The sequence below is a fragment of the Schistocerca nitens genome, chromosome 2 (assembly GCF_023898315.1).
Source record: "Schistocerca nitens isolate TAMUIC-IGC-003100 chromosome 2, iqSchNite1.1, whole genome shotgun sequence".
NCBI classification, from domain to species: domain Eukaryota; kingdom Metazoa; phylum Arthropoda; class Insecta; order Orthoptera; family Acrididae; genus Schistocerca; species Schistocerca nitens.
In genome coordinates, this window is record NC_064615.1 from 110343278 (window position 1) to 110631635 (window position 288358).

Consider the following 288358-nt stretch of genomic DNA (forward strand, 5'->3'; position numbering starts at 1 on the left):
TTTTCCTTGGGAAACATTACACCAAATTCTAGCAATGTATAACAAAGTTTTATTCTCTTTCTGAGCTCAAAATCTCACTCATTATGGTGGGATGCTGACTCAGTTTTTCAGAAAAGCAAATGGCAAGTTGCAGTGTGCAAAATTAAAACTTGAGGTAAGCTGATACACTGATAGCAAAAATGTTATAACCCCTGCTTAACAGCATGTTGATCTACCTTTGGATCTCAATACAACAGCAGATTTGTGCAGCATGAATCTGTCAAGTCCTTGGTAAGTTTCAGGAGGTAATCAGTATCAGATGACTACACAAGTCACGCAGTTCCCATGACATAGGCTAATGGTTTGTGTGCATGGAGTTGGTGCCCAAAAGCATTCTGTAGGTGTTCTGTTTGGTTCAGATCAGGCAAATTTAGTGGCCAAGACATCAGCATAAATTTGTTGACACACTCCTCAAACTGCTGCAGCGTGATTGTGGCCTTAAAGAATAGACAGTTACCGTTCCGTAAGATGTCATCTCCATCAGGGACCACATCAACCACAAAGTTATGTAGGTGATCTGCAACGATGTTCAGCTGCTGTGGTGCCTTCAATTGCTGCCACAGGTCTCATGGAGCTGAGGTGAATGACTATTCCCCCTCCCTCTAGTGTAGTACTGCCCCTACTAGAATTTGTTCATAGAGTAATGAGTGTACTGAGCAGCCATTTGCCTCGATGACATCTCCGAGGAGAACCATCGACCTGGCACAAGAAACATTATTCATCCAAAAAGGAGTTATTTCTATTGATCTACAGTCCAATCTCAATGATTCTGTGCCTACTGCATTTGTAAATGGGTCAACAAGGGAACATGTAGAAATTGTCTGCTGCAGATCTCCATATTCAACAATGCACACAGGACGGTGTGCTCTGAAAGACTTGTGCTTGCACAAACATTTTACTCTTATCAGATGTGCCACAGACTGCCACCTATCCTGCTTACAAGTATGGACAAGCCTCTGACTTCCATATTCAGTGATGAGGCATTGACATTAAAACCTTGTTGGCTACTTGTCGTTTCACTGGCCTTCGACAGTTTCCATAGATGTGTACCACAGTAGCACAAGAACAGCTGACCAACTTCACCATTTCTGAAACAAGATACGTAACTTAGCCTTGTAGCATGGAAGAGAATATTCATTAGTGTCCACAACAATTGGGAAGTAGCTTGCTGCATCAGTAATTCTGGAGTATGTGAGTGGCAGCTACCACTTTGCACTAGTGGCACTTCTGTTCAAGCTGTTTTGCCGATGTTGTCTTGGCCTGGCATGCTGTTGGGTTAATGTTTTAATCACTCTCTGTGGTACATCCAATATAAACATTCAGGGGAAAGTTGCTTTACTCTTAAAAAGTTATTTAGTGGCAAATAATTGAAAATGTGACAAAAAGTATTAATAAAAATTACAAATCTAGTTGTATTACATTTTTTCCATTCTTAACTTACACATCTTCAAAATTAAAGTGATGGTACAAATCTTCTTGCTGTGACATCCTTTAAAAAATGTGGTCTTCTTGCTTGGAATGAAAAGAGAATAAAAAATCAGGCCTTTATCAAAATCAACAGTAGGGAAACTTAAAAATAGTATTGTTTTTAAGAGAATGATCTTGTATTTGGAAAGATGAGATCTCCAACCCCATCCAGCCATCTTAATGTAGGTCTTCTAAGGTTGTATAAATTACTTCAGGTAAATGTAATGATGGTTCTTACTATTAGGACCCACAGACTATCTGCCTATTCTTGTCAAACTAGATTTGCAGTAAAGCGAATGTCTGTATATATGACAATTCTTTTGGTTATAATAGAGGGAAACATTCCACGTAGGAAAAATATATCTAAAAACAAAGATGATGTGACTTACCAAATGAAAGTGCTGGCAGGTCGACAGACACACAAACGAACACAAACATACACACAAAATTCAAGCTTTCGCAACAAACTGTTGCCTCATCAGGAAAGAGGGAAAAAGGGAGAATGAGGCAACAGTTTGTTGCGAAAGCTTGAATTTTGTGTGTATGTTTGTGTTCGTTTGTGTGTCTGTCGACCTGCCAGCACTTTCATTTGGTAAGTCACATCATCTTTGTTTTTAGATATACTTGACAATTCTTTTGTTTTTAAACTCTAATTCTGTAACTATTCATGCATGCTTTTAAATGTGATCCACAGACGAATAAAACTATTACCACTACAATACTTACCTTTGTTGTCCTTGTGATGATGTGTATTCTATTTGACAATTACAATAGGAAAGTTCAGATAGAATGTAAATAATTTAGGAGTAAAAGGGACAACTCATCAAATAGCAGAAGCATGGAGTTATGAACAGGCTCACACAAAAGAGAAAGAAAACTTGCTAGCTTGTAGCATAACTCCTTTGTTGAGCTAGAGTACAAAAGCAAATGATTTATTCAAAATGTGGCAAGTTTTCTCTCTCTTTTGTGCATGCTGACAACTCAACGCTTCTACTATTTGATTAGCAGTGTCCTTTTCTCCTAAATTATTATCAGTTACTGTAAGAATATGCATCCTGACACTTCCATAGCTGCATAAATACTAAAATTCGACTTATAATTAACTACTGCTTCTACAGTAATTGGGACTGTATGGTTTACACATTAGTTGAGCTATTAGTTCAGCTACAGGGAAGTTAAATGTGTTAAAAGCTGCACATAGTGTACTTGATACTGACAAAAAAAATCATTTGCCCAGGGCTTGATGAAACTGTTATGTTTAAATAATATTATCATCACAACTTGTGAGTCTAAGTGCACCTCTGAACTATTAACTGGTGAATATTTCCAAGCCTGAGATGGTATAAATTGAGCTTTGTGGTGATTAAGCAGGTTCTGAGATTTATGAAAATGAGGTCCAAAATTTCTAAAGGATAAATTTTTAGAATGGGCTGTTCCACTCACTTGTCATATCATTACTTGGTTTCTTCAGGCACTCTGAAATAATGAGGTATTTGAAATCATATGTAATGGTTCATTTTCAATATAATCATTTTATAACATGAGTGAATCTTTCTCTGGAACTGTATGAGAAACACTAATGCAGTGTACATAATTGAACAGTTTACTGTACTACTTAACAACAGCAGATGCAATATAAATTTTCAGTATATTTCAGTGATACTCTACCTATTATTTCATTTTTTAATTTAATTTTTATATATGTATGAGATAGTCTGGAAATGAAATAGTAACAAATGCAAAGAGCATTTTTCATTTGTATTCATTTAGAAGCATTTGAGAACAATTTTTTTTTGAGACTTAAATACAGAATATTTCTGGTTTGTAAAACCCTAAAATAACCACTGTTACAAAAAAACAGTGTTTTCCTGTTGTTATGGCAGTGGTGGTGGTGTAATAATGCCATATAAGATATGAATAACTAAAACTGATTTTTGGCTGCAATACTTTTTTATTTAAAGAACAATTTAACTCAGCTGAGAATTATTCTTATGGATCATTACCAAATGTGTTTCAAAATTTTAACTTTTTTTCCCTGGTATATATGCTGTCCACCTCCACAGACAGTGTACTGCTGTTCACTAATAAACTGACAATCCATTCAAAGAATTATGATGCCTTACAGGTGTTGTATCATGTAATGTGTAATATGGCTGTGGGGTAACTGTCACTAAGAAATTAATTTGGTAGTAGGGCTGAAGTCTGTATATTTACAATTCAAACTGCTTTTTACTCTCATTAAATATTTATTAAAATACACTTGTAACAAAATTACTTATATTCAGTATAATACAAAAATTAAATTTACAAAAATCAGGCACACTTGGCAATGCAGGAAAAGATTCATATACAACAGTTGCAAGACTAAGATATATAGATAAGGCACTACTTAAAGGCACTTCAACATTGGCCAGCATTGACTATTGTACAGTAATTGCTAAAACATGTTGAACTCAGGAAGAATCTGATGGGAGTTCTTCCTCATCTCCTCTTGTGTACCCAAGGGACTTCAGCTCTGAAACACAATTTACACTGTAGTTAATTAAGGTACAATGATGTGAAATCGGGATAATTGTACTTGTTATTGGGAATATTTCCATTTGAAATTTACATATTTTAAAAAACTTTGTCTCCAAATTGTTTTGTGTGTGTGTGTGTGTGTGTGTGTGTGTGTGTGTGTGTGTGTGTGTGTGTGATAGAGAGGTTTCATATTAACATGGTGCAGCATCCAGTTTAGTGATATGTATTAACCGGGGTGGAAATACAAGAAGAATGACTCCCACTCATGCAGTGACCGAGTAGTGCTGTTGATGAACAGTAGCAGAGACAAAGTAGCATGGGCAGTGCTGGCAAGAGACGGGGTGAATTAGGCAAGCAACACAGGATGAATAAATGTTTGGCAAATTAATAAGTGCTAAAGGATATTTTTTTAAATCTAATTTGGTGGTGAACTTATTCTGGACCACTCTCAAATGGACACACAAAATTCCATTTACAAAATAGTTATTTGTAACTGAAAAACAATGTTTTTCATTGACAGTTAGTGTAGTATAGAACTTGTGATAAGGAATATTCATTTGGGCTGATTTCGTCTACTCACTGCAATTATCTGCATTCAACATCTCTTATTAGTTCAGAAAATTTAATAACAATAAAAATTACTTAATAATACTTAGTTTAAGTTTGTTCACATTTTTATAGCATACAATAGCGCTGCACTTGCCTTGCAGATGACACTCTTTTGAAGATGACTGCAGTTGGCTTTAAGCAAACAGTCTTCTTGATAACTAAAAGTGTTCATAGCCTAAGGAATCAAGGTAGCTATAAAACAGCAACAGCAGCAATGAACTATTACTATTATTATTCACTGGCTCACTGATTTCTACCCATGTACAGGCCTTTGAAAATTCAATTTTGAGAAAGACTTTTGTAAATGTTCTCCAGTACTTAAGAATTAGTAATGCACAAAATACTACCTACCTTACAAGGGAGCTGTACTTTGACATTAATAATAACAGTTGTTGTAAGTAATAACATGGAAACTTGTAAATTTAGTAGACACTTGGCTCCAGAATTTATTGAGCTATTAAAATATATTTAGAAATATTTCTATCATTTACGTCCCAATTGTGTTTATATATAGGCTCATAGTCAAATCTGAGAGAGCTGCAGAAGTCACATGGACCTGCAGTCATGGAATCAGACACTGATTGCAAGAACAAATCTGACCAACAATTGAACCAATGGACGGACACCTAAGGAAAATGAAGCTTACTGTTACTAAAAGAAACATTCATTTAGATGTGTTTCATGAGAACCTTTCTTGTCATCACATGTAACATCTGATGTCTTCATCATGTGAAAAGAAGTATTTTGGCTGCTTGTAGTGTGTGTTTTTATGTGAAGAATAATTTACTTTGAAAGAAAAGTGTCAGTAGTTATTTTAATTAGATTTTCTGAGGATGCACTTTGATTCATGAGAGATGATCCAAACCACATTAATAATTGTTTTAAATACATAAAAAGATAGAAGATTCTTCTTCAGAACCATAGAAATTTTGTCCACGGTAGCAGTGGAAATTATGTCTTAGTACCATACAATTACAATTTTTGTAAGTTGTTAACAGCTGTGTTTCCACTTAATTATGCAATTAGAAGAGGAAGAAAGTTAACCTTAATCTATTTATTCATTTTACTTTCTTTAAAATAAGTTTAGAAAGTAACAAGAAATAAAATTTTATTCTATGGTTGTAGCACTTACAGTGGAGAGTTAAAAGTCATATCCAAGTAAGAAGGGAGGGAGAAGACATGGATGCAGTGTTGTGTGAAGAGAACTTACCCTTGATGATCAGTGGGTTTTGGCTGAGTGAGTCCATCCACTGTCGGTAGGAGTACTCTGGCCTTGTGCCGCCATACTTCTCGGGCAGGAACTTGGGGTCAATGTGCGCATGTAGGCTCTCCAGATTGGATCCATGTATGTGGATCTGTAACAGCGAATAGACAGTCTTCCTTCAATATTCATGGTTATGGCCCTTAAAGAGCTTGATGGTGTTGGGAATGTCTCATAAGGCCATTGTTTGTTAAACTGTATGTGAAATGTAGAAGTCATGAATTAGTGGTGTGAGATGTATTCAGTTCAAAACCAACTATGTGGTGATGAGGTAGTGCAATTAGGTCTAGAGCAATTTGAAGTGATGTGATTCAGGAAGCACTTAAACAGCAGTTAATTGCTTTTCTCACTGCCACTTGTGATTCTTATACCTAGTTCACTAGAATAGTAGGAACAATTATCCTGTAGAATATGACAATGTAGGCTGGAGATTTTCATTCCTTGCAACTAGTAAGTACCAATTTAACAGAATTATTAGTTTTTGTTAATTATCCTTGCTTTCAATGTCATGTTAATTCATGTTTTATTACTGATTTAATTAATTCCCCCATGTTAGAGCATTTAAGTATCTTGGTAGTATGATCAGTGAAGACTTGAAGTGTAAATTGGGACATCTGGATTGCTAAGGAGGAAATTACTATCTGGCAAACTAGAAAAAGGCCTAAGGGAAGGCTTGGTAAGTATTTTGTCTGGAATGTGGCACTCCCTGGGGCAGGAGCATGAACACATACAAGAGGGTGATAGACGTGAGACAGTAATAACAGTGTTGTGTGTGTGGCCGAAGAGTAGGAAAGAATACTTGGTAACCAATTCAGTGAGATATTGCAAAGAGATAGTACTGAGTTGACAGCTATTTCTTTTAATTTGATAAGATAGTAGAAAGTGAGAGAACATAGATTCTAGTTGAGGATAACATCATTTTAGGTGAAATGTAAATAATAATGGACAGAGGTCAATAAGATCCACTGGTGTGATGTACTACAGCTACTGACAGTCCAACATTGTCTTTTGCTGGGATGACAATATTTTACTTTTACAGCAGTTTAAAATACATTTATAATCATACTTCATGTAAGGCCTAGTTAAAGGTTGGTACTACAGCATATGCACATCTATGTAGGATGGGGAGAGGGGATGTGATTTCCTAAGTTCACAGGTAGAACCAGCAAATGATAGGAAGTTGAGCAAAGGAAGACAGAAAAAGAAAGAACCTCAATTAAGAAAATAAACAGAAGACTGGCTTATTTAACATAGGTGCAAAGGACTGAAAGAATCATCATTCTCTCTAATTACAAGCACATGTACCCGTAGACTTCAGACCTGTGTTCACAGTCATGGTACTATGTGATTGAACACTTCAATTTTATACTGTGTAAATCATGATGGTGTCAAAGTTAAAAGAGCTTGTCAGTTTTTAGTTCCTAAACTAAGAGTATCAGACATCATCATTTCAAATTTTTGGGCAAATTCAATTTCTTGGATTCGCCAAATACTGACCCCTCCAGATTTGAACCTCGAATCTGTTCCCGTTAACACTAGCATATGTAATCATTTGGTCATTATACATTATGGTGGACTGATCTACAAGTAGTAGATGAATTTTGCCCTTAAGCAGAAAATAAGTGACAAGGGCTGAAGTTAAAAGAATATAAAATGATGTATGGAAATAGCAAGAAAAGCATCTCTGGAGAAGAGAAGTCTGCTAACATATTGTTTAAATTTAGGTGGTAGGAAGCCTTTTCTGAAGGTATTTATCTTATGTGTAACTTTACACAAATGTGAAACATCGTCAATAAACAGACATGACTGGGCCAAAAGCTTTTTGAATGTGATGCTACAGAATAATGCAGAAGGTCACAGAGATATATCAGGTAATTAATGAGGAGGTACTGAATCAAACTGGGGAGAAGATAAATTTATGGCACAATTTGACTGAAAGAAGGCATCAATCAACAGAATATACACTGAAGCATCATGGAATTGTTGATATGACAAGGGATGGAAATGTGGGGGGTACAAATTGTAGAGTGAGACCATGACTTTAATACAGTTAGCAAGTTGAAATGAATGTAGGTTGCAGTAGATATGTGAAGGTGAAGCTTGTGTAGGATAGACAACTGTGGAGAGGTACATGATACCAGTTTTCTGACAGAAGATGCAACAACACAACATTGTTCTTCACAAAATGAAAGCCTTGTGGCATCATCCAGAGATTGCAATGCCACACCAATCAGCTGCAACCAATGGGAGACACTCCTGAAGACATGCCCTTCGTCTCAGTATAGCAGTGGCTTCATGCTAAGGCCAATATAGTTTCTAGCATGCAAGAGCTCTCTCCAGTTTGTGACCTCATCTGAAGTACTCATCATAGTGTAGGACCAAAGAGTTGCTAAAGTTTCTGGTGAACTTTTAGTTTAGGAAATGTTGGACATTGTACCTCAAGAGGACAGTTTGTTAACCTGTGCATCAAATGATGCATACATAGTCAATGACAGTTGTAAATTATCCAGTATTCCTGTGGCAAAGAAGTGTATCAGAGTTAAATAAATAATTTATTAATTAATGTAATAAAGTCAATTAATATTTCTTGAGTTCAGTTCTTATGTGCCATCTCACCAAGCAATCAAAAAACCCATAGTTATGGCCAGACGAAAGTAGTTTCGCTTGGTCATAACAGTCCTACATATAAAAATTCCTGGTGTTGAGATGGAAAAACTATGATGGATCCAAGATGTGCATAAACTGATCATGAGGTTCATTATACTCATTTGAGAGTGTTGCTCTGCTTCATTACACAGTTGCCTCCCACAATACACCAAAAGATGAAGCAGAAAATTAGGAATCTCCACAAACTCTACATACAATTGGGAAAATAAGTCATCAGTCACTGCTGTAAGTTACCCGATTGTAAGGCACTAATTAAAATACCAAATGATAAAGCTCATTGCCAACAGGCTTGTATTCATACAACAGGTAGATAACTCTAATAATCTCTGATAATTACAATTGTGCTCATGCAAATAATAAAGGGTGGGTCCCACTGAAAAATCCATGATTGATATCTATTCTTGGCCAATGTGAGTTGCAGTCACCTCTCTAAAATTGTGCCATCTACATCTACCATAGTTCCTTCCTTCAATATTCAGCACAATGTATGCAGCAGCTACTTAATGCAGCTAAGGAAACAGCTGCTTTTTTTACCGAGTAGCGCCCTTCCTGCTAGTCATCACATCCACATTTACACGCTTTTCAGTGGAATCTGTTAACTCTTTCAAGCAATTGGCTGTCCAGTTTGTAGGGATGGAACAGTCACGTAGGTTCAGTTGTAGCTAAAAGTGGTGGATTTCAGCCCACTGCCAGAATACTATGAAGATGCAACCAGTCTATAAAGAAGATTGCTTACAAGATAATCAGGTGACCCATCTTATAACATTGCGCAAAAGTGTAGGACCCATACCAAACAGGACTAACAGGGGATATTGAATACATACAGAGAATAGTAGTGTGGAAGGTGACAGGTTTGTTTGACCCGTGGGAGAGTGTGACAGATACTGAAGAACCCAGAGTGGCAGATACTCTGAGATAGATGCAAACTATCCTGAAAAAACCTACTTACAAAGTTTCAAGAACCAGCTTTAAATAATTGATGTAGAAGCATACTACGACCCACTACATGTCACTCCTTTAGGGATCATGAGAAGAAGATTAGATTAATTACAGCCTACATAGAGATGTTTAAACAATAAATTCTTCCTGTGCTCCATAGTTGAATGGAATGGGAAGAAGCCATAACAATTAGTACAGTTGGACGTGGGAAGTCCTCTCTGCCATGCATTTCAGACTGATGTGCCAAGTACTGATGCACTTGTAAACAGAAAGCACAGCAAAATAACTTTTATATATACTTCCTTCAGAATAAGATGCATTTATGCATGAATGAATGAAATTATAGAATATAAATGTATGAAGAATATAGAGAAAACCAAGTGCAATAGTTGAAGCACTGATTATACGTCTACTCGGACTGAAGAAATAAATCATTAAAAAATGGACACGCATTCAGAAGGAAGAAGACAAACCTCCATCCACCGAATATACAGATGTAGGTTTCCAAAAGAAATTCTGCAGGTCAGGAAGCCGCATCAATAACGCTAAGACAGCTTCACGACCTAAGGCTGTGGTCACAGTGGCGCCAATATTGGTGGATTCTGCATATGGCCGACATTGGCTGGAGACAGCCGATTTTTTCACATACGTACACCACTATGTGCACAGTCACACCGTAGCTGATCTTATCTTCCGAATGTATAGACTTCAAAAGACAATCGGCAAAATTCAAATCAGTTTGTTTTCTTCAGTCAAATCGACAGATGTTCTCGCACACTAAATATGGAGTGTGAGAAACTGATTGTAGTCTAAGAAAGAGTGAGTTTGTGGATCCTGAGAATGAAAGTATCATAACTGGGTTACAGCTTGGAATCTGCGGACCGAAATCGCGCATTTGTTCGAAACCTTAAATAGGCAAAATCTTTATTGAAAATTTTAGGTGTAGATTATAACCTCAAAAAATAATTTGTTCAAGAGAAAAGGGTCGCGTATCTTATATGCGTATCACAACTGAAGCGTACTGGATCTTTTTGTGGTAGGTTGCCATTAGTTGTCTACAAATTATTACTACTGCTAACTGGTGTTTTATGCCAGTTGGGTAGCGATTCTGTTAATATGAAGTAGTTTGCAAATTTGGAGACTATGGCGGTCAATCGAGGCCCGTACGCATGGTATCTGGGTACCCTAGAGCAAGAATGCGGTCCGCTAAGTGCTCCTCCAGGACATCAGACATTCTCCTGCTTCAATGGGTTCTTGCATGAACAACATCTTGTCGAAATCAGGGTCACTTTGGATAATGGTGATGAAATAATCTTCCAAAACCTTCACGTACCGTTCGGTAGTCACCATGCCATCAAGAAACATCGTACCTATTATTCCGTAACTGGACATTGCACACCACACAGCCACCCGTTGAGGGTGAAGAGACTTCTTGATCGCGAAATGAGGGTTCTCAGTCCCCCCAACTCTGCAGTTTGAACGCAAACCGTTCAGAAGCGATGACGATTTTATTTCATATAGCTCAATAATTGTCACCCAATATTTTTTTTTTAAAAAAAGAGGACATTCAACATTCTGGCCGTTACCCGTAACTAATGTACAAGCATTTCACATTTGCAGTGGCTTATCTTCCCCCACCATTAACCTGTGATCTTGCAATGTTAATCACTTAAATATGTTATCTAGAAAATGTATTCCCGAAACTTCATTACCCTACATTAATTGCTTTTTTGTGTTGCGATTTGTTTAGTCTTTGTAACCAAAAAAATCTTAAACTTCATTTTATTTACGATGTAATAATAAAGTTGTCACAAAACTTGTGAACTTAGAATACACTGAGTGCGTATGGCAATTCTTATGTTAATGCAGACACGCATCATCAAACAGACAATCGCTTTACAACACTCATTTGTACTAATCACATTACTGTACTGAAGATCTGCAGAAGTCACAGTTTACATAATACTAGAGTTACTTTGCTTATTATTGATAACATATACATAAATCGGTTCCACCTCGTCCATGGATGATCTGGTCACCACTAAGTCCTTTAGGCTCATTTTAAACTGCACGTTATTTGTAGCTGAACTTTTTATGGCTGCTTGCAAGTGTGTGAAAATGTTTGTTCCTAAGACACTCCAAGGCTCCCTTTCATGTGCGTGAACGCTTGCTACAAGACAGAATATTTACTTGTGCTAATTTTCCGGTGAATAACGTGCCCCGCACGCCATTTGTCCTATAACCCTTAACTGTCCCTGGATGTAAGTGGCTAACTGAAGGGCGTAATGGCGTTACGCAGTGCATTAACATACCAAATAGGAGGTCGCAGGTACCAGCCGTATTCATTAACGGTTCTAGCCGAGTCAACGACCTCGGAGCCTTAAACCCGCACAACGCCGCAAAGTAATCCAGACGCACATTTGTTTTGTCTATGAATACAACACGCACGTCATGCTGAGACTACTTGTCCAGACAACACCACCTGCAGCCCGGTGCCATTATTACCTGCGAGTCCCGTTACAACACACTGGCCCCAGGCGCGGCGCCTCGCGTCTGACGTCACAGCTTCCTGCTCTGCAGGTTTCGCGTATTTGGGACGCTGACCCATCGTATGCTTTTCGTGCTGGTCCATCTGGACGTAAATGTGTGTGATCCACGGGGCAGGTCACTTACGTTCTTATACGAGGAAGAGGGGCTCTAGAACTCGTAGCATTCTGGCTGACACCGTCCCCGGAGTTCGTCTGAAAACGTCGGCCGTCATAATGGTCATATTGCGTCTGATCGCCGTCAGATTTCGGCAGGGTCAAGGAGGTTAGGTTAAGTCAGGTTACGTTATAATCTATTTTATGTATGAAGTATGTTAGATTTTAACCTCTTAGGCTGGGATGGTAACCAGGAGGCCTCTGTCCTTGGATAGAAGTGCTGCATAGCGTCTTCTGCTACTAAAGAGGCGCCAAATGCATGTGAATGAGCTTTCCTGTCTCGTAAATAACGTGGCTAATACTGCACACTCTGTCCTAAGTTATCGGAGTAACAAGGCAGGTTTTACGAATATATGAGATGACGTGAGAAACGTTCTGTTACATTCTTGAGACAATTCGTGGTGACCTTGAAAAGCAAATTATAAACACACTGTTTTGCAGTATATGTTTAAAGTTTTGCAGGCGTACGTCAATAAACCTTCAATGACTGCCATTTAGAACACGTGTGAAGGACAAGCCTAAAGTGTAGCATAACATACTCTGAAAACCATTGCTGAGCGGGAAACAGCCATTCAGAAGGTCATCGACACCATCGATGTCCCGACACTTCAGAGGGTCAGGCAGAATTTCGCTATTCGTCTGCGCCACATCACTGCCAAAGATAGCAGGCATATCTGTAGTGACGTTTACATGTTGAATAAAATGTGTGGGGTCGTAGTTTGCCAGCAATTTACGTTTTTTTCCCATATAGTTCAATAATTGCACCCTGTATGCACAATGCTACCTTTAAGGATTTTTCGCTTTGGATCTATGGTACTAAAGTGTCTTCATCTGTACTCTGCAACACACCGTGAAGTGCATGGCAGAGAGTACGTCCCTTTGTACCAGTTACTAGGGTTTCTTCCCATGCCACTCACATATAGAGCGCGGGAAGAACGACTATTTTAATGCCTCTGCGAGTGCTGTAATTATTATAATCTTGTCCTCATGATCCTTGAGTGTGCGATACAGAGGTGATTTTTGTGTACTCCTAGTTTCATCATTGAAGTCTGGTTCCTTAAACTCAGTAAATAGGCTTTCTCGGGATAGTTTATGTCTTTCTTCAAGAGTCAACCAATTCAGTTCGTTCAGTATCTCTGTGACACACTTCCGCAAATCAAATATTCGTGCTCCCTGCCTCTGTATAATTCAATATCCCCTCGTACAGGTCCCACATACTTGAGTAATATTCTAGAATGGGTCGCACGAGTGATTTGTAAGCAATCTTCTTTCTAGACTGATTAGACTTCTCCAGTATTCTGCTAATAAATATATCTAATCTAGATGGTACAGGGATTATAGTCGAGATGACATCTGAAGAGATCAATGAACTTAAAAACTATTGAAAAATCTGATTACAGGTTCCCAAGGTTGCCCTGAATCAGTCCAAGTGAAAGCCAGGATTGCGCTCTTAACATTCCAAAATAAATTTCTTTTCCTTTTCTTGCTCATTATTAGGACTTACAAAATTCAGTTCTTAAACTGTGTTTATTACCATCATTCACATTACTGTTACTGTTGGCATCGTCGTTTTCAGACTTAGTTTAGTTTTGACGTCTTACAGTTTCAAGCTTCGTTACTCTGTCTTGTTCTGTCTTTTGTGATGTGAGTGTGTTTCACTAACACCGAGATGTCCGAAAGAAAAATAAAAAAAGTAAGTAATTAAATTAAAATGTTACACAAAAAAGAAATACATCTGTTACCAGTCCCTACCTGCACAATTTATTCAGAAATACTTGCAAAAGAAGTTTTGGAAGGGACGTATACAATATGAAGTTCGTATTCTCATATGGAAACTACACGAGGCGCTTGCAGGAGGAAAGCACGCTATTCAGACGTATTGTAGATCAAAACTAAACGCATGAATAGAAAAAAATTGATCCGTTGTTCATTGCTAATTCAAAATCTTTCTCGAAGTTTACTCTTTTTTTAGGCTTCTTTACAGAAAACTAATTAACTAGAAAAAGTACAGCCATGTACTGTAAAAACGGAAGAAAGGACGAATCTCACGATTCTCTTGTAATGAACATACATTTACTCGACTGAACATTAAAGATATTCAACAGGCTGTGACTTTAAACACTTTTAGCATTCTTTTTTGCAGACCTCTCGCGAGAACTCTGTTTTCTATTGTGCCTTTTCTTGTTTGCATTTTATTTCCCTCGCGAGAATTATCATTTATAGCTTGGCTTCTTACGTATGTGTGTTTCTAACTTTTTATTATGAATTAGCTGTACAACCACATCGTTTGGTAGTTGGTGCATGAAAAGAAAGAACTAATAAGTAAATAATATGTCAAAAATAAAACTTCTCAGTTTACATTAATGGATGCATTTTGCCACTGTTTTATCATTATGGTTTTATTACATATCTGCCTTAGTTACTAAAATGTTTTTTTATTAATCCACGACCCATTTCAAGTTTTGTATTGAAGTTATTTTCCAGTGAAATCTGAGAACTGTATTTTAGTGAAGTAACGTAAAAAAGGTAAAGAAAATTAACACCGACTGAAGTTTAACGTCCCATCGACTTGAATACCTCTCGAAGCTCTAGCTCAATGGAAAAAGGGTGGTCAGAAGCGGCCATGCCGATGGAACCATGCCGTCATGCGCCGCACGTTGTTTAGGAATTTAGGAAAGCAACAGAGAAACCCATCGGTAAGTCGAGAAGGGAATTCTGTCTCCTCCTTCCAAAACCAATCTGCCACTTCGTACAGTCCCATAATAAAATATTTTAGTCTGCTATCGAGCCTTGTCATATTTTTTTAAATTTAGAGTTATGCAGTATTTGTTGTATTGTACTACTGCTGCACAATGAAAATTTTGGATTTGACTTCAATACACATCGCACCCAGAAATATGCCTGCTCAGATGTCAGAGCACAGTTATCAGACCCAGCCAAGTGGTTGGATCTGTTACCGATTCTCCTTCCTCCCAAACAAGGCAACAGTCTCCTCTAAATCTACAGGAGTGCCTCTCCCAGGAGAGAAACTAAAGCACTGCTTCGCAGTAGTTACTCGAATGAAATATTGTCCTGCGGGCTTGACCAGGGAACCTACGGAGATACGAGTACGGACAGCTAACGAGAAATTTATGAACTCGCAAATCGCAATCTCGATTCACGCCTTCCACAGTTTCAATGATTCACTTCATAAGAATATTGTAAGACCGCTCTGGCTTGACCCAAATCCTTCAACTATGTAAGAGTTCCGTCTCCAGTGACCTCTACGTCGATAACCTCTGAACTCTAGCATTTATTCCGTCTTCATTCTTTATGCTTGCAATCTAATGGGGAGGCACAATGATAATACACTTCATCCATATTCGGCAGGGCGGCAGTTCAAATACCAGTACGGGCGTCCAGATTTAGGTTTTCTACAGTTTTCCTAAATAGCTCATGGCAAATGCCTACGCGGTTCCTTTGTAAAAAACGACGCCAATTGTCTTCCCTACCCTTGCTGATTAACTCTGAGACTGTACGCATTCGCAGCTGAGCTGTTGACGTGGCTGACCCAAACAGGTGACTGCCATGGGATTTTTCTTGGTTTGAGAGCTAGGACGTGACTAACTATGTTTCATACCAACACCAGAGCAGCCCGAAAGAGATGGAGAGTTTCTGGCTTCGAAACCAACTGTATCGATCGGACGAGCTAGCCTGTCACGCGCAATTCTCTTAATTTCGATACAACTACTGTGGTCTAACCACAAAACTAAAATTTAGATGGTCTTACAGCAATTTATGTTGTTACGAGGCGTGTTTTTTAAGTGAGTACCGTTTTGAAATTAAAAAAAGACGTGCTAACATATCTCAATTTTATTTCTACATGAAAGGCTGTACGTTAATCTACTTTTCTACAGAATTTCCGTCAATATTGAGGCACTTGTCATAACGTTGTACCAGATTTGAATACCCTCCTCATAGAAGTCTGCCGCTTGACTTGTTAACAACTGCATCACCACTGTTTTGACTTCGTAACCGTCTTGAAGACGCTGACCGCCCAGGTGTTTCTTCAAGTGCAGGAACAGATGGTAGTCACTGGGCGCAATATCGGGGCTGTACGGAGGATGATCTAGAGTTTCCCATCGAAAAGATGTGATGAGATCTTTGATCTGATACGCCACATGCGGACGGACATTGTCTTGCAACAAAACGATGCCCTTACTCAACTTCCATGGATTGTTGCTTTGATTCTGGTGTGACGTAGGCCACCCATGTTTCATCGCCCGTAACAATTTGGCATAAGAAATCATCACCGTCGTTGTGGTACCGCTCAAGGAAAGGCAACGCACTGTCTAAACGTTTGGTTTTGTGCACATGCGTCAACATTTTCGGTAGAAAACATGTGCACAATTTTCGGTAATTTTAGTGCTCGGTCACAATGCCATACAAAACACTACGAGAAACATTAGGAAAATCATCCAGCAAGGAGGAAATCGTAAATCGTCTGTTTTCTCTCACTTTATTGTCCACTTCCTGCACCAAACTTTCATTAACGACCGAAGGACGCCCACTCCGTTGTTCATGATGCACATTTGTGAGGCCATCTTTAAATGCTCTCACCCACTTTCTTACCATTCCATCACTCATAATGTTTTCTCCGTAAACTCCACAGATCTCACGATGAATATCGATCGCTTTTAGGCCTTTAGCACTAAGAAATCTTATAGCAGCCCGTACTTCACAGTCGGCGGGACTCACGATTATCGGAGGCATCTTAAACACTCAGTACACATCTTAAACAAGGAAGAATCAGACTGTAATGGCGTCAGTGCGTAGATTAAGGTACAGGCTTTCATGTAAAAATAAAATTATTGAGATATCTTAGCACGTCTTTTTTCAATTTCAAAACGGTACTTACTTAAAAAACACGCCTCGTACAACCGAACAGTCCAAGTGTGAGACGTCATTTCTGTAACACAGCAGGGTTGCGGTCGCGAGTGAAGAAGAAATCACATTATTGTATTTGCTTGAACAGGTGTGTAATGTAACATGACGACAATCCGTTTCACAAAATGATCTGGCACCGAAGTTTTCCCAAGGTTTCATGTGTTTCCTGTTATGTCTTTTCCTTCTTCCAAGCTCAACATTAATCATCCAGATTCACTGTTTTATTCTGTCTATGTCCTTTCTCCTACAACCCCACTCCCACCTCCCTTAATCTCCGTCACTAAAATTGTGTGACACGAATTAGGGATAGAAAAGAAAAGTGTTAACGAAAAACATTCATTAAACAGTCACTAAAATACAGTTTTTAGCAGTCACCAAACGTTTCGGAGCTCTAGCCCCATCTTGGTGATTAAAGAGTGCACATTTGTAAGACTGTTTTTGGAATCTTCTCGTTCTTTCAACAGTTTCAAGTACGACCACAAACGCAGCCTTTATTATAATATTGTTGTCGCAAAGAACAGGTAAGTTTATATGAAGCTGTAAATATGTAGAAGAGAATGGAAAAACAAACGTATAGATCACAATGTGAAATAAGGAATAACGAATACCTTCCGTAGACCTTAGACGTAACATTTGCGACAGTGTTGGAGCATTCTATTACATGCCACGGAGGTAAATCTCGCAAGCCTTTCACTTTGCGTCACAGAGAAGTAATGTTAGAGTGGCTGGGTAACATTTGGCGAGTGAAAGCAACCGAAATGCTTTATCCGATGAATCTCCGCAACATGGGAGACTGGGCTGTGACTAGAAGGTGGTCTGGCAACTATTGTAGGGTTTACAGTTAACGCCAAAGACGATGATGACACTAACAGGCACTGTTCAGCCACAACTTTAGGTTCTTTTAGTGATATTTTGAACTCGCCAGGAAAGAAACCAGGCGTTGTTCGTTCACAAGAGATCAGAAGTTAATGCTTAAATTATCTGTGAAATATTATCGCAACTCCTGTAGAGCAGTAATAATTTCTGAACTCTGAGAATGTACTTTATGAAATCACGAATAGTTTCGTGGGAGTTGATACATGAGGAATGTGGGGCCAAGAAATCTATTTTCCCTCGATCTACTATGCTTTTCGAAATTTGAAAATAAACCATCTGGAGCAGTACTGCCACACGAATGAAGTTTTAATCAACTGCAAACACAACCGTTGCTGAGGAGAAAAGAAGCTGTCATATGTCATAGCGAATAGCTACTGATGTGTCAGAATTACGTAGAAACGGTACAGAAGTGTTAATTGAATGAGCCAAGGGGCAGGCCAGTTTGTGGAGAACGAGAAGATCTGGTGGCTCTGAGCACTATGGGACTCAACTGCTGTGGTCATAAGTCCCCTAGAACTTAGAACTACTTAAACCTAACTAACCTAAGGACAGCACACAACACCCAGCCATCACGAGGCAGAGAAAATCCCTGACCCCGCCGGGAATCGAACCCGGGAACCCGGGCGTGGGAAGCGAGAACGCTACCGCACGACCACGAGATGCGGGCACGAGAAGATCTATCAGCTAGTAACGAACGCAGCTAACAATGGAATACAACGACGATTTGTTCCAGAACACGATCTAAATGTTCTAGTCGGAGACGTGGCCACGATAAGTGGGTGACCAAAGATCTACACATGGGCATCAGTTACAGGCAAATCCACTAACTTATACCGAAAGCACAATGGTTCAATGAAATGCAGGGTATGAAACGTAGCTCTACTGCCGAAGGGGAGAAGTGGTTCGTAATGATCATTGCAGCTGCTAACATCACCTCCATAAAAATTCGCGCCGTGCTATTACAGCATTTTTCTCTGCCTCGTGATGACTGGGTGTTGTGTGATGTCCTTAGGTTAGATAGGTTTAAGTAGATCTAAGTTCTAGGGGACTGATGACCATAGACGTTAAGTCCCATAGTGCTCAGAGCCATTTGAACCATTTTTTATTACAGCATTGCGATTGTGGGGAGATCCATGACGTCAAACGCATATACAGGGGGTTTAAAAAATGACCGGTATATTTGATACGGCAATAAAAACTAAACGAGCAGCGATAGAAATACACCGTTTGTTGCAATATGCTTGGGACAACAGTACATTTTCAGGCGGACAAACTTTCGAGATTACAGTAGTTACAATTTTCAACAACAGATGGCGCTGCAAGTGATGTGAAAGATATAGAAGACAACGCAGTCTGTGGGTGCGCCATTCTGTACGTCGTCTTTCTGCTGTAAGCGTGTGCTGTTCACAACGTGCAAGTGTGCTGTACACAACATGGTTTATACCTTAGAACAGAGGATTTTTCTGGTGTTGGAATTCCACCGCCTAGAACACAGTGTTGTTGCAACAAGACGAAGTTTTCAACGGAGGTTTAATGTAACCAAAGGACCGAAAAGCGATACAATAAAGGATCTGTTTGAAAAATTTCAACGGACTGGGAACGTGACGGATGAACGTGCTGGGAAGGTAGGGCGACCGCGTACGGCAACCACAGAGGGCAACGCGCAGCTAGTGCAGCAGGTGATCCAACAGCGGCCTCAGGTTTCCGTTCGCCGTGTTGCAGCTGCGGTCCAAATGACGCCAACGTCCACGTATCGTCTCATGCGCCAGAGTTTACACCTCTACCCATACAAAATTCAAACGCGGCAACCCCTCTGCGCCGCTACCATTGCTGCACGAGAGACATTCGCTAACGATATAGTGCACAGGATTGATGACGGCGATATGCATGTGGGCAGCATTTGGTTTACTGACGAAGCTTATTTTTACCTGGACGGCTTCGTCAATAAACAGAACTGGCGCATATGGGGAACCGAAAAGCCCCATGTTGCAGTCCCATCGTCCCTGCATCCACAAAAAGTACTGGTCTGGGCCGCCATTTCTTCCAAAGGAATCATTGGCCCATTTTTCAGATCCGAAACGATTACTGCATCACGCTATCTGGACATTCTTCGTGAATTTGTGGCGGTACAAACTGCCTTAGACGACACTGCGAACACCTCGTGGTTTATGCAAGATGGTGCCCGGCCACATCGCACGGCCGACGTCTTTAATTTCCTGAATGAATATTTCGATGATCGTGTGATTGCTTTGGGCTATCCGAAACATACAGGAGGCGGCGTGGATTGGCCTCCCTATTCGCCAGACATGAACCCCTGTGACTTCTTTCTGTGGGGACACTTGAAAGACCAGGTGTACCGCCAGAATCCAGAAACAATTGAGTAGCTGAAGCAGTACATCTCATCTGCATGTGAAGCCATTCCGCCAGACACGTTGTCAAAGGTTTCGGGTAATTTCATTCAGAGACTACGCCATATTATTGCTACGCATGGTGGATATGTGGAAAATATCGTACTATAGAGTTTCCCAGACCGCAGCGCCATCTGTTGTTGAAAATTGTAACTACTGTAATTTCGAAAGTTTGTCTGCCTGAAAATGTACTGTTGTCCCAAGCATATTGCAACAAACGGTGTATTTCTATCGCTGCTCGTTTACTTTTTATTGCCGTTTCAAATATACCGGTCATTTTTGAAACACCCTGTACTTTGGCTGCTCTAGACACAGAAAGGAATCTGACATGCTACTTAACGAGCTGGTAAAGCCGAAACAAGAATTTTCCATCGAATGAGTTGATAATCTTACCGATATTGATTATCAACAAGGAATTCTTGTTAAAAGTTGGCATTAAAATAAAAACTCGTTTCTTAATTAATCTAAGACAGACCTTTGGCTGCTGTACTTGTTTAAGTATTATCATTAATGTTCATGAAAACTGTTTTGAAGTACCTAGCAACTGGTGGAAAGGTAACCCTTATAGTCTGAACAGGCCATAGTGGCGTGTCCATACATGGGAAGACTATCTCCGTACAGTAGTTTCTGTTCTTTTACAATATCCAGTAACTACAATCTCGTTCCGCGATCATATATACAGTAGGGACAATCAGACGTATTCAGTGCAATTTTGAAAGTGTTTATTCCACACTCCAACTGTTGCCGCAGTTGGTAAAGCAGTACTGCTGGACCAGATACCATGTCTTGTCTGATGATCAGTTTAACTGGGTAGTTCACGAAACTGCGTTACCGAATGCGCTTTGGAAGTAGACTGGTATTGCACTGAAACAAAATGGTTCAAATGGCTCTGAGCACTATGGGACTCAACATCTTAGGTCATAAGTCCCCTAGAACTTAGAACTACTTAAACCTAACTAACCTAAGGACATCACACACACCCATGCCCGAGGCAGGATTCGAACCTGCGACCGTAGCAGTCCCGGCACTGAAACAGCACGTCACCCCGACGTCATAGACCCGGCAACAAATTGGACTAGATGGTGGCGATGACGCGTCTTACACTCTCTGGTGATCCCTCAACAAACGCCCAATATGTACTGTCACGTATGCCTCTCCATCAGCCTGTCTGCTAAGTCTCCGGCAGTTGCACTCATGGACTGTACTATGTTGCACTCGCAAATGACCACTACTGTCGCCATGCGATACTGTGCTCTCATCAATGTTCAGACCAGTTTAATTCATCTCACCACGACGCCCTCTCCTATGCCAGTCTTTGATCTCAGACGCATTTACAGTCAACGGCGTCAGTCATTTGAGTCGCTTATTTCAACAGCTGTCTTCGACTACAGCTTTTTCCCCTCTATGGCTATCTCTAGCACCATCGAAGTCATTCCCTGGTGTCTTAAAGCATGTCCTACAATCCTCTTCTTTCTTCTGACCAGTATTTTACACTAATTCCTTTCCTTGCCTATTATGGGGAGAACCTATTTCTTACCAGTCCATAGTCTGGCGCAACCCGCCACTATTTATTTTATTTTGAAGTATCAGTGCCTTTAGCATGAAACCGCCGATGCTACGAATGTGGGGTTCCGTAACATCGGTGGTTTCATGCTAAAGGCACTGGTACATCAAAATAAAATGAATAAAATGGGGCATTGCAGCAAAAATCACTGGAGCTCAAAGCGTTAACTTGCAGCAACTTTTTGCAACTCTACATCTCAAACGTTTAGATTCTCTTTTCCCGCTTTCTCGCGGCACATCATTCACTTCCAGATGTACTTCATCAGAAGTTTTTTCTCACGCTAACGCTCATATTTGAAATTACAAAACTTATTCTGTGGGAGCCATGTTCTTTGGCTGTTAGTTTGTTTCATATCCACTGCTTCGCTCGTCCGTTACGGGTTATTTTGCTCCCAGACACAGCTTTACGCAACTCGTACCTCCAGTGTCGTTACACCATTAGAAGCGGGCTACACAGTGATGGGCTGAGAGTGAGTATGGAAAGAAGCGTCCATGCTCGAAGACCAACTGCGAGCAAGCAGTTTACATTCTTTGATAACACGTTGGTCCTAATCCGCGCTGCGGTTGCCGTGCGATGAACTATGGTCCTCCATGTGTGATACTATATGTCACGACAGTCCGGAAGCAAAATAACGCACTTATGCCGCTCCCTTGGACCAATGGTGCTAACAGTGGTACACAGCTGATATCCCACATCAAGCACGTTGGGAAGGAATGAAGGAAGGAAGGAAAGTTAAGATCATTCACCTAAAATGAGTTAGGGAAATCGCTTATAAGTCACATCCGAATGACCAGACGGGGAAATGAACAGCTGTCCTCCAGAAGACGAGTCCTGTGCCTTACTACTGAGCCACCTAGCTCGGACTAGTCCGTGGGGCAATCCGTCATTATTGAGTTTCCAGATTAAGGCATACTCACAACCTTGTGTATCGAAGGTTAATACTTGGTTCGATATGCGTAGGGTTGCAAAAATTCCCTTAAAACACGGAATAATCATTTCTGATCAGAAGCATTGGGATGCAAAACGAAAGTATGGAAACTACTGCATTAAGAATAGGGAAAGCACATACACACAGGACATCGCAACTGATCCATTGTGGATAAGCTACAGTGGCCGGTCAAATATTTACCAAGGAAAAACGTATGTTTCGATAAGTTATTTTACTTAGACAACCATCTTCAAGTCCCTGCATATTGTCACGTAGAAGGTGTAATTAGATGAATGACGAACATTTACTTCACTTACGAAGGTTTATTCAGCACTTGCACATACAAGAGCGCGGAGCGAACTCCTCCGGCCAGAACACATACAGTATATATACAGCTACAGAACATTCCAGTACAACGATTCTTCACATTTGTGGATCTTCTAGAATGTACTCGAAACGAATATAGAAATTAAAATTGTTGAGTCCACGCGAGTTTTGAACTCTCGACCCTTCATGCAACAGTTTAGTACCATAACCACTACACCACGGTGCTACTCAGCTTTTTCTGCGACAATATTAACGAGTACTAACGTGTAAGGACCTGAAGATGGCATTAATGACATGCCGAAACTGGTTGTCTAAATAAAATAACTTCCCAAAACATACGGCTGTTGAGCAATTTTCCTTGGTAAATAAACATACAGAACTTGTGGCCACTAACTGAAAAAGTGTTGTGGTGTCCTCTCCGTTGGCAGTATCTCTAATAGTCTTCCATTTAGGTCATCACCAGAAAAGGAGAGGGTCGAAATTCCCAGTAGGCAAGTGTTCATAGAGGAAGACAGATATGGCAACGACACGAAGGAAGGAAGGAAGGAAGGAAGGAAGGAAGGAAGGGTTTAACGTCCCGTCGACGTAGAGGTCATTTGAGAGCGAGCACAAGCTCGGATTGTGTCAAGGATGGGGAAGGAAATGGGTCGTGGCCTTTCAGAGGAACCATCCCGGCATTTGCCTGGAGTGACTTAGGGAAATCATGGAAAACTTAAATGACAGGGTACGGGTCTGAACTGTCGTCATCCCGAATGCGAGTCCAATGTGTTAATTGCTCGGTTCTAACGAAAGGGTAGCAATCTTACAGTCGGAGTGTGGAATGTGAAAAGCCTTAATGCGATATGGAAGCTAGTAAATCTGGAAGGGGACATACAAACGCTCAACCTGAACATAGTTTCTAAAGGAACAGATGTCAATATCGATACGATGTCGGAATCTTATCTTTATCCTTCTCGGTTGGACCCAAGATCACAGCTAACTTGGAGATAGATGCCCCTTTGCCTCAGAAATGGGGAGCGAGCATCTGCCGGTTGCGGGAAAGGCGTGTTAGGCCGCTTGTCTTAGGGGTGTGCTTGCTCAGTGAACAAGTACGGCTAGGGGGCGTGGATGTGATGGAGTGAATAGGAACGCGAAGTACTTATTTTATGATTATTACTGTGCCGTATTCTCAAAACATCCTCTTTTTACTTGTCGCTTCAAATCTGCGCAAAATCTCGAACTTTCGGCGAAATATTCCATAGTCTTCCTCAGAAACGAGTGACTGTCGTGGCTGTGTGACAATCATTTACTCGTATAGGCCGCAGACGGCTTGTGACTGATCAGTGGACGTCATAATTACGTCACGCTGCCAGAGATTGTCTGCACAAGTGATGCCAGCCTTCTCGGAGGAACGTTAATTGGAGACTGTTCAGCAACTGCTGGTTTCTCAAGTTCTAGAATTTTGGTGTTCCTTTGGTGTCCTGCACTGCAGTTTGAAGGGCACGCCAAGGTTCGTCAATGTCGTTGCTTCCACACTCATAAGCAATCACTACGGCGGCCGAACGCAGTAAGAAACGGCAATGATTAACTCAAGTGAAAATGGGGATGGTGTACGTGTTCATGGATCCTGAATTGACATAAGGTCGACGTAGGGACCTTTTCATACTCTCAAGACGAAAGCAGCCCAGTGTTAATCATAACATGGTTTAATTTCAAGTTCTTCTTTCATCATGCTGTGATAATTGATTTAGATATATTGAAGCGTGGCAGTAACAGATGGAGAATGCATACTTCGGCGTTCTGTTATGGAAATTATTACAGTTGATACGTGCTGAACGCAAGTTGTCCAGAAATGATGTCTACAAGCGAGTCAATACAACAGTAACCAATAGATTAAAAGACATAGTGAGCCAATGAACAGGTTATAAAATCGTTAAAAGACCGGGCGACTTACCAGTTGCAGTAAGTGAAGTGAAATAGAAAGAAAATAATGTGGTCAGATGAATACAGACTAATGTTACAGCCGGCCGAAGTGGCCGCGCGGTTCTGGCGCTGCAGTCTGGAGCCGCGAGACCGCTACGGTCGCAGGTTCGAATCCTGCCTCGGGCATGGATGTGTGTGATGTCCTTAGGTTAGTTAGGTTTAACTAGTTCTAAGTTCTAGGGGACTAATGACCTCAGCAGTTGAGTCCCATAGTGCTCAGAGCCATTTGAACTAATGTTACACATATCACATACACACTCAGATCTGAATTAGTAGGCTGAAATTTCAGCGGAAAGTCAGCAAGAGTCAACAAACAAAGGAGAGAAATACTGAAGTACTGAGGAATGACGATGTGTGTACTAAGGTCACTGAGGCAATAGATATAGTGATAACGAATATCAGAGGCCACGGAAAACTTTAGAAAGGGATCATCAAAGAAGTTGGATCCGAAAAAAATAGATATGAAGAAGGTAACTGGAAGTAAATTGTTAGTAACCGAAGAAATATATCAGTTGACTGACGAAAAGAAAGAAGTGCAGCATTGAGAAATAAAATCTGTAGGATATTCAAGAAAGGTAAAGCGAAATGGCTTCAGGAGAAACGTGACAATATCGAAAGAGAAATGGTAGTCTGAAGGAAAGATTCAGCGTATCGATAAGTCAAATAATTTTCTGAGAATTCGAACGCAATAACTTCAAACACTAAGAGTGCAAATGGAGATGCGGCAACTACAGTGTCAGGTTTGTAGCTGAAGTATCCAAATTGCTGAGCAGAATAACATACAATACGGTAAGGAAAATTGAAGGTCTGTTAAATGACTATCACTCTGCATTTAGGACATGTGACGACACGGGGGAGGCAGTTCTGACGTTGCGCTTAATGGAGGCAATACCTAAGAAAAAATCAAGAAGTCCCCTTTGCGCTTGTCGATCCAGAAGAAATGTTCGTAAAACGGGGCAAGATGCTTGAGAGCCCCAGAAAAACAGGTAGATGAGGTCATCAGTCCCCGAGAACTCAGAACTACTTAAACCTAACTAACCTAAGGACATCACACACATCCATGCCCGAGGCAGGATTCGAACCTGCGACCGTAGCGGTCGCGCGGTTCCAGACTGTAGCGCCTAGAACCGCTCGGCCACCCCGGCCGGCAAAACAGGTAGGCCTTAGGGGGTAAGAGTGGTAATATTCAGTATGTACAAGACCCAAGTGAGAAGTGTTCGGATTCGAAAGGGGCTTAAGGTAAGGATACAGTCATTCTTCACTACTGTTCAACCTGTTTACCGATGATGCAATGACGGAATTTACAGAAATTCAGGATTAGGATAAAACTAAAGGGCAAACGTATATTAATGGTACGATTGGCTAATAACATGCTGTCCTCTGTGAAAGTCAGGAAGAATTATAGGATCTGTTGTGTGGAATGTACCGTCTACTGAACACAGAATGTGGTTTGAAGATAATCCAAAAAAAGATGGAATTGTTGAGGGGTACTATAAACGAGATTAATGACAAACTTATCAAACTGAAGAACACGAAGCAGAGAAACCGAAGGAATGCCTCTACCTAGGAAGCAAAATTATGAGTGACGGACGAATAGAGGATGATACAAGAAGCAGGCGTGCACAGACGAAGAGAGCGTTCCTCGCTGAAAGAAGTCAACTAGTATTAAAAAAATCTGACTTAATTTGGAAAAGAAGTCATTTAGATTGTACGTTGAGCACAGAACGTTTTATGCAAGTTAAGTGCCCTGTAGGAAGACCAGAAAGATGAGAATAGAAGCAACATCTGAGGTCATCAGTCCTCTAGACTTAGAACTACATAAACCTAACTAACCTGAGGACATCACACACATCCATGCTCGAGGCAGGATTCGAACCTGCGACCGTAGCAGCAGCGCGGTTCCGGACTGAAGCGCCTAGAACCGCTCGGCCACAGCAGCCGACGGTAAGATAAGAAAAGTTGTCTGCACAATCGGCAAGGAAAAGGAAAATATGGGAAACATTGAGTAAAATTATGGAGAGGATGAGAAACGTGTAAATACGTCAGGGAAAGAGGTAGATTTGACTAAATACATGACATAATTTAGGCTGTTGGATGTAAGTAAAACTGCGAGATGATGAGTTTGGCACAGAAGAGGAAATCATGTCGACAGGCATACATGTCCGAGGACTGATTACAAAATGGTTGCCACGGCAACACACGTTATCTCTCTTGGTCACGATGCTTTCAGTAATAACTGCATTTACTTCCATATATCAGTGCCCCTTGGACAAGTTGTGACTCATTTTTCTGTTTCACGTAGTATACAAAAATTCTAGACATGTCGTATGAACATCTGCCCTAATCGAAAACAGCGTATGTGGTGAAGTAGATATTGGTCATCAAGGGAAACAAGCGATCAGATAATGTTCTTGACATAATTTACAACCTTTTGTGGGTAGTGCAAAGGAGATTCAGCTGTTTTTCTTGTGCTATAATACTGCCAATACGCGTCTGCATCTACCCACGCTGCCAGTGTCTTACACGTTGTCCTTGACGAGGTATCCCAACAATCATGGAGTTGCTGTGCGAGGATGGCCGGATAACTCGTTCCACTGTTCAATGGTCTTATCTCAAAATCACCATATTCACACTGATAGTAACTGACGATGTCATTATCTCTAGAAGGGCTCATATATGTATTTCATACGAAGGCCCGTTTGTTACAAGATGCCATTTACGGCGTGTTACAATGCGGTATTGTTTGAGTAATTGAGGGGTGCGGGTGCTATCTAATTACTTCAAGTGTAATGACTTTTCACAATCTTTTTTCGTTACTGCCGTAATCTTTAAGACTATGTTCGTTACTCTGTCACATAATTTGAAATAATGCTCTTACTGAAGCAGCTCAAATCAACATTGCATTTCACTAGTGATAACCGATATACTTACCCTCTCACGCATCTTCTCTTGCAGGAATGGCTTAAACATAGAGAACACTATGTCGAACAGCCACGACTGGTTGACTATATGGATGGCGTGGATCCTCATAGGAAAGGCCATCTGCAACAGATAAAAAAATATCGAGTTAGAGCAGGAACAGAAAGATATCTGTCTGCTGCAAGTAAACTGCTGTCAGTATTTGTCACATCAAATTTAATTGCTTACTAGCTCAGCAGACTATAAAGAATTTTGTGTCATCAGTCTTCTGACTGGTTTCAAATGGTCGATCGTGCCAACATCATCATCTCAGAGCAGCTCTTGGATCCGATGGCCTCAATTATTTGTTGGATGTCTTTCAGTATCTGTCTTCTCTTATATTTTTTAGCTTCTATAGCTCGCTGTAGTACCAAAAAGTTATTCACCTAAGGTCTTAACATATAACCTATCATACCAATAATCAAGCCACTTGTCTGTTCCCTCTAAACGATGCCGTGATCCAAACGTAAATTCTCAGAAATATCTTCCTCAAATTAAGGTTTTTGTTTGATAGTAGTAGACTTCTCTAGGCCAGGAATGGGCTTTTTGGTACTGCTAGTCTGCTTTTTTATATCCTCCTTACAGTTCATAGAGAAGAAATAAAGACATTGAGGTTTGCCGACGATATTTTAATTAGAGCAGAGGCGGCAAAGAACTTAGGAAATAAAATGAACGGAATGGTTCGAATCTAACAAGTTTCGAGAAACTGAAGTAAAAAAGGGTAATGGAATGTATCCTAACTGATTTGGCGATGCTGAGTGAGAGAGATAGACGTAAGAGAGACTGAAAGCAGTACGTGAGCTTTGCTATTTGAGCAGCAAAATAACTGACAACAGAACCAAATAGGACGTAAAATGCAGACTGACAATACCAAAAAGCGAAAAATATTAATATTGAATATAAATGTAAGTGCTAGGAAGTCCTTTCTGAAAGTATTTAGTTGGAGTGTAGCCTTATGAAGCAGTGTAGGATGGAATACGGACAAGATAAGTGTACAAGAATGCTGAAGATAAGAGGGGGTAGATAGGATGACGAATCAAAGTGGTACTGATTCGATTCAAGAGAAAGGATCCTTATGTAACACCGAAAATGCAGATAACAGAAACTTCGCTACTTATTTTCAGTTTTAACTTCACTCACTTAAACCAAGGTAAAATTTCACTGGCAAGACTAACAAGTAAAGATAAATCAAACATTAAGAGTGCACAATTTTATTTAGTCTGTGTTTAGCTTATCGAGTGACTTCTGTTGGCTTGGTGTCTTATTGTTCTGATATTAATTCAGTTGCCCATTTTCTTAAAGTAAATTAAATTCAGTAGTTCAATAATTAAAAATAAATTGCTTGCCCTTTTACAATTTTGTATTACGTTAAGATGAGGTCACTGAAAATCAATTTTTTACGAAACCAAGTTTGTTACATCCAATCATTTATTTAACCAGCAACTTCATTTAATATTAATTTCAAAATGTAGTATTTTAGAATAAGTAACTGCAAGCTCAGTGCTTTCTGATTCATTTATTTTCTCGTGAAATTTTGTGTTGTGGAAAAGCGACATAATATTTTGTTGCCACGCCAGTGATTATTTGCTTTACTTTCTTTACCATTATCATTCCTTGAATTTTGGACATTCATTGCTCTAGTAGGCTGGCGACCGTTTAATTATCCCTCTTTTGCTAATCAGCATTTTTTTATTATCAATCTTTCCTTTGTATTAAAAATATTACATGCTACCGTTTTCCCCCATGTGGCTCGTGAGCGACTGCACTAAATTTCTACCCATTTCCAAATCATCAATGTTTAGGTTAGGCTTAGAATAGATTCTTCCTTCAGATGGGTCTGTTGTACACTTTCTTACTACTATCTGGTATTATTTTCCTTCGGAAACGATAGCCTTACTCACTGTAAAATTTCATTAGACATACGCGATCCCGGTCAACTTTATCACAATGCAGTAGGCCGATTAGGAAGGGTCGATTTGGTTATGGAGAGAAGTATGGGGGTAAAATTTGCGGGAGACAGCCAAGGATCTACTACCTTCAGCAAATTTTTATAAGCTGCAGTAGCTATACATAACTTCATCACAGTACTCTTGAGACTGAGGATAACAACAAGGACAAATGTTGGTGTACATAAAGCAAGAGATGTACACTACTGGCCATTAAAATTGCTACGCCACGAAGATGACGTGCTACAGACGCGAAATTTAACCGACAGGAAGAAGATGCTGTGATATGCAAATGATTAGCTTTTAAGAGCATTCACACAAGGTTGGCGCCGGTGCGACACCTACAACGTGCTTGCATGAGGAAAATTTCCAACAGATTTCTCACACACAAACAGCAGTTGACCGGCGTTGCCTGGTGAAACGTTGTTCTGATGCCTCGTGTGAGGAGGAGAAATGCGTACCATCACGTTTCCGACATTAAGGTCGGATTGTAGCCTATCGCGATTGCAGTTTATCGTATCGCGACATTGCTGCTCGCGTTGGTCGAGATCCAATGAGTGTTAGCAGAATATGGAATCGATGGGTTCAGGAGGGTAATACGGAACGCCGTGCTGGATCCCAACGGCATCGAATCACTAGCACTCGAGATGACAGGCATCTTATCCGCATGGCTGTAACGGATCGTGCAGCCACGTCTCGATCCCTGAGTCAACAGATGGGGCCGTTTGCAAGACAACAACCATCTGCACGAACAGTTCGACGACGTTTGCAGCAGCATGGTCTATCAGCTCGGAGACCATGGTTGCGGTTACCCTTGACGCTGCATCACTGACAGGAGCGCCTGCGGTGGTGTATCAACGACGAACCTCGGTGCTCGAATGGCAAAACGTCATTTTTTCGGATGAATCCAGGTTCTGTTTACAGTATCATGATGGTCGCATCCGTGTTTGGCAACATCGCGGTGAACGCACATTGGAAGCGTGTATTCGTCATCGCCATACTGGCGTATCACCCAGAGTGATGGCATGGGGTGCCATTGGTTACACGTCTCGGTCACCTCTTGTTCGCATTGACGGCACTTTGAACAGAGGGCGTTACATTTCAAATGTGTTACGACCAATGGCTCTACCCTTCATTCGATCCCTGTGAAACCCTACATTTCAGCATGACAATGCCCGACCGCGTGTTGCTGGTCCTGTACGAGCCTTTCTGGATACAGAAAATATTCGACTGCTGCCCTGGCCAGCACATTCTCCAGATCTCTCACCAATTAAAACGTCTGGTCAATGGTGGCCGAGCAACTGGCTCGTCACAATACGCCAGTCACTATTCTGGATGAACTGTGGTATCGTGTTGAAGCTGCATGGGCAGCTGTACCTGTGCACGCCATCCAAGCTGTTTGACTCAATGCTCAGGCGTATCAAGGCCGTTATTACGGCCAGAGGTCGTTGTTCTTGGTACTGATTTCTCAGGATATATGCACCCAAATTGCGTGAAAATGTAATCACATCTCAGTTCTAGAATAATATGTTTGTCCAATGAATACCCGTTTATCATTTGCATTTCTTTTTGGTGTAGCAAAATTAATGGCTAGTAGTGTATTTTTGAAACTTCAGATGCAATTGACATCGAGATATTTAAGCAAACCAGTGACATGATTGGTGTTAGCGTGTCTGTATTTCGTCTTTTTGATCGCCGTTAGAAAATACAGAAACTGCTTTGGTTTTGGAGCACGGGCAGCCGTAACTTTTGTTTACGCACCCCCATGAGAGCCATGACCTTGGCGGCGACGGAGGGCGTGAGGTACCACGTCTGCGACAGCGAGAGGCCCTCCAGGTCGAAGATGGCGATGCCGCCCAGGATCTGCGCTCTCTGCTCCAGGATGCCCAGCTCGAGCACCGCCAGCGACGCCTTCAGCAGGTCCTCCACCGAACACCTGCCCGGGTCCCAGTTCCCTGCAAACACACACGCGTTGCACGCTCCACTCAACAAACGAGGCTGTTGCAAGCGGTACTTATCCCATATACATAACGAAACGTGGGCAACACAAGATTATACGCTTCTAATTTACTAGTGTTCAGAAAATAACTGTAAAATTTATGTTGACTGCCATAACTGCATTTTCATTACGTATTGTACAGAGCAATTCAGTTTATTTGCTAATTTCTTACACTGTCGTATTATTTGTACAAAAGACTTGTTTGTATCGTCATATTACCCCTCAAAGTATGCAACATTGTGCTTAACCTATGCTTCAACCACTTAAAAATGGCGACGATATGTATGCATTTTAGAACACACAAAAAGACAGATCTTTTTCATTTTTTAAATGTAAGCTCTGCAAAGCAATAGGTTTCTGTAGATGAGCATTCATTAATATCACGTTGTGCTGTTCGTAATTTAGTGTTTGAACATTTAATAGATTATCATAATGATTGTAAAACACACGATATACACGAACGATATGCTCCAGGTATGAATGCATAAACTTTATAAAAGTTTCCTAGTGAACCCATAGCTAAGCGTAAATGAATGTGTAGCAACATGCCACAGATCTGTCCTTTCTGATTACAGGCACATCTGTAATAAGTGGAAAACACTCCCTGAATCGAAGATTATAAATTGACAAGCATAGGATCACAAATTGATGTGCCAACACAAAATAGCACTGCGTGGGTTGATGTATGATCCAACGATATCCAGAAATTCAGAGTTTGTAGTTATGTACAGAAAGTTTATTCCCTATCTCTAAATCAGTCTATTGGAAATGCAGCATTTTAAAGTAAATATTAACACACGATTCTTATTTTGACCGAGTGTGACTTCATTTGAGGGACTCAATCCAGTCAGTCGAAACAAAGTAAATCACTGTGTTACGGTCTACAGGACGCTTTGCTTGTTCTACACCTTATATTTCTAACCTATGTACAACCTTCAGAGCTATGGCGTATGGTGGTGATTCGCTATGACAGAATTTAGTGTCACCAGGTGGCATGAGTGGTTATACAAGATAACCAAGGTGATGAGCAGAGAATTGAAACATAGTAAGAACTTTTCGCAACCGCAAGAAAGTCTGATTTATACCAAAGGCATCTTGGTTTTATATAAAATGCTAGGGAGCAGTAAAAATTGTGATTTCGCCAACAAATTAAAAATGTATTAGTTCTGCGACTGTGGTTGTAACGCAATAAAATTAAAAAAATATTGTCATTCAACGTTTCGCCGTATTATTCACAACCAGATGCAGTATGTTTCACTTTGAGAGAGGTAAATTATTTGGTACTTTTTTCAGGTAGCAACTGACACAGAAAATTCGCTTATACTGACCACTATAACAGAAATTTTTAATTTTTTGAGAGTTAAAACAGTTAATAAGCATTTCTCCGCAAAAAGATTTTCCGTTAATTTGGAAAAGACTTAGTATGTTCACTTCCATACAAGAAGTAGTATAACATAACAATTAATTTCAGGGGTCAGTGTATAGGGTAGAATGCACCAAAGTTTTGGATGTATGGATGAAACCCTGAAATGGACGGGACGTAAGAGGTTTCTCAATACGCTTAATTCAGTAACTTTTGCCTACTGCTTAATAGCTAGTTATGTAATACTTCACAGATTTTCACTCAGCGTCTTACGAATTGGTTTAAAAAAAATGGTTCAAATGGCTCTGAGCACTATGGGACTTAACATCTGTGGTCATCAGTCCCCTAGAACTTAGAACTACGTAAACCTAACTAACCTAAGGACATCACACACATCCATGCCCGAGGCAGGATTCGAACCTGCGACCGTAGCAGTCGCGCTGTTCCTGACTGCGCGCCTAGAACCGCTAGACCACCGCGGCCGGCGAATTGGTTTCCTGTTATACCTTTAAGTCATCACTTAAGAAGGTAGTACTTACTGAGCAAAAGTGAAGAGTGAGAATTAATATAAAGTGTTAATCAACAACTATCTGGTAGCTGCTTCTCCAACTTTATGCGTTCTGATAGCAGCTTCACAATATACACTGAATGTGTATTAAGGGTCGCCTGACGCACTCTTTCTGCTGTTTCGGCAGACACTTGCAGTTTAGCATTTTTATGTAAAGCGTGGATGGAGCTCATCTAAAGAAACATTTCTCATCATGCGTTTCATGTTACGCCACGGTCAGCGAAAAATATCGCTTTGTTTCTCCTTACAAACAAAATATTTTGGATTGAAATTGTATTTCCCAATTCAATAGAAGTTTCCTTAATAAGAGCGATATTCGGTTTAACGATGTATGTGGAAAGGACAACAAAACACGAAGAAAGACCGGTGCTTCAGCACAGCAGCGACTGAGCAGCGCCGTTGCAAGGCTGACAGACAGACGACGCGATGTGAGCCAACACACGATAGAAGGGACAAGTCCGATACGAAAGCAAATGTTTACCAATCTTTATCAACTGAAGTAGAGTGTGATGGAGAGCAAAATAACGTAGCACTGAACAAATACAGCCCGAGAGAGTTTAACTCTAGCCACCGTATTTGCCCAAGGAGTCCTGATGTTTGAGTTTTCAGACTCCAAACGAGATAATATCTCCCGGATTTTACTGAGCTTCCGGAATGAAAAAAAAAAAAAAAAAAAAAAAAAAAAAAAAAAAAAAAAAAAACTAGCTCTAGTGTTAAGGCGCTCTTCATATAGATAAACATTTGTTGGCTACATTTTTAGTACCGTAACAAGAAACAAACTGACATCTGACATTCTCAGTTAACACGGAACCTCAGATGAAACACTAGGAAAGCATTATTTGTTTGGGATGATACGATCTACGAATTGCAGAAAAATTGGAGATATAGGTCAAAAACCGGAGAGACTGCGCCTAGCCTCTCTTATTAAATGCAAGTACCAACTGACGAAGTTAGTTATAAAATAATACATCGAAATTTCAGAAGGGTGTTAATATTCACAGATACAACTCTTGAAAAACTGATCTCTGAGTCAGTATTAACCTCCAAAAATCTTTTTCATTGTTTTCGCAACATCAAATGCCTGTTGGGTAGCAAAGCAAAATTTAACTTAATCTCAATTCATTTCTTCTGGTTAACTCTCTTACAACAGTAGGATATTGAATTAAACGCTGGCAGTGTGTGTAGTAATGAATTTGTGTTTCAGTTTTACTATGAATAATGACGAAGACTAATATGTTCATTTCCTGTTAAAGTTATGCCGCTGTGCTATTTTGCAGTTATTTATAGCTAGCATGTGGCTCTACACACAATCAATCGTGTACGAGGGTCGCTCAATAAATAATGCCCCTCATTTTTTTAAAAGCCATTAGTATGGACAGGCAAACGTCCTTGTTGTTGCTTCATATTTGATGTTTGTTCTGTGCGTCGGTGAAGTTTCGAACCGTTCTGGAAGATGGCAGAACCGTAGTACAGCGTCAAAGTGGCGTCCACATACGGCCCACGTTACAAGCAGTGTGCTGTTATTGAATTCTTGTGTGCAGAAAAAGAAACCGTGGTGAACATCCATAAACGTTTGTGTGCATCGTATGGCGATGCTGCAGTTGATAGGAGTACAGTTGGCCGATGGGTAAAGAAAATTACAGCCTCAGGAAATGGAGAAACAGAGCTCCATGATCAGCCACGCTCGGGAGATCCCGTCACAGCCACCGCTCCAGACGTGCTATATCGTGCGGATGCCATTATTTGTGCCGAACGGCCCATCACAACTCGACAGTCGGCTCTGCATTCCTCGGTCAGCATTGAAAGTGCGTCTGCAATGATCGAGGCTCTCGAATATTTAAAGAGGTGCTTACAATGGGTTCCTCGAATGCTCATAGCGGACCACAAGGTTCAAACAAAGGCCATTTCATCTGAAGTGTTGGAGCGTTTTGATACCGACGAAAGCTGGGTGCACCACTTTGCGCCTGAAACAAAATGGCAGTCCATGCAATGGCATCATCCTCATTCACCACAAAAGAAGAAATTCAACAAATCCCCTCTACTGGAAAAGTCATGGTGACAGTCTTCTGGAATTGTGATGGCGTCATTCTCGTGGATGTGATGCCAAGAGGGTCAACCATCAATTCAGAGGCATGCGTGAAGACTGAATAAACTCAAGAACCGTTTCCCACCTGTTCGATCGAACATGAATCCAGCAGAAAGCTTGCTCCATGACGATAGTGCATGCCCCCACACATTTCTGAGAACCCGGGAACACATCGCCAAATTGGGTGGAACATCATTGCCTCATCATTGCTGTCACCCTCAGACTTCCGTCTCTTGGGGCCGCTTAATGATTCTTTAGGGGGAACACACTTTGAAGATGACGAGAATATCAGTCATGCAGTGAAAACATGGCTACGCCTACAGGACAAGAGCTTTTACCAGCAGGGAATACATGCTCTTCCACAACGTTGGCGTACGGTCATTGAACGTGATGGAGACTACGTAGAAAAGTAGGACATGGACAAGACATGTTGACGTATGTTGTCAGCAAATGCTGGCTCATAACAATAAATATGTTCTGTCAAGAAATGTGGGACATTACTTAAACGACCCTCGTATATGCGGCATGTAAACTAACTCATTCCATCTCATTTTCTGTAGAAATCGCGCTAATTACCCAGAGACCATGTAACGAAACTAAGAAACTAGATCTTATGTAAACCAGGCCAGGAAAGCAAATTCCAAGTGCATCTCATCCATCTGATATTGAGATCTGCATCCGCAAATGAGGTCGCTTCTTACGTATCTTAGTGTGTTGTCACTTGACCAGAGAATATGTGGATGGAGCCCTAGATGTGGAAAGATTTGCATCGGAACTAGTTCGAGCGTAGAGAAGCGGTGGCACGCAGTCTCTAATTACTAGACAGTATACTGATATCCCAGGTTAAACCACAAACCTGCCCGCCGCGCCTCCAGGAATGAGAACAAGTGCTACTCCGTCCTTAGGACTTTCATTTTAATTGGCGTACTGATGCACCGCAGCGTTTACCATGTGGGCGACCATTGTGCTTTATCAGTGAGTCAATGAAATTTAAAGTGTGCGTGTTACGTATGCATGTAGGTGTGACACCAGGAGCTTCAAGTTGCATAATAAAAGGCAGATTCAGCATCCAAAATACAGCCAACAGAAACGTATTTTTGATGAAGATGTAAACGTTTTATGTCAGTTGAAGATGAACTCCTGAAACAACTTTTGGCAAACATTGTTTTATGCTGAAACTAGCTGGTTGCTGTAATTTCGTCAATTTAATCCATACCCATGGAACACAACCACTATTATCATGGATAAATTAATACTGAGTAGTTTAGCACCTTTTTAAGCCGCGTTTAGTCTAATCATTAACGGTAGCGACTAAATTGAAACGACAGTGACGACGACTTAAAGAGACTGCCTCGAAATAGGACACTGTAGATAAGGCAGTCGGATCGTAGGACGGAGGAAGAGGTGGAGGAGGTTGGACTGGAGTCAGCTGTTAGCCGAATATGTGGATGACATGGCTATTGTGATAAGTGGACCACTAGCCGTCTCTTGAATTTAGAAAGGAGATTGAGATTTTGAGGAAGATCGTTTCCAAGTTGGATTCCTGAAACAGAAAATCACTTTGGAAACATGGCATACGTAAAACTCACTTTCACACCAGAATCGGTAATCAAGATCACGTTAGTTCCTACACAATGGTGGCCACTTATGCTGGCACTGAGTCTGAATACACTATCCTTTCGCTTCTACTGTCGTCTATAACATCACAGATTTACGCCCGGGAAGCTTTCATCACAACCGACCACAGGTCGGCACTCACACACACACACACACACACACACACACACACACACACACACACATTGAAGTACTTCCCACGAACACCCTTGAGAAACATTTACTTTGGATTCGAACGACTGACTACGCGTTATTCTATTTATGTTTGTTCTTGGGTTTTGCTCCATCTTTTAAGCACAGTACTTAAATTTCGAGTTTGCTGCAGGAAAACATTTACTGTAAGTTTTCACCTATTTATCACTTTCAGTCATAAACATCACGATAAGCCTGTTCTCGGAGAATGAATTTAGACTTTTATTCGACAATGGCTTCCCTGTGTCACTAAACTGCCTTTGGTCTATGTTGTACATAACATTCGGCATTGTTGCACAGTATTTTCCTGTAGATGTAAAATGAAGAAAGAACCTGAAACATAGTTGGTAATCTTACGCGACTGTGAGAATTCGTTTAAAATATGGCATTGACAGTGAGCACGAAGTCTACACTGTCGCAGCATCTAGAATACGGCTTGCGTAACAATTTTTTGTACCTGAGCTGCAGATATTACAGCAGCTGTGATTAGCGGATACAAATAACTAAGTGACTGAATCATACACTCAGTAAGTTCCAGTACCGGCTGATCCACATTCAAGAACAATTACTGCCGTGCTGATCCTTGAGAAGACCGTGGAGTACTCTTGCTTGACACTGCGCTGTGATAGGCTTCATAGTGTAATTGACGGCGTTTCATACTACTGTACCGTTGCCTGATGCCAAACTGTCACCATAGATTCTTACGTGATAAAATGGTTCGTATCGTGGTCTACTGAGTCTCATGTGCTCGACGTTGGAACTTGCAGTTATACCGAAAAGTAAACTCTGCACACTGCTCTCTCTCTTTCTTCCGCACACGTTTTCAGACTTGGTGAACATTATAATGTTTTCCACGATAACTCACCCGCATGAGAGCTACTTTATGAGGTTCACCTATGACCGTGTACGAGGAAAAGTTGAGACCAAGCGACTTCTAAGTTTCTGACAGGAGAATTGCGTTAGGAGCATGTTTATTGTTGTTGTTGTGGTCTTCAGTCCTGAGACTGGTTTGATGCAGCTCTCCATGCTACTCTATCCTGTGCAAGCTTCTTCATCTCCCAGTACCTACTGCAACCTACATCCTTCTGAACCTGCTTAGTGTATTGATCTCTTGGTCTCCCTCTACGATTTTTACCCTCCACGCTGCCCTCCAATGCTAAATTTGTGATCCCTTGATGCCTCAAAACATGTCCTACCAACCGATCCCTTCTTCTAGTCAAGTTGTGCCACAAACTTCTCTTCTCCCCAATCATATTCAATACCTCCTCATTAGTTACGTGATCTACCCACCTTATCTTCAGCATTCTTCTGTAGCACCACATTTCGAAAGCTTTTATTCTCTTCTTGTCCAAACTGGTTATCGTCCATGTTTCACTTCCATACATGGCTACACTCCATACAAATACTTTCAGAAACGACTTCCTGACACTTAAATCTATACTCGATGTTAACAAATTTCTCTTCTTCAGAAACGATTTCCTTGCCATTGCCAGTCTACATTTTATATCCTCTCTACTTCGACCATCATCAGTTATTTTGCTCCCTAAATAGCAAAACTCCTTTACTACTTTAAGTGTCTCATTTCCTAATCTAATCCCCTCAGCATCACCCGATTTAATTTGACTACATTCCATTATCCTCGTTTTGCTTTTGTTGATGTTCATCTTATATCCTCCTTTCAAGACACTGTCCATTCCGTTCAACTGCTCTTCCAAGTCCTTTGCTGTCTCTGACAGAATTACAATGTCATCGGCGAACCTCAAAGTTTTTACTTCTTCTCCATGAATTTTAATACCTACTCCGAATTTTTCTTTTGTTTCCTTTACTGCTTGCTCAATATACAGATTGAATAACATCGGGGAGAGGCTACAACCCTGTCTCACTCCTTTCCCAACCACTGCTTCCCTTTCATGCCCCTCGACTCTTATAACTACCATCTGGTTCCTGTACAAATTGTAAATAGCCTTTCGCTCCCTGTATTTTACCCCTGCCACCTTCAGAATTTGAAAGAGAGTATTCCAGTTAACGTTGTCAAAAGCTTTCTCTAAGTCTACAAATGCTAGAAACGTAGGTTTGCCTTTTCTTAATCTTTCTTCTAAGATAAGTCGTAAGGTTAGTATTGCCTCACTTGTTCCAACATTTCTACGGAATCCAAACTGATCTTCCCCGAGGTCCGCTTCTACCAGTTTTTCCATTCGTCTGTAAAGAATTCGCGTTAGTATTTTGCAGCTGTGACTTATTAAACTGATAGTTCGGTAATTTTCACATCTGTCAACACCTGCTTTCTTTGGGATTGGAATTATTATATTCAGTAGTTCTAATGGAATGTTGTCTACTCCCGGGGCCTTGTTTCGACTCGGGTCTTTCAGTGCTCTGTCAAACTCTTCATGCAGTATCTTATCTCCCATTTCATCTTCATCTACATCCTCTTCCATTTCCATAATATTGTCCTCAAGTACATCGCCCTTGTATAAACCCTCTATATACTCCTTCCACCTTCTGCCTTCCCTTCTTTGCTTAGAACTGGGTTGCCATCTGAGCTCTTGATATTCATACAAGTGGTTCTCTTCTCTCCAAAGGCCTCTTTAATTTTCCTGTAGGCAGTATCTATCTTACCCCTAGTGAGACAAGCCTCTACATCCTTACATTTGTCCTCTAGCCATCCCTGCTTAGCTATTTTGCACTTCCTGTCGATCTCATTTTTGAGACGTTTGTATTCCTTTTTGCCTGCTTCATTTACTGCATTTTTATATTTTCTCCTTTCATCAATTAAATTCAATATTTCTTCTGTTACCCAAGGATTTCTATTAGCCCTCGTCTTTTTACCTACTTGATCCTCTGCTGCCTTCACTACTTCATCCCTCAGAGCTACCCATTCTTCTTCTACTGTATTTCTTTCCCCCATTCCTGTCAATTGTTCCCTTATGCTCTCCCTGAAACTCTCTACAACCTCTGGTTCTTTCAGTTTATCCAGGTCCCATCTCCTTAAATTCCCACCTTTTTGCAGTTTCTTCAGTTTCAATCTGCAGTTCATAACCAATAGATTGTGGTCAGAATCCACATCTGCCCCTGGAAATGTCTTACAATTTAAAACCTGGTTCCTAAATCTCTGTCTTACCATTATATATTCTATCTGATACCTTTTAGTATCTCCAGGATTCTTCCAGGTATACAACCTTCTTTTATGATTCTTGAACCAAGTGTTAGCTATGATTAAGTTATGCTCTGTGCAAAATTCTACAAGGCGGCTTCCTCTTTCATTTCTTCCCCCCAATCCATATTCACCTACTATGTTTCCTTCTCTCCCTTTTCCTACTGACGAATTCCAGTCACCCATGACTATTAAATTTTCGTCTCCCTTCACGACCTGAATAATTTCTTTTATCTCGTCATACATTTCATCAATTTCTTCATCATCTGCAGAGCTAGTTGGCATATAAACTTGTACTACTGTAGTAGGCATGGGCTTTGTGTCTATCTTGGCCACAATAATGCGTTCACTATGCTGTTTGTAGTAGCTAACCCGCACTCCTATTTTTTTTATTCATTATTAAACCTACTCCTGCATTACCCCTATTTGATTTTGTATTAATAACCCTGTAATCACCTGACCAAAAGTATTGTTCCTCCTGCCACCGAACTTCACTAATTCCCACTATATCTAACTTTAACCTATCCATTTCCCTTTTTAAATTTTCTAACCTACCTGCCCGATTAAGGGATCTGACATTCCACGCTCCGATCCGTAGAATGCCAGTTTTCTTTCTCCTGATAACGACGTCCTCTTGAGTAGTCCCCGCCCGGAGATCCGAATGGGGGACTATTTTACCTCCGGAATATTTTACCCAAGAGGACGGCATCATCATTTAATCATACAGTAAAGCTGCATGTCCTCGGGAAAAATTACGGCTGTAGTTTCCCCTTGCTTTCAGCCGTTCGCAGTACCAGCACAGCAAGGCCGTTTTGGTTAATGTTACAAGGCCAGATCAGTCAATCATCCAGACTGTTGCCCCTGCAACTACTGAAAAGGCTGCTGCCCCTCTTCAGGAACCACATGTTTGTCTGGCCTCTCAACAGATACCCCTCCGTTGTGGTTGCACCTACGGTACGGCCATCTGTATCGCTGAGGCACGCAAGCCTCCCCACCAACGGCAAGGTCCATGGTTCATGGGGGGGCATGTTTATTAGGGCGACCTATGTAGTACTGATGAGGTGTCGGACGCGAGATGTCGCTTGCAGCAGGTAAAGGATCACGTGGACGGAAGGAAAAATTCGGGTTACCGTCCCGCTGACGAGTAGGTCATTATAGACGAAACACACGCTCGGATGGGGAAGGATGGAGACGTATGGAGAGGAATATGGCCACTTCCATGGAATCCTGCGGCAGTTGCTATAAACAACTTGGGGAAACGAACGAAATCTTAAATGTGGATGGTCAAATAAGGATTTTAAGCGCCGTTCTCGCGCGTATAAATTAGTCTTACAACTACGTTTCGTTAATAAAATAAAGAGGTAACAATTGTTTCAAAGTTCTGTCCTCGAGTCTACACTGTCCTTAAATAGCAGTGTTGGCGACGAAGTTTTCTTTTGGGGAGCACAAAATTATCGAACTGGTTCGAAGAGTTTAATTCTTAATGTTACTGTTTGTAAACTCTCCGTCCCTCCTCCCCCCTCTTTTCTTTTCTTCCCTGCTGCAGTGTTAAAGGACTACACAAAGCCAGTTCCGTTGATAATCTGCTTGCTTTGTAAACATGCACTTAACTCCACTCTAGCTTCGAAGTTTTGTTTCTGGACGGCGAACAACAGCCCCCTTATTCGCTACCAGAGCTACTGAGTAACCGCTAACTGCCATGCACAACAGTATCAAAGCATCAAAAAAATTGTGCCTGTACAATGTTGTGATGTCGACAAGCACCGTTCTAGATCGAGACAAGAGCCACATACAGTTCACAAGCCGCATTGTGACCACCCCTGTTATTCAGGGTGAACCCTATGCTGACAAAATTTCGAAGAGTGTTGGAGGATATTTTCTGAGTGTTTTGGCATCAGGAATTTGTGCTACCTCGTGGAGCCTTACAGAGTAATTGCATTTCACTGGATTCTTCAGTTAGATTTTTCTTTGTATCTGTACCGCACTGAAAATATCTGCACAACAGAGTAAACGTCGACGGTAAGCGCTGTGTGTCTTGGTCGCAAACAAACTTCGTTCTAGCCCCTCACGGTACTCGCTAATGGCAACAGCGATGCCCACTTTACTATCCGCCGTCAAGCTTGCATTCACTACTACGCGGTTCCGTCTAGGGCTTATTTTTCTGGAAGTGTAAGTTGTACGTTAACAGTCATACACAGCAGAATGGACAGGCTTACTGTTCGATAGTTGGCGGGTAATCGCACCGTGCATGGGTCAGCGAATGCAGTGGAAGAGTGGCACAAGGACGCTGCGCTGAATTGTTTCCGTAACGACGGTAACAACAGTACTTTTGCTTCTGTACATAGGAGTAGAACAGAAACCGCGTCATCCTGTTTTTTATTGTGCGTTTCGGTGGTTGCACATGACAGATGTTTTCACCGTTGTGCAGTTGTTTTCCATGGAAACAAAAATAACTGGTGTAAAAAACCGAATAAATTATAACTACATTATGAATGAAACAACACGTGTAATATTCTACACTAGTTATTATTTATTTCACAAACCAGTTTTTAGCTGTTACGCCATCATCAGGAACAAATAGGAGTATGTGGTGCAGTGAAATTTTGTTGGATCAAAGATTATAAACTGGTGGAACTACAGAGCATCTCCATTTTCATAGATGAAAAATGTTAATGCTAAAATTAGGAATAAGACAAGAGGGATTATTTCAGTATAAATGCGATGTAATATTAACTAAGATGAAATACGTGACACATTAACTAACGAACTACAGGCGAATTACAGCAGTCTTGCATAGAAGAAGAAAATTGAATAAAGTTTGGTGACGTATGCCACAGATGTGGTTGAAGAAAATAATCTTGTCTTCAATAGGTCCTAAATTACAAACAGATACGATATAGTAGTGATATTAAGCAGCTAAGCGAAGCAGCTGTAATTATACGAAGTAATTTTTTTATTTTAACAGGATAAGTGAAATTATAGTAACTGAAATAAAGGAAAAAATGAGACATATGAATAAGGGAGATAACCTACAACATGGTTTGAATGGGATTCTGAGTAGTATATGCAGTTAGAAGTGGGGAATAAGGGAACTGTGCCTGGTCGTTCAGTACTAAGCTAGAGTAAATGGACATGTATTTTTTAATTTCCATTATTTCAAGGTAGTTGATCTTTCTTCCTTTATTGATGTGATGTAATACTTCATGTTTCACCTTCCAGATGTGGTCTTCTTTAAGCGGGTGGTCTACAAAAGTAGCGGCTCTTTTCTGTTTCCAGCTTTTGTGGTGTCCCTTCCAGCGGGTAAACATAGCCCTGCCAGACTGAGCAATGTAGAATCTGCCACAATTACAAGTAACTACGCATATATCACACTCTTTACCAAACCAGGAGTACTGTCATTATCATTGGGAAAAGTGTCAAACAGTGTTCTGCACAAAAATTCATTCTTTTACGTTCCTGGATTTAAGGTTCTGGCAACATCCAGTGGGACTTTTTCTAAATATGGAATTATGCACCATTTATTGTGTTCTTGAGGCGGTGAGTCAATAACAGAGTAAAGAAGAGTACACCTGTTTCAGCTTTTCGTGTATTATAGAGTCCAGCAAGGTAGGAGAGTAGCCATTGTTTTATGCCATTTGTTTGGTGGCATTTAATTCCAACTGGACCTTGTCTTCACTCATAGGGATGGATATCAGGAGATGTATCATTGAAAGAAACGCAGCACGTTTATGGATCATTGGGTGTTGAGAACTGACAATATTGTAGCCCGCCGCTGTGGCCGAGCGGTTCTAGGCGCTTCAGTTCGGAACCGCGCTGCTGCTACGGTCGCAGGTTCGCATCCTGCCTCGGGCATGGATGTGTGTGATGCCCTTAGGTTAGTTAGGTTTAAGTAGTTCTAAGTTTAGGGGACTGATGACCTCAGATGTTAAGTCCCACAGTGGCTAGAGCTATTTGAACCATTTGACAATATTGTTATATCTGTGGTGGTAGGTTATCTACAAATCTCGGAAGTGTGAATACGGTCACGTATGTCTCCTGTTAGATCTAAATAATTTATGCCGTTACCCTAGATTCCATTGTGAATTTTATACCGTTATATTTAGAATTCAGTTGCTTGAGGAATTTTTGAAGTTGCGAGGTAGTACTTGTCCGGGAGCACAACACATCATCAACATACCCAAACTAGTATCCAACCATGGGGAGAGTGGATTATTTTCCAAAACCTGTTTTTCAAAAGCATCCATGAAGATTTCAGCAAGGACTGGACTGAAGGGGGCTCCCGTACCTAGACCATCCAACTGTTTGTATATCCTGCCATTGAAACTGAAATAATTGTGTGTTACGCAAGTTTGTGAAGCTGACTTATGTTATCTGTGAATACGAGGTTAACTCCTGATTTATCTAGTAAATCTGTGAGAATGTTTAGGCATTCCTGAGCAGGTATATTAGTGAAGAAGTTGCAGACATCAAAAGAAACTGTGCTTTGCGCTAGCATGGATTTGCACGTCTTTTAACTTGTTCACTAAGTGAACTAAACTAAGGATACCATGACTAGGTTTGAACTTTATTTTGCTCTTATCAGGTAATTTAACACTCTGGCTAATGTGATGAATTTGATGATGGCGTAACAGCCGAAAACCTGTTTGCGATATAAATAATAAACATTTTTAGACCATTACATTGGTGTTGTGTGTGTTTCATTCATAATGTACATATAATATATCCTACTGAGAAACGACGGAACAGTCAGTCAATATAATTAAATAATTTGCTTCGTAACGAACCACCAGAGACCACAACTCTCTTGTACCAAAATATTCAGGAAATATCGGTGAAAAAATCCAAATTTTGTCGGCGTAGTTGAGATTTTACTCACTTCTGATTCGATCCTCAAATTGCCTTTGCAAATATAGCCGTACAACCAGTTCATAGTTTTTGCCACGTAAAATGAGCAAGGATAATTATCAACAAATTCACTCTGTTTTCTGCCATTTAATCTCATTAGTACTTTGGAAACATTCTTTGACGAACTCATTTAGGAAGCGCGACGAGACACCGCAACTTGCGATTAACAAGGCAGCAACACCACTTAAGAGGCCAACACCGCCCTGTAGGATCCAAGTTCATCAAAGCACTGTCGTTATTCCGTAAGTAGTTCGAAAGCTTCTCACGTGGAACACCTGAATGTTTTTCGGGGAGTGGCGACTAACGTCAGCTGTAAATTTCGACATGGCATTTAACGACGGCAGTTTCCATCTCCGCTGTGGCACTCAATAACAGTCTGTAGTCCTGCTCGAATGGTCCGTCACAGGCACGAATGTTGATAAAGAAATGTCAAGTGCATTACGATGTTTCTCAACGGTGTCTGCTTCTTCCTTCCGTTACAACATCTGCGTCCGTATCTGTATTCCGCAAGCAACCTTACGGCGTGTGGCAGAGGTTACGTCTGGTCCTACCTGTCTTTTCCTCTCTTCTCTCTTCCAGTCGCGAATGGCGCGTAAGAAGAATGATTGTCAGTGAACCTCTGTATCAGTTCTAAATTCTCGGATTTTTCTCATTTTCATTTCGCGAGACCTGTGCGGGAGGAAGTAATGGTTGTTTGGTTTGGGGGATGGGACCAAACAGCGAATCCATCGGTCCCATCGGATTAGGGAAGGGTGGGGAAGGAAGTCGACCGTGCCCTTTCAAAGGAACCATCCCGGCATTTACCTGAAGCGATTTAGGGAAATCACGGAAAACCTGAATCAGGATGGCCGCGCACGGATTGGAACCGTGGTCCTCCCGAATGCGAGTCCAGTGTGCTAACCACTGCGCTGCCTCACTCTTTGAGAAGTAATATGTTGCCCAACTGCTCCCGGAACGTAATCTCTTCGAATTATTATAGCAAACCTCTCCCAATGCACAATGCCTATCTTGTACGGCCGACACTGCAGTTTGATTAGCATTTTCGTAACGCTTTCGTGCAGACTAAACGATCCTGCGATGAAACGCGCCGCTTTTGGTTGGATCTTCTCTATCTGTCCTATTAATCCAACCTGGTAAGGGTCCCAGACTGATGGGCAATACTCTAGGATCGATCGAACAAGTGTTTTGCAAGCCATTTCTCTCGTGGCTCAATTACGTTTCCTTAAGATCCTATAGCCCGCCCAGTTAGCCGTGCGGTCTAACGCACGGCTTTCCGGGCGGGAAGGAGCGCCTGGTCCCCGGCACGAATCCGCCCGGCGGACTTGTGTCGAGGTCCGGTGAGCTGGCCAGTCTGTGGATGGTTTTTAGGTGGTTTTGCATCTGCCACGGCGAATGCGGGCTGGTTCCTCTTACTCCGCCTCAGCTACTGTGGTGTCACCGCCAGACACCACACTTGCTAGGTGGTAGCTTAAATCGGCCGCGGTCCATTAGTAGATGTCGGACCCGCGTGTCGCCACTGTCAGGATCGCAGACCGAGCGCCACCACAAGGCAGGTCTCGAGAGACGTACTAGCACTCGCCCCAGTTGTACGACGACGTTGCTAGCGACTACACTGACGAAGCTTTTCTCTCATTTGCCGAGAGACAGTTAGAATAGCCTTCAGCTAAGTTAATGGCTACGACCTAGCAAGGCGCCATTAACCATTTGTAACGTTGCATGTACCTCAAGATAGAGTCTCACTTGTATCATCCAGAATGCTGTATACCAAAGGACAATATAAAAGTTAAGTGTTCTAGTAGCTACGTTCTTTTCTTTATCACATTCACTACGAATCCTGTTCCAGACTTAAAGCCAGACGGCGTGAGTTGACGCGTGCCCTTTCGGCTACTTCACTGTGGACTGGCTGCCTTAACAGTCCACTACAGCTACACTATGTCGGCGATTGCTGCTCAAACAAGTTCTCCACGTACGTGTACACCACCATTACTCTACCACGCAAACATAGGGGTTACACTCGTCTGGTATGAGACGTTCCCGGGGGGGTGGGGCGGCCGAACTGCACAATAACCCTGGGTTCGGTGTGGGGCGGTGGAGGGGTGAAGTGGACTGCGGTAGTCGTCGTGGGGTTGTGGACGACTGCGGCTGCGGCGGGGACGGAGCCTCTCCGTCGTTTCTAGGCCACCTGTTAACATACAATACAATACATACAAGATCCTATAACTGTCAGTCTGGCATTTGTTTTGTAAGCCATTTCTCTCGTGGATAAATTACATTTCCTGAAGATCCTATAACTATTAGTCTGGCATCTGTTTTTCCAACAACCTGTTTTACGTGGTCATTCAATATTAGGTCACCTTAGATAGTTACTCCTAAGTATTATGCGGTAGTTTCTGTTTCCAGAGATTTGTCGCCCTCAGTGGATTTCTTTATTTATGCGGAGTAGGTTACATTTATTTACGTTCAGCGTCATGTTCCAGTCCCTGCACCGGCCGTCGATCCTCTGCAACTCTTCTTGCAATTCGCTAGCCTTCTGGTATTGCTAAATTCTTATAGAGAGCTACATCACGTGCCAATAACCTCATCGGGCTTCCGACTTTCACCTCTAGACCAGTTGTCAGCAAACTCATTGGTCAACAGAACATTTCTTTTTACAGCTAAATTTTTTAAACGTAATCATAGAGATAGGTACAGTGTTACCAACACAATTAGCACACTTCTAAGTTGGCCTTTGCTAGAAATGTCAGTCTGATTGAGGTACAGTGACTCCGCGCCGATGGCGAATGAGACAAACAACATGACCACGCATGAAGTCCGGCTGTCTCCATAAACTGACAACACTGTAGGCTGTGGCAGTTTCTGGAAGTAATCTTGTCTTCTATTCGAGGTATTCTGCGACAACTACGCCCGTGGCCAAGTGATAAACCGCATGTCGCTTGAATAGAACGTCTCTAGGTCGAAACCGTTCGTTGCCTAAATTTTTTATAGCGTAGCGCCTGTGTGTAATAGCTACAATTTACTACACCTCCTGACAAGCCGGTAGTAACAGTCCGTCGAACAACATTTTTGCGATAGATGTCTTGGCAAACTGTGTCTCTGGACGCCACACGCGCCACAGCTCCCTGGCACCTGGCGGCAGCTGCGGCCGAGGCGCTGCTGCGCTTCCTTGTCCTTTGTCGAAAGCGCCAGCTTCCAACCGTCGCTTTGGACAATATTAAATGCTTTACTGTTGTTGGGTGACGCTCCACAAAGAAGTCTATGATTTTCATTTCACGCTCAATAGCACTGGAGGCAGGTGAACCTTTTTTATATGATGAGTATTTTATTACACTAATATGCAAGACATGAGTTGGGCTCAAAATTTTACTGTTTGTGATCCAATTAAAATGCATCTCTGTGTTGTTTAATATTATCATCAATGATTTACATTTTGTTTCCTTTCCTTTTAGAAGCGACTTTTCATACTGTTCTATCGTCAGGAATTCGTAAGGCTTCGTCAAGCCACAGTGAGTAACTGCGGTGTAATGGTTTTACTGTCGTCGTCTGATTTCTTACTTTGAACGTATGCGATAAACTTGGATTGCATACTCTATAGAAAAGCAGGTACGCTGCCCACGGAAAACTTACGCTAATCGAAAGTGATATTTAAGGTATTCGGTCAGATTTAATACAACAAAATTGCCCATTTTTGAACCTACCCAGAATGCCGGTGTCAACAAACGTCTGCAGGGGTTCCTAGTTGCTATTACACGTGTTTAGCATAGAGCAACTATATTCACTTCATAAATCTTCAAAATGTTCAAATGTGTGTGAAATCTTATGGGACTTAACTGCTAAGGTCATCAGTCCCTAAGCTTACACACTACTTAACCTATATTATCCTAAGGACAAACACACACACCCATGCCCGAGGGAGGACTCGAACCTCCGCCGGGACCAGCCGCACAGTTTATGACTGCAGCGCCTAAGACCGCTCGGCTAATCCCGCGCGGCTCATAAATCTTCCCTTGACGTGAGTCCTACCTGACGAATAAAACTCCAATTCGTATCGTTTATGATCCTGTCGAAGCTCTTCAGAAATATTTGGATAGTGAAGAAGCTTGGTAGTCACAGAGGAGAATTATGGACTCTGCCACTGCTAGAGACAGCCACAAATTTGTGACCACGACCATTGCTGGCTCGGCTGCTGATTATTGTTTTATAACCTAAATGGAAGACTATGTTTGATATTTCCGTCTGCTACTGTTCGAATGAGTTATTTCACTGTATAAATTAAGAGTCTCTTCTTGCTGATTATTAGTCAATACACCGTTTCCTTCGAGTTAATTCATAATGTCCGAACACAGTATATGTTCTAAAATCCTACTGCAAATACGGGTCTGCAGTTCAGCGGATTACTCCCATTCCCGTTCTTGAGTATTTCAGTGGTCTGTGCAACTTAACAGTCTTTAGGTACGAATCTTCCGTCGAGTGAGCCGTTGTATATGACTGCTAAGTAAGGAGCTACTGCATTAGCATACTCTGACAAGAACTAAATCATATACGATCTGGACTGCAGCTGTTTCGCTACACCAAGGATATTTACTATTAAGTTATGTAAGAGGCTGTTGCTGATTCGAATTCTGGAATTTTTACTTGTTTTCTTTGGTGAGGGTATTTCGGGAAACCTTATTTAGTAATTCTGATTCAGCTGCACTGTCATCAGTAACATTACCATCTCTATTACGCAGTGAAAGTGCTGACAGCATTGCCTCTGGTGTACTTTACATACGACCAGACTCTGGATTTTCTGCCAGATTTCTAGACAGTGTTTCGCCGTGGAAAACTATTAAAAGTATAGCGCACTGAAGTCCGCGATAAATTTACAGCTTCTGTAAAAAATAACCAGCCTTGAGGATTTTGCATTCTTTTAAATTTTTCATGGTTTTTTCATTGCAACAGCGATCTGAAGTATCGTGTGCGCCATGGGGGATCAGTTCCTCCTCGTAGTAATTTATTTGAAGTAAATGTCTCAAATGCTGTGGATACTATTTCTTTGAATTCAAGGCACATCTGGTCTACAATTACATAGTTCAGAAGGAACAGAGACTGTCTCTTAGCAAAGTGACAAGCGAATTGTTATCTGCTTGTTGTAATCGGTATATTTAACGTTTATTTCTGATTGGTTAGGATGTTACGGTATTTGTTTTGCTATAACGACCTTATGGTCACTACTCCGCCACAGAAGCTCCGCTGACCTCTACTGCAACAATAGTGACAGCCAGTAACGAGAAAAAGATAATGCTGTAACTGTGGTTCCCCTTGAATCTCTTTATGAAACTGATACAACAACTGTATTTAAAGAAAAAGTGACTAAATGTAATCACATACATGGTGAAACAGTGTATTTTGTCGTCAGGCAGTCAATATCTACCACGTAACGTTTGTGCTTTATACGACACTAATAGAAGTACAATTTATTTCTCCCTCTGCTCAACAAAGACGAACAGATTAATGTGTGGGCAACGTTTTTAAGGAAGTTTACCTGCTGATTAAAAAAAATGGCTCTAAGCACTATGGGACTTAACATCTGAGGTCATGAGTCCCCTAGAGTTAGAACTACTTAAACCTAACCAACCTAAGGACATCACACACATCCATGCCCGAGGCAGGATTCGAACCTGCGAAACGGTCGCGCGGCTCCATACTGAAGCACCTAGAACCGCTCAGCCACACCGGCCGGCGCCGCAGCCAACATAGATTTTCAGTTGCCCAATAATGCATGTTATGCAAATTAACATTTCCGTAGTTCGTGAGTGTACCCTCGTCAGTGAATACCTGCCGGTTTACCTGCTGAGTTATGTGGGTTTTTCGCAGTAAGAATGAAATTATTCAACGAGTTGTGAATGTATCGAGGATTGAAATCTGAGTTTGAGATCAATAGAATCCAAGCAAGTTGCATGAATAGACAGTGTCTTTAACCTGTACCGGCAAAATCAGCAATTTTAGAAATACAAAAGAAAGCAACAGTTCTCCAATCTATCCTCTTTCGAAGGAAGAATCTGCTAATTAACTGCAATTTGAAATTATCGGATTTTCATTCGAGATTTAGCTGGGGTTACACATTGGGAGGAAATCCGAGCCGGTCAAGCAGATTAATTGAAAAACTCACTCTCTCCTAAGTTTATGGATCGGAGCCAGGAATGTAACGCCGCAGAGATCTCAGCCCTCAACAGTTCTTCCTGGAGATCACAAAGTCCGTCGAGGGGACTTCTCTTTGAAGGAAACAGCCGACGAACAGCGACTGATAGGAGGTATCGTAGGAAAAAGAAGGAAATTCTGAGACGGATGGAAGTTGCTCCACCCGAGACCATCTGTCACCACTGCGGCGAACTGAGTACCTACGGACTCTTAAGATGATTGGAAGACAAAGATATTCAGTTCGATAGTTTGATATGATGTTGTTGATATGCATTGTAGTTAAAACCACTGACAGTGTATCACTACACACTAGAGAAAAGAGACACCACGACGGAATTATCCAAATGGAAGAAATTGGCAGATGTGAAGTACGTGCGCTGATCAATGATTACAGTTTCAGAAAAAATTGGATGCTTTATTCAAGAGACTCAGTTTCGTAAATTGAGCAAGTCAATGACACTTTGCTCTACCTCCGGCCCTTACGCAAACAGTAGTTCGGCTTGACGTTGGATGTAGAGTTGTTGGGTATCGTGCCAAATTCTGTCCAATAGGCGCGCTAGACCGTCAAATTCCCGAGATACGAGGCGTGTTTTTTGGGTAAGTACCGTTTTGAAATTAAAAAAAAAGACGTGCTAAGATACCTCAGTTTTATTTTTACATGAAAGCCTGTACCTTAATCTACGCACTGACGCCATTACAGTCTGATTCTTCCTTGTTCACGTTGTGTACTGAGTGTTTAAGATGCCTCCGATAATCGTGAGTCCCGCCGACTGTGAAGTACGGGCTGCTATAAGATTTCTTAGTGCTAAAGGCCTAAAAGCGATCGATATTCATAGTGAGATCTCTGGAGTTTACGGAGAAAACATTATGAGTGATGGAATGGTAAGAAAGTGGGTGAGAGCATTTAAAGATGGCCGCACAAATGTGCATGATGAACAACGGAGTGGGCGACCTTCGGTCGTTAATGAAAGTTTGGTGCAGGAAGTGGACAATAAAGTGAGAGAAAACAGACGATTTACGATTTCCTCCTTGCTGGATGACTTTCCTAATGTTTCTCGTAGTGTTTTGTATGGCATTGTGACCGAGCACTAAAATTACCGAAAATTGGGCACTCGTTGGCTACCGAAAATGTTGACGCATGTGCACAAAACCAAACGTTTAGTCAGTGCGTTGCCTTTCCTTGAGCGGTACCACAACGACGGTGATGATTTCTTATGCCAAATTGTTACGGGCGATGAAACATGGGTGGCCTACGTCACACCAGAATCAAAGCAACAGTCCATGTGAAACGTCCCCTTTGAACAATTATACATAAGACTGTCCTTAAACTGACACACAATATTTTGTTAGCGCAACGCAATCTGACTTTCAAAAATCCCTACAAAAGAAAGGCCCTGACTAACATTACACTATACCTTTCACAAATCACTTACCTCACAAAAATCTTCGCTACTCAAGCTACTGCAATACAGCGAGCGCCACTACTGCCAGCTAAATAAAAGATTCAAAGTACTGAAGGCACTAACTACTGATAGGCATAGTTAGCAAATGAAAGATTTTGATAGAGAACAACAAATGTATTTACCTCAATAGTCATAATATATATATATATAGCAGTTCATGACAAATTTCAAAACTCCGCCATCTCTCTCCCCACATCCACCTCTGCTGGCGGCTCACCTCCAACTGCGCAACGCTACGCGCTGTTCACAGCCAGCTGCCTAACACTACAATGGCGAGTATTACAACAATGCAAAGCAGCCACAGACTGCACACAGCACAGCCAGTGATTTTCATACAGAGGTGGCGTTACCAATAAAAAAAACCTAAACAGCCTACTTACACATGGAAGTTGAGTAAGGGCATCGTTTTGCTGGAAGACAATGCCCGTGCGCATGTGGCGTATCAGATCAAATATCTCATCTCATCTTTTCGATGGGAAGCTCTAGATCATCCTCCGTACAGCCCCGATACTGCGCCCAGTGACTACCATCTCTTCCTGCACTCGAAGAAACACTTGGGCGGTCAGCGTCTTCAAGACGATGACGAAGTGAAAACAGTGGTGATGCAGTGGTTAACAAGTCAGGCGGCAGACTTCTATGGGTAGGGTATTCAAAAACTGGTACAACGTTATGACAAGTGCCTCAGTATTGACGGAAATTATGTAGAAAAGTAGATTAAGGTACAGGCTTTCATGTAAAAATAAAATTATTGAGATATCTTAGCATGTCTTTTTTTAATTTCAAAACGGTACTTACTTAAAAAACACGCCTCTTATTTGGAGGCCCTCTCATTTGGGGAGAGATCGAGTGACCTTGCTTGCCAAAGTAGAGTTCGGCAAGCACGAAGACAATGAGTAGAAACTCTAGCCGTTTGTGGGCGGACATTATTTTGCTGAAATGCAAGTTTGAGATGACTTGCCATGAGGGACAACAAAACGGGGCAGAGGATATCGCCGACCTGCCAGTGTTCTGTAAGTCTGCCGCGGATGACAACCAAATGGATCCTGCTGTGAAAAGAAATGACACCCCAGATCATAAGTCCTGGATGTCGGGCAGGGGGGGCGGCAGTCAGGTTGGTATCCCAACGCTGTCTGAGGCGTCTCCAGACGTTTCTTCCATAGCAGGACCTCTTGTTGTCATTCGCGGCACCCTTACAGTACAGTGGTAGGTCGAAGATATCCCCGTTTGTTGTCCTTCATTGTAAGCCATCCCGGGCTTACATTTCAGCAAGGTAATGCACGCCGGCACACGGCGAGATTTTCTACTGCTTGTCTTCGCGCTTGCCGAGCCCTACCTCGCCCAGCAAGGCCATCGCATTTCCCTCCAATTGAGAATGTTTGGCGCATTGCGGGCAGAGCCCTCCAGCCAGCTCCGGATTTTGGCGATGTAACGCGCCTGTTGTACAGAATTTGGCACGATACCTTCAGGAGGATATCCAACAACTTTATCATTCAATGCCAAGCCGAATAATTGCTTGCATAAGGGACGGAGGTGGACCAACGCGTTATTGATTTGCTCAATTTACGAAAATGAGTCTCTTGAATAAATCATCCAATTTCTCTGAAATAATAATAATATGTATGTCTGTACATGTGCATCACATCTGCTAATTTCCATCTCATTCGGATAATTCCTTCGTGGCTCGCAGTGGTTTTTGTCGGAGCGAATTATTAAAAGCATGGAAATAATTGTAATGCAGTATATTAAATTGGAATCGATGGTTTGATAGAAATCTTACTATCTGTAACTTAATCGGGAATGAAGACAGTGAAACAGAAAGTATATAATTTGATTCTTTTATTCCTGTCTGTTATCAAAATAATTGTCGCATCATCGATTTCAATCCTTAGTGACTATCTTCATATCTGTTTAAAACATTTCCCAATGTAATAAAGCTAAGTGATTATATACACTACTGGCCATTAAAATTGCTACACCACCAAGATGACGTGCTACAGACGCGAAATTTAACCGACAGGAAGAAGATGCTGTGATATGCAAATGATTAGCTTTTCAGAGCATTCACACAAAGTTGGCACCGGTGGCGACACCTACAACGTGCTGACATGAGGAAAGTTTCCAACCGATTTCTCATACACGAACAGCAGTTGACCGGCGTTGCCTGGTGAAACGTTGTTGTGATGCCTCGTGTAAGGAGGAGAAATGCTTACCATCACGTTTCCGACTTTGATAAGGGTCGGGTTGCAGCCTATCGCGATAGCGGTTTATCGTATCGCTACATTGTTGCTCGCGTTGGTCGAGATCCAATGACTGTTAGCAGAATATGGAATCGGTGGGTTCAGGGGGGTAATATGAAACGCCGTGCTGGATCCCAATGGCCTCGTATCACTAGCAGTCGAGATGACGGGCATCTTATCCGCATGGCTGTAACGGATCGTGCAGCCACGTCTCGATCCCTGAGCCAACAGATGGGGACGTTTGCAAGACGACAACCATCTGCACGAACAGTTCGACGACGTTTGCAGCAGCATGGATCACCAGCTCGGAGACCATGGCTGCGGTTACCCTTGACGCTGCATCACAGACAGGACCGCCTGAGATGGTGTACTCAACGACGAACCTCGGTGTACGAATGGCAAAACGTCATTTTTTCGGATGAATCCAGGTTTTGTTTACAGCAGCATGATGGTCGCATCCGTGTTTGGCGACATCGCGGTGAACGCGCATTGGAAGCGTGTCTTCGTCATCGCCATACTGGCGTATCACCCGGCGTGATGGTATGGGGTGCCCATTGGTTACACGTCTCGGTCACCTCTTGTTCGCATTGAAGGCACTTTGAGCAGTGGACGCTACATTTCAGATGTGTTACGACCCGTGGCTCTACCCTTCATTCGATTCCTGCAAAACCCTACATTTCAGCAGGATAATGCACGACCGCATGTTGCAGGTCCTGTACGGGCTTTTCTGGATACAGAAAATGTTCGACTGCTGCCTTGGCCAGCACATTCTCCAGATCTCTCACCAATTGAAAACGTCTGGTGGCCGAGTAACCGGCTCGTCACAATATGCCAGTCACTACTCTTGATGAACTGTGGTATCGTGTTGAAGCTGCATGGGCAGCTGTACCTGTACAAGCCATCCAAGCTCTGTTTGAGTCAATGCCCGCGCCTATCAAGGTCGTTATTGAGGCCAGAGGTGGTTGTTCCGGGTACTGATTTCTCAGGATCTATGCACCCAAATTCCGTGAAAATGTAATGACATGTCAGTTCTAGCATAATATATTTGTCCAATGAATACCCGTTTATCTTCTGCATTTCTTCTTGGTGTAGCAATTTTAATGGCCAGTAGTGTATCTAATCTTGACCATGCCACTTTGGCTTCATTATATTAGGTTTCCTGTGATCGTGAAGTGGATATAAAGAAACAAATTGATAATGATCTGGTTACGTTTTTGATGGCAAGGAGTGTTTCGTTTTACGCGTAGAAACCTGTATTCTCAGAGAGGACAATAAACTGGGACTTCAAATTTGTTAGGATTTCTTACAGAAGTCTTTAAGTTCGTTTTTTTCCTTTTTTTTAAAAAAAAGTTAGCAAGCTCATCAGCCTTGTCACTGCAGACTTTACCTAGGGAAGTTGCATATGGATTTGGTTTTCTTGAAGAGGCCAGTTCCTTCCCGCCATTGGAGCCAAGACCAGTGCTGGTTTTTAAGGTAATATTATTTCATCCAAATGCCATTTTGAGAAAATTCACGTAATCCATCGATCTTCTGGTGCCGCGCGGGATTAGCCGAGCGGTCTGAGGCGCTGCAGTCATGGACTGTGCGGCTGGCCCCGGCGGAGGTTCGAGTCCTCCCTCGGGCATGGTTCAAAATGGTTCAAATGGCTCTGAGCACTATGGGACTCAACATCTTAGGTCATAAGTCCCCTAGAACTTAGAACTACTTAAACCTAACTAACCTAAGGACATCACACACACCCATGCCCGAGGCAGGATTCGAACCTGCGACCGTAGCAGTCCCGCGGTTCCAGACTGCAGCGCCAGAACCGCTAGACCACCGCGGCCGGCCCCTCGGGCATGGGTGTGTGTGTTTGTACTTAGGATAATTTAGGTTAAGTAGTGTGTAAGCTTAGGGACTGATGACCTTAGCAGTTAAGTCCCATAAAATTTCACACATCTGAACATTTTTTGATCTTCTGGTGGAACTTGTACAAGAAAAGTGACTTAACGAAACGTATCAAGAATATGACAGGCTATGTTGTACTACCATGTGGTCACGGTTAGCCTCTGTGTAGTCAGTTATGAAATGTACATTACGAGAGCGAACTTCAGCAGACGAAATTTGAGGCCAGAGCACCGAGGGGGCGAGCAGGTAAAGTGGTTTCCAGAATGTTAATAACCGCGGATGTGGATACGAATAGCAATTTTCTGTTCTTCTCAGGCCTCTATCTGCTGTCTGTTCCCTTAACTATCGCATGACTCGGGTCTGCTTTGGCGGCGACCAAGGTCGTGGCGCTTAGCAAACGACCGGAGCGTGAAATCAGCTGGCTGTGCTGGAGGAACACGGAAGCTCGGGAACACGCAGTAATCTGGAGGCGGACGACAATCTGTCTAAGTGTTCTGAAGGATGCGTTATATAAATTGCGGAACCAACGATTTTCCGTCGCTTGGCTTCTTGAACAATGGCTTCCCCCCAGCTTCAGGGTCAAGGTTCCCGGAGCACCTGTGGAGGCGAGTATTATCCGTCGTATTGCATGTTATGTACATTGCATGACCGACTCTATGGTTACAGCAGTAGTGCTCTAACCGTTAATAACGACAGTTGCTACTTACCTTCTTTCTTCTGTATCTACCGTACCGTGAGTTTGTGAGGAGATTTCAATGGTGGTGACTGATGAAACAGCAACCGCAACTGTTAAGACTGAGGCCGGAAAATGACAGAGTTTCATTAAGACGTTCGTCTCTACAAGTCTTTTGCAGCTGAAGAAATCACACAGAATGCAGTGGAGGAGAGGACATATGTACAGTGAGCCTTTTATACAGTATACGCAATCCATCCTTGCCAAACCCTGTAGTGTGCCAACGAAGTTCTACTAAAGAGGTTCCACATTAGCGCATCTTTAAGAGTTTCTAACAAACAGAGCGCAGCATGTCATTTTCAAGAGAAGTCTTCAGATGCAAAAATAACTTCAGGCGCTAGTGCACCAATACCTTCCATTATACAGGGTGAGTCACTAACTATTGCCACCAAGAATAACTCAAAGTATGATAAGAGCTGAAAAGTTTGTGGGACCAAAGTTGCATGGGACAACGGGGACAATAACAGGACGGTTTTTTGTTGCTAGGTGGGATCTCTTCAGAGATACGAAGGTCAATTTTGTTTTTTTAAATGCGATACTATAGTTTGATATTTATTTTCTGTTAGCGGCTATCGAGACGTCGAGACGACTCCAATGATGTCTAACAGTAAGGTCTTTGAAGGTCAACGGAGGTCAACGAAGTTCACAAAGGTGGCAAGAACATCCATTTACAGAAGGTGTTGGAAGTGATGACCATTAGTATCAATGCAGTGCTGCAATCTTATTATCATGGATTGAGTGGTATTCCTTATCACATCGGAACTTATCGAAGCACATGCTCTGACAATTCTCTCTCGCATATCTTCAAGTGTAGTTGGAACGTTTTTATAAACAATGTCATTTACGAATCCCCACCAGAAAAAATCCAGAGGCCTCAAGTCTGGTGAACGAGCCGGCCACGACACATCTCCTCCGCGTCCAATACAACGATTTGGGAATTGTCTCTGCAACTCATTTCTAGCCATCAGCGAAAAATGTGCCAGGCACCTATCGTGTTGATACCACATTCTGTTCCTTGTTCCTAAAGGTATTTCTTCCTGTAACAGACCTAATGTTTCTTGGAGGAATGTGGTGTACTCCCTACCTTTAAGATTTCCTACCATTAAGATTTCCTTCGATGAAATACGGGCCTATAATTATGTCCTCCAGAATCCCACACCATACATTCACCGACCACAGTTTTTGGTGTGCAATTTGCCGCAGACAACATGGATTTTCAGTTTCCCAATAATGTATGTTACGCAAATTAACATTTCCATGGGTCCTGAATGTAGCCTCGTCAGTGAATAAAATCAAGTTAATAAATGTATCATCCCTCTCAATCTGAAGTTGTGCCCATCGGCAGAATTCAACGCGACGCATACAATCCGTACCAGTTAATTCTTGGTGGGGACTGATATGGTAAGGATGATATTTACGGCGATGCAGAACACGAACAACACTACTCTGGCTCGTGCCAGACTCAGTTGCGATCTGACGCGAACTAACACAAGGATCTCGAACCACAGTGGCAAGAGTACCAGTTTCCGTTTCCTCGTTAGTAACTTTCGTTTGACGGATATGTTTCCGATGCGTTAAAGATCCATTTGTTCTCAGTTTATCATACGCATGTTTAGGTGTAAGACACAGAGTGAGTACGCTGAGGATATCTTTCAGCGTGTAAGTCTCTAGCACTCACTGAATTTCGTTGGCATTGTCCGTAAATGAGAAGCATATAAGGAATACGAGGTGTGGCTAGAAAAAAACCGGACTAGTACTGGTGAAACAATAAAACGAATGCAATAAGGCTGAAAGTCGCGTGGCCTGTCACGTGACTCTCGCTCCGCCTACTGCTCGAGTTTCATCTGCCTCCTGCACCCAGTCTGCCCGTGGCGTCTGTTTTAAGTAGTTGACGTTTTGTCTGTGCGTCGGAAAATGTTGAGTGTACAGAAAGAACAGCGTGTTAACATCAAATTTTGTTTCAAACTAGGAAAATCTGCAAGTGAAACGTTTGTAATGTTACAACAAGTGTGCGGCGATGATTGTTTATCGCGAACACAAGTGTTTGAGTGGTTTAAACGATTTAAAGATGGCCGCGAAGACACCAGTGATGACACTCGCACTGGCAGACAATTGTCAGCAAAAACTGATGCAAACATTGAAAAAATCGGTAAACTTGTTCGACAAGATCGCCGTTTAACAATCAGAGCAGTGTCTGAGTTAACAGGAGTTGACAAGGAAAGTGTTAGGGAGATTCTTCATGAAAGTTTCAACATGAACAAAGTGTGTTCAAAAATGGTTCCAAAGTGTCTCACAATTGAACAGAAGGAACGCCGAAGAATGATTTGTTCTGACATCCTGGAAAACATTGAAAGTGATCCCACCTTCTTACAAAATGTTATTACTTGCGATGAATCGTGGTTTTTTACTTACGATCCCGAAACTAAACGCCAATCGATGCATTGGAAAACTCCTGGTTCTCCACGACAAAAAAAAGCACGAATGTCAAAATCGAAATTCAAGGCAATGATGATTGTTTTTTTTTTTTTTTTTTTTGACATCAAAGGGATTGTGCACATTGATTGGGTACCAGAGGGACAAACAGTGAATCAGCATTACTACATTAGCGTCCTGGCTACCCTACGTGAGCGAGTACGGAGAAAACGGAACGATTTGTGGAGAAAAAAGTCATGGATCCTTCACCAAGACAATGCCCCAGCTCACAGTGCGTTGTCAGTGAAGACGTTTTTGGCAAAACACAACATTCCCATCTTAGATCATCCACCCTACTCACCTGATTTGGCCCCCTGTGACTTCTTTCTTTTCCCTAAAGTCAAGTCAGCTTTGAAAGGAACTAGATTTGAGACTGTTGAAGCAGTAAAAGAAAAAGCGACGGCAGTAATGTATGGACTTACCCAAAATGATCTGCAGCATTGCTATGAACAGTGGAAAATTCGTATGGAGCGGTGTAGAGACCGAGGAGGAGAGTACATTGAAGGAGATAACATGAAATTGTAAATAATTGTAAATAAATGTTTTTTCCAGCATCAGTCCGGTTTTTTTCTAGCCGCACCTCGTACATCATTCACATTCGCTTGATTCGACGATACTAGTCTTACCGTTCCTATTAGTGTTGTATTGCGAAACCGTCGAATGGTGTTTACACGTCAATGGCACGTTAGATGGATACGCCGTATTCGGTGAATATTTACTATTTGCACGATATACGAGAGATAATTGTCAGAGCATGTGCTTCAATAAGTGCCGAAGTAATAAGGAATAAGGAATACCACTCAATCCATGATAAGAACATTGCAGTACTGCACTGATACCAATGGTCATCACTTCAAACACCTTCTGTGAATGGACGTTCATGCCACCTTTTTGACCTTCAAAGACCTTACTGTTACACATCATTGGATTCGTTTCGATAGCCGTTGTCAGAAAATAAGTACCAAACTACAGCATCTCATTTAAAAAAAAAAAACAAAGTTGACCTTCATATCTCTGAAGCGACGCCACCTAGCAACAAAAAAGCCGACGTATATTATGGCCACCGTTGTCCCATGCAACTTTTGTCCCACAAACTTTTCAGCTACTATCATACTTTCTGAGTTATTCTAGCTGTCAATATCTAGTGACTCACCATGTGTATAAAAGGCTTACTATATAACGTCCGAAGTTCCATGAAGCTCTGTCGGATGATGCTAATGCGGGTAGACCCACATAGTGTCAACGCTTGGTGCAGGGAGTGGCAATTGATCCAAATATAAACATAGCCTAGTGCATCTACACAGACAAAGACCATTTACTGCATGATTACACGAGTGCAGCACAATCAAGGGAAGCAATTACTCCACAAAATATCTAGAAGTACGTGTACGGAGCGATTTAAAGGGAAACGACCACATAAAATTAATCGCGGGTAAAGCAGATGCCGACATATTCATTGGATGAATCCTCAGGAAATTTAATCCATCAACTAAGCCGACCGCGGTGGCCGTGGGGTTCTAGGCACTTCAGTCCGGAACCGCGTGACTGCTGCGGTCGCAGGTTCGAATCCTGCCTCGGGCATGGATGTGTGTGATGTCCTTAGGTTAGTTAGGTTTAAGTAGTTCTAGGGGACTGATGACCTCAGATGTTAAGTCCCATAGTGCTCAGAGCCATTTGAACCATTTCAACCATCAACTAAGGAAGCAGCTCATAAAATACTCGTTCGACCAGTACTCGAATATTGCTCGTCAGTCTAGGATCCATATCAAATTAAGTTGATAGAGGAAATACAGAAGATCCAAAAATGAGGAGCTCGTTTCGTTACAAGTTCATTTGGTTAGCGGGAAAGCGTCACGGAGATGCTTAGCCAACTCAAGTGGCAGACGCTGCAGTGAGGCGTTACGCATCACTTTGTGGTTCACTGTTAAAGTTCCGATAGCGTACGTTGCTGGAAGAGTCAATCAATATGGTGCTTCCTTACCAGCAGCTCTACTTCCAGAGACGCATGCGCGACAGAGACAGGAACAACAAAAAGGGGGATGTGACGCTAGTAAACGAAGTAACCTCGGTGACAAACCGTGGGGTGGTTAGCGGAAGACTGATGCAGATGTAGATCTTCGTAAGTGTTGTCTTCGTCGTTATTTTCTGTATCGGGAAAGTCTTTGTAATTCTGCATAATTTCTTTAGAGAATCTGAGACAGCTAACGCTGAATGGTATAAAAATGTGTTTCCTCATGTTACAACTGCAGTCAGGAAAAATAACCGAAAACTTCGCATCATTCTTCATCGTGAAAATTCCAGCTGTCATATAACAAATCAAATGATATTTTGACGTAGAGAAACAGCGAGTTATGTCCACTGCCCATATTTCCTGATTCATCTCCTAACGCCGGCCGCGGTGGCCGTGCGGATCTAGGCACTTCAGCCCGGAACCACGTGACTGCTACGGTCGCAGGTTCGAATCCTGCCTCGGGCATGGATGTGTCTGATGTCCTTAAGTTAGTTAGATTTAAGTAGTTCTACGTTCTAGGGGACCGATGACCTCAGATGTTGAGTCCCATAGTGCTCAGAGCCATTTGAACCATTTTTATCTCCTAACGACTCCTTTTTTCCCTCATGTCCAAAAAAAAAAAGCATGGACAGTACTTTTCGTCAGATATGGAAGGTGATGAGTCTTTCGAAAAGGATGTTTTTGACATACAAACATCACAGTGGAAGACTGTAATAAATGTATAAATTTTGAAGATGAAAACTGAGAAAACAAGCGGTTTGTATCCAAAAATTATTTTCTTTCGCGTGTTCCTCCTAAAAGTGTGTGAAATTCACATTTTCCCTTGATCCACTGTGAGCCACGTACCGTTTGACTAACAATCCGTCCACCAGCAGCAACTGTTGATGACAATGTAGTAGAAAGAAAGCCAAGCCATTTCATTGTACACCACGAGATATGGTTTGTTTGACTGAAGCATTAGCAGCATAATTAAATCGCATTAACGCTCCATAATCATTTACTTTCTTTGTCGTCCATGTCCTCACCCATACGGTGCTGTGCAAAACTATAGCACGAAAGCAACTTTCGCATGACGTGCCACTGCCTATTAACATAGCTTGATCACACTTAGATCACACAAATAACGAATTGTTACAGTACAGCACAGCACAGAAGGTAACAAAGAAATACGCACTCAGGCGAACATGAACGACACTTTTACTCAACCAATTGTTACACTGAAGTCTCTGGCTTTTATGAGGGTTTCCTGGACTTCCGTAAGTCGGGAAATGATTAGTAATAGGATGTGTCACACCATGGATGGCAATGCAAACTCTGGATTGTGATCCCATACTGGACACAAGGTTGGTAAGGAGTTGTTTGGTAGGGCTTTTCGTTCCTCTACCATCACAGTTTACAACTGCTGAACGGGCCTTGGTGCATGTGAACGTGCTCCAATACCTCTCTCCAAGCATTCCACGCGTGCTCGATGGGTTTCAAGTCGGGGAAATGGGCATCCGCCGAATGTCTTCTCCTTTCAACAGCTCCTGCACCGCCGCGCGGGATTAGCCGAGCGGTCTGAGGCGCTGCAGTCATGGACTGTGCGGCTGGTCCCGGCGGAGGTTCGAGTCCTCCCTCGGGCATGGGTGTGTGTGTAGGATAATGTAGGTTAAGTAGTGTGTAAGCTTAGGGACTGATGACCTTAGCAGTTAAGTCCCATAAGATATCACACACATTTGAACATTTTGAGCTCCTGCACCTGCGCAGTTCGATGCGTCGCGCTTCGTCATCCATAAAAGTGAAGTGAGGCCTAATGTGCCTCTGGAAAGATGCATTTGGGGAAGGAGTACAGTGAAGTTAAAATCTTCTGGGTTATTAATGGTTCAAATGGCTCTGAGCACTATGGGACTTAACATCTGTGGTCATCAGTCCCCTAGACCTTAGAACTACTTAAACCTAACTGACGTAAGGACATCACACACATCCATGCCCGAGGCAGGATTCGAACCTGCGACTGGGTTATTAGGCCGCGTCATATTTCTACTAAAATGATCGACGTTTCGACCCCTCTGCTGGGATCTTCCTCGGGATCTTAAGGTGTCTACTACTGCTAGATAGTGGACACCATAAGATCCCGAGGAAGATCCCAGCAGAGGAGTCGAAATGTCGATCATTTTAGTAGAAATATGACGCAGTCTAATAACCAAGAAGATTTTAAATTCAGTGACAACGGCCACGAAAGCCTGCAGAATTACATAGGGAGTACAGTGTCAGGATAACATTGAACAGTGAGTGTACCCTGTTCGAAAGATTTGGAGGTCAGTACGGTCCTACAACATTACGCTCCCCACACCAAAGCACCTGGACCACCAAAACCATTTTCGACAACGTTCCTGAGTGCATTACGTACTACCACCTCCGCCATATGAGGGTACGTAGTGCCCCCAGGAACAATGTCGAACATGTGCGTACATTCATATATGCAACAGGAACTGAACAACCACCTTCTGGTCAGCAATGGAGCACATTGTAGAAAAAGCACTGTCGTCTACGATCGATCACTTTATTAAAAACCATATCCCGCCTTTTGTAATGTCCAGGCAAGAATGGTGGTAAATTCAGTGTAATAATTATTGTTGTTGAATAGAAATGTCATTTCTGTTTGACTCATTGCGTATTACTTTCAGCTACCTTCCGTGCAATAATGTGGCAGTTCTGTCGTGGGTGATCCAAGTTCCATAGAGCTGTGTTACTTGGCATAACACATCGTGCGAAAGTTACTTTCGTTAGTAAGTTTTGCACACCAGTGTATTTGACTACTTAGCTCGTTATGCATCCCCTGCGGAGAAATGTGTGTCATCTTCAGACTAACATTGCAAGAAAAACAAACTGCAGACATGGCTGTCATGCAGCACCATCACTGTGTCTTGGTGTGCATTCAAACGCAGGGTACGTGTGAAGGTCGCCCAACCATTCTAAATATGTTAATATTTTAGAAAATATTTTCTTGTATTATTCAGTTATAATTCATTGTGATATACGTTCCAAGAAATGTTGTCGCCTCAGCAGATGTGGTTTGTTCTCTTGAAATGCTGATGCATTCTTTGTATACAGCCAGTAGGGGACAATGGGTTGGAAATCATTTGTGAGTGCTGGCTGCCGCATGGAAGTCAACCGAAACAGCGAGCTCTCTCGAGCACCGTGTCGTAGTATGCGTTTTCTTCCTGATTTCATTGTGGACCTAGTTCCAAATTTCTATAGTTACCACTCAGTCCCGCAAAAGTTTGCTGGAGGAGGACTTGCAAACCGGTCGCGCCCAACTGTAACACATAAACGGCTAGTGTAGGAAAACTTAATCTTCTAAATAAACACTCCTTAGATACGCCCACACCTTATCTATCCTGGCAACGCACACGCTGTACTTGCACACACCACGAATCTCACAACGTTTTGCAGCCCCAGTACCAGTAACAACGCCTCACACGTTTCCTACTAACTGTCTCACGGAAACAGACATCTAATCGCGGTTTTCTTCTGTGACTAAATGGAAAGACTACGTGTTCAGCTTGGTGTGAGCATAGCTTCGCAGAAGTTTGTTATAATTTGTGATCACCACATACCGCTCTTTTAGAGATACTCTCTCAGTTAATACGAGTTCGAAAACCGCAGCAGTAATTTCAAAACATCATTCCTGCCATGGTGTCGCCACCTTGCATGCTGGACACCGCTCTAGTTGAGCGGCGAAGCTTTGCTGTCGGCGTGCGTCACTGGCAGGCTGCACAACGAGCGGCCTTGAGCCGCAGCTGTCCGCGTGTGTCTGACTGTCCAGGCCAAGTCAGCTGAGCGCCACTCGTGCAGGTGTGTCACAGGCGGCCTCTCTACCGCAGGCAGAAGCGCGCCAGCACAGCGGTTACGGCGTAAGCGCTAACAAACTCTTCCACTTAAGTACGACACCTACTTGAGTTTTGCAAATTATTTCCGCATCTATTGTATTCTGTTACATCTACTTCTGGTGCTGATGGTGATTATTTTGTATACATTGCATGAGGTACGTCGAAGTAAGTATTATATTTCTTAATACATCTTCGTTGTTTGCTTTGGGACTCATGCGAGGAGGCGTTTGCGAAATGCTTATAACTGGATGGTTGATACGGCGGAGGGGACCAAACACCGAGGTCATCGGTCCCATTGGATTAGGAAAAGACGGGGAAGGGAGTCGGCAGTGCCCTTTCGAAGGAACCATCCCGGCATTTGCCTGTAGGGATTTAGGGAAATCAGATAAACCTAAATCTGGATGGCCGGACGCGGGTTTGAACCGTCGTCCTCCCGAATACGAGTCCAGTGGGCTAACCACTGCGTCACATCGCTCGGTAATGCTTATAGTATTACTGATATTGTCTCCCATTGGAGTTTGTAAGCTTCTCCCCCCACTCCGACCTATATTCAAATGACCACTATCAAATTCAAGTTTAATTAATGGAATCGGATTATGTTTACTTTGAAGCCCGCATCTCGTGGTCGTGCGGTAGCGTTCTCGCTTCCCACGCCCGGGTTCCCGGGTTCGATTCCCGGCGGGGTCAGGGATTTTCTCTGCCTCGTGATGGCTGGGTGTTGTGTGCTGTCCTTAGGTTAGTTAGGTTTAAGTAGTTCTAAGTTCTAGGGGACTTATGACCACAGCAGTTGAGTCCCGTAGTGCTCAGAGCCATTTACTTTGAAAGGGGGTATGTTGAACTTGCTACAAGAATAGAAGAAGGGTGAAGCAAGGGGGGGGGGGGGGATAGTGCCAGATCTATGACTTGTGTTCTGTAGTGCTGTCACGACGAAAGCACTATCAGTTTGGTACAGAAATAGGACATAATACTTTTAGGACTTTTTCCACAGGAGTACGTATATCACAGAACACTCGCCACATGCTGGACCAGGCTCATGCTATGCTCTTCTTCTCAGACAACCAGTTTCTTTTCGCAGGGGCATCATTATCTTCAGTCACCATCGTACCCTGTAGCTTGGTTTGAATGTCGTGTTAAAAGTCCCAACTATTTCTTTCAACCACGACTTACTATGCTACGTCTGGTGCTCTAATACACACAGTACTACGTACAATAACGTGTCACAGCGATGTCAGCTGCAGCTTAAGGCAGAGCGAAGGAATCTTAGTTTTGGTAATGTGACATACACGTGTCTTTATCCAACTGTTGTTCTGCCCTCAGTGATAAATGAAGGCGTCGCGGCTGGTCGTGGGCTCTTATCTCTACTTACAAATGGGGCGAGTTTGTTTAAATTCTGCATTCTACAGGCCGCGGTTGTAAAAGCAAAATACAGAAATTTTGTATGGTACTCATCCAAACGAAGAATGAAGAAATCACCTGAATTTTTCCCTTCGTATCGAATGTCCAAATAACTTACGGGAATGCAGCCTGGTAATGTCCTCGACAACCGCATTATTCTATTTCTTTAATTCTTTTGTGCCTTTAACATTGCAGGGTGCTCATCTGCCGAAATGCCGGCGGATCTAGAGGACGTTATCCTGCTGCATTGCCCTAAGCTCGACAAACGTTTTGAAAGTGAGCGAATCAGTTGCAATAATTGAATAAAAAGAACAAGATAGACACTAGAAATTGAGGTACGACCCAAAGGGCAATTTAAAATACGTGTTGACGCCGACAGGTTGACCCTGACAGTTAATTTGCCTCTCAGTACCAGCTGAATGTGCTTAAGCCATGTGGACAATCTTGTCTACGATCTGTGCAGCCGGCCGCTGTGGCCGACTGATTCTAGGCGCTTCAGTCCGGAACCGCGCTGCTGCTGCGGTCGCAGGTTCGAACCCTGCCGCGGGCATGGATGTGTGTGATCTCCTTAGGTTAGTTAGGTTTAAGTAGTTCTAAGTCTAGGGGACTGATGACCTCAGATAGTGCTTGGAGCCATTTGAACCATTTGATCTGCGCAAATTCTCTAGAAGCACTTACCGACTACCAGCACAATTGTAGCATAATTTTCTCCTCAAATCAGGAGACAATTAGTGCAAGTTCAAAAAAAATGAATGCGAAATATAAAAGCAAATCACATAAAATCTTTAAAATTTCAATGTACCCTAAAATCAGTATTATCGCATTTATAGCTGTAGCCTCTAACCGAAAAGACTCACTTTCAACCATACTTTTTGCTGCATTAAAGAATATTTAAAATCGAAGATTGCTACGGTCTTTTACAACACAGTTTTGTGTTTCGAAAACTAAAAATATCTTTCTACTGATAAGAATAAGAGTAATCGCATCCCCATAATGTAAGCATTACTCTCCACAGACAAACCAGTGTATTTGTGTTATATATGCATTGCAGTCATTCATTTAAATTGCAATTTTTTCGATCTTTTTAAGGAAAATTATACTGCAGAGTCTAAGTGATTCATGAAAGTAAAACACTGAATCGATGCAAGAACTGCTGTATGTACTATTTATTGATCCAGCTCAAGAGAGAACTCATGGTTGTTATCTTTTTTAATCGAAGGCTATGAAGACAACAGACTGGTACATTAAAACGTACTGCGTCTATGGTCACCATTACAGTAACAGTTAACTAATCCAAATATGTTAAATATTCTCAGATAAAACGCTGTCCAATAATGTAGCATGTTTTTAAACCAAATTCTATCACCTGAATGGGATTTTAAAGGCATTTATTCATCACAAATTGTCATATGCATCAATGCTGCAATTTAAGATATGGAAACTGTAAAACCATAAATGAAGTATACGAATGATATACAGGGTGAGTCACCTAACGTTACCGCTGGATATATTTCGTAAACCACATCAAATACTGACGGACCGATTTCACAGACCGAACGTGAGGAAAGGGGCTAGTGTAATTGTTTAATACAAACCATACAAAAATGCACGGATGTATGTTTCTTAACACAAACCTACGTTTTTTTAAATGGAACTACGTTAGTTTTGTTAGCACATCTGAACATATAAACAAATATGTAATCAATGCCGTTTGTTGCATTGTAAAATGTTAATTACATCCGGAGATATTGTAACCTAAAGTTGACGCTTGAAACCTCCGACGTTCAGTTGCGTGTTGTAACAAACACGGGCCACGGTCGGCGAGCAGCATCTGCAGGGACATGTTTACGATGACGACCGTGTTTACGAGTGTGGCTGTAGTGCACTGTTGTGGTTTGGTCTAGCTGTCGCAGTGTCCGCATGTAGCGCTTGATGCTATTGTTATTCTGCATTCGTCTCCGCACGCAGACCAACTGTAGTACACCGTGTTACCAGACGTCTGTGATAGTGTAGTGTTGTAGGGACTGTGACCATGGTGTATTCGAACTCTGAAAAGGCGGAGACGATACTCATCTATGGCGAGTGTCGACGAAATGCAGCTGAAGCCTGCAGGGTGTATGCAGAACGGTACCCGGACAGAGAGCATCCAACGTGCCGCACATTGCAAAACATCTACCGCCAATGCAACAGGTATGGTCGTAGCACGCAAACGGGTCCGTAACAGGCCCGTCACAGGAGAAGCGGGTGCAGTTGGTGTGTTAGCTGCTGTTGCCATGAACCCACACATGAGTACACGGGACATTGCGAGAGCCGGTGGACGGAGTCAAAGTAGTGTCATGCGCATACTGCATCGTCACCGCTTTCACCCATTTCATGTGTCGCTACATCAGCAATTACATGGTGATGACTTCAATCATCGAGTGCAATTCTGTCAATGGGCATTAACAGAGAATGCGTTGCAGTTCTACCTGTTTACCGATGAAGCGGGTTTCACAAACCACGGGGCAGTGAATCTACGGAACATGCATTACTGGTCCGTGGACAATCCTCGCTGGCTCAGACAGGTAGAGCGACAGCGACCGTGGACTGTAAATGTGCGGAATCATTGGCGACCACCCCATTGGTCCTCACTTCATTGCAGGGGCCCAAACAGCTGCAACATACATCGCGTTTCTACAGAATAATCTGCCAACGTTGCTCGAAAATGTCCCACTGGAAACGCGTCGACGTATGTGGTATCAGCATGATGGTGCACCTGCACATTCCGCAATTAACACTAGGCTGACCCTTGACAGGATGTTCGACGGGCGTTTCATAGGACGTGGAGGACGCATAAATTGGCCAGCCCGTTCTCCTGATCTTACACCTCTGGACTTCTTTCTGTGGGGTACGTTAAAGGAGAATGTGTAGCGTGATGTGCCTACAACCCCAGAGGATATGAAATAACGTATTGTGGCAGCCTGCGGCGACATTACACCAGATGTACTGCGGCGTGTACGACATTCATTACGCCAGAGATTGCAATTGTGTGCAGCAAATGATGGCCACCACATTGAACATATATTGGCCTGACATGTCGGGACACACTCTATTCCACTCCGTAATTGAAAACGGAAACCACGTGTGTACGTGTACCTCACCCCTCATGGTAATGTACATGTGCGTCAGTGAAAAAGACCAATAAAAAGGTGTTAGCATGTGGGCGTAATGTGCTGTTCCAGTCTCTTCTGTACCTAAGGTCCATCACCGTTCCCTTTGGATCCCTACGTAATTCGGTGCTCTCCGATACACACGATCGAACAGCGGAGGAGTGGTACTCAAGCGTCAACTTTAGGTTACAATATCTCCGGATGTAATTAACATTTTACAATGCAACAAACGGCACTGATTACGTATTTGATTATATGTTCAGATGTGCTAACAAAACTAACGTGGTTCCATTTAAAAAAACGTAGGTTTGTGTTAAAAAAATACTTCCGTGCATTTTTTTCTGGTTTGTATTAACCAATTACACTAGCCCCTCTCCTCACGTTCGGTCTGTGGAATAGATTCGTCAGTATTTGATGTGTTTACGAAATATATCCAGCGGTAATGGTAGGTGACTCACCCCAATGAAAGAGGAGTACGACTTCTGAATAGGCAGAATTAAAAACAGATGTGGTGCCGGGATTGGAAAACACCTTAAGACAGCCAAAAATATCCATTTACACGACAAAGAACTACTGAAGAGTGCTGAACGACGCATGATGTGTTTAGCAGTGGTCGTAACACGAGAAGTCTCTGGCTCGTCGATCCCGAAGGGAGTCATTTGAGGAAGTATCAGACTTTATACAGCAGCGAATAACTGACCTTTGTAAATATCGTATACAATATAGAGAATAGCAGCCAATACAAGTTGTAATGATACTACACATAAACCGTACGCAGGTGGTAGACGTTATAAACCGGTGAACCTTATGAGCCTTAATTTAATGTCAACAGAAGTATTACTCTCTTCCTCCACATAACTGTAAGAGGTAGAAGAACTTCAAGTGGAGTGTTCATGCAGAGACTCTGCATGTATATTTGAGAAACAGTACAGGGTTGCATTATATTTTAGAGTGCGTTATCCAGCATTTCGACTAGTCCAAACTCAAGGTACTTTGGAAAGCAAAAATTACATCAAGCTCAATGTCAATTAGAGCAATCAAACTGGTTCAGAGGTAGGCGTGTTTAACACAATTTTTTGGGCACTGGTTTTCACTGTTCCAGGGGTATGCAACGTGGTGAGATTTGTGATAATGCTTTATAAGGTAACAACAAGTTTCCCTGTCTCTCATAACGTAAAAACATAAAACTTCACCCTCAAGCCCCCGTTGGCCCATCGGTATCGACTGACCGCTGTGTAATCCTCCGCCAATTACGTCATTGGATATAGCATGGAGGTGCATGGGGTCAGCACATTGCTCTCCCGCTCGTCAATTTTCCAGACCTGGAACCACCACTTCTCCATCAAGTAACTCCACAGCTGGCATTACGAGACACAGCAGCCCTTTCCAGTCCTCCCACCAAGGAAGACTCCCTGGCAGTGCCGGGAATCAAACCCGGTTCCTCCGCATGGCAGTTAGCTGCGCAGATCACTGTTACGGAGGCGGCCTTGTCTCCCATTAGAGATAGAAGTGAACTTATGCCACAACAGACATTTAGCGTAACCTTTCAATGATGCGTGGTTTTTTCCTGGCTTCCGAATGGCTCAGTAAGAACGAACAAAGGCCCCGACTAAGGTGACGAAAAAGCGTGCACACACACACCAAGTTTGGCGGTCATAGTGTGCTGAGGTGTTAGGCGCAGCGAACAGCAGAGATTAGTGTACATAAGTGAATACATATTTTAACAACGCTGTGGAATTTCCTGCAAATTCTTTAAATTTCCAGTTGAAAGAAAACACGATGGCTGTTGATGGTTTTATTTGTTTTTCCAGGTGTGTGACCCGTTGTCGCACAATAAAAAATTGTCTCGACATCCTAATTCGTTAATTAAAATCGTAGTAATGTATTTTATTTCTGTGGGTTGATTTTAAGTGATCGATACATTGCAAGATGCCGAGTCTTTACTCGTTCCCTGTAATGGCAGTTACGTCCTCCTCAGAACTGCCCAGTCGACTTCTTGTTTTCTGTTTATGTTGTCGTCATACTATAGAGTGTCAGGCACTGGCCGCAGACTTTTTTCAGAATGTATAGGGGCGAGGGCTGAGCTTCTACATTTAAACACCTCACTACGAAATCACATAACACGGTTTCCATAATTCTTCTATATTCAAATAATCACAACGATTGGTAAGTTTTTCAGAAATGTTCATACACGATGCTTCAGTGCTTCACCAAAACCATAAGTTCGTACTTAACTAACAACGAAAACCAGCTACGCCTATTTTATAGTAAAACTTTTATTCATTTTCATGTATTTAGCAGAACGTCTCGCCTTTCCTTATGATACTGCTTCTCTTATCAGTTCCGTTTGTAAATATTTTTAATGGTTAACTATGAACCGGAGCAGAAATATTATAGTCTGTGTGTTGCCCTGTCTTCTATGAAGAGGACTGCAAAGCATCAAAAGCGGCGAAAACCCAAGAAACTGCTGAAGATTCGTCGACGGTGCTCGTAATCACGTTTCAAGCGTTGCTGTTGCGTGGTAGTTACACAGATGGCCACAATTTACCGTTAACTAGCGACCTCGGAAGCAGTATTTCGGAAATTATACGTTCTGAGACGAGTGCAGTAAACTGCCCCTGTTATTATATAAATCCACTTGCGCGCCTTGACTACTAGTTGTAATGGTAGGTTCCCACTTTTGCACCCCCACCCCTCCTCTCCTCGCGTAATTGTGTAGAAAGATCGTTCGTTAAAATCTTGACGGAGAAGGGCCCTACATAACGAGACTGAGGAAGGACTGCACGGAGTATGTCCACCAAGTGCTCACTGTGATTTTCTGATAAATGGCACCCAACGACAGCCAGTGTTCTTCCCAGCAGACTGATCTCGTGCCCGTGGTGACAGAAAGGTCACGAATTACAGTTCTGCCAGCAGTATGGGCGTGGAATTTTAACACTGCGATCCGTCGAGGTTTCGCTCTTTTTTTAATTACATTACTGAAAATCTCTCACTGGTGTATCAATGTCTGGTACCGCAGGTTACAAGGGGAAATGCTTAAATAAGCATAAATGCTTGAATAAGTCACGAGGCCAATGCAATTTTTTGGGGCATTATTAATTTGATGCTTGGAAGAATTTAGAGTTCGTTTCTTGTGCCACGTCCCTCACTTTGTTTGCAGCGAGCATGGAATTTTCTTGATCATCTAATGGAACGCCGAAATCGGTAGCAAGTGAGAGCTTGTTTATGGCCAACATCCATCAAAAACTAGAAGACCCTGTTGAGGAAACTCGTGAGGCACTGTTTTCTGTCCTGTCAATATCAGGGGATGAGATCAAGTTCACGAACTTCCATCGTAAAGGTGAAATATGATGCATGAAAACTAATCATCTTCCAAACTGGGATGATACTATCTGCGATACGATACGATGTAGTTCCCCATATGACAAGAAACAAGACAGACAGCACGAATCACGTTTCGATGTCAGTTTCAGTTACAACCATGAGCTCTTTTGAAAAGACGTTATTGTGGCTTATTATTCAAAGCTGAAGAAATTGAGAAAGAAAAAGAAATGTTAGGTGCAAACGCACAATGCTATAAATATCGAACATTGAACGATGTGGCTTCCTGTTAGTTCTCCACACATCAACACACATTCCACGAATTCTACGGAGCAACTACAGTCAGCTACTCTGACATAGCGGGACACAATTTTCTACTTGCTATTTCTCCCGCTGAGAGGCCACTCATTACAATAACGTAAGCTGCTGAAAATGTGTGAAGAAAGATTCAAAGATGGAAAGTTTATTTTTTGTACAAAAATCTATTATGGTACTTCACGGTTGTACACACATAAATAATGGTTCTAGACTGGTAAAGCTAGGATAGTATTTCGAATAGTAGTATATAATCCAGTTCGAGGCGCATTCAGAATGTCTTTTCATTTCAGTAAGTTTTTCCATCTCTCTCTCTCTCTCTTTCTCTCTCACACCCACACACACACCCACACACACACATACCAGTCACCTAATTTCCTAATTTCCATAAATTCCGGGGAGGAGGGGGGCGACGAGCTCTGACGCCACGTTCAATCACATCCCAGGTGTGTTCCATCGGGTTCAGATCTGGAGAGTTGGTGGCTCAGCACATCAATCGCCATTGTGTTCCTCGAACTACTCCACACTCCTGGCCTTGTGGCATGGCGCATTGTCTTGCTGAAAAATGCCACTGCCGTCGGGAAAAATTATCGGCATGGTCCGCAACCAGTGTACGATACTGATTGGCCGTCATGGTGCCTTGCATTAGTTCCCATGGATACATGGATGTCCTCTTTAATGTTCCCCAGAGCATAATGGAGCCGTGAAATCTTCTCGGGTGATCAGCCGAGTAAAGGCGTCGTCTTCTCGCAACGTTTCGAAGGGTTTCGTACCCATCATCTTCGCTTGAAGATGATGGGTACGAAACCCTTCGAAACGTTGCGAGAAGACGACGCCTTTACTCGGCTGATCACCCGAGAAGATTTCACGAATGGAATACGCCGAGAAAGTCTCAAATCACATTCATAATGGAGCCGTCGTCAGCTTGTCTCCGTCTCACAGTACAGTTGTCAAGGAACTGTCCCCCTGCAAGACGACGGATTCGTGCCCTCCCATAGACATGAAGAAGAAGGGATCGGGATTCATCAGACCATACCTCCAGTGGCTGCCTCTGGATCACGGAGTCCAGGGTTCGATTCCCGACTGGATTGGGGATTTTCTCTGCCCAGGGACAGGGTGTTTGTGTTGTCCTCATCATTTCATCATCATCATCATCATCATCATCATCATCATCATTATCAGACCACACCATGCAACGCTCTGCCACTGCGCCAACGTCCAGTGCCAATGTTCATGTGCCCATCATTTCAGTCGTCGTTGCAGATGTCGTGGTGTTCACATTGGCACATGCGTGGGCCGTCGGCTGCGGAGGCCAATCGTTAGGACTGTTCGGTGCACCGTGTTTTCATACACACGTGTACTCTGCCAGCATTGAAGTCTGATGTTAATTCGGTCACAGTTTTCCACCTGTCCTGTTTTACAAGTCTATCCAGCCTACGACGTCCGACATTTGTAGTGAGGGGCGGCCGCCCAACCACAGGACATCTGGACGTGGTTAAGTAATTACTATTACAACCTAGCCGAACATTTTTCGCACCTAGCGCCTCTCGTGCGGTCTGTCCCGTTCCGTTAACTCTTCTACGTGGCCTCCCCGCCCGTTACTGTGTGTTTACATCAAGAGCGCATTGCAGCAGACCGTGTTGTAGCTGCATCTCGTGGCTCGTGGCCAGCGAGCGAAAGTGTTCTGCCAGCTGCAGGCGATGGATGCAACCTTGCTCCGCTGGCGCCTGGGCTCAGCTGCTCACCTATGCGGTAGTACATGACGCGGCGGCCCGTCTGCTCGCGGTACGGCAGCACGCCCAGCACGTCGTCCTCACCGATGAAGTCCAGCTCCAGCAGCGACACGCCCTTCTGGATGTACGGGTTCTCCTCGATGAACTTGTAGTAGCTCACCAGCTGCAACAAAGTCAACCACTTGTCATCTACTAGAGCAGTGGTTCCCAACCTGAGGACACAATGACATTTTCTGAGTGGTAAAAACTAAACGATTCGATTCTGCTTCGGTGACGAAATTAAATTATTTTCAAAAGATCTTTGCTATTAATACAGTTTCGTAAGACTAATATGCGTTGTATATGAGCGCTCCGTCTTCAGGCCACAATTGGCCCATCGGGACCATCCGACCGCCGTGTCATCCTCGGCTGAGGATGCGAATAGGAGGGGCGTGTGGTTAGCACACCGCTCTCCCGGTCGTTATGATGGTTTCCTTTGACCAGAGCCGCTACTATTCGGTCGAGTAGCTCCTCAATTGGCATCACGAGGCTGAGTGCACCCCGAAAAATGGCAACAGTGCATGGAAGCCCTGATGGTCACCCATCCAAGTGCCGGCCACGCCCTACAGCGCTTAACTGATGTCATCTGACGGGAACCGGTGTATCCACTGCGGCAAGGTCGTTGGCAATATGCGTTATATAAGTTATCAGTAATTACTTTTCCTCAGTTGGCAGCGTTAAAGCGATGGAGGTTACAGGTTTCTCACATAGTCCACCCACTACAGACATATGTTGTACTTTGCCCCGTACATCGTTGATGATGAAAGTGAAGCATATACGTAACAAATGCTAAATATCTTAAGAAAATGTATTCTCCAAGTTGTAGACATTACCTGCAGTAGTCCAGAAATTGCTTCATTACTCGCTTCGAAACAGTTAATGAATTAATTGACTGCACGACACTGCAGTAACTACATAAGGGCTACTATAGTGCTGTACACAGAATGGTGAACACAGTGGTATTACTACTACTACTACTATTATTACTGGCTGTGGCTAGGCACAAAACATTAACAGCCCGAAATTGGAAATTGTGGTAAGTTCCTATGGGAGCAAACTGCTGAGGTCTTCGGTCCCTAGGCTTACACACTGCTTAATCTAACTCAGACTAACTTACGCTAAGGACAACACACACACACCCATGCCCGAGGGAGGACTCGAACCTCCGACGGGGGGAGCCGCGAGAACCGTGACAAGGCGCCTAAGCCCACGCGGATACGCTGCGTGGCATTAACGGCCTGAAGTTTTCCAATTTCTGCCAGTTCAGAAGTAAGCAGTGCAGTAATCAAGTGATCTACGAGCAGTAAGTATAGTGCACACATTTTAACTCGGTTGATTTTAAATGGGATTGCAGTGTGCAGCTCAAGCAAGTGTCGCAACGGAGAGCAAGAACGCAGGGGAAGTTGTTTTGTAACAAGTGTCTACCCTCACTGTGGATAATTACCTTTCCTATCTGAGAAGAAGTTGTAGGTAGAACCTGCGATGCACCATGGGTACCTTTGTTTTCATTCTAACCCCCCCGTCCCCGCAACACACAATCACACACACACACACACACACACACACACACACAGTATCATTCATCTTTCATCATTTTAAAAATAAAAGTGTTCCAACAAGAAAAGTCTTTCATCCTATAGTTTAGTTAGGTGCTAAAGTTGGTAATAATTTGGGAGAGGGGGGCGGGGGGGTTGCAACAGACGGCAGGAGGAGGGGGTACTAGCTAATGTCTCGTTGCACTCAAGAGTAATGTCCTAAGAAAAGTTAGGAACCGCTGTACTAGGGCGAGTAAGTGGACGCACTAAATACACTGACGGGAAAGTATAATTAATGTAGTGTAAAGAAATTTCGAGAATACGTTTGGCTAGGTAACACATTTAAGTGATTAACGTTGCAAGACCACATTTCAATCTAAGCGCGAGGTAAGCCATTGCAGATGTTAATTGCTCTTACATTAATAACCGGTGTAACCGAAGGAATGTTGAGTGCAAGGGTGAAATGTGCATGTATTGTGTGGCACAGATGCCGGACGTCAGTCTGTGGAATGGAGTTCCATGCCTGTTGCAATTGGTCAGCCAATACGGGGACGGTTAATGCTGTTTGTGGAAGACGGAGTTGTCTTCCGATGATGTCCCAACATGTGCTCGATTGGAGACAAATCTGGTAACAGAGCAGGCGAAACCAAAATGTCGATACACTGTAAGGCTTGATGCATTACAGCAGCGGTACGCGGACAAGTGTTATCCTGTTAGAAAACACCACTTGTAATGCTGTTCATGAATGGCAGCACACCAGGTCGAACCGTCAGACTGACGTAAAGATTTGAAGTCAGGGTGCATGGGACAGCCACGAGTGCTTCTGCTGTCATACGAAACCGTACCCCAGATTAACTCCAGATGTGGGTACAGTTTGTCTAGCACACAGACAGGTTGGTTTCAGGCCCTTTACTGGCCTCCTTTTAATAAATACACGGCCATTACTGGCACTGAGACAGAAACACGTTTCATCAGAAAACACAACAGACCTCCACCCTGCTCTCTAGTGAGCTCTCGATTGACACCACTGAGATCGCATATGGGGTTAGTTCGGCATAAGTGGAATGCAAGCTACAGCGCTTCTAGGTAGGAGCAGTCCTTCAAGTAACAGTTTGTTGTGTCAAAGCAGTTCAAGCTGCTGCTCAGATTGCTACATTCCTCCAATATCGCAACAAAATGGCTCTAAGCACTATGGGACTTAACATCTGAGGTCATCAGTCCCCTAGACTTAGAACTACTTTAACCTACCTAACCTAACGACATCACACACATCCATGCCCGAGGCAGGATTCGAACCTGGGACCGTAGTAGCAGCGCGGTTCCGGACTGAAGCGCCTAGAACCGGTCGGTCACATCGGCCGGCCCAGTATCACAGAAAGAACATCCACCTTCCCGTAGCCCTATTACTCGACCCCTTTCAAACTCTGTGACCTGTTGATAACGGCATCTTTGTCGCCTGAAAGGCATTCTTGACTAATATCAACTCCCCATGTCCAGTCTCAAAGTTAACTAAGGCTCACGAGCGTTACAGCGAGTATTTAAAGTAAACCTGATCTGCATCCCCATACTGGCCCTACTAACGCCACTCTTATGCGACTGGCGCGGAATCTGTAAAGACATGTTTCGGATGTAGAAATTCGCCTGCCAACTTTCGTCTGTCGAACAACTCCTCCTTGGTGCTACGATTTCTTTTCCGCAGAGAGGGAAGAGAGGCGTGTCTCACTCAAACGTAAAACTGCTTGCAATGCTAAAATTTCACGATGGATTAAACCTGTATGCCAAGCCTGAAGTCCAATCCGTACCACTACCAATAGCTGGCAAGAATCTCTCAGAGTGAGCTATGTGAACATTCATTAACGTCCAGCTAAAAACCTCGCTCTGGCAGTGTTGTTGCTTTCATGGCGCTGCAAATAGAGTAAGTCAGCTGTGAACAGTTTTAGTGTGAAGAATGAAGAGCCGGCCGAAGTGGCCGCGCGGTTCTGGTGCTGCAGTCTGGAACCGCGAGACCGCTACGGTCGCAGGTTCGAATCCTGCCTCGGGCATGGATGTGTGTGATGTCCTTAGGTTAGTTAGGTTTAACTAGTTCTAAGTTCTAGAGGACTAATGACCTCAGCAGTTGAGTCCCATAGTGCTCAGAGCCATTTTTTGAAGAATGAAGACTTTTCTGTTACTACCTTTCCACTCAGCCGTGTTTATTGTTTTGAATTATTTGTAATCCACATAGAATCACCTATGGCATTAGCTTCAAGAACTGAGCACTGTTACCGGCGTGATTCAGTACCGCAAGTATATCCTGGTAATGCACCTCAGCGTCCTCTAGTAAGGGAACTCCCAGTTTTCAGAACTGAGAGTCTGGATTATCTCAACGGAATGTACTTCCTGAGATGTATCATAAAGATAACAACGCTCCAGTGCCTGAAGTTAGAGGCGAATTTGCTTCGAAATCGAGTTCACATAAATCAAACAATAAATCATAACAAACACTTGGGTGGAAAAGTAGTAACAAGATAATCTATGTTCTCTATAGAAAACGGAATTTGCAGTAAATTTCCTCTGCATTCCTAATTTCAATGTGTCTCGTCTGTAAATCTTGTATGATTACTGTGCTTTTGAGTATTCTAGCGACAGATTGGAGCTTAGGCCCACGTCGTTAGGAATGTTTCCCCGAACCATTTGGTGACAGCATTACTAGCAATTGTCCCGAATGCCCGTCTACCACACAGGTTTACTCTGTGAAGAAATTCCATTGCAGTATAAATCGCACTCTAAAGCGAAAGAATCTTTCTTGCAAAACTTGTTTTGCAAGAAATAATTTTTCCACCTGTGCTACAAGTGTATCAGTCAAGGAAGTCTATCGACTTTATTACAGTTGAAGAACGCAGTTGCCACTGAAATGCCAGTGCATTAAGTCAAATCAGATATTACAGATCTCGGTGCACATTCAGAACTATACGTTCTCATTGAACTCTACTTGACTTCAGTAGATGTAGTATCCACGAACAATTTTTTCCTCTTCGACATTGGTGTTGCTTGGTTGGCTGGCGTGGGGAGGCGGAGGGAGAGGATTAACGGATTAAACAGCAGTCCCTCGTTCAAGGAATGCCAGTAGTATATCTGGAGTTGGTGACAACAACCAGGAATATCATCGAAATATCATAGTACGCAGCAATGGTAAAGTCAAGTTGCCGAAAGCAGGTGAAATGTAATTAGAGATGAGGGAGCAAAAAGAAGTGTTGGGCTGGTCTGCGAGACCCGCCCCCCTCCACTCAGTGCCTCAACTGCGGCGAAAGGCACCACTCCACGTCTGACGACCATCGACCGGATGCAGTGGTAATAAAGTAAAATGCAGTCGAAGAAAGGGCTAAGCTTCTGAAATTTAAACACAGTAAAAGAGAAATCAGTCCGACTGGCGGAGGAGATAGGGTCGTTCCTAGCATTAAAGGTAAGGAATCCGGAAGAACATGACTGGCGTTGAGAGCAAGGAGGAAGGGGCAGTCCACCATGATGTGAGCTAATATCTGTAATGCTCCGCTACCGCAACATGAGGTGACTCATTACTAAAGATAGAACTATGGGTTAATCTGGTATGACCGATAGAGTGGCGACATACGACGGTGGATTCATTCCGGGAGGAATGAAAGGAAGGAGTGCCATGCAGCCCGTCTCCTTGATTGCGTATATTTTGTTAGAGGGAACAGTAGCGCATCAGATTTTCCATCTCCCTATCTGAGATGAAGGCCGCATCTGCAAAATGTTGGGCGAGGAATCTTTTCTCTTGCCAAATGGTCGGCCAGTTCGTTCACGAGGATATCCCTATAATTTGGGGGGAGAAGCTGGTGTCAAATTCACTCTGGGCTACCCTCAATAGCAAGCCGTAGCAACCAAAGATTCTTATAAAGAACGAGCCTCAACATAAAATTACTGTTACATCATGGAAGTAGCGATGTCATGTCTCCGTATAGGTAACGGCTTGTACTTTTCGAACACTATCTGTTTTAGTCATAAAGCGAGTGTCAGTTAGGCTGTTAACTTAAAACATTTCCGTCATAATGGAACATATCGAAACAAAGTTGTCAGAAAGTCATAGACGTAAAGTTTCGAGTATTTTCTGTGTGGTCGATCCTTTGACATGGGACACCCCAATGTTCGCAGTGGAAGTTACTTTACGAATAGTTTGTAAGCATACTGAATGTGAGGCGTAAATGACGTCAAATTCAGCTTAATCCCCGCCATGTTAACATTTTTACATGGTAATGTGCCGGTACTGGGATCCGTCAACCTGACATCAACCCCGTTTCCAGACAATTTTGCAGAAAGTGTCTTAAGGTCTAGAGCATCTTCTCTACAAACACCAGTACTGCAAAAGAAAACATTTTTAAAAATAACTTCTCATGGTTGGAGTTCACAGTCATGTCGAATTTTTTTAAATGCCGTCATATTCGCCGTTGACCGTAGAAATTATTTATTTCATAATTGAAGTTTCGGCCTTTGGGCCATTTTCAAGTGGTGCTGCGAAAGATTTTCCGTCAGCACATGTTAGACTTTAAAATCCTACGGTATGTATACACGTCATCGTCAAAAATAGGCCTCTTGTTTTCTATCTGGGGAGACGTAACAGGTTATACACGCAGTTAAATTTATCGAATAATTAAAACAAACTCTAGGGGAGAGAAGATATTTAGTAAATGGCAGAACACCTAGTACTGTCGCTGATGACAGCAACCAGAGCGGAAGAAATCGTGATGCAACACGTGAAAGTAGAATGTACTCGTTCTCTCGCACTAATTCTCACAACTGCAGAAGTAATTGGACGTTATCTTTCTTGAGCTTTTGACAGCCTAGTATGTAGAGAAGGTGAGAAATTCCTCTCAGTGAAAGCATTTTACTTTGGTGTTGTCAGAAAGGCAGGCAGAAAACTGTAAACTACCAGATGAAACAACTTCACAACTTAAATGGAAAACTTTTCAATAGTCTGGAATTACATTTATGAGAAAATTAAGTTCGATCTGCGAGAGAGGCAGACATGATTTGTGCTTCAGCTAGTTTTCTCTTCGAGATACGGCAGAAAAGAGGACGCAGTAAAAAGACGAGGACAGAAAGCGTTTTGAGCCCTGTCTTGCGAGCCTTGAAGCGCTGCATGCCTGACATCAGCAAGGAAGAAGCTAATTAGCCTAGCCTTATTGTTTGTAAGTATTCTGATGTCATTATCATTGTCGCCATCGTGCTGGGGAATACCATTTCTTGCTTTTAGTGTTCATGGCGGATGAATTATTACGCCAAAGAAAAGAATGGGCTGATGGGCGGAAAGGTGGGATTTGGAAGACTGCTATATTTAACTGCAAACGATGTGAAAACTCTCAATGACGTTACCTGGTATTACCGGACTTGTGAGCTCTTTGTATTATTTATTGAAGCAGATACGCTCCATCATACGTCAGTTTCACGTACCCTACTGCTCTACAGTTATGTAATACGCTACTTACATTTATTCAGTAACTCATGTGTGACGTAATAATTGTCAAGGTCAAACAACTGTAAACTTTAAACAATCACTTTGTTACTGCTTTACAGTTGTCCTGGGTAGACCTCAATTGTATTGTCGAGAATGTTTGTGGTCTGATTAAGACACTGGATTCTTATTCGGGACGGCATTTATAATCCCTGTTGGACCATCCTTATTTCTGTTTTCCGTGATTTCCCTAAATCGCCCGATGCTAATGCCGGGATGGTTCCTTTGACGGAGCACGGCCGGTTTACGTCATAATCCTTCTCCAGTGTGTACTTGCACTGTCCTTAATGACTTTCGTCGACGGGACGTTAAACTATCTTTTTTTTCTAATATACGTATAGTTCAGCAAAATACTGGTGTGAGACCGTAGTCAAGATTATATACAGCTTAAATGCGAACTATATGTAGCCTACACATGCGAATCCAAACGGTGTTAATTATTGTGTTTACTAATTTATCGATTTTACTGGTTTTTGAGCTGTGGATTATTTTAAGAAATACAACACCAGTCACATTTTTATACATTTTTTTTGCAAGAGGTGTTTCGAGCTTTCACCCATCTTCAGTGACGTAATACATAATTAATCTTCAATTGGTACATCGCTAAAAACAGATTTCTATTCTGCTTTTTGTTCCAATTTTTCGCACTTACAATGGTGGCATGAACAGAATATTTTTGAGTATTAGTACGAAACATAGCGGTATCAGTGACGTTGCAGATTAATAAGTAATACATTTCTCTTTCCCCCAGTTCGATTGAATACCTCGTCATTTGTTATTCAATCTACCAATCCATTCTCCGCATTCTTCTCTAGTATCACATTTCCAAAGCTTCAGTTCTCTTGCTGTCTGACTGCTTATCGTCTACGTTTCGTTTCCGCCTATGAATTGACTCCATAAAAAAGCCTTAAAAATATATTCTGACACTTCAGATTTTACTAGACGTTAACAAAGTCCTCTTTTTCAGAAGCGCTTTCTTCTTACTGCTAGTCTGCGTTTTGTATGCGCTCTACTTCGGCCATCACCAGTTATTTTGCTATCGAAATAGCAAAACTTATCTACTTTTATTGTTTCGTTTTCAGATTTAATTCCCTCAGAACCGTGTGATTGAATTCAATAACTTTTCTTTAACCTTTTATTATTCTGTTCGCCTTTATTTTATAACATCTTTTCAGGAGATTGTTCCTTCTGTTCAACTGCTCTTCCAATTTTTTGCCATCTATGTTAGAACTACAATGCCATCGTCAATTCTTGAAGTTTTTATTAATTATCCCTGTACTTTAATTCACTTTCCAAATCTATTGTTGTTTTCCCTTACTGTTTGCGCAATGCACAGATAGAGAAACATTGGAGATAGGTTGCAACCCTGTCTCACTCATATCAAGCAAAGCTCCCTTTCATGTCCTACGTATCATGAAACCGCTGTCAGGTTTCTGCACAAGTTGTACGTAACCTCTCGCTCTTTACATTCCACGCCTTGCACCTTCAGAATTTCAGAACGTTCTTTAAATCTACAGTTGCCATAAATTTGGATTTGTCTTTCTATATTTTGATGATGGTGATTTGAGGGGCACTAAACATCACGGTCATCAGCGCCCTTATGAAAAGTCAGCATGCCAATCTCTTGGGTGGGAATGAAGGCTGTCCCCACATGCGGAGCAGTGAGTAATTTTTTAAGATCTGCCTCCCTCTTCCAGCTATTCAGGGATGAGGCTTGACAGTTCACAATATTTCACCACTTTTATAACACTGGAATTAGTATCGGTGAGGATGGTGGGCAGATCTCCGTAGAGACTGAGGTCTCCCCTAATATTATTATATAGGACACACATTGCCAAAACTTTCCGAACTGAAAGTGGCACACCACAAACTTCGTAGAGTGGGGGATCCCCCCGCCCGTGTGTCAGAGGGCTATGTACAATGCGCAGCCTGGTGAGCAGAACCTCCCTCCAGTGGAGAGGCTGACATGAAGTTCTCTATACCTGTGTGGTCGGTCTAATCTACCACAGTGTTTTCTGTCTCCTGCAACCATTCTTCCTTCATTGTGTCTGCTAAGGTAAGCAGTACGGTCAGTATTCCCTCCTGTGTTCCTACTTTCCTCCGGAACCCAAACTCACTTTCCCCGCGATCACCTTCTACCAAATTTTCCATTCTTCTATTATATGAATATAATTTCAGAGAAGTTATCAGTAGACGACATTATAAAAAATAAGCTGACTTACTGATTTTTTGCCTCAACAGTAGCGATTAATATGAAGGCAAAAATAGTTGCAATAATTACCATCTGCAGCTGGTACTGCCGTTATAGGTAAATCTTCTAGCACTGTCTGTAGAATATCTTGCAGTTCTGACGTGTCCATTCTAAACGTACTTGCCATTGTCAACCCTGTTCACTGTACATCGTGACAATTCGGAATCGCACATAAAGCAGGTGAATAGGGTGATAACGTTCTATTGCACCGTATGCGAGATGCGTCGACTAGCAGTATGTATTGTAGCGTACAGCTTGATAATGTCACTCTAATGCATCGTCGTAAGATCTCTACTGTCCTCTGCAAAACCTCAAGCATGGCCGTTGTCTGCTAGGTGGGTCTGTGTTGTTACTATTACTACTTCAGATAATTGTTAATATTTAGTTTCACATAAGGTTTGTTCAAGACTAGACTCGCATGCCACTAAACACTTGATGTAAACCCATCTTTTCTGTATTTGTGGTAATTATTTTTACTCAGTCTAGGCAGTGAATAAGACTAAGCTCATCCACTCAGCCATCAGCGTTCCCAGGTGGATGACTAATGTGTAGCGCTACAGTATTTTGTTGATTCCCCGCGTCAAACGGTACCAGTCTTAAATGGGCACTTACGGAACTATCGACCGCAGTACAAACAATGCGGAAGTCAGTGCGTCGGTGGCTCAGAGAACTATCTGCGGTCGAGACACTGGCCCTAGTCACTGCTTTTCTCGTTGTTTTGTATCTGTAATTTCCGTTCACTTCAGAGACAGCTGAAAGTTGAAAGTGTGGAAGATGGTAGCGGGCGAGAAGAAAAGCAAAAGCTGTTTGCATGGCTGCGGTAGAAATAGTGAATCGCCGTTCAAGTGTACAAACATTTTCTATTTTAGTGCATAAATTTCACTGCTACTGATTTATGTGTGTTATGACTTCACATGCCAAGAAAGTGAAGAGCTAGACGAAAATTTCTGTTTACCTGCTGCAGCTCTAAAGTCTAAACTTAACCGTATATGGGAAACATGGTTCATATAGCAATTATACAATTTAGACTGTAAACATCTCATTAAACCGAAAGAACATACAGGGTGGTTATAATTAAGCTTTCGCTACTTGAGATGGCCCTCATGAAAAACGAGTGGTAGTATGACAATACACTTCGAGGAAATATTTGTAAGAACATGCGGAGTAGAAATAACGACTAAACCACTGAAAGAAATATTTTAATTTCCACATGAGAGGATAACATTGTTTAACTGCGTACTATAGTGACCTTGGACCTGGCGGCTTGCTTCTCTACACCAGCATCGCCTACCACAATGTTCTCCATACACAAGTCTGCGCGGCAGTCGAACGACGGTGTGTACACTATGTGATCAAAAGTATCCGGACACTGGCTGAACATGACTTACAAGTTCGTGGCGCCCTCCATCGGTACTTCTGAAATTCAGTATGGTGTTGGCCCACCCTTAGCCTTGATGACAGCTTCCACTCTCGCAGGCATACGTTCAATCAGGTGCTGTAAGGTTTCGTGGGGAATTACAGCCCATTCTTCGCGGAGTACTGCACTGAGGAGAGCTACCGATGTCGGTCGTTCCAAAACATCCCACAGGTGTTCTATAGGATTCAGGTCAGGACCCTGTGCAGGCCAGTCCATTACAGGGATGTTACTGTCGTGTAACCACTCCGTCACAGGCCATGCATTATGAGTAAATGCTCGATCGTGTTGAAAGATGCAATCGCCATCCCAGAATTGCTCTTCAACAATGGGAAGCAACAAGGTGCTTAAACCATCAATGTAGGCCTGTGCTGTGATAGTGCTACCCAAAACAACAAGGGATGAAAGCTCCCTCCATGAAAAACACGGCCACACCAAACACCACCGCCTCCGAATTTTATTGTTGGCACTACACACGTTGGCAGATGACGTTCACTGGGCATTCGCCATACCCACACCCTGCCATTGGATCGCCACATTGTGTACCGTGATTCGTCAGTCCGCACAACGTTTTACCACTGTTCAATCGTCCAATGTTTACGCTCCTTACACCAAGCGAGGCGTCGTTTGGCATTTACCGGCGTGATGTGTGGCTTATGAGCTTCCGCTCGACCATGAAATCCAGGTTTTCTCACCTCCCACCTAACTGTCTTAGTACTTGCAGTGGATCCTGATGCAGTTTGGAATTCCTGTGTGATGGTGTGGATAGATGTCTGCCATTACGACCTTCTTCAACTGTCGGCGGTCTCTGTCAGTCGGCAGACGAGGTCGGCCTGTACGCTTCTGTGCTGTACGTGTCCCTTCATGTTTCCACTTCACTCTCACAACGGAAACAGTGGACCCAGGGATGTTTAGGAGTGTGGAAATCTCGCGTACAGACCTATGACGCAAGTGACACCCAATCACCTGACCACGTTCGAAGTCCGTGAGTCCCGCGGAGCGCCCCATTCTGCTCTCTCGCGATGTCTAATGACTACTGAGGTCACTGATATGGAGTACCTGGGAGCAGGTGGCAGCACAATGCACCTCATGAAAAACCTATGTTTGTGCGGTTGTCCTGATACTTTTGATCACATAGTGTATGTGCGATCCTCCTGAGTGAACCATTTGTTAAACGTGAAATTTAAAATTTCAGCTTTTCTTTTGCTGTCTTCTATTGCCGCACCAGACCGATCAACGAGTTACTGGATTGAAGCTTTCGAAATACATAGTGATTTTACGTGTGATCAGAATTTTCTCGAATTCTCGGCAAGATCTTTCTGGAAAGTATGACTGCAAGCAGTTGTATTCTTCGCTTGTGATGACATCATCATCACTAACCACTGTCTCTAAACTGACATCATCGATAAGGTCGCCGCGCGGGATTAGCCGAGCGGTCTGGGGCGCTGCAGTCATGGGCTGTGCGGCTGGTCCCGGCGGAGGTTCGAGTCCTCCCTCGGGCATGGGTGTGTGTGTGTCCTTAGGATAATTTAGGTTAAGTAGTGTGTAAGCTTAGGGGTTGATGACCTTAGCAGTTAAGTCCCATAAGATTTCACGCACATTTGAAAATTTTTTTGATAAGGTCGAGCCTGTTCGTAAATATAAGGTGTAAAATATTTCCATGGCTTCTGGGTTGTCTAACGAGCTGTTCAAGGCCGTTTTCGCAAAAAGTGTTCAAAATTACTTCACCAGACTCCGCGTACCACCTGTTGTGAATGCATAGGCGTCGTCGTCTATACTCGACAGACTGAATTCGGCTCCAACTAATATGCACGATATGGGTATTTCCGCGCTGCTGAGCGTAGACTTACTTTGAATGATTCTATGGCTGTTGTGGCGGAATGGGTTGGACGGTAGAAACGTTTAATAATTAACTTGAGTTCACCTAGGCCTGCTACTCGTGTCGAGGTACTTCAATCAGATTCGGTTCCGACCTCGATGGACAATATTTTTGTCGATAGCAATGAACGTTCCCCCTCGTATGGCGTCTAACGGCCTGACTAGCCAGCAGAAGTAGCACTCTAAGACTCTTAGAAGGAAAATAGCACCGGAGCTGTCATCACAAAACCTGAGGAGTCCCCTGAAGGGAAGCAGCCTGGCTGTCAAGGGCGACTGCTTGAGTGACGTTGCGCGGGACGTGCTGCCCTACTCTGCGTAACACGAGCTTATGTTGGCTTGCTGAGCATACAGGGTGAACATGAACTTCATGACTTTCTCAGAGATATATTATGATTAAAAATCTTAAACATGGCTGCGGATCAGCAACTGTGTAAATCTGAAGAGACTGAAAAATCAGCCAACCAGTTGCAAAACAGAAAATATGCGAAACCAGTTTGAATGTACCCAGTAAGCGGTGTCTTGTTTGGAACCGAACTTTTTCGATTCACTCACGGTACTTGCTGTTGCCAACAGTAATATTCATTTTACTCTTCATCCTCAACCTGATCTTTAGTACTGTTCGTTTCTCTGTGGTGTATATGTCCCCGGCAGTATCAGCTGTCCGTTAACAGTGATGCTCAGCAGTATGGATACGTTTACAGATGAACATTTGGCCGGTATGGATCTCATGCATGGGTTCGTTGAATGCAGTGAAAGAGGCAGAACGACGGTAACGTATCTATATCTTAATGTTATGAACACACTGCAATTCACAATTAAATGCCGAGCAAGGGATTCTTCGAACCATCTGCAAGCTATTGATCTATTGTTTCACTCTCTAACACTGTGTTGGAAAACAGAACGCTTAAATCTTTCCGTGCAAGCTTTGATTTCTCTTATTTTATTATAATGATCGTTTCTTGCTAAGTAGATCGGTGCCAACGAAATATTTTCGCAATCGGAGGAGAACGTCGTGACTGAAATTACCAGAGGATATCCTACCGCAACGGAAAAGATCTTAGTTTTAGCGAGTGCCGCCTAATTTCGCGATAATAGAAAACGAGCTGCACTTCTTTGGATTTTTTCGATGTCCTCCGTCAATCCTGTCTGGTAAAAATCCCATACAGTACAGCAATACTCCGGAAGAGGACGGACAAGCGTAGTGTAGGCAGTCTCTTTAGTAGATCTGTTGCGCCTTCTAAGTGTTCTGCAAACGAAACTTCGTCTTTGATTTGCCTTCCCCACAACATCATTTATGTTACCGTTATCAAGCAGTCAAGGTATTGTTTGTGTCTTTCCGTTGGTGAACTTTTACATACGACCGGAAACTCTTTGGATTTTATGCCACATTTAGAGACATCTGATCTGTTTCCGCAGTGACTGCAACCACACCGAAGTACTGTAAAGTTTCTTTCGTCCGTACTTGGGAGCTCGCGTAGCGCCGTGCGGAAACACACTCGCGGCCACGGCTAGAATCCACGCACTCTAGGCGATGTGCGCCGCATGAGCAAAATTTAACGTACTGCTCCGTGGAGTTAATGGGAGAAGATTACTGGTGGACCCGGCTTAATCGTCTGCACCAGTACACCACACAAACAGTTTTAAATAGGGGCCGCGACTCTCGCTTTGACCCGGGAGACGGGGTTAAACTTCTCATTACTTCGAAGTTAATAACTAGAAGGCCTGTAGCACCTTAGCTACTTTTGGCAATATCCCGAGATAGGACAAACTGACTGGATCATTTACACCGTTAACAGTCCAAACATCGCCGTAAACTGTCTCCTAGCACCTTCCGCCGATAACCACGAGAACAGCAGAACAGGAACACAGTTCAGAGTCAATAGGGATAGGACCATGAGACACGCGCACCTCCCTACAATATTTCAACAAAGGCTTGATCAGTCTTATATCAAACAATTAAATATATGTGGAAATAGGAAATCACGGGAACAACTGAAATAGCGCATCACTTCACTGCAATTTGCATTTATTGTAACACTTGATAACAGACCAAGAAAATGTTACACTTCACAGATGATAGCACTAGAACAATAATAAACATGTAATTCATTTTCTGCACTTTGATCAAAGTTCAACAGGCGAACACAATTTAAGTTGTCACATAAATATAAATAAGCGCTTAGGCGCGTTAAAGAACTTGTTATGAAAAAGTCACTTATAACATCAAGGAAGGCACACTCCATTTAAAGGGATGATAATTAGAAAGTTTACACATTGACTAGAACATTAAGGTGAATAACAGTAAAGTGAACCGTCCACAACACCTTACGGCGACAGTTAACCTCCAGTAAGTTCCTTTCTTTGCGATATGACATTCAGCTCAATAGTAATTAAAAAAAACATTTAGATTCCACCGATATATATATATATATATATATATATATATATATATATATATATATATATATATATATATATATATATATATATATATAAGCGCGATTAAAAACTGGTGGAAAAACACAAAATTGGAAATTGACGAATCTATATTCAAAGGAGCCACACTCCATTTGAACACCCTAAAAATGGCAACTTAATGGCTACCTAGAGTAATAGCATGTTTATAAATTGACTAAAAGGAATAAATAACACATTCACGGCTTCTGACGGCCGGCAAACTGTGTTGGGTATTGAGCAGTGATTAATTTAAGCTAGCCACAACATACGCTAACCAGGTTAGCGGCGTGATTAAAGACAAGCGTCGAGTAAGAACCCTGAAGAACCCTGGTCAGAAGGTAGCGGAACCAGTACTAACTTACAACTAACTACAGCACTGAAATCAACTGATGACAGGTTGACCATTACCGATGTGGCGTACGATGAACAGTCAATAGACTTAACACTCAGCTGAAACCCAAGTATAATGCTGAGGGGCGAAACGCCCAGCCCAAAGCATGTTTAGCGCAAACACCTAGTTTGAGAACAAAACAACCATGAAACAGCAGGATTATATTGCAGCTTGCAGTACAAATGCCAGAGCCCGAATATAGCCTTAACCCGAGGCAGGACTAAATCACACTAGTTTCTCTTTCAATTAAAGTTTCCAAAACAATCAAAACTAGCAGGATTCCCTTACACAGCAGACGTGCCAACACTTCCGTTCATACCCCAGAATCAATTAGCGCAACATAAATCATTGACACATTTCAGATAATATTTTAAAACAACATACTTAAATTCCTTTGTTTGCCACAAGCCTTAATTAGTTAACATTCTTCTCGGGTTATCAGGAAAGAAAGAATCCAGCTAATTAACTGAAAGTCACTACTTGGAGTCAGTATTTGACGATGCGCTTAAAATCAACAGACATAGGTGATAGATTTACACTCGCAAGCAGCACACGCAGAACACGAGATAAGGTGAGCATTAAATAAACTGCTCCTTGTTCAGTCATTTACACCGACCCATCAGCCTTCTGAGCTCGCTCAGTAAGGTTGTTGAGAAGGTGATTCTCAAACGCATCACTAGGCACTGCATAACAAATGACATCCTGAGACCGGAGCAATTCGGCTTCAGGAATCACCACTCCACAACACAACAACTCCTACGGGTCGTTGAACATATAACACATGGCTTCAACATAAACAAAGCTACAGGGGCAGTGTTCCTGGACATCGAAAAGGCTTTCGACCGTCTATGGCACAACGGCCTCATCCGCAAACTCAGCGACGCGGGATTCCCCGACGGGCTGCTGCGTCTAATACACTCATACCTCACAGACAGGAGCTTCAACACTGACGTGCAGGGAAAACAATCAACACGACACGGTATTCACGCGGGAGTACCCCAGGGAAGCATCCTAGGGCCCCTACTGTTTAACCTCTACATAAACGATCTCCCAACCACACACAACACAATGATGGCAATCTACGCGGATGACACCGCCATCCTCGCGCAAGATTGGAAACCATCAAACATTACGTCACGCCTACAGACTGCACTCAGAGTGGCCGAGCCTTAGTTGGAGAAATGGCGTGTTAGAGTAAACGTCGACAAGTGCGAAGCCGTTCTGTTCACTAAAAGACCGAAGCAACTGCGCAAACACCGCTACTGCAGACCAATAACTCTACATGCACGTCCAATACGTTTCCGCGAGAAAGTCATACCTCGGTGTCTGGCTGGACCGGAAATTACTCTGGGGGGACCACATACAACACATGACCAACCGAGCTAGCGCGAGGCTCAAACAGCTCTATCCTATGCTCAACAGGCGTAGCACACTGAAGAGAAGGGTGTCGAGGTCCATGTACATGACACTTATCCGACCCCTGATGACGTACGCAGCTCCCGTCTGGGGATACGCTGCGCCTACACGCCTGCGCCGTCTGCAGCTCATACAAAACAAAGTACTCAAAGTCATAAGCAATGCTCCACGATACACACGCATCGCGGACCTTCACCGGGAATACCGACTTGAGACTCTCACGGAGGTAATCCACAAACTCACCACAAGACTATACAGAAACTCCAGACATTCGCAGAACCCGTTTATTCTGAATCTGGGGAACTACGACCACAACCATAGATGGAAACATAAAAGACCAAAAGACATACTAGCAAGGACATAACATCTATGGCCAAGCATACGCAAACATAACGGCACAGGCGAACCCCTGTTAATCAGACGCATTTACTGGATATCCAGCTGAAATACACTGCCGAATAACTGGCACCACACAGGGTAGCCGTACCGTACACTGCATGCAAACAAACTCCACACATCCCCCACACAGTGAGATGATCTATGGCCGATCTCCCACTACTGTATAACGATCTTGATTGTTCCAGGAATGTAGCAGCTGCAGCAACTGGGACACATCGCCATCGCTTGTCACGGTAATGATGCATGATACCTATACTAACGAATCCAACCTTGCATGAACTATCGCAGCTAGTAAGCCACTACTGCTCTTACTACCCATCCCACTGTCGCAGAGGTTTTTTTCCCACGGCACGAGCCATGGCACTTTTTTCCCTCTGCTCTTCAAATCCCTACTCTCACTCGCGTTTCGTCCACTATCACCTGATGGACCGTGTTAATGCGTAGCCTTACCCAGACGCACGGACATCACAGCCCAGCATCCTGTGATCCACCTACTAGATAACTAACATGTTTACGGAGGTGACAGTAGAACTTTTGGTTTGGTCACCACGTTGGTGCGGGCGTGGAGGGGCCCCATCTCTATTTAAACCGACGGAACAAATAATCTTCGCCGAATTACTGCAGACGCCGGAATCCCCAGTTGCTTGCAAATGACGCAAATAATGGTCAAAACGTCTTACTTTAAGTCCGATGACATCTGTAAGATAGGAGTTTCAATGCACAACCAGGCCTCATCCCCTTGGATCCACCTGCGACCAAGACAGTAACATTGCCTGCTATCACGGCTTTAACGACGCATCAAACCTGACACGAGTCACGCCAAACCATCAAAAAAAAAAAAAAAAAAAAAACGGCGTGGCCTCCTGTACACTCCCAGACGTCTGCTAACAGAGTTCCTACTGCCGACCGACGCTCTCCCACAAACACGGCAGGCAGCCGGCCGCAGCAAAGCCACAGCGCACTCTGGCTAGGGTAAGAAAACAGCAGAGCGCGAAGCGGGAATTTCAAAATGAACGCGCTACAGACAAGGAGCAAACGCGGAGAACCAACCGTGACTTTTCGTCACGGTTCAAACCATATAGAAACAGCACTCTCATTTGGGCACGGAAGCAAATGGAATTTATTGGCCTGAATTAAACCCTCACTTTTAGCGTATTAACACCACCTTCAGTTTGCTAGTGGTGTCACACACTTCCCTAATCTGTGTATCCTTTACTGAAGAGGTTCAAGCTCACTAGTCCACAACGCTTGCCGTGAAAGACAATGAAGCGCCAAAGCACAGTCCTTCTCCCGCCCCGCGAAAACGCTTCGGGTTCTCTTTCTGTTGTACTGCAGCAAGTAACTCGGTTAATCACGAAGGATCAGCTACACTAGCCTTCAGAAATTCACTACGAGAACACCAGCTCCGCCACCAAGGGCACACCACACTGCTTCCACGCCCTACGAGGGCTACCAACCGACTTCTCGATCTCATGAGCTCCAAGCAGAACGGCGTCTTTTCACGGCCATTTGCTGCTCCCGCTAATAGTGCTTGCGTATCATGCGGCTTCCTGGTACCACTTAATACGAGGTGCGTTCAATTTATAACACCTCCAATATTTTTTCTCACGTGCTAATCACATGAAGACAAACTTGGCTCACTTCTCTACCTAACCCCCCTCCAGCAGTACAGATCTTTCACAACGTAGACGTCGTGATTCCATGATCGCTGCGAACGCTTTTTAGGAGTCTGTTTTGACCACTGGAAAATCGCTGACACAATAGCATGGGAAGGGTGACTGCCTTTCATTGTTGGAAACAGCCAAAAGTCGCTGGGAGCCAGATCAGGTGAGTAGGGAGCATGAGAAATTTTTTCAAAGCTGCTGTCACGAAGAAACTGCAACGTTCCACCTGGAAGACACTTCGTATCTTCAGGTCTTCCCGCAGGATTATGTGCACGAATGCCACGGAAATGTCAGCGCTGGGAGCGACGTGTTCCACACTCATTCGGCAATCTTCAAGAACAACTTTCTCCACTATTTCTATCTCGCGGTCAGACCGGTTGGGGCGAAGCCAAGATTGTCTTGGTTTGTTCTCACACGACGTGCTGCCTTTCTTAAACTGTTGCACCCACGAATGTAGGCCTACATCAGACGTACCCATGACTCCATTACTACAGCTCTCATTTACGTATTTAAGTCAGTGTCACACCACGCAAACGGAGAAAAGCATGGATTATTCACTGTTCTTGTAACCAAAATGTCACTATTTTAGGTATAAAGAAACAGTTCTTATTCTCGCCGCTGCCGCCAGAGATCTCTGTGTCGTACAGTGCTGCCACCTCTGCCACGCATTTACAACGAGCGCGTATCTGTTTTCAAAACAACGAGTTTCTGTTGCGAGTCCTGAAAACAAAAGTCGAAGATGTTACACTTTGAACGCACCTCTTAGTTCCAGAATGAAATTTTCACTGTGCAGCGGAGTGTGCGCTGATATGAAACTGCCTGGCAGATTGAAACTGTGAGCCCGACCGAGAGTCGAACTCGGGCCCTTTGCCTTTCGCGGGCAAGTGCTCTACCAACTGAGCTACCCAAGCACGACTCACGCACCGTCCTCACAGCTTTACTTCTGCCAGTACCTCGTCTCCTACCTTCGAAACTTCACGAAGTTCTCCTGCGAAAAAAATTGTTCAAATGGCTCTGAGCACTATGGGACTTAACTTCTATGGTCATCAGTCCCCTAGAACTTAGAACTACTTAAACCTAACTAACCTAAGGACATCACACACATCCATGCGCGAGGCAGGATTCGAACCTGCGACCGTAGCGGCCGCGCTCTCCTGAGAAACTTACAGGACTAACACTACTGGAAGAAAGGATATTGCGGAGACATGGCTTAGCCACAGCCTGGGGGATGTTTCCAGAATGAGATTTTCACTCTGCAGCGGAGTGTGCGCTGATATGAAGCTTCCTGGCAGATTAAAACTGTGTGCCGGACCGAGACTCTAACTTCTGTGAAGTTTGGAAGGTAGGAGACGAAGTACTGGTGGAAGTAAAATTGTAAGGACGGGTCGTGAGTCGTGCTTGGGTAGTTCAGTTGGTAGAGCACTTGCCGGCGAAAGGCAAAGGGCCCGAGTTCGACTCTCGGCCCGGCACACAGTTTTAATCTGTCAGGAAGATTCACCTCTTAGTTCCTTTGCCAAAGATACTGTAACATACCAGCCGTCTCGGGAAGTTACTTGTCCTGTAAGCCAGCCACGTAAGCTGCGGTCACAATCCATTTAAGAGGATCGGGGAAAGACCAGCCCACCAACTCCTGTCTGAAGGAAGCCTCCCCTCCAGAAACGACTCTGCCTCAGACTACAGTCACAGGAAGAGCACAAAGGAACGGCCAGAAATTATTTTACAGAGCTTTTGTACCTGAGAGTTGTGACAGTACTTTGTCTTTTGCGTTTGTAAGTATTTGTGATTGCACGTAACAGAGCTTTTTGCGTTTGTGAAGATATTTTCACAGAAACAAAGGGAAAATCGAATGAATCATATTCAAAATTTATTTTTTTGTTAATGAGGCACTGGAGACTACAGCTCGCTTGAACCAAAATATTCAGAAAATGTCAACAAGTTCCGATATTTTGTCAGTGGAGTTCAGAGTCACCCTGTAGATGCACAGGTCGGGCGCCAAGTCTTGCACACAGGTGGCGCACGTACTGTAATTTTCCGCTTATGCAAGGCGTCCAGCGCGAAACAAATTGCTCGCACAAAAAGTTAGAAACTGGTACTTCCGGAAGGGAGACAGAGAGAAAGTGTGGAGGAGGCTCGCCTCTGTAGTCGGTCCTGAGGCTGCGGAGTGTGGACGGAAGCAGGAGGAAGCGAACGGCCAGCGGAGAAAGCAGTCGCCCAACTCGCGGAGGGCGTGTGGAACCTGCTTGCGTCGCCGACAGCAGCTCGGCGCACACCGCACGGGTCGCCACACTCGCTGACCCCTCCACAGCGGCGCAGAGATACGAAGGTCACTGTCCCATCTGTCACAACGCGCGGTTCGGGCGTCCGCTACGCCATCTCGTGTGCCGAGTAGAGATGGGTCGAACTCGTTCATTCCCGTGAACTACTTCATTCATTTCACTCTTTGCCGTGAAGCGTTCAAATGAAGTAGTTCATTCAGGAAGTGCGAAAGCCTGGCGAAGTTGCCCAGTTCGCCGCTCAGCCGCGGCTACGCTCGCTTCGCCTCGCTCGTACAATAAAGCTTCGTAATACTTCATAATTTTATCAACAGATGGCCGAACTATGCAGTAACGTGCACGCAACGTTTTAAGCTCTTACAGCGTCTGAGTTAAATAGAGCATGGTCGAAGGGGACAAAGGAAAGATAAACAGAGAAGCCTGTCACATATAAAGAAGGTATTATACTTAATCTTGCTCGACATTTTCTCCCCAAAAAAGTCTTTATCTGCCAAACGAAACATTATTTGTTGTATTCATGGACTGAAAACTGGGGCTACCAACGAAATGCAGTCCAATTGCATGTTCCTTTTAAAATTTAATCCAAAATAGAATGAGTATGTTTACCATTGTCACAAAGTCTATGTACCTACGTTAAGTAATTATTCAGAAGTTTTCCTGTAGATTTTATTTTTGTTGAGAATAATAACCCTCCTTCAAAACGTAAACTGTCACCTGTAGTCATTGGTACGATTTCAGGTAAAATCCCTTTTTCAGTGTTATTAAGAAACCGTTTATTTTAATGTTGGCTGTGCGTGCTCACACAGCCAGCCTCTTCGTTTGTATCTTTAATATTCATTTGTCTGCAAGCGCTGCCAACGGTAGGCTACCCGTAGGCGCTAAGTTTAACTGCACAAATAGTCACGGTTAATGATGTCAGCACTGCAGAAAGCAAACTGACGCTGATTTCCCATCGCCCCTCACCAACCCAACCCTCGTAAACCTATCGTTCTCCACAAACACCGCGCGATTCGTCGACAGGCAATAGAGGGAGGATTGAAGTGAAGGGAGGGTGAGTGACGTAGCGCAGATGTAGTGGGAGAGGGAGAGGGGAAGAGAGTGAGTGAACTAGAAAAAAGTGAGGAGTGTGCAATCTCTGAAGAGTTTGAAGTACCAATTTATTGAAATTGAGTGGTTAGTTCACACTTCACTGGAGTGAAGCGTTCATTTGAACGATTCATTCACGAGCTCCCCACCACTAGTGCCGAGCTCTTGCACGCGTGACACGTAGCTTGTATCCTAGGTGTACTGTATTACGATGAGGATTCTGCTTCACTGCCAGGAAAGGGTAAAACCATCAGCAATGACGGCCGAAGACTTCCGGCACCGTCTTACTGCCAACGACGTCATCAAAGAGGACAGAGGAGTGAACAGAGGTTCAGGGCATCCTTTAGCACCTGCGGAGAGAAACTGACCGTAAAAGGCGGAATAATAAGCAATGATCAACGACATGAAGATGCATAACCGCAATGGAAACAATTGAGGTACATATTCCAGAATGAGATTTTCACTCTGCAGCGGAGTGTGCGCTGATATGAAACTTCCTGGAAGATTAAAACTGTGTGCCGGACCGAGACTCGAACTCGGGACCTTTGCCTTTCGCGGGCAAGTGCTCTACCATATTGTGTATCCGCAGAGCATGTGGCCTGCAATTGGAAAGTGTCATTATGATTTTTTGTTGGCGAAACATTCCAGATTAGTCCCGCATTCGGATCTCTGGGAGGGGTTGTCAGGGGGAGGTGACAATGAGGGAAAAACTGAATAACCGGTAACAGGATAATGGTCTACGAATCACAACGTGGAAAGCCTGAAGCCAATCTGGTATAGAAGCTAAAAAATCTGAAAGGCAGATGCAAAGGTTCAGTCTAGATATAGTGCGAGTCAGTGAAGTGAAACGGGAACAGGACAAGGATTTCTCGTCAGATCAGTATAGGGTAATATCAACAGCTGCAGAAAATGGTATAATGGGAGCAGGATTCGTGATCAAAAGGAAAATGGGGCAGAGAGTGTTATTATGGACAGTATAGTGATAGTGTTGTTATTAGATTCGGCTGCAAACCGACGCCAACAACAGCGGCTCAGATATACATGTCGACGTCACAAGCAGAAAGTGAACGGATAGAGAAAGTATATAACGGGTAATTCAGTAAAATTTAATAGTCCTGGGGGACTGGAACGCGGTTATAGGCGAACGAGTAGAGGAAAGGGTTACAGGAGAACATGAGCTCGGTAGTGGGAATAAGAGAGGAGAGAAAGGTTCAGTTCTCCAATATATTTCAGCTAGTAACAGCAAATACAGTGTTCCAAAATCACAAGAGGACGACGTATAATGTGAAACAAACTGGACACACATTAAGTTTCCAGATGAGTCAGAGATTCAGACATCAAAATGTGCACTGAAAGGCGTGAGCACGAACAGATATAGATTCACATCACAATTTAGTAATGAAGAGTAGACCTAAGATTAACACATTAGTCTGGAAGAATCAACGTGGAACTGAATTAGATACTGTATCACTGAGGAATTATGATGTGTTTCAAGCTGCCTAAGGCAGTAAATACTATGATATTCGTTATCACAGCAAGCAGTTCAGCTGAAGAGGAGTGGACATCTCTTACGAGGGCATTATCGAAGTTGGAAAGAGGTATTTATGCCCAAGGAATATAACTGAACAAAAGAAAAAACCTTTGGGTGCCAGAAAAAATACTTCAATTCATCGGCTGAATGAAATAAAAACATGCTAAAGAGAACAGAAGAATACAGTAGTGCAAGACACTTAGGAATGAAATAAACAGAAAGTGTAGGAGTTCCAAGAGGAAATGACTGCAGGAAAAATGTGCAGAAATCTGAAAAGAAATGACTGTCGGAAGGACAGATTTAGTACACAGGAAAGTCTTAACAGTCTTTCTCTGAAATTAAAAGCGAATGCGTCACATTAAGAATGGAGTAAGGTTTTCACTGTTAAACGCAGAGAAATAGCATATAGGTGGAAAGTACACCGCCTCTACGAAGGGGAAGAACTGTCTGATGACGTGATAGATGAGGGAATGGGAGCCAATGTGGAAGAGATGGGGGGATCCAGTATTAGATGGTTCAAACGGCTCTGAGCACTATGGGACTTAACATCTGAGGTCACCAGTCCCCTAGAACTTAGAACTACTTAAACCTAAGTAACCTAAGGACATCACACTCATCGATGCCCGAGGCAGGATTCGAACCTGCGACCGCAGCGGTCGCGCGGTTCCAGACTGAAGCGTCTGGAACCGCTCTGTCACAACGGCCACTGCCGCACGGCTTGTACTGAGTACGGCCGCTGCATTGGAATCTGACCTTGACGCCGAAGTAGTATCCTGGAACAAAACGCTTCTATACGCCACGATTTCTCGGCTGTTTAATTCCGACGGATGCTAATTGACGATTCTGCATGTTAGACCAGCCATAACACGACGTTCTCAAAAATTTTACTAATTTGAAAATAAGATCACATAAATGGATTACAATTTTGTTTAAAATCTCCTGTCTTTCCCCCCTCAGACATCAAATGGGTCATGTTTGTCAGTGAGGTAATCACATACTTCGCAGAACAACTAACATGCTTGGAACAGCTGTCTCACGCATTGCAGGGTTATATCACCTCTTTTTGAGCAGCACCCGGTAATTGCATGACTCAGCACGCCGAGGGCAATCTAGACTTGCAACAGTTACAGGGCGGCAGTGGGTGTAGGCGCGATTTAATAGCGGGCCTGTTCGTCAATCTCCGGCATTTTTATGACTAATTAGGACAAGGAAGTAAGACTGCTGTTTTTCAGAAGTGACATTTGTACAGCTATCTCTGCTGTCTGGAACCAATTAGCTTAATTTTTATTCTGTAGAACATATTCGCCAATTAAACTTTTATTGAAAAACCGAAGACGAAGATCGAGCGGGAGGAAGCAGGGGCGGATGCACTGGGGACATATTTCGGAGGGCTGTAATTCAGCTCCACATCCGGCCACGCAGATTTAGTTTCTCTAGGATTTACCCTAAAACCGCTTAAGGCAAATTTCAGCATGGTTCCTGTGTAAACAGGGCCAATTCCCTTTTCCATCCAACCCCAGAATCCGTGCTTATGCTTCGTCCCCGATGATCCGATCGTCGACGGGACATTAAACCCAGTTCATCCTCCTTTTCGAAGACCTAGAGAGAAACCACAATAGCTTATGTGCTACGTAAGTACTTTTAGCGTCTATTTTGCATTAGTGATCATTACACTGAATAGCTCGCTACATAACTGTTGAAGCTTGCGGTCGGATTAAAACTGTGTGCCGGACCGAAACTCGAACTCGCGACTTTTGCCTTTTCCGGGCAAGTGCTCTACCGAGTTCTAGCTTCATTCCGGCACACAGTTTTAATCCGCCGGGAAGTTTCGTATCACCGAGCGAGGTGGCGCAGTGGTTAGCACACTGGACTCGCATTCGGGAGGACGACGGTTCAATCCCGCGTCCGGCCATCCTGAATTAGGTTTTCCGTCATTTCCCTAAATCGATCCAGGCAAATGACGACTTCCTTTCCCGTCCTTCCCTAATTCGATGAGACCTATGACCTCGCTGTTTGGTCTCTTCCCACAAACAACCCAACCCGACCCCAACCCAGTTTCGTTCAAATGGCTCTGAGCACTATCGGACTTAACTTCTGAGGTCATCAGTCCCCTAGACTTAGAACTACTTAAACCTAACTAACCTAAGGACAGCACACACATCCATGCCCGAGGCAGGATTCGAACCTGCGACCGTAGCGGTCACGCGGTTCCAGACTGTAGCGCCTAGAACCGCACGGCCAGCCCGGCCGGCCCCAGTTTCGTATCAGCGCACACACTGCTGCAGTGTGAAAATTTCTTTCTGGAAACGTAACGGTTAATTCCACGTAGGATGTCAGAAGGATGAAAGAGCGAATGAATTTGTTTCATACTACCATTTTGGATTACAATATTGTTACGAACGGTCATCGATATCATCATGTAAATGTTTATGGGCATTAAGAGGTGGTTTTATTTTACTGGCTCTTATGTGTTATGTAAATGTGAAGTAACAAATTAACAACTACGAATACATTTTCGAAACAGGGAGTTCGAACGAGGCTGAATGATTGGTCTTCACCAAACTGGTTTGTTATATCCGACATTTCAGCTAGCACAGACCATGTTGGAGAATGAGATGAGAGACTAATGCCTACTTTTGCCATTTCCAAGTAATAACTAGACTGCATTGGTCCCGACAGTGAGAGTCTGTGAAATTTAAACTGCGTTGGATGTCATAATAACGCTGTGTCCGTGTTGGAAGTTGACGGAGTATCAGTACTCAAGATAGCACGTATTGACAACAGTGAACAGTACTTCAAAAGATTCTGTGTGGGGGACGAAAACAGAAGACTGGAATCACAATGTGAGCACAGCAAAAAATGGCTCTGAGCACTATGGGACTTAACATCTGTGGTCATCAGTCCCCTAGAACTTAGAACTACTTAAACCTAACTATCCTAAGGACATCACACACATCCATGCCCGAGGCAGGATTCGAACCTGCGACCGTAGCAGTCTCGCGGTTCCGGACTGAGCGCCTAGAACCGCTAGACCACCGCGGCCGGCTGAGCACAGCACAAAATGACTATCTTGCCCGCACGGTCATACCTCACTCTACAGTTTCTACAGTGCTGGTGCGACCCTGTAATACCTTAATAGGTATAGACCTTAACCGTGCACATTCAGGGGTTGATCCCAATTTTATGCATGATCAGGCGCTGAAAACTGTGCGTTACGCTTACAGCACTATCCGCGGCTGAGAAGAAAGCGCGCGACAGTAATGCTACTACTTGAAAATTGTGACTGACTAACAGTTTTGACTGACGCAAATATATCAGGTTGTGCTAAGTCTTCAGTGCGCCAATACTTCCGAAAAGATGTCGGTCAAATCCTCCAGTTACATGTATAGGTACCACTAACTGCAGCATCAACAGGTTATTAAGACTGGTGCTGTGTAGGCAACTACATAAATTATTTTTTTGCTACGATAAATGTTTCGTTTTAGTCTGTTCAAAATAGCCAATGGTAGGATTTTCTCGTCCATTTATTTTATTTAATGTGGATGATACCTGCATTCACGTTTCACTAGAATATTCCGCTTCAGCTCTGGTGCTGTAAATAAAAAGTGAATGACACACAACAAGGCTGACGTTACAGCCTACTGGTAAAGCAATATCTTTCAGGAGACCAATAACACAAATAGGTCTATGGACAGTCGCGGGGCGGAGAAGAGAGCGATAGGAGGGACATGCTCCTCCGGGCCCCTTATTACCCCTTGCAGTCAACCGTATCAGCTGCCCACCGTACCCGCTGTCTGGACTCCAGCCAGACTGAAGCAGTGCTACCGTCGCACTGCTATTTATGGCCAAGTATGACTTCCGGTGCGCACTATGCCCACTGATTCATCTTCGCAGAAAATCTGTTTTTCAAAGCTCCGCACTGTTATTCCTTGAAACCCGCGTTCATTCTGTGTGTTGCAACTCTGATAAATGAGATGGTCGCCAAGATCTTAATAAACTGAAGGGCTTTCTTCAACTGAAGCCCTCCCCATTTATTAGGTTTTCTGACATGTATGCCCGCATCTCGTGGTCGTGCGGTAGCGTTCTCGCTTCCCACGCCCGGGTTCCCGGGTTCGATTCCCGGCGGGGTCAGGGATTTTCTCTGCCTCGTGATGGCTGGGTGTTGTGTGCTGTCCTCAGGTTAGTTAGGTTTAAGTAGTTCTAAGTTCTAGGGGACTTATGACCACAGCAGTTGAGTCCCATAGTGCTCAGAGCCATTTTGACATGTATGTTTCCATAAAATATTTAATTGCGTTGTCCTAGAATCTTTACATTTGTACCACGATTATGTCTCCTTGCAATTCATTTCCCGATTATACTCTAAGCAGTGCTCGGTGACAAAGTTTTCTTCATTGTCTTAGTCCGTGTGGGACTAATATTTCTGCACATCTCCTTAACTGTTCTAACATTCTGCCTCACCTAGGACAGGCCACACTCGCGTCGAATGCGGTACACGCCGAGCTTTCGGAGACCTACACCGACTTTCATATTTTAAACGAAAATACATATAGTGCCACGTTACTACATAATTAGTCTACAGTTTACACTAAGGTATTTGATACATCGTGTATAACACCAGTTTCAGACCACTTCTCAACCGTTACACTCTAGTAGCATGTGAGAAAAGGGAATACACAATTCCGTGCGATCTGTTGTTTCTCTTATCACGATCCTAATTTCTCCCTATGTAGATGGGAGCCACCCAAATATTTTGGCATTAGGAGGACAAAGTTCGTGGTCGAAATTTCTTGAAAAAGCTAGTAGCAATGAAAACTGCCTTTTTTTTGCGAATGCCACCCCAACTTGTTTATCGCCGGCCTCTGTGGCCGAGCGGTTCTAGGTGCTTCAGTCGGAACCGCGCTGCAGCTACGGTCGCAGACTCGAATCCTGCCTCGGGCATGGATGTATGTGATGTCCTTAGGTTAGTTAGGTTTAAGTAGTCTAGGGGACTGATGACCTCAGATGTTAAGTCCCATAGTGCTCAGAGCCATTTGAACAATTCTTTTTGTTTATCACATTCTTGACACTTTCTCCTATTTCGTGATAACGTAAAACGAGCTGCACTTCTCTGTATTTTTCGACATCCTCCGTCAATCCTATCCGGTACAGAAATACTCCAGAAGACGACGGACAAGCGTAGCGTAGGCAGTCTTTTCTAAGTAATTTTTTAATTCGTTGTGTTGTTCTGATGACTTTACTTTTGACGGTCAACTACAGCATCATCTGTAAACAACACAGAGAGCTACTCAGATTGTCTCCTAAATCGTATATACAGGGTGATTAGGAACAGTCTGTAGAGCTTTTAAGCTTGTTGTAGGGGACGTTGTGATGAGAAATAATTTTTAAGAAAAAAATTGGATACTTTGCCCTTTTTCCGAGTTATTTAGCGTTTAAGTTAGCCAATCAGGTTGTTACGAGCGCTATTTCAAGCACTTTCAAGCGTTAAAATGTGGTCTCTCTCTCCGTCCGAACAGGACTTGGAAGGCCCAACGGTACCAACGGCCGCCGTGTCGTCCTCAGCCCACAGGCGTCACTGGATGCGGATGTGGAGGGGCATGTGGTCAGCACACCGCTGTCCTGGCCGTATGTCAGTTTCCGAGACCGGAGCCGCTACTTCTCAGTCAAGTAGCTCTTCAGTTTGCCTCACAAGGGCTGAGTGCTCCCCGCTTGCCAAAGCGCTGGGCAGACCGGATGGTCACCCATCCGATTGCTAGCTCAGCCCGACAGCGCTTAGCTTCGGTGATCTGACGGGAACCTGTGTTACCACTGTGGCAAGGGCGCTGGTCGTTAAAATGCGGTAATGCACAGAAATCTGTGGATCCCTGAGTTACCACATGTTCAAATGCCCATTTCCAGTTAAAAATGTGCCGTTTTCTAAAGTGTCAGTTTTAAGCTAGATGTACGTAAACTACGTTTGTTCGGTTTGATGAAATTTAACTAAAGAGCACGTTTGGCAACACTGTCTCTGGCAGGCAGCTTAAATTTCTTAAATTTGTTTAACTTAAATGTTAAGTAACTCAAACCGCGCAACGCACGAAGCTTGTTTCGGAATAGTTGCTTCCCAGCACAGCCTCCCCTACAACACCCTAAAGGTTTTCGGACTGTTTCTGACTACCTTGTATAGATTAAGAACTTCATAGACATATACCGATCTTTGTGAAGGTTGGGCCAGCATGAGGCAGATAAGTTATCCTTGTCTTTTTCTTTCTCGGTCTTATCCTCTTCGTTGGTCGTCGTTTATTTAGAATGCAACGCCCGTTCAGTTTACCGATCTGAGAACCTATTTCTTCGTAACACTATCCTTGTTTTAATTTTGTAGTCTGTATAAGACTGTATGAAAGCGTCCGAGCTTTATGGCGCGCTGAGTCTGTAACATGGAATTGTTTGTGACGGGATCCTGTCAGTTATGTAAACAGCAGTCTGACACTAAAAATACGTCACTGTTTGTGAAATATTCACTATCACTCGAGGTCTCCAGCACCACTTACACTATATTTTGGAACGAATGCAGCTACACCAGTTAAAATTGTAATGTAGGAGATGAGCTCCGTCATTGAAGTCTGAAGCATTTTGTCCCTGTCCATCTGTCATCCACTCACCCATCCACACTGTACATAATACAGGGTGTCCAGCCAAGGAGACCGTGATTATTGTCAAAGATGTTACAATTTTATACAGAAGTTGTGCAGAAGTTTCGAAATAGTTCGAAAAGCTAATAGACGGCGCTGTACGCTGTGCACTTTTTACAGTATCAGCGTGAATAATTAAACTTGTCCTCTGCAAGCAATCTTTGCTATCTCATCGCAGTCTCTTCGACAAGTCCATCACTCGCAGAACAGAGGTGGAGCAAGCGAACAACGAAATTTGCCATTACAACCTGTAGAGTCTCAATGGAAATTTAAGTTCGTCCAGCATGGTGGGATGGTTCCGGTAGAGAGTGTCTTTTGATGTGCCCCCACAAAAAAATGAGCACAAGAAATCAAATCAAGTGAATACGCAGCCCGATCCATCCCTGCGCCAGTGAATTTGCAATAATCCGACGCAGTGACTCTATTCTCGAAGTAGGCCTATTCATCAAGAACACAACACACCTGTTCTCTGCGACGTGGTCTGGGCCCATCCTTCATGAATCACTCCGTGGCTGGTCGATCTTCTGACGTTAGCTGTTTTGAGACAAAATGTTCCAAAATTACAACGCAACGTTCACTAGCAATCGCTTCTCCCTTGAAAAAGGGGCTAATAATGCGTCTGCTGCATCAAGAAACCCAAAGAGTAACTGTCGGAGAATACAGTGGTTTCGCTTCACACAAATGCGCGTTTTTTGGAACTCCAAAATCATCAGTTTTGTTTCCTCGCGACTATTCAGGTGGGAGAGTGTTACATCTATGAATCAGATACAGCCAATATCAAATCCATCACTATTAACCACTGCGATAATCTGGGTCGCAATGTCAGCCCTCTGTCGTACAGCTCGTATACGTGTGGTCTGGTGGCTTTGGATTGAAACAAGTGTAGCCTGTTTCTCACCATTTTCTGCGTCCTGGAGCGCTTCAAATCAGCCTCTGCTGCTGTTCCGACAGATTTCCTTGGCTTTTGCTCAATAATTCCAGAAACTGTGTAGACATTTTCAGGAGTAGCTACGGTTTGCCTGGGGCCAACATTCCACGCTAGATCACCAACCACGCTGCCTGTCCGTTGGAATTTACCATACAGATTGCTAATGTTTTTCGCATCCTGGCCTTTTGGAACATTAAATAGAATTTGAAAATTGGCCTTGTTGCCGTAGGACTGTGTTCTAATCTGTGGGATTCCAGTACCCGAGGGACACCTTATTCAATGATACGTTAACCTTATCTCACGTTTCAACGGTGAAATTGCCGTGTTTCAGCAGCGGCGCACTGTCTATAGGCGCTACGTATTGTGATTCTAGCACGATCTGTTAGCAACTTTTCGAACTATTTCGCAACTTTTGTATAAAATTCTTAAAGCGTTCACAATCAACGTACCGTTTGACGCACTCGTCTATCAATATTAGTTTCCGAGATACTTAATTTTGAAATCAGGGACTCCCTCGCTGGACACCCTGTACGTAAAACTCATTTTCCACATGTTCTGGCACTCGACAAAAAAATTGTAACATGAATACTGGAACAACATATTAAAAAATACTGTAACCATATGAATATTTCTACAACCAGTTTTCAAGTATTAATGTCAGTAGTTATTGTTTCATCGCAAAATGGTTTATTGATATAATGCAGAAAAGCTCCAATGAAAAAAAAATAGTAACCGCGTTTATATAAATGAAGGCGCAGTGTTGACATCAGTGTGAAACCAAATTTCAAACATAGCATTTTCAATATAATCACAACAAAAGGACTGCTGACTGCACAAATTTCTGAAGGACGGTAACAATTAACCACAAACAATGAGGAAAAATCAACTGTCTCCGTCGTGATTTTACAGTTCAACCGAAAGATATTCCGCTGCAAAACTTGTCTAATAAAGCAGCTCAGTTCCTGATGCGCTCCTCAAATAGAAATTCCAGTTACTGGGAAAGCCTGTGTTAGTGCAAAGGACGTACCACGCAAGTAAAAACGTGGCTCATTTCTTCTAATAGAATTGAGCGTAGCGGACGTGCCCGCTCATTACGTGGAAAATGGAAAATACCAACAGGCTATGGGTGTGAAGGACAACCGTCACAAAGCCAAGGACTGCGTCATGAAGGTTAAGCAGAGAATTAAAACGATGTACGACTGCAGCTTAGATGTCTGTGTGTGAACGCGAATAATAAAAATCTTTCTTGTGAGAAAAGGCGACCCTAACTGCCAGAGTAGCACATTAGCATCAGGAAAGAACATAAATCTTGACCTTTCAGTTCCACAAGTCAACATGACTTCTGTGATTCTGTTCTTTGTGTGACTGCTTCATTTTTCCCTTATGTAAAGGAAAATATAAGTATTTCCTTTTACACAGAAGACATTGCTTTGTATGTTTTTTTTCGGTTTATTTACTGAATGTTTTGGAAGTTTGTATTCCATATTCTCAAAGAACAAGGTTTAGAGAACAAAACCACTGCAATTATTGGCGAAACACTGAACAGAAAAAAATGTAAGGTAAAGGTCAGGGGAGATATTTCGGAACATTTTGAAATCAATACAGGAGTGAAACAAGATTATGGACTCTCTTCATTACTTTCCAAATGTGTTTTAGGAGACGTAATTCAAGAGTGACGAAACTAAAATTATGCTTAAAACTGACGAAACAATCGAATCAGCAACAACCGATATTAAGATAAACTGCCTAGCTTTCGCAGAGACCTAACGATTCTACGCCAGGACTTTCACTCAGCACGAGACAATATTCAAATAAAAGCAGAAAAAGCAATTCTCAAAATATCATTAAGAAATTACATGTCTGGCAATAATCTGGCTGTCTTACGCCTAACAATATGCACTCCGTCTTCAGGCCACAAGTGGCCCATCGGGACCATCCGACCGCCGTGTCATCCTCAGTTGAGGATGCGGGGCGTGTGGTCAGCACACCGCTCTCATGGTCTTTATGATGGTTTTCTTTGATCGGAGCCGCTAATATTCGGTCGAGTAGCTCCTCAATTAGCATCACGAGGCTGAGTGCACCCCGAAAAATGGCAACGGCGCATGGCGGCTGGATGGTCACCCATCCAAGTGCCGGCCACGCCCGACAGCGCTTAACTTCCGTGATCTCACGGGAACCGGTGTATCCACTGCGGCAAGCCCGTTGCCACACCTAACAATATAATCCTTCAAAACTGAGAGAGGACCTCACTTCAAATCATTTTAGAAGTAACCATACAGGAGACTTGCCTAGGAAAGATCGATCGTGAATTTCGTCACCACAAAATGGAAACAGTTTTTAGGAATGCAAACAGATATCTGCAACATGAAAATTCATCTTACAACACACAGAAACACTACGGCACTCTGCAACATGAAAATTCATCTTACAACACACAGAAACACTACGGCACAGCAACGAAATCAGAGTTTCTTTATGGGGCTGGAAACCCGTTCTAAACTTGGAGACATTGAAGAAATTTAAGTCCAAACTAAAGACAGTACGAATGTACAAAGAGCAAATACAGACAGAGAAAAGTACTCCATCGTTTTTTCGGATGTGAAAAAATCCATTCCGGGCAGTGAAATTTTGCGGAAATCTGCAGTAAAACTGAAACAGTAAAATGGATCGGTGCACTAAAGGAAGATAAGGATGATGAAGCGCATTCATAGAGAATGAAATTAATATAGGCACAAAGGAAAGCTAAAACAGAACTCTGAAAATGACCCTGTTGTACATCGGAGGCTCGAAAACGTGAATAATAATAATAACAATAGATCACATCACAAGCGGATGTACAATACTAGCAAATACAGAAGACACCAGAAGACATGACAATGTAGCAAAAATAATACATCAACAACTTGCCATATAACATAAACTAATAAAACAACACGTTCCCACATACAAGTATGCACCACAAAATGTAGTGGAGAATGATGAATACAAATTATACTGGAACAGAACCATTATAACAGATAAAACAACACCCCATAACAAACCTGACATCATACTCGCCAATAAGAAGAAGAAATTAACACAACTAATCGAAATATCCATACCCAATACAACAAATATACAAAAGAAAACAGGAGAAAAAATTGAAAAATACATCCAACTGGCTGAGGAAGTCAAGGACATGTGGCATCAGGATAAAGTTGACATTATACCAATTATACTATCAACTACAGGAGTCATACCACACAATATCCATCAGTACGTCAACGCAATACAGCCACATCCAAACGTATATATACAACTACAGAAATCTGTAATTATTGATACATGTTCAATTACCCGAAAGTTCCTAAATGAAATGTAACATATACCGTACAGTTAAAAGGAAGTCACGCTTGATCAAGGTCCGCGTCACTTTCCATTTTTAACCAGACATAACGTCTGAGAAAGGAAAGAAATGATAATAGTAATAAGAATAATATTAGTAATAGCTGTTATTTGTGTTGGTAATTATAATATCTCTTATCAACTTTACAGGGACACAAGTCCAGGCAGAAATACAGAATGATACTTAATATTTTTTAGCATGTACAGTTCCTTGTCTGACGTAACACAGAGCCTTAATGCCCTAATCTAGTGAGGCTAAATGAAATAAATAAATAAGTAAATAAATCAATGGCGACAGGAAACAGGAATTTTGAACGTGCACAAAAGCTGAAGAAAAGGCTGATTTTTGCATCAAATGACGCAAAAAAACAAATGTGTGTGAAATCTTATGGGACTTAACTGCTAAGGTCATGAGTCCCTAAGCGTACACACTACTTAACCTAAGTTATCCTAAGGACAAACACACACACCCATTGCCGAGGGAGGACTCGAACCTCCGCCGGGACCAGCCGCACAGTCCATGACTGCAGCGCTTGAGACCGCTCGGCTAATCCCGCGCGGCTCAAATGACGCAAATCAACATTGCGTTCTAATACGTAACTGGTTCTCTTGCGCAGTCTGCAGTTGAAGAATTAAACGAGGATAATTACAATCACGCAGCACAGGCGCACAATGTAGGGAAACAGCAACAGAGCCCCAGTATCACACCAGACGCTGCTACAGTACTCACCAGCTTGTGGGCGCGCTCCACGTGGAAACAGCGTGCCCTGAGGAAGCGCAGCAGGAACAAGTCGTCCGTGCGGTGCGGTTCCACCTCCCCGCGCTCTGAAACACCGAGCCGCCGGGTCATAAAAACCGCCCGCAGCTGCACTCAAGCTACTGACATCATACCTTATTTACATACAGTTACTGCGTTTTGGTTACGGACGTTTCCTAGGAGGTAAGCTTCGCTCGAGTGTCTCTCGTACTTCTTACCTTTTGCATATTCTGCTTTTGTGTAATGAATAAAAACATTACTTTCGTGGAAAAGTCTGGTGCCCGATACTATATGCGTACATATTGGTTGTCATTAGCCAACATACAACGAGACTTCTGAAAATACGACAACGACAAAAATGTTCTTGGTTGGTGTGTAAGCTCGGAGAGTTTTTCGCAGGGTTTAATAAATACAATAGATGCACATAACAGATAATTAAGTCGTCATTAATATATTCACCTTCAATTTTGCCGAACGCGGTGGTCTAGCGGTTCTAGGCGCTCAGTCCGGAACCGCGGGACTGCTACGGTCGCTGGTTCGAATCCTGCCTCGGGCATGTGATGTGTGTGATGTCCTTAGGTTAGTTAGGTTTAATTAGTTCTCAGTTCTAGGCGACTGATGACCTCAGAAGTTAAGTCGCATAGTGCTCAGAGCCATTTGAACCATTTGAACCATCCTTCAATTTTAACAAGTCGTCCTGAACGTGGAGAGTCACTAAAGTCAAAGCGATCCTCCTTAAAATGAGGTAACCATTTTCTTGCCGTGCTGTCCTGTGGCGTTATCCCCATACAAGGCGCAAATGTCCCTGGCTGCTTCCTCTGCCGTCAGCCCCTCTTTTGAACTCAGACAGAAGAACATGTAGGAAACTTTCGAATTTCTCCTCTTGGCACTTCATTTTCTAGCTTCCACAGTTCCATTCACTATATCCAAATGACAATATGGAATAGCAATACTGAACTACAAATTAAAAAAATGACAATCGATAAATGAACATGTAGCAATCGCAATACCATCTCGCAAATAAATAAATAAATAAATAAAATAAAAAAGAATGCTACGAACTTATGGAGCAATCTAATATTACGCTCAGGTCGCTAGGAGTCTGTACACTCCAACATACATGTGCCTGTTACATTTACTGTTACCAGTCACATTTTACAAATATTTCTTCCACAACTTCAGCTAAGTAGGCCCTACTGCAAGTGTGAGCGTGTTTAGTACGATAGTCGTAACAAAACATATGTCTCACAGTAAGACAGGGCAAAACAAACTCTTACTGACATGTAAATGGATGTTCGAACATCTGTAGCAGTTACCAAGACGGCATACCATTCACTTGTATGTCACCAACATTCCGCCGCGCCTCCACTAGAAATGGACGCCGCCGAATCTACGTGTCAAGTGAGCTGTACAATGTCTACGCTGGAAGTGCAGATGGGACATTCTGCTAAGTAAACACTTCTTAAGAAGCGCCAGCCAATCACGGGTTTGCCACGCTCCATCCTGTCTGTGGTATTTCTTCTGTCGCTCAGCCTTCTATTTCTCTTATATACTTTAGTTTCCGGTGTATGACTACTGTCTTTTCTGTTTTGTGAGACAGTATTTGGCGCTCAGTCTCGGCTAGCCACTCGCAGGAGCATCTGTAGCTGTCCTCGCTGCTTGGTGATGCACATTCGCGCTGATATTCTGGTCCCCAGATAGCGACTTCCGATGTTCCGGCACTGTGCGTGTGTTTTTTGTCCTGTAAGCGGTGACGTTCTCTCGCATCGGCCACCATACGCAACGCACAGAGAAACCACGAAACGACTACCAGGTTCGTAGTATATTCAGTTTATGTTCAGTAGCTGCGTGAGAATCTTGCATCATTAAAAATGTTAAATGTTAAAACCGTCACCCCAATTATATTGGGGTGACAGTATATATATATTATACGGTATATACACACACACACACACACACACACACACACACACACACACACACACACACACACACACACACATATATATATATATATATATATATATATATATATATATATATATATACTCCTGGAAATGGAAAAAAGAACACATTGACACCGGTGTGTCAGACCCACCATACTTGCTCCGGACACTGCGAGAGGGCTGTACAAGCAATGATCACACGCACGGCACAGCGGACACACCAGGAACCGCGGTGTTGGCCGTCGAATGGCGCTAGCTGCGCAGCATTTGTGCACCGCCGCCGTCAGTGTCAGCCAGTTTGCCGTGGCATACGGAGCTCCATCGCAGTCTTTAACACTGGTAGCATGCCGCGACAGCGTGGACGTGAACCGTATGTGCAGTTGACGGACTTTGAGCGAGGGCGTATAGTGGGCATGCGGGAGGCCGGGTGGACGTACCGCCGAATTGCTCAACACGTGGGGCGTGAGGTCTCCACAGTACATCGATGTTGTCGCCAGTGGTCGGCGGAAGGTGCACGTGCCCGTCGACCTGGGACCGGACCGCAGCGACGCACGGATGCACGCCAAGACCGTAGGATCCTACGCAGTGCCGTAGGGGACCGCACCGCCACTTCCCAGCAAATTAGGGACACTGTTGCTCCTGGGGTATCGGCGAGGACCATTCGCAACCGTCTCCATGAAGCTGGGCTACGGTCCCGCACACCGTTAGGCCGTCTTCCGCTCACGCCCCAACATCGTGCAGCCCGCCTCCAGTGGTGTCGCGACAGGCGTGAATGGAGGGACGAATGGAGACGTGTCGTCTTCAGCGATGAGAGTCGCTTCTGCCTTGGTGCCAATGATGGTCGTATGCGTGTTTGGCGCCGTGCAGGTGAGCGCCACAATCAGGACTGCATACGACCGAGGCACACAGGGCCAACACCCGGCGTCATGGTGTGGGGAGCGATCTCCTACACTGGCCGTACACCACTGGTGATCGTCGAGGGGACACTGAATAGTGCACGGTACATCCAAACCGTCATCGAACCCATCGTTCTACCATTCCTAGACCGGCAAGGGAACTTGCTGTTCCAGCAGGACAATGCACGTCCGCATGTATCCCGTGCCACCCAACGTGCTCTAGAAGGTGTAAGTCAACTACCCTGGCCAGCAAGATCTCCGGATCTGTCCCCCATTGAGCATGTTTGGGACTGGATGAAGCGTCGTCTCACGCGGTCTGCACGTCCAGCACGAACGCTGGTCCAACTGAGGCGCCAGGTGGAAATGGCATAGCAAGCCGTTCCACAGGACTACATCCAGCATCTCTACGATCGTCTCCATGGGAGAATAGCAGCCTGCATTGCTGCGAAAGGTGGATATACACTGTACTAGTGCCGACATTGTGCATGCTCTGTTGCCTGTGTCTATGTGCTTGTGGTTCTGTCAGTGTGATCATGTGATGTATCTGACCCCAGGAATGTGTCAATAAAGTTTCCCCTTCCTGGGACAATGAATTCACGGTGTTCTTATTTCAATTTCCAGGAGTGTATATATATATACGAGGGCTATTCCGAAAGTAAGGTCCGATAGGTCGCGAAATGGAAACCACGGTAAAAATCAAAAATGTTTTATTTGCAACAGTTAGATACATCTTGCAGCTACTTATCTCCATAGTCGCCGACCCGACTTAGACGTGTATCGTAGCGTTGTACCAACTTTCCCATACCCTCGCTATAGAAGGCAGCCGCCAGTGCTCTCCGCCAATTCTCTACGCTGGCCTACGGCTCGTTGTCTTGTGCCGAAATGTTGTCTTCATAACCAGCGGTTCATGTGACCTGAGCTGAAACTCAGAGGGAGACAATTACGGGCTGTATTGTGGGTAATCTCACATTTCCATTTGAAAACGATGCAGGAGCATCTTCATTGCCCCTGCAGAATGCGGCTGAGAATTGTCTTGAAGACGAAACAGCACGACAGTTATGTAATGTTAGCTGCATAGCTTCAGGGGAAATTTCTCACCAGGCCCCCGTACTTGGCGGCAGACACTATTTTCTAGACATCTTTACGCACTCACTGCGAGCTCAGAAATGAGAAGAGCGACGTGATGCTAACTGGGGTTATACTAGAGACACTACCCAACACATCTGTGCAAAGCTTTATCGGATTTTCATAGTCATTTCGTGACCGATCGGACCTTACTTTCGGAATAGCCCTCGTACATATATATATATATATATATATATATATATATATATATATATATATATATATATATATATTTGTTGAAGTGTCAGGTTTGGCGTTGTAGAACACTGTCAAGTTATTAATAAACAACCGAACACATTTTCTTTGAGAATACTGTGAAACGGGACATTTCTTTGTGTCAACGGCATATACAGCCGAAAATTTCTCCTAGTGGTGTCTGATCGCTGTAGCTTCCTGTTGAACTTATCTACATGTGTAAAACTACACACATCAAAAACAGTTTTGCATCACCTCGGTTCCTAGAGTTCCGGAACCTGTACATAAAATTGGAATAGGGATCAACATAAACATCATTTCAGCCCTTTTTATTACTCACGAAAACCACACATTGCATGTTGTACCACCATACAGCGAGACCTGCAGAGGTGGTGCTCCAGATTGCTGTACACACCGGTACCTCTATTACCCAGTAGCACGTCCTCTTGCATTGATGCATGCCTATATTCGTCGTGGTGTACTATCCACAAGTTCATCAAGGCACTGTTGGTCCGGATTGTCCCATCCAACGGCGATTCGGCGTAGATCCCTCTTAAATCTATCCCAGGTATGTCCGACAGGGTCATGGCTGGAGAACATGCTGGCCACTCTAGTCGAGCGACGTCGTTATCCTGAAGGAAGTCGTCCAAAAGATGTACATGATGGGGTCGCGAACTGTTGTCCATGAAGACGAATGCCTCGCCCATATGCTGCCAATATGGTTGCACTATCGGTCGGAGGATGGCATTCACGTATCGTGCAGCCGTTATGGCGCCTTCCATGACCACCAGCGGCGTGCGTCGGCCCCACATAATTCCACTCCAAAACAGTAGGGAACCTCCACCTTGCTGCACTCGCTGGACAGTGTGTCTAAGGCGTTCAGCCTCACCGGGTTGCTTCCAAACACGTCTCCGAATACTGTCTGATTGAAGGCATATGCGACACTCATCGGTGAAGAGAACGTGATGCCAATCCTGAGCGGTCCACTCGGCATGTTGTTTGGGCCCATCTGTACCGCACTGCATGGTGTCGAGTTTGCAAAGATGGATCTCGCCATGGACGTCGGGAGTGAAGTTGCGCATCATGCAGCCTACTGCGCACAGTCTGAGTCGTAACACGATGTCCTGTGGCTGCACGAAAAGTATTATTCAACGTGGTGGCGTTGCTGTCAGGGTTCCTTCGAGCCGTAATCCGTAGACAACGGTCATCCACTGCAATAGTAACCCTTGGACGGCCTGAGCGAGGCACGTCATCGACAATTCCTGTCTCTCTGTATCTCTTCCATGTCTGAACAACATCGAGACGCCTGGGCATTTCCCTGGTTGAGAGCCCTTCCTGGCACAAAGTAACAACGCGGACCCGATCGAACCGCGGTATTGATCGTCTAGGCCTGGTTGAACAACACGAGCCGTGCACGTCATTCCTGGTCGAATGACTGGAAATGATCGGCTCTCAGACCCCCTCCGTCTAATAGGCGCTGCTCATGCATGGTTGTTTACATCTTTGGGCAAGTTTAGTGACATCTCTGAACAGTCAGAGGGACTGTGCCTGTGATACAATATCCACTGTCAACGTCTATCTTCAGGAGTTCTGGGAAACGGAGTGTTGCAAACCTTTTTTGGTGTGTGTACATCTAAGTGCTGATAAAACCTTATTGGTGCGGTGGAGAAAGCCATATGTACTGATGGAGGACAAAAAGTCGTTCGAGTAGAATAAACAGAAAATGGAGATTACTGTATCTTCTTCATACACTCCGTGCTGTTGCTATTTTACACTTTCATATTCTTGCAGCCTCGTTAGGCACGGCCGTGAAAGACGTCAGAACCACATGTGATATGTATGTAATGGTCAACGGGCATTCTCATGGGTTGCGGGAGTATGAGGAGGGAAGCTCTCAGCACATCACTTGCAGAGGACTTCAACCAGAAGCAGCCATCCCCGGTGTATACAACGGAAGAGCCCTGGATGAGAATCTCACTGAGTTACGCCTCAATAGTCGATTGTAGCAGCAGTACGTTTCAATTTTAGTTCATTTCTGGGATATTTCTGTGGAAAGTTTGTGTCAACATTAACAAGCTTTGTTACTCCATTCGTCTTTTCAAGCGGTTACGAATGTCGCAAAAATTACGAAGTTAAGAAATATACTTGCTTTACTACAAAGTTGGGACTATGAAACGAACAACAACAAATGAGGAAAATCGGCAAAGAATAACATATGGCAAGAATTGACGAGGGAAGACATGACAGCATGATAGGACATGTGCTAAGACATTTACGAATAACGTCCTTGGTGCTAGAGGGGGCCGTAGAGGGTAATAACTGCAGACAAAGAGAGACACTTCAAATGAGGACGTAGGATGCACGTGCTACTGTGAGACGAAGGCGATGACACAGGAGAGGCGTTTCTGACGGAATCATCAAATAAATCAGAAAACTAATGACTAAAACAAAAAGAAGACCATATTACATTCCTGCTATTCCCGAAATTACCTTCACATCTATGGATTTCCCTCCGTTAAGAACAGCAGGTTGAGTACTATGTGCTACGAAGTCTTGAGTTCAGTCACAATTCGGGTCCAGTACTCGACAAAATAGTATTTTTTCGCGATACGACTGTACGGAGATGTTCGAATGCTTTCCAGAAGTCAAAGAATACAGCATCAACCTGCGCGCCGTTGCCTATGGCGTATTGTATCTAACGAATGAAAACAGCGAGTTGATTTCAAGATTTCTGTTTCGGGAACACATGTTCATATTTACAGAGGAGATTTTTTCTTATGAAGATGCAAAAACATTTATATCACAGAAACAATGTAAGACAGAAAAAAGATAAAATGCGAAATCAGTAACACTTGTGAGTCATTAAGTCTTTTGCAGAATTTGAGTTCCTGTACCTTGAGCGGTACACAACTACACTACTGGCCATTAACATTACTACACAACGAAGATGACGTGCTACAGACGCGAAATTTAACCGACAGGAATAAGATGCGGTGATACGCAAATGATTAGCTTTTCAGAGCATTCACACAAGGTTGGCGCCGGTGGCGACACCTACGAGGTGCTGACATGAGGAACGTTTCCAAACGATTTCTCATACACAAACAGCAGTTGACCGGCGTTGCCTGGTGAAACGTTGTTGCGATGGCTCTTGTAAGGAGGAGAAATGCGTACCATCACGTTTCCGACTTTGATAAAGAGCAGATTGTAGCCTATCGCGATTGCGGTTTATCGTATCGCGACTTTGCTGCTCGCGTTGGTCGAGATCCACTGACTGTTAGCCGTGCTGGATCCCAACGGCCTCGTATCACTAGCAGTCGAGATGACAGGCATCTTATCCGCATGGCTGTAACGGATTGTGCAGCCACGTCTCGATCCCTGCGTCAAAAGATGGGGACGTTTGCAAGACAACAACCATCTGCACGAACAGTTCGACAACGTTTGCAGCACCATGGACTATCATCTCGGAGACCGTGGCTGGGGTTACCCTTGACGCTGCATCAAACAGGAGCGCCTGCGGTGGTGTACTGAACGACGAACCTCGGTGCACAAATGCAAAACGTCATTTTTTCAGATGAATCCAGGTTCTGTTTACAACATCATGATGGTCGCATCCGTGTTTAGCGACATCACCCGGCGTGATGGTATGGGGTGCCATTGGTTACACGTCTCGGTCACCTCTTGTTCGCATTGACGGCACTTTGAACAGTGGACGTTACATTTCAAATGTTTTACGACCCGTCCCTCTACCCTTCATTCGATCCCTGCGAAACCCTACATTTGAGCAGGACAATGCACGACCGCATGTTGCAGTTCCTGTACGGGCCTTTGTGCATACAGAAACTGTTCGACTGCTGCCCTGGCCAGCACATTCTCCAGATCTCTCACCTATTGATAACGTCTGGTCAATGGTGGCCGACCAACTGGCTCGTCACAATACACCAGTCACTACTCTTGATGAACTGTGGTATCGTGTTGAAGCTGCATGGGCAGCTGTACCTGTACACGCCATCCAAGCTCTGTTTGACTCAGTGCCCAGGCGTATTAAGGCCGTTATTAGGGCCAGAGGTGGTTGTTCTGGGTACTGATTTCTCAGGTTCAAATGGCTCTGAGCACTATGGGACTCAACTGCTGAGGTTATTAGTCCCCTAGAACTTAGAACTAGTTAAACCTAACTAACCTAAGGACATCACAAACATCCATGCCCGAGGCAGGATTCGAACCTGCGACCGTAGCGCTCTTGCGGTTCCAGACTGCAGCGCCTTTAACCGCACGGCCACTTCGGCCGGCGATTTCTCAGGATCTATGCACCCAAATAGCGTGAAAATGTAATCACATGTCAGTTGTAGTATAATATATTTATCTAATGAATACCCGTTTATCATCTGTATTTCTTCTTGGTGTAGCAATTTTAATGGCCAGTAGTGTATTCCACAGTAAGGGTCTACGACGAGGCGACGAAGACTGAGGATATCAAGAATAATTCAATAAAAAATCGGGATTTAAGAGAATCCATTACGAGAATGGAACGAAACACTTTTATTTTTCAACGCAATCCTTTTCAAGCACTTACGCCAGCGCTGGACAAGCTTCTCAGTTCTACGTCAAAAGAATTTTTGGGGGCTTGTGCGTAACTTCTCCCTGGTCTTCCGCATCATCCGCGAATCTTCATCCACTAAGAGTTTCTTTCGGCGAGTTAAAAATGTGATAATCTGAAGGTGGCAGATACGGGGAATATGCGGGTGGGGGAAGCAGAGGAACCTGTGGTCTCTGATGGTATGTAATGTGACTCAAGCAGCGTGTGCTCTAGCGTTGTCATGCACCAACAAGTCGCCGCTGGACACCAGTTCACGACGTGACCTCAAAACTGCTGGCTTCTGTTGTGTACTCCTCAGTACACAACGGTAAAGGAAGGTGGGCTACAGAGTGGTGCAGCAGCTACAGCCGTAGATAAATTGGACAGGGCAGAAACGATTAGCGATCACGTAAATGCAGTAAACAGAAGTTTTACTTCACATGTAGCTTTCTCCAAGCTTTGTGGAGAAACCTCAAAAAAGAACAAAGGTGCATCGTCTAGAGTGGAGCTCCTGCTGCTAACGCATAAGCGAACTGTCGAAGGTTGACTGGTTGAGGACTATCGAAGACTGCGACTGAACCGGCCTTGTAGCTGCCGCCGGCCCTCCTATATCTCGGCGGCAGAGGGCGCTCGTATTCGAAGCCGCTGAAGACGTGGCTCAGTGGGCGTGCATTATTGGATCCGCCAGGTCGCCGCGAGACAGCTAGCGGCATCTGTCGGAAATGTGCGTTTCTGTTGGCAACGGCGAGACGCCGGTGGGGGTGGTATCCTTCTTCGCAGATGGATTACTTAGGACCACGCCTTATCAACATTTGTTGGCCGTCCTTTTCGCCCAGTATTCCTTCATACGCAACGAATGGGCTAGTTTTCGTCGAGTAGACCACGTACGTCGGTTAGGTTTTCTCCCTTCTTCCTCAAAACCCTGTGTGTTTGTGATTTTTCTGATTTGATTTCTGTCATGTAGATTTGGAGACCCTACTTCTCTCAGGTCTTTTTCCGTCTGTTTGTACCAGTTCGGTCTTGTAGTTTAGTTCTTTAAAAATGTACGGATTCTGTGCGTTAACCTGTTTGAGTCCATTCTTTCTAATGTTGTTGTTGTGGTCTTCAGTCCTGAGAGTGGTTTGATGCAGCTCTCCATGCTACTCTATCCTGTGCAAGCCTCTTCATCTCCCAGTACCTACTGCAGCCTACATCCTTCTGAATCTGCTTAGTGTATTCATCTCTTGGTCTCCCTCTACGATTTTTACCCTCCACGCTGCCCTCCAGTACTAAATTGGTGATCCCTTGATGCCTCAAAACATGTCCTACCAACCGATCCCTTCTTCTAGTCAAGTTGTGCCACAAACTCCTCTTCTCCCCAATTCTATTCAATACCTCCTCATTAGTTATGTGATCTACCCATCTAATCTTCAGCATTCTTCTGTAGCACCACATTTAGAAAGCTTCTATTCTCTTCTTGTCTAAACTATTTATCGTCCATGTTTCACTTCCATACATGGCTACACTACATACAAATACTTTCAGAAACGACTTCCTGACACTTAAATCTATACTCGATGTTAACAAATTTCTCTTCTTCGTAAACGCTTTCCTTGCCATTGCCAGTCTACATTTTATATCCTCTCTACTTCGACCATCATCAGTTATTTTGCTCCCCAAATAGCAAAACTCCTTTACTAATTTAAGTGTCTCATTTCCTAATCTAATTCCCTCAGCATCACTTGACTTAATTCGACTACATTCCATTATCCTTGTTTTGCTTTTGTTGATGTTCATCTTATACCCTCCTTTCAAGACACTGTCCATTCCGTTCAACTGCTCTTCCAAGTCCTCTGCTGTCTCTGACAGAATTACAATGTCATCGGCGAACCTCAAAGTTTTTATTTCTTCTCCATGGATTTTAATACCTACTACGAACTTTTCTTTCGTTTAAATGGTTCAAATGGCTCTGAGCACTATGGGACTCAACTTCTAAGGTCATTAGTCCCCTAGAACTTAGAACTAGTTAAACCTAACTAACCTAAGGACATCACACACATCCATGCCCGAGGCAGGATTCGAACCTGCGACCGTAGCGGTCTCGCGGTTACAGACTGCAGCGCCTAGAACCGCACGGCCACTTCGGCCGGCTTTTTTTCGTTTACTTTACTGCTTGCTCAATATACAGATTGAATAGCATCGGGGAGAGGCTACAACCCTGTCTCACTCCCTTCCCAACCACTGCTTCCCTTTCATGTCCCTCGACTCTTATAACTGCCATCTGTACAAATTGTAAATAGCGTTCAGAATTTGAAAGAGAGTATTCCAGTCAACATTGTCAAAAGCTTTCTCTAAGTCTACAAATGCTAGAAACGTAGGTTTGCCTTTCCTTAATCCTTCTTCTAAGGTGAGTCGTAGAGTCAGTATTGCCTCACGTGTTCCAACATTTCTACGGAATCCAAACTGATCTTCCCCGAGGTCGGCTTCTACCAGTTTTTCCATTCGTCTGTACAGAATTCGCGTTAGTATTTTGCAGCTGTGACTTATTAAACTGATAGTTCGGTAATTTTCTCATCTGTCAACACCTGCTTTCTTTGGGATTGGAATTATTATATTCTTCTTGAAGTCTGAGGGAATTTCGCCTGTCTCATACATCTTGCTCACCAGATGGTATAGTTTTGTCAGGACTGGCTCTCCCAAGGCCGTCAGTAGTTCCAATGGAATGTTGTCTACTCCGGGGGCCTTGTTTCGACTCAGGTCTTTCAGTGCTCTGTCAAACTCTTCACGCAGTATCGTATCTCCCATTTCATCTTCATCTACATCCTCTTTCATTTCCATAATATTGTCCTCAAGTACATTGCCCTTGTATAAACCCTCTATATACTCCTTCCACCTTTCTGTTTTCCCTTCTTTGCTTAGAACTGGGGTTCTATCTGAGCTCTTGATATTCATGCAAGTGGTTTTCTTTTCTCCAAAGGTCTTTTTAATTTTCCTGTAGGCAGTATCTATCTTACCCCTCGTGAGATAAGCCTCTACATCCTTACATTTGTCCTCTAGCCATCCCTGCTTAGCCATTTTGCACTTTCTGTCGATCTCATTCTTGAGACGTTTGTATTCCTTTTTGCCTGCTTCACTTGCTGCATTTTTGTATTTTCTCCTTTCATCAACTGAATTCAGTATCTTTTCTGTTACCCAAGGATTTCTACTAGTCCTCGTCTTTTTACCTACTTGATCCTCTGCTGCCTTCACTATTTCATTCCTCAAAGCTACACATTCTTCTTCTACTGTATTTCTTTCCCCCATTCCTGTCAATTGTTTCCTTATGCTCTCCCTGAAACTCTGTACAACCTCTGGTTCTTTCAGTTTATCCAGGTCCCATCTCCTTAAATTCCCACCTTTTTGCAGTTTCTTTCTAAATGCCCCATGAATTGGATTCTTCTCATGTCCATTGTGTCTTATTTTGGAGATATTTTTATATATTTCTGCATTGGGTTTTGGATAATGCTGACCATCTATATTTCTTAGTCCTAGGATTTTCCTCGTTATTTTACGTTCTTTCACTTCCAATTCCCCTTTTAGGAGACACTTTTTGTTGTAAACGTTTTTTGTTAACTGAAACGCCGAGTCCATTTTATGGAGTCTTGATCTGACAGATTTCTTTTCATTACAATTTTCTGCAATCCATTCGCCTAAATATTTAAATTCTTTTAGTCGAGATCTGTAGTTATTACCAATTTTGAGATCAGAAGGTGCATCTTTGATGTCAGTCATAAATTTGCTGCTCTTGTAATAATTCTAGCTGTTCCTGTGCATCGGTAATGTCTTGCGCGATCATTGCCATGTCGTCAGCAAATGCCAAACAGTCTAATTCTATGCCATTACGTTTTGGTCCCAGTCTGTGTGCTGGTGTACCTGCTTTTCTCCGTTCTCGAAAAAATTTTTCAAGAGCACAATTGAAGAGCACTGGGGACAGTCCATCTCTTTGTCATACTCCTATGTCTATTTAAAATTCTGTGCTCAGTTCTCCCATAAATTTTGCTTTGGATTTCGTCTCCCAAAGTGTTTCTTTTATGATGTTTATTGTCTTTTGACCTAGTCCAAATTCTGCTAACATCTCAAAAAGACATTCTCGGTCTGTAGTGTCATATGCTTTTTTAAAGTCGACAAACGTGATGACGTAACTTTTATTTGAAGTACTATGCAAATATTTCATCGAATTTTTCAAGTTAAGGATTTGTTTTATGCATGATCGACCTTTTCTGAATCCACCTTGATATTCGCATAGTTTTGAATCCAGTTGAGGTTCTGCTCGGTTTAGCACGGCTTTAGACAGAATATTGTATGTTATTGACAATAAAGAGATTCCACGATAGTTGTTGGGGTCTGTTTTACTTCCTTTTTTGTGCAGAGGATGTATGATTGCTGTTTTCCAATCTGTGGGGATTTGTTCAGTTTTCCAGATTTCATCTATAATTTGAGTTTTGCAATAAGATTTTCTCCTGCATTTTTCCATAATTTTGCGATGATTTGGTCTTCTCCTGATGCTCTGTTATTTTTTAGTGACTGAATTATCTCTTTAATCTCCTGTAAACTTGGTGGCTTTGAGTCTGGGTTTCGTTGTGTATGACGGAACTCAAATTTTTCTGCAGGCTTTCCACAATTCAGCAATTTGGAGAAGTAATTTGCAAGAATTTCACAGTTTTTGGTGTTGGTATGGGCAATTTCCCCATGTTCATTTTTCAGTTGGAGTGATGGAGGAGAGTACTTTGTTAACTTTTGTTTTAATACTCTGTAGAAATTTCGGGAATTGTTTTTCTTGAAATCATCTTCTATGTCTTGCAATTTTTTGTCTTCGTGTTGTTTACGGACTGATATCACAGTTTCAAATTTCACGCGGAAGGGTTTCATACTTAGCACTGTTCACTTTTTGGCCATTCAGCATGTAATGCTCTACAATTTCTCCCTTATGGTCCCAAAACAAAGTCGGCAATATCACAGCATTACTTAACTTTCAGTTCACAATTTCTTGGATTTTAGAGAGGAAAAATGTCGCCACTCCACTGAAGCCCACTTTCATTCAGATTCGTAAAAATGCAGCCAATTTTCATCTCCTGTTAAACGATGAACAAATGCCTCCGCCTCAGCCTCGTACTGTCGCAGGCGCTCCCTATACATAACGATGCGCCCTTCTTTCATTTATCATGTCAGATGTTTTGGAACCACTTCGCACACACGTTTTTGAACATCAGTACGTAATGACCAATATGGTGGGCTCATCAGTCAAATGTTCAGCGATGCTGCAGTATCACCCAACCATAATACGACCGTTTTCCCATATAAATTAATCAACTCAGCAGTTCTCCGCGACTGCGTACTGAATGTGGCGAATCTTCAACACTCATTACAACCCTTTTGAGCTTATCTGCCGACTCATACACTTGTGTTTGACTCACTCAACTTTCACCATATTGCACGGTCATCCAATGGTCAATTCCTATTGGTTTTAACCCTTCAGCCAACGAAAATCTAATGATACTCCGCTGCTCCACTTTGGTGCCTACCTGTAAAATTACCGCCATCTTGTTTCACTGATTCCTAGCACCCCGTTCACGAGGCAGGCATGCCAGGCCCATCTGGTAATAGTTCTAGTACACCACCAAAAATAGCAAAGAAGCACCAACTTTTTTGAATTTTCGTGTTTTTTATACAACTTTTCCGGTTATTTATTGAATGGACCTTGTACCTGGGAACATATGTACTGAAAGTTTTAGTATGACTAATTATAAACATGTAGCTACGTTACATTTTATATCCTAAAAACTATAAAATGTAGACTATGACAAGAAAAGAAGAGAAATTTGTGAACAACGAGTATAAGTGTCAGTAAATCTTTTTCTGAAAGTATTTGTATGGAGTGTATCCATGTATGGAAGTGATACATGGACGACAAATACTTTAGACAAGAAGTGAATAGAAGCTTTTGAAATGTGGTGCTACAGAAGAATGATGAAGATAAGATGGGTAGGTCATGTAACTAATGAGGAGGTACTGAATAGAACTGGGGAGAAGAGGAATTTGTGGTACAACTTGACTAGAAGAAGGGATCGGTGGTAGGACATGTTCTGAGGCATCAAGGGATCACGAGTTTACTATTGGAGGGAAGCTTGGAGGGTAAAAATCGTAGAGATGAATACACTAAGCTGATTCAGAAGGATGTAGGTTGCAGTAGTTACTCGGAGATGAAGAACCTTGCAAAGTAACATGGAGAGCTGCACCAAAGCTATCTCTTAACTGAAGACGACAACAACAACAACAACAGCTTGGCTGAGAGTGTTGTGTGTGTGGCCGTTGGCACACTGAAGTATGACACTTGTGTATATGATGGCTTGGTGCTGCAAGAGATGGGGGAAAAAAAAGAGGGAGAGAGCGAGATTGCGCGCGCCAGGTGAAGCGAGACGACCGGGCAGGTGGCTGTAGTGACCGAACCACTTTTTAGCCAGGTGACGGGTGGTCTCTACCAGATTCAAGCGACTAAGCCCATTATATACTGGCACTTTCGCGGCTAGTCTCTCAGCTCTTAAAGAGCCACTTCAGTAGTTTTGCACCCACGTATAAGCTGCTCTTACTGTGGTGTATTCAGCTCTATTATTCAGACTTTTACTATATCCGTACTATTCCTTGAGCACAAGGCTGCACCACCTCCGTAGCAACAACGCAGTTAATGCCTTTGATGTCTTCACTTCTATCTCGGAGGTGGGATGCTCAGATTGCGTACCTATCATCTCAAAATTTACCTAACTGCAAGGGACGTTGTCAAATAATTTGGACACACTGGGAAAGAATCTATCCAGACCTAAGAACCTTTGATAGTGTGCAGTGTTAATACTTCTAAAAGGAAAGAAAAATCATGCAGAATAACGGTTTACAGACGGCCGGCCTTGAGAATGAAGGGAGAGCCTATGTATCGTAGTAACTGTCACAGGACAAAGTCTCCCATTACAAGACAGATTGGTCGCTTTTGGAGCAGTTTAGACGGTGTATAATTCGTACCTTGTCAAAGGCCAAACCGCGATTGAAGTAGCGCAATGGGAAGAGAACTGCATTCTATGGAAAAAAAAACATCACTCACAGCGGCATAAAGAGCCATGTATCATTAATGAGCGAACAACGCAATCTGTATTACAGCTGAATAGAGGCGTATTGTGTTGTCCGCGATTTTGCCTCTTTTCAAGCGATGCAAGCCGTCGAGTGCACAGACACAATTACACGTTTAACGGACGCTGTGTGAAGAATATAATTCAGGTCGGAGGTGGTTGTGTGATGTTCCGCGGATGTTATTGGTAGTACGACTTGGACCTACTCATAGTGGTTACTGTGGAAAGAGCAAGATTATTTCAAAATTTCTTGATGACCAATTGCTGCACCTTTTTCAGCTTCTTCACAGAGAGTATGATGCGGCCACCGCCATCTTATGAGATGTCAAAAACCATCTTCACAGGACAGCACACGTTCTTTCCTGGTCTAACGAATACTCAGACGCATTTACGCACCTCGACTGTCTTCGCAAATCATCCGATGAAATCTCATAGAATATGTTTGAGACTATTTGGAACAGCGAGTGACAATCAACATTCCTGCAATCTGGTAACCTTACGAGATCTGATCGTCAATATGTGGCATACCTGAAGAAACATGTTGACCATTTTCCTCGAAGGATTGAGGACATTATATGGGCTAGAGGCAGTGTTACGTGGTATTAGGAAGTTGTATTCTGGTGTGATTAGTTTGTCAGATGTGTGTGTGTATATTGCTGTACGTTTAGGACAATTATTACTCGCTATTTATTTTCGTCAAATGTTTTTAACTTTGCATCACGTCGGCGATGATGATGATGACCATATACGTGGGACTTAACTCCTCCTGCGTCAGAGAACGGCTGGAATGTAACCACGACATTCAAAGAGCTGAAATCGATAGCGTTTAACAAATTTCTGGGGCCGGATGGAATTCCTGTCAGATTCTATACAGAATTTGTGTCTGTTAGTCCTGCTTTAATTGTAATTAGATCTAGTGAACAAAAAGCTGCGCCCAGTTGTTAGAAGCAAGCACAAGTCGCGCATGTTTAGAAGAAGGGCAGAAAAAGTTAGCCACAAAACTGCCGTACAATATATTCGATGTCCATCTGCTATAAAATCTTAGAAAATATTCAGAGCTCAAACGTTATTATCTACCTCGAACAGAATAACCTCCGTGCCAACCAGCATAGATTTCGGAAACGTCTTATGCGAAAGCGAGCTCGCAATTTTCTCGCACAACATTCTGAAGGCCGTGGATCAAAACTGTCAGGAAGATATAGAATTTATTGACTTTAGCAAGCATATGGCGCAGCACCACACCAATGCCAGTTTGCGTGAGTACGATCCATCAGTACCTGTTTACGTAAGTACGATCGTATGGGCTATCAAGGGAAATTTTTGAATGAACTGACAATTTATTCGTAAGAAGGACATGGCAAGTTATCTTCGATGCAGTTATCAAAATAACTTCCAGCATGGCCTAGGAAACTGTGAGGCAACGCTTGTCGTTCATGTTGTACATTAATGGTAACAGCCGCTTCATACTTCATGCAAAATACGCAATTATCTACGTAGAGGTTGGGGCAAAGAAAAGTAGCCCGGACGAGTGGATACGCTTGGACGTGAATGTATGCATATAAACTACACTCCGTGACGCGCACACCTCGTGTGCGCCAACCGCGTGATCCACACGCTTCAGAGCGTAGAGCGGTCTCTGTCAGGATGAGTAGTGCAATGCAAAGGGGACGATGGTACAGTGGAACTGCGGCTGTTGTTATGGAAAGTTATGTGACAATAAAGTCGCGGAAACGGAGGATCTGTTTTGAACAAGTCAAAAAAAAAATTCTGAAACGTACCCGCGCACCAGAAAATGCGGCTGCAGTTCACTAGAAAATGCTTCACAGTCCTACCAAATCTACGCGACGCTTGTCGCAAGAGAGTGGCATATCACGTCGATGATGCGGTCGGATACTCTACCTGAACCTGCATATGCATCCCCATCGAGTGCACGTTGTTCATTTATTAAGACCAGCAGATGCTCCTCAGCGCCTCCATTTTGTTAGTGGCTGTTCACTGAGGCAACACTGAATGGCTTGGACATGGGTCTGATCTTTATTTGTGGTGAAGCCTGGTTTCATCTAACAAGGAGACGGCACGAGCGTGGGGTCGGGGATTTGTGCGAAATTTTGTGTGGTGAAAGAGAACCCCTAACACCTCACGTGGTTAAAATATTAGGACGCACTACCCGGAAAATCCAGGAAAAATAGATCCAATGTTTCGTAGGTGCCTTATGAGTATAAAATGTTAGTCCATTGCCGAGCCGCCGTCTGGCCTAGATGTAGACGTATACCAACTCTTACTGCGCCGGTGCCCCAGGAATACCCTGGAAAAGAAGTACCCAGACAAGAACTGGCGACAGATATGGCGCGTTATACGGAACGTTTACCTCCCAACGTTGGTACTCTCAACATGGTATGTGGTGATAAATAGGAAGTTCGCCACGAATCAACGGCGGCACGCGATTCATTTGGCAGACACTCCACTATGTTTAGGCTGCGCAACAGTGGACACTGATGAACATCGTTTAGCATGTAGTGGGACGGCTCCAGTGTGGCACTTGGCACAACAGATATTGGCGTTCCTGTTACACTCCGCCCCTCACACAATTTCATCAGACACACTTTTTTTCCCCCAAGAATCTTATTTCCCGGTCCAAAACACCAATGCAGTGACATGGGTGCGGGGAATGGTGGTGGGCTACGTGTATAACGAATCGGAAAAGGACAAAATTGATTTTTGGCATTTTCTCCTGGATGGACACACGAAGCTGCAACAGCATAAGAAATATAGGCAAGACTTCGCTAATTACTTGCGACTTACATTTACCGACCCGCCGGCCAGATGGGGTGTGACGGGTGAGAGATGAGATAGACGAGGAAGCCGAGATAGACATCGATCACACTTACGGACCCTTAGTTAATTTCGAGAAGACGACCCAGTCTTACACCAACGTCTGGGGAACGAGTCGATAGATGGCTCTCTTGCTCTATCGAACGTCGGGTCGTGAGCAGGTGTCGCCCCCGACACGAATTTCATTTCATTGCAACAGGAGCATGTTTCTTTTGTATATGTACTATCCGCAGTGTCTTCATGTCTTTCATTTGGGCATTTTCAGTTTTATTCATTTCCTTAATTAATTACTTTTCTAATTAGCCACTATTTGTCAACATATGGACTTTGTAGACACTATTTATGCGATAGTACAACACCATGTATGTCAGCAAAGGTGGTAAGCCTGACAAAAAAAAAAAGAAGATGTTTAGGGCTCGGACTCTTACGCCAGACATCTCGGGTTCTATTCCCCCTCTGGCACTTTTTTTTCTTCTGTTTCATTTTCTTTTGTTGGTCCACCAATTATTCAGAAAGTTTCCCAAACCTACATTATCTTTAGCAAATTAGTTACATTATTGAATAAAAATTATTTTCTTTTTGTCCAACAACACAATTCATGGCGGTGGGTTTTCCAATTTTCATTGTAAAGTATATAAGGAGAATCATTGGGTTTTTAATCAGAATAACAATTTCGATTGGGAAACATTCAATTTTTATACATACAATAATTATAAACAAGCACTGCAGTGGTAATTATCGTGAAAACAAACAAAGAAATAATTTTTGCGACATCTTGTGCAACATATAAAAGCGGATTTTTTACAATCACAGGGCGTTTGCAATAAATCTGTACAAAAATATGCCCCGTTAACATTTACGAAAATGTTTTGAGTTTCTGATAATTTTGAGCCAGACCAGGCATATTGAATCATGTCTTGGAATATTGGTGACGATAACTGAGGGTGAATTATGGAATGAATTTTTATACAGTCTTCCTGGGAATTAATTTCACGATTCTCCTGTAACAATGCGCTGCAATTTTGCAAGCAACAGAAGAAAAAAAAAGTGCCGGAGGAGGAATCGAACACGAGACCTCTGGCGTAAGGGTCCGATTGCTAACCGTGTAGGCCAGACGGCGGCTTTGCAATAGACTAACATTTTATACTCATAAGGCACCTAAGAAACTTGGGATCGATTTTTCTCGGGATTTTCCTCGTAGTGCGTCCTAATATTTTAACCACGTGACGTGTTAGGGGTCCTCTTTCACCACACAAAATTTCGGACAAATCCCGGACCCCAGGGTCGTGCCGTCTTCTTGTAAGTGGTTAAGTCGGTTCACAGAATAACAGGTCCTGGGCACCGGGGAATCCGCTTAACTTCCACGAAACACCATTGCATGATCAGAAGATTGGCTGTACGTCGCATTATAGGTCCCATCATCTTTCATGAGATACTTGCTTCGGCGCCTTACATTGCCAGCAGTTTGAAATCATTTGTGGTAACATCAGCGGGGGAGGAAAAGACCTACAGTTAATTCCAACAGGATGGAGCAACTACCCATAAAGCCCACCGAATCTTGGAGAACATTTACACGGTCTTCCTGCCTGTCAGAGTTGTTAGCAGAGGTCAGTCTGGTGGCGACCTTATCTAGCCACCCAGGTCATCTGATCTGTCAATGTGCGATTACTTTGTGTGGGGAGCCCTCAAGTCTAAGGTGTATTGCAGCAACCCTAATAGTCTTCAAGAACTGCAGCAGAATATTTCGGACGAGAGTGCAGCAATTCCAGCAGTCCAGTTTCGAACCACCTTCAGCAGCTTGCTGAACAGGGCTCAAAAATGGCAAGAAATGAATGCTGGTCATATTCAGCATCTGCTATAGTCACGTTAGTACTTTATTTACTTTCGTCTGCTGTGTTTCTTTGTACCCTGGAACTCTGTACTCCGGGCCACTTTTATTTGTACCACACTCTATAATGAAGAAAAAAGCTGTAGATACACCCAGTCACGTCTTGACAAGATTTGAAAGAGGTGCAAAGATCCAAAACATGCTTTAAACATCCAGATCTGTGGAACAGTGCCCCTAACAGAGCATAAAACACGAGTATTCTAGTGCTACAAAATAAATGAGTCACAACTGATAAAGCTCAGCTCATATGGATAGCTGGGTGTAACAGTTTCTAGGAATGTGAAATAGAATAATGACAACCTCAGACTTAGGTAGAGCATGTGGCAGACAACGTGTGAGTAGTAGGCTACTTAGAAAATACAGTCAATATATAAAAGAAGCTGCTTGAAAACACTTAAGTGGTCGTGAGAACATTGCTGATGAATATGGGGCCGGTACCAAATAGGGCTAATGTGGCGGCGTGAGAGAGTAACTGAACGCTTTCAAAAATGGAAGCATGAATGGTTTGTTTCACTCCCGGCTGAGCGTCATGGAAATACTGAAAAACCTTAGCTGGCAGATGGCATAACAGACGCCAACTACTCCGTGAAAACTTTCAAAGTTTCAAAAATCAGCAACTTGTGAGGAAACTAGGAATATGCTACAACGCCTTATGCATCGTTCCCACGGGAGCCATGGAAGAATGGAAGACCGAGAACCAATTATTACCGGCCGCTGTGGCCGAGCGGTTCCAGGCGCTTTAGTCCGGAACCGCGAGACTGCTACGGTCGCAGGTTCGAATCCTGGGGGCATGGATGTGTATGATGTCCTTAGGTTAGTTAGGTTTAAGTAGTTCTAAGTTCTAGGGGACTGATGACCTCAGATGTTAAGTCCCATAGTGCTCAGAGCCATTTGAACCAATTGTTCAGATGAAACAATGTGTAAGATAGGAAGCAGTCTTTCTCCACTACTGTTTAATCGAAGGAACACTGAAGACAATAAAAGTAATTTTAAGGAGCTGGATAATTCGGGGTCAGACGTTACGATGATAAGAATCGCTGGTGAGACTGGTATACTTGCGGGATTTGTTGAATTAAATGAGCGGCCTACGGAGTAACGGAGTACAGAGTACGTATGAACTGAGAATAAAGCGATGAAAAACTTAAATAGTAAAAAGCAGAAATAAGATTAGTGGAAGCGCAACATTGTAACTGGCGACCACGACGTAGAAGAAGTTAAGGAAATGTGGTATTTTGGAAGTAAAGATCATGATGGGCGAGGCAAGGATATAAAAAGCAGCTCACCATAGGCAAAGACAGTGTTCCTAGCAAAGGAAGAAGAAAAATTCCTGAGAACATACATTTGGAGCACAGAGACGTCCTGAAACAGAACGGTGGAAAAACCGGAAACGAATCATAGCGATGGAGTTGTGGTGCTATGGAAGGACTTTGAGAATGTGGTGGACTGATTGAAGCAATGAGGGAGGAGGTTCTCCGAAGAATTGGCAAAGAAAGTAACATGTGGAGAACACTGACAAGAAGAAGGGACAGGAAGGTAGGAGATGCGTTGAGGTATCAAGGAATAACCTCCATGGTGAGGGTAAAATCTATAGGGAAAGAGAGAATGGAATATACTCAACAAAAACCGAGGTTGTAGAGTGCAACTGCTACCTCGAGATGAAGCGGTTGCCACAGGAAAGGAATTCGTGGCGAGTTACATCAAACCAGTCAGAAGGCTGGTGAGTTAAAAAGATAAAAAGCAAAAGAAAACGAAGGAGACTGTCAAGAGCAGGTTAGACTAACTGCAGCCCGCACACAGGCAGCTAAGTACTCATTTTTTCCGCACTCCATACGCAAATGTCACGCAACGTAAACACGTTGTACAATGAAAGGCATAAATTCTGATGAAGTTCAGAATGCTTTACAGAATGTGGCTGCAGATAAGGAATAATGGCTGTGACACTAACACAAAAAAAGAAGTGCTTAATGGACTTATCTGACGACTGGTCAAAGATCAGTAGCCAGAAGTAGTCAGAATTATCTCAAACATCCAGTGTTCTCGCCGGATAACGTGAATACCACTGACTGAAGCAGAACAAAAGACAATTGAATCAGAAAAACGTGGAGTCAGAATAAGAGAATTCTGGCATGTCTAGCAGATGGATGACAAGAATTCGTATGCTCACTAACAGACACAAGAATCGTGGAAGAAGGAGAAGGCCTTTAATGCTATCATCTTGCACTGATTTCGTAAATGCGGGTCCAGTACTGCACATTTCCGTCAATACATGACAGAATAATTATTTCACACGGTCGTAAAATGAGAAATAGAAGGTACGGAATTATATTTTTTAAACCTTTGCCATTGCTACAGCGAAATGTGTGTGACGATATCTAGGTACGGGTTAGTTCAGTGGAGCCCTGCTCTTGGAATTCAGTGAACACCAATTCGAGTATTTCACTGTCTGCATATATCCTGAGTAGCAAACTTGATGTATTTCTATTTTTTATACCCGACTGTGTTTCGGATTCCCCGCGTAGCAAAGACGTGTGCATGTCAGGGGAACTAAGGCTGCGGGCCGCCGTCGTTAAGGGGCGTCACCGTCGAGATACGTGCGTCACGTGACGCCACCCGGTGCCGACTGTTTGGCGTGCACGCCTGCCGGCTTGCAGGGAAAGGAGCCGGCTATCTTCCATGCCGAAGCTCTCCCACGGTGCAAGATCGGCAGCTGGTTGTGTTGTGATCGGCTACAAGTTGTATCGAACGAAGATGACTGCTTCAGGTAAGATGTTCAGAGCAAACTGGCGTTATTAGCTGTTTTGGTGCTAAACGATGCAGAAATGCATGCTAATGAGAGAAGAAGAAAGAAAGAAAGAATGGACGAAAAACTGGATTAAGAGGAGAAACGCTGGAAAAGGTGTGCTCTCCATGCTTCACAAAGAGTTGAGGTTAGTTCCCATAAACCTACTTTTGCTTGAAAAGTATCACCATTTAATTACTGTTTGACTTAATAAATATACCAACAATGACTGTTATATACGACTTTATTTTATAGGATACAAGATTGTACATCCTTAGCAAATTTTATACGAATGGATGTATTGGTATTTGAAGAACTGCTTTGTATGGTTTCGCCTCTGATTCAGAAGAAAGCTACATCGTAATCCATTATCATTCAAGATTATGTGGTTTCAAAAATCGTGTGAATATTCAGTGTGATATTTCTAGGAAATAGTCTTAAATGTGTCCGATTTTTGCAAGTAGTAGGTTTCTACATTCAACACAAAATTCATAGCTTTGTACTTACGTCGTTCGTCCCAGCGCCACTGCTTTTCGATGATTTTACTTTGGCCTACTCCACTTTCAATTGAGTACGTAAATTGTGCATTTTGCTATAGCACTCCTTGCTCGTCGTATATGGTCGAACAAAACAAACGGCACTTGCAACGCTTTCGAGTGCTTCTGCACGCAAGTGTTTATTATAATAGTTTGCGCTTTTCACGACGTACAGACACTGTTCTTCCCTATAAGTACATATCAATGCTTCAATCGCTTCCTTGGACCGCTGCGGTGCCATTATTTAATAATTATAAGAACTTCCTACCGCACCTCACAACAACAGAAAAGCGACTATCAACAAAGGCTTCCCGCCCAAGCTTTCCGCGTCTGACGTCACAAACGAAACGTCTCATTACTGGCCAACGCAGGTAGCACACAGGGAACCTTACAAGAAAGATAGCACCGGACCTATCCTGGAAATCTTACAAGGTTCCCAGCAAGGCAGCCCGCTAGCAGACGACGGAGCCCGCAAGGTAGCCGTCGCGCGAGCCAGCAAGGAAACTTACAGCGAATCTCGCTCCGTGTGAGGCGGCCTTCAGCTGCTGAACCTGTGGCCCGGGCTCACGGCGCGGCTGCCCTTTGTAGCTGTTCGTATCGCGGCACTGTAGAGCCATGTTAACTTGGCTGATTCCGGTCTCTAGCGTTTACTAATTTGCGACTTTTCTTAATTGCTACGCCGACTTCGCTTGGTCCTGGACCTTTTAGTGATGGTTGGTTGATTGGCTTGGAGTGAAGAGGACTAAACTGCAAACTCATGAGTCCCTGCAACAAAAAAATGGCTCTGAGCACTATGGGACTCAACTGCTGAGGTTATTAGTCCCCTAGAACTTAGAACTAGTTAAACCTAACTAACCTAAGGACATCACAAACATCCATGCCCGAGGCAGGATTCGAACCTGCGACCGTAGCGGTCTTGCGGTTCCAGACTGCAGCGCCTTTAACCGCACGGCCACTTCGGCCGGCCCCTGCAACAGATAAGTGGCAAACCAGGAGTGGTCGTCAAAGGAAGGGAAAGAGAGGCAAATCCTGAAAAGCCTAACAATTTTAAAAGAAAGATAAAAGCCCAGAAAAAAGACGTTAAAAGATCAGTCAAGACAAGGCATTAAAACCAAGAAATGAAAAAGAATAAAAAGGTGGAAAGTGTGCCGGGCTGGGCCGCCGACCAAGGGCCGTCAAGGAAACACGGAGGGCGAGGGCAGGAGGGGAGAGGAGGAGAACGGGAGAAGGGTGCCCTCCAACCCCTCAGGTGGTCAATGAAGCCAAAGGGCCCTATCTTACAGGGATGAAAAGAAATCACTCTCGCGGTCAAAACTTTACACTAGGTCAGCCGAGTTGGCGTCGTCTGCTAGCACCAGAGGTAGTGTGTCAGGAAAATGAAGATGCCGCCTTAAAATAGCCAACTTGTTAGTGTTTCGATCACTTTGTGAACTCTGTTGTGGACTTAACTAAACGTCTGTTCGTTTCCCTGTGTTTTGATGTACCCACCAGAGCAAGTGACGATAAACAGTTTCTATCCATTCCATGCAGAACAGAAGAATATTCACCAAATCGTCTTGTTGTCAAACAACCACCTAAAGTTTCCAGAATGAGATTTTCACTCTGCAGCGGAGTGTGCGCTGATATGAAACTTCCTGGCAGATTAAAACTGTGTGCCCGACCGAGACTCGAACTCGTGACCTTTGCCTTTCGCGGGCAAGTGCTCTACCAACTGAGCTACCGAAGCACGACTCACGCCCGGTACTCACAGCTTTACTTCTGCCAGTACCTCGTCTCCTACCTTCCAAACTCTCATTCTGGAAACATCCCCCAGGCTGTGGCTAAGCCATGTCTCCGCTATATCCTTTCTTTCAGGAGTGCTAGTTCTGCAAGGTTCGCAGGAGAGCTTCTGTAAAGTTTGGAAGGTAGGAGACGAGGTACTGGCAGAAGTAAAGCTGTGAGTACCGGGCGTGAGTCGTGCTTCGGTAGCTCAGTTGGTAGAGCACTTGCCCGCGAAAGGCAAAGGTCACGAATTCGAGTCTCGGTCGGGCACACAGTTTTAATCTGCCAGGAAGTTTCAACCACCTAAAGTAGTTGCTGTTGTGGAGGTGGCTTGCTAGCACGTTGTAATTATACAGTCTCGTCACAGGGCCAAATAGGTTTAGGTAAACTATGGCAGAAATTATGGCAACACAGATTAACACAATTAACAATAATTTATTAAAGGGAGTTATGCATTACGTTTCTTTAGTGTTTAAAGTTCACTTCCACTGATCTACCTGAGAACTCTGTATCCAGTGAACGTAGACTATTGGGCTCTGCCGGCCGAAGTGGCCGTGCGGTTAAAGGCGCTGCAGTCTGGAACCGCAAGACCGCTACGGTCGCAGGTTCGAATCCTGCCTCGGGCATGGATGTTTGTGATGTCCTTAGGTTAGTTAGGTTTAACTAGTTCTAAGTTCTAGGGGACGAATGACCTCAGCAGTTGAGTCCCATAGTGAGCCAGCGCGCGGACGGGATTGAGCTTTGGCACTGCGCCAGAGCCAGATGCCTCGCTATGCGTCACAGCTCAGAGTATATTGCATCACATTGTTCCAACTCTATGGCCTCCGGTCAATGGAGCGTACGTCCGATGATCAATGTATCAACAGATCAGAATAAATATGAAATATGGTTTTGAAATAAAAGACATTACTAATGACAAAAATATTATTTATTTCAATTTCTATAATAATGTGTTACATCTCCAGTCACTTGGACTTTAGCACATCTTCCAGCACCTTTCATCCATATACACACACTCTGACTGTAACTACTTATATACACGCGAAGCTCGTGACCTTGAACGGGACTTAGAAAATTCTGCAACTGGCTGAGGCGGCTTATCCCGTACGCGCGCGGTAGGATCTCTAGACCGCGCGCGGACGGGATTGAGCTTTGGCACTGCGCCAGAGCCAGATGCCTCGCTATGCGTCACAGCTCAGAGTATATTGCATCACATTGTTCCAACTCTATGGCCTCCGGTCAATGGAGCGTACGTCCGATGATCAATGTATCAACAGATCAGAATAAATATGAAATATGGTTTTGAAATAAAAGACATTACTAATGACAAAAATATTATTTATTTCAATTTCTATAATAATGTGTTACATCTCCAGTCACTTGGACTTTAGCACATCTTCCAGCACCTTTCATCCATATACACACACTCTCTTGTTCACTTATTTTACGATGATTTCTTGTTCTTAAATAAAATGACTGGTTAGATACAAAGTATGACAGTCCCAAATCTCTATTATACACTTCTCCAACATGAAAAGTACGATAAGCAATAACATCTCTTGCATTAAATGCTTCCAAACCTGTAACATTCTTCACTTTATTACCATCAAAACGAACAACAGCAACTGTAATCCAACCATTGCCAGCTTGAGCTGCGTCTAATTGCGTAAGTGTAAAATTAATAGTACACCCACAAAACACTGATGGACCTTGCAAAATAACTTGTGATCCTTTGTTAGCAACTCTTACTTCCAGATCTTCTATCGCCTTATAAACAGTTTGACGGGAACGTCGATATCTTCTGCTGTAGCGAGGCATCTCGGAACATGCAGTTGCACGCGCTGCTGCTCGCCGACTGACGTCGGCTCTGACTGTAACTACTTATATACACGCGAAGCTCGTGACCTTGAACGGGACTTAGAAAATTCTGCAACTGGCTGAGGCGGCTTATCCCGTACGCGCGCGGTAGGATCTCTAGACCGCGCGCGGACGGGATTGAGCTTTGGCACTGCGCCAGAGCCAGATGCCTCGCTATGCGTCACAGCTCAGAGTATATTGCATCACATTGTTCCAACTCTATGGCCTCCGGTCAATGGAGCGTACGTCCGATGATCAATGTATCAACAGATCAGAATAAATATGAAATATGGTTTTGAAATAAAAGACATTACTAATGACAAAAATATTATTTATTTCAATTTCTATAATAATGTGTTACATCTCCAGTCACTTGGACTTTAGCACATCTTCCAGCACCTTTCATCCATATACACACACTCTCTTGTTCACTTATTTTACGATGATTTCTTGTTCTTAAATAAAATGACTGGTTAGATACAAAGTATGACAGTCCCAAATCTCTATTATACACTTCTCCAACATGAAAAGTACGATAAGCAATAACATCTCTTGCATTAAATGCTTCCAAACCTGTAACATTCTTCACTTTATTACCATCAAAACGAACAACAGCAACTGTAATCCAACCATTGCCAGCTTGAGCTGGTTAGATACAAAGTATCTGTTTATAAGGCGATAGAAGATCTGGAAGTAAGAGTTGCTAACAAAGGATCACAAGTTATTTTGCAAGGTCCATCAGTGTTTTGTGGGTGTACTATTAATTTTACACTTACGCAATTAGACGCAGCTCAAGCTGGCAATGGTTGGATTACAGTTGCTGTTGTTCGTTTTGATGGGAATAAAGTGAAGAATGTTACAGGTTTGGAAGCATTTAATGCAAGAGATGTTATTGCTTATCGTACTTTTCATGTTGGAGAAGTGTATAATAGAGATTTGGGACTGTCATACTTTGTATCTAACCAGTCATTTTATTTAAGAACAAGAAATCATCGTAAAATAAGTGAACAAGAGAGTGTGTGTATATGGATGAAAGGTGCTGGAAGATGTGCTAAAGTCCAAGTGACTGGAGATGTAACACATTATTATAGAAATTGAAATAAATAATATTTTTGTCATTAGTTGGAACAATGTGATGCAATATACTCTGAGCTGTGACGCATAGCGAGGCATCTGGCTCTGGCGCAGTGCCAAAGCTCAATCCCGTCCGCGCGCGGTCTAGAGATCCTACCGCGCGCGTACGGGATAAGCCGCCTCAGCCAGTTGCAGAATTTTCTAAGTCCCGTTCAAGGTCACGAGCTTCGCGTGTATATAAGTAGTTACAGTCAGAGCCGACGTCAGTCGGCGAGCAGCAGCGCGTGCAACTGCATGTTCCGAGATGCCTCGCTACAGCAGAAGATATCGACGTTCCCGTCAAACTGTTTATAAGGCGATAGAAGATCTGGAAGTAAGAGATGCTAACAAAGGATCACAAGTTATTTTGCAAGGTCCATCAGTGTTTTGTGGGTGTACTATTAATTTTACACTTACGCAATTAGACGCAGCTCAAGCTGGCAATGGTTGGATTACAGTTGCTGTTGTTCGTTTTGATGGTAATAAAGTGAAGAATGTTACAGGTTTGGAAGCATTTAATGCAAGAGATGTTATTGCTTATCGTACTTTTCATGTTGGAGAAGTGTATAATAGAGATTTGGGACTGTCATACTTTGTATCTAACCAGTCATTTTATTTAAGAACAAGAAATCATCGTAAAATAAGTGAACAAGAGAGTGTGTGTATATGGATGAAAGGTGCTGGAAGATGTGCTAAAGTCCAAGTGACTGGAGATGTAACACATTATTATAGAAATTGAAATAAATAATATTTTTGTCATTAGTAATGTCTTTTATTTCAAAACCATATTTCATATTTATTCTGATCTGTTGATACATTGATCATCGGACGTACGCTCCATTGACCGGAGGCCATAGAGTTGGAACAATGTGATGCAATATACTCTGAGCTGTGACGCATAGCGAGGCATCTGGCTCTGGCGCAGTGCCAAAGCTCAATCCCGTCCGCGCGCGGTCTAGAGATCCTACCGCGCGCGTACGGGATAAGCCGCCTCAGCCAGTTGCAGAATTTTCTAAGTCCCGTTCAAGGTCACGAGCTTCGCGTGTATATAAGTAGTTACAGTCAGAGCCGACGTCAGTCGGCGAGCAGCAGCGCGTGCAACTGCATGTTCCGAGATGCCTCGCTACAGCAGAAGATATCGACGTTCCCGTCAAACTGTTTATAAGGCGATAGAAGATCTGGAAGTAAGAGTTGCTAACAAAGGATCACAAGTTATTTTGCAAGGTCCATCAGTGTTTTGTGGGTGTACTATTAATTTTACACTTACGCAATTAGACGCAGCTCAAGCTGGCAGTGGTTGGATTACAGTTGCTGTTGTTCGTTTTGATGGTAATAAAGTGAAGAATGTTACAGGTTTGGAAGCATTTAATGCAAGAGATGTTATTGCTTATCGTACTTTTCATGTTGGAGAAGTGTATAATAGAGATTTGGGACTGTCATACTTTGTATCTAACCAGTCATTTTATTTAAGAACAAGAAATCATCGTAAAATAAGTGAACAAGAGAGTGTGTGTATATGGATGAAAGGTGCTGGAAGATGTGCTAAAGTCCAAGTGACTGGAGATGTAACACATTATTATAGAAATTGAAATAAATAATATTTTTGTCATTAGTAATGTCTTTTATTTCAAAACCATATTTCATATTTATTCTGATCTGTTGATACATTGATCATCGGACGTACGCTCCATTGACCGGAGGCCATAGAGTTGGAACAATGTGATGCAATATACTCTGAGCTGTGACGCATAGCGAGGCATCTGGCTCTGGCGCAGTGCCAAAGCTCAATCCCGTCCGCGCGCGGTCTAGAGATCCTACCGCGCGCGTACGGGATAAGCCGCCTCAGCCAGTTGCAGAATTTTCTAAGTCCCGTTCAAGGTCACGAGCTTCGCGTGTATATAAGTAGTTACAGTCAGAGCCGACGTCAGTCGGCGAGCAGCAGCGCGTGCAACTGCATGTTCCGAGATGCCTCGCTACAGCAGAAGATATCGACGTTCCCGTCAAACTGTTTATAAGGCGATAGAAGATCTGGAAGTAAGAGTTGCTAACAAAGGATCACAAGTTATTTTGCAAGGTCCATCAGTGTTTTGTGGGTGTACTATTAATTTTACACTTACGCAATTAGACGCAGCTCAAGCTGGCAATGGTTGGATTACAGTTGCTGTTGTTCGTTTTGATGGTAATAAAGTGAAGAATGTTACAGGTTTGGAAGCATTTAATGCAAGAGATGTTATTGCTTATCGTACTTTTCATGTTGGAGAAGTGTATAATAGAGATTTGGGACTGTCATACTTTGTATCTAACCAGTCATTTTATTTAAGAACAAGAAATCATACTCTGAGCTGTGACGCATAGCGAGGCATCTGGCTCTGGCGCAGTGCCAAAGCTCAATCCCGTCCGCGCGCGGTCTAGAGATCCTACCGCGCGCGTACGGGATAAGCCGCCTCAGCCAGTTGCAGAATTTTCTAAGTCCCGTTCAAGGTCACGAGCTTCGCGTGTATATAAGTAGTTATAGTCAGAGCCGACGTCAGTCGGCGAGCAGCAGCGCGTGCAACTGCATGTTCCGAGATGCCTCGCTACAGCAGAAGATATCGACGTTCCCGTCAAACTGTTTATAAGGCGATAGAAGATCTGGAAGTAAGAGTTGCTAACAAAGGATCACAAGTTATTTTGCAAGGTCCATCAGTGTTTTGTGGGTGTACTATTAATTTTACACTTACGCAATTAGACGCAGCTCAAGCTGGCAATGGTTGGATTACAGTTGCTGTTGTTCGTTTTGATGGTAATAATGTGAAGAATGTTACAGGTTTGGAAGCATTTAATGCAAGAGATGTTATTGCTTATCGTACTTTTCATGTTGGAGAAGTGTATAATAGAGATTTGGGACTGTCATACTTTGTATCTAACCAGTCATTTTATTTAAGAACAAGAAATCATCGTAAAATAAGTGAACAAGTGACACAGCAGCCATTTGAACCATATTGGGCTCTTCTTAACGGCGACTGATTTTAAGTCCTACGCTGTGTTGACACTGTTTGACTAAATGTTGATCCATCCACAATGAGCAGGGCCGTGCGTCTGCCTGTATCTGCGTTTGGCGGATGACTGTTAATTTGGGAAGTACTTGTGTGATGTAAGGTGTAGGCATAACAGTCATGAGGTGTACACCCTCTACGGTGCCCATAACTATATTATGCGTCTCCGGATATCGGCCTTGCTGCGTGGCGCCCTTTCTGTATATGGTTCTGCTTCGTGGCGGACACAGGAATGCCAGTTCGAATTATGACCAGTGTAGAAATGAGTGGAAGGTAAATTTAATAAAATATTGTACCAGCAGCATTTTAAACAATTTTTCTGTCAACTTCTCAAGAACGTTATGGTTTTAAGTTACACAGACACCGGAAATCACTATGATTTACGAAAAGAAATAGGTATTTCTCTATATTACTGGTCGAAGGCACCAGAAACCTAAATGCCAGTTTCACTTAGGAACATTTGCAAGTACAAAATTCAAGTAGAAACGATGCCATGTATTAAAATGCAGTTTTTGTGCTCAGAAGGACAAAAGATATGGAGTTGGTAGTATTATCTTACTGAAATTTCCTACATCCGACAACGCATGTAGGTGCCGCACAGTTCTGATTATCATGTGAACGACTAGTCTGTCGATCCCATTTCGCTCTTGTTGCTGCTGTTAGTCAATTGTTCGCACTGTTCACCTTCGTGAGGACGATGTCGAGGTACTGACGAACGAAAATATGAAAGCTACAGCTCCGTCATAAACGGATCTCTCACTTTGACACAGCAGTAGTGGCTTAAGTCATATGGATGAAGCAAAATGTTCTGCAGAAAATCCAGATCCTTTTTCCCGTCAGAAAGTCGCGGGAAAGCAACTTATAAAAATAGGTGCTGTCAGAAATACCTGTCTAGATTACTGATGCGACGTCATGTTATCAGTGGTCTCTTCAGTGTTTGAACGATTGGGGACAGAAGAGCTGAAAATGATAGTGGCTAGTTATAAAATGAGCATAGGGATATCTGCACGCGATGATCTCTGAGCACGAAGCAATGGCTCTGGCTCTGAGCATTATGGGACTTAACATCTATGGTCATCAGTCCCCTAGAACTTAGAACTACTTAAACCTAACTAACCTAAGGCCATCACACAACACCCAGTCATCACGAGGCAGAGAAAATCCCTGATCTCGTCGGGAATCGAACCCGGTACCTGGAGCTATAGAAATACACAGTTTACAGCATAAATGTGCCTTTCAGAGACGGAAATGACAAGTGAGTATGTCCACCGGGTTTGAAGATTTCGGGATCAGGAGATTTATACAATGACGATGCAATGCTTCCAGAGAAACATTTTCTTCATAAATATATGTGACTGTTCAGGTACTCACCCATAGGCAGCCCCGCAGTAGGCTAGGGGAGACAGTTTGCCAGTGTAAGACACTTAACTGGGACGCTCGCGCAAAACTGCGTACAGGGCTCTTAGATCGCACATTACATCGCTCTGAGCACAATGGCTAGCAGAGTCATGGCTGTTAGATGGTAGGCCGGCCGCGGTGGTCTAGCGGTTCTAGGCGCTCAGTCCGGAACCGCGCGACTGCTACGGTCGCAGGTTCCAATCCTGCCTCGGGCATGGATGTGTGTGATGCAATTAGGTTAGTTAGCTTTAAGTAGTTGTAAGTTCTAGGGGAGTGATGACCACAGATGTTAAGTCCCATAGTGCTCAGAGCCATTTGAACCATTTAGATGGTAGTTACCTTTCATGTCGAGCCCTGAGACGCAGCTGAAAGGCAGGCACCACTCACAGAGGCTGCCTTTCATCAGCGTGCAGCACGGTGAAAGATGTGTACGAGTTAGGAAAGCTGGCCGGACTACCCATATAGGTCGTCGCAAATAAGCCTTGATATTTGAAGATATGCAGAAAATAAATTTTATTATACCCAAGAAGAAACGAATAAGACAATCTGATTCGAAAATAAGTACAGAAAATAGTCACACAGCACATATGGTTGGTTCAAATGGCTCTGAGCACTATGGGACATAACTTCTGAGGTCATCAGTCCCCTAGAACTTAGAACTACTTAAACCTAACTAAACTAAGGACATCACACACATCCACGCCCGAGGGAGGATTCGAACCTGCGACCGTAGCGCTCGCGCGGTTCCAGACTGTAGCGCCTACAACCGCTCAGCTTCCCCGGCCGGCACAGCACATACTTTCATCAATTTAGCTCATCGGAAACATTGTGAGCTTGCGTATCTTACATGTGTATCACTAAAATTAATAAGTTCGTAATTGCAACAGATCAGCATCAGCTGTTCAACGAGTCAGTCCAACCATTTGTGTGTGCATGAAATCAGAAGCCAGAAAAATATTTAACCGAATGATCACTTGTAACGTTAATTCGCTTTTAGCACATGGCTGCATAAGGTCAGTGAGGCAAGGAGAAAAGGAAAAATTGTAAAATCTTGTTGCGATCTCCCAGCCTACATTCAACTTTACAAACCAATGCAACACTATCTGAAGTAATCGATTCTAGCGTTCTGAAAATATTATCTTACACTCCATGAAAATTAACATCTATGAATTCAAGATAGCATGGAACTGAACCAAGCAGTCAATAAATGCAATAACCAGCTTCGCCACGCGGAATTAGCCGAGCGGTCTCAGGCGCTGCAGTCATGGACTGTGCGGCTGGTCCCGGCGGAGGGTCGAGTCCTCCCTCTGGCATGAGTATGTGTGTTTGTCCTTAGGATAATTTAGGTTAAGTAGAGTGTAAGTTTAGGGACTGATGACCTTAGCAGTTAAGTCCCATAAGATTTCAGACACATTTCAACATTTTTTTGAATAACCAGCTTCCAATCATGATTTAATAGGAACTCCGAAACGCCTATCAGACAATGTAGCAACACGAAGACTTACCCCTACGAACCGGACCGAGCGAGATAGCGGAATGTTTAGCGACCTGGATTCGCATTCGGGAGGACGACGGTTCAAACCCGCGTCCAGTCATCGTGATTTAGGTTTACCGTGATTTCCCTACATCGCTTAAGGCAAATGCTGGGATGGTTCCTCTGAAAGGCCAAGGCCGCTTTGTTTCTCCATCCTTCCCCAATCCGAGCTTGTGCTCCATCTCATGACCTCGTTGTCAACGGGACGTTAAAAACTCATCTCCTCCGTCTCTTCCTCCTCCGCACGGAATAACACTAGCAAATATTCACAGACTAAACTCGCCTCGAAAAATTAACATTCAAATAAATGGATTAGATTCCACGTACTCCTTATGTATTCTAATCTCTGCTCAATGGTTTAGACCTCGGCTACACGATATTGCCCTCTGAACTTTACCAACATGGCACGGCACAAACTATCTCTTCGTCAACACGATATCAATTTACACCAGAATGATCAGCATAAATGGCGAAGTCACACGGACTGCTTTCAGACGAAAAGAAACCCCACGTCACATGCCGGCAAACGAAGTGAAACTGGTCGAAACCAAACGTGTGCTCAAAGGCTACAGCTTTGTCACCGTGATGCAGCAAAGAGGTTTTTGGCAACCTCGTATCGATACGTCGAAACTTGCTAGAGCTGGATCTCATAGATTATAGTAAATACACTACTGGCCATTAAAATTGCCACACCACGATGACGTGCTACAGACGCGAAATTTAACCGACAGGAAGAAGATGCTATGATATACAAATGATTAGCTTTCGAGAGCATTCACACAATGTTGGCGCCGGTGGTGACAGCTACAACGTGCGGACATGAGGAAAGTTTCCAACCGATTTCTCATACACAAACAGCAGTTGACCAGCGCTGCCTGGTGAAACGTTGTTGTGATGCCTCGTTTAAGGAGGAGAAATGAGTACCATCACGTTTCCGACTTTGATAAAGGTTTATCGTATGGCGACATTGCTGCTCGCGTTGGTCGAGATACAATGACTGTTAGCAGAATGTGGAAACGGTGGGTTCAGGAGGGTAATACGGAACGCCGTGCTGGATCCCAACGGCCTCGTATCACTAGCAGTCGAGATGACAGACATCTTATCCGCATGGCTGTAACGGATCGTGCAGCCACATCTCGGTCCCTGATCAACAGATGGGGACGTTTGCAAGACAACAACCATCTGCACGAACAGTTCGACGACGTTTACAGCACCATGGGCTATCAGCTCGGAGACCATGGCTGCGGTTACCCTTGACGCTGCATCACAGACAAGAGCGCCTGCGATGGTGTACACAACGACGAACCTGGGTGCACGAATGGCAAAACGTCATTTTTTCGGATGAATCCAGGTTCTGTTTACAGCATCATGATGATCGCATCAGTGTCTGGCGACAGCGTGTGAACACACATTGGAAGCGTGTATTCGTCATCGCCATAGTGGCGTATCACCCGGCGTGATGGTATGGGGTGCCATTGGTTCCATGTCTCGGTCACCTCTTGTTCGCATTGACGGCACTTTGAACAGTGGAAGTTACATTTCAGATGTGTTACGATCCGTGGCTCTAACCTTCATTCGATCCCTGTGAAACCCTACATTTCAGCAGGATAATGCACGACCGCATGTTGCAGGTCCTGTACGGGCCTTTCTGGATATAGAAAATGTTCGACTGCTGCCCTCTCCACATCTCTCACCAATTGAAAACGTCTGGTCAATGGTGGCAGAGCAACTGGCTCGTCGCAATACGCCAGTCACTACCCTTGATGACCTGTGGTATCGTGTTGACGCTGCACACGCCATCCAAGCTCTGTTAGACTCAATGCCCAGGCGTACCAAGGCCGTTATTACGGCCAGAGGTGGTTGTTCTGGGTACCGTTTTCTCAGGATCTATACACCCAAACTGCGTGAAAATGTAATCAAATGTCAGTTCTAGTATAATATATTTGTCCAATGAATATCCGTTTATCATCTGCTTTTCTTCTTGGTGTAGCAATTTTAATGGCCAGTAGTGTATCAGTCTCGTGATACACGAAAGACAATAATACAATGTGAGGAAATTAAAGTGTTGATCAATAGGCACCTTTCCTGCACAAAGTGCAACACTCACACCGCCAACACGACATTCATCAGCTGGTAACGACAAACACTTACGCATTCGCGTCAGTCCGTTTCTCAATGTTACCATTGTCGCTCGCGGTCGTTAGACTGTGCTGAGAGGTAATGCCCTAAATGTTGTATTCTAGGCATAGTCTTGACACTGTGGCTCTCGCAACATTGAAGTCCCTAACGATTTCCCACATAGAATGTCCCGTGAATCCATCTCCAACTAGCATCGCGCGTTCCAAGTCTGTTGATTCCCTCCGTGCGGTCCTAATCACGTCGGAAACCTTTTCACATGAATCAATCACCTGAGTACAAATGACTTCTCTGCTAATGCACTGCGCTGTTATACGTTGCATACCGAATACCACCACCACCTGTTGTGTGCATATCGCTATGCCACGATTTACCATGTCAGTGAATAACAGTATGTGGCTAGTGTTGTCCTGTATCTATCGACCTTGACCTCTCTCTCTGTCTCTCTCTCTCTCGCTCTCTGCGGAAGAGCCCTGCGATGTGGCGAGAGCTGCGCGAGATAAAGCCGAGATAGTGACTTCCTTATGAGACTTTGATGTGTTTGTAGCTCTGTGCGTGACGATAGCTGCCACAGAAGCACATGTGGCTGATGACCACTGCAGCAGCGAACATAAGCACTCGCTCTAGTTAACTTTCAGTTTGACTGCTTCAGTTAATGTGTGCTTTCAAAGGAGCACTGAACAGCAGTTCCACTCTGTCACCCAAGCGTGACATATTTGATTTTATGCCTACCATTTAGTTGTTCCCAGTAGTACACGAAGCATGAGATACAGGGATCTTCCACAGTAAAAAAATGGCACAGAGTTCTCATCACTAGAGTCCATATCCGTTTATTACTCTGACGACCTGACGAAATGTTTAAAGAGTCGAGTTTGGCGAAATTTGGTTTGCTCAATGTTATACGTGTTCCAATGAAAACAAGCGACCCAATACAACTAATGGTCTCTTCTCTCACAATCCGCCACCCGAATTTAAGAAAAGTGAAGTTCTTGTATTGTTCGTATTTCTTTGACAAAGCGCAGTAATTATCCAGTTTATCGTAGAAACAGTTTAACTCTAGAATCGTAGAATAACAATCTTGCAGAGAAGGAATATAGCACCGTCAAACAGATGGTTATAATTTGTTATAATTTCAAATACATTGTCAGGAAGTTCGTTAACGAAAAATAGCACCATCAGTGAATTCATATACAAACCCCACTTATTTTTGGGAATATCGTGGTTATAAGGGGGAAGGCCCATCACTCGGGTGATGCTGAGGGAATTAGATTAGGAAATGAGACACTTAAAGTAGTAATGGAGTTTTGCTATTTGGGGAGCAAAATAAGTGATTATGGTCGAAGTAGGGAAGATATAAAATGTAGACTAGCTCCGGCAAGGAAAGCGTTTCTGAAGAAGAGAAATTCGTTAACATCGGGTATAGATTTAAGTGTCAGGAAGTCGTTTCTGAAAGTATTTGTATGGAGTGTAGCCATGTATGGAAGTGAAACATGGACGATAAATAGTTTGGACAAGAAGAGAATAGAAGCTTTCGAAATGTGGTGCTACAGAAGAATGCTGAAGATTAGCTGGGTAGATCACATAACTAATGAGGAGGTATTGAACAGAATTGGGGAGAAGAGGAGTTTGTGGCACAACTTGACTAGAAGAGGGATCGGTTGGTAGGACATGTTCTGAGGCATCAAGGGATCACCAATTTAGTATTGGAGTGCAGCATGGAGGGTAAAAATCGTAGAGGGAGACCAAGTTATGAATACACTAAGCAGATTCAGAAGGATGTAGGCTCCAGTACGTACTGGGAGATAAAGCAGCTTGCACAGGGTAGAGTAGCATGGAGAGCTGCATCAAACCAGTCTCAGGACTGAAGACAACAACAACAACAACAACAACAACAACAACAAGGGGGAAAAGGTCGGTAAGAGGGATGAAATACGTGGAGGAGGAGTATGCTCCGTATGGAAAGGAAATGGGCGTTCAGCAATAAGAAATAAAAGCTTTAAAATTTCCCGTCAACATTTTAATTCTTTCAGGTATGGCAATGGATATGGAAGTGCAGCTGAACGAAATGGATAGAGTCCTGGAAAGATGATGTAATAGTAACAACAAAAAAGAAAAAAAGTGGTGGAATGTAGTCGAATTAGACGATCCTCAGGGAACTGTATCAGGAAAGTTGATACTCAACCTAATGGATGAGGTTTTCTGTTTTGATCGTAAAACTACTGAAGACGGCCGAATTGAGGATATAAAATGGCCACTGGCAGTGGAAAGTGTTTCTTGAAAAGCGAAATTTGTTACCATCAAATGTAAGTCTATAAATCTAAATGCCCGGAAGCCCATTCCGAAAACATTTGTTTAGAGACTAGCTTCATACGGAAGTGAAACATGGCCAATAAGCAGTTATGACAAGAAGAGATTTACGAGCTTTTCATGTGTTGTTACGAAGAATGCTGAAGATTAGACGGCTAAGTCGAATAAGGAATGAAGAGATACTGCATCGAATTGAAAGAAAATAAATTTATCGTATAATGAGACTGAAAGAAGGCAATTTTCGATGGGATGCATCCCAATATATTGTCACTTTGTTGTTGGTGATGTGGGGGCGGGAAAGCGGAGGGGGGGGGGGGAGAGACTGTAGAAGACCAGGTCTTGACAACTCTAAGGAGGCTGAAGTGGACTGACGTTGTAGTAGTTATGTAGCAATAAAGGAGCTTGCACAATACTGACTGGCTTGGAGAGGTACGTTAAACTTCGCAGTGAAGACTACACCACCACCACCACCACCACCACCTCTTGAAATTAAAAAGGCGTGATATATGAAGAAAAATCAGGTAAGGAAAACCAATTCAAGCCCAATGGAGATGGAATAAATGTTAATTGGCAGGCCTCCCCCCCCCTCCCCGCCCCCCTACGTTTTTTCTATTGCTTGTAAGAACTGCTTCAGTTCAATAGATATCAGGATTCTAAGCATGCAGTCAGAATTGCCGTTTCACTAATAAGACACGAACTGAGAAACGGCTACTGAGATTTGCCACTATCCTGTTTCTGTGTGTGTGAATTCCCAAGGGAACAAACTGTTGAGGTCATCGGTCCCTGGTCTTACACACTACGTAAACTAACTTATGCTAAGAACAACACATACACCCATGCCCGAGGGGGGACTGGAACCTCCGGCGGCAGTGGCCGTATCCTGCTTCTGTATATTGTGAAAATATGAACTGCGTCTTCGTACAGACGAGTTTGTGTATGACTTTATAATTGTTACTTTGAAATCTTAAGCACCTTAGAGCTAGCAGGCGCTGTCGGCGAATGTTTCCATGGATAAAACGTAGGATTAACGCGTACTAAGTGGGACACGTATTGCAGTTCCAGCAGATAAGGATGTGCGTAACGTAGGATTAACACGTACTAAGTGGGACACGTATTGCAGTTCCAGCAGATAAGGATGTGCGTAACGTAGGATTAACACGTACTAAGTGGGACACGTATTGCAGTTCCAGCAGATAAGGATGTGCGTAACGTAGGATTAACACGTACTAAGTGGGACACGTATTGCAGTTCCAGCAGATAAGGATGTGCGTATAACCTCGAATGTGGTTAGTTCTGGGCAACACGGATCCTAGGTCACCATTCTATTTATATGCTTCGGCGGCATAATGTAAGTGTGGTTTCCCGCAGGCACCGTTCGGCGGTTTAATAATAGCTGTTCACAGACTAGTGCTCTTCCATCTTGTGGAGTACGTTTTTTCGAGCTGTTTTCTATGGCCTAGTAGAGCCTTGTTAATGGATAACCGGGGACTTGACAACCGACAAAGGACTGATCGCCGTCAGACAGTAGACAACAGGCGCCGTCGATATTATCAGTCTGAGAGATCAGGATCGGTACAGATATCTCGGTTAGCATGTAGTATCGTAAGATTTCCCGGACGAGATATCAGTCTATTTGCAACGACGAGGGAACACGCCAGATTCTTCTGTTTGCCGAGTCACAGTGCTTCGAGACATATCGATGAATCTGATCCATTTTATCGGTGCAGATACATTATTCTGCGTATAGCATTTTTCTACTTCAGACAAGATTTATGGAGAATAAATAAATGGATGAACTGGATTGTTTAGACAGTTTCCGTACTTTTGGCTGATAAACTAGGACTATGCGAATGGAAACATGAATCGAATAGTTGAGAAATTAGCCGAATACGGGAATTGTTTGAGAAAGAAAGCACTGTAGCGAACGTAGAATAGAAGTAAGAAAATGAAACGGCTACAACCGTCCTTATGTTTTTATTTATTGTGTAGCTAGCAGTTCCGGTGCTTCAACGTGCCGTTTTTAGATCTTAGTTGATGCTGAAGGGGTTCTCACGATCCATATATACGAAGCATCAGTGGCCAACGTAACTGGTTTACGCGGACTATTTGTAACTGTCAAATGAGTCAGCTGACAGCAGATGGTTGGAGAGACGACGTCACAGTTACAAGCAGTTTGCGTAAGCCAGTTATGTTGGCCACTGATGCATCGTGTATATGGATCGTGAAACCTCTTTAGCATCAAGTAAGGCTTGAAGATGGCGCGTTGAAGCGCCGAAACTGGTAGACACACAATAAATAAGGTCGTAAGGACGCCTGTAGGCGTTTCATTTTCTTACAATAGTGAATGGCCGTGGTTCCGCAGACCTCCAGTCAAAAGGATGGTCATACAAAAGTAGAACAGAAGATCCAAATTTTAGGACAACATTTCATAAAGGAGCGAAGGAAGTTGGGGACAAAAGGAATAGGTGCTGATGAAATTTACTAACAATGTTTACGATACTGTGGCTTGGTTGTATATATATATAAAACAAAGACAAAGAAATCTGATCTTTATAAAGATAAAATTGTCAGCTTTATCGCCATTAAACATCGCAAAGAAACAACAGGTTTATCTGAGTTATCATATCGGCCGAAAATCCGCCTTGTGTATAAGCAGCTAATACTCGACACGAGAAGTTTAGAAAGTCAGGTAAATTCTGAAGACTACCGCGGTCCTCGCAAAACAAATAAAAACCATTTCGTGCGAGTATTTCAAATATAGATGGAAATTTACGTCTGTTCAGAGATACCATGAAGTAAATCACGAAACTACATGTTTCTCAGTGGCTACAGTAATTTGTAATGGGTATGTGAAATCTCACACTCCCTGACGAAGTCTTGACACAGAATTATCTTGCACGTAATTCATAAGAAGTATCACTATTATATCACAATGAAACAGAGTAGCTAAGAGCAATTAATAAGTCTTTGAACCAGTTCAGAAAAATTTGATTTCTTATGTTACATTTTTTTAATGAACCTGAGTTCAGTAAATTGAAGAATCTTTTCGAATACAACTTTCAATCTAAAAGAAATTATTTCATGTGCGATGCGTTTAGTGCAGTAAGAGTTTTCGGTCAAGTGATTTGAGTTTTAGAAATGTATGTTAAATCAGCTGTGACAGTGAAAAATCTGTTGGGTATTCTAAAGGGACATCCTCCTCTAGCATTACTTTCCTTCAACAGTAGTTGTCGATACCAGCATTACTTTTCGCATTTTGGATACGTCATTATTATTTCAGTGGAATTTCTGAAACATTTCATACAATTTTATACACAGTATGTTATATTTCAAGCTAAAATTTATGAACAGGAATTACTTTATAAAATATTTTGGTTTCGATGTTATAATCGATAAGTACTAGTCCTGAATGTACAGTTAAAATTATTTTTTTAGAAACATTTGAAATTACGAATTATTGGCATACTAAAAATTTCTATTATTAATTACGCAAGCCTGTACTGTTTGCTATATTTATTTCTTGATTTATTTATGAAATAATAATTAAAATTAATAATCTAACGGAAACTAGTAGAAATTCATTTGTTAAGAAAAAATGTGAACTGTTTGGAATATTGTTATTTCCGCAGAGTGTGAGAGTCGTAAGCTGGCCTGTGATTGGTCGGACGTATTTTTGCGTGAACAATATAATTTCGGCTTTGTTAACGTGAAAAATCAAAATTCTGTATGATACACTAAAATGTGAGACAATATATTTACGTAGAAAATGCTGCACCAACAATCTTCAGATTTATTTAGTTCAAACCAACCGCGAGGACCTGTTGTGAGATTTTCAGCTTGAAGAATCAGACCCCTAGACAAGAAGAACTGGAGCCAACTCAAAATGACAAGCTAAGTAAACTTGAAAGTTTATTGTAATCTCCACTCCACTAGAATCTTCATAAATGGATTTGCTTATTAATAACTTGGACTGGACATTGTTTAATCTGGACAATGGATGGAATCAGGAAGGAGGGCGGAGATTAGAGTATGTACTATGCAAGTTTTTGTCTGTTCGCTAATGAACTAGCGATCACACAGAGTAACTAGTTTATCTCTGGCATAGTGAGACTTTGAAACTTAAGAAAATTTTGAGAGAAACTTTAAGATAATTGCACCATACACTCTGCAAATGCAAACATGAAAATTGACTCAAAGAGCATAAATGTAATCAAGGGGTGATTCTGAATTAAAATGGTGTAGGAGAAGGTGTTTACAGCAACATTGTTAGATGTTTCTACTCTCTAATATTAGTAAGGAGGCCATTTAAATAGTCTTAGGGAACAGTGTCATGCGTATTCAATCTGTAAAACACATTTTCGTTATCAGGAGCTCGTTTCCTTAACCGTCAAAAAATGGCAATGGAAATTCGTGAGCAGCTAGAAACTTAATTTGGTACACAGATAAATATCAGTACTCTGTTACAATTAGTCGCATAACTTGCTGTGCGAACAGTTATTAACAATTAAGAGTTGCGATTCAAGAAACTACTTTGAACAACACGATCTGGGAGCAATCATACTTCGATCGGTAAAAATTCTGGTGACACTAACACTATCATCCCCCACACTGCTCATAATTCACGCCACATTCAACATTACGTCTGTACTCCGCAAGCCATCACGGCATGTAGCGAAGGATACTTGTGGTTTAATTATTGTCTCTTCCCTGCTTTCCCGTATCATTCACGAACGGCGCGTGGGAAGAACGACTGTCGGTGAAGCTCCGTACGGCATTAATTTCTCTGATTTTCCGGTCACTATTATTTCGTGTAACGTGTGTGGGAAAAGCTAATGAGTTTACCATTTCTTCTTGGAATGTACACAGTCTAATTTTCAACACAAACTCTCTACCATGCACGGCGCCTCCCTTGTAGCGTCTGCACTTTAGTGAGAATGTCCGAAACGCTTTCGCCTTGTTTAACATCACTCAACAATCTGTCGAACGAATGCTTTGTAAGCCACATCTTTCGTGGATGAATTACATTTCCTTTACATTCTTTCAACGAAAGCGTGACCTCTTCTGTGCCTACAATTAACAATTAGCTTTGGGGTCAAACTGATTTTTTCACTTTAGGTTGTTCCGGACGTATTTTACGGTTGATATTGCTTCCATTGAGCTTTCACCAACAGTGTAACCGAACAGCAAAGTGTGTGTTCTTAAGGACCCGCAACGCAGTGTATTGTCTTGCGGAGACATACCTAGAAAGATCCAAACCGCTGGTACGTTTATTTAGTGCCTTATTGCTTGGTTTGCGAAAGGCCTATTTCGGCTATAGTGTCATTTTCTAGCTGTTTGCGAATAATACAGGGTTATTACAAATGATTGAAGAGATTTCACAGCTCTACAATAACTTTATTATTTGAGATATTTTCACAATGCTTTGCACACACATACAAAAACTCAAAAAGTTTTTTTAGGCATTCACAAATGTTCGATATGTGCCCCTTTAGTGATTCGGCAGACATAAAGCCAATAATCAAGTTCCTCCCACACTCGGCGCAGCATGTCCCCATCAATGAGTTCGAAAGCATCGTTGATACGAGCTCGCAGTTCTGGCTCGTTTCTTGGTAGAGGAGGTTTAAACACTGAATCTTTCACATAACCCCACAGAAAGAAATCGCATGGGGTTAAGTCGGGAGAGCGTGGAGGCCATGACATGAATTGCTGATCGTGATCTCCACCACGACCGATCCATCGGTTTTCCAATCTCCTGTTTAAGAAATGCCGAACATCATGATGGAAGTCCGGTGGAGCACCATCCTGTTGAAAGATGAAGTCGGCGCTGTCGGTCTCCAGTTGTGGCATGAGCCAATTTTCCAGCATGTCCAGATACACGTGTCCTGTAACGTTTTTTCGCAGAAGAAAAAGGGGCCGTAAACTTTAAACCGTGAGATTGCACAAAACACGTTAACTTTTGGTGTATTGCGAATTTGCTGCACGAATGTGTGAGGATTCTCTACCGCCCAGATTCGCACATTGTGTCTGTTCACTTCACCATTAAGAAAAAATGTTGCTTCATCACTGAAAACAAGTTTCGCACTGAACGCATCCTCCTCAATGAGCTGTTGCAACCGCGCCGAAAATTCAAAGCGTTTGACTTTGTCATCGGGTGTCAGGGCTTTTAGCAATTGTAAACGGTAAGGCTTCTGCTTTAGCCTTTTCCGTAAGATTTTCCAAACCGTCGGCTGTGGTACGTTTAGCTCCCTGTTTGCTTTATTCGTCGACTTCCGCGGGCTACGCGTGAAACTTGCCCGCACGCGTTCAACCGTTTCTTCGCTCACTGCAGGCCGACCCGTTGATTTCCCCTTACAGAGGCATCCAGAAGCTTTAAACTGCGCATACCACGCCGAATGGAGTTAGCAGTCGGTGGATCTTTGTTGAACTTCGTCCTGAAGTGTCGTTGCACTGTTATGACTGACTGATGTGAGTGCATTTCAAGCACGACATACGCTTTCTCGGCTCCTGTCGCCATTTTGTCTCACTGCGCTCTCGAGCGGTCTGGCGGCAGAAACCTGAAGTGCGGCTTCAGCCGAACAAAACCTTATGAGTTTTTCTACGTATCTGTAGCGTGTCGTGACCATATGTCAATGAATGGAGCTACAGTGAATTTATGAAATCGCTTCAATCATTTGTAATAGCCCTGTACATGCCATCGTCAATCTTCGTTTCTATTTTTATGTATAACTGCTGACACACACACACACACACACACACACACACACACGCACACACACACACACACACACACACACATATATATATATATATATATATATATATATATATATATATATATGGCAAGGAATACATTTCTGAGGAAGAGAAATTTGCTGACATGAAGTATAGATTTAACTGTCAGAAAGTCTTTCCTAAAAGAATTTGTATGGAAGTGAAACATGGACGATAAACAGTTTAGACAAGAAGATAATAAGAAGCTTTTGAAATGTTGTGTTACAGAAGAATGCTGAAGATTAGATGGATAGATCACGCAACTAATGAGAAGAGGAATTTGTGGCACATCTTGCCTAGGAGAAGGGATCGGTTGACAGGGCACGTTCTGAGACATGAAGGGATCACCAATTTAGTATTGGAGGACAGCGTGGAGGGTAAAACTCGTAGAGGGAGACCAAGAGATGAATACACTAAGCAGATTCAAAGGGATGAAAGTTGCATTAGATAGTCAGATGAAGAGGCTTGCACAGGATAGAGTAGCATGGAGAGCTGCATCAAACTAGTCTTTGGGCTGAAGACCACAACAACGAGCAACGTGTTATAGATGGCGTGATTACGCTTGGAAGTCATGGGATAGCAATGTGCAGATTTAGTGATGGCGGTAGTAACGTGTACTCAAGGTATAGAAGGACAGTGCATTGGCAGAGATGGCATTTGTGCTCAGGTGATTCATGTGAAAAAGTTTCCGACGAGATTACTGCAACACAACAGAAAGTAACCAACTTTCAACGCGAAATGGTAGTTAGAGCTGGACGCGTGGGAATACATATTACGAGATCCACAGTTTTTACAGTGTGTCGAGGATACGAAATTTCAGGTACTACCTGTTACAACGGCCAACACAATGATCGATTGCCTTCACTTTACGACCGAGAGCATCGGCGTTTGCGTGGAGTTGTCAGTGCTAAAAGGCAAGCAACACTGCATGCAATAACCGCATAAATGTGGTATATACGAACGTATCCGTTAGGACAGTGTGGAGAAATTTGGCGTTAATGGGCGACGCGAGTCCCTTTGCTAACAGCACAAAATCGTCTGCAGCGCCTCTCCTGGGCTCCTGACCGTATCAGTTTGACGCTAGACTAGTGAAAAACCGTGGCGTGATCAGACGAGTCTAAATTTCAGTTGGTAAGAGCTGATGGTAGGGTTCGAGTATGGAGCAGAGCCCTCGAAGCCATGGACCCAAATTGTCAACAAGACACTGAGCAAGCATATGGTGGCTCTATAGTGGTATGGACTGAGTTGACATGGAATTGACGTTGTCCTCTGGTCAGACTGGACGTATCACTGACTGGAAATGGTTGTGTTCGGCTACTCTCATGCCATTTGCAACTGTTCATGGACTTCGTGTTCCCAAACAGCGATGGAATTCTAGAAAATTCGAGCGAATGATTTGGCCACCAGATCACCCGACATGAATGCCATCGAAAATTTATGGGACATAATCGAGAGGTTAGATAGTGCACAAAATCCTGCACCGGCTACGCTTTCGCAGTTACGGAAGGCTATAGACGCAGAGTGACTCTGTATTTATGCAGTAGACTTCCGACTTGTTGAGTCCATGGTATGTCTAGTTGCGGCACTACGCCGGACAAAAGGTGGTCTGACACGATATGAGGAGGTGTACCGTGACTATTGTCACGTCAGTGTACAAGACTTGCAGCTATACTGCCATATCTCGATAGTTAATGTTTTAGAGGATATGTTATGTTGGCTATGGCATTTTTGTTCTGCTTACTGATTATTGTACATTTGACAGCACACCAATGATTTTTATATGTTTACAATTGTTTTAACGTATTAAAATATGCGTTTCTATGTATAAGTGTTCTGAATATTGACGTTACTTTTATCTTTTCTCGTAAAATATTTTAGCTATGTATGTTTATCCGTTTCATACATTTTGGGTTTCCATAAAATTTTCATTATAATGTGTGTTTCAGATTAGTTTCTTTGTTTAGTATGCTCTGTGGGTAGCTATATGCGTGCATATAAATTTCTATTTTTTACAAGATATTCATGGTTAGGCCCTTCGGGATTATATCTAATATTTGTTTACTGAATCTGTCTGGTTTACTTTGTAGGTTTTCTATTTTCATGTGTTTGAAGACAGTGGATACATTTGTATCGCTATTTCTGGCATGTTCTCGGTGTCTAATTCATAAATTTCATCCTTGTTGTCTTATATAATATTTATCGCAACCTTGGCATTTGATTTTGTATATGCTTGTGGACTGATAGTTTTGTTTTCCATAAATGAATTTGAGTTTTAGTTTATGTTTGGTTCAACAGGCCAATTTTACTCCTATATTGCATTTAATTTGTCGGATTTATTTCCTATGTATGTGTGTACATATGTATAAAATTTTATGTTTCGCTGCTTGTTATTTTAGTAGTTTTGTGTCCTTATGAATGTCACTGTGTGTTTATTTGGCCCGTTTTTTAGAGCTGAGTGACAGAGAACGTCATAAATGCAATATCATGTCACCTTAAAGCACATAAACACATTTCCATACAATGATGTATAGACTAACCGATCTACCACTACAACAAGCAGTGATACGAAAGGAACTAGCACAACAAAGGAACTAACACAACAAAATGATTACAATCCAGCAACGTCGTCTGTTGATAGAATCCCGGAGCATCCGATATTATCCGCATGTTCATTAATGTAACTTGTTAGTAGCGGCCTCCCTTATAACGAACTTAGTTCTAAGGCTTACAACGTACTCAGTCCTGTCACAAATCTGGTCGGATATTCCGTAAACTCGCTTTCTGCTCTATAAACGATAGTGTGAAACTATGTCTAGTGTCTTCCGAGGATCAAGCACTCGGAATTTGAGGGATTAACGCAGCGCTCTATGTTTCGCAAGATCTCTGTTAACAGAATCGATGTTAGTTTTTACGTAAGACGTTTTCGGCCTCCAGTGATGTCGAAATGCGTGAGCATAATACATGTTCCATAAAAAACTAAGAAATTTTGGTCTTATGTCAAAGCGGTAGGTGGATCAAAACAAAATGTCCAGACACTCAGTGACCAAAATGGTACTGAAACAGAGGATGACAGACTAAAGGCCGAAATACTAAATGTCTCTTTCCAAAGCTGTTTCACAGAGGAAGACTGCACTGTAGTTTCTTCTCTAGATTGTCGCACAGATGACAAAATTGTAGATACCGAAATAGACGACATAGGGATAGAGAAACAATTAAAATCGCTCAAAAGAGGAAAGGCCGCTGGACCTGATGGGATACCAGTTCGATTTTATACAGAGTACGCGAAGGAACTTGCCCCTCTTCTTGCAGCGGTGTACCGTAGGTCTCTAGAAGAGCGTAGCGTTCCAAAGGATTCGAAAAGGGCACAGGTCATCCCCGTTTCCAAGAAGGGACGTCGAACAGATGTGCAGAACTATAGACCTATATCTCTAACGTCGATCAGTTGTAGAATTTTGGATCACGTATTATGTTCGAGTATAATGACTTTTCTGGAGACTAGAAATCTACTCTGTAGGAATCAGCATGGGTTTCGAAAAAGACGGTCGTGTGAAACCCAGCTCGCGCTATTCGTCCACGAGACTCAGAGGGCTATAGACGCGGGTTCCCAGGTAGATGCCGTGTTTCTTGACTTCCGCAAGGCGTTCGATACGGTTCCCCACAGTCGTTTAATGAACAAAGTAAGAGCATATGGACTATCAGACCATTTGTGTGATTGGATTGAAGAGTTCCTAGATAGCAAAAATGGTTCAAATGGCTCTGAGCACTATGGGACTTAATCTGAGGTCATCAGTCCCCTAAAACTTAGAACTACTGAAACCTAACTATCCAAAGGACATCACACACATCCATGCCCGAGGCAGGATTCGAACCTGCGACCGTAGCGGTCGCGCGGTTCCAGACTGTAGCGCCTAGAACCATTCGGCCACTCCGGCCGGCCTGATAACAGAACGCAGCATGTCATTCTCAATGGAGAGAAGTCTTCCGAAGTAAGAGTGATTTCAGGTGTGCCGCAGGGGAGTGTCGTAGGACCGTTGCTATTCACAATATACATAAATGACCTTGTGGATGACATCGGAAGTTCACTGAGGCTTTTTGCAGATGCTGCTGTGGTGTATCGAGAGGTTGTAACAATGGAAAATTGTACTGAAATGCAGGAGGATCTGCAGCGAATTGACGCATGGTGCAGGGTATGGCAATTGAATCTCAATGTAGACAAGTGTAATGTGCTGCGAACAGATAGAAAGATCCCTTATCATTTAGCTACAATATAGCAGGTCAGCAACTGGAAGCAGTTAATTCCATAAATTTTCTGGGAGTACGCATTAGGAGTGATTTAAAATGGAATGATCATATAAAGTTGATCGTTGGTAAAGCAGATGCCATACTGAGATTCATGGGACGAATCGTAAGGAAATTCTATCCGAAAACAAAGGAAGTAGGTTACAGTACGCTTGTTCGCCCACTGCTTGAATACTGCTCAGCAGTGTGGGATCCGTACCAGATAGGGTTGATAGAAGAGATAGAGAAGAGCCAACGGAGAGCAGCGCGCTTCGTTACAGGATCATTTAGTAATCGCGAAAGCGTTACGGAGATGTTAGATAAACTGCAGTGGAAGACTCTGCAGGAGAGACGCTCAGTAGCTCGGTACGGGCTTTTGTTGAAGTTTCGAGAACATACCTTCACCGAAGAGTCAAGCAGTATATTGCTCCCTCCTATGTATATCTCGCGAAGAGACCATGAGGATAAAATCAGAGAAATTAGAACCCACACAGAAGCATACCGACAATCGTTCTTTCCACGAACAATACGAGACTGGAACAGAAGGGAGAACCGATAGAGGTACTCAAGGTACCCTCCGCCACACACCGTTAGGTGGCTTGCGGAGTATGGATGTAGATGTAGATTCTACAACAGATTGATGCCAGCGATATAGGCCTATAATTACGTGCGTCAATTCTAGGACTCTTGTTGAAAACAAGAATGACCTGTGTTTTTTCCCAATCGCTTGGTACTCTTCGTTGTTCCGGCGACCTATGAGAAACTACTCGTAGAAGGGGACCACGTTCTTTCGCATCATCTCTGTAGAATCTCTCACATATCTCATCTTTCCTTGATCCCTTTTCACTATTGAGTGATAACATCAAGCTTAAACTGAACATGATGAAGCATTTCACGGCACCTAGACCTTCCACAGTTTAACGTAAGAGTAGAGTGCCTCGCGTGCGAATTACGAAGCCTTGTTCAGGAAGCTCTTACAGGAAGCTGTTACGTTACCCAGACATGTGCACAAGCTTCAGGGCCCATTTAGCCGGCGTCAGTTCAGTCCTGCACGCCAGCTCGCCTGACCTTGTGATCAAGGCACACCTGTCTGGAAAGTTGCGTATTGTACGTGACTCTGCAACTTCCGCGTGTGGAATGTCCGAGAATCCCTCGAAATATCAATGCAAGGTGTGAAGAGAGATCCAGCTAGGAAGGAAGATAACATAGAATTATCAAAGCGAAAAAGATATGAGAAATAAGTACATACAGACGAAGGAAACCTTTCTTGATACTGTAAAACATCTAATGATATCAAATATTGATATGGAGCTGTGGATGAAGTCTGTGAAAGCACACATCTAGAACAAGCATCGTCAGCATTGTTTGGCGGCATTTGCCGACAGGTCGACAATGGCCTTCGATTATGGACTGGCTTGGTTCGCACTGCAACAGGATTATACGACGTACTAGCAATTACTTTTTCCCCTCAAAGTTGTTTTGTAGCGGCCGGCCGAGGTGGCCGTGCGGTTCTAGGCGCTACAGTTGGAACCGCGAGACCGCTACGGTCGCAGGTTCGAATCCTGCCTCGGGCATGTATGTGTGTGATGTCCTTAGGTTAGTTAGGTTTAAGAAGTTCTAAGTTCTAGGGGACTGATGACCTCAGAAGTTAAGTCCCATAGTGCTCAAAGCCATTTGAACCATTTTTTGTTTTGCAGCGGCTCAAGTCTCATACTTCTAGAGTAGTGAAATGAAGTATGGTGTTACAGCCGGTCCAAAAAGGAACAAAATTGAACTCGCTGCTGGCAAATACGATGGGCGTTCAGTAAGTAACCCAACATTTTTTTCTCAGCCGTTTTCGGTTGAGTAAGTGCGCGATTTGTTTTGGGACCATCGTATTGACCTTGACGCTCTAACAGCCGATTGCTCAGAAATCTCATGGCATCAAATAACCAGAAAACCCACAATCGACGGCAAAATTAATGAACTTGGTGATAAACTCACTGCCCTCTATGACAAACATGCACCTGTGCGCACAATCCGTGTAAGAAAATCTCCTGCTCCATGGCTGACAGCTGAATTACGTCAAATGATGACTAATAGGGATGCTGCCCACAGGCGTTTCAAGGCAGATCCGAAACCCGAGCGTTTCGAAGAATATAGAAAGCTACGGAACAGAGTGAAACAATGCATTCGCAATGCTAAAATCAGGCACGCTCGCTCCCTTGTATGCAGCGATCTGACGCCCACGACTCTATGGAAGAATCTCCGTAGCTTGGGGGTCGGAAAGGCAAAATCGGAAACCACTTTTCATGTGTCAGCTAACGAATTAAATGAATTCTTCTCTGCACCTCTGAATACCAGCACAGCTGATAATTACCGTCCACAAGAATCCCTAAACAGGATAACTAACAACGATACCTTCCATCTAAAACATGTAACAACAAATACGGCAAGAAAAGCAATAATGAGAATCTCTTCTGATGCAATAGGCAACGACAGTATCGGTATAACCATGATTAAGAATGTTGCCGATATCTTAGTGCCTGTCTTAACTGACATATTTAATTTTTCCCTCGTGAACGGAATATATCCCACTGCATGGAAAAGAAGCCTAATTCGACCCATCCCTAAGATCGAAAACCCGCAACTGCCTAGTGATTACCGACCAATTAGCATACTGCCTGCTGTTTCCAAAGCACTTGAATATATTGTTCATGACCAAATCACTGAACACTTGCATGAATTCAGCCTATATGACAAATTTCAATCCGGTTTCCGTAAACATCACAGCACAAACACTGCTCTAATTAAAGTAACTGATGACCTGAAATATGCCATCGACAATCGAAAGGCAACAATATTGACGCTACTGGACTTCAGCAAAGCTTTTGACACTGTTAACTTTGACATAATGCTCAGAAAAATGCAACAGCTTAATTTCTCTGAAAGTGCAATGAGATGGTTTGAAAGCTACTTAAAAGACAGACAGCAATGTGTTGTCTGCGTAAATGAAAAATCTTCCTGGAAACATGTTTCCTCGGGAGTGCCACAAGGATCAGTCTTAGGACCACTTTTGTTTTCTTTATATGTCAACGATATTTCATCGGTTCTGTCCTCCTGTAAATATCATTTCTATGCCGACGACCTCCAGCTCTACCTAAGCGTCAGACCTGAAGATGTAAACACTGCAATCGCTCAGATGAACGATGATCTGTCTTCAGTAGTGACATGGGCGAAAAACCTGGGGCTTAAACTAAATGCAAAAAAGACGCAAGTAATCTTAATAGCCCATCAGAAATTAATAAGTTCAGATTTCCGCGAACGGCTACCTCCTATTCTGCTCGACGGTACTCCAATACCATATCAGAAAACAGTGAAGAACTTGGGTGTAACTTTGGATGAGCATCTCAACTGGGCGGAGAATACAGTCGCAGTGTGCCGAAAGACGTCTGCTTGTCTCTATGCTCTCAAAAAGTTTCGGAACATATTTCCACAGGACTTGAAACGCCAGCTCGTGCAAGCACTCGTTCTACCGAACCTCCACTATTGTGATGTGATTCAACAAGGCATGAGCAGTGAAAACAAAAGACGGCTAGAGCTAACCATGAATGCCTGTGTGCGTTACACCTGCAACATTCGCCGATACGATCATGTTAGTGCTTCATACTCCCAGCTAGGGTGGCTGCGGCCGGACAAATTGCGCGACTACCACACTCTATGTCTACTCCACCGACTCCTCGAGGCGCAAACACCCCAGTACCTTGCTTCAGAGATTAAAAACCTGTCATGTCATCACAATCGAAACACGAGGTCACTCTTATTTGGTATCCTAACTGTGCCCACTCACAAAACAAAAACTTTTGCAAACTCCTTCTCAGTTGCCGCTGTCCGCCTCTGGAACAAACTGCCCCTTACCTTGCGCAAAATTCAATCTCCTGCTGCTTTTAAGAAGAAGTTGAAGCATTTCCTACTATCATCCTCATAAAGTTCTCCACAAAATTAATGTACAAGGACAATCCCCTCATCTGTCAAATAGCAAAGCTAGCGTCTCCTATGTTGCTCCTGAGATGCCTTCCTCTTCATCTATCTCTATTAGCCACGCAATATTCTTTTCCTTTATATTTCCTTAATTATGTTTCATCATGTCTCTCTATTCTTCTCCTCCCTTCACCATGAGTCTCCCTCATACTCCCTGCTGCCAGCACTCCTATCTCAAATCTGTCTGTTCAATAATGTCTAATTATAACAGTACTTGTGATCTAAGATTATAAACTCTATATGTATGTATTTTTCCAGGTGTACCTTTCAAATTGTTTATTTCACTTTTTGTACTAGATGTAGTTTAACATGCCTACTAAAACATATGAATGTAAAATAAGTAGAATGCCTGGTTAGATGTAAGAGAGGGCCTGATGACCCTAATCTTGCCAGGTTAAATAAATAAATAAATAAATAAATAAATAATTTATGCTTCAGCCCCTGTAGTTTCATGAAGTTCCGGTAGGTGGCGGCGGTGTGTAACGGAGGTGTGTAACTGAGGTCCGTACGAAGCAGAGAGCTGTCATTGAGCTCTTTTTTTTTTTTTTTTTTTCTTTTTTTTTTTTTGCGGAAAACCAGATCATCGCATATATTCATAGGCGTTTGCAGAATGTCTACGGAGACCAAGCAGTGAACAAAAGCACGGAGAATCGTTGGACGAAGTGTCTGTCATCTCAAGGTCGCGGAAAATTCTCCTACCGCCCGCGTGCCGACCGACCGCACACAGTTGTGACTGCAGTGTTGGAACATGTGGACACGCACTCGACGTGATCGACGGATCACAATCGGACACCTCGCTGCTCAACTGAACGTCTCTGTTGGTAGTGCTGATACTTCCACAAATTGGGGCACTCAAAGGTGTGTGCGCGCGCTGCGAAACGCCGCCTAATAGGAGGCCTTAAAGAGCAACGAAGGACCATCTGTGCGGAATTGCTTGACTGGTACTTGGCTGATCGTGACAGTTTTTCTGAACATGGTTACAGGTGATGAGACATGGACTCTTCATTTCGAACCGGAAACAAAACGGCAGCCCATGGAATGACGCCACACCACCTCTCCTCCTCAGTAATTCGAAGCCTAACCTTCAGCCGATAGAGTCATACTGACCGTCTTTGGCACTCTGAACGGGTTATTCTGTTTGATGTCATCCATCAAGGTGCAACGATCAACTCTGAAGTGTATGTGCTACGACCGGCGAATTGAAGAAACGACTTCAGCGGGTTCGACGCCACAAAAATTCAAACGAACTACTTGTTCATGACAACGCAAGACCTCATACAATTCTGCGCACCTGATAGGAGATCACAAAATTTCAATGCACTCTTCTTTCTCATCCACCATACAGCCTGGATCTTGCACCTTTCATCTGTTTGACCCAATGAAGGATGCACTCTGCGGGAAGCAGCAAGACATTGGCCCCGACGTCGTGCAGTATAGTGGTACCGTGCGGGCATACAGGCCCTCCCAGGAAGATGGCGTAAGGCCGTCGCACTGAACAGATATAATGTTGAAAAATAGGGTTTTGTAGCCAAAAGAGTGGAAATAATATGACGTACTGGAATCATGAATAAAATCAACCTGCTTTCCGGAAAAAGTATTGTAATACTTGTTGAACGCCTGTAGTATCCTGTATCCCAAAATAGCATCGAAGGGACAGTCGGTGAATCAGCAGAAACGGTGTTATGTATCCTCGTTCCGTAAGAGGGTGTGGAGAGGTTTTGGATTTAATGCCGGACATTGTCGCGTAGTCTGGTTATCGCGCACCTTACCCTACCAGCTCTCCTAGGCGTATCACACAAGTAGTGGTGAAAATTTTTTTCACCACCCGCGTTAGAACTGGCTAAATAGGGATAGCATGACATTTCACTAGCACACTACAGGTCTGCGGAGGCAGATACAGGAATGAAAAAAGTTTTATCTGGTGACTTGCTACTAGTAAGTTTTCTTATCTACACTACCCTCCGTAATTTTGGAAACACCTAGTAATTATAGACAACTGAAAAGAAATACAGTATAAAAATGCATTTTGTTGTTTTCCAAATGTTTACTAAGCTCAAATAATACACAGAAAGGTGCAAAAATTAAATTTTCGATTCTTCAAAATAGCCACCCATTGCTTTCATCACTGCCTTGCACACTCTCGGCATGCGCTGCGTAAGTTTTGCCAAGGTTTCAGTTGGAATTAATCTCCATTCCTGCTGCAGGACCTCCCACAATTGTGAACCACTCATGATTTCCCGTTTACGGATCCTCCTGTCCAATTCATCCCATAGCAGCTCGATTGGGTTACAATCAGGGGACTGGGGAGGCCATTCCGTGTTTTTCAATATTTCACGAAACTCTAGAGACTTCACATAGTTCTGACACAAGCGAGACGTATGTTTCGGGTCGATGTCTTGCTGCAAGAGAAACCCTTTCCCAATCAGACGCAAACCAGATGTCTTAGCATGTCGCTGGAGAATGGTATGATAATCCTTTTGGTACAGTTTTCCATCTATTTTCACCGAATCTCCGACTTTATTCCTTCCAAAGGATCCCCATACCATCACAGAACTCCCTCCACGCCTTACAGTTGGAATTATGCACTGAGGATTCAAGCGTTCATGGGGTAAACGGCGTACAAATTGGCGGCGTTTACTTCCAAATATTTCGAACTTGGATTCATCACTGAATAAGACTCCTTCCCAATCCCCCGCTGTCCATTGTTGGTGTGTCTTAGCCCACTGAAGCCATTTCTTCTTGTTAACAGGGCGCAACAGTGGTTTCCTTCTTGTTACATAACCTCGGAGGTTGTTGTGTGCCAGGCGCCGTCTCACTGTTAACTCACTCACCGGTGTATTGCGTTTAGTTCAGCAGTCAATTCACGGACAGTTACGTTTACTGGTCACTACCAATTACTTTTCCTGGCGTTCTGATATTTTCCTGGGTGCTCCTGAGCGAGGACGATCTCCATAGGATTCTGTTTCTCGATGCCGGTGTATGGTTTTGGCAACTCCGCTGATGGAATTCATCAGTTTCTTTGCTGTTTGTCGGACGCTATTGCCTTCTTGGTGCAAAGTGATTATCATTACTCGTTATCCATAAGGAATCTGGCACTTTTGGGCCGTTCTGAATTACTTTCGCGGCGTGTTATACCTTTATGTAAACGCAGCTACAAGTGGACAGAAATGTAAACAACGTACCTCTACATAGCCATGCGGTCTACTCGCGCCACCTGGCGTGTCTAGTAGAACTGCTTGGACAGGTAACGTCGATTTACATAAAACCGAGCGATACTAGTATGTTCCAATATGTATATATACGTACAATAATTAACTGTACAATACTGTACTTGTCATTGTTAACCGTTATTTGAGCTTGCTATTCCGTATTCTAATCAATAACTCACATAGATCGCTTCCATCTTGCTCCATTGTAATACGCAGCGTGGCGTTTCCAAACTTATGGAGGACAGTGTACGTAACCATGAAAGTTGAAGCACAGTATTGACAAGTTACGAATTTCGCGTAAGGAAAAGTTCCATTTCTACAAACCAACCCATTTTATTTTTTGACTTTATTCTTGTATTGTATCGTGCACGCAAATGAGTAGACGAAATTATTTTCTCCAGGAGTGGACGAAGCTCACCAATACATTAATCTAATATAAATTTGCTTCGTCCCTGACAGTCTTAGAAGAAAGAATTTCAATCGGTGCAAATCTGCCTTCACGGACTCTGACTGGGTGGTAATACGATACACTGATTCGTTTCCCTAAACATTCACATTCATCTGGTCCTCCATAATCTCATATTCGCAAATGTCCATATGCACTGGGTGAATATATTCTGAACTCTAAACAAAGAATCACCTAGTTCCCAGACAGTAGCTCTCTTTGCCTTCCTGGCTGTCTAGAGAAATTATGCGAAATTCTTTTTTCCTACAGTTCACCCTAGGATACGATGTACACGTAGAATAAAAAAGTCTTCCACATGGTAGAGTTACAATATATCGTCATATCCTTAATTTCCTTCTCCATCCCAATCGAGTGTAACGCTGCACTGCCTTATTGCAGAGTTCCTTGGTGTTATGCGGTCCAGCGTGTCCTTCAGTAAGAAATCGCCTCTTATTATGTAGCTGACCTTGCTGGACCTTGTTGGCTACTCCCGTCTGAACTCTTCCAGTTTACACAGCTGTTTCCCGTCGTGTTTCGTAACGGGCCAGTTTACCCTGCCTGCTTACGTATGCGGAACGATGGTGGCTGGACTGGAGTCAGTATGTACACCGAATTTTGCAGTTTAAGGTCATCGTTCGCATCGTTACCTCTTGTAACAAGGAAGAAAGGAACGAAACAAGGCCAGAGCTTGACGTCGAAGTGACTGGCAGAGCTGAGCCTGAAGTGTCAGCCAGCTGTCTCCCATACCGATGGCACTGCCTGTCACCACTCTTGTTTATTGCTGCGGATTTTACAGCCTGTGGTAAGGAAGGGACAGAAGGCTCTAGAGTGTCACTGAGTACCCGCCTTTCACTCGTTAGCAGAGTACGAGGTCAGACGGCACTACTGCTCAGCGAGTGTGGCAGGGAAAGAGGATTTATTTGTTTTGAAATTTAGTGTCAAAAATGAAAGTTTTATTGTTTTTGATATTGCGTGCGGTTAGAGTATTTCTACATCCACGTCTAAACACTGCAGACCATTGTGGGCTGCATGGTTGAGGGTATTTCCCTTTGTGCAATGTGTTAGAGAATGTCTGCTTCAATGTGTGCAGTAGATAAATAATCTTGTCTTCACAGTCCCTGCGGTAGTGAAACATATAAGGCTGTAGTACGTTCCAACATTCCTCACTTACTACTGGAGCTTCAAATTTTATAGCTAAGCTGTTGGGAGATAGCGATTGTCTGCAAGTTCTTTGTTTTTGCTTATCCGTGACCCTCTGCGAGTCAGACAAGCCTGTGACCATTCGTGTTGCCCTTACTGCTCCTATTTGTAGTGTGTCCCACATACTTAAGCAATGGAACGCACGAGTAATTTGTAAACAGTCTACTTTGCAGATTGATTGCATTTTCTCTGTATCTATGTGTGCTATATCTGCTGTGTGATTTTCCTAAAGATGGCCACTTTCTGTGACCCCCCACAAATCGTTACACCCAGGTATTTCTATAAGTGGTGACTAATTCCAGGTGTGACACATCTTTATAATGTTAGAATACTACTTTCCTGCATCTCAAAAAGAGCACAATTTTACATTTGTAGTTTAAAATAAGTTGCCAGTCGTGGTATCGCTCTGATGTCTTATGAAGGTCCGACCGCATATGTGTGCAGATTTTTTCAAGTACTATTTGCTTACATACCGAGCCATAAAGGCCATAAAGATTTCGAATTTCTATTGTTTCCCTAAATCGCTCCAGGCGAATGGCGGGATGTTTCATTTGAAAAGGGCACGGAGGATTTCCTTTCCCATCTTTCCGTAATCCGAACTTGTGCTCCGTCTTATGACTGCGTTGTCAACGTAATGTTAAACTCTAATCTTACTCCCTGTATTACATATGAACAGCCTGATTTACCATGTCATTAATATGCCACATGAACAGCAAATGTTACAATGCACTTGTCTGGGGCTCAACTGACAGTACTTCTACATCTGTCGATGACACCGTCCTACATACCACGACGCGTCTTCCCTAGCAAGAAAACATTCACAAATTTAGATTGGTGTTCTATACAGCCGTACTTTCGTTAGTACGTTTTGGTGTGGTACTGAGACAGTCGTTTTTCTGAAATCGAAATAATCACTTAAATGAAAATGATTTTCAGTAACCACGTGTTTAAATTTGACTAACAAGTTCAAAAATTTCTGCTAGCGCCATACAGATTCCTTACCACCATACAGATAGTCCCAAAAATTTGTGATTAGGAATTTTTAATAGCTATGAAAATATTTTTGAGGTTTAAAAAGAGGCCGGCCGGGGTGGCCGAACGGTTCTAGGCGCTTCAGTCTGGAACCGCGTGACCGCTACGGTCGCAGGTTCGAATCCTGCCTCGGGCATGGATGTGTGTGATGTCCTTAGGTTAGTTAGGTTTAAGTAGTTCTAAGTCTAGGGGACTGATGACCTCAGACGTTTAGTCCTATAGTGCTCAGAGCCATGCTAACCATTTTTTTTAAAACGAGAAGCGTATTGGGGTGGGGAGCATGCAGTAGGTAATTAGTAATTCTTGTAATAGTAAGGAGGTGAACTATTCATGCATCGGTTATGTTTTGCATGCGTCCCGTGTTTTTCCTGTTAAATCTTACAAATATTTTCATAACTATTACAAAATCAAAAGCACACATATTCATGTCTATGTGCATTAGGTAAGGAATCTGTAGGGGGCTAGAGTTCACTTGTATTTAAATTAGGCTGCATTTTAGTCTTGTGTGGGTGATATTTTTCACTCAATTTCAGACATTTTGGTGAGATTACAACAGAGATACGTGGTAAAGTTCGGATTTATTTGACTTTCTGTTCACCTGACTGAACGAATATACTGCTTATTTAAATTTCCAGAGGCGGGTAGGGTCTGACAACACATTAGTTCCGCCGGCCGCGGTGGTCTAGCGGTTCTGGCGCTGCAGTCCGGAACCGCGGGACTGCTACGGTCGCAGGTTCGAATCCTGCCTCGGGCATGGGTGTGTGTGATGTCCTTAGGTTAGTTAGGTTTAGGTAGTTCTAAGTGCTAGGGGACTTATGACCTAAGATGTTGAGTCCCATAGTGCTCAGAGCCATTTGAACCACATTAGTTCCTTCCACATACCTCTCGCGAAATGACCACGACGAGAAAATTCGAGAAATTAGGGCTGATTCAGACGATTGCTATCATTCTTCTCACGTACCCTTCGGTATTGGAACAGAAAAAGGGAGAAATGATTGGGCTACAGATAGTTCCCTCCACCACACAGCAGACAAGAAAGCAAGTTGATATTGCATTCTAATTCAGTTCTGAGCTATGTTCAAAATTTCACGTGTTGAGATAATCGTGAAGTTAGTTTAATATCAATTGCAAAGTTGGTTCGGAAGGAACGCAATGACAAGAAGCGACGAATTAAAAACGTGGTAAAATGCCTTGACCAATAGCTGAATTTCACAAGATCGATATTTCTGGGAATCCATCCTAGTTGTCATGTGTCATTTGTCACAAATAATACAAAGAAAACACGATAAAAATGAATGACTGAATGTGGCGAATGGAGGTATAATGAGTTGCCATGACATCAAAGACTAAGGCGAAGTCCGCTATGTCAGTTGCTCCAAAAATTATCTTTCGGTGGAAGTCTTTTGATCAGAAATGCAAGTAATGTTGTGATAATGTGGTCTAAACTGTAAAAGAATCATTTCATTCGTAAGTGGATTTGTTCAAGTTATTTTATCTTTTATATGCATTAATTTTGGTTGTGCTGTTTACTTTTACTGTATTTGTTTTATTTCTGTCATTTGACTTTAGATTTGCTATAAATCCAACTCGAAAAACCCTCTGAGTGAGCGCTCTGAGAACGAAAGGTTGGAAATCGACCAAACACAGCAAAGCATGTTCTCGCCATTTTCGGGAAGAGAACACAAACCAAATATCAGTATCGTCATCCCGGATCAAGGAAAATGCTGAATTACGAGGACAGTCTTTACGCATCCCATACTTCTCTTCTTTATATCCGAAACGTCTAACCAGAAAAGTTAGAAATGCACCTATTACTGGATCAAATATGCATGTAGGACCAGAAAAACATCAAAAAAACGCAATGAACTGTGTTATTCACGAAAGCATTTTGACATTTACTAATTACCAGGTGTACTGGTATGAAATGGGCGTTTTTTTGTGAAAATGAAACACTAATTTTGAACTGAAAAGTAAAAGCATTTTATTCAAAGTACTGACCATTGCTTTCTATAAATTTTGACCACCTTTCTGGCAATTTCTGTACACCACGCCTCGTCTTTTGAAGCAAACCAATCAGACACCCAATTTTCGACTTCTTCGTAGGAATCGAAGTGTTCCTCAGCCAATGCGTGTCCCATTGATGAAAACAAATGGTAGTCGGAAGGGGCCAAGACTGATAAATACGGCGGGTGGTGTAGCATCTCGTAGCCAAGTGTTTAGATTGTATCCTGAACCAGTTTTGCTTTGTGTGCAGGTGCATTGTCGTGTAAAAAAATTACTTTGCTATGTCTTCTGGCCCATTCTGGCCATTTTTCGATCAATGCATAGTTCAAATTGATCATTTGTTGTCTGTAGCGATAAGTATTCACAGTTTCACCGGGTTTTAGAAGCTCATGATACACCACACCTTTCTGATCCCACCAAACACAGAGCATTGTCTTCTTGCCGAATCAATCTGGTTTTGCAGTCGATGTTGATGGTTGTCCAGGATTAACCCATGATTTTTCCCGTTTAGGATTCTTAAAATAAATCCATTTTTCATCGCCAGTAACAATTCGATGCAAAATTGATTTTCTTTCATGTCTTTGAAGCAAAATTTTTACAAATGGTTTTTCGGTTTTCCATCTGTCTTTCATTCAATTTATGTGGCACCGATTTTCCACACTTTTGGATCTTTCCCATAGCTTTCAAACGGTCAAAAATTGTTTGTTGTGCAACATTTAGCATTGCTGCCATTTGATTCTGACTCAAAGTATCATCTTCATCCAATACTGCTTGCAATTCGGCGTCTTCAAACTTTTTTGATGGTCTTCCACGTTCTTCATTTCTTACATCAAAATAATTATTTCTGAACTGTTGAACCCATCTTTTGCATGTTGCTTCTGATAGAGCATGATCACCATATGCCTCGACAAGCATTCGATGCGACTCTGCAGCACCTTTTTTTCCAAATGAAAACAAAAAATTAATGCTTTCCTCAAATCATCACTTTCTGGTAAAAATTCGGCATGTTGTTTGTTCCATGACTTGATGGATAGTAAGTATCTTTGACAGATGTCATACCAACCAAACAAAAAAAATTAGGCTCTACATCTACATCTACATCCATACTCCGCAATCCAACTCACTTGACGGTGTGTAGCGGAGGGTACCTTGAGTACCTCTATCGGTTCTCCCTTCTGTTCCAGTCTCGTATTGTTCGTGGAAAGAACGATTGTCGGTATGCCTCTGTGTGGGCTCTAATCTCTCTGATTTTATCCTCATGGTCTCTTCGCGAGATATACGTAGGAGGGAGCAGTATACTGCTTGACTCCTCGGTGAAGGTATGTTCTCGAAACTTCAACAAAAGCCCGTACCGAGCTACTGAGCGTCTCTCCTGCAGAGTCTTCCACTGTAGTTTATCTATCATCTCCGTAACGCTCTCGCGATTATTAAATGATCCTCTAACGAAGCGCGCTGCTCTCCGTTGGATCTTCTCTCCCTCTACTGTCAACCCCTGATTTTATCCTCATGGTCTCTTCGCGAGATATACGTAGGAGGGAGCAGTATACTGCTTGACTCCTCGGTGAAGGTATGTTCTCGAAACTTCAACAAAAGCCCGTACCGAGCTACTGAGCGTCTCTCCTGCAGAGTCTTCCACTGTAGTTTATCTATCATCTCCGTAACGCTCTCGCGATTATTAAATGATCCTCTAACGAAGCGCGCTGCTCTCCGTTGGATCTTCTCTCCCTCTACTGTCAACCCTATCTGGTACGGATCCCACACTGCTGAGCAGTATTCAAGCTGTGGGCGAACAAGCGTACTGTAACCTACTTCCTTTGTTTTCAGATTGCATTTCCTTAGGATTCTTCCAATGAATCTCAGATGTGCTAACAAAAGATGTGCTAACAAAAGATGTGCTAACAAAACAGACGGGGTTCCATTTAAAAAAAACGTAGGTTTGTGTTAAAAAACACACTTCCGTGCATTTTTTTATGGTTTGTATTAAACAATTACACTAGCCCCTCTCCTCACGTTCGGTCTGTGGAACCGGTTCGTCAGTATTTGATGTGGTTTACGAAATATATCCAGCGGTAACGTTAGGTGACTCACCCTGTATATATATATATATATATATATATATATATATATATATATATATATATATATATATATATATTGTGAATAGCAACGGCCCTACGACACTCCCCTGCGGCACACCTGAAAGGAATCGGTTCGTCAGTATTTGATGTGGTTTACGAAATATATCCAGCGGTAACGTTAGGTGACTCACCCTGTATACACTCCTGGAAATTGAAATAAGAACACCGTGAATTCATTGTCCCAGGAAGGGGAAACTTTATTGACACATTCCTGGGGTCAGATACATCACATGATCACACTGACAGAACCACAGGCACATAGACACAGGCAACAGAGCATGCACAATGTCGGCACTAGTACAGTGTATATCCACCTTTCGCAGCAATGCAGGCTGCTATTCTCCCATGGAGACGATCGTAGAGATGCTGGATGTAGTCCTGTGGAACGGCTTGCCATGACATTTCCACCTGGCGCCTCAGTTGGACCAGCGTTCGTGTTGGACGTGCAGACCGCGTGAGACGACGCTTCATCCAGTCCCAAACATGCTCAATGGGGGACAGATCCGGAGATCTTGCTGGCCAGGGTAGTTGACTTACACCTTCTAGAGCACGTTGGGTGGCATGGGATACATGCGGACGTGCATTGTCCTGTTGGAACAGCAAGTTCCCTTGCCGGTCTAGGAATGGTAGAACGATGGTTCGATGACGGTTTGGATGTACCGTGCACTATTCAGTGTCCCCTCGACGATCACCAGTGGTGTACGGCCAGTGTAGGAGATCGCTCCCCACACCATGATGCCGGGTGTTGGCCCTGTGTGCCTCGGTCGTATGCAGTCCTGATTGTGGCGCTCACCTGCACGGCGCCAAACACGCATACGACCATCATTGGCACCAAGGCAGAAGCGACTCTCATCGCTGAAGACGACACGTCTCCATTCGTCCCTCCATTCACGCCTGTCGCGACACCACTGGAGGCGGGCTGCACGATGTTGAGGCATGAGCGGAAGACGGCCTAACGGTGTGCGGGACCGTAGCCCAGCTTCATGGAGACGGTTGCGAATGGTCCTCGCCGATACCCCAGGAGCAACAGTGTCCCTAATTTGCTGGGAAGTGGCGGTGCGGTCCCCTACGGCACTGCGTAGGATCCTACGGTCTTGGCGTGCATCCGTGCGTCGTTGCGGTCCGGTCCCAGGTCGACGGGCACGTGCACCTTCCGCCGACCACTGGCGACAACATCGATGTACTGTGGAGACCTCACGCCCCACGTGTTGAGCAATTCGGCGGTACGTCCACCCGGCCTCCCGCATGCCCACTATACGCCCTCGCTCAAAGTCCGTCAACTGCACATACGGTTCACGTCCACGCTGTCGCGGCATGCTACCAGTGTTAAAGACTGCGATGGAGCTCCGTATGCCACGGCAAACTGGCTGACACCGACGGTGGCGGTGCACAAATGCTGCGCAGCTAGCGCCATTCGACGGCCAACACCGCGGTTCCTGGTGTGTCCGCTGTGCCGTGCGTGTGATCATTGCTTGTACAGCCCTCTCGCAGTGTCCGGAGCAAGTACGGTGGGTCTGACACACTGGTGTCAATGTGTTCTTTTTTCCATTTCCAGGAGTATATATATATATATATATATATATATATATATATATATATATATATATATATATATATATATATATATATTGTGAATAGCAACGGTCCTACGACACTCCCCTGCGGCACACCTGAAATCAGTCTTACTTTGGAAGACTTCTCTCCATTGAGAATGACATGCTGCGTTCTGTTATCTAGGAACTGTTCAATCTAATCACACAATCTGATAGTCCATATGCTCTTACTTTGTGCATTAAACGACTGCGGGGAACTGTATCAAACGCCTTGCGGATGTCAAGAAACACGGCATCTACCTGGGAACCCGTATCTATGGCCCTCTGAGTCTCATGGACGAATAGCACGAGCTGGGTTTCACACGATCGTCTTTTTCGAGACCCATGCTGATTCCTACAGAGTAGATTTCTAGTCTTCAGAAAAGTCATTATACTCGAACATAATACGTGTTCCAAAATTCTACAACTGATAGATGTTAGAGATATAGGTCTATAGTTCTGCACATCTGTTCGACGTCCCTTCTTGAAAACGGGGATGACCTGTGCCCTTTTCCAATCCTTTGGAACGCTACGCTCTTCTAGAGACCTACGGTACGCCGCTGCAAGAAGGGAGGCAAGTTCCTTCGCGTACTCTGTGTAAAATCTAACTGATATCCCATCAGGTCCAGCGGCCTTTCCTCTTTTGAGCGATTTTAATTGTTTCTCTATCCCTCTGTCGTCTATTTCGATATCTACCATTTTGTCATCTGTGCGACAATCTAGAGAAGGAACTACAGTGCAGTCTTCCTCTGTGAAACAGCTTTGGAAAAAGAGATTTAGTTTTTCGGCCTTTAGTCTGTCATCCTCTGTTTCAGTACCATTTTGGTCACAGAGTGTGTGGACATTTTGTTTTGATCCACCTACCGCTTTGACATAAGACCAAAATTTCTTAGGATTTTCTGCGAAGTCAGTAGATAGAACTTTACTTTCGAATTCATTGAACGCCTCTCGCATAGCCCTCATCACACTACATTTCGCTTCGCGTAATTTTTGTTTGTCTGCAAGGCGTTGGCTATGTTTATGTTTGATGTGAAGTTCCCTTTGCTTCCGCAGCAGTTTTCTAACGCGGTTTTTGTACCACGGTGGCTCTTCACAACAAATGTTCCCTATCAACACATTTGTATCTTAACGCTCATTTCATACCGGTACACCTGCAAAACCAAGTGCAACTTAAGTCCGTAGCGCCATCGCCTCACTGGTGTGGGGGTGCACGAATGTGAGACAGCAGGTACGTTGTCGACGGGAACTCACCAAAGATGAGGTCTCTGAGCTCCTGGAGCGCGGCGGCCCTCGTGTCCGGGGACTCCCCGAGCTCCTCCCTGGCGTACTCCACGAGCTCCGCAGGCGGCTCGCCCAGGTCCAGCTCGCACGACACGTCGTCCGGCTGCATCGCGCCCCGATCCTGCGGGCACAAAGACGAGCTCACTACAGGGCAGCACGCAGCGCTCACAAGGCTACATAAACTCACCACACTTATCGCTTTCTTTCCTGTTTCTTCAATACGGGTAAATCCCCGAGTCTTTAAATCAATGTCTGGATCTCGTCAGAATTTTAAATGTTTAAATTCGCTCACTATATATATATATATATGAAATACTGAAAATAAAATTTTTATGTCCCTGGAAACCGTTAGATACGCAACCTGCAACTGGGTTTGGGTTCCGTGCCCAAGATAGGCGCTTACTAACAACAGATGAAAAATGGGTTACATTGTACAGGGTTTCGAGAGCGATGGGTACTGCTTATTTGCTACAAAACGACATTACAGTACCAAGCAGAAGGAATTTTAACTTTTAGATGACAATGAAGCAGCAAAAAATTAAAACGAGTAAGAGATGGTGAGGCGTAGCGCCGTATAACGATCCTGCCTTGGAGGCGGTTAAGTGGGAGATCTGTCTCAGAGCTGGATAGTGACAGATGGTGACGCGAGACTGGACGCGCACGTAGTTTATGTATCAGCCGATAGAGGACAATATTGGATAGGGGGACTGTGATTTTAGTTTCGATTGTGTCCACTAGAGTGCAATAAAGTAATAGAATGTTTTTCGTAAACTGTTCTAGTATTTTCATAAATTATTATGTGTTTTTGTGTAGGTAAAATGTTATAAACGTGTTTTAGCAGTATGAATGATGCGTAAGTGTGGTTTAAGGTTAATATGAAGATAATTGTTTAACGAATTATGTAGTGGGATTTAGTGTGGGAGCCGGCCGGTGTAGCCGTGCGGTTCTAGGCGCTTCGGTCTGGAACCGCGTGACCGCTACGGTCGCAGGTTCGAATCCTGCCTGGAGCATGGATGTGTGTGATGTCCTTAGGTTAGTTAGGTTTAAGTAGTTCCAAGTTCTAGGGGACTGATGACCACAGATGTTAAGTCCCATAGTGCTCAGAACCATTTGAACCTTTTTTTTTTTAGTGTGGGAACATTTCGAAGTAGTATGGATGTGAACAAATTTATTTTTGTAGAATAGATTTGTAAAGTAAGTTTATGGTAAAGGGAAAGTTAATTCAGGTATAAATAACAACAGTAAATAACTTTATGCATAAACAAAACTTCAGCATATTAGATAATTACGTCGGTAAAAAGTGCAGTCGTTAGGTTTACTATTTTGCGATTGGTTATTGATTAAAAGCGCGGACTGACGCGGGAGAATGTTGTTTTGCTATTGGCTGTTGAGTGAACTGACCAATGGTAAAGCAATATTCTTCGCGCGCCTTTCTCTGCTGGTAGAGAAGACAGAGTATTCTAGGGAAGAGTCGGAGCCTAGCCATGAAACAGTTCGGACGTGTGTAGTAGTAGTTCCGATGGAAATGATAAGTTGCCGGATTAGCAGTGTTTCATACATCAAAAGTGTGGTTAAGTGACGGCCTAATTATTCCGATGGGTGTGTAGAAATTTCGGAATTTTTAAGTAAATTTTGTGACGAGAAAAGACAAATTCAGCGTGGCGTATTGAGCAGGTCGGTGACTAAAAACTGTGACTGCATTAGGTACCGACAGACTTAATATTTGGCGAGCATTCTCAATCAAAAACAATCCGTAATTTTGTAGCTATTACGTTTTCGGGAAATGCAACACCATAAACTTGCTAACGTCAATCTTGGAATCTGTTTTCGAACTGCTTTTGAGACCATTTGCCGTTTCAGTTCAAAGCACCCCTGTACATGTGCAGATTTAACTAACTAACCTGCAAGGTAATTCCAGTTTTAATTACAAATCTTTTTACGTTAAAACTGCCCAGGAGGTCGACATTGCTTTTCTCAGGTACATTTTCCAAGTCTTCATAATGAGGTTGCAAAAGTGCTACAATATTTTGATCGACATATTTGTGTGGAGGAGTCGGGGCAGATCAAGGAGAAGGTACCTGGATTCGGTTAAGAATGATTTTGAAGTAATACGTTTAACATCAGAAGAGGCACCAATGTTAGCACTGAATAGGGGATCATGGAGGAATGTCATAAGGGGGCTATGCTCCAGACTGAACGCTGAAAGGCATAATCAGTCTTAAATGATGATGATGATGATGATGATGATGGTATTTGTGTGACTGACCTTCCTTCGTTTATGAAACTGAGTTATGATTACATGGCAAATTGAGTGCGAAACTCTCTGAAATTGTCCTCGTCTGTCGTATGTCGATAGTTTGTACCAGATAATTATGTCTTCAGTGCCCCGAAAATAATTAATACTGAAAACTGGTTTTGTTTGTAACCTGTGTCACTGAGAAATGTGGAATAAGTCGTATGCAATAGGACTTTATTGACATTTAAATTCGGCGCGTTCGCTGTTTTCCCTTCTTCTCCCTCCTCGTTCTCAGACACCGCAGCGTGGCAGTGGGGGAAACGTGAACCGAGCCTGAGCGCTTTGGCATCTGGGCTTGGGCATGGCCCGCGAGCTTCGAAATCTTGGCCACCCCTGCTCTACATGAACAGGGTATCCGTGGAGGAGCGTAGCTTTAAGCAGTTTTTGAGCTTGAAAGGGAATGTCTATCTCTAGAAAGAAAGTCTCATTGCGTAAACGAGTGCAGGACTTCGGCGGACATGCAGTTGTATGCACACCTTCCTGAATGATGAACAGGTTCACTGTGGAAAAGTCCTGACCTCCTCCTATGTGTGATTCCACGAGATAGCGAGTTGCATCTGGAAGATTCGTGTTATCTTTGGCCTCATTCCATTTCCGTTTGTGAGACAGAGGTTGCATTGATGGAGAGATGCATTGATGATCCCCCACGATTGCCAGCGCCTCCAATGACATGCTCCTTCCTTCCGGAGACCCTCACAGAGGAGCACACCTGCCTTAGGTGATTGTTCACACCTGAGGTCACATCCCGCCCGAACTCCAGACACAGGAATCAATCGGCAATTGGGAAGGAAACATTTCAGGCAACCATCCCTCCCTGGGCCTGGCTTTTACCAGGGGTATGGGCGAGTCGTGTGTGTGTGTGTGTGTGTGTGTGTGTGTGTTGGGGCTTAACGGACGCTCAACGTCGAGGTCATCAGCGCCCTGACGCAGTCCTACAATTTGATCCGGGCGCTGGGAGTTACGCCTTACCCAGTCGCCCTTTGTGCCTCAAACGTATGTGCCGGCCTTTAGACACACACATGCGGATTTCATTTTTGTCTTTCGTCATCCCTAAGTCTTCCAATACCTTCACAAGTTTCGATTTCCCAAGTGTTCACAAGACATGATACCCGAGGGAGGGGAGAAAGAATAGGACGACAGACGTGCATCGCGGAAAAGGAAGGAGTACTGCAAGGTAGGGCCACGCACGTACTCTCAAAAGAGTTGTTAGTCCACAGGGGGGGAGGGGGGGAAGGGGGGGCACTGTGTCAGTGTTGTCAGACCGAGTTATTTGTTATTGCTCAGAAATAAGTGAGGTGAGGCTGAGCACATTCAGTGAATCATTGGAAATGAAGCGTCTATATCTAAATTTTCATATTTATAATTTTTAAATGCGAAACTTGTTACACTTTTGTATTACTTCTTCTGTCAGACGTTACAAACTATGTGAAACTTTGACAATTTGTTGTCCTTCAAATAAAATGATTTTTAACATTAATCTGTCATGTTTTTTCCAGTTATCTGTCTTACAGTTTGACATTTCGCTCTTCCAGTGTTTCTCATTTCCAGTCTGCAAGTAAGCCAAAGGCTTGTAGGAAAATGAAAGGGGTGGGGGCAGGAGGAGGAGTGATAGATGGGTGGTGTGTAAAAGCGAGTGTTATGTTTTGATAACTTTACGCAGACTTGATACAAATCTACATCCAGTACCAACACATTCTCCTTGAAATAAACGAAATTAAAATTTTGGTTTAAAACGTATTGGGATACATGTACACTAACAGAACAGAAGCTGGAAGGGTAGAAATTCTGGAAGGATGATTAGTGACTTAACAAAGCCCAGGAGCTGGGAAGTTCTATGAATGATTCAAAAGAAGAGTGTGGTGGGCACAGCTCAGCTGCAGTCAGTCACTGGCAAAAGCTCGCTCGTAGTGCGTTAATAGGGAGGCGTGCGAGTGAGTCTTGGATTTGGCAGGCGTTCCTTAACGCTGATCACTGCAGATTACACCCTCCTTTATTATAACTTATTATGCGTTTTAACGCCGTATTTTATGTCCTATACGTACAAAAACTAATGGAAAGATGATTTTCAACAGTAAATATTAACGACAACGTACTAAAAAATTAGGTGGTGATGTCCAGAGGACAGTTTTACCATCGTTCTCCTTTAATTCCGCGATTGCAGCGTGGAAGGACAAAGAACATAGACTGCAACGAGGACTCCGTTGGCGAACGAGAACCGAAAACCACTTTTCCGAGCACATGTCATTTCACTGATTACCTGTTATACATACACATTATGATCCTTAAAAAGTGTCACCTTTTGTGCTCTACAGCCAAAATTAAGTAGATGTTAGAGGATCCTAAATGGAATATTTTGTGATAGTGAAGCAGTGGTCGTAAATGCTCATTCCTCGCGGTACGGAGCCGCATTAGGAATGAGAAATGCTGCAGAGTTTTCAAACACGTTTTTTACAGTTGCAGATCGTAGCACATCACTATCTAGGCGAATAGTAACCCTCTTCTAATAATATACAATGGAGTCAAGGTAGTGTTCCCCGAAAGAGCTACGCTACATCCACATCTAGTTCTCACGGATCCCGTTGGGTAAATCTGCGCGACCATTACACTATCACCCATGTATCTCTCGCACGTATCAAAAGATGAGAGATTTAAGCATGTAGATAGGCATTTAGACAGCCACATTCGGTACAAGAAAAGAAGGAAGAGACTAACGTACCGTAGACGACGAAATCTCTGGAGATGGACACTCGTTTCCTGGACTCAACCGCAAAGAAAATCGATGACGTTAACACGATGAACCTTCCGCTATGCGCTGTAGAGTGGCTTGCGATTTTCTGTCCTACGCCACTCACGGTCTGAGAGAGTGTCTACAAGTCTCTGTACGTGCTCAAATCGCTCTCATGTCGTGACACCTACGTGTGATATTCGATGGTGGCAAGGTACACAGTCCTCACGAGTTAAAGTTCTCTAAATTTACCCAGGTGGGTTTCGCGAGAACTTGATAGTTCACCCAAGGAATATTTTTGCTACACTTTGACATGGGTTACACCGACCTATTAAGGTCCTAGCAACACGTGTCTGGACATACTCAATGCTTATCGTCAAGCCTACATGATGAGGATAGATAGCACTCGTGTCTTGTGATTTCCTTTACATATTCAGTGTATCTTCGCAGAACCCTTCCACCAAAGCTAAGTCTTCTAATGGACTTCCCTAATACTGATTGTGAGTGCGTGTGCCATTTCATTTGTTCTTAGTATTACCGCTAATTAATTAATTGACATGCTCAAATTCTCATCCTTATAGCCGACCGGAGTGGCCGTGCGGTTCTAGGCGCTACAGTCTGGAACCGAGCGACCGCTACGGTCGCAGGTTCGAATCCTGCCCCGGCATGGATGTGTGTGATGTCCTTAGGTTAGTTAGGTTTAATTATTTCTAAGTTGTAGGCGACTGATGACCTCAGAAGTTAAGTCCCATAGTGCTCAGAGCCATCATCCTTATACTTTTAATCTGATACTATCCGATCTGAATATTATTTGTGTGCTACCTTGTATTACATTCCTCAAAAAAAGCACTAATATTTACTGCAGCTTAATGGAACTCTACCTAATGCCACAGAGGCTGCAGAACTCATAGCGGACCTAGGATGTACTAGCAAGTACTTAATGTTCTACATGTGTCATCTCATTACAAAAAATATACATAAAATTTGAAAATAGCGATTGTGGACACCTTTGTATTACTCTTAGTCCTGAGCAAGGTGTCATTTGAATCCCTCTCGAGCTTTTCGTACTAAAATATGAGAGTCTATGGTGGTCCAACTTCAAGCAACAGTTGGTGATGTTTGGCCACTGTACACAAATAAAACACCTTCACAGTGAGAACGACAACGTAAGGAAACAACAGATTTTGTTATTTGTGCGTCGCTTAACCATGGACAAGTTGTTGGGTAGTTACGGGATCTTTAAATCGAAGTCAAGTCTCTGTATAACATTTTTTATTCAAATGGGGGACCGACGTCGCCCGCAGTTGTGCACTGAAATAATTCAACGGTGAAATTTGAAAATTTTTGCCGGACCAGGACTCGAACCCCGATTTCGCACTTTACGTGAGTGGTCTCCTTAGCGCCTCTGTCTTCCGGACACGCTTCCCGTCCGACCCTAACTCTCGGCCGGTCGGAGTGGCCGTGCGGTTCTAGACACTTCAGTCCGGAACCGCGCGAATGCTTCGGTCGCAGGTTCGAATCCTGCCTCGGGCATGGATGTGTGTGATGTCCTTAGGTTAGTTAGGTTTAAGTAGTTCTAAGTTCTAGGCGACTGATGACCTCAGAAGTTAAGTCGCATAGTGCTCAGAGCCATTTGAACCCAACTCTCGGCTTGCCACTCGCTGGTAGTCTCCACTGTCCCGTCGTACCTGTCCGACAGGACATAGTAGATTTTTTATTTGCTATTTATGATGCTCGAAATAAACGAAACTGACAGAGCAAAGGTCTCAATTAAAATTTCGCAAAATAGGATACATTGTGTGCGTGTGGGAGGGAATACAAAATTATATGGAAGACTATGGAGAGAACGCAGCAATATTTCCTGATTTGGCCAGCTAGTGAGCGAGAAATCCGAAAATATTTGCTTCCGAGCAAACATATTCCGTACTCTCAATAAAATAAGAACGAAGCAGTGCCAGAAAAATGGAAAAACATCACAAAGCAATATATAGCCGTCATGTTACGAAACTCACACCCTATGTTCATGCGAACACGTCAGCGGTTTACTAGGCATGTTCCTACTGGGGGTGGTACGCGTCTGGTGGACGCTTGCGTTCCAGCAACCTCTGTGTTCGCTCACCGATCAAGTAACGGGCGGACCCACGGCCTAATGTGAACTACGAATCATAATGCAAGTTGGTATTGTTCACAGACATGTCAGACGTGAAAAAAGGGACGACGATGGATTGTATCTGTGTATGTGAAAAATGCTGTGTTACCCCGCGATTCGGAATTCACGTTAGACCATATACACTACTATCCATTAAAATTGCTACACCACGAAGATGACGTGCTACAGACGCGAAATATAACCGACAGGAAGAAGATGCTGTGATTTTCAAATGATTAGCTTTTCGGAGCATTCACACAAGGTTGGCGTCGGTGGCAACACCTACAACGTGCTGACATGAGGAAAGTTTCCAACCGATTTCTCACACACAAACAGCAGTTGGGCGGAGTTGCCTGGTGAAATGTTGTTGTGATGCCTCGCGTGAGGAGGAGAAATGCGTACCATCACGTTTACGACTTTGATAAAGGTCGGATTCTAGCCTATCGCGACTGCGGTTTATCGTATCGCGACATTGTTGCTCGCGTTGGTCGAGTTCCAATGACTGTTAGCAGAATATGGAATCGGTGACTTCAGGAGGGTAATACGGAACGCCGTGCTAGATCCCAACGGCCTCATATCACTAGCAGTCGAGAGGACAGGCATCTTATCCACATTGCTGTAACGGATCGTGCAGCCACGTCTCGATCCCTGAGTCATAGATGGGGACGTTTGCAAGACAACAACCATCTGCACCTAACAGTTCGACGACGTTTGCAGCAGCATCGACTATCAGCTCGGAGACCGTGGCTGCGGCTACCCTTGAAGCTGCATCACAGGCAGGAGCGCCTGCGATGGTGTACTCAACGACGAACCTGGGTGTACGAATGGCGAAACCTCATTTTTTCGGATGAATCCAGGTTCTGTTTACAGTATCGTGATGGTCGCATCCGTGTTTGGCGACATCGCGGTGAACGCACATTGGAAGCGTGTATTCGTCGTCGCCATACTGGCGTACCACCCGGCGTGGTGGTATGGGGTGCCATTGGTTACAGGTCCCGGTCACCTCTTGTTCACATTGACGGCACTTTGAACAGTGGACGTTACATTTCAAATGTGTTACGATCCGTGGCTCTACCCTTCATTCGATCCCTGCGAAACCCTACATTTCAGCAGGATAATACACGACCGCATGTTGCAGGTCCTGTACGGGCCTTTCTGATACAGAAAATGTTCGACTGCTGCCCTGGCCAGCACATTCTCCAGATCTCTCACCTATTGATAACGTCTGGTCGATGGTGGCCGAGCAACTGGCTCGTCACAATATGCCAGTCACTATTCTTGATGAACCGTGGTATCGTGTGGAAGCTGCATGGGCAGCTGTACCTGTACACGCCATCCAAGCTCTGTTTGACTCAATGCCCAGGCGTATCAAGGCCGTTATTCTGGGTACTGATTTCTCAGTATCTATGTACCCAAATAGCGTGAAAATGTAATCACATGTCAGTTCTAGTATAATATATTTGTCCAATGAATACCCGTTTATCATCTGCATTTCTTCTTGGTGTAGCAATTTTAATGGCCAGTAGTGTATCATCCAGTGACTGGTTCGGTCAAAAGAAAGATTGCGGGAAGGCAAGAGTTTCTAAAGGGAACGGGTAAAATGTACAGTGAGCTGAGGGTAATTGTTACTAACTATCAATTTACAGACACACAAAGTTCTATTTTAATTTTCTGTTGGGAGTGATGTACGACTAGTTCGTGTACATGTTGCGTGCGGCATGAAACGGTATTCCAGGCGTGGGGTAGGACGTTTCGCCAGCACCGGCGCTGCCTCCGGCAGCTGCGGAGGAGTCAAGGCGAACCGCAGCTGCAGGCAGGCCACCGCGTCCACTGGCCGTTCCCGCCTCTCATTAAGGCGCAGCGCCTGGCCGCCAACTTCTATCGACTTAACTTAGCACACGTCTGAACGAGGAGCTGATATAGTGTAATGGCAATCACGTCAGCAAGACGTAATATCGAGAGAGCGAGGACGCAACTACTGTTACGGTCACTGTGTAGCAAAAGGAGTCTGAAAGATTGCGATCGCGTTTCGCAGACGCATTAGCAATTAGCGAATTTCTCGTTGTATTAAGGAGGAGCGGAAATGAAGTAAAGGGGTGCTGAGAGGTGGTGGTGGTGAAAGAATCCCTCTCAGCATCTCATATAGGGAAATTCGTTTGGTGTAAATGCCAAATGCTGTGAATATTTTTCGTGAAAAAGGAGATAATGAGAGGTAATAAAATCCCTCATACCCTCACCTTCAAAATGTAGCTTGTCTGACCAGAGGCGAACTAGTGAGCTAACGGAGCAATCTGCATCTGAATGTGGGAATCATATGCCACTCATCGAGGTGTGGTACGCCATAAATGCTACTTTTTTTTAACAAAAATCTTTATTACAAACCACAATAATTATACAATATCAACCCACTTCCTTATCTGATTGTTGTTGTGGTCTTCAGTCCTGAGACTGATTTGATGCAGCTCTCCATGCTACTCTATCCTGTGCAAGCTTCTTCATCTCCCAGTACCTACTGCAACCTACATCCTTCTAAATCTGCTTAGTGTATTCATCTCTTGGTCTCCATCTACGATTTTTACCCTCCACGCTGCCCTCCAATACTAAATTGGTGATCCCTTGATGCCTCAGAACATGTCCTACCAACCGATCCCTTCTTCTGGTCAAGTTGTGCCACAAACTTCTCTTCTCCCCAATCCTATTCAGTACTTCCTCATTAGTTATGTGATCTACCCACCTTATCTTCAGCATTCTTCTGTAGCACCACATTTCGATAGCTTCTATTCTCTTCTTGTCCAAACTAGTTATCGTCCATGTTTCACTTCCATACATGGCTACACTCCATACAAATACTTTCAGAAATGACTTCCTGACACTTAAATCTATACTCGATGTTAACAAATTTCTCTTCTTCAGAAACGATTTCCTTGCCATTGCCAGTCTACATTTTATATCCTCTCTACTTCGACCATCATCAGTTATTTTGCTCCCCAAATAGCAAAACTCCTTTACTACTTTAAGTGTCTCATTTCCTAATCTAATTCCATCAGCATCACCCGACTTAATTCGACTACATTCCATTATCCTCCTTTTGCTTTTGTTGATGTTCATCTTATATCCTCCTTTCAAGACACTGTCCATTCCATTCAACTGTTCTTCCAAGTCCTTTGTTGTCTCTGACAGAATTACAATGTCATCGGCGAACCTCAAAGTTTTTATTTCTTCTCCGTGGATTTTAATACCTACTCCGAATTTTTCTTTTGTTTCCTTTACTGCTTGCTCAATATACAGATTGAATAACATCGGGGAGAGGCTACAACCCTGTCTTACTCCCTTCCCAACCACTGCTTCCCTTTCATGCCCCTCGACTCTTATAACTGCCATCTGGTTTCTGTACAAATTGTAAATAGCCTTTCGCTCCCTGTATTTTACCCCTGCCACCTTTAGAATTTGAAAGAGAGTATTCCAGTCAACATTGTCAAAAGCTTTCTCTAAGTCTACAAATGCTAGAAACGTAGATTTGCCTTTCCTTAATCTTTCTTCTAAGATAAGTCGTAAGGTCAGTATTGCCTCACGTGTTCCAGTGTTTCTACGGAATCCAAACTGATCTTCCCCGAGGTTGGCTTCCATTAGTTTTTCCATTCGTCTGTAAAGAATTCGTGTTAGTACTTTGCAGCTGTGACTTATTACACTGATGGTTCGGTAATTTTCACATCTGTCAACACCTGCTTTCTTTGGGATTGGAATTATTATATTCTTCTTGAAGTCTGAGGGTATTTCGCCTGTTTCATACATCTTGCTCACCAGATGGTAGAGTTTTGTCAGGACTGGCTCTCCCAAGGCCGTCAGTAGTTCCAATGGAATGTTGTCTACTCAGGGGGCCTTGTTTCGACTCTGGTCTTTCAGTGCTCTGTCAGACTCTTCACGCGGTATCGTATCTCCCATTTCATCTTCATCTACATCCTCTTCCATTATCTGATTAGTGGGTCATAATAATTATACAACTGGTACTTATATTGCAGCTAGTTACAATGTTCAGGTGAGCTACAGTTAGTATTACATACAATGGGCATTTAATGTCTAGTACCTAGGAGTTATTTCTATTTCTTATAACTAGTTCCTATCGCCTGCAGCGTCACATGTGTGCCAGTGAGAGATATAAACCTACTTTTGATAGCCTTGCTCATCGAGGTAAACCCGAAGAGCGTGCCCCTAGCTCCGGGCAGGCCACGATGTTGATTCGCTGCGGTTCCCTACCATAATTTCCCTAAACGAAGTCCTACAAACAAACTTATCCTACGTCATATCCGGTGCATGTCCTTATCGGTAGCATTGACCCCCACTCCCCCTAGGCCGGCCGAAGTGGCCGTGCGGTTAAAGGCGCTGCAGTCTGGAACCGCAAGACCGCTACGGTCGCAGGTTCGAATCCTGCCTCGGGCATGGATGTTTGTGATGTCCTTAGGTTAGTTAGGTTTAACTAGTTCTAAGTTCTAGGGGACTAATGACCTCAGCAGTTGAGTCCCATAGTGCTCAGAGCCATTTGAACCCACTCCCCCTAATCCTGCTATTTACAAAGTAGAGGAGTTTTGCTATTTGGAAATCAACATAACTGAATATGGCAGAAGTACAAACTGTATAGCCTACAATTCAGACTGGCGACAGCAATAAATGCATTTCTGAAAGAGAGAAATCTGCTGACACCTTATATAAATTTACGAATTAGTGAGACTGGTGGAAGTATTTATCTGGACTGTAGCCTTATATGGATGTCCAATGTGGACGATAAACAGTACCGACAAGCAGATAGTAGAAGCTTTTGATATTTTGCTTTGTTGCAGCGTGCACTATTCGTAAGAACTGAAGAAAGGTGGGCTACGGAGGATGATGTGGGCAAGAACCGATCGTCGCATTGTTGAAGGTACTATACCAGAATTCGCCTGAAGTCATCCGCGTAAAATTCGACGAACCTGTGTCAGATCAGTGCGACGGACATCAAAGCTCCACAACAATGGGAAAAATTCACTGATGGGCATAAGAGGGCTTAACAAGCTAAAGTTACCTGAAACGGGACTGCTGTTTCATGACAGTGACAACATATGCCTCGAAAGAACAAACAGTAAAATATCAGACTTCCTGTAAACCGGACAACTGCAATGTAAGAACCTCAGTGGTGGACTGACTGAAACACTGTGTACTTAGTAACGTAAACATGCAGTTTTGCCGCCTTTTCCATACAGCAGAATACATCTGCAGATGGAAATTGGCAGAAAAGCGTACTTCTGCCTTCTTTAAACCAGAAGTATGGCCAAGTTTCTTTACTAGTTTAATCAGACGTATCGTCATTTTCAATGGATAACCACAGCTTCACTTAACTCTACATTAGCCAGATTTGACTATTTTAGGGCATTTTTTGCCTACATTGAAAAATTAATGGCTATTGTCCTCTCCCAAAACATTTTTTTATGGATATGATACATTCCCAGGAAGCCAAAGTTGACCCAGGGTCATATAACGTGGGTACAAGCCGTTATTCACCTAGTTGGATGTGGGAAAACACCTAAAAATCACATCCCGACTGGCCGGTACATCGGCCCTTGTCATTAATCTGCCGTACGGTTTGGATCTGGAGCCGGCGCATCTCCCTGAATCCCGAATGTGGCGATCACCAACGGTATTTGGTCGTGGAATTTGTATTTTTGTATTTTCCTGAGCCCTGTAGTTCTTACGCAGAAAAAGTCTATCAGGCATCGTTGTTGACTGCGAGACAACAGAAGACTGCTCAGATGACTAATCGTTTCTTTCTTCGCACTCGTGTTTGAATGACAGATGTTAATACTTACTGTCAGCACACTGCCTACTTCTCCCCATCAGCAGCAAGGTAGCCGTTAAACTAACTGATCACCTTCAACACTGTCACAGAGCAAAACTCCATAAAACGCTTTGAGATGTTTAAGCAACTACAGTTGTGTACCAGTATGGTGAGCACAGACCGTGCGCCAGCAACTCCCTCTTCTCGCAGGCCAGGGACGGAAGATTCCGTTGGGATACAAACCAGCTGCCGCCAGGAATGAGTCGGCACTGTCGAGCTACGGAGGCAAGCCAGTTCTTACATAAAGCAGCTGACAGTGTGCCGGTCAGACGTAGCACTTACAGGATGCCGATCTAGTTTGTCGCTGACTTTCCACAATGGCCCACACGATAGAAAGAAAATGTCTACGTTTACGAGCTTCACGATCAATGACTGAATGCGTCCTCTCTTTATGGCATTAATGCAGCTGTGAAAGATACTGAACTTAGAGCTTGTACTGGTCGAGACTGCTACCTACCTCGTGATGTTTTAGTTTTTAAGACTCTTACTTCGTATGATACTAAAAGACCATCTTCTTAAAATGGTCGTTGTATTACGATTTGTGACACTTGTTCACATTTGCGCTTGTTTAAACCAAACATGGGTGAACGTTTCTTAGAGCGAGGTTAACGTTTGGTACAATAGTCACATTTTTCTGTGAAATTTATCAGTACATTCACAAGGGAAGAAATGTCGTGCAGCAGCATGTCTACCTCATCTGTCATCTTCGCACATTTCAGAGGCCCCCACTTCGAATGTTTCACTGATACAAGACTTGGAACTTTAATAGTGGCAACTATTTATTTACAGCTCGTACAGAATAGATACTTATTTCCAAGTTTTACTGACCTTCAAAGTAGTCACCGGTATTGTGTATAACCCGTTGCCAGCGATGTGGAAGTCGTAGGATACTGTTAGCAGTGCCAGTTGTGTTGACAGTTCGAGCGGCGCGGTCTATTGCCCGACGAATTTGTAGCAGTTCTGAAGCGAATGCCGTGAAGTGTTTCCGTCAGTTTAGAAATCGAATTGAACTTACGAGGGCTTAAGTCAGGGGAGTATAGCACTTAGCGGGGCCATCAGTCAAACAAATCAGTAACAGCTTGCACTGTACGTGCTTGAGCATTGTCCTGAAAAGTGATGGTAAGGTCCTACAGAAAGTGTCATCACTTTTGTCTCCAAGCTGGTCGTAGGTTGTGTTCCAAAAATGAAAGGCATAGAGACAAAAGTGATGACACTTTCTGCAGGACCAGTCCATCATTTTGCAGGACAATGCTCAAGGACGTACAGTGCAAGCTGTTACTGATTTGTTTGACTGATGGGGCTGCTAACTGCTATACCACCTTGTGCACTCCCCTGACTTAAGCCCTCGTAAGTTCAACTCGATTTCTAAACTGAAGGAATCACTTCACGGCATTCGCTTCAGAACTGCTACAAATTCTTCGGGCAATACACCGCGCCGCTCAAACTGTCAAAAAAACTGGCACTGCTAAGAGTATCCTACGACTTTCACATCACTGGCAACGGGTTATACACGATGCTGGTGACTAGTCTGAAGGTCAGTAAAACTTTGGAACATTTATCTATTTTGTACGAACTGTAAATAAATAGTTGCCACTATTAAAGTTCCAACCCTCGTATTAGTATTTTTGGAATACTCCACGATTTGAGTTTACTTGTGATCAGAATATACTAAAATTGCAGCATGACTCCATCACTGAAACTTGTAAAGTAAACGTTATTCTGTAGAGGAATGGAATGACAAGTAAGCTAGCATAGATTTGCACGGAGTTGCATTACCTGAAGCTTTGTGCATAGCCGCAGTAAGAAGACACGAGGACTTGAAAGAGGCACAAAGATTATGAACATCTTCAACGCCCGTTCTGAAATTCGCGTACACGAATCTCTGGTTACTGGCAACTCATAGTAGTTATAACGGCCAATCAGAGTGTTCAGTGAAGGTCAGTGGCGTCTAAGACAGACATGTGATTTCTACAATTCTCTGTGAACTGCAGATGAAAATGCATTCGAAAGGCACTCACAAAAAAAATGAAGCTATAATACTGAAGAAGTTGTTCCAAGAAATGCTGTTCAGGTTGCTGTAATTATAAAGCTGCGAACAAGCTGCTATGTAATGGGAATGCAAGCACGATCAACTTTAATCCCTTGTACGAGGGCTATTCCGAAAGTAAGGTCCGATCGGTCACGAAATGGAAACGACTATGAAAATCCGATAAAGCTTTGCACAGATGTGTTGGGTAGTGTCTCTAGTATAACCCCAGTTAGCATCACGTCGCTCTTCTCATTTCTGAGCTCGCAGTGAGTGCGTAAAGATGTCTAGAAAATAGTGTCTGCCGCCAAGTACGGGGGCCTGGTGAGAAATTTCCCCTGAAGCTATGCAGCTAACATTACATAACTGTCGTGCTGTTTCGTCTTCAAGACAATTCTCAGCCGCATTCTGCAGGGGCAATGAAGATGCTCCTGCATCGTTTTCAAATGGAAATGTGAGAGTACCCACAATACAGCCCGTAATTGTCTCCCTCTGAGTTTCAGCTCTGGTCACATGAACCGCTGGTTATGAAGACAACATTTCGGCACAAGACAACGAGCCGTAGGCCAGCGTAGAGAATTGGCGGAGAGCACTGGCGGCTGCCTTCTATAGCGAGGGTATGGGAAAGTTGGTACAACGCTACGATACACGTCTAAGTCGGGTCGGCGACTATGGAGATAAGTAGCTGCAAGGTGTATCTAACTGTTGCAAATAAAACATTTTTGATTTTTACCGTGGTTTCCATTTCGCGACCTATCGGACCTTACTTTCGGAATAGCCCTCGTATAATCCAGTATAAAATAAAACGTGATAGTGATGAAAACAAAATAATGAGAAGTTCAAGAATTGAAGACAAGGAAACTGGATGTAGGTATGGTTCTTGAGCTGAAAGACTGAATTTTGCTTTTTAGTGCAGAGTATAATTTACTATGGGCACACTGGAAAAACATCTCTAACCAGAAGCAGACAAAACATAACAGTTGAAAGGCTAATAACACACTTTCGAATATCCCTTCCAATAACTGTCTTATTTATGGCTGTGTGGGAGGTATTGCCACAGTGGAGAAGTATAGAATATGAAAATACGGATAGTGGTTCCGCCATCGGGTATCACAAACACCCAGAAAGAGACGACATAATCAGACACCAATGTGTTCGTAACAACGTTAAGTTCGTTCGCACTTGTGTGTAGAAAATTAGATGAGAGACACGTCAAGATACATAAAAGTGTTTTAAACACCGTCAATACTGAGTTTGCCCATTAACATTTACAAGAAAGATGAGTGGTCACAGAAAGACTGATGGTGCCAATACCGAAGAAAACAAATCCGACAACGTGCAGCATGCAGGGCAATTAGCGTTTGAAAGGGTTCCTTGGACTAAACTTTTAGATGTTCTGAAGATCTGAGTTAACTGGAAAGAAAAGAAGACTAATAAGCAACCTAAATGAGATTTTCTCTCTGCAGCGGAGTGTGCGCTCATATAAAACTTCCTGGCAGATTAAAACTGTGTGTCGGACCGAGACTCGAACTCGGGACCTTTGCCTTTCGCCGGCAGGTGCTCTACCAACTGAGCTACCCAAGCACGACTCACGCCCGGTCCTCATAGCTTTACCCCTGCCAGTATCTCGTCTCCTACCTTCCAAACTTCACAGAAGCTCTTCTGCGAACCTTGCAGAACTAGCACTCCTGGAAGAAAGGATATTGCGGAGACATGGCTTAGCCACAGCCTGAAGGATGTTTCCAGAATGAGATTTTCGCTCTGCAGCGGAGTTAATAAGCAACCTGTAAGCTACAGAGTAAAAGTATGTATGCATAGAAGATGACAATCGAAATTGTGGAAGGGTTTAGGCAAGGTCGTCGTGTTTCCCCTGTTCAACATGTGTTTAGATGATAAAAACTGCTACAAATAAAAGAATGTGGCAATAGGAAGAAGGATAGTGAGATAAAAATTAACAGTACATGAAAAGAACTAAACACCAGTTGTGAGTAAAATGTAAGAAGATAAACAAAGAATACTAATGTAATGATTTTTACACGCCAAGTAACGAAAAAAAACTTAAATTTTGTGATGAGTTAATGGAAGAAATAGTTTCAGATACCTAGGCTGCAAAATTATTAGTAGCATGTCATGCAGTCATGAAATAAAAATGAGAGTAACTATTGAAAATGTCTTGCAGAAGCAGTAATATTTTCTGTGGTGCAGTAAAGGAACAATTAAGGAAAATATTAATGAATTGTTTTGTATACAGTGTATCACTGTCTGGTACCGATACAGGGATATTGCTGCGTAGAGGAGAAATGTGTAAGGTATTTTGAGATGTGAATTTAGAAAGGAATGGAAGATGTGGAATTTACAGATAAAATAGTGAACATGATTGTGTTACAGAAGGCGTATGAGAAAAGAAAAATACTGGAAGCAATGAAGCGGACGAAAATAAATTGGTTAGGGCACAGTATCAGAAGAGACTGAGTAAGGCAAGATGCACTAGAAGGAATGGCGACAGAAGAGGGCCAGAGGAAGAAGAAGATATTAGGTAATTGACATCAAGATAAATACAGCTACGAAATGTATGGCGGAAAGCCTGGAGGTTTTCCGCAATTGCTCTGCTTTGTGGACGGAGCACACCACCACCAAACACCACCTCCACCACCACCACTGGCAGTCTAAAGTCATTCCCAAGTAATGAAGTGTCTACAGGGCACACCTAAGATGAGAACGAAACGCCAAGGGTTCATAGCTGTATAACTGTCGACATTCATGGTCGAAGGAAATCATTACTGTGAAAACATGTAAAATGGTGTCTTTTATTCAATATATCTGAAGGACTAACTCTGGCAAGTAAATTGCGGGGAAAGAAGTATATGTCAAGTATATGCGAAGGGACTTCAGGGTGTAAGTTAAACGCACACTTCCACGTTAAGACCACCGCGCAACAAGAGCAGTGCCGCAGTGCAGCATGCAATAAAAGTTACTTGTCCTGCTATAATCAGGTGTAACTTACTTTCTGAATACCCTCGTGCATTCACAGAAACCATTCCATGTTTTTTAACATGAGGAATAAATTTGCAATTTCGCAGAACTCCATTAAGCGTGGTACAGAGGGGAATGCATTACTCAACAGGTTTCATTTTCAATAAGCACATCCAGTAGAAATGAATAGTTAATTGACTAACCCCAAACCTTCGACTAAGTTCAATAGTTACCTTGAGGCACACTACTAGGATTCTGTACAGGAGTTCCTCGCAGTAGTTGATAACTTATTAGTAATTTATTATTTATTCGTATACTCAATGTTTTTCGTTTTATTCTTTTGTCTGTAAATTAGCTAACCACTGAAATACGTACAGGCTCGTGCCATGGTCAAGAAGTCTTGGTTCGCATGGCTAGGCGGAACCCGATAAAAGTGAAAGAAACAGTTAACAGTCATGTCGACGTTTCCCGCGTGAATGTAAACAGTATAAGTGACTGTTACTTACGCAATGTCTGAGGGTGATAATTTGGATGTAACGATGGCACAGATATTCGAACGCCGACCTTTACCCACTTTGATCGCAGAAACCCCAGTTTGCAAGTGGTACCCGCAGCAGCGCGCCGGACGAAGGTCACGTGCCAAATTGGGACAGCGACGTGATAGTCCATTACGTTGCGCCACACAAATGTTTTTTTTTTTTTTATCTCGCTCCGGCTGTACGAGAAGTAGCATTGCACAAGCCACTCGGTACGGAGTCATGCTGCAGCGCCTCCGGGGCGGATCTAGCTTTCTTCCGACACGGTTTTTAAGCGATTACAGTACAAGATTGCTCAGTGCGGACCTAGCCATACAGTGAAAATAGTAGGGAGCTTGCTTCTGGACGAGGTGGTGAGTCATACCTGGATTAAATCTGGACATGGATTAACGACTCTTGATCTAGTACACCGACCAGACTAACTGTGAGTGTAATGGGTCTAAGTAAGAGACAGAGTGAGGCCTCCTATCCGATACATAAATAAAGCTGCAAACTGTAAAATCACGAAAAGGTACAAAAACAATGTGTACTTCGCTGATATATGATATTCGTGTCATTCTCTCCTTCCCCTTCCCTCCCCCCCCCCCCTCTACTATTTAACGTTTGACTGTGTTACAAGAAATATAGAAGCTCTACAGTCAGTATGAACGAGTACCCAAATGTGGAGCATAAGAGAAATGGAAAACGGCTGAACAAAAAGGCTGGGCACGTCAGTGAGACTGCACACTATTTCGCTGCAGATGAAACGTTTCCCACCGTTTTGTAACGCAACTTTGAAGTATTCTACAAACTACTAATCTTACATCTCGTTCAACTTGAGGTGAAAAGTAAATTAATTAAATTTATCACATTCCCATAGGCTTAAGCAATGTTATACCAACGGAAAAATGCTCTTGTCGGAGCACAGGAAAGACAGATATGCTCCCGTTTAAAAGAATCGAACTGAAAAGTGTGGTACCAGCTGCCTCATTCTGTCTTCCTCAGCACCTTCAAAAATTTTCACCAAAATTTTGGCTCGTGAACATATTCGCACTGCTTTCAACATGCAACTCACCTCATTGCCACAAGCTCCCCTAACTAACTCGTTCAGCCGGCCGGAGTGGCCGTGCGGTTCTAAACGCTACAGTCTGGAACCGGGCGACCGCTACGGTCGCAGGTTCGAATCCTGCCCCGGGCATGGATGTGTGTCATGTTCTTAGGTTAGTTAGGTTTAAGTAGTTCTAAGTTCTAGGCGACTGATGACCTCAGAAGTTAAGTCGCATAGTGCTCAGAGCCATTTGAACCATTTGAAATAACTCGTTCAGAACCACTAATCCTTTGCTGTAAGTCGCTCACACCCATCCAGTCCCACTTGCGCATTCTCTCTCTCACACTCACTCACTCATTCATTTCATTCATTCAGTCCACCTCGTTGTCATTATCTCTTTTGTCTCTCTTTGTCACTGTCTCCCGTTCCACAGCCATAGTTTCCTTTCTTTCCTATCACAACTGTCTCCTCCCACTGTCACTGTTTCCCTCTTGCTCTCTCTTTCTCTCTCTCTCTCTCTCTCTCATTGATATTATCTCATTTATTTCTTCCCACTGCTGCTGTCTCTTCTCACTGTCATTACCTCTTTTCCTCGTTGTGATTTCCATACACTGCATACACTGTCATTACTACTATCTATTACCCATTTCCACTTTCTCTGTCTCTTCATTCCTCTCCTTCACTCTTTTCCCACCACTGTCAACTATGTTCCACTGCCACTGTGTCCCTCTCTGTCTCTCACACTGTCACAGTCTCCTTCGCTCTTTCCAAAGCACAACCACTGTCTACTATTTTCCAATATTTATTACTTTTCCATATCTTTTCTACTGCCACTGTCTCCATCTCTCTCAGCATAAAAATAAGTTCACATGCCAAAATTTTTGTGAGAATTTTTTAAAGTGCTGAGGAAGGTAGAATGATGTAGCTGGCATCCCACTTTTCAGTTAGATTCTTTTAAACGTCAACATATTCGCATTTTTTGTGTTCCTTCTTTTCTCTGCCTCAGCAGGGCAGATGGTCCTTCTGTTGGGTATACAAATGGTCCCTAGCCCAAAGCCTATCCAAAACACTTGACCGTATCTATCACCAACAGAACCCGAGGTATGAGGCGAAAGAATCCCCTTTTTACGCGAGGCGTTTTGGAACATACGAGTATTAGGTGGCGTATGCTGTCGCATGCATATCGATAGCTCAATGTGATGTTAAGACACTGGGGCTGGAGATGTCGAGTACACTTCGTCGTCATCAGTAGTAATAGTAGTAGCAGCAGCAGTAGAAGAACAGAAGAAAAATTTGTTAATCAGGGGAGGAGTTGGCTTCTCTTTTATGAAGGTTATCGAGATTTGTTTGTTTCACTAAGAACAGGTCTGGCGACTGGCAAAATAACTCGCTTGTCAGGAAAACAGTCGAATCTTCACTGTGGAAGGTGTTTCTCTTCATTCCAAGATGCCCCTCTGAATCGAACACAGCGTTTCAAACGATATTGCTAGCAGAGCTCTTGTAGGCAACCATAGACAACGAACATGTTGTCGTAGTCTTACTATCTAAATCTACTATTTGTGTTGAATAGTGATACCACAATCCAGAAGTAAGGTATTGACTACAGACCGTCTGAAAAAACTTCTCGTAATTTCAGAGCGATTTATTCTTGATAGTGGCTAAATAGCGTTGGCAAGTAAAAAAAGATTCGATACTGCGAAACAAATGTGGAGCCCAGAGAAAAAGTGAAAATGTTAGCTATATGCCAAGGGCTTCATCTTAAAATACCTACGTTCACCATAATCTACTGAGTGCGGTTTTCTTTAATTAAAAAGTACAGTAGCAGTTAACCGAAAGTTGATCTAAACGCACATCCTGTTCAACGACCATAACTTTCATCCGACAATCTTGCAATCTGATGAGGTTACAACGTGACTTTTTGACTTCAAGTAGTTTCACGGTTTGTTAAAGTCACGTTAAGTGCGCAGAAATATCCGGAGACCGACATGGCAATCAACTCTAAACTTCAGAGTAAATAAGATTTTAGCCTCTTCTTCTTACCGTACTTAGACTAACTAAAATCACTCTGGGTTTTGTAATACCTCACCGCTGGTCATTGTAGACAGGAGGTATGTTCGCAACTGGCGCGTATTCTTTTCTCAGGTCACTCACGTACTTATGAAGTGTGTGGCTCGTTTGAAAAGGGTTGCCATGCACAAAGTCGACGGGCGGCAAGTAGCATCCCGGTAAGTCAGGGACACTTGCAGGCACTTGCACGAAGCACAGGCATCCCGTTACAGCGAGCAGGTTGGATGGTGTGTGGATGCTTTCTGGACTACTCAGGAAAGCAGCCAAAATTCGAAACAGTCTGTTGGTGCGGACATCACAGCGAGTGTTGGAAACCGCACGGCACTGAACACATGAGAACAAGCGGGAGTTCTCTAGTCATACAGCGGCCGCCACAAGTTCCGAAATTTTCGCTCTGGGCAAAGACAGAGGCTTGGTCACGAAACGTCTGTCAGTCATTGGACGGAACTGTAAATTCGGTCCGCCCATGACAATGCCGATGTGGCGGATGATTCGGGTTGTCTATGACTGCCTGAAAATCATCCTGTTCTTTCGCCTTATGGAGGCCTGTCAATCCATTGCTTAAAATTTTCCGATGTCAGATACCTACTTCCATTAATATTCACTGTCACTTATTGGTTCAAATGGCTCTGAGCACTATGGGACTCAACTGCTGAGGTCATTAGTCCCCTAGAACTTAGAACTAGTTAAACCTAACTAACCTAAGGACATCACAAACATCCATCCCCGAGGCAGGATTCGAACCTGCGACCGGAGCGGTCTTGCGGTTCCAGACTGCAGCGCCTTTAACCGCACGGCCACTTCGGCCGGCTGTCACTTATTGACATATTCCTTTTCGCTCTATTGTGAGTGGGTTTAACTTGCAGCTCAGTGCTTGTGCACTGTGTTTATCTCGTCTGACGTCCACCTCCAAACACTGCAGTAACGCCGCTTCTGCGAGACAATTACCGCGGGCAATAGCCCCTGGCAGTGCACACACAGGAGCGCCACGCTCGGCAGCCGAGCGTGCAAGGCGGTCAGTCGCTGTGGAAGCAACTCCGGGCCGTAGCCTCGAAGCCTCTGAACAACGAAGATGAAAGCTGTTGGCTCTCAAATCGTCGCCAAACAACAAAGAAACATTCGACGCACCACGTCAGACTCCCCTTCACGCAAGAGTGGACCACGTCAAGTCGTGAGATGGCCCATTTTCGACTCCCACTGACAAATACTGAGTCATGTCTAAGCCCAGTGAAATCGGTCCCAAGATTTATAAATGTATTTATTACATGATAAGCGTACGTTTATCGAATGTTTTAACCCTTTCATTAATTTGTTTCATCTGCTTCTCCATATCTTGAATTTAGTACATTTTTGCGCCCAAAATATTGGCAGCTAACCTAGGGCCCTTTATATGAGGTGCAACAATGGAGTAATGAGACTGATTTTCTTTGCAAGATGTGGCAACTCTTCAGGCTTGCGTAAGCGCAATATCTTTGACCTTGTTCTATAAGCTGCTTCTAGTCCAGGAGACACATCGATGCAACTGGTCAGTCGTGAGTTGTGCTGTAATAAGTTAACACGTGTTTGTGTCTCTCGTCACGGAAATGGAACCGCATAATACTGCACAACGGTATGCCATTTTTATTGCGTTAAATTGGTTGAAAACACGACGACAACTTATGGTTAGCTACAGAAAACTTTTGGATAAGAGGTTATGTCAAGAGCTCAAGTTTTTCGTCGGCATAAAATGTTTAGTGAAGGCAGAACGAATGTTGAAGATGAAGACCGCAGTGGACGACCATCAACCTCACGGGCGGATGTCAACTTGGCCAGGGTGCGTGAACTCGTACGATCTGATGGAAGATTATTCGTGAAAATGATAGCAGAAAAACTGAACATCAATCGAGAAACGGTTCGTCTAGTAATAACTAGAGAAAGATTTGTGCAAAAATGGTCCCCAAAAATCTCACAGCACAACAGCGAGAAACACGGCAAAAAGGTGGGAGGCGATCTGTTAGAGCAAACGGAAATCAATCCAGAATTGTTGAGCCGTGTTATCACTGGTGATGAAAGTTGGTTTTTTCAGTACGATCAAGAGACAAGACGCCAAAGTTCGCAATGGTGCTCAAAGGGATCACTCAGACCGAAAATGCTCGCATGTCAAAGTCAAAAGTGAAATGCTTGCTTGTGTGCTTATTTCATTCCAAGGGAATTGTTCATAAAGAGTCGGTGCCTCATGGACAAAGAGTTAACCAAATTACCATAAAGAAATTTTAGAAAGACTTCGTAAAAGAGTTCTTCGTGTCCGTGCCAACATTGCTGATAACTGGATTCTGCATCACGATAATGCGCCATCCCCTACTGCTGTCAGGAGAGCAATTTTTAACCTCAAAACAAATTTCAGTACTACCACAGCCACCTTATTCACCAGATAGCGCCCCGTGCGACTTTTTTCTCTTTCCAAGAGTCAAAACGGTAGTCAAGGGACACCATTTTCAAACAACACAAGATGTCCGAAAAGCTGAGACGAAGGTCTTGGAGGATATTACAGAAGATGAGTTCCAGAAATGTTACCATCAATGGCAGAAGCGCTGGAAAAAGTGTGTGCAATCAGAAGGGAACTACCTTGAAGGTGACAACACTAAACTTGACTAAAACGGTAAACAACATTTTTTTTCACATCAGTCTCATTACTTTATTGTCGCACCTCGTATATTAACTCATGTCTCAATTTTTTCCAGTTGAATACAATATGCTTCCGTGTCACCCTATAAAATGCCAAAATACTAAAATGATAAGCAAAAATACTGAAATTCTAAAATACTAAAATTTCCAATCCCTTGGTCATGTTGCAGCGACCTTCCTCATGGTGTAGAATGTTTTCGACTGCTCACCTGAATGTGTCATGTAGGTACCCAGATACAACAGTAGTAAACGACGACTGGCTGCACTCTGCAGTCAACAACGAATGCTCACTGCGCCGAAAAAATTTTAAGGAACACACAGAACTATCATCAAGCAGGCAGTTCCAGTTCGCGCTACTGGAGTGCAAGCAGGACGTGTGTTCCTGGCGCGAGTGAAAGCTCCGCCTGGGCAGTGTCACGCTCCGATCTCCGTCCTTGGCCGATTGCCTCCCGTGAACTGCCGCTGCGCCGTCGTCTGCGTTTGCGAAAAGCACTTTGAGCAGCATTGAGGTAGTCCTCAAGACAACACGATTACTGCTGTGGTCATTCTCATTTTGCCCGTGGAGAGACTAAGCTGGGAAAGTAAAACTGTTCCTTGCACGTGATGTCGCCCCTCCACACATGAAAGGAAGTCTTCCTGACAGGTTCTCAAGCATGTATTTCCATTTGACACAACAGCTTATCATGCTCCTAATGTGTCTGCCAAGTGCACTACTTGATATTTATTTACTCTATAACTCGCGAGCAGCCGTAAAGTGTTTGGCGGAGGGTGACCCGCCTCTGTACACGGGGTAGCTTATAGGTAGGTCTATGCGGTGGCGCTGAACTCTTGAGGTACACCGGTATGAAATATGGTGGTAGGAAATTTTCACTATCAGTATTTGGCCAGCAAGAGGGGGAGAGATTTCTCCAAAGTTCCTGATCGCTGGTCTTCGCTCCAGTGTTCTGGATTAAATTTCAGACCTCTCCACAGTGTCTCATTTAGCGGGGGCGTGGGACACTTAAAGACCCGTCCGTCGGGTAGGGACCTCCTTGGTGCTATCAGGGAGGTGTGGGGTGTGTGTCGGCATCTGGTTTCATCTTTTTTCCTTTTATCATTGCCGTCGCCCTCGTCGTTATCGTCATCAATACAAACTTAACACTATATCAGTGCTTAATTTCAAAAGTTTCAGGTGCTGGAACGCACCTCCTCAACATACAACACACAACACGTCCTCCCCTCTCCGCGCCATAAAAATCACGTCTCAGTTTGTGGAAGCTTCTGATAAAACTTAGGGTGAGATAATTTTTTAACAATACTGTTCTTAATTGAAACAAGAAAACTATAAGGTTTAATACGAAGATGATTTGTGCCGATCACAACTTCGGAACGACGCTCAACTTACCCTGGTTACACTGTGGATCTGAGGTTGCTGGCAGTCGTAAACAAAGGACAATCGACACTGTCACGTTCGCTGGTACCGGCACAGCGGCAAGTTATAGTTACGCTGTGATTTAATACACGTGTACTATTTAGATTTCCGGTGCCTATTGCCCCAGTGAGTCCAAAAAAGTTCCCTGGGAGGTGCCGGAATGCCGTTTCGGCGAGTTCCGTCCGAAATTAAGGTCTGGACTACCCTACGCTATAAACGCATTCATTATATTCCCCTATAACCTACACACAAACAATCGACAATATTCGCTCATCGCCAAGGAAAGGGGCCGGTGTGCACGGAACCAAAAAAATGGTTCAAATGGCTCTGAGCACTATGGGACTCAACTGCTGAGGTCATAAGTCCCCTAGAACTTAGGACTACTTAAACCTAGCTAACCTAAGGACAACACACACGTCCATGCCCGAGGCAGGATTCGAACTTGCGACCGTAGCTGTCGCGCGGTTCCAGACTGTAGCGCCAGAACCGCTCGGCCACCAGCGGCCGGCTGCACGGAACCCATCCCGTGGTTGCCCAGACAATAATGCCATACGACATGTACATTTTTTACTGTTTTCTATTTCTTAATATTGTGAGGCTGTCATCTATCCGAGATTTTTTCTGACAACATTGAAATGGTCATGATTATATGTATGTGACAGAAAATCTGTGCGAAGAATCGTTTGTTACCTTATCCAACCTGGATCTTGTTAAACTCCGCAGTTTTCATTCGGCTGTACTGTTGATGATACCGGAACCACCAGCCGGAAATACTTTTAAGAAACTTTATTTACCATTACCAGCTACGAGCCATTATACCCTTCATGTGGCTACACTTGGCTCAGTACAGTGTCGGTATCGTCAACGGCCTGTGGTCTCCCACTGTACTCCATAAGAATATTAGTACTGGACCAGAGGACGTGCTGCTGACGATTCTGGCACTTATGAAACGAGTGGGGCGAGAAACCCGTCACGATAATAAAGTAAAGTTAATTAAACCTGCCTCTGGCTGGTTGTTCTGTCCTTCAATTTTTAATGCCTTTTGCGAGACCATCAGGATTGTACTGACTTTCTGTGACGCTCAGTTTCTGAATAGTTGCTATCTTGGTGACTGATCACGCATCTTCTATCTCAAAACACACACACACACACACACACACACACACACACACACACACACACTGACTTATTTCCGGAAATGCATGGTTTCCACGCTAGAGGGCATTTGTTGAGCCATACATTGTCACAGAGACTGAAGTCTAATACTCATTGTACTATGCAGCCACAACTACATTACGTGTTTAAGTGTAGAAGGCAGCATGAATACGCTGCCCGCTCCAGTGTCTCCACATCTGGAATGGACCCTACATACACGATAGTTTTGAGATGGCCCCCTAACCAGGAATCGCACTGGTTGAGATTCGGTGAACTAGCAGGCCATGCAACTGGACCCCGTCGTCCGATCCATCGACGAGGCAAGACACGACTGAGATGCGTCCGGACGGTAACGGCGAAGTGGGTTGGAGCACAATCATGTAGCAGCCGCACAATCCTTTGATCATCACTGGCGCCTCTTCCAGCAGGGGAGGCAAAGTCACCCGTAAGAAACGGAGATAGTTTCGGCCTGTTAGGCGGCGCGGAAGGAAGACTGGTCCCAAAATACGGTTGCCAACTATCCCGGCTCACACATACCGACTGCACCAATGTTGATGATTCGCTGTCACCATACCATGGGGGTTCTGCATACTATGCCACAGACGACTTACGAAAGTTGAAGATATCACTCCACGTAAAGGTGGCCTCATCTGTGAATAGGATGGATGACAAATTACGGAATCGTGGCCGGCCAATGTGGGCGAGCGGTTCTAGGCGCTTCAGTCCGGAACCACGCGACCGCTACTCTCGCAGGTTCGAATCCTGCCTCAGGCATGGATGTGTGTGATGTCCTTAGGTTAGTTAGGTTTAACTACACTCCTGGAAATTGAAATAAGAACACCGTGAATTCATTGTCCCAGGAAGGGGAAACTTTATTGACACATTCCTGGGGTCAGATACATCACATGATCACACTGACAGAACCACAGGCACATAGACACAGGCAACAGAGCATGCACAATGTCGGCACTAGTACAGTGTATATCCACCTTTCGCAGCAATGCAGGCTGCTATTCTCCCATGGAGACGATCGTAGAGATGCTGGATGTAGTCCTGTGGAACGGCTTGCCATGCCATTTCCACCTGGCGCCTCAGTTGGACCAGCGTTCGTGCTGGACGTGCAGACCGCGTGAGACGACGCTTCATCCAGTCCCAAACATGCTCAATGGGGGACAGATCCGGAGTTCTTGCTGGCCAGGGTAGTTGACTTACACCTTCTAGAGCACGTTGGGTGGCACGGGATACATGCGGACGTGCATTGTCCTGTTGGAACAGCAAGTTGCCTTGCCGGTCTAGGAATGGTAGAACGATGGGTTCGATGACGGTTTGGATGTACCGTGCACTATTCAGTGTCCCCTCGACGATCACCAGTGGTGTACGGCCAGTGTAGGAGATCGCTCCCCACACCATGATGCCGGGTGTTGGCCCTGTGTGCCTCGGTCGTATGCAGTCCTGATTGTGGCGCTCACCTGCACGGCGCCAAACACGCATACGACCATCATTGGCACCAAGGCAGAAGCGACTCTCATCGCTGAAGACGACACGTCACCATTCGTCCCTCCATTCACGCGTGTCGCGACACCACTGGAGGCGGGCTGCACGATGTTGGGGCGTGAGCGGAAGACGGCCTAACGGTGTGCGGGACCGTAGCCCAGCTTCATGGAGACGGTTGCGAATGGTCCTCGCCGATACCCCAGGAGCAACAGTGTCCCTAATTTGCTGGGAAGTGGCGGTGCGGTCCCCTACGGCACTGCGTAGGATCCTACGGTCTTGGCGTGCATCCGTGCGTCGCTGCGGTCCGGTCCCAGGTCGACGGGCACGTGCACCTTCCGCCGACCACTGGCGACAACATCGATGTACTGTGGAGACCTCACGCCCCACGTGTTGAGCAATTCGGCGGTACGTCCACCCGGCCTCCCGCATGCCCACTATACGCCCTCGCTCAAAGTCCGTCAACTGAACATACGGTTCACGTCCACGCTGTCGCGGCATGCTACCAGTGTTAAAGACTGCTATGGAGCTCCGTATGCCACGGCAAACTGGCTGACACTGACGGCGGCGGTGCACAAATGCTGCGCAGCTAGCGCCATTCGACGGCCAACACCGCGGTTCCTGGTGTGTCCGCTGTGCCGTGCGTGTGATCATTGCTTGTACAGCCCTCTCGCAGTGTCCGGAGCAAGTATGGTGGGTCTGACACACCGGTGTCAATGTGTTCTTTTTTCCATTTCCAGGAGTGTAGTTCTAAGTTTTAGGGGACTGATGACCTCACATGTTAAGTCCCATAGTGCACAGAGCCATTGGAGCAATTTTATATGTTAAGCTAATCATCTTGCTTCGTGAAGATTTCTCTTCAATGTTTAATTTCCAACAGTTCTTCTACAAAAGCTCACTGCAACCGTCCTCTGAAGACCTTCATTTCTCTTTTTGCTGGTTATGCGGCTTTCACGGCCACAGTGATTTTAGAAGAAAGGAGCCATGTTCATATTACACAGAATCTTTGTAATCTGTGTTGAACCATTTTGAACCGGAATCGTGGTCGCCTGGTGATGAAACCGGTGACGAAACTGCTCCAAATATCTAAAGTCTGTCTCTAGTAAATACTGCACACAGTGTGAGTGATAAGGGTGGTAACAGTTGTAATGAAGAATGTTCCGCATGGTCGTCTGGTTTACCCTGTACCGGCGGGCCCTGCCTGGTACTGACACGGAGGTCGCTTTCCACAGTGTTGATCACATTGTCCCCCAGATCAGGTGTCCCATCATTTCGGGTACGTCTTGATGATATCGTGCTTCGCGGCTTTTAACTCCGCAGACGTTCAATAGACAGTTTCTCAGCATGTTTTGGTGCTGCGTATGAACTCCGAATTTTAGACTTACTTCCGACACTGTTTCAGTAATAAAATTTAGTTCTCATGTAAGTCATTTATCATAACCGAACGACAAGAGTACAAGCTGCATTTCCTTTCGTAATTTTTCCCATTTTTCTTAAACACTGAGATTATGGCGATTGCGGCAGAAATAAAATCATGCAACCATAACTTCAGAACTGTCAAACAGCGGAAAGCTCTTATACCTGGAATCCAGGATCAGTTCCTGTTTTCAAGCTAGGCTGTCGACTGGTTTCACAAGTACGTTCAAACACATTCAGTAAATAACTGCAGGAATATTCTATATGAAACAGGGTTTTTATAAAGAAAGATGGATTTAGATCGAACATGATCATTTTAACGTTGTCTTGGCCCGTAAAGAGTATTTCGTGGAGAAATTTAAAAAATAACAAAGGTCTTCAGGAAACCCGAAAAAAGCATGATGTTGTAGTCAATCTAGACCTCCTATCCTTAATCTATAATTTTTAATAAAGTTAGAAAAACGGTGGATTTTACCTTAACACGCTGCGGAGCGTGCATTTCAGGCCCTTACGGCGTGGGAAGCCAGCTAAGAGAGGACGTGGGAGTCAGCAAGAGGGATTACGTCCGCAGCCCGGCCACGTGTTACGAGGCTACTACTCCCGTTCCCGCAGCTGCCACAGCGAACTTGGCGCCTGCGGCGGCGCACTTCGTAACACCCACTCAGAGAGGCCACAGCCTACGACAGCCCTCCGTAGCTAAAAGTGCTGTTACGCTGACAGACTTAGTCTCTAACAATTCTTCGGGTGCTTCATAATACAGTCCGATCGTCGGCTGATACCCGTATCCGAGTTTTCATTTCTCTCCTGAGATTTCCTTTGTCACGGTTCAGGCGTGGAAGTGTCGTTGATGGCTTAGCAATCCAGTCCTAGCGTGGAACAGGCGGCCACAGACATTACAGCTGATGGAAGGTGTAGGGCGTGGCTGAGCCTGGAGGAGTTTACGTCTCCGGCGTTTGTCATCCTCCATTCTTCGACGTTCCAGCTCGAAGTTTTGAAGAGCATTTGAAGTAACTGAGCGCCAGCGACTTCGATCTTCTGCTATTGTGGACCAGTTACTCGGATCGATGTTCAAGTTTTTCAGATTTTTCTTGTACTGCTCCTTATAACGTTTGAGAGGGGCACCTCGTGGCCTTTTACCTGTGCTCACTTCGCTTTACAGCATTTGGCGTGGAAGTCTGTCATTTTTCATCCCCTGGACATGTCCGACCCATCTGAGTTGATGCCCAATGATAAGAGGTTCCATGCCATACATTCTTGCTTTCTCAAGAACAGCCGTGTTGGATATGAAGTCATCCCATTTCAGGTTCATGATATATCTTAGCTTCTGTTGGTTGAAGCGTTCTAGTTTCTTCAGATCACAGCGATATAACGTCCACGTTTCGCAACCATATAGCAGGGTGGAAATGACTACAGCTTTGTACACCATCAGTTTGGTGTACAGTGTTAGGTCTTTATTCAGGAAGACACGCTTTGTAAGACGTCCAAATGCTACATGGGCAGCACGTAATCTATTCTCCACATACAGTCCGATAGTACGTAAGAAAGAAGGAAGGCAGCTTAGAGTTTAACATTCCGCGACGACGAGGTTAGAGATGGAGCACTGAGTAATGAAGAGCAACAAAATTCGTCGTGCTTTTTCAAAGTGACTTTCCAGACTTGCCGCAAGTGATTTAGAGAATGACAGGAAACATTTATAGGGATGGCCATAGGGGGATATGAACCTCCATTCTCCTGAAGACGAGTCTACTGTCCACTGCGCCCCCCATTTGGTCGACACTTAACTAACGAGAGTCGTGAGCCAACGAGATTGTCGTATGACCACTACCACGATTAAAACTTAACAAAAAGAATAATATGGGTTTGTTTGTAGATACTACTTTTAAAGTGTTGGTAGTCCAACGACCTTTATACCTAATTCCATTGTCGTCTTGTGTAAAATTTTTTGAATCGTAGTGGAAGTTAATTATACAAAAGAATATGCGAAAGAAAGAGTTTGTCCTATTTATTGTGGTAGCCTTTTTCGAAAAACAACTTGGGCCAGCTCAAACGTGGAAGCTGAGGTAGGTGAAACTCTTAAAAACTCGTGTTCTGATCGTAGGGGGTACGTTCACTTCTGGCTATTTGAGCAATGCCGCAATTACTGTCTACGGAGAATTATTCCGCATTTGTGTTCAGTTCACAACTGCAAGCCGTTTTTGAAGTTTATTAATTTAAAAGTAATGCCTCTTTCCAAACACTTACAGGAAGAAAGGCAAATAAAACAATGGATACAAGGCTGCCGTTCTTGTCAGGAAATAGACGAAGTAGGAAAATAGTTCTTGTATTGTAGGATTCCGCTACATACAGTCTAGTATTTATCAGCACGAATTATATATATAATTTTAGTGACGAACGTGCTCTTGAACTGTTTCAAGAAACGCGTTTAAAATTTTTGTGCTATTATTCTCCACATCTAGCGTCCACATTTGTTTATTTGTTATACACGGTGTTGGGAAAATACCGTTACAGACTTCTAGGACTTACAAAAGTGATTGAGCACATAATTTTTTGAATAAGAACGAATGTCCGACTACGTACCGTTTCCGTTCTACGACCGTTTGAGTTAAGATGTTTAACTCCACTTCTGCTCGATGAATTTATTAGGTAATAGTTCGAAAGGAAACATGACTAAACGTCCATTTATCACTGAAGCACGTTTGCATGTATTAACACTTAAACATTATGTGTTTACAGTATACCGAAACAAAAAAGAACACAGCGTGTTGTACCTACAGAACAGCACCGATGCATTACAGCAACGGCTGGGTGTGGTGACCACCAACGTTGTTGCAGATCATGAGTTGACACACTCGTTCCAACTCAGCTGATGTCTCTTCAATTTCTAGTGTACCGGACAGAACCCGAGCCAGCAGATCTTCCTCTGTCTCCACAGGAGTGACGTAAATTAAACTTTGCATACGGTTTCACGAGAAGTACTGCACGTGATCGTATCTGCCCTATTGCGTTCCAGGGCAAGCATGTCAGACTTTTTCTCTCTCTCAGCAGAGGGTTACATATACCAGAACTGAAACCATCGCAGATCGGAAACAGTACGCTTCCGGACATAGGTTCCTGTTCAAAATATTATGCACTCTCTCCCCTCTACAAGTCCTTGAAGTTTGTAATTGGAATTTATGAACATCCTGTATAATCGTTGATGCAGGTTTAGTTCCTATTGCCGCGCGGGGTAGCCGCTCGGTCTAGGGCGTCTTGTCACAGTCCGCGCGACTCCCCCCGTTTGAGGTTCGAGTTCTCTCTCGGGCGTAGGAGTGTATGTCTTCCTTAGCGTAAGTTAGTTTAAGTTAGATTAAGTAGTGTGTAAGCTTAGGGACCGATGACCTCAGTAGTTTGGTCCCATAAGACCTTACCACAAATTTCCAATTTAGTTCCTATTGGAAATCGTGTTTAGATTTATATGCCAGTTTAATAAATGGAAGCCCTAAGCTTGCACTGTAGGTACTTCATAGGCAATGTCTCACGACCACCTGTAGGGGGGGGGGGGGAAGTGGAGGAGGGGGGGGGGGGGCGAAGCATTCAGTAGTAAACATACGTAATGAAAAACACCACAACACTCAGCGCTTGCGCAAAATGTAACTTCCAAACCAGACAGCGTGACATGCAATTAACAGGAGCTACACTGCGCAACTATTGTTTGTGTCACGCGAGACGTCCAAAGGTGTCAACATAAGAACTTTATGGAAAAATTACTTATTTGTAAGTGGAAAACAAGCCACTGTTAGTGCACGGCAAAGTGCTTGTAACATGCACTAACTACTGTGGATGTGCAATTACCATTAGAAGTAGGGCATTTCGAAAGGGTTGTGCAAAGCATAGATGATGCCAGGAAAAACGTAATAGTCCTGTAAGCCAGAATGTTATTCCAGCAAGGCGACTGGTCCTTGATGAAACCAGGGATTGACTTTTTTCAGTTTTTGTCCCTCAGACTTTACCTCCACCCTTACCACCACCACTCCTCTGAACCTTAACAATCCTATGAAACAATTATTTGGGACCACTATCTAAAACTAGCACACAACATACTGAAATTACATCTACTCCCTTTCAAAAAACTGCGCTCAATGAGCGGTGTGTGTGAAAATTCCGAGTGCTCTAAATGGCAAGCAAGGTGGGAATGGCATCAGTTATTATAAAATGTGAGAAAAGGGAAGGTAGTGGTGTGTTGAGAATGAAAGTGTTGAACAAATAATTATTACTGCGAATGTATTGTCCTGTCTCGTGGGCCCCTACCACCACGGCACAGCGCGTCCCCAGGTTACGAATAGGGGATACGGCCTTCAGATATGAAGGGTAGCTGCGAACAAAAAAAAAAAAAATAAGCAGTCGCGGACAGCCGGTGGGGAGCAGGCGATGGCGTGATGAACCATCCCTGTTTCTTCTTCTCTTACTATCAAATCTATTCATCAAGAATCAGCAACATTAATGGGCATGGGTCCCTTTGAAGTAAAATATTCCGGAGGTAAACTAGGTTCCCATTCGGATCTCCGGGCGGAACCTACTTCGAAGAGATTCAGGCCGAAAGGAACTTTCAGGTTGGGAACATGGAACGTTGAAAGTTTGAACAGGCCAGGAACGTTCCAGACATTATTAGACGAATTAGACAGATACGATGTAGACATTACAGCTATTCGAGAAACTCGGTGGCAGGGGGGAGGGTAGCATAAAGAGGGGTAACTATACATTTTTCTATGGAGGTGCGGAAGCTCACAGTTTCGGAACAGGTTTCGCAGTACAGAGAAATGTGCTTAACGCAATCGGAGATATAAGGTTCATTAGTGACCGACTATCAGTTATAGTGTTGTCCGGCAGGTGGAATAGACTAGTAGTAATTAATGTACACGCACCAACTGAGGACACTGAAGAGGTTGTTCAAGACGGGTTTTATGAAGAACTAGATCAACTGTGGGATGAGTTCTCCTCGTATGATACAAAATTAATCATAGGTGATTTTAATGCGAAGATAGGCAAGGAGGAAGCATTCCGGCCTACAATTGGGAAATAAAGTTTGCATAACATTTCGAATGATAATGGCACAAGGGTGGTTAATTTGGCTGTTTCAAAAGACATGATTGTTGAGAGCACATACTTCAAACGGAAGGAGATTCATAAAGCAACTTGGGTCTCTCCGGATGGACACACCCGAAATCAAATTGATCATGTTCTTGTAGATCGGAGATGGCACACTAGTATAGAAAATGTTAGGACTTTCAGGGGCCGGCCGCGGTGGCCGTGCGGTTCTGGCGCTGCAGTCCGGAACCGCGGGACTGCTACGGTCGCAGGTTCGAATCCTGCCTCGGGCATGGGTGTGTGAGATGTCTTTAGGTTAGTTAGGTTTAAGTAGTTCTAAGTTCTAGGGGACTTATGACCTAAGATGTTGAGTCCCATAGTGCTCAGAGCCATTTGAACCATTTTTTTGACTTTCAGGGGGGCAGACTGCGATTCTGATCGTTTTCTTGTAGTTGCCAAAGTTCACCAGCGGCTATCTACAGCAACATAAAGGTGTCACAATGCAGAACTTGTTAGGTTCGATGCTGACAAGCTAAATGATGAAAACTTTAGAAGATACATCATGGAAATTTCAAATAGGTTTGATGCTCTCAGGACACACGAAGATCAAGACGAGGATGTAAATAAACAGTGGGTCACTGTGAGGAATAATATCAAAGAGGCAGCGAAGGTCACAATAGGTACAATTAAGAAGAACAGGAGGAAACCGTGGTTTGATGAGGAATGCAAGAAATTGGTAGAGGAAAGGAGAAAAGCGCGATTAGATTGGGATAGAATGGGAGACAGAAAACGAGAGCAGTTCTTGAACTTGAGAAGGGAAGTTGGTCGTAGGCTACGGACAAAGAAGAGGGATTATTTGAACAATCAAGTTATAAAAATGGAAACAAACAGTAAAACAAAAAACATTAGGGAACTTTACCTAGACATAAATGGGTATAGGAAGGGCTTCAAGGCTAGGACAAATGCACTTCGAGGGGATGCTGGGGGAATACTGACAGACCCCAGTGCTATATTAAGTAAATGGAGGGCGTATTTTGAGCATCTATTAAATGTACACCAGGAAGCAGGAAATGAGCAGGCGTACGAAATACATATAGCAGAACCCCAGATACCTGATCCAACATTAAAGGAAGTAAGAGATGCAATCAACAAATTGAAAAACCATAAAGAACCAGGATCAGATTGCATAACTGCAGAATTAGTTAAAAATGGGGGACAGAAATTGGTGGAAGTAGTCCACAAAGTGATAACTAAAGTATGGAACTCAGAGATGATACCCGAAGAGTGGCAGGAGTCGATTCTGATCCCAATTTTTAAGAAAGGTGACAAAATGGATTGTAGTAATTATAGAGGGATATCGCTATTACCACTATGTTCCAAAATTTTCTCGAATATTCTGCTAAGCAGGCTTACACCATATACAGATGAAATTGTGGGGGATTACCAAGCCGGCTTTCGGAGGAACAGATCAACTATAGACCAAATATTCACCCTGCGTCAAATTTTGGAAAAGAAATGGGAATACAATAAACCAGTTCATAATCTTTTCATAGATTTTACAAAAGCATATGATTCAGTATTGCAATCAAAATTGTACAGAATTTTTTTGGAAGTTGGAATACCAAAGAAGTATGTTAGACTTGTAGAAGCGAGTTTTAAAAACACAAAAGGTAGAGTACGCGTGGGGAAATTGGAGTCAGAAGAATTTGTAATAAAGAACGGACTTCAGCAGGAAGATGCCCTGTCTCCGCTACTTTTTAATTTAGTCCTAGAATATATTGTACGAATTGCAGCAGATAATTCAGACGGTGTGGAGTTAAATGGAAATATTAAGATATTAGGGTATCCCACCTTTCAGCTGCGAAGAGCTAACGGCTGCAGGCGAAAACGTTAGGCGTCTACAGGGGTGTGATGACACTGAAGCGTTGCCAAAGATAATTTTACAAAATCGAGTTACGTTATTGGTTGAGATAGGCCCAAAAGCTGCCACGCCCAGCCTACTGCAATTGTCACGGATCAACTTACGTTGACTGAACTACAGACTTGATAAAGATTTGAGTTCAGCGAGGAGAAGCGTTTAGTTTCTTCATGTACGCCATTTCAAATGGCGGTAACCCATTGATGACTGTATGAATGAGAAGCTTATTGCTACGATTTATCCGCCTATGACTGAAACAGGATGATTTAGCGCATCACAGTCGAGGTGCCATAGAGTACCCGATTGTTGTTCAAAACAGGAATGTGTGCTTGGAACGCTGTGAACACGGCTTTTTCAATCACCATGGAAATGTCGTCGAGTGAAAAACACTTGCCCATCAAGAATGTTGAAACAAACGTCCTGGTTTATTTACATGGTAACCTGAATGCGTGGCCCCAAGCCATGATACCGATGCAGCCATTATGTAATCTCTAGAAAGTAAAGTAAATCAGAACACTATCAGAATATAAAAAAATCTCTCTTATTCCCAGACTACGGATTATATGAAGGAGCGACAAGGTCTTCAAGTCTAACAATTTGTCCTACATCTACATTTAAATTCCTCAGATCGGGAGAGAAGTCCTGCATAGCAGCCCTTGAAATACCGATAGAGTCGACACGTACTCTCAGTAAATCCAAATGTGACTAGCGGATACATTCTTGGAACGAGTAAAAAGATACGAGGAAATATGCGTAACGTCTGCGGTGTTTATGCAGGCGTGAGTGTATGCCTCTCAGACTGCGAGAAGGGAAGGCTTAAGTTGCAACATTAAGTCGCGCAGAAGGCTTCCTGAGCACCGATCTCGAGAATTTAAATGTTTGGTAATACTATGCATTAAGGCATTTTATATTATGTACTGATGATGGGCTATGCGTCAGTATAATTAACAACTAATCTGTATGATTTTAGCAACCTAGTGAAGTATCTATGTAAGATGTTCAGAAAGAGGGAATGAACACGAAGAGGCAACAGATGAAGTCGATAGCAGATGAGCGCAACGTACTGTCAGTAGCGTCGTACGAGATCCCTAATTTAAGACAGCCACAAAGGAATACTTTAGATGGTAGCAAAACAAAAACAAAGGCTCGAAATATAGAGATCGTGAGTTTCATTGACCTGTCAATTTCTGAGTTATCAGTCCTGACGCGAGATGGCGTCTAAAGATAATGAAAATCTTGCTATTATGGATTTCCGTTTGTAGACACACAGTTTAAGTTTTTGTGCGTAAGACCCGTTTGTATCAATAACATAAGAAGAATGAACCGATAACCCATCTGGCATAGTCAGAGCATCAAATTAAACATACGGAGCTGCATTGATTCATATGACTACGAAAAGGAGATGGATCTTAATTAAAGACCAAGTAAAAAGAGAAATTAATCGAGCCTTAGCAAGTTACGACAGTGAAAATGATGCGAGCTAAAGAGAACAATCTCAGTAAGACGATGGTAACCAACTATCCCAGACATCATCTCTCAACGCTTTTTACCGTTAGATCTCTTACACTCCCTTACGCTCTCCACTAATTGCACACAGTTTCTAAACACTGGAGATCTTAGTTAAGGAGTGCTGTCCATGGACACCGCATCGAGAAATGACGTTCTGTACAACTGCAGTTGCGGCTGCACCGGAACTACGCGACGGAGTGTGAATGAACTGGGCCTCAGGCTAAAGATTGTCCTCAGTCAACTAAGTGAAGACGTGAACAGACATTTCACAAACCCTGACAAGTGCACAACCGTAAGTCATTCATGAAAGTGTCAAGTCATTTTAGCTACTCAAATAGAAAATGCGTACCGTAAAAGGTGGCGCAAATCGTCTCAAAGCAAGCAGTGGAGGCGGGGACAGCTGTCGCGACAGGCGAGGGCAGCTGGTTCAGCTCGCCTTTCGGGATTTCACTACTGCTGAGACAACACGCATGTAGCAGCAATAGGTGTGACAAAGGCTGTTTATAAGAAGACTCGTCTGAAACACAACTAAGCGAAAATCCACCACACAAGCGACAGCGGAGAGACACATGCAGTTAGCTGACTCATGTCAAGTGGAAGAACACAGATTACAAAGATACTGTGTAATATGAACATGGCTGCTTTCTTCCACAATCACTGTGGCCGTGAAAGCAGCATGACCAGCAAAAAGAGAAAGGTCTTCAGAGGACGGTTGCAGCGAGCTTTTGTAGAACAACTTTTGGAAATTAAACATTTAAGAGAAATGTTCACGAAGCAAGATGATTAGCTTAACATATAAAATGGCTCAAACGGCACTGAGCACTATGGGACTCAACATCTGAGGTCATCAGTCCCCTAGAACATAGAAGAACTTCTTAAACCTAACTAACCTAAGGACGTCACACACATCCATGCCCGAGGCAGGATTCGAACCTGCGACCGTAGCAGTCGCGCGATTCCGGACTGAAGCGCCTAGAACCGCTCGGCCACAGCGGCCGGCGGTTAACATACACTCCTGGAAATTGAAATAAGAACACCGTGAATTCATTGTCCCAGGAAGGGGAAACTTTATTGACACATTCCTGGGGTCAGATACATCACATGATCACACTGACAGAACCACAGGCACATAGACACAGGCAACAGAGCATGCACAATGTCGGCACTAGTACAGTGTATATCCACCTTTCGCAGCAATGCAGGCTGCTATTCTCCCATGGAGACGATCGTAGAGATGCTGGATGTAGTCCTGTGGAACGGCTTGCCATGCCATTTCCACCTGGCGCCTCAGTTGGACCAGCGTTCGTGCTGGACGTGCAGACCGCGTGAGACGACGCTTCATCCAGTCCCAAACATGCTCAATGGGGGACAGATCCGGAGATCTTGCTGGCCAGGGTAGTTGACTTACACCTTCTAGAGCACGTTGGGTGGCACGGGATACATGCGGACGTGCATTGTCCTGTTGGAACAGCAAGTTCCCTTGCCGGTCTAGGAATGGTAGAACGATGGGTTCGATGACGGTTTGGATGTACCGTGCACTATTCAGTGTCCCCTCGACGATCGCCAGTGGTGTACGGCCAGTGTAGGAGATCGCTCCCCACACCATGATGCCGGGTGTTGGCCCTGTGTGCCTCGGTCGTATGCAGTCCTGATTGTGGCGCTCACCTGCACGGCGCCAAACACGCATACGACCATCATTGGCACCAAGGCAGAAGCGACTCTCATCGCTGAAGACGACACGTCTCCATTCGTCCCTCCATTCACGCCTGTCGCGACACCACTAGAGGCGGGCTGCACGATGTTGGGGCGTGAGCGGAAGACGGCCTAACGGTGTGCGGGACCGTAGCCCAGCTTCATGGAGACGGTTGCGAATGGTCCTCGCCGATACCCCAGGAGCAACAGTGTCCCTAATTTGCTGGGAAGTGGCGGTGCGGTCCCCTACGGCACTGCGTAGGATCCTACGGTCTTGGCGTGCATCCGTGCGTCGCTGCGGTCCGGTCCCAGGTCGACGGGCACGTGCACCTTCCGCCGACCACTGGCGACAACATCGATGTACTGTGGAGACCTCACGCCCCACGTGTTGAGCAATTCGGCGGTACGTCCACCCGGCCTCCCGCATGCCCACTATACGCCCTCGCTCAAAGTCCGTCAACTGCACATACGGTTCACGTCCACGCTGTCGCGGCATGCTACCAGTGTTAAAGACTGCTATGGAGCTCCGTATGCCACGGCAAACTGGCTGACACTGACGGCGGCGGTGCACAAATGCTGCGCAGCTAGCGCCATTCGACGGCCAACACCGCGGTTCCTGGTGTGTCCGCTGTGCCGTGCGTGTGATCATTGCTTGTACAGCCCTCTCGCAGTGTCCGGAGCAAGTATGGTGGGTCTGTCACACCGGTGTCAATGTGTTCTTTTTTCCATTCCAGGAGTGTATAAAATATGTTTACTTGTCCACATTGTTAGTTAATGACCACTTCTCTGATTATTACTTAGTAATGATGATAGGCCAAGTTTCCTGCATGTTATCACGTCTCACACATGTTTTCTCCTTAGCTAGTAGATGTCAACTACTTTCTCACAAACATCACAAATTGACCTCATATTTTAAGGAGGAATCATCACACTAGCAAGATATCCGAATATTTGGCCCATAGCTCTGATAGTACGCACTTATGACCTCCTGAATGTAGAGCTTTCAAACTTCGCGCCCACCGATTGTTTCTCACTCACTCCGCTCCACTGCACCCGCCTATTGCCCGAGCGCCAAGTACTGCTTTGCAGACTGACAACCTGAGCCCTCCTATTCGCAAGATGTTGAAGGCGACGGAAGAGGACCGTGGTTGAACAAACCAGTCTAACGTTTACTGCAATACTGTTCGAGAAGAAATGTTACGTAACGTGAAAGAGAGGTGAGTAATATGAGCACATGAGAACCTCACGCACATATACGTTCAATATTATTTTAACAATATTCTCATACCGGTATTCTGCAGCAGTTATAGATCAAAGTTAACATAAGTGACTGAAGAATCGTTATGAAATGAAAATGTTTTTTGATTCACATTTTGCCGGCCGTTGTGACCGAGCGGTTTTAGGCGTTTCAGTCCGCAACCGCGCTGCTGCTACGGTCGCAGGTTCGAGTCCTGCTTCGGGCATGGATGTGTGTGATGTTCTTAGGTTGGTTAGGTTTAAGTAGTTCTAAGTTCTAGGGGATTGATGACCTCAAACGTTAAGCCCCATAGTGCTTAGAGCGATTTGAACAATTTGATTTACATTTTAATCACTCCAGTCACGTTGAAAATATAACTCCTGAAAATGCACTTATTTTAACAGCGTCAGCTTTGCAATTGAAAGGAAACAACGCGAAACAGCGATGTTAACAATTACCTAGAGCTACACTACTACTTTAATGACATTCATTTACACCCCATTTGTGAATCGCTACATAAATTTCAAAGTAAAGTAATCTCTGACATCAGCTATAGATTAGAAATATCGAACTAACCACGAACAAACTACATTACCAAAGTCAGAAAAGTATTTCGCTGGATGTTCATAGAGTACTACACTCCTGGAAATGGAAAAAAGAACACATTGACACCGGTGTGTCAGACCCACCATACTTGCTCCGGACACTGCGAGAGGGCTGTACAAGCAATGATCACACGCACGGCACAGCGGACACACCAGGAACCGCGGTGTTGGCCGTCGAATGGCGCTAGCTGCGCAGCATTTGTGCACCGCCGCCGTCAGTGTCAGCCAGTTTGCCGTGGCATACGGAGCTCCATCGCAGTCTTTAACACTGGTAGCATGCCGCGACAGCGTGGACGTGAACCGTATGTGCAGTTGACGGACTTTGAGCGAGGGCGTATAGTGGGCATGCGGGAGGCCGGGTGGACGTACCGCCGAATTGCTCAACACGTGGGGCGTGAGGTCTCCACAGTACATCGATGTTGTCGCCAGTGGTCGGCGGAAGGTGCACGTGCCCGTCGACCTGGGACCGGACCGCAGCGACGCACGGATGCACGCCAAGACCGTAGGATCCTACGCAGTGCCGTAGGGGACCGCACCGCCACTTCCCAGCAAATTAGGGACACTGTTGCTCCTGGGGTATCGGCGAGGACCATTCGCAACCGTCTCCATGAAGCTGGGCTACGGTCCCGCACACCGTTAGGCCGTCTTCCGCTCACGCCCCAACATCGTGCAGCCCGCCTCCAGTGGTGTCGCGACAGGCGTGAATGGAGGGACGAATGGAGACGTGTCGTCTTCAGCGATGAGAGTCGCTTCTGCCTTGGTGCCAATGATGGTCGTATGCGTGTTTGGCGCCGTGCAGGTGAGCGCCACAATCAGGACTGCATACGACCGAGGCACACAGGGCCAACACCCGGCATCATGGTGTGGGGAGCGATCTCCTACACTGGCCGTACACCACTGGTGATCGTCGAGGGGACACTGAATAGTGCACGGTACATCCAAACCGTCATCGAACCCATCGTTCTACCATTCCTAGACCGGCAAGGGAACTTGCTGTTCCAACAGGACAATGCACGTCCGCATGTATCCCGTGCCACCCAACGTGCTCTAGAAGGTGTAAGTCAACTACCCTGGCCAGCAAGATCTCCGGATCTGTCCCCCATTGAGCATGTTTGGGACTGGATGAAGCGTCGTCTCACGCGGTCTGCACGTCCAGCACGAACGCTGGTCCAACTGAGGCGCCAGGTGGAAATGGCATGGCAAGCCGTTCCACCGGACTACATCCAGCATCTCTACGATCGTCTCCATGGGAGAATAGCAGCCTGCATTGCTGCGAAAGGTGGATATACACTGTACTAGTGCCGACATTGTGCATGCTCTGTTGCCTGTGTCTATGTGCCTGTGGTTCTGTCAGTGTGATCATGTGATGTATCTGACCCCAGGAATGTGTCAATAAAGTTTCCCCTTCCTGGGACAATGAATTCACGGTGTTCTTATTTCAATTTCCAGGAGTGTATATGATCACTGGCGTAGCCACTTCGATACCATACGTAGTGGAAGACCGGCCGAAAGAACGATGTTTTTCAAGAAGAGATTGCATATTATTGTGCTTTCAGAAGTTCGCATCGACACCCAGAAGTCGTGCCGAGTTGTTAAACCTATGGCCAAAAAACCCTTTAATACATCCAGCTGTTGACAGTACCTTATTGCACACGACGGTGTTGATAATTCAGATGATTCAAGGGCTTCTGCTGCGTGTTTTAATACGCATAGATCCTCTTGACGGTCTTGAAAGACAGGTATCCTTTCTCTCCACTTTTCCAAAAGGTGGCGGCTCGTCTCATACAGTCATCTGTAACGGACAGGGTAAAGTCGTAACCGACGATATGACGCTTGCACAGCAAGCTTCCTCTGCCTCGTGATGACTTGGTGTTGTGTGATGTCCTTAGGTTAGTTAGGTTTAAGTAGTTCTAAGTTCTAGGGGACTGATGACCATAGATGTTAAGTCCCATAGTGCTCAGAGCCATTTGAACCATTTGAACACCAAGCTTCATTATAACTAATTACCTCTTATTTACATCCTTGCCCCGTTGTACCAGTGAAGATGTTCGACTCTTCACCCTGGTGAAAGGGCAACCTCATTATCGTCATTGTCACTTAAAGAAGCATCGAACATCAATCTACTCTATTGCTCTTTATCGAGCACGTTTTCATTCGTGAAGTTGTTTATGACTGCTGCAACGAAACTGGAACAGATAAGTAACAGCACATTCGCTTTCGTTCGCTTTGTACAGAAATTAGTCGAACAGCGGCATATAAATATGCTTATCGGTCACGAGTTTCAGGAGCTCTCGTTCTTTGACGATAAGACGTTGCAATTTAAACGTCATTCCGTAATGCTCCTGAAGTTTCCGTATTTCTATCGCTTGTTGGTTCATCGATATTATGGACATAAACCTAGTACTCACTCTACCGTACAATACTTCGCTCTCGGGCATTACGCGGCTTCGTTGGGGCAGAGCGATTGACGAAGAGTCAGTGTGCGCGAAGCTTAAAAGCTGTACATTCTGAAGGTCATAATTGCGTACTACCAGAATTATGGTCCAAATTTTCGAGCAGGAGCGATTCCTCTGGCTTTTATCTTATAACAGAGCTTTTTTCTACTGAAAATAAGAAGTTAAATTGGTAAAGTTTTCTTATCACATTTGAAACTTGCGGGGTCCGTTCAAAATATCCACGTTATATGCCTCCGTGAGTGAAACTAACAATCGCATACATTTTACATTCTAAATTGTACGGCCGTTCAGCTCCATTGATTTGAACATGGGAAATTTCGTAATGCTGATGTGCAGTTGTTGGTCTCTACCCATTCTGTTTCACAAACACGACGTAAACCACAAAGAATAATGCCAAGTTACTTACGTGTGACAGCAATATTAAAAGTTAAACAAAGGCTGAGCTGCATAAATCTCAGACCTTCAGTTCTAATAAATCTTTCAGGAATGAGAATTAAGTTCTTGACCACCCACACGCTCGTACGTTTCTCAGTGATTACCAATTCCGCGAATTCGCTCGCGTCTCCTTTTCTTCTTGCCCCTGGTTCTGCCCTCCTCACTAATGTCCTCGACATGGGGCTGAGTGCTTACATAGTGAGAACTGGGTACAGAGATGTAACTGCCGAGACAGTAAGTTTCTCTGCTTATCAGCGCGAGTTAGAGCACGAACAGACGCTCCCGTGAGGTCTGCGAGAGCTGCGGTCAGGGTTCACTGAACACTGCGGAGCTGACACGGAAGAGAACGCCGCTCCGAAGCGGTCAACGACTACAATGCTCCAGCGAGAGACGCTCTCTTCTGCGTACGGTGCTTTGTCCTTTAAATACTCCAACTTGGCACTCATTTTTCATTGTTCCTAAGTGTCACAATGGTTACTAGCTCTGGCGTGAGCAGCGGCTTGTGCGCTGCAACGAAAGCCACTGGTAAATTGAAACACTGTGCTGATTCAGATTTGAGTCCAGGTCTGATAAACGAAATCACTCATGAAGTTTCAAATAGGAGATGTTTAGTGTTTTTGCCAAGAACGTTAAAATTCTACATTTCACTTACTGTACGTAAGACGACATCTCTCCATGTGGTTCGTCCAGGTTAATTCAAAATTTTACTTTAGTTGCTTTTCTTTCTGTAAACCGCAAAGCTTTTTCATGGTAAACAAATCTGCCACAGTTGTAAAATGCTTTTATAAGTCTTTCATCAAGTATATGTGAAATCTAAAGTAAAACAATAGTTGTAATCTACTCCTTCAATCAACTAAAAAATTAAGAAATAAAATTTACAAAGTAATAAATAAAATGATTAAAAAATAGTCTACCTAGCAGTAGTAGGACGTCATGTCCATGCCCAAACAAGTAGTTAGCAAACATGTACCGTAGGAGGATCGTCATAATAGCATCCCAAACTGCAAGTAACGCTAACTTTCAAGCGGGCTTTGGGAGAATGCCTCTTACACAAAAATTGTCAACAGGAATGCGCACAGCCTACAAAAATAAAGCCACCACAGGACATCAGGTGGAAATCACGTGCTAGATCAAAGTTAGAGCACAAATCACACTACAGGTTACAACTATTTTGTACTTTAAATTTCAGATACACATGATGATGGGGCTAATACCACGAAACGTGACGGTATATAGCGACTTTTGTCGTGTTAGACTTCGGTCAATAAAAGAATTTTACAAATGTGGTGGATACGTTTACCATGAACATGTTGCAGAACATGTTGTGGATGTCCTAGAAACAAAAATTTATGCAATGATTTTTTATTAGAAGTCCGCAGCTCGTGGTCGTGCGGTAGTGTTCTCGCTTCCCACGCCCGGGTTCCCGGGTTCGATTCCCGGCGGGGTCAGGGATTTTCTCTGCCTCGTGATGACTGTGTGTTGTGTGCTGTCCTTAGGTTAGTTAGGTTTAAGTAGTTCTAAGTTCTAGGGGACTGATGACCATAGATGTTAAGTCCCATAGTGCTCAGAGCCATTTGAACCATTTTTTATTAGAATTCTGAAACAAAGACGCTTATTCATGATTTTTACAACACGTGCTCTGAGAGAAGAAACTATTGAAGAAATGCATTTCCATCAACGCTACATTATTTAGCAGAAACTTCCACTGCATCTGTTATATCGAACGAAAACCTAGGTGCTGTTGTTGATTTTGTAGATAGTAGTTCCTGTGCAGTGCAGATAAAGAATATGCCAATAGCAACAATGAAAATAATGGTATCGGCAAAAGGAGATGGAGGGACACATCCACGAAGATTTTTTCTGGAGTAATGAATTCCCCAAACGTTGCGAGCCTTTTCCTTTTTTAGTGTTCCGGCTTCCTTAAGAAATGTAGATTAGAGTCAAAAGTCAGGTCGACGACAAGGTACATACCTAGGTACAAAGTACATACGTATGTATATGACCAGGTGTAGTACAGAGCATGGCGGAGTGTACGTTACCAGTATTCTAGACTTACTGTCTCATTCCATTCGCGTATTGAGCGAGGGGAAATTATTCATCTCTGTACACGATTTAATCTCTCTCATCTTATTCTCTTAATCCCTTCACGAGGTGTACGATGGTGGCAACATAATGGTCTTCGAATATATATTCTTTGTAGTACCCAACACTTTTTCGTGAGAACAGCTTTATTTTTCTTCCATGAATTTTAATTAAAATACGCCGAGCATCTCTGTTGCCTTTCATGTGCACCATACCGATTCGTTAAGATCCTGGCAGGGCGTCTCTGAATTCGTTCAGTGCGTTGTCGAGCTTGCTTGATAAGGACTAACCTAAGGGTAACAAAGTTTCCAGAAGGACTAACCTAAGGGTAACAAAGGTTCCAGAAGTGAGGGGAAAAAAGCGGTGACGGTGGATCGTGAATCGTGCTGGGTAAGAGCGTTGTTCGCGAAAGGCAATGTCCCTTGTTCGGGTTCCGACACGCCACAATTTAATTTGCCGAGAAGTTTCACTAGGAGAATTCTCTGAAATTTGTCACACTATAGTCTTGTACGCGATATTTTTTAGGAGTGCATTACATTTCCCTCAGTATCCTTCGACACAGGTTGGGGTAGGGCCCAGTCTCTGACAGGGTGATGGAAATAGGCCGTGTCCCTTTCAAAAGAACCATCACAGCATTCACCTTCATTTAGGGAAAACACGGAGAACTCTCAGAACAGATTCGCTACAATCTCTGTCCCTACCTGCTCCAAGTCGGGATATACCGGAAACGTACACGCCTGCGAGAGAGTGCTCAGTATGTCGGTAAAAGCAACATTGGCGAATATGGAATCACCGAACAGCCTCCGCACTGGTGATGCTAGAGGCAGAGACAATCTGATAAGGTGTCGTTTCTCTGCGGAAGGAACGCAGGTGAAAGTCAGTAGAATAGATCACCTCCCACTTGCGCTTTTACGGAACGTATACCTCGTCTTACACACAAAGCTCATGTCAACTGCAAATGCTGTAGGTTTGTCCCTTTGTCAGTTGATTATGTGGTTTACTCAAGGGCTATTTTCGTTTCTTTTTCTTCACGTTTCGTCTCTTTAGATTGTGCAGAATGGCGTGCCGCCCTCTTTAACATGTAAAAGTAGGAAAAGCAACTGCTGACTGACATTAGAGGATTCCACTTGCCGAACCAGCAGGGATCCACGTGAATAACACTTGGTATCAGTACAGCAGCACTTACGAGCTGTTGACGAGCTGAGTATTTTTTTCCGTTAGATGTTAAAGCATTCAAAACATTTGTATTGTCATAGGTTGTAACAGTTAGTACCATACGTATTTGTCTATGTATTCAAGGAGAATGTGTAAATTTGAAACTGAAGAAATATTACATGTATGGGTGAAAGAGCGACTTGCAAATTTGAAATTTAACTCAATATTGTACAGTATATTTTAAACATTTTAAAATTGATCTGCGTTATTAGTGACCTGTAGCCTTAGCCGAGGTTTAGGTTCAGCAATGGCAGGGTGTGAGTGTACGAAACGACAAAGTATAGAATGCGTTTATTCCCGTGTGGTATTTATTATTTCTTTATAATGCTGACAGTAAGCGTTGTTGGAGATTTAGAATGGGGAGACAGCAGATTTATTGCAGGGATAACAAACAGAGAACCAACAATTCTGTCTTTTTTGGATGAATAAAAAGAGACTTATTTCCTTCCTTAGGTTACTCTTCACCCGTCGTGCCAGAATTGCTGATTTCAACAGAATTAATGTTGACTGTCCAGTGCATTTCCACCATGAATAAACGAAGACACATTAACTCAAGAATTGTAATGACGGAGGAATTAATAAGGCTCCATACGCCCACTTTACAGGACGAAGTGCTTTAAGTTCTCTCAGTGCATTAATGGGGATAAGGAAGCTTACTATGCAATATCTTGTCCACAGTAAAATTTTAGAAACTGAACAATAGCTCAACTGAACTGATTAGCAGAGGGAATTGTTGGTGGCTCGTTTAATTCGTAGTTGTAGATTTTGCATAAGATAATTTAGAAAAACCAAGAAAAATCTGGATGGCCGAAAGGAAAGGAAAAGAAGGTTTTATCAAACATATTTATTAGGCCAGTGCTACTGATCTTTTACTGCCGATTAAGACACTACTGTATGAAGGCTACATCGGAGGATTGGTTTTTGAGACACGAGTAAGCTGTTCACACACTTACTGGGTTGATAGAATAATCTTCCTTTTCGTGTTGAAAATGATAATTCAAAAATGGTTCAAATGGCTCTGACCACTATGGGACTTAACAACTGAGGTCATCAGTCCCCTAGAACTAAGAACTACTAAAACCTAACTAACCTAAGGATATCACACACATCCATGCCCGAGGCAGGATTCGAACCTGCGACCGTAGCGGTCGCGCGGTTCCAGACTGTAGCGCCTGGAACCGCTCGGCCACTCTAGCCGGCGAAAAAGATAATTCCTCAATGCAGCCGTGAGACGTGTTTTCTTGACCTCCGAGGAAGAATAGCTGCGAAAGTCTAAAATTCAGTTTCACATCCCAGCAAAGCCCAAAACTTTAATTTTTAATTTGCTACGCAAGGGCAGATTTCGACTCAGATACTTACAGTACTTCCACACACGAGAGATAACCATAATCTGTTTGACAAGTGCTTTTGCACTCTCTCCACTAAAATTATTGTGACTGGAAGAAAGGCTGGTTCGCGGTAGTCATTACTTAGTCCAGTAGTGAATTATTTAGTAACTTGTTTGGAGAGAATTATTCAGACAAGCAGTTTAGTAAAACGAGTTCGTTGAATTTACCTAGTGAATTAGAGAGTAGATGCCTCCCCCCCCCCCCCCCCCCACAATTCACTTCACTTACCACTGACATCCCAATCGACATGTCTGAATGCAGGTACTTGAGTTTCTTAATTTTGTTGTGAATTACTGGATTACCAACAAGGTTTGTTAGAGTGATAAGACGTTAATCGTATTTTTTAGTGCCTATTTGGATCATGAGTACTTGTGACGTGTGAAAAGACGGATGTCTGTCCTAGTTGAAAACTGTGTCAAGATATATTTATTTATTTATAGAACTGGGGACCTAAAAACAACGGAGAGGCTTCGTCCCCGCCGTAGCCCTTAGTGGTTCACAACCCCACAACAGGCTACAGCAGTCCACTCACCCCACCGCCGCCCCACACCAAACCCAGGGTTTTGCGTTTCGCCCCCCCCCCCCCCCTTAATTCAACGCAAAACTCTGCTAGGAGTTATAGGGTGGTCGTAAACTCGTCCTTTCCTTCAACAATATCAACTTACTCCGTCAGTTATTGGCTGACATAAATTTTAAAGACGCCTCTGAGCCACTGTGCAACTTTCTTTCACGCCACTTCGTAAGTGAAGGAAGCGAGAAATGACGTAAAACGTCGTAGGGACAATTTCGAATTTAGTCATTGAATGTCACCTAGAGCCTCCTAAACATTCAATGATGAAAGTTAACGGAAAAATCTAAGATGATATGGTTGGGGGGGAGCGGGCGGAGGGGTTTATACCCGCCCAGTTACTCCTGAGTCCAGAGTGTTAACCTACTTGGAAACAATCACAACCATGTACTCAGTTTTTTCATTGAAGTTTTGTTGTGACTAAACAGCTCATTTAAAATATTGCTATATTTTCTGCTGTTCCAGAAAGTAGTTTTTGAACACCTAAATTTTGCGTTTCAATACTGTCGCATGAACAGATTTGTCTTGAACTCCACGTAATAGAACTATCATTGCTGTTGCGTCTCATATGTTCCATAAGAAAAGAAACTAGTGCAAGGTCACATAGTGCGGTGAGGTGACATGTATTTAACATGAAGGAAGCATATACAGAAATATCCATCCACATCTACACCCGCAAGCCACCTTATGCTTTGTGGCGGAGTGTACGTTATAGACAATATGCATTTCCCCCCATTCCTATTCTATACGCAAAAGGTGTTCGGAAGGAAGAACTGTTTACAAGTCTGTTATAGCTTTAGTTTATAGGATTTTACAGGGTGTTTCAAAAATGACCAGTATATTTGAAACGGCAATAAAAACTAAACGAACAGCGATAGAAATACACCGTTTGTTGCAATATGCTTGGAACAACAGTACATTTTCAGGCGGACAAACTTTCGAAATTACAGTAGTTACAATTTTCAACAACAGATGGCGCTGCAAGTGATGTGAAAGATATAGAAGACAACGCAGTCTGTGGGTGCGCCATTCTGTACGTCGTCTTTCTGCTGTAAGCGTGTGCTGTTCACAACGTGCAAGTGTGCTGTAGACAACATGGTTTATTCCTTAGAACAGAGGATTTTTCTGGTGTTGGAATTCCACCGCCTAGAACACAGTGTTGTTGCAACAAGACGAAGTTTTCAACGGAGGTTTAATGTAACCAAAGGACCGAAAAGCGATACAATAAAGGATCTGTTTGAAAAATTTCAACGGACTGGGAACGTGACGGATGAACGTGCTGGAAAGGTAGGGCGACCGCGTACGGCAACCACAGAGGGCAACGTGCAGCTAGTGCAGCAGGTGATCCAACAGCGGCCTCGGGTTTCCGTTCGCCGTGTTGCAGCTGCGGTCCAAATGACGCCAACGTCCACGTATCGTCTCATGCGCCAGAGTTTACACCTCTATCCATACAAAATTCAAACGCGGCAACCCCTCAGCGCCGCTACCATTGCTGCACGAGAGACATTCGCTAACGATATAGTGCACAGGATTGATGACGGCGATATGCATGTGGGCAGCATTTGGTTTACTGACGAAGCTTATTTTTACCTGGACGGCTTCGTCAATAAACAGAACTGGCGCATATGGGGAACCGAAAAGCCCCATGTTGCAGTCCCATCGTCCCTGCATCCTCAAAAAGTACTGGTCTGGGTCGCCATTTCTTCCAAAGGAATCATTGGCCCATTTTTCAGATCCGAAACTATTACTGCATCACGCTATCTGGACATTCTTCGTGAATTTGTGGCGGTACAAACTGCCTTAGACGACACTGCGAACACCTCGTGGTTTATGCAAGATGGTGCCCGGTCACATCGCACGGCCGACGTCTTTAATTTCCTGAATGAATATTTCGATGATCGTGTGATTGCTTTGGGCTATCCGAAACATACAGGAGGCGGCGTGGATTGGCCTCCCTATTCGCCAGACATGGACCCCTGTGACTTCTTTCTGTGGGGACACTTGAAAGACCAGGTGTACCGCCAGAATCCAGAAACAATTGAACAGCTGAAGCAGTACATCTCATCTGCATGTGAAGCCATTCCGCCAGACCCGTTGTCAAAGGTTTCGGGTAATTTCATTCAGAGACTACGCTATATTATTGCTACGCATGGTGGATATGTGGAAAATATCGTACTATAGAGTTTCCCAGACCGCAGCGCCATCTGTTGTTGAAAATTGTAACTACTGTAATTTCGAAAGTTTGTCTGCCTGAAAATGTACTGTTGTCCCAAGCATATTGCAACAAACGGTGTATTTCTATCGCTGTTCGTTTAGTTTTTATTGCCGTTTCAAATATACCGGTCATTTTTGAAACACCCTGTATCATCCTCATTGTGCGAGTTGTGTATGGGAGAATGCAGTATGTTGCCTGACTTGTTGAAACGTTCGCTCTTGGTGTTTTAACGAACTGATTCGTAACGCACAACGCCATCTGCCAGTGGAGTTGAACGAGAATCAACGGAACTCTCGCAATAGCCTATACTCTACAGGTCACTGCTTAGAGCATAGCGGCGGGTATTCCACACCGGTATCGACTTTTCGTTTTCTTTCATTTCTTCATTTCTTCACTGATCGTCTGTTACATGCGTCCATACACGGCCTACTATCGGTTACGATCCTTGCACCTGATATGCCACAGATGTAGCAGAACTATTGTATAGTTTTTCCAATACCGAGAGTCCAAATTTACTCAACCGCATTTTTTTTTCATTGAGAATCCCTACTGCGTTTTCGTAGGGGATTCACTGACCTATTACGATCCCCGTAGTACGACTTTGATCCATTCAGTTTGCTGTTGCCATGCGTAATTGATAAATTCTCGCTAATACTAACATCTCTAAAATGTGGCACAACCGTTTTTTATGCTGACCCCTTGGTGGATCCTCGCAATAAATATTTAATTCCGCTTCACTATTAGTGTGCTATTCCCATTTCAAACAGCTTCGTAGTGTTATTTTCAGGTCCCTAACTTATGTGCCAGTTTTTAGAAGCTGACCTCTGATCTTGCCTGGATACTCAAAGGTTCTTTTCTTTGTCACGGGTGCTGTCTTCCACATCAACGAAATTGTCTTTCGTTATACCAGATTTAATTACTATGGAAGTCGTTCGCTTCCTTACAATCGGCCGGCCGCAGTGGCCGAGCGGTTCTAGCCGCTTCAGTCTGGAACCGCGTGACAGCTACGGCCGCAGGTTCGAATCCTGCCTCGGGCATGGATGTGTGTGACGTCCTTACGTTAGTTAGGTTTAAGTAGCTCTAAGTTCTAGGGGACTGATGACCTCAGCTGTTGTCCCATTGTGCTCAGAGCCATTTGAACCTTACACTCGTCCAAGAGCTATAGATAAGAGCGTCAGCAGCAAGCAGTATTTTAGTGCTACGTACTCCACCTGCCAATCGCTCTAATATGTTGAGAACATTAGCGTTTTTATTACGTTTTCTAACGCTATCTGATACTACTACGTTTTTGTTGAACATTCACCATCCAGCGTAATTTACTAGGTTCTTTTAGTCCAGTCGGTCTTAGATCTGGGGAAAACGACATAATAGATATCGGTCCAAGATTAGCAAACTCCCCATAGTTTTCAGATAGGGATATAATTGAATTGCTTTATCTTGGACGATTAGAAAAAACGAACAGCTACGCATACTGCCAATTCGGATTAATGAAACAAATTAAGTAGATTTCTTGTTTTATAGATATATTTTTAGAAAAGCTTCCATGAATGATCATATTATTTAAGCTCTTAGATCTCTCAGAAAGCTGATTACTCAGAGTAATTTGTCTTTCACCGCCATAAGATTTGCTGACGTGATCTTAGTTTCCATCAACGCTGTCAAAGAAACGTATTTTAGCGGTCTTTCCTTGAGAGAGTGGTACGTGCAGCGAATCACTTCCATGTAACTGATTCCTATGTTAACTGCTTAACTTGGTTATACAGCCATTTGGTTTATTAGAGGGCAACAGTCTCGTGGTTACGGAGGTTTCCTTCTTTACTGACTGAACTGTTGGCTGGCTGATGAATTTAAAGATACTTAAGACACAAAGGAATTACAGACATTAGCTACAAGCAGGCATTGATTGAAATCAATGGGGAAAGTTGAAAATTTGTACCCATTGATTTCAATAAATGCCTAATCGCAGCCAATGTCTAATTCCTTTGCGTTTTTATTCATAATGACTGCTGGATCATCACAAATTGTGTATTTCAAAAGAGTTGGTGTGCAACAGAGCAACTGCAAAGGTTTGTTGCCATTAATTGTGGCATATGAAATTTATTGATGCCCTTTACACTGAAGCGACAAAGTGGTATAGATATGCGATTTCAAATACAGATATATGTAAACAGGCAATACGGTGCTGCGGACGGCAACGCTTATATAAGACAACAAGCATCGCCGCATTTGTTAGATGGCAGGTTATCAACATGTGAGTTTGAACGTGGTGCTATAGCCGGCACACGAGCGATGGGACACAGCATCTCGGAGGTAGCGATGAAGTGCGGATTTTCCCGAACAATTATTTCACGAGTGTATCATGAATATCAGGCATCCAGTAAAACATCAAATCTCAGACTTCGCTGAGGTTGGAAAAAGGTCCTGCAAGAACGGGACCAACGACGACTGAAGAGATTTGTTCAACGTGACACAAGTGCAACCCTACCGCAAACTGCTGCAGATTTCAGCGCTGGGCCATTAACAAGTATCAGCGTGCGAACCATTCAACGAAAGATCATCGATATGTACACATGATGACTGCACGACACAAAGCTTTACGCCTCGACTGGGCCCGTGAACACATGCACTGGAATGTTGATGACTGGTAACATGTTGCCTCGTCGAACCAGTCTCGTTTCAAATTTTATCGAGCAGATGGGCGTGTAAGGGTATGGAGACAACCTGCATGCCAGCAGCGGACTGTTCAAGCTGGTAGAGGCTCTGGAATGGTGTGGGTCGTGTGCAGTTGGAGTGATATGGGACCCCTGATACGTCTACATACGACTCTGGAAGTTGACACGTACGTAAGCATCCTGTCTGATCACCTGCATCCATTCCTGTCTATTGTGCATTCCGACGCACTTGGGCAATTCTAGGAACACAATGCAACATCCAAAACGTGCAGAATTGCTACAGAGTGGCTCCAGAAACAGTCTTCTGAGTCAAAGAGTTCCGCTGGCGACCAGACTCCCCAGATATGAACATTATTGGACACATCTGGGATGCCTTGCAAAGTGCTCTTCGGAAGAGCTCTCCACCCACTCTTACGGATTTATGGACAGTCCTGCAGCATTCATGGTGTTAATCGCCTCCAGCACTACTTCAGACATTAGTCGAATCCATACCACGTCTTGTTTCGGCACTCCTCTGTGCTCGCGGGGGCCCTACATGTTATTAGGCAGGTGTACCATGGGCAGGGGCATGAAAGGGAAGCAGTGGTTGGGAAAGGAGTGAGACAGGGTTGTAGCCTCTCCCCGATGTTATTCAATCTGTATATTGAGCAAGCAGTAAAGGAAACAAAAGAAAAATTCGGAGTAGGTATTAAAATTCATGGAGAAGAAGTAAAAACTTTGAGGTTCGCCGATGACATTGTAATTCTGTCAGAGACAGCAAAGAACTTGGAAGAGCAGTGGAACGGAATGGACAGTGTCTTGAAAGGAGGATATAAAATGAACATCAACAAAAGCAAAACGAGGATAATGGAATGTAGTCAAATTAAATCAGGTGATGCTGAGGGGATTAGATTAGGAAATGAGACACTTAAAGTAGTAAAGGAGTTTTGCTATTTAGGGAGTAAAATAACTGATGATGGTCGAAGTAGAGAGGATATAAAATGTAGACTGGCAATGGCAAGGAAATCGTTTCTGAAGAAGAGAAATTTGTTAACATCGAGTATAGATTTAAGTGTCAGGAAGTCGTTTCTGAAAGTATTTGTATGGAATGTAGCCATGTATGGAAGTGAAACATGGACGATAACCAGTTTGGACAAGAAGAGAATAGAAGCTTTCTAAATGTGGTGCTACAGAAGAATGCTGAAGATAAGGTGGGTAGATCACGTAACTAATGAGGAGGTATTGGTTCAAATGGCTCTGAGCACTATGGGACTCAACTGCTGTGGTCATCAGTCCCCTAGAGCTTAGAACTACTTAAACCTAACTAACCTAAGGACATCACACACATCCATGCCCGAGGCAGGATTCGAACCTGCGACCGTAGCAGTCGCACGGTTCCGGACTGCACGCCCAGAACCGCGAGACCACCGCGGCCGGCAATGAGGAGGTATTGAATAGGATTGGGATGAAGAGAAGTTTGTGGCACAACTTGACTAGAAGAAGGGATCGGTTGGTAGGACATGTTTTGAGGCATCAAGGGATCACAAATTTAGCATTGGAGGGCAGCGTGGAGGGTAAAAATCGTAGAGGGAGACCAAGAGATCAATACACTAAGCAGATTCAGAAGGATGTAGGTTGCAGTAGGTACTGGGAGATGAAGAAGCTTGCACAGATTAGAGTAGCATGGAGAGCTGCATCAAACCAGTCTCAGGACTGAAGACCACAACAACAACACCAGTTTCTTTCGCTCTTCAGTGTAGGGCATAGCTCGTAAAACAACAAATACGAGGAAGCTTTGCCTCCATTCCTTAAGGAACAAAGCTTAAGTCGACATCCACACAAATGAAAACAGAGTAATAAATGTCAACTTCACGTAGGAGGGGATCTCTCAGAACCGGAAGACATTATCAACGGTTAATTTCAGCCGTTTTTTTCGTGTAAACTGCCTCCATTGTATTTAGAACTACGGCGGTAGCGTTGACAAAGCGTCCCATTATATGAGCGTGTATTTAGCCTCGGTGATCCTGTCAATCGTTTAAATAGGTTGCAAACACGAACTGCGGAAACAGTCTTTGCCAGAATATGATAGCGCCCGGTCCACCGTCAGACCCAGGTTGTGATGATGCATTTTTAATGCATCCTGGAGTGTAGATTAGGACGCAAGTCAAAATTTGGTTAAGAGTTAGCAAATCAAACTAAAGCCAATGCGGAATAAAGGTTGTGGTAATTTAACTATATTGTGACCCGAAGTCTACGTTCGCGCAACATTTAACGCATTTTGAAATTGAAAACAATTATGTTAAGTAAGACGGATCTCCGGCAAGTATTTTGTCATTATGGTTTACATATATTTTATGTAAACTACGGAAAATGTAATGGGGGAAGGGGGGGGGGGGAGAGGCGTGGAGCACTACCTAGTTGTTCATATTTTTTTGTTTTTCGTATTAGAGACTTATGTAAATTGTAAAAAGATATTACTTTAAGGCCAGTAAATAGCCATAAACAAACGTAGAGTTGGATTTGTTTCCATCGAAAACATAAAAAGACTCAGTGCTTCTCACCGCCTTTTGCATACTTTACATGTTAGGATTAAACGACAAATCCCTCTTCGGTTACGTAAAGTCCAGGATGAGCCAGAACGTCGACAACAAAAATTAGGATGTTACTCAGGAATATTTTCTGAGTTTTTCGTTACAAGTGATTCCTGGTCTCACGTGGCTGATCACGGAGTAATTGCATTTCGTCCTCTCTCTCACGCGCATTTATTTTCTCTCTTCGCCTTCAATCTTGCATTCGGTACGACTCGCTTAGTTCTTTGGGTGGTGTTTGTTGCATGTTGACAATGTTATTCAACAGTCTGGATAGGCTTATTGATGAAAAGTTGGCTAGCATGCAGCTCATGGACGCTGTCAGTGAATGCAATCAAAGATCACAACGCCGCATGTTGGACTAATCTTGCAGCGACTGTAACCACGTCCCGGTTCTTTTCCATTTGTACATAGCGCCTACGAGAAACCGGATCCTGTATTGCCGCTGCACTTTTTTATGATTGCGTATTACACACTTTTCCACCGACCTGAAGTTATGTTCAGAGAAACAAATGCAAATGGGGTAACACACCGAATGCATCATAATTACGTTATTGCTGTATAGCTAGCCACCGGAGATCACGAGTTGCCTGTTCCAAAATATAAAATGTCCACGAAATTTGACCATGGACATCGGGTTCATCCAATATAAACACGAGTCGTCAACCCATAGTCATGTATATAGCAACTTAACCAGTTATTTAATGTGTGTGTGTGTGTGTGTGTAACAGCTTACAGTGTATTATCGAAGTGCATATCGTTTTCCTTCTACTGTTCACTAAATGGGAGTCTATATTGTCGAGAAGAAATCCCATGCTGGAATATATTTACAGGGATAGAGTCAAAATTGCCGTGACACCTAAACAACGGCCTTCACAAAGTTCGCGAACTGACACCACAGGTCAGCCTGACCGCGCTTTTCTGAGCTAAGAATATACTTGCTGAGTGCACCGAATTGCCCCAAAACGTAACACCACACGAAGTTGTAGAGTGAAAGCAAGTGAAGTAAACAAGCCTTTGCGTTTCAGTTCCAGACAATGGAAATTATTTTTATAGTAAAGACAGCATCATTTAGTTTCTGCGCGAGATCTTGAACGTATGACTTCCAAGAAAACCTTCCATCTGTCCTCAATTCTTCAATGATTGTTTGATCATCTTTCGACAGTAAAACTTCGCTTTTACAAGAGCCCCGTATCAGAAAATGCATGCACTGATTCCCCCCCCCCCCCCCCTCTCTCTCTCTCTTTCTCAGTCTTTCTTTTCTCGCTGCTACGAGTTAATATGTTCTCTCAAAGCCAGTACTGATGTCACTGACAACCCTTTGTATTACGTTACACGCCTTTCACAGCAACACTTGCGTCATCTGCAAACAGAACAACTTTGTCATCTTTCATGTTTAGTGGTAAATCATGACGTACAAGGTATTTGAAAATTACACCGACACACTTCAAGGGGACATAGAAGTTTCTTAAGGAAGAAAATGCGGGTAGGAACTTGTGTCAGGAAACGTCATCCAACGATGCTACAGAACGTCAAAGTTATAGGCGCCGGCGCCTGTATATTATGTATACACAGGGAGAGTCCGTGATACTAAACACTTTCTGGATTGCTGGAGAATGATAGATGTATCAAACTGATGAAGGGGACCCTGTGGTCCATAAACGAACGAGTGGAAATTTGTTAGTGAAAATGATTCTGATACCTTTAATAGTGGAAAAAATGGTTCAAATGGCTCTAATCACTATGGGACTTAACAGCTGAGGTCATCAGTCCCCTAAACTTAGAACAACTTAAACCTAACTAAGGACACCACACACATCCATGCCTGAGGCAGGATTTTTAATAGTGGAATACATGTAACAGTATTGTTGTTGATACGGTTGTAGGGCAGGCTACTTTCGGAGCAGCTAGTATGGATCACAATAAGAAAAGATATCTAATAAAAAAGGGCTCTAAAATGCTTATTTAGGAGCTGTAAGTAATTTTTCGATAGATGAGACGTGTTTCACTGTAGTGAAGATGAACAGTGCTTATAGCTCCTCAGGAACGCATTCTTGAGCCCATATTTACTGCAAATTTTTTCTTGTTTTGGTCAGTACTTCCAACTCTGAAAGTAGCCTACCCAGAAATCTAGCAATCTTACCAACGACAGTACCCGTACATGTGTTCTATTGTCAGAGGTATCAGAAGGATTTTCGCTTATAACTTTCCAGTCGTTCGTTTCCGGATCAGGGCCTCTCAACTCAAATTGATACACTTATCCTTCTCCATTATTTCCGAAAGTTTGTAACACCTTCACGGAATCGCATAAACATACACACACAGGCGAGGGTGCCTATAATTTCGACGTTTTGTAGCGACGTTGGATTACGTTTCCGGACACGAGTTCCTATCTTTATTTTCCAGCATCCTTCTACATCTCCTAGAAATTAGTCGGTATAACCTGGCCGGGTGGCAGAGCGGTTCTAGGCGCTATAGTCTGGAACCGCGCGACGGCTACGGTCGCAGGTTCGAATCCTGCCTCGGGCATGGATGTGTGTGATGTCCTTAGGTTAGTTAGGTTTAAGTAGTTCTAAGTTCTAGGGGACTGATGACCTCAGAAGTTAAGTCCCATAGTGCTCAGAGCCATTTGAACCATTTTTTTAGTTGGTATAATTTTGAGACACCCTGCATATCTAGAAAAGCGATGGATCCAGAACAGACCCGTGCGGTAACCGATTCCAGTGAAACAACGGCAACGCTGATGAACAATCAGGGGCTTACGAGTCCTCGAGGTGGGAACTGTAGAATTTTGGACCACGTATTACGTTCGAGTATAATGACTTTTCTGGAGACTAGAAATCTACTCTGTAGGAATCAGCATGGATTTCGAAAAAGACGGTCGTGTGAAACGCAGCTCGCGCTATCGTCCACGAGACTCAGAGGGCAATAGACACGGGTTCACAGGTAGATGCCGTGTTTCTTGACTTCCGCAAGGCGTTCGATACAGTTCCCCACAGTCGTTTAATGAACAAAGAAAGAGCATATGGACTATCAGACCAATTGTGTGATTGGATTGAAGAGTTCCGAAATAACAGAACGCAGCACGTAATTCCCAATGGAGAGAAGCCTTCCGAAGTAAGAGTGATTTCAGGTGTGCCGCAGGGGAGTGTCGTAGGACCGCTGCTATTCACAATATACATAAATGACCTTGTGGATAACATCGGAAGTTCACTGAGGCTTTTTGCGGATGATGCTGTGGTATATCGAGAGGTTGTAACAATGGAAAATTGTACTGAAATGCAGAAGGATCTGCAGCGAATTGACGCATGATGCAGGGAATGGCAATTGAATCTGAATGTGGACAAGTGTAATGTGCTGCGGATTCATAGAAAGAAAGATCCCTTATCATTTAGCTACAATATAGCAGGTCAGCAACTGGAAGCAGTTAATTCCATAAATTATCTGGGAGTACGCATTAGGAGTGATTTAAAATGGAATGATCATATAAAGTTGATCGTCGGTAAAGCAGATGCCAGACTGAGATTCATTCAAAGAATCCTAAGGAAATGCAATCCGAAAACAAAGGAAGTAGGTTACGGTACACTTGTTATCCCACTGCTTGAATGTTGCTCACCAGTGTGGGATCCATACCAGATAGGGTTGATAGAAGAGATAAAGAAGAGCCAACGGAGAGCAGCGCGCTTCGTTATAGGATCATTTGGTAATCGCGAAAGCGGTACGGAGATGATAAACTCAGGTGGAAGACTCTGCAGGAGAGACGCTCAGTAGCTCGGTACGGGCTTTTGTTAAAGTTTCGAGAACATACCTTCACCGAGGAGTCAAGCAGTATATTGCTCCCTCCTACGTATATCTCACGAAGAGACCACGAGGATAAAATCAGAGAGATTAGAGCCCACACAGAGGCATACTGACAATCTTTCTTTCCACGAACAATACGAGACTGGAATAGGAGGGAGAACCGATAGAGGTACTCAAGGTACCCTCCGCCACACACCGTCAGGTGGCTTCCGGAGTATGGATGTAGATGTGGGAGCCGACGGTTACCTGTAGACGGCGTGGTGCGGCTGTGCGGTGGCAGGGACAGCGTGCAAAGTGGCGGTCGTGGCGGCGGCCGGCGCGCGACTGTCGACTGCGGAGCGTGGGCCGCGGGCGCTCTGGCCGCCAATGCCCGCCGCCGCCTCCACCACGCAGCCCGGCCTCTCTGCCCCCACTACTCGCAGCAATCTGCGACGCCACGCCACGCCTCGCCGCGGCACTCACGCGGAATACCGGCCGCGTGCTCGCCTTCCGCCTCAGGGTCACCCGCAACCGTCACTCCACGCGTTTCTCGTTTTATTCAGGAGGTAGTATGGGGCGGAGCTAACACTGAAGACCCAAATAAACTGGTACAACTGCCTAATGCAGTTAATGAAGCAGGCAAAAAGGAATACAAACGTCTCAAAAATGAGATCGACAGCAAGTGCAAAATGGCTGAGCAGGGATGGCTAGAGGACACATGAAAGGATGTAGAGGCTTATCTCACTAGGGGTAAGGTAGATACTGCCTACAGGAAAATTAAAGAGACCTATCCCTATGAACAATGGACCTTGCCGTTGGTGGGGAGGCTTGCGTGCCTCAGCGATACAGATGCCCGTACCGTAGGTGCAACCACAACGGAGGGGTATCTGTTGAGAGGCCAGACAAACGTGTGGTTCCTGAAGAGGGGCAGCAGCCTTTTTAGTAGTTGCAGGGGCAACAGTCTGGATGATTGACTGATCTGGCCTTGCAACACTAACCAAAACGGCCTTGCTGTTGTGGTACTGCGAACGGCTGAAAGCAAGGGGAAACTACAGCCGTAATTTTTGCCGAGGGCACGCAGCTTTACTCTATGGTTAAATGATGATGGCGTCGTCTTGGGTAAAATATTCCGGAGGTAAAATAGTCCCACATTCGAGAGCTCCGGGCGGGAACTACTCAGGAGGACGTCGTTATCAGGAGAAAGAAAACTGGCGTTCTACGGATCGGAGCGTGGAATGTCAGATCCTTAATCGGGCAGGTAGGTTAGAAAATTTAAAAAGGGAAATGGATAGGTTAAAGTTAGATATAGTGGGAATTAGTGTAGTTCGGTGGCAGGAGGAATAAGATTTTTGGTCAGGTGAATACAGGGTTATAAATACAAAATCAAATAGGGGTAATGCAGGAATAGGTTTAATAATGAATAAAAAAATAGGAGTGCGGGTAAGCTACTACCAACATCATAGTAAGCGCATTATTGTGGCCAAGATAGACACGTAGCCCATGCCTACTACAGTAGCACAGGTTTATATGCCAACTAGCTCTGCAGATGATGAAGAAATTGAAGAAATGTATGATGAGATAAAAGAAATTATTCAGGTAGTGAAGGGAGACGAAAATTTAATAGTCATGGGTGACTGAAATTCGACAGTAGCAAAAGGAAGAGAAGGAAACGTAGTAGGTGAATATGGATTGGGGCTAAGAAATGAAAGAGAAAGCCGCCAGGTAGAATTTTGCACAGAGCATAACTTAATTATAGCTAACACTTGGTTGAAGAATCGTGAAAGAGGTTGTATACATGGAAGAACCCTGGAGATACTATTAAGTTTCAGATAGATTATATAATGGTAAGACAGAGATTTAGGAAGATTATATAATGGTAAGACAGAGATTTAGGAACCAGGTTTTAAATTGTAAGACATTTCCAGGGGCAGATGTGGACTCTGACCACAATCTATTGGTTATGAACTGTAGATTAAAATTGAAGAAACTGCAAAAAGGTGGGAATTTAAGGATATGGGACCTGGATAAACTAACTAAATCAGAGGTTGTACAGAGTTTCAGGGAGAGCATAAGGGAACAGTTGACAAGAATGGGAGAAAGAAATACAGTAGAAGAAGAATGGGTAGCTCTGAGGGATGAAGTAGTGAAGGCAGCAGAGGATCAAGTAGGTAAAAAGACGAGGGCTAGTTGAAATCCTTGGATAACAGAAGAAATATTGAATTTAATTGAGGAAAGGAGAAAATATAAAAACGCGGTAAATGAAGCAGGCAAAAGGGAATACAAACGTCTCAAAAATGAGATCGACAGGAAGTGCAAAGTGGCTAAGCAGGGATGGCTAGAGGACAAATGTATGGATGTAGAGGCTTATCTCACTAGGGATAAGATAGACACTGCCTACAGGAAAATTGAAGAGACCTTTGGAGAAAAGAGGACCACTTGCATGAATATCAAGAGCTCAGATGGAAACCCAGTTCTAAGCAAAGAAGGTAAAGCAGAAAGGTGGAAGGAGTATATAGAGGGTCTATACAAGGGCGATGTACTTGAGGACAATGTTATGGAAATGGAAGAGGATGTAGATGAAGATGAAATGGGACATACGATACTGCATGACGAGTTTGACAGAGCACTGAAAGACCTGAGTCAAAACAAGGCCCCGGGAGTAGACAGCATCCCATTGGAACTACTGACGGACTTGGGAGAGCCAGTCCTGACAAAACTCTACCAGCTGGTGAGCAAGATGTATGAGACAAGGAAATACCCTCAGACTTCTAGACGAATATAATAATTCCAATCACAAAAGAAGCAGGTGTTGACAGAAGTGAAAATTACAGAACCATCAGTTTAATAAGTCACAGCTGCAAAATACTAACACAAATTCTTTACAGAGGAATGGAACAACTTGTAGAAGCCGACCTCGGGGAAGATCAGTTTGGTTTCCGTAGAAATATTGGGACATGTGAGGCAATACTGACCTTACGACTTATCTTAGAAGAAAGATGAAGGAAAGGCACTTGTAGACTTAGAGAAAGCTTTTGACGATGTTGACTGGAATACTCTCTTTCAAATTCTGAAGGTGGCAGGGGTAAAATACAGGGAGCGAAAGGATATTTACAACTTGTACAGAAACCAGATGGCAGTTACAAGAGGTGAGGGACATAAAAGGGAAGCAGTGGATGGGAAGGGAGTGAGACAGGGTTGTAGCCTCAACACGATGTTCTTCAATCTGTATATTGAGCAAAAAGTAAAGGAAACAAAAGAAAAATTCGGAGTAGGTATTAAAATCCATGGAGAAGAAATAAAACCTTTGAGGTTCGCCGATGAAATTGTAATTCTGTCAGAGACAGCAAAGGACTTGAAGTGAAACATGGACGATAAATAGTTTGGACAAGAAGAGAATTGAAGCTTTCGAAATGTGGTGCTACAGAAGAATGCTGAAGATTAGATGGGTAGATCACATAACTAATGAGGAAGTACTGAATAGGATTGGGGAGAAGAGAAGTTTGTGACACAACTTGACCAGAAGAAGGGATCGGTTGGTAGGACATGTTCTGAGGCATCAAGAGATCACAAAATTAGCATTGGAGGGCAGCGTGGAGGGTAAAAATCGTAGAGGGAGACCAAGAGATGAATACACTAAGCAGATTCAGAAGGATGTAGGCTGCAGTAGGTACTGGGAGATAAAGAAGCTTGCACAGGATAAAGTAGCATGGAGAGCTGCATCAGGACTGAAGACCACAACAACAACAACCTGCCTAATATCGTGTAGGGCCCCCGCGAGCACGCAGAAGTGGCGAATGACGACGTGGCATGGACTCGACTAATGTCTGAAGTGGTGCTGCAGGGAACTGACACCATGACTCCTGCAGGGCTGTCCATAAATCCGTAAGAATAGGAGTGGGTGGAGATCTCTTCCGAAGAGCAATTTGCAAGGCATCCCAGATGTGCTCAACAATGTTCATGTCTGCTGAGTTTGGTAAGCAGCGTAAGTGTCTAAAATCAGAAGTGTGTTTCTAGAGCCACTCTGTAGCATTTCTGGATGTCTGGATGTGTGGGGTGTCGCATTGTCCTATTGGAATTGCCCAAGCGCGTCGGAATGCACAATGGACATGAATGGATGCAGGTGATCAGATAGGATGCTCACGTACTTGTCACCTGTCAGAGTCGTATCTATACGTATCTGGGGTCCCATATCAGTCCAACTGCACATCCCTCACACCATTAGGGAGCCTCCACCAGCTTGAACAGTCCCCTGCTGACATACAGGATCCATGGATTCATGAGGTTGTCTCCATGCTCGTACAAGTCCATCCGCTCGATACAATTTGAAATTAGACTCGTCCAACCAGGCAACATGCTTCCAGCCATCAACAGTCAAATGTCGGTGTTGACTGGCCCAAGCGAGGCGTAAAGCTTTGTGTTGTATCATATCAATGATGTTTCGTTGAATGGTTCGCACGCTGACACTTGTTGATGGCCCACCACTGAAATCTGCAGCAATTTGCGGAAGGGTTGCACTTCTGTCACGTTGAACAATTCTCTTCATTTCTCGCTGGTCCCGTTCTTGCAGGATCTTTTTTCAGCCACAGTGATGTCGCAGATTTGACGTTTTACTGGATTCCTGATATTCACGGTACACTCGTGAAATGGTCCTACGGGAATATCCCCACTTCATTGCTACCGCGGAGATGCTGTGCCCCATCGCTCGTGCGCGGGGTATAACGTCACGTTCAAACTCACTTAAATGATGATAACCTGCGATTGTAGCAGCAGTAACCGATCTAACAACTGCGCCAGACACTTTTCGTCTTATACAGGCGTTGCCGACCACAGCGCCGTATTCTGGCTGTTTACATATCTCTGTATTCGAATGCGCATGCCTATACCAGCTTCTTTGGCGCTTCATTGTAGCATGGGGTGGAGCTATGAAAATCTGCCGGTGCACTTCGCTTCATCTTCCGGGCTGATGTGGACTCCGGAGGCCGGTTTCCGGTAGCCGGTGGACGGATTTTTTTTCATTCTGAAAATAATGATGATCATCATAATGCAAAGCTCCACTTTTCGTAATCCTAAATGGGTTGTGGTCGGGAACCTCTGGTGTGGAGAAAACGGTTGCCAGGGAAGTACTCCGCGAGATTATAGACCGTGTACTTACACAAGGTTTTGTTCGAAATAACCTAATTGAGACGATGTCTGATTACTCGTATTTCATCCCAGAAGAACTCGTTTCACTTCAGTATTGGGTGCACGTGGAGAATGTGATTCCATCTGATCACTAAATTATGTAGATCACACACAATACTGCTACTAATCCCATAAGCAATGTAAGATTAAACTACACATTGTTCACTTACGTGTGTAATCAGCAACTACCGTGTTATTGATCGTGAATGGTTTGACAGCTATCACATTCAATCTTTCGTCACCGCGAATCTTGGACCAATAGCGAACAAACAGCTTTAATGCTATTCGTCAGCGTCTAGAAACTAATTGCGGACGCACCGATTTCCGCGCTCGACCATATCAAACATTGAGGTATACCAATTCACTCTGAAAATACCACTGCACACGTGTTTGTAGCACATCCCCTCAAGAGGCACACAAAAGCATACAAATTGTAGTAGCATTAATTGAAAAGAAAGAGATAGTTCAAGTGAAAGAAAAATACTTATAACTAATGGTGGGTCACAACAAAGGTACATTGAATGTTAATACGAGGGTTAGACCTTTAATTGTGGCAACTATTTATTTACAGCTCGTACAGAACAGATACGTGTTTCAAAGTTTTACCGACCTTCAAAGTAGTCACCAGCATTGTGTACAACCCGTTGCCGGCGATGTGGAACTCGTAGGATACTCTTAGCAGCGCCAGTTGTATTGACAGTTCGAGCGGCGCGGTCTACTGCTCGACGAATTTGTAGCAGTTCTGAAGCGAATGCCGTGAAGTGTTTCTTTCAGTTTAGAGATCGAGTTGAACTCACAAGGGCTTGAGTCAGTCGACTTTAATAGTCGCCACTATTAAAGTTCCAACCCTCGTAATTCACTTCAAGCTATTTTATTCATGTATCAAAAGTTATGAGAAGAATAAGGAAGAAATTAGTTTTATAATAAAACAAACGATTTACAATATGAACTGCTGAATTCTATTAGTCTTTAACTGGGAAGAGTGCACGGTAATGAAGCTTATTTGTTCGTTGTTTTGCGCGGCCCCTCCAGCTGGAGGTTCGAGTCCTCCCTCGGGCAAGGGCGTGTGTGTTGTTCTTGGTGTAAGTTAGTTTAAGTAGTGTATAAGTCTGGGGACCGATGGCCTCAGCAGTTTGGTCCCATAGAAATTCACACACATTTGAACTTTTTTGTTCGTTGTTGGAGAGACGGCGCGTTGAGATGACAGTGGCGGTTTGTGAAGTTATAGATTAAGTTATTACAGTAACTCTGTTTGCCGGCAGCGGTTCTAGGCGCTTCAGTCCGGAACCGCGCGACTGCTACGGTCGCAGGTTTGAATCCTGCCTCGGGCATGGATGTGTGTGATGTCCTTAGGTTAGTTAGGTTTATGTAGTTCTAAGTTCTAGGGGACTGATGACCTCAGATGTTGAGTCCCATAGTGCTCAGAGCCAGTAACTCTGTTTGTCCTATTTCCACAGCGACGTATGCTGGTGAAGCCTCTTTTCGATTATGCTGCAAAGTCATCCGCAGTGGCGTTTGACAGGCCACTGGCTGAGCAGACGCTGTTGTTGATGAAAATCCTCAGGTTCAGCATGTGGACTTTAATTACTCGTTATACACATTAAATTCTCGTTTCAGTACTTTGCCAGCCGTTCGTGGTAATTTCGTCATGTTTACAAATGACTACCGCGATCGCGAATTCACGATCAGTAAAACCGCTCGTACACTTGATCCATAATTCTAATTATGTTCACCGCGACAATTACGGCTTCAAAAGACTCGGCTGCTCATTAAGAAGACAATTACAACACACAGTTTTATGAAGTCTTGGCTCTCGCGTTGCGGTTAAATAAAAAAAAAAACAGTTTCACTCACATGATACCAATAACTAGTGTTTACTCGCGAAAGTATCGTCAGTATCTGTTGAGACACATTCCATTTAGTATTACTCAAACCCTACGATCCTTCTGCTCACAATGATCACTTCAACTTTAATTACGCTCTGCGACTGTAATGTCAATAGTCAGTCGTTTCTTGCATCTCAAATGAACAACGCATGTCTCGCCTTATTGCCGCTAACGCACTGATTAACATTTCCTCACTATATATAGCTGCTCCACTGCCACTCTCGATATTTGTCTCAATGGTTTCATGCCTGCGATTTATATAGCAGTTCTTCAAATCACAATTAATATTACAAATGCAGATAAAATAAACAAAGAATTTAAAGTCTTTCCATGTTCAGGTAATAATAAGAAAACAGATTTATCCTTTAGAGAAAAATAAATAAACTGTAGTTATCTTTTAACATTATTACCAAAAACAGCTGTGCTACATCATCAAAGACATGAATATTCAGTCCAAGAAAGCGAAACAAATGACAGAAAAGGAGAAAAACATTATCTATCACTAATGGCTATGTCTTCACGCTGGTCAGGCTTCGGCGGTACCATTCGACGTTTACGAAGGGCATTCCGCTCTGCCGGCGCCAGCATCTAAAGAGCCTTCGACACAAAGTAACCTGTAAATCTTTGTGACTATCGTTAAGCTATTGGAAGCTGCTTCGAATGTGTTTGCCAAGAGACCACGAATACCGAAGGTATCTCAAGCACTATCCTCTCCTATTAATATTGTGAAACCTCCCTTTGGAAAAATTAATGAATTACTGTGCTGATAAACCTCTACGTTATTTGATTTTCAAACAGCTGAGCAAAACTGAACGTACTGAGACATTACTCTCTTTACTTATTCTGAACTGACACACAATATCTTTAGCGCAACGCAATCTGACTTTCAAAAATCCCTACAAAAGAATGGCCCTGACTAACAATAATCTATATCTTTCATGAATCACTTACCTCACAAAACTCGAACTACTGCAATACAGTGAGCGCCAATACTGCCATCTAAATAAAAGATTCTAACTACTCAAGGCACTAACTACTGATAGGCCTAGTTAGCAAATGAAAGATTTTGATAGAGAACAAACAATGTATTTACCTTTATAGTGTTCAACAGTCCTCGGTTCATGATATCCAGTATTAAAAAATTTACTCTTTCTGATGGACACATGTCCAGATCGTCCGCTCTCAAAACTCCGCCATCTCTCTCCCCACATCCACCACTGCTGGCGGCTCACCTCCAAATGCGCAACGCTACAGGCTGTTCACATCCAACTGCCCAACACTACAGTAGCGAATATTCCAACAATGCCAACCAGCCACAGACTGCACACAGTACAGCCAGTGATTTTCATGCAGAGCGCTACGTGACGTTACCAACATAAAAACCTAAACAGTCTACTTACAACTGCATCCTGTAAACGAAGTGCAGCATCTATTACCACTCGTCTACTCGGTTGTGAGTGGTGTATGGATGAGACAGGGACAAGGTAGAATTCAGGGGGGTTCACCCATCCTCCAACCAAGAAGTTCGAACTGTTGTCTTCCACTGAAACTGAAACTGAACCAGTAAGATACACTTCATCTGTTGGGTAGTTCCATGTAAGCGAAAGCCAAACATAAAGGGATAGGTGCCAGTTCGAAGATACAGCGAATAATGGCACGCATTAATAAATCTGCAGCAAGGGATGGGACGGACTACATTTTGCACTCAATATCTGTGGCTGAGGACCTCGTTTTGCGTGTTGAAGAAGGTGTTCCGAGTCAAATGGAAAGCTCGAGCCAGAGACTTGGAAGATCGTTTGATGTGCCAGGCTATGACTGCCTGGACTTGTGCGATAGGATTGAGAACTGTAAGATCCCCTTAAATTGACAAGGTGATCACGACACATCAGAGACTGCTTACCCCAGCTAGCTGACGGTGTGTGGCGTCCACTCAAGTGTTGTATAGATCTGGTGGCTCACCCTGCAGTCCAGATAATGCTACCCGTAGCAGATCCGTCGTATTAGTGTAAAATCCAAAGCTACTAAAATCCTAGTGATAACTATCGAAGCATTCGCAACAACGAACCAGAGTTCGAAGCACTCCTAAAAAGCAGTGCAGCTCACATGATATTAGCTTCAGAAAATTGCCTAAAACCTGAAACTGACAGCAGTGAGATTGGCGGTAGATCTATGCGTATAGCGAAACAATAAGCTAATGGGGAATGTTGGTGTATTCGTCGCAGTAGATAAGAAACGCCGGCCGTTGTGGCCGAGCGGTTCTAGGCGCTTCAGTATGGAACCGCGCGACCGCTACGGTCGCAGGTTCGAATCCTGCCTCGGGCATGGATGTGTGTGATGTCCTTAGGTTAGTTAGGTTTAAGTAGTTCTAAGTTCTAGGGGACTGATAACCTCAGATGTTAAGTCTCATAGTGCTCAGAGCCATTTGAACCATTTTTTAGGGCCGGCCGAAGTGGCCGTGCGGTTAAAGGCGCTGCAGTCTGGAACCGCGAGACCGCTACGGTCGCAGGTTCGAATCCTGCCTCGGGCATGGATGTTTGTGATGTCCTTAGGTTAGTTAGGTTTAACTAGTTCTAAGTTCTAGGGGACTAATGACCTCAGAAGTTGAGTCCCATAGTGCTCAGAGCCATTTGAACCAACCATTTGAACCATTTTTAGATAAGAAACCCAAATACACCGAGACAGAAACTGAAACTGCAAGATTCGGTAACAAGTATGGGCATAAGCTCATAAGACTGTCCCTCAGATGTAAGCGAAAACTGAAGTGAAAATCTCAGTTCTCTAGTACGTATGTTTCACTTACGTTGTAAGAGGCTGTAATAGCAAAAATCACTGGGGATAATTACAGTTTTGTAAGTTGTGTGCATCACAAGACTTCGCGCAACCAGTACCAAATATCTTCCGTGAAGTCCATTCGTGATGGAAATTCATAGACCTGCTGCAGCATACAGACGTGACTTCCTTCAAGAGTCCAAGTTGAAAACGGAATCAGTGATCATGAGTTAGTTGTAGCAACAACGAGTATAAGGATTAATATCTTCAGCCAACTAAGTAAAGATGCAGTAGTTTATATCTCAATGAAGACTTTGAAACACTCAACTCTGGGCACGGGGTGATACAGGTAAACTGTCGCAGAGGTTTAGGTAAATTCGAGGGCTATCCTAAAAGTAACAGGACTTTCGAAATAAAAAATTAACAATATGGAAAAACCACATTTTATTACATACAAGTTAAAGATACAGTTAAGCTATTTTTCTAGATAATCGCTGTTCAAACTGAGGAAATTATTATACTGTGGCACAAGCTTTCCAATACTGTCTTTTTAGAAATCTTCCGCTTGCGATTCCAACCACTGGTTAATACTGGCCTGCTCTTCGGCGTCAGGATCAAAGCGTTGTGTAGCAGGCCATGTATTCATTGCTGGGAAAAGGTGGCAGTCGCTTGGCGTCTAATCCGGACAGTATGGTGGATGGTCAAACACCTCCCATCCACAACCATGTAGAAGCTCTTGGGTATGGTTGGCCAAATGTGGCCGTGCGTTATCGTGAAAAATACAAAACTTTTACGCTAAATTTCCCCCGGTACTTGTTTTGTATTGCCCGCCTTAACTTTGTCAATCTTTGACAAATTTCAATTCGTTTGCAGTATTTTGCCAACAAAAACATGATCATAGAACACACCTCACAAACACAGGATTTTCTACTGCAGTGCACATTTTAACAAGTCACAGAAAGCAAATTACCAGAGGCACAGACCACACTCTACCACCGCTGAATGTGTAATGAGTGTAGGAACCTGCCGTTGTGCCGTCTGTGGTGACCGTATACCCTATTAAGAACCATGTCCTGCCTTTTGCAGTGTCCAGGAGGCAAAACATATATCACGGTACTGCAGGGTAATTATTGTCTTTGAAAAGTGTCATTTCTTTTAGTCTCATTGCGTGTTTCTTTCAGTTACATTCTGTACTATATTGTAGCAGTTCTTTCTGAGTGTAGTCTAAGTTACATCGAGGTCTGCTGCTTGGCAGTGACGCATCATGTGGAAGTTCCTTTCGCCCTTACGTTTTGCACACCGGTGTACTTGTCCAAGAGCTCCTGCTACATGACGTGCATCAGAAAAATTGGAGTTCCACAAACATATAGAGGTTTTCTTCCTACCTCCAAACCCCTATTTCTGTCACTTTGTTATTAGGGAAGGAAGAGCGGGAGATTCTGATTTAAATCTATCGTGTTTAAAACTAATTTTACACTTATTCAGAAATAAAACGTCAAGAATTGTCTACTGTTATCAATACTAAAAAAAAACCCCTGTGTTGTCCGAATTCGAGAAACAGTGTGGTTGTACACATGTGTCCCACAAACTTACCTAGGTCTATTTTTTCATTTGAACCTAGGATATTAAACATCAAATTTTTGTTAATAAAGAGAGTTTATCAAGATGATAAATACGGAAAAATTATAACAAATTTGTGCCAAACATTTCGCAATGAAAAACATGAAACATCGCATACAAATTATATTTAAGGTGGCTTGACATACCACGTACGATAAAAATGTGATTTACATTCTGTGCCGCGAAAGGAAAAGATTCCGAGTTCGAGTCTCGGTTCTGCACACAGTTTTAATCTACCAGGAAGTTTCATATCAGCGCACATTCCGCTGAATGTGAAAATTTCGTTCTGTCGACTGTAGTATTATTTCAAAACAATGTCTGTAATGAATAAGACCGCCATATACGTAAATGTATGCTTGACGATCACATGTGCACAGCCTTCATGTTTGATCGAATTTCGATTATGCATGCATGTGCAAGCCTTCAAGTGTGTGCATGCTTGAACGCAAATACCAAAAGATTGTACTCTAATATAGGACAAGTCAAAAAACACACTGTTATTTGGATAAAAAGCGTTCTATATGTCTAGCCCATGGTCTGTAGCATTTTTCTCCAAGTTCCAGAAGATTTTCGCTAGGTGGTAGCTCTAGAGAGAAATAGGACTCAGACATCACAGTGCTGAAAACTACGCACTACTTTAGGGGGGTATGTATGTTTAGTCGACCAGGAAAGGGTTAACGTGTTGTCAACTACGAGATCATTTAAGAAAAAGCATTAACTCGGATTGGGGGAGTCATGGAGAAGGCAATCGTCCGCAACCTTTTAAAGGCACCATGCTGGTATACCAGGGAAACCGCGGAAAAACCCCTTAGGATAACACGACGGCGTCGAACCGCGGTCCTCCCCAAAGCGAGTGCAGTGCCTTGCCAATGCCTCCCGTCGCTCCATAGTGAAGTTGATGGAAATCAGTTCCGAGCAGGAATTAACACCGGTTAGGTGATGAATATCTTCGCATCTCGCCTGTTTTGTGGTGTAATACTTTCCGTTTCTGTCAGTGCATATTACCGTTTTCCACATTGTTTTTCTTCCCTGTTTTCGCAGATCGCCTCAGTATAAAGCTACGTGCATGTATTTGTTTTTAACGTTTTCTTTGTTGGGCTACTATTCCCTCGCAGCGCGGATTTATTTCTGAATACAGCTGTATGTTTGTTTAGTTTCTTTTTGGTGCCTGCCATTCAGCGATTACATTAATGTAGCTTCTTCCGCCACGCTGTACTTTCTTCAGATTTTAGAGGACACGATGTTGTCAAATCATATTATCTGTAGCTCTCTCAGCCTTTGCTATGCGATATTTATACGTTCAGTTTGTACGTATACGACACTTACTTTTATATATATAAAACGATAGAATATATTGTGAAAATTAATTTATGGGAAGACCTTCTCCTCAGTGAGTTCAGAATTTCTGTCAAGTGGCATAGTGGTCAATGGCCTCTTTGTGCTGTGCTACTGGTTGTCTTTTTAGCACATCCCACAACTGCTTAGCGCGGGCTGTATTTGCTTCGACTGCTGACAAACAGTGCTGATTCTGCCGAGTGACGCAGAAACCACAGCAACAATGCTGCGTCATCCTGATGACTGAAATCCAGTTACCGGCTTTTTGCCAGTCAGCAGCATTATTCGCGAGTCCTACACACATGGAGCCGTCTGTTTAGCTCCTACCGCAGATGGTCCTGCTCAATGTACCTTATCGTGAGTCACGGTGTTTATAAGATGTCCATTCAGCTTCTCCGCCGACGCCTGGTAAACTGTTATTACGTTTTATAATGTAATTCCTTAGACGTTGAGCTTGTTTCCGATGAGGCGGCATGGAAACGGAGTAGTTGCAGTAACCCGTTTGCATGGAAAACAGGTTTCTGCCGTCCGTCTATCTATCGTGCATCGGGTCTGTAGTTCATGTCCGAGGCAAAAACTACATTTATCTAAAATATTGTCCGTCGCTCGTGGTCTCACGGTAGCGTTCTCGCTTCCCGAGCCGGGGTCCCGGGTTCGATTCCCGGCGGGGTCAGGGATTTTCACCTGCCCCGAGATGACTGGGCGTTGTTGTGTCGTCTTTATCATCATCATCATTCATCCGTATTACGGTCGGAGGGAGGCAACGGCAAACCACCTCCATTAGGACCTTGGCTAGTACGGCGGTGCGGATCTCCCGCATCGTTCCCCTACGCTCTGTCAAGCAGCATGGGACCTCATTTCATTTCATCTAAAATATCATGGAAAGCTTCTTATGCTCAGATAAATTAAAATACTTGTGACTATGGCATGAGATATGAGCCGTCTCTTCTCTAAAGCCGACGTGGTTCAGAAGTTTACCAAGCACGCCGAGTCAGTCTTGTGGCACCAAGTATTCCACATGGTTCACTCTTATTTCATAATGCACACATAAATTTGTGTGCATAAATATTGTCCAATGCTACATTTTGCAACTCGGTATAACAGTTTGGATTAATTATTGGCGTAAAATCTAACGAGCAAATAAATGAGAGGTTTCTACGTCTATACCCTAGTATTTGCTGGGATTATTGTTGGTGTAAGCCATCCTTTGCATTTTAGGTGCCCAGAGATAACCTCCTACCATATGAAGTGGATCGAGGTGAATGAATCCGGAGGAGAATGGAGGGCTCGATAAATTTTGTAGCCTCGGTCACATTCTTAGGTGACGGGCTGAATTTACACCATAAGAAAAAATAAATAAAATAAAAAAAAGAAAACTGAAAATCAATGCGCCACGAAGGAACTATGCGAATTGAACAGAAATCGATAGAAGTGATTCACATGGACAGACAAACAAATGATTATAATTTCACAAAAATTGGATGATTTCTGCCGATTTCCATCCCATTCGGATAGTTCCTTCGTGATGCATCTTTTCTTCTCTTAGAGTGTATTTCGTAGCTTGCCTCTCAATCAAGCGTCTGACCATTTTTGTCATTAACTAAAAACTTCAACTTGTGGAGGTATCTAGCCACGGGGGATGGGATGTTAAATCCTAATTTTCCATCCTACCTTCTTTTCAGCCACCGGAACAATGGAACTGAAAAGAGTTTCTGGAATTAATTTGGGTAAACGTGTGTCAGAACATAGCTCCCGAATTCCAAGGTTCAGTCCCAAATTGGGCCTGGGAGTTTTTTTCTTGTAATTTCTTTCGTCTCTATGCTGATGTGTATGTATGAAAATGCCAGGTTGCAGTTGCACCGTGCGCCGGCCGAAGTGGCCGTGCGGTTAAAGGCGCTGCAGTCTGGAACCGCAAGACCGCTACGGTCGCAGGTTCGAATCCTGCCTCGGGCATGGATGTTTGTGATGTCCTTAGGTTAGTTAGGTTTAACTAGTTCTAAGTTCTAGGGGACTAATGACCTCAGCAGTTGAGTCCCATAGTGCTCAGAGCCATTTAAACCATTTTTTAGTTGCACCGTAATTGAGAGTTATATCAACTGAACGACCTCCACTGTTCTTGGAAAATTTATTTTAATGCGCGAAGATAATTTTTGAAAATAAATAATTGAAATAAACACTTTATTTCATTTCATTTAGGTTTAGATAATTTCACGACCTTACTCATTACGAAGTAACGTCACAAAAAAGAAATGAAAGAAACGCTGTGTGCTTGCACCGCGCTCTTTATTTATAGGAGGCGAAATTAGTTAATCGCAAATGAAATGAAATGAAGTGTTTAACTCAAATAATGAAATTACCTGCAGCAAGAAAACTGCTTATTTCAAAATATTTTCAGCGGCTGTGAATACAAGCAAAAAACACTGTTCCCCTATAATTGACTGGATAAGTCACTTCTAAGGTCGTAGGATGGCAAGGGCATGCAAAATCCTACAGAGCCGTGCCTAGCAAAGCACTGTGCTGCTCAAATCAACCTTCACACCGATGGCAATCTTAACTTATCAGACTGAGGTCGGTGCATCACTTGAAGCAAACACGAGAAACAAGGGTCAAATACCCATCCACTCAATTAAATTAGATTTTATATATTTCCCCAAGTCACGTTCAAAATAAGCGCGTCTCGTCCTTGTGCAGGACTAATTATAGAGAGGGAGTTCGGGAGAGGGATGAAAGTAGAACGTAAACATGAGTACAAACCACATTTGTAAATTCTCAGTATTTAGATATATATTGGAAAACTGCTTACTGCTGTAAGTCGATGTAGGGGTCTTACGTAACGGTGTTTTATTGCGTGGGCGTGAGCCTGAGAACTTAAAAATAACCAAGTAATTCATCTCTCTTGGAGACGGCGGTAATGCCTCTCTGCATACAAGCAAAAGGTGAAATACTGACGGCCTCTCCAGGGATGACGCTTGCCGGATGCGAGAAGAAGCTAACCATCGCTGAGTGCTGTTGAGGCTAAGCATAGCGAGTTTCAACGAGGATCTGTGTTCACGAGCGCATGTTATGTTGATTGTATGGCAAAGGTATATAGATTTCTGTTAATAAAGACCAAAATATAAACGTATACTCATTTCATGTTTGATAAATATTCGAATGTAGCAGAAATCTTGCTAATTCATGAATATACTGGAATGACTACTTTAACACCAATACTGTCGTTTGTTTCCCTTACTCTTTTCTATTCTCCATATAATGACTTAGACTGGAGAAGCACGCTGACGGAAATGGAAAGTGTTACGTCATGAACACCATGACACCATTACATACTCCGGTACTACCATGTCCGTCTGGTAAGTTAAGTAAAATTAAAATTTCATAATTATGAGAGTTTGTTTTTAGAATTATCAGTACAAAAAAGTACTGTATACAAGGAATGATGTTAGTTTAAAGAGGAAATTGTGTATGTCTACGGATTGACTTGCCTAGTAATCTAAACATCGCGAGTCCCTTGTTCGATCTCAGGTACTACTTAAATTTAGTGTATAAATCATCAGTAACGGCGGCTCCAAATTTCCGGTATAACTAGTCACCTTCTTTTTGCCAGCGGCCTTGTCAGAGAGGACAGAGAAGCGAACGGAGGTCTGGGGCGCCCTCTTGCCGTTGGGGTGGGCGGGTAGAAAACTGCCCCTCGTTGGCGGAATAGGCAACAATGATGGACAGAGTGAAAATGCATAAGGCGTTGTAAACGACTGCATTAAAGAGACATAATTTTTATCCACAGGATATGTAGCCTGCAATTGAAGAACTTCCAGGATGATAATTCCATTGGCAAATGATCCCTGGTTAGTCTCCTATTCGGATGTTCGGGGCTGCCAAGGGGGAAGTGACCACGAGAAAACTGAATAACCAACGAAAGCATAATATGCCACGATTTGGAGAATGGGATGTCAGAAATCTGAATGTGGTTGGGAAGCTAGAAAGGAAAATGCAAAGCAGTGCGATTCAGAGATGTGAAATGGGACAAAGACAAGGTTTTCTGGTCAGAGTAATATTGCTTGTTTGTTTTGTTTTAGGGCGCAAAAACAACTATGGCCATACGCGCCCATATCAAAACTGTAGAACACGAAGAGGGGAGTTAAAAACGACTACACATCAGCTCCAATCGATCTAAGAGAAGACAGCTAAAAATAGGGACGAGGAGAAAGGTCTGTATAATACGCCATAGATAAACGGAGTCCCAGGACAATCAACAGCAGCAGAAAATTGTGTAACGAGAGTAGTATCCGTCATGAATCGGCAACCAGCACAAAGACTGAGTTACTGTGAACAGGTAGAGTAAGGGGGATAACTGATCATGTATTAAGGTCCGGTTCAAGAAAAAAGGTGCATATATACTCTAGCAGTGGCCTGTCCAGTTAAGTAAAAAACCTATGATGAAGTTTAGGGTGTAATAGCTCATTGCATCCAAAGGCCTAGAAACGGAGAAATAACTCGGTTTGACTGATATTCACAAATAATGCAAGAATAAATGGACCGCAACCCATTAAGACCATTTCCGGCATTTTCCTGACTTAAGGAAATCAATTGCAAACCTAAAGACAGTTCCTGAATGGAGATTTGGTTGTGAGTTCTCCAGCATACGAATTCATTGCGTTAATCACGTTGCCCCATTCCTTGGTGATTATTCGCTGTCGCTACATTCACAGACGTAAACAACTTGTCCATATAAATAATTATCCGTATCTTAGATACTCGCGAACCCGCATGCTAATGCCAGTAGTAGATAACTGTCAATTGTTACGTATGACGATCTTTCCAGATACCTTTTTGTATAACATTTAAATAATACTTAAATCATTATTAATAATAGCACCAATCTTTTTGCTACGAATGTTTTGAAACTATAGCAATTCCGAATCTGACCATCCGCTTACAAATTAACGATAAGGAGGGGTTTTTTTGCCACTGAAGGGCATTATGCTACCCAGTATCATACGTGGTCTTACTTAGAAGTTTGTGGTATCTAAATGTTGCGTCATTTCCTCTATTGTCTCATATTTTCGATTACTTCCGGTGTACTCTCGAAAGAATCCAAAAATATATAAATATGATGGTAAATGTAACAGATACATTTTCCTAAAGGCAAAGCTGTCGTCAACCCGAAGGTTGGGTGGAATATTGCATTGTTGTACTAAGCTTGGTCCCATTCGAGGTCGCACATCGTTACCTTCCTCCAGCCTATCAACCGACTTAATGTACCCCTTAGTTATAAGGGGAAGTCAGTGGTGCAGCTCGGCCTTTTTGAGATTAATAATCTACTCGGAGATGAAATAATTAATACGAGACAGACACAGTCGCAGAGCTGATCGGGGATCGAACCCGAAGGGTTTAGATCCGCACTCTGCCACTGAACCTCACAACCCCTGTTCTGTTTCATTATAATTTTTAAATTGGCTTTAGTGAGATTTGAAAATTTCCTCTTTTGTCAAATTATATCGGTGGTTTCTTAACCAATATGTCAGACTGTTTCCTGAATAAAACCACGCTAATGTTAAGGCATCACATTGTAGTTACCTCGTAACGTCATATATTTTTGTCTTTCGTGTCGCGTCCGCTCTGTTTCATGCCGGTGTCAACTGCAGCAATGCCAAGCTCCTCTCACAGCGGACTAAACTGTCGGTTTATTTGCCGTAGATTTTATACTCCGGCCCCGTAACCGCTCTCACGAGTCCCAGTGGCCTCGCAATACAACCTACAGCCAGTGGCGTTCTCGTAGCTAATTATTAATTCAAGGCTTTATTTGGATCTTGACCTTATTTTTAGAGAGTATCGTGTTTCTCAAACACTCAGGAATATACGTATTCACTGTTAAACTGATGTTAGCCACCAATCTGATGACATAATAAAATAGTTTTCTTGCTCTATGACACTACCTGTTTCGAACAGGATGTTCAAATTCAGACGGCTGCTGTGTATTTATGAGAGGGAACGTTGATCATCTCTTACATTTTTTGTTTCATGCACTGAAGCAGCAGAGTAAAAAAAATTTTTTTAATTATGTAGATGGGAAGTTTAACTTCATGTTCACAGCCAGTCACTGTCGTATTTTCTACTGGAGGATACCTAGGTCCCTAAGCGCGTTATAGGGGACCCGCATTTATCCTTACAAAGGCACTGCAGCCATATGAAGATTAACATACTGTTGATAGTAAAAAAAGCAAATATTTAAACATTAAGTTTAGTGGGTGGAAGCTGTTTCACAACCACGTGTATTCCCCACACAACTAAGCTTACCCTTAATGTCATCCATTATTTGAAGAAATACAGCAGCCAGCAAGTGGATGATTGTTGCATTTCTTAGATTAATTATATTCACAGCCACGGAGCGCAACCACAAATAACATGAACAAATTAATGTCATCAATTAACCAAATACCTTTAAATGAACTGAACTGAGCGATTGATGCTTAAAAAAATTTAAAATTTCTCGAAGACTTTTTGAAATAGGATAAACTTACGATTTGTTTAAAACAAAGAAGCGGAAAAATTACTGGGTTATCACTTTAAATAAAAGGGATGTACCTGAGCAGCAATACGAATTATAAAATCATAACAACACACATAACTCGGACACATACAGGGAAAAGACAACTTCGAACATCACAATACCTGGCACATCAAGTTACCCAGTTGGACACGAGAAGCCTAAAACCATGGTACATAGTCAAGAAAGTTCCATTTTACAAAGAGAATAGAGAGAGGGCATTGGATATCACAATGGAAAATTGCACTGGCTAACGACGTTCCCAGTTAATTACAGAGAAAATGAAGAAACCAATAGGAAAAATGGAACAAAATACTGAATCTGTGAAAGAAATTAATGGTGCAAGCAGATGTGTTGCCAGTATTCATTTCGTAGCTAACATTTGTAAAAAAAAAAAAAAAAAAAAAAAAAAAAAAAAAAAAAAAAAAAACGAAACTACGTAAGTTACGTAAATTGAAAATAGCGTTGTCCGCAAAATAAGCTACATTAGAAACTAATTCAGACCATAAGCAGACAGAAAAGTTTACAAAGTTAGGAATCTATAAAATCACGTGAAAAAACCTTTCTGAAGCTCTAAATGGTACGCACAGTCACAGCAACATATATGAAAGGAATACTTAACACGTACTGACAAACGTATAGCAGATCTTAGGACCTCAAACACTTTCAAATGTCGTCTGCAATGGATTTAACGCATGTATGGCCCAAAGTATGTCCTGTCGCTTTTATGTTTGGTTCTTATCTCCTGGTAGCAATACATAACAAATTGTGTCTGCGTAAACATTCAACCTCTGGAGTGAACATATCTAACCAAGATGGAATTAAACGTTTCTTGACTGTAATAACTGCTAATGCAAACATCCGTTATATCAGACTAAACAGACTTTATCTCAAACATTTACTACGATTTTGGTAAACTAAATTATTTTGACACACCACTCTCGTAAAAATTACTTTCCTATACTCTTATTCTCCTTAATATTCAGTTTATACTATCAAGTTTAACGGTAGTGTTACATAAATGTATTTCTGCACGTTCAAAAATTAAGTACGACGCTTCAAACGCTTCGAAACGGTTGTCATTATGTTATACGATGAAAAATCTCTGACTGCAAACTTATTCTATTTATAAATGTTGTCAACTCGATCTAAAAAAAAGAAAAAAAAAGAAATGGCTTTTCTTTATTTACCTTACAGCAGCACGATCGTCTTTAGATCCTTAATTCCACTAAGAAGAATCAAATATTGCGTTAGGCTAATGGCTCTTCACGTAGCTAATATCTTTTGTTTTATTAGTGAAGTAATAACAGCGGTATTGTATCTAGTCAGAGAACACTCACTAACTCTGGATTATACTTACTAAAGTGATTCTTTCTAACGAGCTTGAAGGACATAAAACTAATTATATTCCTTTAAACTTCATCAAAATTATTTTTTATTGAATTAACTTTCATCTTACCGTGACCTTGTAATATCTTAGTTACTTCTTTTCACAATACCAGAATACGCTACTAGTTTATAGATACTACGATCTTTATATGTTAACTTACTGACTCTTGTTTTGGATTATATGTTACATTTATGTTTGACAGTTGAAAGCTTCCTTATCAAATCGGAGAAAAATCTATTTCTCTTTCTATTCCCTAGTCTCATTATTTCTTGAGAATAATAATAACGTAGGCTACAGAATCAAGAGTCAAAGTTTGGTTTTAATAGTGCACGTTAGGCCACAGTTTAATTTTTCTTTCTTTGAGTACACGTTCTGCACTCGAGTTCCACAGTGTTTCCCCAAATTCTAAACTTGGCCTTTCCCTAAAAAAAAAAAAAAAAAAAGTTAGTTGCCACCGCCACTTTTTCCCTATAAATTAATACAATTTCAGATAAAGCTCAAGTACTTCAGGCGTTGGCATCTCATAATGTTAATTTTCCCACATATATATTACATTAATAAGTGGATACTCTATTATGCACCTGTATTAAGTGAATAATAATGTTGTTCCATTGACTTTCATGGTTCCACAGGACCACGTACTAAGACGTACTAATTCGACTATTAGAAGTTTGACTGATTATTCAAAGTAATCACAAAGCAACTCAACTTCCCGCTATCACGACAGTAGCAACCGATTTACCACCAGCAACGCACTAACGTCTTATCGGAGCACTCAGTGCTAACAAAAAAATGGCTCTGAGCACTACGGGACTCAACTTCTGAGGTCATTAGTCCCCTAGAGCTTAGAACTAGTTAAACCTAACTAACCTAAGGACATCACACACATCCATGCGCGAGGCAGGATTCGAACCCGCGACCGTAGCGGTCTCGCGGGTCCAGACTGCAGCGCCTAGAACCGCACGGCCACTTCGGCCGGCTCAGTGCTAACAGTTCCTCCTTCCAACTTCACGTAAATAAACCCTTCTCTATAGTCAAGAATCTGCCTAGGAAAGCTACTATGATCCGGAAACCTATCGGATATGCTTCCGACCCAAACTCCTGTTCCGTACAAAAAACTAATTAAACAACTTGAGTCGCTAAGGACTAAACGAACTATCAATAATATCTCAGCATTTTTCGATTCATCCCATTTCACGTAACTACCACATGTATGCTAAGACTAGTCGAAATCGGGTAACAAAGAAATTTAGCAGTTGAACCAAAAATTCCTTTTTTCGTAACTGCGCTAGGGTTACAGTCTTTTTTGCTCCACTGACCTAAATCGTCTTTCTTTGCTGACACGAATTTATGTAATTTTATAAAGCCCACTGACTCGTTCGTCCGACTCCAGAAAAAAATCTGAGCTGCCTTTAATACCGTACCAATTCAGTTTCGGAATCATTAAAAGCGACAAATGAACAGCGTCAACATTCCTTTTAACGATGTATATACTGTAATCATTTGTTGCCGGTTGGTAACATTGCAGTCAGCTTCTCTACTGCAAGTCAGCATTAACAGCCAAGGGGCGTCAGCTTGTTTTGCTCCTATCAGCATCTGCATTGACGCAGCTTCTCCCATTTTTGTCATTACCTATCATATGATTACTAAAATTTACATATTACGTCAAAATTACATAAAACATCATTAGGCCTATTACCACATTAATCTTCACACTATAACCAACAAATTAATACAGCTTTTTCCCTTACCGTTCATCTGCACCTAAGGTGGTGCGACGATTATTCTCGTCATGGGAAACAATTCTTCGCCCGTCACAAGCAGCTGTAAATTTTTGTAGTTGTAAGAAATCGGAAACGATGTTAAATTTCTAAAATTTTAGGTGTCGGAACGCACCTGTTCAACCATACAACTTCAACTCCTCCCCAGCCATAAAAACCAAAAATTTAGAGTTTTGAAAACTTATTGTTTATTTCTCACTGTCACACATAACACGAGACCTCGCCATTCTATTAGATCGCTGAAGTTGCTGGCTGTCGTAAACAAGAAAGTTGACTCGAAGGTTACACACACACACACACACACACACACATACACACACGCACACAAAGTTGCTCTCTCTACATTCCATGCCCCAGTCCATCGCATCCCCACCCATTGTGACGTTCATTGCTGTCGCCGCAGCGCCAGTTATAGTTACGTTGTGATTTAATACACATGTACTAATGTAAATCTCCAGTGCCGACTTGTTCCAATGATAAGTTTCCTTTAATTTATGTCTATGGTCAAACTACTGACAACATGACTCGTGCATGTGATGTTATTGATATGTATTTGACGATGCTAGCAGGGAAAGGCCAAGTTTAGAATTTGGGGAAACACTGTGGAACTCGAGTGCAGAACGTGTACTCAAAGAAAGAAAAATTAAACTGTGGCCTAACGTGCACTATTAAAACCAAACTTTGACTCTTGATTCTGTAGCCTACGTTATTATTATTCTCAAGAAATAATGAGACTAGGGAATAGAAAGAGAAATAGATTTTTCTCCCATTTCATAAGAAAGCTTTCAACTGTCAAACATAAATGTAACATATAATCCAAAACAAGAGTCAGTAAGTTAACATATAAAGATCGTAGTATCTATAAACTAGTAGCGTATTCTGGTATTGTGAAAAGAAGTAACTAAGATATTACAAGGTCACGGTAAGATGAAAGTTAATTCAATAAAAAATAATTTTGATGAAGTTTAAAGGAATATAATTAGTTTTATGTCCTTTAAGCTCGTTAGAAAGAATCACTTTAGTAAGTATAATCCAGAGTTAGTGAGTGTTCTCTGACTAGATACAGTACCGCTGAGTTATTACTTCACTAATAAAACAAAAGATATTAGCTACGTGAAGAGCCATTAGCCTAACGCAATATTTGATTCTTCTTAGTGGAATTAAGGATCTAAAGACGATCGTGCTGCTGTAAGGTAAATAAAGAAAAGCCATTTCTTTTTTTCTTTTTTTTCTTTTTTAGATCGAGTTGACGATGCTACTATGGCTGCAGTACATTAGGACTTTGTTTTTATGAAACAGATCTGATGATAGTCATTAAAGACCGAAACCGGTAATCTGTTAACCAAAAGTTTCTTGACCATAGACGTAAATTAAAGGAAACTTATTACATATACAGGTCACTGCCTTTTTTCGCGACGATGTCGCAGCTTGTTCTAATGAGTTAAAAAAAAATCCCTGGAAGGTGCTGGAACGCCGTTCCGACGAGTTCCGGCGTAAATTAAGCCCTGTTCGGAAAAACGTATCCAAGCTCGATAGAGAATCAATTAACTTTCCAAACGTTGGCTCGTATACAATAGACATAGTGAATCTGTAATTGTATTAAATTTTCGAACATTTATATCGCACTGGTATTTAATTACTATAACCACAGAGTAAGGATCACAAGCAGCGTAACAGTAGAGAAGTTGAATTTAAAGCTTACTTGGTATTTAAAAATAGTCATTGCCACTAAGCTTTTCTGTAGTAAAATCTTAATTTAAATGAAAAAAAATTGGTACACTGAAACAGACCATCTTTTTCCCGCAACACTTCATCGCTTGAACTTAAGTGATATTGATGTACACGACTATAGTGACCAGGGAGCGGGAGATGTTAATCATTTGCTTTATAAAGTAGGAAGTACGCGGGAGACAGGAAGAATATGACATGAAATTAATAAGTAAAAGTTGAAACAACACTTTCATGTCAATATTTACCAACTTCTAGCGTTAAACATCCATAATGTTCACAGATAAGCCTCTTTTTATGATATTTCCTTCGGACGTGTTTTAAAAATTTTAATTCAGAATTTATAGTTTTGAATCCTGAGAATTATTATTATTATTATTATTATTATTTTTTGTTTTCTCTCGGCGTTAAGTGATGCATTTTCCTTAAGTATTTGTAATGTAGTTACTATCGATGTCTTGTTCAATTATCATGGTACAAACTGAATTATTTGCAATCACTGCCAATTTATTGCGAAAGTCACGTGAATATACCTGGGCAAGATTTTATCAGTATCTGTGTAATATTAATGTTTGTTGTACATAGTAATACATATATCGCGCAGCAGCGGCGGATGGAAAACAAACGTGATCCTTTTTTTGTCATCAGCCTTTTGACCAGTTTGTTGCGGTGCGCGACGAATTTTGTGCTAACCTCTTCATCTCAGACTAGAACTCGCACCGTATGTTCTCAATTATTTGTTTTACGTATTCCAGTCAGTGTCTTCCACTTTAGTTTATATCCCTTACAGCTCCCTCTAGTACCATGGCAGTTAATCTCTGATGTCTTAACACATCCTGTCCTTTCTTCTCGTGAGTGTTTTCTATATGTTTCTTTCTTCACCGATTCTGCGGAGAACCTATTCATTCCTCATTTTATCAGTCCACCTATGATCGCTCCCAACTGTTTGGCAAGTAAAACTAGTGCGAATCTTTGTGTTATATGGTCACTGAACGTGAGCGTGTTGCGTGTTCCCACAGGAATACACTGAAGTGACTAAAGTCGTGGGATACCGCCTAATACCGTGTCGGACCTCCTTTTGTCCTACGTAGTGCAGCAACTCGACGTGGTATGGACTCAACAAGTCATTGGAACCCCCCTGCAGAAATAATGAATCATACCGCATCTATAGCCATCCATAACTGCGAAACTGTTACCGGTGCAAAATTTTATGATCGAACTGACCCATCGACTATTTCCAATAAATGTTCAATGGGATTCATGTCAGGCGAACTGAGTGGCCAAACCATTCGCTCGAGTTGTCTAAACCAACTGTGAACATTGTGACTCGGTGACATGGCGCATTGGCTCGCCTCCCATGCAAGCCGGCCCGGGTTCAATTCCACACCGGGTTGGAGATTTTCTCCGCTTGCGGACTGGGTGTTGTGTTGTCCTCATCATCATTTCATCCTCATCACCGCCGTGCAAGTCGCCCAATGTGGCGTTGAATGAAATAAGACTTGCACTTGGCGGCAGAACTTCCCCGAATAGAGGCCTCCCAGCCATCGATGCCATACGCTCATTTCATTTTTTATGGCGTATTGTCATCCATAAAAATGCCATCGTTGTTTGGGAACATGAAGTCCACGAATGGCTGCAAATGGTCTCCATGCGGCCGAACATAACCATTTCCACTCAGTGATCGGTTCAGTCTGGCCAGAGGCCGCAGTCCGTTCCACCCAAACACAGGCCACATCATTATGGAGCCGTCACCAGCTTGCACAGTGTCTTGTTGACAACTTGGGTCCATGTCTTCGTGGCGTCTGCGTACGAACCCTACCATCAGCTCTTATCATCTAAAATTGGGACTCATCTTAGCAGGCTTAGCAAAGGCGCACGTGCCAGTAGCCTGCTGCCGTTGCCCATTAACGCCAAATCACGCCACGCTGTCTTAACGGATACATTCGTTGTACGTCGCACATTTATTTCTGTGGTTATTTCACGCAGAGTTGCTTGTCTGTTAGCACTGACAACTCTACGCAAACGCCGCTGCTCACGGTAGTCCTCTTCTTTCAAAGTGAAGGGCGACCGCAATTCCGTTTTCCGTGGTGAGAGGTAATGCCTGCAATTTGGTACTCTCGGAACACTCTTGACACTGTTGACGTCGGAATATTGAATTCCCTACTGGTTTCCGAAATGGAATGTCCGTCACTTGTAGCTCCAACTACCATTCCCCATTCACACGTGCGACCACAATCACGTCGGGAACCTCTTCACGTGAATCACCTGAGTACAAATGACACTTCTGCCAACGCACTGCTCCTTCATACCTTATGTACTGATCCTACCGCCACCTGTATAGCTGCATATCGCTATCCCACGACTTTCGTCACTTCAGTCTACTATGCTACAACATCGGCATCTGAATTTTCATATACTGTTGATGGGTTTCTTCACGCCAATCTATCCTCTGCGAAGCTCTTCATCTCTGCGTAACAATTGCAACCTAAATTCATTTGGACCTGCTTACTGTACTGAAGCCTTGATCTTCCTCTGCAAGATTTACCCCTGCGTCACCAATTTGACGGTTGCTTTATTGATTCTTGATTTGTTTGTCAAGTTGTGTCATAAAGTAGTTTTCTCCCCATTTAGATTGTGTATCTCTACATTATTTATCACATCTTCCCTTTCAGTCTGAAGCGTTCTTCTGCAGGACCATATTTCAAAAGCTCTTACTGTCTTCTTGTCGGAACTGTTCAACTCGTTAAACTTCGGTTACACGATAAATCAGTCTAATCTAAAAGCCGTAAATTCAACTAAATACCCAGGTATTACAATTACGAACAATTACAAAAAGTTGTGGGGAAGGCTAACCAAAGACTACGTTTTATTGGCAGGACACTTAGAAAATGTATCATACGTGCTAAGTAGACTGCCTACACTACGCTTGTCCGTACTCTTTTAGAATAGTGCTGCGCGGTGTGGGATCCTTACCAGATAGGACTGACAGAGAACATCGAAAAAGTTCAAAGAAAGGCATCACGTTTTGTATTATCGTGAAATATGGGAGAGAGTGTCACAGAAACAATACAGGATTTGGGCTGGAAATCGTTAAAAGAAAGGCGTTTTTCGTTGAGGCGGAATCTTCTCACGAAATTCCAATCACCAGCTTTTTTCTTCGAATGCGAAAATATTTTGTTGACACCGACCCACATAGGGAGGAACGATCACCTCGATAAAATAAGGGAAATCAGAGCTCGTACGGAAAGATATCGGTGTTCATTCTTTCCGCGCGCTATACGAGATTGGAATAATAGAGAATTGTGAAGGTGGTTCGATGAACCCTCGGCCAGGCACTTAAATGTGATTTGTAGAGTATCCATGTAGATGTAGATGTTTATAGTTCACGTTTCACTTCCGTAGAAAGCTACACTCAGACAAAAACATCCAGAAAGCACTTCCTAACACATTTATGTTCGGTGCTAAGAGTTCATCACATCCATTTAGATTTATTTGCACTTGCGTATATGTAGGGTGTAGTCTCTTGATAAAGTTTACAAGTAGTGCCACAAACCGCCATTAGGATAGTATTTTTCACGGTAGGATCCTAGAACGCCATGAAGTAGATGAGGGACAGCCCACAGACTCAGAACGTATCACTATGTCATATTCCAGGGTTATTTCTATGGCTTCGTGACGGGTAAATGTCCAGTTCGTGGAGGTGGGAAGATGGGCGCGTTTGCACTGAGGTGACAAAAGTCGTGGAATAGCGATATGCAAATATGCAGCTATACAGACATCGCGTATACCAGGTGTAAAAGAACAGTGCATTGGCGAAGCTGTCATTTGTACCCAGCTGATTCACGTGAAACGGTTTCGTCGTGATTATGGCCGCACGGCGGAACAGACTTTGAACGCGGAATGGTTCAAAATGGTTCAAATGGCTCAGAGCACTATGGGACTTAACTTCTGAGGTCATCAGTCCCTTAGAACTTAGAACTACTTAAACCTAACTAACCTAAGGGCATCACACACATCCATGCCCGAGGCAGGATTCGAACCTGCGACCGTAGCCGTCGCGCGGTTCCAGACTGTAGCGCCTAGAACCGCTCGTCCACACCGGTCGGCGAACGCGGAATGGTATTTGGAGCTGGACGCATGGGACACTCCATTTCGGAAATCGTTAGGAAATTCAATTGCACTGCGAGGTAAATGTTCGAAAATTTACAATAAGCATGTGTCCATTACAGTTACTGCATACGAGAAATCATTTGGAAAGTTAATGGATTCACTGTCGCGCTTGTCATGTAGCATATTTACCTCCGAGCAAGGCTTAATTTAGGCCGGAATGGCGTTCCGGGACCTCTCAGTATATTTCATGCTTTATGTTTTATAATTTTGTTAGAAATTACTCGTGAGCATATCGTTTGAACCACGGACGATTGGGAGTCCGAGGCCTGGTCAGATGTGCCGCGCGGGGTAGCCACGCGGTCTTAGGCGTCTTGTCACGGTCCGCGCGGCTACCACCGTCGGAGGTTCGAGTCCTCCTTCGGGCATGGGTATGTGTGTTGTCCTTAGCGTAAGTTGGCTTAAGTTAGATTAAGTTGTGCGTAAACTTAGGGACAGATGACTTTAGCAGTTTGGTCCCATAAGACCTTACCACGAATTTCCTGGTCAGATGAGTCCAGATTTCAGCTGGTAGAGAGCTGATCGTTGGGTCCGAGTGTGGTGCAGGCCCCACGAAGCCGTGAAGCCAATTTGTCAAAAAGGCACTGTGCAAGATGGCGGTGTCTCGGCAATGGTGTGGACTGGGTCCTCTGGTCCAACTGAACCCATCACTGACTGGAAATGGTTGTGTTCGGCTACCAGGAGACCATTTGCAGCCATTCGTGGACTTCACGTTCCCAAACAACGACGGCATTTTTATGGATGGCAGTGCGCCATGTCTCTAGGCCCCAATTGTTCGCAGTTGGTTTGAAGAACTTTCCGGACAATTCGAGTGAATGACTTGGCCAATCAGATCGCCTGACATTATCGAGAGACCAGCTCGTGCACAATATACTGCATCGACAACGCTTTCCCAGTTATGGGCGGCTATAGAACCAGCATGGATGGAAACCCAGTTCTAAGCAAAGAAGGGAAAGCAGAAAGGTGGAAGGAGTATATAGAGGGTCTATACAAGGGTGATGTACTTGAGGACAATATTATGGAAATGGAAGAGGATGTAGATAAAGAGGAAATGGGAGATACGATACTGCGTGAAGAGTTTGACAGAGCACTGAAAGATATAAGTCGAAACAAGGCCCCGGGAGTAGACAACATCCCATTAGAACTAATGACAGCCTTGGGAGAGCCAGGCCTAACAAAACTCTACCATCTGGTGAGCAAGATGTATGAGACAGGCGAAATTCCCTCAGACTTCAAGAAGAATATAATAATTCCAATCCCAAAGAAAGCAGGTGTTGACAGATGTGAAAATTACCGAACTATCAGTTAAATAAGCCACGGCTGCAAAATACTAACACCAATTCTTTACAGACGAATGGAGAAACTGGTAGAAGCCGACTTCGGGGAAGATCAGTTTGGATTCCGTAGAAATGGAACACGTGAGGCAATACTGACCCTACGACTTATCTTAGAAAATAGATTAAGGAAAGGCAGATCTATGTTTCTAGCATTTGTAGACTTTGTGAGAAAGCTTTTGACAATGTTGAATGGAATACTCTCTTTCAAATTCTGAAAGTGGCAGGGATAAAATACAGGGAGCGGAAGTCTATTTACAATTTGTACAGAAAGCAGATGGCAGTTATAAGAGTCGAGGGGCATGAAAGGGAAGCAGTGGTTGGGATGGGAGTGAGACAGGGTTGTAGCCTCTCCCCGATGTTATTCAATCTGTATATTGAGCAAGCAGTAAAGGAAACAAAAGAAAAATACGGAGTAGGTATTAAAATCCATGGAGAAGAAATAAAAACTTTGAAGTTCGCCGATGACATTGTAATTCTGTCAGAGACAGCAAAGGACCTGGAAGAGCAGTTGAACGGAATGGACCATGTCTTGAAAGGAGGATATAAGATGAATATCAACAAAAGCAAAACGAGGATAATGGAATGTAGTCGAATTAAATCGGGTGATGCTGCCGGAATTAGATTAGGAAATGAGACACTTAAAGTAGTAAAGGAGGTTTGCTATTTGGGGAGCAATATAACTGATGATGGTCGAAGTAGAGAGGATATAAAATGTAGACTGGCAATGGCAAGGAAATCGTTTCTGAAGAAGAGAAATTTGTTAACATCTAGTATAGATTTAAATGTCAGGAAGTCGTTTCTGAAAGTATTTGTATGGAGTGTAGCCATGTATGGATGTGAAACGTGGACGGTAAATTGTTTAGACAAGAAGAGAATAGAAGCTTTCGAAATGTGGTGCTACAGAATAATGCTGAAGATTAGGTGGGTAGATCATATAACTAATGAGGAGGTATTGAATAGAATTGGAGAGAAGAGAAATTTGTGGCACAACTTGACTAGAAGAAGGGATCGGTTGGTAGGGCATATTCTGAGGCACCAAGGGATCACCAATTTAGTATTGGAGGGCAGCGTGGGGGTAAAGATCGTAGAGGGAGACCAAGGGATGAGCACACTAAACAGATACAGAAGGTTGTAGGTTGCAGTAGGTACTGGGAGATGAAGAAGCTTGCACAGGATGGAGTAGCATGGAGAGCTGCATCAGACCAGACTCTGGACTAAAGACCACAACAACAACACAGAAGCAGCATGGATGAATATTTCTGCAGGAGACGTGTTGAGCCTGTGCCTAGTCGAGTCGCTGCACCACGCCGGGAAAAAGTAGGGCCGATACGACAGTAGGAGTTATGATACGACTTTTGTCGCTTCAGTGCATTGTGAAGACGTGGAAAACCCGAGATTGGGTCGGAAGAATTGGAGGAAACTGCTCTTTACAGATCAATTTTTCAGTAGTTTTTAGTTTGGTTATCGTTCTACATGCTTATTAAGGGTGTATGGTGCCCGATCAAAGTGTAGGAATGTAGAGGAAAGAAAACAATTATGTGGTAGTAGGAGCTTAACATTTTCGCTGATGGTCGAAGGAATACTGTTAATGGCCGAAAATACAGAGATTGACTGCCACAGTTACTTATGCGACTTTCCAGCGGTCGTGCCATACATGAATTACTTCTCGTCCACATATTTGTAATCAGATGGATGATTATTTTTATTGCTCGCAGATGGGCTGACCAACAACTTCTGCGGGTATGAATCCCACAGAGCTTGTCAAGGATGCGTCGGGGACTTTATTTGTGGCCGTTAACTGCAACAACAGGGTCTTAAAAATCTTAGATCTTTCTCGATAGTCGCCGGCCGTTGTGGTCCTGCGGTTCTACCTGTATGCGCTTCAGTCTGGAACCGCGCGACCGCTACGGTCGCAGGTTCGAATCCTGCCTCGGGCATGGATGTGAGTGATGTCCTTAGGTTAGTTAGGTTGAAGTAGTTCTAATTTCTATGGGACTGATGACCTTAGATGTTAAGTCCCATAGTGCTCCGAGCCATTTGAACAATTTTTTTTCTCGATAGGGTATCAACTGACCATAATTTGTAATTTGTCCATTAGGTATGGGGACGAGCATATTTCGTGCAGTGTATTTTATAAATATTCGAAATTTCCGTTTGATTTTGCTGATGTTTTTCTGTTATTTATACCTGCGCTGCTGCTTTTTGGCGTCTATGACAGACCGCTGATTTTTAATGGCCTGAAACTATAAAAATGTTGTGTTTCCTAAATAGGAGACAGGAAAACAAGACGTGTAGCATACGCCCGAAACTGTCGCTTATTCTTTACGGCCAGTGCTTATGTCTGGCGAATGGCTAGTTAAGTGTGTTGGGCAATTACTGTAAACTTCACACAAACAAGACACAGCTACTGGTTAAGGAAGTTTACGGTGTGTTAAAAGCAACTTGTCATTTTCCGGTCCATGAAGAGTAATTTCAAAACCGCTCTCTACTATTCAGTTAATGTGTGGCTGCCGTAAGAAAACGTGTATAGCATCAGTAATTACACCTTTGAGCAAGCATGGAAAATTGTAAATGCTCCGGTAGCGTCGGTACATTTTTCACAGCGAAGGTGAGACATGAGCGTCAAAGTCCTATATGAACTTCTGCGCAACTTCCAGGATCTCAGCTGTTAAATTGCCATTTCTGTAAATTATTCGGTAGGAACAAAATTTGATGTTCCTTGGCAGACCATTCGCTGTAATTAGCCGTTTCCGTTTAGAAAGCTTTCCATCACGCACAAAAATTGCGGTAGAGAGTGAAGCGCTGTATTTTTGACATTCACTGCGGCACCTTCTAAAATTTCAGTACAGAAAAGCGTGTCAAGCATGCTGTTATTATATCGTGGATGCGAAATCAGCGAGCAGAAAGTGTGGTGCGGATTTTAAAAGGGAAAGGAAATGAACTTTTGTAGGGGGACTCCCCTGGCCAATCTCTTTCCTTGTGACCTAAAAAGTTTTCCAACCACCAGACGTTAGAGACCCCTGCGAACAAGGAAGTTCGTATTCAATTATTCATCCGAATCGTATTCCATAAAATAATTAGCTTTTCGACTGCCTGTTCTGTAACTGTAACTCAACTCGAAGGTGGCTGCATGTCATTATCTTTTAGCGTGCTATGGGAATACACTACACGACAGCAATATAATCCACTCAGAAATGGTGAGATTCATGCTCGCACACACACGCACACACACACACAGAGAGAGAGAGAGAGAGAGAGAGAGAGAGAGAAAGAGAGAAGGGAGCAGGTGGTAGGAAGAAAGAAGTATTACGCATGGCAGACGATGAAGGAATATTGTATCACGTGTACTGTGAATATGAATATTTACGCTCTATCCTAGTCAACATTCTTGTAAAACGGTAGTACAAGTGAAGGTATGTACTTTGTAGGGAAGCAGCCTACTCACGCCGTAGTAAATTCACATCAGTCTTTCCATTGTGTGCCAGCCAGTCCGCTGTAACTAGCTCCGACGTCATAAATATTGCGCAATACTTTAAAGATCAAGTAAATAATCTAAGACATTTCTAGCATGTCAGGAGTAATACTAAATTAATGTGTGTTGAATATCAGTTCGATAACTTTAGCCATTTTCGAAATTTGGACGTTTTTCTGTAAAAATCATTGGCGCAACAGAAAAGAGCTAGAGAATTCAAAATTTATAATTAGATTCATTTTTCATAATAATTTAATAAAAACAGTACTTTGGGTTTCACAAATTAAAATTTTAGTGGAAATTCATGATTTTCTGGTTTTCGTCTTAAAACTTAAGGAAGCAAGATAGATTAAGTAGGCTTATAAATAAGGATAGGATGTTTATATTTAAGTAGGTTGGAGATCCGCTATAACTATGAAGATGTGAGAAGTTTCATTTGAATACCTATAAAACTATAGCGATAGCGTATCTCCAAAGGGCCAGTTCAGAGCTCGTCTACTGCGTGCAGTGTAATTAAATTAATTCTCTCGCCCAAAATTTTTAACTTAGCCACGTCAAAATTTTATTATCAATACTTACCTGCGTGCTGAATGCACATTTAAATTAAGAGCTTCATCGGCCATCAGCAAGAGAAGCTATGATTTATTCAATGACTTAAAGTGGTGCAATACTAGCCCAGCGGCTAGTCGGGACAGCCGATTTGATCAGGCGTTCCCTTAGCCATCCGCACCGCGGCTTTATATATAAGAAAGCTGCGGGAGGAAGCAAGGCCCCAGTTCTCTCCAGACGCTGAATAGCACGTCATCTGTGTCGGAAGTCGCGTCGCGTCGGTATCATTGCTACAAACAGCCTCGGATGCAGTATTAAGTTACTCGGAATACGCGTAACCATGAAATCATTTTCGAGTGACGTGTTAATTCTGGGTTGACTTTAATTACCGATCTTCAGTTTGCGTATTGTCGTATTTTCACGTGCCGCCGCGGGACAAACATTCTACCATTATTTAGCGTGGCGTTTGATGAACCTAATCATCAAATTATGGCGAGCATTCATTTAAACATTTAATTTGGACATTTATAGTTGCATCAGCGCATTAGACTCTGAACTGCTCTGTTAGTTAGATTGTGTGGATTCTTTTGTTTTCATCTGTGACTTTCAGAATACAGAACGTTTTTTTTTTAAGACCGGTTTTGATTATAAATCCCGGACAATCTCCTAATTCCTCAGAGCTATAAGCTGTGCTGGTACTGCGAACGGCTGAAAGCAAGGGGAAACCACAGCCGTAATTTTTCCCGAGGGCATGCAGCTTTACTGTATGATTAAATGATGATGGCGTCCTCTTGGGTAAAATAATCCGGAGGTAAAATAGTCCCCCATTCTGATCTCCGGGCGGGGACTACTCAAGAGGACGTCGTTATCAGGAGAAAGAAAACTGGCATTCTACGGATCGGAGCGTGGGATGTCAGATCCCTTAATCGGGCAGGTAGGTTAGAAAATTTAAAAAGGTAAATGGATAGGTTAAAGTTAGATATAGTGGGAATTAGTGAAGTTCGGTGTCAGGAGGAACAAGACTTTTGGTCAGGTGATTACAGGGTTATAAATACAAAATCAAATATGGGTAATGCAGGAGTAGGTTTAATAATGAGTAAAAAAATAGGAGTGCGGGTTACCTACTACAAACAGCATAGTGAACGCATTATTCTGGCCACAATAGACACAAAGCCCATGCCTACTACAGTAGTACAAGTTTATATGCCAACTAGCTCTGCAGATGATGAAGAAATTAATGAAATGTATGACGAGATAAAAGAAATTATTCAGGTAGTGAAGTGAGACGAAAATTTAATAGTCATGGGTGACTGGAATTCGTCAGTAGGAAAAGGGAGAGAAGGAAACATAGTAGGTGAATATGGATTGGGGGGGAAGAAATGAAAGAGGAAGCCGCCTTGTAGAATTTTGCACAGAGCATAACTCAATCATAGCTAACACTTGGTTCAAGAATCATAAACGAAGGTTGTATACCTGGAAGAATCCTGAAGATACTAAAAGGTATCAGATAGATTATATAATGGTAAGACAGAGATTTAGGAACCAGGTTTTAAATTGTAAGACATTTCCAGGGGCAGATGTGGATTCTGACCGCAATCTATTGGTTATGAACTGCAGATTGAAACTGAAGAAACTGCAAAAAGGTGGAAATTTAAGGAGATGGGACCTGGATAAACTGAAAGAACCAGAGGTTGTAGAGAGTTTCAGGGAGAGCATAAGGGAACAATTGACAGGAATGGGGGAAAGAAATACAGTAGAAGAAGAATGGGTAGCTCTGAGGGATGAAGTAGTGAAGGCAGCAGAGGATCAAGTAGGTAAAAAGACGAGGGCTAATAGAAATCCTTGGGTAACAGAATAAATATTGAATTTAATTGATGAAAGGAGAAAATATAAAAATGCAGTAAATGAAGCAGGCAAAAAGGAATACAAACGTCTCAAAAATGAGATCGACAGGAAGTGCAAAATGGCTAAGCAGGGATGGCTAGAGAACAAATGTAAGGATGTAGAGGCTTGTCTCACTAGGGGTAAGATAGATACTGCCTACAGGAAAATTAAAGAGACCTTTGGAGAGAAGAGAACCACTTGTATGAATATCAAGAGCTCAGATGGCAACCCAGTTCTAAGCAAAGAAGGGAAGGCAGAAAGGTGGAAGGAGTATATAGAGGGTTTATACATGGGCGATGTACTTGAGGAATATTATGGAAATGGAAGAGGATGTAGATGAAGATGAAATGGGAGATAAGATACTGCGTGAAGAGTTTGACAGAGCACTGAAAGACCTGAGTCGAAACAAGGCCCTGGGAGTAGACAACATTCCATTAGAACTACTGATGGCCTCGGGAGAGCCAGTCATGACAAAACTCTACCATCTGGTGAGCAAGATGTATGAGACAGGCGAAATACCCACAGACTTCAAGAAGAATATAATAATTCCAATCCCAAAGAAAGCAGGTGTTGACAGATGTGAAAATTACCGAACTATCAGTTTAATAAGTCACAGCTGCAAAATACTAACACGAATTCTTTACAGACGAATGGAGAAACTGGTAGAAGCGGACCTCGGGGAAGATCAGTTTGGATTCCGTAGAAATGTTGGAACACGTGAGGCAATACTAACCTTACGACTTATCTTAGAAGAAAGATTAAGAAAAGGCAAACCTACGTTTCTAGCATTTGTAGACTTAGAGAAAGCTTTTGACAACGTTAACTGGAATACCCTCTTCCAAATTCTGAAGGTGGCAGGGGTAAAATACAAGGAGCGAAAGGCTATTTACAATTTGTACAGAAACCAGATGGCAGTTATAAGAGTCGAGGGGCATGAAAGGGAAGCAGTGGTTGGGAAGGGAGTGAGACAGGGTTGTAGCCTCTCCCCGATGTTATTCAATCTGTATATTGAGCAAGCAGTAAAGGAAACAAAAGAAAAATTCGGGGTAGGTATTAAAATTCATGGAGAAGAAGTAAAAACTTTGAGATTTGCCGATGACATTGTAATTCTGTCAGAGACAGCAAAGGACTTGGAAGAGCAGTTGAACGGAATGGACAGTGTCTTGAAAGGAGGATATAAGATGAACATCAACAAAAGCAAAACGAGGATAATGGAATGTAGTCAAATTAAATCGGGTGATGCTGAGGGGATTAGATTAGGAAATGAGACACTTAAAGTAGTAAAGGAGTTTTGCTATTTAGGGAGTAAAATAACTGATGATGGTCGAAGTAGAGAGGATATAAAATGTAGACTGGCAATGGCAAGGAAATCGTTTCTGAAGAAGAGAAATTTGTTAACATGGAGTATAGATTTAAGTGTCAGGAAGTCGTTTCTTAAAGTATTTGTATGGGCTGTAGCCATGTATGGAAGTGAAACATGGACGATAAATAGTTTGGACAAGAAGAGAATAGAAGCTTTCGAAATGTGGTGCTACAGAAGAATGCTGAAGATAAGGTGGGTAGATCACGTAACTAATGAGGAGGTATTGAATAGGATTGGGGAGAAGAGAAGTTTGTGGCACAACTTGACTAGAAGAAGGGATCGGTTGGTAGGACATGTTTTGAGGCATCAAGAAATCACAAATTTAGCATTGGAGGGCAGCGTGGAGGGTAAAAATCGTAGAGGGAGACCCAGAGATGAATACACTAAGCAGATTCAGAAGGATGTAGGTTGCAGTAGGTACTGGGAGATGAAGAAGCTTGCACGGGATAGAGTAGCATGGAGAGCTGCATCAAACCAGTCTCAGTACTGAAGACCACAACAACAATAACATAAGCTGTAACTATAAGTGTATTCTCAGATGAAGTGGGCACTAGGAATTCTAATTACAGGCTTCACGTTTTGCTAATCACTTTCTGGTTGCCAATATTGTAGTTAGAGAGCCAGTGTTGAGAACGGCGAAAGACAGCATAAATAACATTCTAAATAATAGGAACATTTTAAACAACGTTATTCCACCCGCCGCCCCACATATGGATAATCGGCCGGGAAGTGTTTCTCCATTCAAACAAAAATACAACAGTAAAATTTTCCAACCGCCGCCCCACAACTTCATGGGTGTTTGCTCTGTGTCTTGCGTCATTCTTATTTTTCTACCAGTTTCAACTTTGTCACGTTTTTTGGAAAACGTAAATGCTACTTGATTTTCTTTTGTAGCTGATCGAGCTTTCTTCTTCGGCATGCTGTACTTGAGATGGATACTTCTATGTTTACAGTATATGCGAACTGTAATCTTTAAACGAATGCAATTAATACGGCTACATCGTTTAACTTCAGCGTTCAAATTGCACTCAGATGCACAGATAAAGAGTAATTGTAGTCAGCGCCTCTTTCAGAAATGCAGAGCAAACGAAAATGTCGTGACAACAAAAGGAGTTTTATTGGCTCGCTGTTCTGCACCTGTCTGCGCGTTCTGGTAACGTAAGTGCTAGTAAGACTTAAGATTACTATTATACGTTTTTATACTTATTATACGTTCAACAGCGTAATCTTTTCGTGAGTGAAAGAAAGACTTCACTTTGTTGCTCTTTCAGAGAAATGTCACCGACAAATTTAATGTTTCATATCATAAGCATCATCCCGATTACATAAAGGACAATTCTAGAAGCTACTTTTGGTTGAACAGGAAAGACTTTCACTAGCTGGCGAAGTGCGTTAGTCTGGAGAGTAACTTTTAAGTCCAGTAACCCTTGTTTAGGTTTTCTGTTTCCCCACATCACCACAGGCAAGTGCCGGTAGAGTTCCAGGCAGCGAATGTCACCGGTATGCTCCTCAAAAACAGTTGTGTATCTTTGTCAACTCGCGCAAAAGAATTACTGATTAACAAAAAGAGTTAGGTTGTAAGTAGGCTGTTTAGGTTTTTATGTTGGTAACGCCACGTAGCGCTCTGTATGAAGATCACTGACTGTTCTGTGTGCACTCTGTGGCTGGTTTGCTTTGTTGGAATATTTGTAACTTGTCTGCTAGAGTAAGTTATCGTGATGCATCACTCTAGTGTTAAGATGTGACATAGGTATTAGACATGGCCATCATTACTGTAATATTTTTTCTGCTTGAGCTTTGTCATGTTTCCGTATAAGTTATGGCATTTGCTGCTACTGTTTGCCAGGAATAGTGCTACTAAATCTCACATTGTATTACTCTGTTAAGCCAGTTTTACTACTGATTTATTTTTCTTGTTGCTGCACATTGCCTTATATTAGTTGTAATATTGCATTTGCTTTGCTAATTTAGATATACTGCTGCTTGCTTTACCAATTTGCATTTTTTGTCATTACTGTTTGTACTAATTGTTTTGTACTGTTGCATTACCTCGTCCCTTAGTTTATGCATCTGAGCTCAGTAGATTTAAGTTAGCTTAAGAGGGGGTAGGCTATATAAGAGAATCAGTTGTGATGAATTGGAAGAAATGCATTGAGAAGTTATATGAGAAAGATTTGGGCCAAAATGAGTAGTGTACAATGAACATTAATTATTTTGAAAGAGGATATGAACAAAACAGTAGCGTTTAGGGACAACAGGTATAGATAGGACTTTTTGGGAATAATGATAAATGAAGGGAGATCTCCAAGAAATAAAGAAAGTTTTGTTTGCTAAATACTACAGTAAAACAAACCCTGTCCTTTCCTTTTGTGTTATTCCGCTATGTGTTTGTGAACCCTTGTGTATTTGTGTTCTTCCTGTCTTTATGTGTTTATCTGATAAGAGTTATATTGTAGAATTTTTCTAATACTATGTTATTTACTTTGTAAAGATGTTTAGACATCATTAATTCTGTTCTGTTTCAATGCTCATGTGTGAAATTAATGTTTCGAAAACTATTCTCATTATTTTATTTATTTACTTACGTCATAATTCCTGTAACACTGATGTATATGTTTATTTCTATTATTTTGTAACGTCTGTATTACTATAAATGTTATCTGTACTATTATGTTCTTTAATGATGTATTTTGTACCTTTCTAATTGTAATCTTATGTTGTCAATTTATAATTGTATAGACACCAATTCTTCATATTAGTTTCATTTCAGTGCACACATTTCTGTTGGTCATAGTATATGCACAATATGTGAGAAGTTGGAACTGTTACTGTTTGCACGTGTGTTAATAATTCAGCAAGGGACTGGTTAACAGTATTGCTGGTTCTAAGGACAATTACAAAAACTTTGTGAGTGCACAACCTGGTGGTTTATGGACTTGCTATATTGTCCCCAAGACTCTTCGATGGTGATTGGGCACCTGCACAGTCGCAACAGATGGCTGCTAGCCATCTCTACAAGGACTGCAGTTGGTCTGCACCTTTGATGACCCACCATTACCATTATTTCTACAAGGACTGCAGTGGGTCTGCACCTCTCGTGGCCCACTAATACCATAATCTCTACTAGGACTACAGTGGGTCTGTTCTGTGTTGATCTACCTACCAATAGTCTTCAAGACTTCGACTGACTCTGCTGTGGGTTTGCTCTGTTGTGGCCCATTACCTGTCTGCATGTCAAGAGTCAGCATTATCTTTCCGTTGGAATGACAACACTACTTCTTCAAGACTGCATGGAAATCCACTTATTCCGTGTGCATTTTCTTCTACTGCTCAGATTTTGAGAAAAAACTGCAATTACTACTGTGATGAATGATCAGGACTATCTTTATGAACTGTGAGGACAATTTTTGCTTTTGACAAACCTTTGTTATTGTAATCATGAAAAATTTTTTCAAATCTGTATTGGCCACTGCCCAAAACAATTTGTAAAATTATTTGTGGGGAGCATGGGGGCTATGTAAGTAGGCAGTTTAGGTTTTTATGTTGGTAACGCCACGTAGCGCTCTGTATGAAAATCACTGACTGTGCTGTGAGCAGTCTGTGGCTGGTTTGCATTGTTGGAATATTTACTATTGTAGTGTTGGGCTGTTGGATGTGAACAGTGCTTAGCGTTGCGCAGTTGGAAGTGAGCCGCCAGTAGTGGTGGATGTGGGGAGAGAGATGGCGGAGTTTTGAGAGCGGATGGTCTGGACGTGTGTCCATCAGAGACAGTAAATTTGTATGACTGGATATCATGAACTGATATATATATATATATATATATATATATATATATATATATATATATATATATATATATATAATGACTTTTGAACACTACTAAGGTAAATACATTGTTTGTTCTCTATCCAAATCTTTCATTTGCTAAGTATGGCTATCAGTAGTTAGTGCCTTCAGTAGTTCGAATCTTTTATTTAGCTGGCAGTATTGGCGCTCGCTGTATTGCAGTAGTTCGAGTAAAAAAGATTTTTGTGAGGTAAGTGATTCATGAAAGGTATAGGTTATTGTTAGTCAGGGCCATTCTTTTGTAGGGATTATTAAAAGTGAGATTGCGATGCGCTAAAAATATTGTGTGTGAGTTTAGTGTTGATCAGAATAAGTAAAGAGCGAAATGTCTGAGTACGTTCAGTTCTGCTCATGTGTTTGAAAATCAAATAACGTAAGGGGTTTATCAGCAGAATCATTCATAAATTTTTCTAAGTGGAGGTTTCATGGTATCTGAATGGAGTCTAATGAAATTCTGTAGTTCTTTTTTAGTGGGTACCTTGGCAACATACTATATTCTAGCATGAGCAAAGAGAATATTAACACTCAGTCATTATGGAACATTTATTTTCCAAGTTTTTTAATAGCAGTGAGACAGGAGGGAAGGGGGGCTTTCCTTACCTATAATACCTCTCAAAAGTGTCACGAATGTTTGATTAGAGTGGTACTATGTTTATTGCTATGAACGAAGGCGTTAGAGATGGGGCACAAGCTCACGTCAAAGATGGTGGAAGGGAGTTCGTCGAGGCCTTTGAAAGGAACCATCCCGGCTTCCTCCTTATCCGAGTTAAAGAAATGGAGTAAAACCTAAATCTTGGTTACCGAAAGAGGAGTTGAATTTTTGTCCTTCCGAATGTGGGCCTTGTATCTTCCCATTGCGTCACCTCGCTCGGTTTGTTGTTGTTATGGGTGAATACGAAAAATGGCTCTGAGCACTATGGGACTCAACTGCTGAGGTTATTAGTCCCCTAGAACTTAGAACCAGTTAAACCTAACTAACCTAAGGACATCACAAACATCCATGCCCGAGGCAGGATTCGAACCTGCGACCGTAGCGGTCTTGCGGTTCCAGACTGCAGCGCCTTTAACCGCACGGCCACTTCGGCCGGCTGGGTGAATACGGAAAGAAAAGGTTGGTAGAGGATAAAATAGAGTGCTAGAATACGACATAGTTCTACCGAACAGTATACCGTCGGGCATAACGTCCACTTTCAGCGGACTGATGATCATACTGACAGTTGGTATACTACCGCTCGTGTAATTGTAATTTTTCTTGTGTTCCATCGGCTATCATTACTGTTACTGTAAAATTTCGCATTCGCGCTAAGAAATATTAATTGAAGCCTAAAAATCTTGATGACGACAGTTCGTTACTAGAACGTCAAACACGAACTTATCCTCGCCATGTCGACTTATTAAATTATGAACTACAGTAAAATTCATTTTGCCAAAACATAAATGAGAACACTTTGTGCCACACTGTAATTCCGCAATCAATGCGATATGAAATCACACTTTAATTGGTTTAACATCGAAATTTCCTGCATAAGTGCCATGGTGATCCTGACGGTAGGTAACGAGCTACATTCTTAAACTTGGGCTGATGCATACCCTGCACAACCAGTACAGTTACGATTAAACTAGCTCGTATTTTTAAGCAACGGTTCCTGATTTCAGTATTCCGTTGCTGTTATGGAATGTTCTGCAAGTGCAACACTAACAGACGTGCACAAATAATTATATTAAGTTAATAAAACAGCAATAAATACGAGGGCGGTTCAGAAAGTAACCTCCGATTGGTCACAGTGCGGGTTGTGGGGGGAGTAGCGACGCCATCTGTGCGTTCACGCACTCAACAGGTCAGTCGGCATCAAGCCGTGGTCGAGTGAACGTCGTACCGGCGCTAGTTTAGTTTTTGTGGCAGTTTGAAATGTGTGCTGCAATAGAAAACCCCGCCAAATGTGAAGTGCGTGCTGTCATAAGGTTTTTTACAGCCAAAGGATATTCTGCAGCAGCTATTCATCGTGAGCTTTGTGCCGTGTACGGACCAAGAGTTATGAGTGAAGGAGTTGTCCGTGAATGGGTACGTTTATTTAAAAGTGGACGAGAAAACGTTCATGATGAAGAGAGGAGTGGTAGACCATCATTGGTGACTGACGAACTCGTTCAGACAGTTGATGCAAAAGTTCGTGAAAATCGACGTTTCTCAATGTCGGAGTTGTCTATTGGTTTTCCACAGATTTCTAAGACTCTCTTGTACGAGATAGTGACAGCAAGATTGGGTTACCGTAAGTTTTGTGCACGACGGGTGCCCAAAATTCTTACCGACCACCACAAAACTCAAAGAATGGCCTCTGCATTAGACTTTCTGTCACGTTATGAGGACGAAGGAGAACCATTGTTAAACAGAATCGTGACCGGTGACGAAACCTGGATTAAGTACGTGAACCCTGAGACAAAAGAACAACCAAAGATGTGGGCACATTCAAATTCGCCTACCAAACCAAGAAAAGCCTCGCAAGATTTTTCTGCCAGAAAACTGATGGCAACGGTGTTTTGGGATGCCAAAGGGGTGTTGTTGGTTGAATTCATGGAACGTGGAACGACCATTAATCAAGATGTGTACTGTGAAACAATAAAAAAGTTACGACGGGCTATACAGAACAAACGCCGTGGTATGCTGACTTCCGGTATCGTTTTTTTGCACGATAACGCCCGTCCTCACTCTGCTTGCAGAACAACGGCCCTTCTTGAGTCCTTCAAGTGGGACGTTATCAACCATCCACGTTACAGCCCAGACCTGGCGCCAAGTGATTATCACCTCTTCATGCATTTGAAGAAATGGCTCGGGTCACAGCGGTTTGATGACGACGAAGAGCTCAAAGATGCGGTCACAGGCTGGCTCCAGGCACAAGCGGGTGATTTTTATGCAGAAGGAATTTCAAAGCTTGTGAAGAGATACGATAAGTGCCTCAATCGCTATGGAGACTATGTAGAAAAATAGTGCAAAGATGTAGTTGTAAGATGTATATATTAAAATATTTTTATTTAACTTGGTGTATTTTTTTAAATCAACTGGAGGTTACTTTCTGAACGGCCCTCGTAAATGGTACCTTGAGGAAGGGATGGTCACGGTGTGCAGTATACTCGTAACCTCACTTGCCGAGACGCTGTATCAAACTTTGGTGTGTAACTCGGTACGTGGGTGCACAGTCCGAAGCTATACACCCCTGACTCTTCTCTCCCTGCCAAGCAAATAATGGCAATGAAAAGTTCGTCTGTTACAGCTGTCTACATCCTTCTGTCTCCGCGATGGATGCTATTCTACCAAATGACATTTTATAAATTATAGAGCGCAGCAATCAGTCGTCCCTTTTTGTAGGTTTTATTACTCAAATCCAGATTTCGGCTAGTGCCTAGCCTTTATCAATGCAACATTTTCTAATCTCGATGCATGTAGTATTCAAAGAACTGTGACTAACGCCCGAACAGCAGGGAACTAACATGCATCGAGATTAGAAAATGTTGCATTGATAATGGCTAGGCACAAGCCGAAATCTGGATTTGAGTAATAAAACCTACAAAACAAGAACGACTGATTGCTGCGCTCTATATTTTATATGTGACATAATAGTCGCTGAATGTACCCACTTTCCCAGTGGAAGGTAACCTGATAAAATGGTATTTTCTACTTCGCTGATTTCTCCTTAATGTTTCCGACTCGACAGTGAATATTGTTAGCTAGGAAGATATTCGCCTGCTTCGACGACTTACTCATTTGAGTTATCCAGGTGATCAATATTTTACAGTTTCCCTTGAAACTGATTTTGTGAACGGGATGGCGCAGAGATTACGATACTGGACTGGTATTATGGTCATTGCGGAATTCAGGTTCCTGTTCGTTTACCCTCGTTTACATATGTACATCTACATCCATAGTCCGCAAACCACCTGACGGTGTGTGGCGGAGGGTACCTTGCGTACCTCTATCGGTTCTCCCTTCTATTCCAGTCCCGTATTGTTCGTGGAAAGAAAGATTGTCGGTATGCCTCTGGTCTCCCTGATTTTATCCTCATGGTCTCTTCGCGAGATATACGTAGGAGGGAGCAATATACCGCCTGACTCTTCGGTGAAGGTATGTTGTCGAAACTTCATCAAAAGCCCGTACCGAGCTACTGAGCGTCTCTCTTGCAGGGTCTTCCACTGGAGTTTATCTATCATCTCCGTAACGCTTTCACGATTACTAAATGATCCTGTAACGAAGCGCACTGCTCTCCGTTGGATCTTCTCTATCTCTTCTATCAACCCTATCTGGTACGGATCCCTCACCGGTGAGCAGTATTCAAGCAGTGGGCGAACAAGTGTACAGTAACCTACTTCCTCTGTTTTCGGATTGCATTTCCTTAGGATTCTTCCAATGAATCTCAGTCTGGCATCTGCTTTACCGACGATTAATTTTATATGGTCATTCCATTTTAAATTACTCCTCATGCCTACTCCCAGATAATTTATGGAATTAACTGCTTCCAGTTGCTGACCTGCTATATTGTAGCTAAATGATAATGGATCTTTCTTTCTATTCATTCGCAGCACATTACACTTGTCTACATTGAGATTCAATTGCCATTCTCTGCACCATGCCTCAATTCGCTGCAGATCCGCCTGCATTTCAGTAAATTTTCTATTGTTACAACCTCTTGATACAGTACAGCATCATCGGCAAAAAGCCTCTTGAACTTCCGATGTTATCCACAAGGTCATTTATATATATATATTGTGAATAGCAACGGTCCTACGACACTCCCCTGCGGCACACCTGAAGTCACTCTTACTTCGGAACACTTCTCTCCAGTGAGAATGACATGCTGCGTCCTGTTATCTAGGAACTCTTCAATCCAATCACATGATTGGTCTGATAGTCCATATGCTGTTAATTTGTTAATTAAACTACTGTAGGGAACTGTATAATTTAGGATCACGAATTAAATCAATTTTGCAGCGAGTACAGCTGCTGATCATGAAAGCAGACGGTACACTACTCGATGCTACGACGATGTCGAGCTAATGTTTCAAATAGTGTCGTACATTTTCCCATCTGCTTTTGATGTGTAATATCACACTTTACGTCACAATTGCTTTTTGTTCGGCTGGATAGTCATTTAGTGACGGAAAGGTAGTTGCACACCAGTTAAGTTACATTCCTTTCCAAGCTTTGTCCAGTTAGAGCTAGTGTTATAACTGCACCGGTATTCTAATTTATTGTATTTTACACTATATTGCAATGCCTATGTTATTTCGAATTATAATGCAAAGTTCCTTCGGACATACAAGCATGTAAGAAGGAACAGGCACTGCATCGACTATAGCCCTTATGCCGTAATGAAAGACACGATATATACAGGGCTATTACAAATGATTGAAGCGATTTCATAAATTCACTGTAGCTCCATTCATTGATATATGGTCACGACACACTACAGATACGTAGAAAAACTCATGAAGTTTGGTTCGGCTGAAGCCGCACTTCAGGTTTCTGCCGCCAGAGCGCTCGAGAGCGCAGTGAGACAAAGTGGCGACAGGAGCCGAGAAAGCGTACGTCGTGCTTGAAACGCACTCACATCAGTCAGTCATAACAGTGCAACGACACTTCAGGACGAAGTTCAACAAAGATCCACCAACTGCTAACTCCATTCGGCGATGGTATGCGCAGTTTAAAGCTTCTGGATGCCTCTGTGAGGGGAAATCAACGGGTCGGCCTGCAGTGAGCGAAGAAACGGTTGAACGCGTGCGGGCAAGTTTCACGCGTAGCCCGCGGAAGTCGACGAATAAAGCAAGCAGGGAGCTAAACGTACCACAGCCGACGGTTTGGAAAATCTTTTGGAAAAGGCTAAAGCAGAAGCCTTACCATTCAGCATTTCTTAAACAGGAGATTGGAAAACCGATAGATCGGTCGTGGTGGAGATCATGGTCAGCAATTCATGTCATGGCCTCCACGCTCTCCCAACTTAACCCCATGCGATTTCTTTCTGTGGGGTTATGTGAAAGATTCAGTGTTTAAACCTCCTCTACCAAGAAACGTGCCAGAACTGCGAGCTCGCATCAACGATGCTTTCGAACTCATTGATGGGGACATGCTGCGCCGAGTGTGGGAGGAACTTGATTATCGGCTTGATGTCTGCCGAATCACTAAAGGGGCACATATCGAACATTTGTGAATGCCTAAAAAAACTTTTTGGGTTTTTGTATGTGTGTGCAAAGCATTGTGAAAATATCTCAAATAATAAAGTTATTGTAGAGCTATGAAATCGCTTCAATCATTTGTAATAACCCTATATATATATGCAACTGCGAATAGGAACTATCATGAGGTGTATAATGAAATGACGACAAAGAAAATTTGTGCCGGACTAGAATTATATCGTATTTATCTGCGACTTTTAAGTAAAATGTCTCCCCTGTAGGAGAATAAAGCGGGTATTAGAAATCCATCCAATATTTCAGGGGATGATAGTATGCATCAAAACAAGACAAAAGTATCTTATGACCATGGATCCTACAAAATATACATTCTGATACACGACATATGGACAAGTGTTCATAGGAAGTGCTCTTGTAATGCTACGCATGACAATGCATTACTTGTCCCATTACAGACGACTGCCCGATAAATATCGTTAATTACAACCCGTGGCATGGAATACTGCGAGGTAGGAAGGCATCACGAACATGGGTTGCGGATATGAGCACCGTTGTTGCATTGGCGCTCCGCATCATACAAGGATCAACAGCGTGCTGGGATACTGCCGTGCAGAATCGATGTAAACATTAGTTGTCTCAGTGGTCTGCAGTGAGTTGTTCTGTTTACTGCGATGTTTGACCTACTTACAGCTCACTTTTAAAGTGCATGTTATTGAGATGTTAGTGGTGCGGTACTTGCAGATATTGTGACACAATCTAGCAATGAAGGCCTTTTATTCCAC

At 43.2% G+C, this 288358-nt stretch overlaps 1 protein-coding gene across 1 annotated transcript; it reads right to left on the minus strand.

Annotated features, from left to right (window-relative positions):
* Positions 1-3738: 3738 nt before the first annotated feature.
* On the minus strand, positions 3739-240973 carry LOC126235780 (alpha-tocopherol transfer protein-like). Its single transcript, XM_049944587.1, has 8 exons — positions 240815-240973; positions 179313-179463; positions 112299-112393; positions 76758-76908; positions 31861-32054; positions 28127-28237; positions 5846-5990; positions 3739-4021 (listed from the first exon to the last, which is right to left on the minus strand). The coding sequence occupies exons 2-8, from the start codon at positions 179449-179451 to the stop codon at positions 3960-3962; spliced, it is 897 nt and encodes a 298-aa protein (XP_049800544.1). The 5' UTR covers positions 179452-179463; positions 240815-240973; the 3' UTR covers positions 3739-3959.
* Between the last annotated feature and the right edge of the window lie 47385 nt (positions 240974-288358).

Bases quoted from the DNA above. Each gene is read 5' to 3' on its own strand.
- LOC126235780 (XM_049944587.1), bottom strand. From the start codon at position 179,451: ATGCAGCCGGACGACGTGTCGTGCGAGCTGGACCTGGGCGAGCCGCCT. The intron at 28,238-31,860 runs GTGCGTAAACAA...TATCTGTTGCAG, and splicing joins AGGTCATGGCTCTCATGGGG to ATGGCCTTTCCTATGAGGAT. The intron at 5,991-28,126 runs GTAAGTATATCG...TCGCTGTTACAG, and splicing joins AAGAGAAGATGCGTGAGAGG to ATCCACATACATGGATCCAA.